This window comes from Euprymna scolopes, chromosome 2 (genome assembly GCF_053919585.1).
Source record: "Euprymna scolopes isolate OS-2025 chromosome 2, ASM5391958v1, whole genome shotgun sequence".
NCBI classification, from domain to species: domain Eukaryota; kingdom Metazoa; phylum Mollusca; class Cephalopoda; order Sepiida; family Sepiolidae; genus Euprymna; species Euprymna scolopes.
The window spans coordinates 118,867,068-119,155,425 of NC_136483.1; the positions used below are offsets into that span (position 1 = coordinate 118,867,068).

A 288,358-nucleotide genomic window follows, 5' to 3' on the forward strand; every position below is an offset into this window, starting at 1 on the left:
CAACAAATGCCTTAATGAATCTTGCTTTCCGGACTGCTGGAAAACTGCTTCTGTGGTACTAGTTTTTAAGAACTGACCCATTAAATTATCTCCCCATTAGCCTCCTCCCATTTTTCGCCAAAATATTTGAGTCCATAATTAATCAAGCTCTAGTCCATCACCTTACAGATGCTAAACTTCTGACCGACCAATAATATGGATTTAGGCAAGCACGTTCCACAGCAGATATCCTAACTGTAATCTCTGAACGTATATACCATTCACTGGACAAAGCAGGGGAGGGTAGAGCGGCAGCTCTATATATCTAAGACTTTTGACAGGGTATGGCATGAAGGTCTTTTCAGGAAAATTAGATCATATGGTATCACTGGAAGAATACTTAACATAATTAAATCCTTCTTAGATAAGAGAAAAATCCAGGTTGTCCTCGACGGTCGTACATCTAAACAATATGATATAAATGCAGGAGTGCCTCAGGAGTCTATCCTTGGACCTTTATTATTCCTAATATTCATAAATGACCTCCCTGATAAAATTGTCTGTGAGATGGGTATATATGCTGATGACACCACGCTCTATAACAGACACAACAGGAAAACAAACGAACACATATCTAAAGAAATGGCAGAAACACTAGAGAATGATCTCCAATCTGTAGTGTAATGGAGACAAAAATGGATGGTCACATTCAATGCTGCCAAGACTAAACTTGTTTCCTTCAATAATTACAAGAAACTTTCTCTACCACCAATAGCAATGGACATTATCTGAAAGTACTTCTTTTAAACTCCTCAGCCTAACGTTCACAGGAAACATGAGTTGAAACAATTACATTGAGAGCATTGCCAGGATCGCTGCAAAGAAGGTAGGCTTTCTCTACCACACTAGAAAGCTACTAACGCCCGAAAGTATCCTGTACCTCTATAAGGCCACCATTCGCCCATGTATGGAGTATTGTTATCATATTTGGGCTGGTGCATCTGCTACTAGTCTCTCACTCCTAGACAAGGTCCAAAAGAGAGTCTCCAACTTGATAGGTCCTGAGCTGTCATCTTAACTTCAGCCTTTGTCTCACCGACGAAATGTTGCATCCCTCTGCCTGCTCTACAAGTATTTTAATGGTGAATACTCTGACGAACTTGTGCTACCACAACGTAAATACCTTCGACAAACCTGACAAGCAGCTAAATCACACTCCTACACAGTAGAGATCCCTAGATCTAAGAGAGCTTTCTACTCCAGTAGTTTCTTCCCCAGAACCGCTAGACTTTGGAATTCCATTCCGGGTCTCTGCTTCCCCAACTGTACTGACATGCAGAAGTTCAAGTGTAACGTGAACCGACATCTTGCTGCCTAACTCCCTACATAGTATCCCAGTAGCATATGTCCCTGATAGTAACCCCTTACACCAAAGTGGCAATGTGGCTTGTTTGGGGTGAAAATGTAATAAAAAAAAAATATATAAAATAAAATAAACACCGTTTATTTCACATGTTTTATTTTATTTTATTTTATTTGTTGTGAAAAAGGGGATCTAATGAGACCTGAGTACTACTACACCTTCTCTCTTTGAAAAGGGGTTAGTTTATTGCCAATCACGTGAGGTACTTTTACTGAGGAATGCCGAAGTGGCTGCACATGCATCTTTAGCAGGGTCAGAGTGCTCTGTTTGCACCATGTGGATATAGCCTAGGGCCAAAGCCCCCAAATGGTTTGCTGTCAGCTCGCAGGGAGAAAAGAGGAAAAGATGCGCAAAGTCATGCCGGTGACTTATCATCACATACAAGGACGGAGTCAACAGCGGTATTATTTACTCCTGAAACTGCATCCCGAACTGGTTTGGATTTCACGCGCAGTGCCTTTTATACGATTTTGGCCGGTTCCAGTGAAGGCTGTCAGAAACAGATTCTAGAAAAGTTATTTTCTTTGAGCGTTGATTTGATAGAAAGTGGACCCCTGTCATGTGGTATAGTCTTGTGTTATGCCCGCACAAAGAGTCATTGTTTTACTTTTTACGTTGACAGAATTTGCATGGATGGATATACGGTAAATGTACACGTAACTGAAATGTTCTTTACTTTTTTTTTTTTATTTACTAGTAGTTCGGCCTGGCTTTGCTCAGGCCCTTTGTACTATTCATAACTGTATGCGCATATGTATACATATATATTAAAAAGTTTGACATATCCAGGTAACCTACATCTAAAATTTCAAGTGTGTAGACCCAAAATTGGCGGAGGAGTTTGGGAGAAAGTAGATATCTGAATACGTTTATGTAAAATTTCAAATGTTTAGACCCAAAATTGGCTGACTAATTTGTTAGAGATTGCAAAGGTCAAATCTTTTATACTTTGACTCCTTGGCAGCCAAGATTTTGGCCAAAAACCGATTAAAAAGATTGCCCTATGTCTGAATACACTTTATGTAAAATTTCAAATGTTTGGAGCAAAAATTGGCTGAGTAATTTGGTAGAGACCGCAGAGGTCAATTTTTTTTTTAACTTTGACCCAAATTTTAACCCTTTAACATTTATTGTTTTGAGCTCAAATCAAATTAAAAAGTTTGATTCATGTCCAAGTAATCTACATCTAAAATTTCAAGTGTTTAGACCCAAAATTGGCAGAAAGGTTTGGTAGTTTTGAAAGGTCAAATCATTGAACTTTGACCCCTTGACAAATCTCAATACCCCTTATGTCAAATCTCGAGTCTGTAAACTGAAAATTGACAGAGTAGTTTCATAGGGAAATGTACACACACAGACACACACAATTTCACTTTTATAGATATGTAGATTGAATGTTTTGAAAATTAACTATATGAACATTCACAAATAAAATGTAACATTCTATATTTCAAAATAATTCATTTTAATATAAATAATTTTTTTAAAGTACAAATAAAATACAATATTCAGTTTAAAATATGATGAAAAATTTGGATTGTCTCCCATTTTCCTTACTAGAACTCTTTCAAAATTGAAAATTGACAGAGTAGTTTAGTAGGGAAATGTGCACACACACACACACACACACACACACAATTTCACTTTTATAGATATATAGATTTATTTTAATGTCTGGTGTATCGCTACATACTGACTTTTACACTTTCACTTTCCGGCCCTGGTGTCACATTTTTTGCGAATGAGAGAGAAATAAATGCCGGCAAAGTGGCGGATTTTTTCCCTCGACCCCAAAGTCAAAGTCAGTCTTGAAATAACATTTTTCCTGTTAACTGCGATATGTTCCTGTACATTTTTGGGAGTCCCACCCTTTCAGCCTTTACCTTCTCTCTTTGAGAAGGAGTTAGTTTGTTGCTAATTGCCCAGGCATTTTTTTTTTTTTTTTTTTTTTTTTTGCTGGCCAGAGAACACCTTCTCATCAGTGCTAGCTCTTCACCCCCACTTTCCGATCCTTGTGACACATCTTCCCGCCGTGGGAGGGTGATAATTATAGCAAACAAGAAATCCGGGGTGCTTCCCTCTGTACCAAAGCCAACAGAGTATAAGCGCGACCGACGTAAATATAGAGTCAGGCTCTTGCACTGAAAAATGACGTCATGTCTGAAATCCTAGTAAGCAAAATCTGTTGGGACTGACTTAATAACAAATATTACAAAATTTTTACAGATTTCTAGCTACTAATAATATGATTACTGTTAATTTTTCCTTTCTATAAAAATCGATCTTCCTTGAATTTTATGAATTACTTTTTATAAATATAAGAAAAAATGCATTTTATTTTTGTTATTATTTCTCTCAATCTTAAAACACGACTTTTGTGTTAAAAGAAACCAATAAAGCATATTTACGTCTAATAAAATAAACGTTAGTTTTTTCACATAACAATACAGTTTTCATTTTAAGAACAAGCCATAATATTCGGCAAATATATAAGCATTTGTGTGCATAAATGTAATAATGTCAAAATACATACTTATAGCAAGTGAGCTACACAAACGTTTGTTTCCTTCGATGAAATGAAACACTTGCGATAAGTGTACATTATATACTACTGCAAAGTTCTAAAGTATTGACCAGTTTAAACAGTAATCTACAGACACGTGCTTCGAGGCACTAATTTTCATCAACGTAGCTTGACTATTTCTAGGATTCGAACTTCAGACCATATGTATTATAGGTCGACTGAGTTAACTGTTATGCCACAAATTCCTAGATGACTTTACATGTTATTTTTATCGCTTTTAAGCTTATGTCAATATTTTGTTAATTTTTTTAAACGATAATACGGTTAATAGAGGCTCTGTTGCCGGGCCATTCGTCCGGAGACAATTAACTTCTTGCCCCACGACAGCTCCAACCTTGGAGATTATGGAAAATATTTTTCCTTAAAAAGTCGCCCATATTTTTTTGGACGTGAACAAATAAACAAATATTATTTATTTATTATTTTACTTATAAAATAGTAATTTACGAACACGTGTTTCGAGATACTAACTCTCGTCAGCGTTAACTTGACCGAAGAACAAACTCAGAATGAAACATTAAGAATTCCTTAATCCGTGGAGTTTCAAAGAATGCATACTTTTCATCAGAGAAAAGATTTTAGCAAACTTATTGTTATAGTGAAGTTATGATTTTGCCGATACAAGCATAAATTGAGGCTGCACAATATGAAACTAATCATATATGCATAAAAGTTAGTATATAGAGTTTATGAAATGAAGAAGAGAAATGAAAAATTAGGATAATAGGATATGCAGCGATAGGTGTATAAAAATTTGAGGGGAATTTTTGGCACCCCTAACACAAAACTGCGAATAAAATATAAAAAAAACTCGTCATTTCTCTTTTAAAAGTGGGCTGTTTATTTTCTTTATGGAATGTACTTCCAAAATAAACTATTAAAGTTGTTTAAAAAAATAATAGAAATATTATTTTTTATTTTTTAAAAAACAGTGTTTACAAAGTGCCTGCGCGCGTTCATGCAGCCATGTTTTTTACATAATAATATCAATTTATTTTTACGAGTTAATTTTTTTTCAATTTTTAAACTTTAAAAACTATCAAAATTTTTCTATTGGTTAAATTTTGATGATATTTTCAGGGTCAATGTGAAATTTTATGCTCTTTCCAATAAACCGAATATAATATTTTAGACAAACGTTTTTTTTTTTTATTCACCTCTCCCCCATTTTGAAATGTCTATTAAAATTTTAATCATTGATTTACTCACCAAAGTTTTATATATCACAAATTGAAGATAAAAGATCAATAAATAATATATTGTAAATTAAAACAAAAAAAAGAACTGTTTTTTGAAAACTTACCTGTAAAGTCCAAAGTGTAAAACCTTTTTTTTTTTTTTTTGTAAACCACGTTGATTTTTTTTTTTTTTTAATTGGAAGATTATGTTCTGCTTATATTATACAGTTAGTATTGGACGCTGACGACAATTTTTTTCTATTTTGGTTCAATGTTTTCTTTTTTAGATATTAAAAAAAAACATTCACTCGATAAAGAAGAATTAAAATATATTAAATCAAAAATGTATGTATTTCTTTGAGAAAAGAAAAAAAATCCTCGACTTTCTCTTTTTTTTTTAAAGGCAAAAACTTATAAGTAAAATTTAACTAGTTTTCAACTATGGGGACACATATTTCTTCACGCACAAGGCTAGACGGCTAACGTGAACATGTGGTTTTTACTTCCTTCTGTCCATCTGTAGTTCTAAACAAGAACAAACACTACTTCCGGTATTTCGATAAGAACGTAAAAATGCTTACGTAATGCCGGCTTTTTCAAATAGTCGTTTAAAAAAATTATTTTATTTAAAAAAATAAGTGGAATTTAAAATATAAATATGGATAAATTCTTAACAATGAAGAATGAAAGTACACATTGAATAGTATTTTTTATAGGTAAGTGATTTTTTGGAATTTATATCGATTTTTTATAATCGAAATAAGTAAAATTTTGTTGATTTTCTTCAAATCTTTTTTAAAGAAAACCGATTCAAAAAAAAAACAAATATTGCATAATTTGCTATTAAACCTGTTATTTTTTTTAAATTTGGTTTTTGTTCCTTTAATTGAAAAAGAAATAGGGTTTGAATTGCATTTTTCAAGTAGTTATAAGCTTGGAAAGATAGGAGGTCAAATTATTCAATTTTTTTTTTCACTCATTTTTAATGTTGGTTTCTGACACTGCTAATGCACCGATCAGGTAGGTCCAGAAACAATGTCTAATTGAAAACCTTTAACACATTGGAGAACACTCTTTTCGAACGCTTGGAAGCTGTTTTCTTTCTTTTTTTTCTCTCTCTGTTGCAACAGCTGGATTATTCTTATTTTGAATTCTTAAACTGGCACTATGTACGTGAATATTGCGTCTCATGACCAACTTGTTTTGTTTTATTTATTTATTTATTTATTCTTTTTTTTTCTTTTTGTGTGTGTGCGTGTGTGTGTGCGTGTGTGTGTGTGTGCGTGTGCGTGTGTGTGTGTGTGTGTGTGTGTGTGTAATCAGTCTATTATGAAATTGTAAATAATTTTTTGTAAAAGCAATTCTTCTCTTTGACAGAAACATCGCTCATGGAATATGAGGACTAAAGACAAAACAAGGAAAACGAGAATCTCAATTCAGGGTACTCCTTTTCGAGAATGTGGATTTTTCCACATTAAAAACAAAGACTTTCTGTCTGACTTTGCCTTTGTGGAGTAGCAGTTAAATTGGGGCTGATTGATTAAATTTTACAATTTTATGGAAAAGTAAAAATTCTATTTGTTCATGCAGTTACGCAGCAAATCTCTGTTAATACCTTGCAATTATTTTGTTAAAGTAACAATATTTTATGATCATAACATGATGAAACATCCAACGGTAAGAATTAAAAATAGAAAAGCAAGACCTAAATTACTCAACGTTTAAGCCAAATGTTTCTCTGTAGAATAAATTACTTATTTAGCCATTAGAGTTTAGTTTCCTAGAAGTACATCCAATGAAAAAACATGTGTCTACCAAAAAGTGCTCAATGAGTAAACAGAGCAGGTATATTAAATTTATTTATACAAACATTGATGATGCGGGTGATTACAGAAACATGTATGCACATATGTAGCCATCAATGTTTGTATAAATAAATTTAATAAGAATAAATTACTTATGCAAATTCTTACTAAATTATTCCAAAATGACACAACTATGAACCATTACAAAAAGATACAAAAAAAAATTAAAAAATAGTCAATAATCAACTCATTCTACAATATAAACTGTGTAACCATGTTGACACATGAGATTCTACTTTTTTAGGCGATTATGTGTGAGCACACTAAAACGTTATTTTACAATTTAGAATGGGGGTTCAGTTGTGCATATAAATATAATGTAAACTGATCTCATTTCGGTACATTATAACTTTTTAAGCAGTTAAATAATTTTTACCACTAATTCTAAGGCCAATCAGCAAAATCATAAAATCACATACTATATTTTTCGTATTGCCACACGTACTTAGGGTTAGTAGTAAGAAAGGAGCATGGTTTTTCTGACTTTTAACAATACTATATATTAATACGATAGCATGTGTGTTATTTATTTTGTGTGTCACGATTACATCCGAGTGACTGTTAATTGTTATGGATTCCCATTTTTTATAATAAATAATTTTACCAAGAATTCTTTTAAGTTTTGTTTTGGTTTCGATTATAGCTGATGGCACTCAAATCATTTATTTTCTTATAAATAATTTTACCAAAAATTCTTCATAAGTTTTGGTTTTGGTTTAAATTATAGCTGATGGCACTTAAGTTATCTATTTTTTTTATAAATGATTTTACTAAGAATTCTTCATAAGTTTTGGTTTTGATTTTGATTATACCTGATGGAACTCCAGTGATCTATTTTATTTTTAATAATTTTATCAAGAATTCTTCATAAATTTTGGTTTCGGGTTCGATTATAGCTGAAGGAACTCAAGCTGATGCACCAAAGTCATATGGATATATTTTTTTTACTTTTGAAATCGCAACTTTATGATATATAAAAATCGATAGAACATTAACTCTTTAATACACATACGAAATCTGCAAGAATTAAAATATATTTAAGCGTACTTTACGACCTAGCTATGCTGGGCATCCCTGCTAGCTTAGATAAATACTTTTGCAGTTTTAACAAGAGTTACAATACTATCAGAGCATCTCTTTTACGCCATGAATACCAACATCAATATATTACATATGAATGAGTTCCCTGTGGAATTTCCACAGGTTTCACTAGTTGTTATTATTTGCATCTCGTTTCTGTTATTTCTTTTTTTTTTACAGCAAAGCAAATCAATTTAATAACCCACCAAAGTTTTATAATTAAAATAAAATTTAAACATTCATAGAAGGAAGGCATATAATAGTTAACGAAACCCATGTTAAAAATGGTTTTCTAAATAGTAGCATTATTATTTAGAAATTCGTAACAATGGGGGGGCGGCGTTGTTAATATTTTGTTTCTACATCGTTTTCTCATTTTACCTACCAATCGTCGACTATTTTCTACTGTTTATGAAAACTCTCAAGTTATATGTTGTAGACTAACGACGAATGATACAATTTGGCTTTGTTTAAAATCAAAATAAACCTTTTGTTTTCTTTCAATTTGCAATACATTACAAGGAAAACATTTGAGAAAAAATATACCCGGAAATTACACGGGGGTTTATGTAATAATTTGAAAATTTATTAAAAAAAACAACAAATCTCTAATTAAATATTTATAAATATTAAAAGAATTGGAATCAGAATCAGGAATCGAATCGGAATCAGAAATTTAGAACATAATCGGTAATTGAATTGGAATCGGGAAACATTTTGGAATCGTCCCATCACTAATATATATATATATATATATATATATATATATATATATATATATATATATATATATATATATATATATATATATATATATATATATATATATATACCCCAGAACCTCTGGCCTTGATGGAGAGGAGACTAAAACTTACTGATATGATTTCACATGATCTGAAATAACAGCAAGAGAGGAGACTTGATTCGAAATATTTCTTTTATGTTATATCTCCTCTCTTTTGGAAATAGGGTATGATTATGAATATCTCCAGTATAAAATAATTCTTATACACTGTGAAATTTATTTTATGTATGAAAACCAAAGAGGGGTGATATAACATATGAGAAATATTTGGAATCAAGTCTTCTCTTGCTGTTATTTCAGATCATTTGAAACTATAGCAACAAGTTTTAGTCTCTCCTCCAATCAAGGCCAGAGGTTTGGGGGAAATATCGGATATTTTCTAATGCATATGCAAAACTAGGGAAAAAATGACTATGATTGCAACATTTTATGTCTGTAAAAAAGTGCTGAAAATAGGCTCTGATTGATGGATGATCCCTTTAATGTGCCAATGTCACAAAGCCCATTACACAATTCAGGTCATTATCTTTCCAATGAGTCTTTATTTGTTAAATTCTGATCAATAATCGCTAAGATTTGGAACTTAATTGACAAAATTAATTCAAATTGTCTTTTCTTCAAAATTTCTGCCACGGTGATGCTTATTTCAACTAGATTTTTATGGCCGAATATTAGATGTGAAATCACTGCTTGGATCTAAAGTGCATAGGCATATGTGAACTCCTCTCAAAACTTTCAGTACTCTCGATTAACCATATCCACATTAACCTACTTGGATCTATCTGGTCAGCCAAGACTACTCCTACCTTTTTCTCAGATTTGCATTTTCCTCTTTTCAGTAAAAACGAACTTTTCTTTTTTCTTTTTTTTTTCAGCAAAGAACAGATATTTTAGATCAAACTGAACATTTGGAGCATATAGAGTATAAGGAGCCCAAGAGATCGGAGGCATAAAGATGACAACTTTCAATCGACACTGGTTGACCTTGTCCTTAACATACAACATCTGTAAATAAACATAAAACCTGAGTTGTTCATTTTTCACCAACAAAACTTTTTTTTTTATGTAGTGTATAAATAAGAATTTTAATTTTTAAATAATAATTTTAATTTTTAAATAATAAAATCGATGATTAATCTAGGGAACGTTTTATTTTTAGAAGATAGGAAGGGGAGGGGGATAAATATTTATTTTTTAATATGGGTTCAAAACTTGGGGAGGGAAGGCAGGATTTTCCCTACATTAAAAATTGACTTTAGAATTAAGAATTTAGGATGCTGATGTTTTCTGTCCTCAGTCACGGGAGTAGAAATCCTTCTAAACTGAGGAAAATTTTATGCATAATGAAATCACATTTTAAATACATAGTTTTATTTACAAACCCTTTGCATCCTTTTGTCAATATCTTTGCCATTATTAATAAAGAATATCTTGTTTTTATTTGCTATCAACGAATAAACCTAGAACCTCATCTTCCAATGTAGACCCCTACTACCATGGCTCCTTCTCCAACATCAGGGGTCTACGTTCCTACCTTCCAGAGGTTGAAACCCAATTACAGGAGACGAAACCGGACATATTCTTTCTAAGCGAAACTGGAATAGGGCCGACCACTTCCCTAGATTAGTTCATAATTAATGAATACTCTAACTTAAAGGCTAAATCTGACCTCCAAGATCGCCATGGACATGGAATGTGTGCCTACATTAAAGATGGCTTCCCGTGTGGCAGGGATATCTCTAGAGAAGATCCTAATTTACCCTATATATGCTTCCGGGTTGCACTTGCTTACACCACTGCATTTATATTTGCCCTCTATCGGCCCCATAACAGCGGAGTTACTATCTTTAAGAGTATATCTGAAAAAATACATACTTACGAAACTGTTTAAGCATTGCCTTAAGGAGAAGTGCTTTCCGACTCCCTTTAGTATGCCCTGTATTTAAGAATTCAGGTGATAAGTCCTCTCCCTCTCAGTACAGACCAATAAGTCTCCTGTGTGTTATGAGTAAGTTGCTGGAATCCATATTAAATAGAGAAATAGTCAACCACCTCAGCAGAAATAACCTTCTTAGTGACACGCAATATGGTTTCCGTTCTGCAACATCTACCGCAGATGTGCTAATGGTTATATCTCACAGGATTAGTGAATCTCTTGACAAAGGCTTCCTTTCTAGGGCAATTGCTCTTGACATATCAAAGGCCTTCGACAAGGTATGGCATAATCTTCACAAGATCTCCAGCTACGGTATAACTGGAAATGTTTTCTCAATCATTAAATCATTTCTCTCCGATAGGCTCATAAAAGTAGTGGTCGATGGACAAAAATCAGAGGCCTGCAGTATTAATGCTGGAGTCCCTCAAGGGTCAATCCTGGGCCCAACTCTCTTTCTGATCTACATCAATGATCTCCCTAAACACATACTTAAATCATTTGTTGACATCTATGCTGATGACACGACCATCTACGGCAACACATAAAAGGCTGTAAATGACAAAGTTCTCTCTGATTCTCTCTCCTCTGATCTTGAGCGCGTGGTTCAGTGGGGGAAGACATAGCTGGTTACCTTTAATGCATCTAAAACCAAACTCTTATCTTTACATCATCAACGCTCTGATCCCCATCTGGCATCAATTGAAATGGATGGCTCTCATCTAGGAGAAGCCCCATGTTTTGACAAGCTTCTGGGTTTGTCCTTTACTCCTGATCTGAAATGGAACACGTACATCAAGTCTGTTGCCAAGGTCGCTGGAAAGATGGTGGCATCCTTCTACCGCTCCAGAAGATATCTCACTACTGATGCAATTCTCTGTCTATATAAAAGCCAAGTACATCCAAGGATGGAATACTGCTGCCATATCTGGGTAGGAGCTGCTAAAAACAGCCTATCCTGCCTTGACAGAGTACAAAATAGACTTCGTGGCTTAGTGGGGGACGCCCCTTTCTCTTCCCTGCAACTTCTCTCCCACAGAAGAGACGCTGTGAGCCTATCCTTGTTTTATCATTATTTCCATGGCAGGTGCTCATCTGAACTCCAATCTCTGGTCCCCCCTCGCCAATCTTTCACGAAAAACACCCGTCTAGCTGAATCCACTGTCAAACATTTTCCCCACTCTTTATCTATGCCTAAATCAAAACGTAGATTCCATGAACAAAACTTCTTTCTTAGAACTGCACGCCTGTGGAACTTTGTTCCGTCTGCCTGCTTCCCACCTGACTACAACCTGGATGTCTTCAAGTCCAACATAAACAAATTCCTAATGAACCTTAAGTAAACACTTCATTAAATCTCCACATTAACGTACTGTACTTGCAATAACCCTTATCCCTGAGTGGCTTCCGGGCCTTGATAATGGTGACCACCGTGTAAGAAAGAAAGAAAAAAAAAGCTATAAGCCTAAGCAGGGGGTAATGTAGCAGTTATATAATTTACAATCTATTTTCTTTTGTGCTCACTCATGGAGCAATTTATATGTTTTTCAATAACAAATGCCTATTGCAACTTTCATCTAAACCTTTTTCCTGCACCTTATGGACAATTTGTAAGAGTCAAGTTAACAAGATTTCTTTTCTCACCTCTTACCAAGACTCGGGTGAGAGGCAAGATGATAGACTAACTCAACCTTACTTCTATATTGCATGCATTACTACATAATTTTATATTCTTGTTTTCATAATTCTTTCTGCGCCATGCTTGTGTGGTTAAAAAACTGTATTAATAATATTGATTTAAATTATAGAATTTAAATTGTAGAGAAAAAGTTTGTTCTTATAACCAAACTATTGAAACCAATTTCAGGGCTAGAAGAATGGATATCTACTCAACAATTCTTATAAAAAACTTATCAGCAGACAACTTTTTGTATTTTCAAAATGGCCAACATACTTTAATTTTTAAAGTTTCAGAACTACATTTTGTTTCTTTTTTAATTTGTTTTCGTATTGCCAGTCTCGTTTTTTGTGGGGGAGGGAGGGGGATGTTGCCAGGAAGTACTAAGGGTTAGTGTTGGGGTTAATGAAGGGCATATTATTTTCATTTTTTTTTTTTTCTTAAAGTGCTTGCATTTTTTCCTACTGAAAAAGTATGAGGGAGGGTGAGGTAACACGAGGAACAAAACATTAGAAATGTACTAGTGTTTCTAAAAAGAAAATATGTTAAATATTAAACTGATCCCTCACTCTAGGTTTAAAATATGGAGATATAGTCCAAATGGTAAAATTTGTCTCGGTTAAGTGTTGGGTATTGATTAGTAGTTGCTATATTATTTACATCACTACAAGAATTATGAGAAATAGTTGTCAGAAAACCCTACTACTACTACTACTACCACCACCACTAATTATACAGTTAGATATTTGTGTGTGTGCACGCATGTGTGTGTGTAAAAGAGAGAGAAAGAAATAGAGAGAGAGAGAGAGAGAGAGAGAGAGGGATTATAAATGAAAAGAGAAGTAAAGATTGTAAGAATGATAAACTTGACTGTTTCCAGCTTTTCATTATAAATATACGTCCTCACATGACATTTGTTGACCTATCGGTCATACTTCAGTTGGATGGACATAGCATACATATTGAATGGACGCATCTTATTCGATTTTAGATGCGCCTGATCATCTAAAGTAAGTAGATCGCTTCGTCGGTTGGTCTGTCATACTGAAGTTTGAAATAGTATTAAAACATTTTTGTCGGTCTGTCACATAACACATACATAACATGTGTAACGTTGCAAGGGCATTTTTATTGAATGTGTCAAAGTTAACTTTGAAATGGTCGTCATGTTGGGCTGTCATGCTTAAGTTGGAAACAGTATTGTTTATTGTTCTGTAACCGTTTAAGTGGAAGCACAGATTCTTGCATCTGACCCAAAATTATGCAATTGGAATGCGTTAAGTGGTGGGATAATATTACAAGGCAAAAAATTAGCGTTTTGTAGTAGTAGTAGTAGTAGTAGTAGTAGTAGTAGTAAACGCGTTTTTTTTCATAATATTATCAACCCGTTGTGCATACCCAGCATTGCCCAGAATTTCGTTCATTTCGGAGTTGTCTGGTAAAACAAAAAAAATTTTTTAAATAAAACTGACTTATTTATATAAAAAAAATAGAAATTAAGTTTTGTGACTTTAATTTCATAATTATTTTGTGAAATTGGATTTTTCCAAATTTTATGTTAGTCATGTTTATCGATTAATATGAATGTTCAATTAATGTGGCGACGAGAAACATATTCAAAGATGGCATAGCAACAAAAAAAAAGCAAGTGTAACTTCTCTTCTGATTTTCGGATTTTGTAATCATGCCCATATTCCTTCATTTTCTTTTAAAGTTGATGAGTTCTCTTTCTTCTGATGAGTTAAGGATGGAATAAATTAAAAAATTGACATAATAATTACATGAATGATTCTGTGCTACGAAACAGGTGCTGTCAAGAATTGAACATTTTAATATACTTAAAGAAATAAATAGTAAGATGTTTAACATCTTGAAATTTGGAATATAGGCTTTTATCATATATATATATATATATATATATATATATATATATATATATATATATATATATATTGATTTTTTTTTAAGCAACTCAAAAAATGCAGTTTTGCTTTTCTCTAATCAAAATACCATGTTGCTATATTTATTCTAACATAAATGCAATACAAGTCTCATGTTAAGGAGAAGAATCTGTATTTTGCTTTTATGGATCTGAAGAAAGATTTTAGCTGAGTGCTAAGAGAGATTGTCCAATGTAGTTTGCATAGACTAAAGGCAAATGAGTATTTAGTGATAGTCGTTCCAAGTCTTGTTATAATTAATTTAGCGACAGTTGGTAAGTTAAAGTAGGGATACATTAAGGTTCTCTATTGAGGTTGTTGCTTTTCATTTGTGTAAGGAGTTTTGTATGTGTTGTCCGGAACAGATGTTGTATGCTGATGATTTAGTACTTGCCTGTAAAACAATGGAAGATCTACTTGTTAAGTTAAAGACTTGGAGGAATGTTATCAAAGTAACAATCAGTAGTTGTAGTATTGGAAAGCTTACAAAAAGATGAAACCTTCTCCTGCTCAATTTATGGAAAGGAAGTTGGGTGGAATTCTATTTTTTGTGATACTTTTGAGTACACAAGAAGTGCAGTGGAATTACTGGTAGGTTGAGAGATAACTAGGTTTTGTGCAAGAAGTGCAAGACAGTGGAGATGGATGAGAACTCATATGTGGATATTTGGATGATGAGGGTATTGTTATATCGTTGTCACAAGGTATTGTTATATCGTTGTCACAAGGTATTGTATCTCAATACCTAATAATGACGGTCACAATAACAAATTTAGCGTATGGTAACAAGAAAGATAGACAAAGTATTAAGTTAAATATTTATTGAAAAGAAACGAAATCATTGAAAATGTCTCTTGTTGTTAAGAAGTTTCCAAGAAGAAGAAAATAACAAAGTCCTTGTTATTAAGGTTTGTTGTTGCTATCAGAAGGAAAGGGCGAAGATGTTCAAGTAAGCTGCTACTGCTTTTAATGGAGAGTATAGCATACGAGTCATCAAATCAACCTCCGCCACCACTGCTGGTCAGCTGAAGTGGCGAGCCCTTATATATTGCATGCACAGACGTAGTTGGAGACACGGGCATGAGGAATGAGCATTTGTTCGGGTTTAGTTTAAGGCCAAAGAGCAGTGAAGAGTTGTTCAAGAGCAAGTATAAATTCATTAAAAGTTCTGGCATGAATCAAATTTCCGTCGATATAAGATGAAATGTTATTACAATAGTTGACTGTAGCTAAGACTTCTACTATGCACCATGAAAATATTTGTTCTGTAGAGGTGAGACTACCAATTTTGTTGAATAGATGATTGATCCTCAGCATTGTATAAAGATCTAAATCGACTAAGACCATGTTAAGTGTTCTTTTGAAATTTACAATGACGCAGATGGATCCATCTTTTTTGTGCACTGCTAATACTGGGCTGTTAAAGCCTTTAGGATTGCTGCATTTTTCTATAATGCCTTCATTTGCCATGCGTGTAACCCCAGAGTCAACCTCGATTTCTAATGTTTGAGTGATCAGGTGTTGTTTCTGACTGCATGATTGTCTGCTTGTTGATATCCGAATAGGTCTGATGAATGTGCCCTTGTCGCCATTTTTGGTACCAATGATGTCAACATATTGGATGATCAAATTGGCCATGGCTTCTAATTCATCGTGGTTGGGGTGGGTTGATAGTGATAATTCTGTGTTGATTTTAAGCCAGGTTAGGTTCTCTTCTAAGGAGTGAAAGTTGGATTTTAGTCCAATCTTAACATTGGTATGAGCACCGTAATTAATGATGGTAGTGTTATGATACAGGCTGTGTGCGTAAAGGAACCTGACACCAATATGCAATCAAATTTAACTTCTGCTTTTTGGTTGTCGATCAAGTAAAACGGACTGTATTGTGGCATAGGATGTTCTGTCCAATAAGAATTGGGGTTTTCTGGGTTGTAATCAGTACATCTATGCTGCTAAAAATGGGTGATCTTTGATCACCAATCATAATATCACACATTATATTTCCTAGGGTGGTAATACTGCCGCTGATTCCGTTCACTTGTATATATCGGAGTGGATAACATATTTCCTGGCTTCATCTGGTGGATAGGAAGCTGGTATGATGCAGGTTGAGCATTCAGAATCTAACATAGCTGTGGTAGAGAAGCATACACCCTTAATATTGAAAGTGGAGTGGACAAAAGGTGAGCAATAAGTGAATCCTTGAAAGTTGAAAATGTGATGCCTGATTTTAGGTTGAGTTGAACGGGACATCACATCTCGTCCTGACTAAAGTGAAAATCCTGATTCTCTATCTTTGGAGTGTCTTCTTTCATTGTTGTGAGATGAGCTTGTGTTTGATTGTGTGGTGAGTGCCGAAATTTGCAGCTGTGTCCACAAAGCCAGGGTTTATCCCTGATGTATCTTTGAATGGTGAATGATGACAAACTTTTTGATGTTGGCGGCGATCTCACTTTGAGTGGTTATAATGTTCATCTGTTTTGGACAACGATGTCTGCTACGACGGATATGTTGATATGATGATTGTAGAGTTCTTCTCTGATTTGGCCTATGTTGTTTTTCAGAGAAAAATGCGATGTCCTGTGAAAGGGTGGCATCAGATTTTATACCACAATCCAGGTATCTTTGTGCCTTACAAGCTATGCCAATTGCAGCGGTTATCCATTGTTTCGATGAGATGAGAGATGAATGTTTGCGTTCCAAGCTTTTACCTTTTCACTCATAAGCATTGCGGCAATAATTGAAACAAATCCGTCAACTGTCAATTTGGAGTTTTTGTCCTTTTTGAGATTTGTTTTGATATGGACGCCTGCTTCTCTCAGTGTATATCAAGTCGGCCTGCGAAATCCATTAATTTTTCACTGTCTTGACATTCTAAGTCCCAGGTTTGGCTGAAATGTTGAAAGGTCGTTATCTGGCTGCCGTGTGCTGCTAGTATGTACTCTTTCAATGTGATAAATTTAGATGTATCTTGATTGAAGTCGATCATTTGTAGGAATATGCCTTGTTCAAGTAGATCCTTTGTAAACTTAACAAATTCATATTCTAGGCTTGGATAAGTAGAGATTTCTGACGCGACGTGTATTGCACATATTTTGTTCAAGACTGTGATGAACTGGTGAACGTCGTTTCCCAGATGGAAAGTAGCTTGCTACCTCATAATGTCTTGTACAGATTGTTGGCGCATTACTAAATCGTAATCGCCTGTTTTTGAGCAGTGGTGGTTGTTGACATGGAGGTTGCCTTTAGGGCAGTTATCATTGCGTCAATGTACGATTGAATTTCACAGAGTATATTTTCTGATGGTTGTGTTGATCCCGTTTTCAGGTTAAGTAATAATAATTTGTGCTCCTTAATGAGAGTGAATAGTTCAGATCAGGTTAAATCTATGTAGTCCTCAGTTATCATCTGGTTGAGTTTCTGACATTGTTGTTATATTTTGTTTCTAAACCGTCTGACTTGATCTTGCCGAATGCCTGACACCAGTTGTTATATTTGTGACTTTTGATACCAATTGTTTGTTGTAAACTTCTGACACCGGTTGTTATATTTGGTGTTATAAGGTATTGTGATACATAACAAATATCACAATGACAAAATTAGGGTATGGTAGCAAGAAAGACAAAATATTAAATTAAATATTTATTGAAGAAACGCAATGGATGAAATATCTTCTTTATCTTATAAGAAGTTTCCGAGAAGAAGAAATAGTAAAGTCCGAGTCACCAAGTCGGACACTGTCTGATTTAATCTTGTTGAATACCTGACATCAGTTGTTATGTCGTCGTCAGAAGATATTGGTAGCAAGAAAGATAGACAAAGTACTAAGTTAAATATTTATTGAAAAAAAACAAAATCGTTGAAAATGTCTCTTGTTGTTAATAAGTTTCCGAGAAGAAGAAAATAACAAAGTTCTTGTTATTAAGGTTTCTTGTTGCTAGGAAAAGGAAAGGGCGAAGATGTTCAAGTTAGCTGAGGAGAGTAAAGCATACAAGTCGCATCAACCTCTGGCACCACTGTTCATCAGCTGAAGCGGCAAGTCCTTATATATTGCATGAACAGACGTAGTTGTAGACACATAGTTCAGATGTGAAAAATAAAAAACTTTTGCTGTCAGATGTGGCGTAATCATACAGTTAGCCTTGCCGTAGAGAAATGTTCATTTGCCTGATTCCGCTTCTGTTTTATTTCTATTTAAACCTGGTGTGGCTGTGAATGAATTTAGACTAAGTTTGTCACTTGTGGCTCTTTTTATAAATATTTATCGCATATATTCGTATCCCATCTGTCAAAATCTCCTGGTCTTCTCTCTCTTAATGTAGGTATTTCCTTGGACAATGTGTTTTGCATGATAATTCTTTTCTATAATGAACTGTGTATTGTAGCGAAAGGATGGGTACAAAAAGCATAATTTCTGACAACTTAAAGCGTCATTAACAATCGATCAAATATTGTAGTTAAGCACCAGTCAGTGCCAGTTGTTTATGAATCAACACTGTCATATCAGTGGCTGCTTCTGATGTTTGGGTTTCTCTGCTCCTGCTGATGCAATCTGTGTTTTGTTTACATGTAGCTATAGATTCGATGGAGATCTTATATTTCATAATATAACAATCATCACCTCTTCTCATGTCCTGGATATCATTAAAATATAACACTATTGATGTTGTTTAGAATTTTGTTACCTTCTAAAGGGTAAACTTCATCGCTAAAAACATTTTAATCATTTTTTTTTTTTTTTAGATAAAACATTTTGGATAATTTTATTTCACTCCACACTAGAAGCCATTCTCAGCATTAAATTATTGACTCAGCCTTCTCCGATATTTCAGCTAATGAATCCTTCTTGTTTTGCAAGTATTCTCAAGTATTTAGTTTTCCTATCATCGTTTATCGTTTTATCTCTATTTGTCTGTGTAGACTGAAATAGTAATTATGTGTATTTTTCTACTTTTTGCTTATCTGTTTATCACATTTTTGTACTGGATGGAAGGGAGAAAAGAATGTAAAGCAAACTTCTAGAGCAGAAAAGATTCTTCATATTCGCCTTTTCATTCGTTTTCTAATTGGAGGACTGCTATTAACTTCACCATATTAAACGTTTTAACTCTACAGTAAAACTCCGGGGTATGGTGGTTCTAGGATACGGTTTTTTCCAGGTTATGATGTGGAATACAATGTTTTTCCGGGCCCTGGTTACGGTATTTGTCCCATCTTACAGTGTTATTTATAATGTTATTTAATTATATATTGTACTGTATTTTGTGACTAATTTTTAATATGTACAGTATAAAATTTTGCTTAGGCCCTGCCATATGGCAATTTCATCTTACGATCCCAACCCCGGAACAGATTAATGCTGTATCCTGTATTGGAAAATGTAGTCTGTGAAAGAAGTAGGACAGCAGTGTTTCAGGAAAAATGCATTGTATGAAATATTGGTAAAAAGTTTTATTTACTGTCCATGGATGTCCACCATAAACACAGATCCCACAACATTATTGTAAAAACTTTTGCTGCTTGAAGGGTTTGTTGGGAGTATGTACATCAAGGGAGTACAAGTGCAATGAGTCAATCAGAGTACATTCCATTGAAGTACTTACAAAATAGGCACAGGGTTCAACATTGAAATGATGAGACAGGGGTTAGAGCTTGGTTGATAGTGCGGGACATATTAGATTTGAGACCTTTTGGACTCTAAGAGGAAGAGACTAGTGGTGAATGCACCAGTCCAGATGTGACAGCAATACTTCATGCATGGATGAATGGTGGTTTTGTAGAGATATAGGATACTGTTAAGTGTTACCTAACCAGCCACGATGGTAAGAGATTACCCCAGAGGAGTGGTTAAGGAGAGCTGAATTAGAGCTATGGTTGAAAATTGCCCCAAAAGGGGGCCAGCGAAAGATGAATTAGAGCCTTTTTATCTTAATGGCAAGTCCCAGATAACAGCAGATAGATGCCAGCTAGAAAGAGAGATGGCGTGGTTACCAATGTGAAATACATTTTTCTTTATAATTGAAAAAAACGAAGTCGAAAATATGAAACAATATTGCTGTAAAAGTGATTATTTGGAGATCACTAAGCGATTGTTTGGGCTAAAAATTTTCCTCCAATTATCAAGGACTGAAGCCGCCGGGTGCATAAGAAAATTGTCAATGAGAACTTTTGCTCTGTAGAAAGTTACCTGATTGGGATGTATGGGGGAGGTGGCTGATTATTCAATCAGGATGGACCAAGGTGTAACAGATTGGACAATCATGAAAAACCCATTTCTGCTCCGACTCACACAACACTTTCATACATAAGGCACTACAGAGCAAGGAAAATCAAATAAAGGAGTCAGTTTAAACAGTGGCGGCTCGTGCATGGAGCCATGGGACTGCAGCACCTCCAAGTTATTTCTACACAATATTAATGATAAAATTAAAAATAATACGTTTGTTTTTTTTATTATTATTATTATTTTATTTTTTTCTATGTGTACATTATAAAATCATTAAGTTTAATGTTGGTATCTCCAAATTCATATAAAAACAAAAATAAAACTTGCTTGGAGCTGTGAAATTCACAGTTACACTTTCTTAATGAAATTCTCTTGTGCGCATGCATACTTTAGACAGCCGATGAAAGCCGCTTGAGGAACTGTTGCTTGTCGCAGCTCCGCGTTGTGAAATTCGTTGTTTGCTTAGAGTGTGCGCCTGTATAGATATGATAACATTGTTACTGAAAAAAAAAAGAAGGTTTATATACAATTTTTTTTAATTATTATTAAAATCTGCATAGAACGTGTTCTTGTACATAAAATATTGTGCTTTTTCTTTTCTTGTTTTTTTTTAAAACGCACACTTTTAGCGTTGTGATTTAATTCGGTAGCAGACGGAAGTATATAATATGCAGACACTGTTTTTTTTTTTTTTTATTAAAAGTATTCGGGGATTTAGCAGTGAAGCTAACAAACGACCAAGGGTAAAAATCAAATATACAATAAATAAATCTTACCATAAAAATAAAGTTACTTTTCCATCTACCTGCCTTTTTATTTGTTTATTTTAAGTAGTTTTAAATGTTATTTATTTTGCAACAACTAAACTTTACAAAAAAAAAACAAAAAAAAAACTGTTTACATTTTTTCCTAGAAGCAAACAAACGAAAAAACAGTTTATGTTGAAAATACATTTTAGTTAGAAATCATTTTTAACTTGTATGTTTTAGATATAAAAAAATTAGCATTTATTTGCCTCCTACGAGGACAATGTTAGAAGTTTGACACTTTGAAAAATGGATTTTTTACACAAGGTTTTTTTTTTAATTAAAATGTGTTTCTAAGTAAAAAAAAAAAAAAACAGTTTTTATAATTATGCATTTTTAAACTTTACATTGAATTTGTTAGTAGATGGGACAGATAATACGCATTAAAAAAAAAAAGAAATTAGAAATCCTTCTGGACTGAGACAATTTTAATTTTTTGTTTTCTTTGGGGAGAAAGCTACATTAAAATTCGATGTTTTATAATGCTTATATATGACATCCTATTTTCTTATAATACATCTCCACTTTATGTTGATCTTTACCGGAATGGGAAGGTCAGTAAATAGCCAAGTCTGTTTGTTCTTTTTATATAAAATGCAAGTTGTTAAAAGATTTCTAAATAAAATTTTGTATCTTTAAATACTTTTGTTTGTTTGTTCACTATATAAAAATATAAAAATTTTGATTTTGTATTTTATTTACAAATACATTTTGTTATAAATGCATTTTTAAAAATAAATTTTGTAAATAAAACTATTATTAAATAAAACGCTATTTTCAAATAGTAAACTTCTAAATTAACCTTCGTAGGGAGGGAAGTAAATTTCAAAGTTTTTCTTTTTTGTTTTTATAAAAAAATAAGTTATTTTTGAAAATGTTTCTCATTTGTTTGCAAAAAAAAAACAAAAAAAACGCAAACTTTTATTTAATCTGAAAAGTTTAAAAGGAATAAATGTATATATTATTTTTATTATTCTGTAAAGTGTACATAATTTAAAAAAATATTTTTAATAAAAAAGTTTTTGCGTATTATCCATTTCTGATTGATTATTTTTCTTTGTTATATATTTGAATATTTATTTGAATGTTTGTTTATTATTTGATTAAATATTTATTTATATATTCGAATTTCTTTTACATGATATTAAAAAAATACATAAAATTTTCGAAGCAGCACCCCCACTAATCTCAGGCACGAGCCGCCACTGAGTTTGAACTCAGGTTTTGGAGTCTGTTTGAACTGGGAGGGAGACTGTCCACCAGTCCATACCTCACCTCATTCGAGAAAGCACTCGTCCTTTGACCGATTGATAAGCAACGAATCGGTTGTTGAAAATAAGACCAAGGCCCCGTTCATCAACTATCGTAACTACCAAAAAAAGAAAGTTGGAATCAACATTTTTATTTTTTTATTTTTTAACTCTCCTGTGAAAAACTGTACATAATTATTTTTATTTTGCTCTTCTTGTGAATAATTAATTTCATACAAAAACTACAACCAGAGTCAGCGTCGATTATTATTATTATTATTATTATTACTTGCAAGTGAACTTAAGGAAAAACAATCAAGTTAAATTATCTTTTTTAGCAGAAGAAAGAAAAAAGAAAGGATCATCAACTGCTGCATCCAACGTCATATCAACCCTGTATTCATAAAAGTGACTGAGACTGGATCGCAGGACTTTGGTGGATGTTTGAGCCGAACCATCTAGGACTACATTTGTAACCGAGGGTGTGGACACTTAGGACTTCCCTTGACTTGAGTCTTTGAGTTCTGTCTGTCTCACCTGATTATATAAATGTAATTTTCTAGCAGGGAAGAGGGAGCCCACCTTCTTTGTAGCAACGTTGGCAACGTCCTCAATGCATTTGTTTCAGTTCATGTTGCCTGTGAATGTTAAGCTGAGGAGTTTCAAGGATAAGCTCTCAAATAAGGTCTTATTAGTTATGGCTATCGGTGGTTGAGAAAGCTTCTTGTAATTGTTAAAGAGAAGAATCTTAGTTTTAGTATCATTGAATGTTATACCACTATGGACTGAAGGTAGATTTCTATTTTAATTTTTTAATTCAATTGCTTATATTAAAGTTTCAAATCGAGTAACAAGGTTTTTCATTGTCCTAAAATTTCAAACCCACTCTTTAAGAGGCAAAAATGATATTTTGAATGCTGAAAACTTATAAAGAAAAAGTAATTTTGGTTTATGACATATCAGCCCTTTTCAGGTTATTTAATGTCGAATCCAGTTAATTTGAAGAAAATGTTTTTAATAGAATATATTTTTTTTTTTCAAGTCGGTTTCTATTTAACCCATAGTTGGAACCCTAACAGGTACTACCACTTCAGGTCAGAGTGGACCTGGGAGCAATGGCAATTAAAGAGTGGCCCCACACTCCCCAAAGCCCACAAGCTGGGGCCTCACCACTGGATATAGTTAAGGTCATATCCAGGACCAATGTGGCTTGGGAAGATCCTATTAAGTTTATTAGTAAGCCGAAGTTGGAAAAAGACAACTCAAAATATTAAGTTCAGTTAAAAAACAGATATTTCTTTACATGAGAATTAAAAAGGAATAAGCATGCATAGAACAAAATAACAAGAAACCATTATAAGGGAATAGGATCATACTGGTATTTTTTTTTAATTATATTTTCACCCCAAACAAGGCACATTGCCACTTTGATGTAGGGGCTACTATGAGGGGCATAAACTACAGGCTTACTATGGAGGGAGTTGGGCAGCAAGAAGTCGATTCATGTTACACTTGAACTTCTGCATGTCAGCACAGTTGGGGAAGCAGGGACCCGAAAGGGAATTCCAAAGTCTAGCAGTTCTGGGGAAGAAACTACTGGAGTAGAAGCTTCTCTTACATTTAGGGATCTCTACTGTGAAGGGGTGAGAATTAGCTGCTTGTCAGGTTTGTCGGAGGTATTTACGTCGAGGGGGTACAAGTGTCTGCAGTTTGTTGGAGCATTCACCGTTAAAGTATTGTAGAACAGAACAGGAAGAGGGATGCAATACTTCGTCGATGGGACAGAGGCTGAAGCTTAGATAACAGTTCAAGACCTATCAGGTTGGCGACTCTCTTTTGAACCTTGTCTAGGAGCGAGAGTCTAGTAGTAGATGCTCCAGCCCAAATATGACACCAATACTCCATATATGGGCGAATGGTGGTCTTATAGAGGTACAGAATACTTTCAGGCATTAGTAGCTTTCTAGCATAGTAGAGAGAACCTACTTTCTTCACTGCGGCCCTAGCAATGCACTCAATGTAATTGTTCCAACTCATGTTTCCTGTGAACGTTAGGCCGAGGAGTTTAAAAGATGTACTTTCAGATAAAGAGTCTTTGGCCATTGCTATTGGTTGTAGAGAAGGTTTCTTGTAATTATTGAAGGAAACAAGTTTAGTCTTGGCAGCATTGAACGTGACCATCCATTTTTGTCCCCATTCCATTACAGATCGGAGGTCATCCTCTAGTGTTTCTGCCATTTCTTTAGATATGTATTCATTTGTTTTCCTGTCATGTCTGTTATAGAGCGTGGTGTCATCAGCATATATTCTCACAGACAATTTTATCAGGGAGGTCATTTATGAATATTAGGTCTAAGGATAGACTCTTGAGGCACTCCCATATTTATATCATATTGTTTAGATGTACGACCGTCGAGGACAACCTGGATTTTTCTCTTATCTAAGAAGGATTTAATTATGTTAAGTATCCTTCCAGAGATACCGTATCATCTGATTTTTGAGAAGACCTTCATGCCATACCCTGTCAAAAGCCTTAGATATATCTAGAGCTACTGCTCTACCCTCCCCTGCTTTGTCCAGTGAATGGTATATATGTTCAGAGATTACAATTAGGATGTATGCTGTGGAACGGGCTTGCCTAAATCCATTTTTTTTTTTACAAGGTGGTCACCACTTATCAAGGCCCGGAAGCCACTCAGGTAAGTACAGTACGTTAGTGTGGATATTTAGAATGTCTACTTAAGGGGGGGGGGTTCATCAGGAATTTGTTTACGTTGAACTTGAAGATATCCAAGTTGTAGTCAGGAGGGAAGCAGGCAGACAGAACAGAGTTCCACAGGCGTGCTGTTCTAAGAAAGAAGCTTTGTTCATGGAATCTACATTTTGATTTAGGCATAGATAAAGAGTGGGGAAAGTTTTTGACAGTGGATTCAGCTAGACGGGTGTTTTTTCTAAAAGATTGGCGAGGGGGGACTAGAGATTGGAGTTCAGACGAGCACCTGCCATGGAAATAACGATAAAACAAAGATAGGCTCGCAACGTCTCTTCTGTGGGAGAGAGGTTGCAGGGAAGCAAAAAGGGCATCCCCCACTAAACCACAAAGTCTATTTTGTACTCTGTCAAGGCAGGATAGACTGTTTTTAGCAGCTCCTGCCTAGATATGGCAGCAGTATTCCATCCTTGGACGTATTTGGCTTTTATATAGATAGAGAATTGCATCAGTAGTGAGATATCTTCTGGAGCGGTAGAAGGATCCCCCCATCTTTCCAGCAACCTTGGCAACAGACTTGATGTACGTGTTCCATTTCAGATCAGGAGTGAAGGTCAAGCCCAGAAGCTTGTCAAAACATGGGGCTTCTCCTAGACGAAAGCCATCCATTTCAATTGATGCCAGATGGGGATCAGAGCGTTGATGATGTAAAGATAGGAGTGTTGTTTTAGATGCATTAAAGGTAACCAGCCACGTCTTCCCCCACTGAACCACTCGTTCGAGATCAGAGGAGAGAGAATCAGAGAACTTTGTCATTTACAGCCTTTGATGTGTTGCTGTAGATGGTTGTGTCATCAGCATAGATGTCAACGAATGATTTAAGTATGTGTTTAGGGAGATCATTGATGTAGATCAGGAAGAGAGTTGGGCCCAAGAAGAACCCTTGAGGGACTCCAGCATTAATACTGCAGGCCTCTGATTTTTTTCCATCAACCACTACTCTTATGAGCCTATCAGATAGAAATGATTTAATGATAGAGAGAATATTTCCAGTTATACCATAGCTGGAGATTCATATTGTTGGTCGGTCAGAAGTTTAGCATCTGTAAAGTGATGGACTAGAGCTTGGTTAATTATGGACTCAAATATTTTGGCGAAAAGTGGGAGGAGGCTAATGGGGTGATAATTTACTGAGTTAGTTCTTTCGCCAGCATTATTGAAAACTGGTACGACAGAAGCAGTTTTCCAGCAAGCAGGAAAGCAAGATTTATTAAAGCATTTGTTGTAAAGTTTGGAGAGAACTGGAGCTACTTTGGTGGAATACTTTTTTAATAGCACAGCCAAGATGAGATCAGGTCCACATGCTTTTGAAGTGTCAAGATTTTTTATGATAGCATGCACCTGAGAAAAGGTAATTTTCAGATCGTCTAGTGTGGGTCTGTCCACAAAGGAAAGTCAGAGAGAGGGTGGTTAGCAAGGTCCAGGGTGGAGTTAGAGGTCAACTGACTGGCAAGCATGTTAGCCTTCTCGGTTGCTGAGCAAACAACCTCATGATTGTTGGATAGTGGGGGAATTGTTGATTGCCCATTATTTACTACACCGTTGTAGATTTTCCAGAAGTCACGGGTTCCTAATTTTTGTGCTTTGATGTGTTTTTTGGTGGTTTCAGTAAATTCTCTCTTAACTGTCACTATTTCATTCTTCCAGTTACTTCTGGCTTCTATATACTTCTGTCTGTTTGAACTGGACTTATGTCGGTTAAATCTGTGGTACGCATGCTGCCTTTGCACAATGGCAGCTGTACAAGTAGAAGTAAACCATTTAATCTAACAACGACCAAAGTTTATCACATCCAGACAATCCCAGAGAGAAAATTAGTTGCAACTTACATTGATGTGTAGCACAAGATGTCCTCCCCACATAACACCTTCCTCTTAACTAGAGAGCGCAGTCTAGAATCAGATGACTAGGCCTTCATGCACTTTAGACTAGCCTTACAACACTTCGTTACTTATACTTTTTTTACCGTTCTCCCTCGAATCAGGACTAATCAACCATGTCTCTGGCAGTATAAATGTAGCACTCTTCCTTAGATACTAAAGCCCAGGTACATATATTTGGGGATTTAAATGTTCACCACAGTAGTTAGCTTGGGTTCTCAAGTTACACAGATGTAGCTGGTAGCAGCACACAGTTTTTCTATTTCGCATTCTCTGACAGTCACATCTCCCAGATTGTGAAGATCAGCAAGCCTCACTTCTAGACCTATTTCTTACCAAAGTACCCGAGGATTGTGTGACTAATGCCCATAGTCCATTTGGGAATGCCAATCACCTTGTGATATTAGTTGACATCATACAAAGTTCTTGGCTTCAAGCCGATGAGCCTCTGCTCAAAATAACAAGATGCCTTAAAAAGGCTGATTGAGAACACATCAGCAATGCCCCATGGACTAATATTTTTTTCTCTTTCTGCTGAACAGTGTGCCAATGAGATAACTGAATGATATAAAGCAGGCATTGAAGCATATGTTCCCATACAGAAGTATTACACCAAACTCCAACTCTCCCAAATGGTTCATATCAACTAGTGCAGCAACCATTGCACAAAGGTAGCATGCATTCCACCGATTCGTCCATAACAAGTCAAATTAGAAATAAATGTAAGAGTGAAATAGTCACAGCCAAGAGAAGGCACATCGAAATTTCCAGGAAACATATCGATTTGCAGAAAATAGAAACTTGTAATATCTGGAAAATTTATAATAGTGTGATGAATAATGAACAATCAACAATTCACTCACTGTCAAACAACCATGATGTCACTTGCACTTTGACCGATAAAGCTGGCCTGTTTTCTCAGTGGTTTGCCTCTAATTTCATCTTAGATCTTTTAAACCACTCCTTCCCAAATTTCCCTTTGCAGACAGAAACCACACTTGTAGATCTAAAAATCACTCCTCATATCCGTGATATCATAAAAACCTAGACACCTGCAAGGCGTGTGGGCCTGATCTCTTCTCTGCCATACTAATTAAGAAATGCTCCACTGAGCTAGCTACTGTCCTCTCCAAACTTTTCAAGAAATGCCTAGGTGAGTCTTGCTTCACTGATAGATGAAAAATTGCCTCCATTGTGTCAGTATTCGATATACTTAATTATTGCCATATCAGTCTCCTGCCTCTTCACTAAAATCTTTCAGTTTTTAATTAATCAAGCACTAGTTCACCATCTTGTAAATGCTAAGCTTCTTTCTGATCAACAGTATGGGTTTAGGCAAGTTTGTCGCACTGTATATATTTTAACTGTCATCTCTGAAGTATACACCATGCACTGGATAAGGCAGAGGAAGCTAGAGCTGTAGCCCTTGACATATCGAAAGCCTCCGACTGGGTCTGGCATGAAGGGCTTCTCACAAAAACTGAATCCTATGGTATTTCTGGACAAATAGTTAACGTAATCAAATCTTTCCTAAACAATAGAAAAGTTCAGGTTGTCCTTGATGTACATTTAAACAGCATATTAATGCAGGTGTACTCCAGAGATCGATCCTAGGACAGTTATTATTTCTGATATTCATAAATAACCTCCTTGATAAAATTGTGTCTTAGATGAGTATACTTACTAATAATACCACGCTCTATAATAGGCATGAGGTAAAAATGAATGTACACATATCTAAGGCATGAACTAAAAGAATTTGTGCTTTTTCAAAACATGACTACCAGTCAAATGACTGCATTTAATTCTCAAGATAACAGACAAGTGGAGAAATACAATGGTATCACCTTTTTATCAATTGAGAAAAAGTACTGAATGTAGCTCACGACCCATTGTTTTCCGCTTCCACTAATTGTATTCCCCATGAACGTTTCTTTAATTTTCAAAGGAAATCAGCTACTGGAGATTCCATAAGTATGTGGTTAACAAAAGCTAAATCTGTTCTATTAAAGTGTCATGTCATGTGGAAAGCAAATATGAGTCCCTAGTCGAGACTGTTGACATAATTGAAGTTTCATTACAACACACAAAATGGTGAATACCTATTGGTTGGGAAAAATATATCAGAACACATGGTCGCTAAAAACGTAAAAGCTAGAATATAAAACATTATTTGATTTGAGGATTAATAATTTGTATTATTGGTTCATAAGGACCTATGGCTTAAAGAATAAAATACTAGGTAAATTGAGTCTTAGTGACGCTCTTTTGGATGTTGAAGATTCAATCCTAAGAATACAATTGTAAATTATTTAAGAATTCTACTCGGATATGCCTGATGGAATGAGAGTATGTTACCCCTTTGGATTAAATAAAGGGTTCCATTCGAAATTCTATGCAGATTTCTAAGTTCGATAGAAAGATTCTCAAGTTCGATAAGATACACTTGAAGAAGGTCAGAAGCTACATAGGCGGAAATATTGTGAAAATAACACTTAAGATGAGAACAGTAGTCTGAATAATTCAAATTATTTGCTTTTATAGGACAGGAAATTGGGGGGGGGTAATTATTTTACCATTTTGTTAATCTACATTTTTCAAGTAAAATATTCTAAAATAAAGTTTTTCTTTCCTTAACAAAAAAAATGGTTCCATCCTTAACTAGCAAATTATGAACTTAAGTTGTGTACCCTTAGCATCATTTTCAACTTGTTCACAAGGATGCCGATTATTTTTCTCAATGGGTTTTCATTTCGGTGTTTCATGTATACGATGGAATTTTCTATACATGTAATGTCTTTTTATTTATTGATTTTACTAAAATGTAGTTTAAAAAATAATAATGGTTTGTAAGTAATGCCCAAACTATTTCACTATAAATAATTTGGGTTACTGAAATAGGAATCCATTTTCTTAAAGGAGGAGATAATGCTTGGGAAAATGGCCACTTAGACAGAAAAGAGCCATATACCATCCAATATTAACTTAATTGGTGTCTTTTTAAACCGATCTACAATTGAACTTTGTGAATGACATTGCAAAGGACTGCATAAAAACGTGGGAAAAATGTTGTTTGAAGAAAAATAAAAAACATGTACAGGGTGAAATGATAAAATTATCGCCCTAGAAAAGACAACATGATTCCATTTCCATTTGATGAAATCCGATTTTTTTTTTTTGTTTCAGATCATCTACTAGTTGGCCAGTTGTGTATAAATCCCAAGAACGATAGGAGCCTTCTATCATGTCTGAAAGTGACACAATGTTCAACAAGCGAGATTGGAGATGTGCCACTGTACAACTCATGCTCTCTACCGATCCAAGTTATGACAACAAGCCCATTGCTAGCAACTTAAAAATGCATCATTGGATGGCCATGAATAATAGGAACATGTCCATGGTGATGAAAACAAAGTTTTCGGCCATGGTTATGGTGTTTGGTGTGGTTTCAAGTGAGTGCCACATCATGCCACTTTGAAGTCGGCTTGAAAGTCAACACGAAAGTGTATCTGAATGTGTTGAAGAGTGTGGTGATCTCTTGGTGCAATCAGGTGGCCGCTGGCAGACCCTGAGTGTGGCAGCAGGACTCAGCACCAACTCACAAGTCCAAAGAGACCCAAGCTTGGCTTCAGAAGGAGTGCTACAACCTTGTACCCTTTTCTCACTGGCCCCCTCCTCCCCCGACCTGAACCCGCTGGACTAGCAGTGTTAGAACTCGCTATTAAAAATCCGTGATAAAAACTTGAATAATTAGATTTAATATCTTTCAAAGCTTGAAAAATGTAATTTAAACCCTATTTTTTTCAATAAAAGGAGCAAAGACCAAATTTTAAAATAATAGCAGGTTTAATAGCAAAATATACAATATTTGTTTTTTTTAAATCGGTTTTCTTTAAAAAAGATTTCAAGAAAATCAACGAATTTTAACTTACTTCGAATATAATATATATAAATTCCAAAAAAATCACTTACCTATAAAAAATACTAATCAATGGGTACTTCCATTCTTTATTATTAAGAATGTATCCATATTCATATTTTATATTCCATGTACTTTTTAAATAAAATAATTTTTTAAGCAAGGACTAAAAAATACCGCGACTTTAAATTGTCATATCAGATGGTCACAACTGGAAGAAAGGGAGACGTTTGTCTCCCTTTCTTCCAGTTGAGAACTACGATGGCCTAAAAGCGCTATAATTAATCTTCCCTTTCTATTTCTGATATGTGTTTGCTATAAACAAAAATTAGTCCATATGGACTACTTGAAAAATGATCATATTCACTCATAAGTAAGTTTACTTTTATAAACAAACACTTCGACAAATTTTCCATTTTTTTATTCTCTTAAAGAAATACATGCGTTTTTAAATATTATTATATTTAAAATATTTTATTTCTTCTTTATCGAATGATTTTTTTTTTAAATATCTAAAACAAAACAACATTGAATAAAATAGAAAAAATTATAGTAAGTGCTTAATATTTACTTGACAATATTTTAAAAATATGAGGTTGCACTTTAAAAAAAAAACATGTTTTTTTAAAAAAAAAGGTTTTAAACTTTTGACTTTACGGGTAAATTTGCACAAAACTATTCTTTTTTGTTTGTTTGTTTGTTTGTTTGTTTTAAATTAGATTATTTTATTTATTGATCTTTTATCTTCAATTTGTGATATATAAATCTGAGGTGAGGAAATTATTTTCATTTTAATAGACATTTCAAAATGGGGGGGAATTTTAAAAAACACATTTATCTAGAATATTATATTTGGTTTATTGGAAAGAGCATAACATTTCACATTAAACCTGAAAATATCTTAAGAATTGAACAAATAGAAAAATTTTGATAGATTTTTTAATTGGAAAAATTGAAAAAAATTTAACTCGTAAAATTCATTTCATTACGTAGAAAAAATGGCTGCATGAGTGCATGCATGCACTTTGTAAACACTGTTTTTAAAAAAATAAAAAATAATATTTCTATTATTTTTCAAAAAACTTTAATAGTTTATTTTGGAAGTATATTCCATAAAGAAATTAAACAAACCACTTTAAAAAGAGAAATTACGAGTTTTGTACATTTTATTTGCAGTTTTGTGTTAAGGGTGTCAAAAATTCCCCCAAAATTCTGACACACCTACCGCTAGATATTCTAGACAGGGTTTTTTTTTTTTTAATTCACTCCCCCCTATTTTAAAATGCCTATTAAAATGAAAATAATTAATTTTCTCACTTCAAATTTATACATCACAAATTGAAGATAAAAGATCAATAAATAAAATAAGCTAATTTAAAACAACAAAAAATACAGTTATTTGCAAATTTACCTGTAAAGTCCAAAGTTTAAAACCTTTTTTTTTTTAAACACGTTGATTTTTTTTTTTTAATGAAACCTTATAATCTTATATTGCACAGAAAGTTTCATTTTATTACGAAAATTATTTCTATTTCATTCAATGTTTTTTTTTAGATATTAAAAAAAATTCACTCCATAAAGTGGAAATTAAATATATTAAATCAAAAACTCATGTATTTCTTTGAGAAAAGAAAAAAAAAAAAATTCTTCGACTGGTATTTTTTTTAAAGGCAAAAACTTATAAGTAAAATGTCACTAGTTTTCAGCTATGGAGGCATAAATTTCTTCACGCGCAAGGCTAGACGACTAATGTGAAGTGTGGCTTTTACGTCCTTCTGTTCATCCGTAGTTCAAAACAAAATTAATCACCGGTTGATTTTGGCTAATCACCGACAGATGCTTACGTAATGGCGGGGTTTTCAAATACTTGTTTAAAAAAAATCTTTTATTTAAAAATACATGGAATTTAAAATATAAATATGGATAAATTCTTAACAATGAAGAATGAAACATTTTTTATTAGGTAAGTGATTTTTTGGCATTTATATATACATATATTTATCGAAGCAAGTCAAAATACGTTGATTTTCTTAAAATCTTTTTTAAAAGAAAACCGATTTAAAAAAAAAAAAAAAATATTGCATAATTTGCTATTTAAACCTGTTATTATTTTTTTAATTTAATTTGGTCTTTGCTCCTTTAATTGAAAAACAAATTAGGGTTTGAATTTCAAGTAGTTATAAGCTTCGAAAGATAGTAAGTTGAATTATTAAAGTTCTTATCACGTCATTTTTTAATGGCCTAACCTACCGCTGGGGCGCTGGGCTGGACTACTATGTTTTGACATACGTCGAGAACATAACATCACCAATATGACCTCCCACAACATCAAATCCAGCCTGATCGCCGCCATCCGCCATGTATTCGTCAAGCTCCCACCGGTAACAGTGTCAGAAATTTCGTGAAAATAGTGAATAATTCCACCCCATCTTTCCAAGCTTATAACTCCTCGAAAAATGTAATTCAAGCCCTAATTTTTTTTTTCAATTAAAGGAGCAAGGACCAAGGTTTTATTAAAAAAAAAAAAACAAAAAAAAAACAATGTGTTTTTTTTTTTAAAAAAAGGTTTTAAACTTCGGACTTTACAGGTAAATTTCTAAAAAAGCGTTTTTTTTTTTTTTGTTTTAAATTTGAATATATTATTTACTGACCTTTTCTCTTCAATTTGTGATATATAAAACTATTCAAACTAAATTAATTATTTACTTTTTAATAGACATTTCAAAATGGGTGACACTTGGGGGGGGCGTGAATTAAAAAAAAAACGTTTGTCTAAAATATTATATTCGGTTTATTGGAAAGAACATAAAATTTCACATTGACCCTGAAAATATCGTAAAAATAGAATCAATAGAAAAATTTTGATAGATTTTTAAAGTTTAAAAATTGAAAAATATTGAGTTCGGAAAATTCATTACTGTTTAAAAAAAAAAAAAAAAAAAATATTTCTATTACTTTTAAAACAACTGTAATAGTTTATTTTGGAAGTATAATCCATAAAGAAAATAAATAACCCACTTTTAACAGAGAAATTACGAGATTTTTATATTGTATTCGCAGTTTCGTGTTAGGGGTATCAAAAATTCCTACAAAAATTCTTGTGGAAAAGGCACACTCCCAGTTCTGGAGTGGACCCGTATTAACGCGGTGATTGAAGCTGAAGGCGGCTACATTGAATAGATGTCAGCTGTACTAAATAATCAAGTTACCTGAATTGAATTTTTTCAATAAAAGTTTTAAAATAAAGCTGTAGTGTTGATTTCTTCAGGACAGGACGACACTTTTATCATTCCACCCTGTATATTTGAATGAATAAAAAATAAATAAATAAAAATAACAGGGCGTGGCATTTTAAAGGTCTCACCATTGTTTGCCTTCGAACAGTTGTTTGGATTAGTATGGAGGAATGGGGACACGTTCTTATCCGTGTGACTGTGACTGAATATGCTCTGGTTTTGCCGCGTTCATTAATTCTAAAATAGCGGGTATCAGTTTCAACGATTAAACTGTTAAGGTCGTTTACTAAAGGAGCACCTCCACCTCACTTGCACTTTAGGATATACATGCGTAAGTAGTACACGTTATTTTACATCTAGTTTTACCTACCCGAATGGTCCAGCTTTTTAATTTCTTTTCTTTTTCTTTTTTTTTTTTTTTTTGTAAATGCCAATAATAAAAAAAAGAAAAATGATTTTACGGTTTGGTATTATTTATTTTATTTTTATTTTTTTCAATAAATAATCGATTAGTAGTAAATAAAATTAAATAAAAACTTATGTGTGAATCACGAAGATGCGAGAAGCACGCAAATACACGAGAAAAGTGTCACACTTTTTGTTGTTTTGCTTTAATATAGAGCGAAAAACATTCAAAAACTTAATTATTTCACTTTTTTTTAACGTAAAATACATCACAAAATAATTATACAAAACAAATCTAATTTTCTTTTTTGCGTTTATCAAGTTCCGTTTGTGTTTCGTTACAATATTGCGTCAGCTGATATTTCGGCTTGACGATGAATGCCCTGGAAAAGTCACTTCTGGGTAATGTTTACAAGTTTTGAGATATGCAAACGAACTTGGCAGCTTTTCAGAGTAACAAAATATTTTAAAACAGGGCAATCATAGTCAAGTCCAAATATCAGCTGACGTATTGTAAACAAACAGAGACGGAACTTAATGAAGGCTTTTCTTCTTTTCTTTTCTTTGTAGCCTTTTTACTTTAGGGTGATAAATTAAGATAATTTATCATAACTTATATTTTATCGCGCAACTTGTTTACAATTACACCTGCGACATTTCTATCGACATCCATCCATTGACATGGGCCAAATTCGCGAAATCTGGCATAAAAACGTCGAGTTTTTAAAATGGATGATCGATTTACTAGAACGTTGTATTGGAAACTTACCCACTACAAGTATTTAAATATTGGCTTTTTTTTTTCTTTTTCTTTTTTTTTTTTTTTAATAATCTGGGAGACAAATGTCCATTCTATAATAACCTGCTGAAAAAAAAAATGAAAATAAAATATAGAGAGGATTGCAAGATTCTTTGAGATATTATTGACTCTTCGGAGACGGCATGTTCGGGATTGGTCTTATTGTTGTCGGTTTAACTTACCAACTCGGCATTAGTTTCTTTTGTTATATTTTTTTAACGAATAAAAGCTTTAAAATACGTTAAAACACACAAAACTTATCCAGGTAGGTAGAAGAGTAACTTATCTTGCCTTTTCGGTCAAATGCACCGACTAAAGACACCTTAAAATGTTGAATGCGCGCAGCATTCAGCAACAAACATAACGACGAGTGGAAACAATACAGAATACATTGGATAATAACGGTCTTGGTATCATGGAAACTACTCGTCAACGACAATTTTAAATGCGATATTCGTTGAAAACAGACCCAAAGTAGAATTTTGTTTTGGGGGAAGGTAGGGAAATTTTACTGAGGTTCTCATCTATAGTCGTGCCATGTAATCCTTATTGAAACCAATGTAAATTTCCTGTTAACATAAAGGTTTCTATAATAATCGCATCTGAGATGGATGTATTTGCTGATGCACACTCTGTTCTCAATATGCATGCAAATAAAATGAATGCACAGGCAATGGCAGAATCCTTAGAAAATGCACTACAATCTGTAGTGGAATGACCTTCAACCTGTAGTGGAATGACCTTCAATCTGTAGTGGAATGGAGTCAAAAATGGATGGTCGCATTCCATGCTACTAAGACAAAGCTCCTTTCCTTTAGCAATTATAAGAAACCTTCCCAACCACCGATATCCATGGCCAATAGCACTCTTTCTGGGAGTCCAATGTTAAACTCTTTGGTCTAACATTTTCAGGCAACATGAATTGAAATAAATATGTAAACGGTTCTGCCAAGTCTGCTGCAAAGAAGATAGGCTCCTTCTACAGTGTTAGAAAATTTCTCGCACTTGCTTGCATCCCATATATCTATAAACCATCCATTTACATTTGACACATGTAAGTTGATGTACCAATGAACAGCCTCTTCCTCTTTGACAAGCTACAAAGCTTCAGTCTCTGTCATGGCGCCACAGTGTTCCATCCCTGTCCTTGTTTTACAAAATTAATGTCTTGCTGCCCATCTCCACACTCAGAATGCCTCCTATAAATCTGACCTCTATCACAGTTGCCCCCTTATGTTTCAGTGACAATATGTCTCGTGTGAGGTGCATAAAAAATAATAGTATTATTATTATTATTGATGATGGTGGTGGTGGTGGTCGTGATGATGATGATGATGATGAAAAATAAACAACTGTAGCGTCAGCATCAACTGACCCCCACACAGGAAATAGTCGAAGGATGAAAGAGGGTGGAAATATCTAGGAGAAATAGCACTAATCAGACCTCCACTGGATGAGTGCAAAGAGGACTGTGACCTTGCGGAGGCTTACTGCTACCCAAATTCCAGTGATGACCAATGGTCATTGCTAGCGAGAAATCAATGGCAAGCAACTGTTACTGGAAGGGGTGGGGAGTACTCGAAATCTGGGGAGACTTGTTGACAACCTGACTCCTGAGAACATCACCGATTGTTGTCAGTGAATAATCTCCGCTGACGTGTGTGAGAACTCCTAGTCAGTACAAATGATAATCGTCAAACAAATTTATTCATATATATCTATATTATATTTCTCTTTGTTTGTCTGTCTATTCCACTTTTTCTCAGAAACTACTGGGCCGATCTGGCTGAAATTTTGCATGAACCTTTGTTATGATAATGTACTGCGAACTGAGTATTATTGTATTAAAAAAACTAATACTTGGTAAGCGTAGTTTGACATAATGTGTAAGCTCTACGTATACGCAAATGTACATTTATACATTTAACAATGTTATTTTTAATGTTTTTATATGTATATGGTAATGAATAACGCTGGAAAGCTATATGTTTTGGTTTCGATTCTGATTCAAGTCATATATTTTTTTAAACTTTTAAAAGCACGGGTATTGGGTATACTATCATAATCAGTAGAGATTGGCTCTATAACAATAAATATAAATGTGCATAAATTAAAATATATTTGAGCATATTTTACATCTGAGCAAGGTAGAGCGGCGTGTGCTAATATTCTCAAAAACAAAATGTATAATGCTAGGGAATACACGTTATCGATCAGTTCGATTTTATTTTTTTCTCACAAGAAATGGAGACATGTTGTGGATGAAAATAAATGATAGGGAACAATTGTTATATTGAAAAATGAATGAATAAAAAGATTTTTTTTCTCCTGTATCGTAAAAAAAAAAGAAGCTAAATAAACAAAATTAAAGCATATCTTTAATTTTGCAGGAGTTCCTCAAGTATGAATTTTGCCCTCATGGGGAGCGGCAACGAAATATAAGACTATTATTTGTATCATTCGGTGAGCACAAACGAAAAGTGTGTTACGAAAGGAACATCTTTCTTGAAGAAATTCAACATAAATACGATGAGTTGGTCGCCTGAAAATTATTCTAATACAAAGGAATTACCATTTGACAATACCAATGGAAGGTAAGTACTATAGTTTATCACTACTGCCTTTTGGCTAGGAGGAGAGTGTAGTATCTTTTCTGAAACTATACTTCAGCTTTTCTGTTTTTGCTCAGTGAAAAAGAAATCCTTCTAGACTGAGGCAATTTTAATTTTTGTCTCATTCAAGAATGCCTCTTTTTGAGGAACTTTTTTTTCTAACATTAAAAACTGACTTTGTTTCTAACTCTACCCTCGTGGGGAGGAAAATCAATAGCAAGCAGAAGTTCTCACATGAATCATTAGAAATGATCGCACCCTGGTGCCAGTGTGACATCAAGTCTCCCCAATTTTAAATCATTGTTACAACTAATTTTGTGTTCTTGCAACAGCCGCTTACCATTAAGTTCTTGTTCACAACTATCAATGTCCTTCTCTAATATTTGAGTGGTAGTATGCCTTCTCAGGATTCCAGCATGACTGTGCCTTTCCAGTGGATAGTGCACTGTGTTCTTGCTATTTTCCATTGTCTGAGACTTTATACAACCATTTTGGTGCCATTGCATATTTTTAGGGAGGATGGTCATATAATAGAATTTTTCTTACATATCTATCCTGGCAATTTTAGTTCGCTTGATTTTAGTGTAATCTTTTTTTATATTTTTAGTTGTGTCTACACAGCATTCTGTTTCTCGTGGTTCGTTTGTATCACTGGGCTATGTGAGTTGGCTTCTGCACCCAAGGATTTTTCTCAATATTTTAGCTGTTTACATCAGTGTCACAATTTTATATGGTGTCAGCCCTCACTTTAATTCCAATCATGCCTCATCTTTTTCTTCCAGAGGTGTTGTTTTTTTTTGTTTTTTGTTTTTTTTTGTTTTTTCAGAATTGTTCTTAGTGCTTCTACAATTATTAATATTACTTCAGTTTTTATCAGCTCTGTGACGAGTTTAGTTTTTTGCTTGCTTAAATTCCAATTGTTAGGATGGCAAAATCTATTATTTTTTAATTTTTTGTTGACTATTACCATGGCCTATTTTCTTGCTTGAACGAGTTTGTCTTTTTGTAGTTCCATGTGCCAGATGATTGTATGCCTTTCAGTTTTCAATACTGGTTCAATCTGTGCAGCATGCACTAATTATTTGTATGTTTAAAATGCAGTTGTTTGTACAGTTCTCAGTGAACTTTTTTTCTCAACACAATCATATTTGTTTTCATATTCTTCCTGGTATAGTTTGCTGTATTTACACATGATGTCTTTTACTATTTCATCTCTTTGCCCATAGAGTCTACATTTACCGTTTTCCTGTCTTTTACATAACTCATTTTGATTGCACGGTTTTGTGTGGCTGTCAATAGCGATTCTGTTTCTCTGTTCAAGTGTCCTTTCTGTAATCATGCCTATGTGTTTTGTTTTTTTTTTTGTTTTTTTTTTGTCTCTTTCAGTCTGTCTCTCTAGTTTTATCTTTTCCCCCTTCTTCATTCTTCCACATCTGTTTTCCCACAAGTTGCAATATTTTTGACATAATGAGAAGGGTATAATCACCGAAAATGGAAAAAGTCTTCTGAAATCAAACATGGCATCCAATTCAAGAAGTTATGGGCCCAGTCTGTTAGTATTTTTCCAGATAAAAATAAAATTAAAAGAATCTGATGTGTAAAATTCACAGACACGTTTAATTTCAAAGATGAAAATCCATCATATGAAGAGGATGAATTAATATTTCCCCACATTCATAAAACAAGTGACGACAATGAAGTCGATGCTGATAAGGACAAGAATATTAATAATAATGACAGCGATGATGCTGATGTTAAAGGTTAAAAATTCATCAGAACATTACCAAAAAAAAAAGTACAAGATGACTCGATTTTTTGTGGTCGACAATTTGGGAGATTATTAAGCCAAAATTATAGTGCTTTTACATTCCATGGATAATACTCCAAAAAGCTTTAATGAAGCAATTAATTCAGAACATTGTCAGCAACAGAGAATGGCAACGAAAAATAATATCTATTCGGTAATAATTTCTTACAGAAAAGACTACAGTGTCAAGCGTTGAACAGTACAAGGCGAGATTTGTTGCTAAAAGTTACTCTCAGATTTACAGCATAGAATATTTTTCTATATTTTCATTGACTACAAACCTAAGCACAATCAGAATTTTATTGCAAATAGTATCGCAATATAACCTTAACATCTATCAAATGGACGTAAAAGCTGCTTATTTAAATACCCTGATAGACTTTTATTACCCTTCCAGAGGGATTCATAATGAAAAATAAAAATTGCATGTGGAAGCTTAAAAAATCACTGTACTATCTGAGACAAAGCGGCAGAATTTGGAATAAAGTATTTCATGATTATATGATTAAACAACAATTCAAATAATGCTCAGTGGACCCCTGTTTGTATACCCAAAACAAAGGCGATAAATTACTGATTTTAGTTTTATAGGTCGATAACGTTTTAATCACATCAAATTGTGACATAATTTTAACCGGTGTTAAGAACAGATTAAATAAAAAAATTCAAAATGATCACTCTTGGCCAGATATCATAGTTTCTGAGCATACTCAGGAAAAAAGAATTATTAAAATGAATAAATCCAGTAACAGTGATAAAATCCTACTAAAGTTTGGAATGAAAAAAAGCAAGAATGCAAGAAACCTTTGAAAATGATGTCAATAAAAATACAGACACAGAATCTGAAATAATTGACGATAAACTATACCGAGTGATAATAAGAAGCTTTATATACCTGATGACTGCTACGAGACCTGACATATGTTACACAGTAACAAAGCTATCATAAAAATTATCATAAAAAAAGACCGACAGTGAAGAATTTAAAAAAAACTAAACGAGTCCTTCGTTATTTAAAAGGAACTAAGGAACAGCATTTAGTATTTATAAAATAAAGTGCCTTTAAAATTAGAAGAGTTTTCAGATTCACATTAGGGAAATGATGAAGATCGAAAAAGTATAATTGGATATTGTTTTTGACTATCAAAAGATGAGCCTATTATTTCACAGAAATTTAAAAAGCAGCAGATTGTATCTCTCTACTTGTGAGGCGGAATTTATAGTGCTTTTACATTCTGCACAGGAAGTGCTATATCTAAAGACCATTCTAAAGACTGTTTTAAAACCAGAATTAACTGAAGCTCCCATAGTAATTAATTGTGATAATCAAGCCAGCATAGTCTTAGCACAGAACACAGTAATTCAACAAAGATCTAAGCATATAGATATTAAATATCACTTCATAAAAAATGAGGCAAAAAAAGGTATCCATTACTGTAAATTACATAATATTAGAGCAAAATATAGCTGATATATTTACAAAACCAGTGCAAAAATAAAATTAAAACATTTTGCCTCTAAACTTGTCGGAATTTGACTTTAAATAACTTTTCACAAGCACAGATATTAAAAAAATTAAAAAATGTAAAACTGTATCATTTTGTTTGTATTAACACTTTTAACATACTAAATATGTAACAAATGTTTAAATTTTTTCTAAAAAAACAAAATAAATAAATAAAAAATACAATAAAAATGAAAAAAATCACCTTTTCGAAAACATTTTCTTTTCCTTTCATACAAATAGTTTTTTACATGCTTATCTTTAGGTATTCATAAATTAAAATTGACTTCTTTTACTTCTATTTTTGTGCACAATATTTTTTAATTTATCGAAAATTAGACAAGTCTTTCCTATTTTCTTCTTTTGCTTTTTTTAATTTTACTTAACAAAAAATAAATACTTTTTTTAAATATACATATTACATGTATATTTGCATGTGTGTATGTTTTAGAAAAAAATTACATAATTAAAATTAAAAATAGCTTTTTTTCACATGCTCACCTTTTCAAGGTAAAAATAAAAAATAAATTTCTTTTATTTTTTTACACGCATATTTTTCTTTGACATTTGAACAAAATTAAAAAATGGCTTCTTTTTTTACATGCTCGATTTTTTTATTTTACATGTTGTAACTTGTTTATTTTGCATATATTTGAACAGAATTAAAAATGAAAACTGAACGGACCTTTTCATTATATAAAAATATGGGTTCTATTTATAGGCACTGGCGATAGAAACTGACGAATCAAATGGAGCCACATTCTGCTAACAACCAGTCAAAAATGAGAGTTGCTCTATAATTATTGAATCTTTAACATTCCATCACATATTTTTTTGTGTAAACATGAGAAATATCTTTTTCTTTTGCCTGCAAAATTATAAAGCTCAGGACCTGTACAGAACAGCTACCGATCGGAAACTCTTCTGAAATTAAACATGGCTTCCAATTCAAGACTACATTGCTTTCATCTCCATCAAACTCATTTTTCTCTCGTTTCAATCTATCAAAAATAACATAAATGTTAAGTCATTTACTTCTCCTTTATATAATACATAAGATTGGAAATGGCTGGAAAACTAACCCCTCCCCCCATTGATGAAACTTGGCCTTGTCATCTTTTAAAGAATGAATATTTTTTTTGATTTTAGATTTTATTTATCCAATGCTGATCAAGAATATACAAACTTTGCAGAGTTTGTTTTTGTAATTTTTTACTTTGAGCTGGACTTACACCCACAAGCACAAACAAGTATCTGTTATATAATAGATGAAGATTAATAATTTGTATTGTCTGGATTAATCAGACTACTGTCCTCATCTGGATGGCATTATCACACGGACCCTGTGGCACTATGGATAAAGTGTTAAGTAATGATTAGTTCTAATCGAAAGTTTTCTGAAGGCTGATGGTTCCATTTTAAATACAGACGATGCAGCGAATATAATTAAAAATCATTTAAGACGTCTACCGAGTCATGGCTAATGGAATAAGAACAAGCTACCCCCATGGATTAAATTAATTACAGATTGTTGAGTTTGACAAGACGCACCTGCCAAAATGTTATGATAATAACATTTAAGATGAGAACGGTAGTTTGAATAATCTAAATAATATGAAGTATTTAATAATAAGGAATTACTTAAACGCCATTGTGGATGATGACCTACTTTTGTCTAGCCATAAGTCGAAATTCTGGTGACCCCACCCACTTCTGTACATCTATTCATCTGAGCTTTTTTTATATTTCACTAAACACACATTTAAAGAGGGAAAGCAAACAAGATTAGCTGATGAAATATTTTCTCCAGCATAAACCTGTGCCCCTTTTATATTTGAAAAAAAAAATTTTAGGCAACGAATTAAAATGTTCACATGATAAATCCAAACCATTAAAAAAAAAAGCTTTCGGAATTGCCGTCTTGCTTTAATTATGATCATCTTCAATTATTACAAACATTAAATAATGAGTTATTTTCATTTAGACTTCATATTTTAAACTCCTCTAAAAAATAAAAAACATGGCTTACATTTTTCTTTCAATACAGAAGTTTCCTAAAATAAATATTAACCACATTTTAATGTCTTTTGAATATTTTTAATGGTCTTTAAAAGGTGCAATATGTGCATGACTCTTGTTTCTATAATAAAAATATATCAGATTTACGTTGAAATTGACCCATGAGCATTTATTTCAAATTAATTCATAGTCAATTAAGCAACAAGTTCATTGGCTTTAAGCATTGAAATTGATCCATAGTCAATTAAGCAACAAGGTCCTTGAATTTTAGCATTGAAATTGATTCGTAGTCAATTAAGCAACAAGTTCCTTTAATTTAAGTATTGAAATAGATCCATAGTTAATTAAACAAGTTCCCTGAAATTAAGCATCGAAATTGATCCAGTGTATTAAGCAACAAGTTCCTTGAATTTTAGCATTGAAAATCATTCATAGTCAATTAAGCAACAAGTTCCCTAAATTTTAGCATTGAAATTGATCCATAGTGTATTAAGCAACAAGTTCCCTTAATTTAAACATTGAAAATGATCCATATTCAATTATGCAGATGTTTGCAGAATTTAAGCATTGAAATTAATCCATAATCAATTAAGCATAAAGTTCCATGAATTTAATCATTGAAATTGATCCATAGAACATTAAGCAACATATTTTCTGAATTTTAGCATTGAAACTGATCCATAGTCAATTAAGCAACAAGTTCCCTGAATTCAAGCATTGAAATTGGTCCATAGTCAATTAAGCAATAAGTTCCCTGAATTTAAGTGTCAAAATAATTCCATAGTGTATTAAGTAACAAGTTCCTTGAATTTAAGCATTCAAATTGATCCATAGTCAATTAAGCAACAAGTTCCCTGAATTAAAGCATTTAAATTGATCCATAGTGTATTAAGCAAGAAGTTCCCTTAATTGAAGCATTGAAATTGATCCATAGTCAATTAAGCAACAAGTTACCAGAATTAAGGCATTGAGATTGATCCATAGTGTATTAAGCAACAAGTTCCCTGAATTTAAGCATTTAAATTGATCCATAGTCAATTAAGCAACACGTTCCCAAAATTAAAGCATTGAAAATGATCCATAGTCAATAAAGCAACAGGTTTCCTGAATTTAAGCATTTAAATTGATCCATAGTATATTAAGCCACAAGTTTCCAGAATTAAAGCGTTGAAATTAATCCATAGTGTATTTAGCAACAAGTTCCCTGAATTAAGGCATTGAAAATGATCCATAGTAAATTAAGTAGACAGTGTCCTGAATTTAAGCATTGAAATTAATCCATAGTCAATTAAGCAACAAGTTCACTGAATTTAAGCAAAGAAATTGATCCATAGTAAATTAAGCAACACGTTTCCTGAATTTAAGCGCTAAAATTAATCCATAAAAAATTAAGCTACAAGTTTTCTGAATTTAAGCATTGAAATTGATTCATAGTACAATTAAGCAACAAGGTCCCTGAATTTAAGCATTGAAATTAATCCATAGTCAATTAAGCAACAAGTTCCTTGAATTTAAGCATTGAAAATCATCCATAGTCAATTATGCAGCAAGTTTTCTGAATTTAAGCATTGAATTTGATCCATAGCTAATTAAGAAACAAGTTTCCTGAATTTAAACATTGAAATTGATCCATAGTTAATCAAGCAAGAAGTTCCCTGAATTTAAGCATTGAAATTAATCCATAGTCAATTAAGCAACCGGTTCCCTGAATTTTAGCATCAAAATTAATTCATAGTCAATTAAGCCACAAGTTCCCTGATTTTAAGCATTGAAATTGATCCAGTGTATTAAGCAATAAGTTCATTGATCTAAGCATTGAAAATCATCCATAGTCAATTAAGCAACAAGTTCACTGAATTTAAGCATTGAAATTTATCTATAGTGTATTAAGCAACAAGTTCCCTTAATTTAAGCATGGAAAATGATCCATAATCAATTATGCAGCAAGTTTGCTGAATTTAAACTTTGAAATTAATCCATAATCAATTAAGCAAAAAGTTCCATGAATTTAATCATTGAAATTGATCTATAGTACATTAAGCAACAAATTTCCTGAATTTTAGCATTGAAACTGATCCATAGTCAATTAAGCAAAAAGTTCCCTTAATTCAACCATTGTGTATTTAGCAACATATTTTCTGAATTTAAGCAATGATATTGATCCACAGTCAATTAAGCAACAAGTTCCCTGAATTTAAGTTTCAAAATAATTCCATAGTGTATTAAACAACAAGTTCCTTGAATTTAAGCATTTAAATTGATGCATAGTCAATTAAGCAACAAGTTCCCGGAATTAAGGCATTGAAATTGATCCATAGTAAATTAAGCAACAATTTTGCTGAATTAAAGCATTGAAATTGATCCATAGTGCGTTAAGCAACAGGTTCCTTGAATTTAAGCATTGAAATTGATCCATAGTCAATTAAGCAACAAGTTCCCTGAATTTAAGCATTGAAATTGATCCATAGTCAATGAAGCAACGAATTCCCTGAATTTAAGCATTGCAATTTATCCATAGTCAATTAAGCAACAAGTTCCCTGAATTAAGGCAGTGAAAATGATCCATAGTAAATTAAGTAGACAGTGTCCTGAATTTAAGCATTCAAATTGATCCATAGTCAATTAAGCAACAAGTTCCCTGAATTAAAGCATTTAAATTGATCCATAGTAAATTATGTGGCAAGTTTCCTGAATTTAAACATTGAAATTGATCCATAGTCAATTAAGCAACAAGGTCCCTGAATTTAAGTGTCAAAATAATTCCATAGTGTATTAAGCAACAAGTTCCTTGAATTTAAGCATTAAAAATTATCCATAGTGAATTAAGCAATAAGTTCCTTGAATTTAAGCATTGAAATTGATCCTTAGTCAATTAAGCAATAAGTTCCCTGAATTTAACATTGAAATTGATCCATAGTGTATTAAGCAACAAGTTTCACTGAATTCAATCATTGAAAATGATCCATAGTCAATTAAGCAACAAGTTCCCTGAATTCAAGCATCGAAATTGATTCATAGTCAATTAAGCAACAAGTTTCCTGAATTTAAGCATCGCAATTGATTCATAATCAATTAAGCAACAAGTTTCCTGAATTTAAGCATTGAAATTGATCGATAGTCAATTAAGCCACAAGTTCCCTGAATTTAAACATCAAAATTAATCCATAGTCATTTAAGTAACAAGTTTTTATGAATTTAAGCATTGAAATTTATCCATTGTCAATTCTCATAGACAACCTATTTACTCTCTAACTTCCGTTCAAGCTATAAGGCACTAAACTTATAGCTGAGATACAATAATGTATAGAGAAATTTTAAAACAAAATTACAGGGACAAAATTTATATCTCAAGAAACTCAAACTTTAGACATGACGGAGGTAATGTGTTTAATTCTCGTGCAACTCATGAGGTAAAAAGGTGTAATTTAATTTTTCTATATATCTGGGCTTTTCGAGAGTATAAAGAAAAGAAATAATTAGCTTATATGCTCTCAACAGATGCAATATGTGAAGAATATTGATAAAGTATTCAATATCTCATTTATTTATAATGAAATGTTATCAAATAAAATTAATCCTTAAAATAGGTAAATTGTTTGATAGAAATGAAAAGCTCATATTTGGAGGAAATTAATTCACGGTAAAAGAATAAATTTGCCTAGAATTTTAAAATATAAAATTGTCTGTTAGAAAGTGTCTCTCAAAAAACCTACAGTTTAAACTAAGCTGACTGAAGGTAAAGAAAAAGATTAAAATCTCGTAAAACACACATGCTATAAAATTAATATATGGGTTCACTAAAATACAGAAATGTTACATATATTTTTAACAAACTCAAAATATGCTAAATTTAGTCAATAAAATAATATTCTAACATAAATTAAGATAGTTAGAAAATAAACTTAATTCAAATGAAAGGCAAATTCGCAAGGAAAAAAAATTCAAACAAACAAAAGCATCTTTAGAATTTGCGTTTCAAAACCCAGGAATTCAAGATGGCGTCCTAATTGAAACAAAGAGAAGGGATGTCATTTAAAAAAGAGCGGGAAAATATGGCAGTGAAAAAATGGAATGGCAAAGTTTAGCTCACAAAAATTACATAAATAAAACGTTCAAATAAAACATACAAAATGAAAATAAAGCAACCAATAACTGGATCAAATTAAATGGGTCTTGATCAAAATATTTAATTTTTAGAAGAGGTTTAAAATAGTAACAGTAAAAAAAAAGAACTATTTCCTTAGGAGAGGGATACCAACTTTTGTGTTGACGTCACGCACACAAGTTAAGTAGTGTGAGAATTTAAAAGTTCCCACGTGGTTGGAAACACAAGGAAAGAATTCTTAAGAAAAGCTAAATGACTTATGTAATTTTTAGATACACGAGACTTACAATTATAAAGGCTAAGTGCAGATAATTTAAAAGAAAAATGTTTTATGTATTTCCTAAATACATAAGACTTTGAAAAAATAACACCAAAATGTAGGGGGATTTAATAGAAATGTCTTATGTAGCTTGTAAACACATAAGACTTGTACTGATAAAAGCAAAATGTCTGAATTGATATATAAATGTATTATGCCGTTTGTAAACACATAACGCAGGAACAATAAAAGTAAACATGGGGAAATTAATATACAAATGTATTATGCCATTTGTAAACGCATAATACAGGAACAATAAAAGTAAACATGGGTAAATTAATATATAAATGTATTATGCCATTTGTAAACGCATAATACAGGAACAATAAAAGTAAACATGGGTAAATTAATATATAAATGTATTATGCCATTTTTAAACGCATAATACAGGAACAATAAAAGTAAACATGGGTAAATTAATATATAAATGTATTATGCCGTTTGTAAACACATAATACAGGAACAATAAAAGTAAACATTGGGGAAATTAATATATAAATGTATTATGCCGTTTGTAAACACATAATACAGGAACAATAAAAGTAAACATTGGGGAAATTAATATATAAATGTATTATGCCATTTTTAAACGCATAATACAGGAACAATAAAAGTAAACATGGGTAAATTAATATACAAATGTATTATGCCATTTTTAAACGCATAATACAGGAACAATAAAAGTAAACATAGGGAAAATATATAAATGTATTATGCCATTTTTAAACGCATAATACAGGAACAATAAAAGTAAACATGGGGAAATTAATATATAAATGTATTATGCCATTTTTAAACGCATAATACAGGAACAATAAAAGTAAACATGGGTAAATTAATATATAAATGTATTCTGCCGTTTGTAAACATATAATACAGGAACAATAAAAGTAAACATGGGGAAATTAATACATAAATGTATTATGCCATTTGTAAACACATAATACTGGTCAATAAGAGCAAAATGTAGAGATTTAAAAGAAAAATGGCTTATGCTGCTTGTAAACATATAAGACATGGACAAATAAACGCAAAATGACGAATTTTGGGGTCGTCACCAAAATCCGTTTTTAGGATAACAATTGTAAAAGAAAAAAAAGAAAAAAGAAACATGTAAAGCAAATTTTACCGGAATGGGAAACTAGAGAAAGGAGCAAATGAAATACAGACCCCAAATGAGATTAAAATGATCAGAATTTATTTAAAAGAAAATAAAATGTTATGATTGCTTTTATTTTCCAAAGCTCAGGTTTTAAAAAACCTTTAAGGTAAAATGAAATAAAAAAAACAAATACAAAAAAAACAAACAATTCTTACTTGAAAGAAAGGCTGAAATGAAAAGCACATACAAAAAAATAGAAACTAGTTCGTTCAAGTCTTTAATTCAGTCTCTCAGCAAAAAGTTTTTTTTTTTCCTTTTTCAAGGAAAGAAAACATACAAGGCAGAGTTGCAAAGTTCTTTCAAATATTTTTTTTTCTTTTTCTCTCCTGCCCCCCCCCTTTTTTTCAAACAAACAAAACCTTCAAAAGGTTTTTTTTTTTTTTTAAGTTTAGCTCTCTTTCTTCGTAGCATGGAGTGTCTGAATAGAAATCCTTTTCTCTGAAAAGGATTGTCTTCCTTTTCCTTCTTTCCGGAAATAATGTTCCTTTTCTCTGAAAAGGAATGTCTGGCTATTTTTTCATCTGTTCGAAAGGGGACGAAGTAAATGAATCAATGTTACCGAGTCTCTCGTTCAACACTTTGGTAAAGAATAAATAAAATGGTGACAGTTTCTGCCTAATTTTATCTTTTCAATAAATGGTGTTTTTTAGGACACGAATTTCAACCACTCAATAAAGGCTCTCACCCTTAGTGAAGTGGCTGAGTGAATTTACGTCGGTGGTCTCCACTCGACAGAATCCTAGAAACAAGACTTGCTCTCACAAAGTCTTATCCGGAACTAATTTGAAAAAGGCACAAGAAAAAGGGAATTCTGGGCTTGTTCTCACAACATGACAAAAAAGAAGAATCCTCCATCATCATCATTTTATCATCTTATTTCCTTTCGTCACGAATCTAACAGCCTGCAATCTCAGTCTCCAAGCTTGACTCTCTTGAGGATTGATTCCATTCAAATTTGAATGTTTTGTTGATTTACATCCAAGTTTACTTGAGTTGTCTAACTTTACTCCAACTATTCACCTGAAGGTCTCTGCGTTTTGTTATCCAAGTGTTGCTCTTCTCAATCTGACCAAACTAGCATAGCCGACGGATCATCAGAAGCCCATCAAGCTTTCATATATTTAGCTCCAATAAAAGAATAAAGGCTAATATTTCAGATGTAACCTGACATTGCATATCCATCCGATCATTGCTTTGGGATTACGCTGAGGACGGGTGAGTGAAGATTCAGTAGGGGTCCAACGCATCTCCACATAGCATCGCACACCTACCATTGCTGCTACATACCCTTCCCTTGGTAGTGAGAGAGAAAGATAGTTCATGATGTCAAGACTGCAACAGTTCATGGAAAATTATTTTTTTAAATTATTTTTCTATAATCTTCTAATGTAGTGTTTAATTTATAGTAATCATATGGAGTATTGTTGTCATATTTATGCGGGTGAATCTCTGTCCTATTTGAGGGTTTTTAAAATATGTTCAGAAACTTACTAATAATCTGGTTGGCCCTACTCTTTTTTCTTCTTTGCACACTGTCTTTCACAGAAGTGATGTTGCTAGTCTCAGTTTTTTTCTATAAATATTATAATGACATGTGTTCTTTACAATTGTCTAATATATTTCCTGCTTCTTTTGTTCCAGTTCGCTGGTTTAGTGGTCTTCACCAATTCAATGTTTTGATATCTCGTTATAATAGTTTCCTATACCAGCAGTTTTTTGAAAAAAACTGCATGCTACTGGAACTCTCTTCTTGCTGACTGTTTTCCTCCTATCTATAACCTCTTTTCAAAACTAAGGCTAATAGGCATCCTTTGTCTTTCATTCTTTTTAGTTCCTTGCATAAATTACCTTGTCTGGAGCAATTTTCATTCTTAAAAAAAAAACATTTTTAAAAGTTCTTAAAAAATTTTTGGAAAACAATCTGAGATTTTAGAGATAGCTGCGGCAATGCTGTACCTCGTCCAGATTCCATATGTAACAATTGGTTTGGAATTAAGATATTCTGGTAATTGAATTATACAAGCATGGTGTTATATAAGAACAAAGAAAACTTGTTTTGACATTGTCCCTCCCTCTTCATTTCTCAAAAAGAAAAAAATAAATAAAGAGATTTAAAAAAAACTAAATCTTCATTAAAAATTAGCAATTTTATAAAAGTAGGATAAAATATGACCTATGACCATATACTGAGATTACAACTAAGGTGGTGTTCATCCTCATTTTACCAAAAGCCATTGAAAGGTAAGTACTCACTGACATATACAAATGTGATAAGCTTTCACCAACCTAAACTGTCCAGACTAACCTGAAACGTATCTTAAAGTATTAAAAATACTAAAAGTAAATAATTTTCTGCTTTTTTTTTTCATTTTGTTTCATTAAACATTCTTACATAACAAAATTAAAATTTTCACAGTCGTCTTTTCTTGGTTTCAAAGATAATGGCTTACTTGTGTAAACTTTAAACTCTTTACTACCATCGCCACCACCAAAAAAATGATACTTTATATTTGAACTTTATAATACCAAAGAAGTTTAATATTAACTTTAGGAAAATTCTAGTAAATGTTGTATTTTAAAACTCCTGTTTTAAACCTGTTGTATTTTAAAACCACCTGATTGGCTGTGGCAATTTGCATGGCTACTGATGCATTGTTTTGAATATTTTTTTTATTTTTTTTTTGTATGAGGAAAATAAAATAGATTTTAAAGTAGATAACAATTTTATTTCTGGAGTAAAAATACAATTTATGACTAACAATTAATTTTATCAAAATTGTGTTCAAAATAAATCTATTTCAAGACAATTTCCTTAAATATTTGAATAAGTTATTCAATCACAATGTATCCATGCAAACAGGATGTACGCAAACACAGAAGCAAACATTCATAAACTTATGTATACACAAGTTCAGACACATACTCTCATACAGACTAAACAAAAAAAAAAAGCAAATATACACATACTCTTTAAAATACCTACCCAATTCACACACACACACACACACACACACACACACATACACACTGTGGTACACAAACTCATACTGCGATAGCCAAAAAAAAACATGTCTGCTTAATTTTTTCTTACACAAAAAAACACGCCTGCTTAATTTTTTCTCACACATTAAACAATAAATAACTCCTTTTTCATTTGAAGAAACGTCCCTGGGCACTTTCAACTCTCATCATCCATTAACTCTTTACTGACCCTGGTGTCTAACTCTGTCCCGTGGGGAGACATTGTAAATAGGAACTATTTACTTTTGGTTGTGCAGCATGACCACAAATTCACTGATGACAACCTCATGAAGAAAGATAACAACTCCTCCCCGCCCAAAAATGGAGCCACTAGTTGATTATGGGTGGCAATGATGTCTTAGGACAAGATCCTGGTGGTCATGCGATTTGCAATATTTTACTTCAGCCCTTACTTTGACAAGGCAGGAAGTTGGAGATGCTCAATGCAATCAATGGGCTGGTCACATCAAACCCTATCATTTAAGAATTCATCCCCAACCGTATTATTCAATCTGATTGTTCTAAAAATAAAAACCTCTCACTGTGAAGTTCTCTTTTGAAAGTAATGTTTTCTGAAAGTAATATTCTCTAGAAGTAGTATTTTCTAACAGTATTATCTGTAAAATTTCCTTCTAAAAGTAATATTTTCTGGGAGTAATATTTTTTAAGAGTAATGTTTTCTACCCTCTCTCTCTTTCTAAGATTTCTTTCTAAGAGTAATATTTTCTATAAGAAATATTTTCTAATGTTTTTTTTTAAGTAATGTTTTCTATAAGTGGTATTTTCTGAGAATAATGCCCATACCCTTTCTGTAAATTTCCCTGAGAGTAATATTTTTGTATAGGTATGAGTTGTCTGTTCTTGACATGAGGCAACCAGGTATGATCTCCCCTGAATAGGAAGTACTCAGTGATGTCTATATATATGTATATGTATATTAGAGACGTGGGGACAGAGATTTGCATTTTATGTTGAGCTCAGCAACGAGCTGGAAGGATACATTTTCCCACTTTAATCTAGCATTACAGTTTTCTAAAAGTGATGTTCTCATTCTCACTCTAAAATTTCCTTCTAGGAAAAGTGTTTTCTAAGATTAATGCTTTCACTCTCACTGTACAATTTTCTTTTAAAAGTAATGTTTGTTATGTGCAATATTCTCCATCTCATGGTGAAATTTCTTTCTAGGATTGAAGTTCTCTCTTAAGAGTATTTTTTCCTGACAGTAATGTTTTCTAAGAATACAAAATAATTACTATAACTAGTGAGGGGACGATTCCAATATTTTTCCCGATTCCAATACAATTACCAATTCCGATTCTGATTCTTTATAAATCTCTAAAATTTACAATGAAGTTGTTATTTTTATCCGATTACTGTAAAAACACATGTTCAGTGTCCAGATAGTTTTCTCAAATGTAAAAATACAGTGGTGGAGGTGATCTGTAGATTTTAGTTCAACTGGTAGTTTAAAGTCAATGAATATTTATTATTTTATCATTACAACCAGCATTTTAGAATATTTTGTTTCAAACGAAATCAAAATAAAAAAAGAGATAATTGAAGGAATTGATTTGGCATCGGAAAATTTTTCCAATTCCGATACCGATTCTGATACCCCAAAAAGTTCTGTTTTTTCTGATTCTCAATTCCGATTAATCATTCCAACACTAACTATAATTATAGAATTACATTTGACAACTTTATTTATTGTTATCATTACTGATGGCATTTAAATAACACATCCGATGGTTGATACGATGCAATATAAAATGTTTGTTATTCTAACAAATTGTCAATTAACTCACTCAAGATTTATCAGCCATTAATCCATGGACATAAAAACTGGAGGTCCGCCATCTGAAATGAACATACCTTTTGTAAAATTCCAAGTATCTTGCAATTAGTTTGTAACCTCATACCCAAAAAGACATTATTTCAAAGACACTAGCCAATATTTTATGTAGTATTTTCTCATAGCAAAATATTTTCTCATTGCAAAATATTTTCTCATTGCAAGCCTGCCATCTGCTGCATGCATCTTTGCATCTCACTAAACATGCGGAAATGTGCATGTTTTACAGCATCCTTAAAATAGTATATGGTCTTTTCATCACCCGACATTTCATCACATGACTATTAATCATGGACTATTAATCACTAGACATTTAATCACATGTTTTTTATCATGTGGCCACTTAATCATATCGAGAAATTTAATCACTTGGGGATTTCCGAAAGCGTTTTTTTTCACCACATATTTGTCTATTTTTTGGAATCCTTCATAAAACTAACTATCCATTTTTGCTAACTATTGTCCTCATCTTCATAGTTGTTGCTTATACAACAATATATTTGTTTTTTGACAAATAAATACCAAAGATATTAAATTTAATTAAACAAAATTACTTTTTGTTTATTTTACAAAAGAAAAAAATTACAAGCAATAAATAAAGAATTTAATTTTTTTATATATATTTTTTTTCAATGAACTAAAAAATTCGTTTTTGTTTTTCAATGAACTAAAAACGATATATTTTGTAAATACAAACAATAAGTAATATTTCTTTTTACTTTAAAACTTTTTTACAAATAATCAAAAAACAATAAACAGAACATTTTTTAAAATAATTTCTTATTTTTAGTTATTTTATATTAACAGAATTTTAAAATAAACTTTTTTCTTTGAAACTTTATAACAGAATATTTTTTAAATAAGTTTTTTCTTTTATTTAACAGAATTTTTAAATAATTTTTTTCTTTAAAACATTTTAGCAGAACATTTTTTAAATGATTTCTTTTTTTAATTTCTTTTATTGTAACAGAATTCTTAAATAACTTTTTTTCTTTAAAACGTTTTTTTTTTTTTAATAGAACTTTTTTTAATAATTTCCTTTTTTAATTTGTTTAAAAATAATTTCTTTTTCTAAAATTATTTTTTGATGAAGTGCAGTGCAGGTGTGCTAAAATTACTATAAACATTTTGTGTGCTACTGAATATTCCCATTTTCATATTTTCGATGTTTAACAAATTCATATTGTTTATAATTACTGAAGGTTTTCCTTTAGACGTAACTCCAAAAGTAACTTTGTTTCCACTCATTTTTAAGCTGTTTACTTCTTCAGTTTAATAAATAAAAATCACGCTGCTTGTAGATACTGAATTTTAAAATGGCTTTAAACACTACCAACAACAGTCGCACTCCTTTTCAAGACAATTAGGTAAGTAATTAATGTATTTATTTGCTTCTCCACCAAAGCAAATTAGGCACAAGGCCGTTTTTAATGTGGGGTAAAAACCAGCCCTCCTAAAAGTAGGCAAAAAGAGGGCACTCTGGTTACCAAAAATAAAAATTGTCCCAGTATAGAGGGTTTCCCCTCCATTGACTGGTACAAATTATCTTAAGTGCAGCATCTGCAGAACAGATACTACACTTCGATCCCGGTCCGAGTGCTTACATGTCCGTGTGATTATTTTTTTTAATTTATTTTACTAGATAAACTTTTAAGAGATCAAGGGAGCTAACTCCCTCCCGGAGCTAACACTTGATTTCATTATGATTTGGATTTATATCTTTTTAGAATAGATGTTGTTCCCTTTATGGCTGCAATCTGTATTTCATTACAGCTTGGTCTTCCAGGGATTGTTTCTAGGTACCTCTTAAGATTCTTTTTCACTAGGCCAATTGCTCCACTCACAATATAATGTTTATATCTTTCAAAGACCATGTCATCTTTTAGTCATTCTTGAGGTCCTTGGTTATCTTTTCTCGTTCAACTCTATTAAGGCCATAGTCATTTGGGACAGTGACATTAATAATGAGAGCAGTTTTTTTCAGGCTTGTTCCATATTACAATGTCTGGCTTGATGGCCTTGTCTTTTGATTATCTGTGTGTGTGGTAGGCATGTCCAAACAAGGACGATAACTTAATTCTAATACAAAGCAGTTATAAAAGTGATCTTAAATAGAGTATGAAGGCCTGTTAATGAATTTATCAACATCATTTAAAAAGTTTATTTTATAAAGTTCTGCTCCTGTGTTGTTTAAAAATAAAATAGTTATTGAAAAAGTTTCTTTTATAATATTCTGTATTGTTTGTTAGGGTTTGTATTACTGTACACATAGATTTGAAAAAGTTATCAAAAAACAAATATATAACAAATAAATGTTATCAAAGGCAAGATAAGTTATTTTTCTACCAAAGTGGATATATTTTTCGTGTTTTTTTTTTAATGTAACATGTTTATTCAGCTCGAAAAACATACAGTCAAAAATAAAAAAATATGCAAAATAATGTTAAAAACCCAACGAATATATGTCACATATGTCACGGTAACATATATTGAGCGAGTTTTTAACACTATTTTGTCTAGTTTTTTATTTATAACTCCATTTCCCAAACTTACCGTGTCAAAGAGAGATTCGGGCGCCATTTAAAATTTTCCAATACATTGGTAAGCACTGTATGTTTTTCGAGCTGAATAAACATGCTACAATCAATAAAAACACTAAAACATATCCAGTTAGGTAGAAAAGTAACTTATCTTGCCTTTCATAGCATTTATTTGTTTTATATTTTTTTTCTGACAACTTTTTCGAATCTGTGTACAGTAGTACAAACCCGTTGTTTATAGTTCGATATTGTTTGTTAACATTAAGTAAAAAAAAAAAAAGGCAATGAAACTATTTGCAAAAGTTTGTTTTCATTTTTAAATGAAAAATAAATTAATTAAAATAGATGTTATGTTTATTGTTTATGTGTTAAAAAGTTTTTTAAAAAGTGGCTGATATTTACTTTAAGCGAACAGATAGCCTCTCCTCTAACCCTTGCATGACTGGCAGGGAGGTGGAGGCAGTTTTATCCTATAGATTTTAATCTCTCATGAAAATAACCCCAAATTCTCAAAGACCCTAAAAATTTAACTTAATAAAAACATAATCACATAAATAACATTGTTACATAAATAAATTTTATTTATTTCCTTGAGAGGTGATTAATTATCTCTGTGTCGAGTGATTAAGTGTCCACAATGGAAAAACATGATTAAATGTCTAGTAATTATATGTCCGTGATGAATAGTCAGGTGATGAAATGTCGGCACACCCCCTAAAATGCAGTTTTTATATTGTTTTAATTTTGTTTAAAATTAGATGTCAGTTTTTGCTTATGTCCCTTATTTTATTCAAGGATCAGATGAATGATAAAGAATCTGAAACCTTATCACATATGTTTAAATTTAGCACTCCTTATCAACTGCTGTATATGCAACGTTTTCCTTGCATTTATAGCACTTTATTCATGAATGCAATAAAAAATAATTTTCTCTAAGCATCTTTCATCTTTAAAGCATACAATTTGTATTATTTGGTTAATGGTGCTTGCGCAGTGTACGCACCATGCTATATTTTAGACAGGATTTTCAAGTTAAATTAAATTTTTCTAGTATTCTTTTTTTTTACATGGTAGTCACGACTTATCAAGGCCCAGAAGCCACTCGGGGATAAGGGTTATTGCGTGTACAGTAATCAATGGGTCAGCATCGTAGTAATCGTTAGTATTGAAGATTTGATGAAGTGTCTTACTTAAAGGAGCGGTTCATCAGGAATTTCTTTATGTTGGACTTGAAGACATTCAAGTTGTAGTCAGGTGGGAAACAGGCAAACGAAACAGAGTTCCACAGGCGTGCACTTCTAAGAAAGAAGCTTTGGTTATGGAATCTATGTTTTGATTTAGTCACAGATAAAGAGTGGAGAAAATTATAGACAGTGGTTTCAGCTAGACAGGTGTTTTTCATGAAATATTGGCGAGGGGGGGGCCAGAGACTGGAGCTCAGACGAGCACTTGCCCTGGAAGTAATGATAAAACAAAGACAGGCTCGCAACATCTCTTCTGTGAGAGGAGGTTGCAGGGACTAGAAAAGGGCATCCCCCACTAAGCTACGAAGTCTATTTTGTATTCTGTCAACTCAGGATATGCTGTTTTTACCAGCTCCTGCCCATATGTGACAGCAGTACTCCATCCTTGGACGTACTTGGCTTTTATATAGATAGAGAATTGCATCAGCAGTGAGATATTTTCTGGAGCGGTAGAAGGATTCTACCATTTTTTCAGCAACCTTGGCAACAGACTTGATGTACATGTTCCATTTTAGATCAGGAGTAAAGGTCAATCCCAGAAGCTTGTCAAAACATGGAGACTCCCCCAAACAAGAGCCATCCATTTCAATTGATGCCAGGTAGAGAGATCAGAGCGTTGATGATGTAAAGATAGGATTTTTCCATTAAATTGTTAGGTGAAAGGGCAGAATAGTTAAAAAGCCCCCCCCCTCTTGTTAAGAATGGCTTTCTAAATAACGTTCATCTTTCAGCACGGTGCATGCTAGTATTGGGACGATTCCTAAATTTTTCTGATTCCGATTTCAGGAAAATGTTGATTAACGATTCCGATACCAAGTACGATTCCGATTCCGATGGAATTGTTGTCTTGAAATATACCATTATATAATGGAAAGTTTTTGTATAGCGAAAAAATTTGGTACAGTAAAAAAGTGGAAATACAATTAAGAGAATTTTGAAAACGATTTGATTTTTTTTGTAAAATTTCTTTCATTGAAGATAAAAGTTAAAACATTTTAATCATGAATTAAAATGTACCATGAAATTAATAACAATCAGGAGTTATTTTATATGTTAAAAAAATATAAAGAAAAAGTATATATAATAAATATATAAAAAAACTAAAATTAACATATCATATGCGCATGTGCATGGAATATGAAAGATGAATTCTATCTTCTATAAATAGACACATGCACACACAATATCCGAACAAGGGAACTACCCTTCACACTTCCACCTAAAATATGATCACTCGTGCTGGAACACAAGCTGTCAAAAACAAGGCGATAAGTTTTAATTTTCTTAAACTCATTTTAATCCTAACAAATAGCATTAATATGCGAGGGGAGACTATTTTCAAATATCGTCCTAAATTGGAAATGGAGCAACGGACTTATATTAAGTAGATATTAATAAGTCCCTTGTATCCTTTTTTTTTTAAAATATAGAGTAGATAATGCACTGTGGATGTGTTATCAGCAGCTCCAGAAACTCTCGCTTCTCCTTATTTGTCCCTCAGTCCTCATTTCCAATTAGTGATTTTTCTGGCAAAGGGTAAAGAAAAAGCTCCTTTCCAGGTCGGCAGTACTTTTTGAAATTTTCTGCTTCTATGTCTATCCTTGTGGCCAAGGGTGCTGGAGGTAAACGTTTCATCTGGGCTGATGTTACCCACCTGATAATCAGGGACCTGAACCTTGGATTAACTACTAAGGAGGCTGTCCTATCAGTAGGTGCAAAGTACTGGGGCTGCTGTGTTGCCATTTGGTGAATGGATTCTGGACCATGCAGTAGCTTCTGATGGGGCCTCTCCATGCCATACTAGTGGGTAATTGTTACGGCTTTACCTTATCATGTGCTACAAAAAAAAAAAAAAAAAATTCTTGTCTTTTTCTCTCTGTTCTGCTCTAACCAAGTCTGTCAATCTGTTCCACAAATCCCAAAACTTCAACATGAAATATCTCCAGAAAAAAAAAAAAAACATGAATAAACCTAGAACCCCATCCTCCAATGTAGACCCCTACTACCACATCTCCTTCTCCAACATTCGGGGTCTACGTTCCAACCTTCCAGAGGTTAAAACCCAATTACAGGAGACAAAACCAGACATTTTCTTCCTAAGCGAAACTGGCATAGGGCCGACCACTTCCCTAGATGAGTTCATAATTAAAGGATACTCTAACTTAACAGCTAAATCTGACCACCAACATCGCCATGCGCATGGAATATGTGCCTACATTAAAGATAGTTTTCCATATGGTAAGGATATCTGCAAAGAAGACCCTAATTTACCTTATATGTGCTTCTGGGTTGAACTAGCTTACACCACTGCATTTATATCTGCCCTCTATCGTCCCCACAACAGTGGGATTACTATATTTAAGAGTATATCTGAGAAAATTGACCACATCCTGTCTGCTCATCCTTTAACTAACATTCACATTTGTGGTGACTTCAATGTCCACAATGTGGAATGGCTGACCCACTCAAACAAAACAGATGATGAGGGGAGGTTCTGTCATGATTTCGCCATTGCCTATGACCTCATTTAGATTGTCCACGAACCCACCCGTGTGCCCGATACTACCAGTCAGTATGCAAGCCTTCTAGACCTTTTTCTCACAACTTCCCCTGAACTATGCTCATGTTCCGTCCTATCTCCTCTGGGATCTTCCGACCACTCGGTTGTATCAGTTAAGATAAAAACGAAATGTAATAAGTTTTCAGACATACCTCTCCACCGTACTGTATATCGATACTCTATGGCTGTCTGGGATAGCTTCTGCACATTTATATCTGATCTACCTCTGCATTCCATGTTTGAAAGAATGTGTCCTCTATAGTATCAGACCTGACCGAATGGATAATTGTAGGTATAGACCGATTCATACCATCCAAAAGATTCCAACAAAAAAATAGCCAGCCAAGGTTCTCCCCAAAATGTGCTGCTGCCATCGCGCACAGAAATCACTTTTTCCATAGCTACCAACGTAATAGATGTACTGAGACTAAAGCTGCTTCCAGGACTGCCAGCAATCACTGTAAAAGAGTAATAAAAAATGCAAGAGACCTATATGCTCAGTCTGTTAAATCCAAAGTAGCTGAGCAGCGGCTTGGTTCCCACCAGTTTTGGCAAATAGCAAACAAGATCCTGAACAGAAGCGTGCATTCTATCCCAACCATCATCAATGGACCTGAGGTCATCTCGTCAGCATCAGACAAAGCCAGACTATTTGCTAAGAACAAACCCTATGTGACGAAGGTTATCAACTCCCCGTATTTTCTCCTATAACAAACAACTCACTATGCAACATACAAATATCTGTACGTGATGTCCAGTAAAGTAACTGGCCCTGATGGCATTCCAATTATAGGGTTGAAAAAGCTTCAACCAGAACTTGCCTCCATACTTATGAAGCTGTTTAAGCGTTGCATTAAGGAGAAGTGCTCCCCAACACCCTGGAAAATCTCATCAGTATGCCCTGTATTTAAGAATTCAGGTGATAAGTCATCTCCCTCTCAGTACAGACCAATAAGTCTCCTGTGTGTCATGAGTAAGTTGCTGGAATCCATATTAAATAAAGAAGTAGTCAACCACCTCAGCAGAAATAACCTTCTTAGTGACACGCAATATGGTTTCCATTCTGCTAGATCTAGAGCAGATGTTCTAATGGTTATATCTCATAGGATTAGTGAATCCCTCGAAAAAGGCTTCCTTTCTAGGGCAATTGCTCTTGACATATCAAAGGCCTTCGATAAGGTATGGCATAAAGGCCTACTTCACAAGATTTGCAGCTACAGTATAACTGGAAATGTTTTCTCAATTATTAAATCGTTTCTCTCTGATAGGCTCATAAGAGTAGTGGTTGATGGACAGAAATCAGAGGCCTGCAGTATTAATGCTGGAGTCCCTCAGGGGTCCATCCTGGGCCCAACTCTCTTCCTGATCTACATCAATGATCTCCCAAAACATATACTTAAATCATTCGTTGACATCTATGCTGATGACACAACCATCTATGACAACACATCAAAGGCTGTAAATGACAAATTTCTCTCAGATTCTCTCGCCTCTGATCTTGAGCGCGTGGTACAGTGGGGGACGAGGTGGCTGGTTACTTTTAATGCATCTAAAACCAAACTCCTATCTTTACATCATCAACGCTCTGATCTCCATCTGGCATCAATTGGAATGGATGGCTCTCGTCTTGGGGAGGCTCCATGTTTTGACAAGCTTCTGGGCTTGACCTTTATTCCTAATCTGAAATGGAACACGTACATCAAGTCTGTTGCCAAGGTCACTGGAAAAATGGTAGAATCCTTCTACCGCTCCAGAAAATATCTCACTACTGATGCAATTCTCTATCTATATAAAAGCCAAGTACGTCCAAGGATGGAGTACTGCTGCCACATATGGGCAGGCATTGCTAAAAACAGTGTATCCTGCATTGACAGAGTACAAAATAGACTTTGTGGCTTATTAGGTGATGCCTTCTTCTCTTCCCTGCAACCTCTCTCCCACAGAAGCCTGTCTTTGTTTTATCATTACTTCCAGGGCAAGTGCTCGTCTGAGCTCCAATCTCTGGCCCACCTCACCAATATTCTTGAAAAACATCTGTCTAGCTGAAATCACTGTCTATAATTTTCTCCACTCTTTATCTGTGTATAAATCAAAACGTAGATTCCATGACCAAAGCTTCTTTCTTAGAAGTGCACGCCTGTGGAACTCTGTTTCGTTTGCCTGTTTCCCACCTGACTACAACTTGAATGTCTTCAAGTTCAACATAAACAAATTCCTGATGAACCGCCCCCTTATGTAAGACACTTCATCAAATCTCCAATACTAATGATTACTACGATATTATTCCATTGATTACTGTACACGCAATAACCCTTATCCCTGAGTGGCTTCTAGGCCTTGGTAAGTGGTGACTACCATGTAAAAAAAAGTCATGGTTAATTCAACAAAAATACAATAACATCAAATTTCAAAGGGAATAACATGTTTTTTTTTTATCTTTTGATATTCATTTTTCGTTTTCTCTTCGATATCTCTTTAAAATTTAACATTTTTTTTAGTTTCAATTGTTAACTGATTTTTATTCAACTTTCTAAAATATTCTCGTATCTAAATGAAATTTAAAAACAACTAATTCTTTGATTAAATTTGTAGCCTTTTATATTTAATCATCTCAAATTATTCCTATTTATTTATTTGACTTTTAAAAAAAATATTTTTAACAATAATAATGTTATTTTTTAAATCAAAGTAAATTGATTCATTCCTATATTTATTTTTATTATATAATTATATACTTATCGTTCTTTAGTGTTATTCTTATTTAATGTCTTAATTATTTCTATATAAAAATAATAAATTTTTGGTAATTATTTATTTCTATTGTTAAATAAAAGTCATTTATTGAACTTTTGAAATCGCCTCGGCTTTAATGCTGTTTCTGAAAACCTTTTTATTTTTATTTTTTGTTAGGGGTTGGGAACCATTTACCTTTGCTCACATCACGACTGTGATACCAGGCATCGGTGAATGTCGACCAAGCCCCTACAGTCCTTTAGTTGAACGGCTCTGAGTGACTATTAGTTTGCAAAGTTAAGGTTCAAAGGATTTTTTTTTTAAGTTAAACGTCTTTCTTTTTTAATAAATTTTTCACATTTTTTTTGTTTTTGTTGCACAAAGAAGTTCCAAAAGAAATGTTTAATTGCTTCATTCGCAGAATATGTTAATGAAATGTAAATTTCTAAAAGAAAAAATTAAATTCACTTACCGTATTTATTTAACAGATAGCAAAATGATTGTTTTCTTTTGTAGTTTTCGAAAGATTTTAAGCAGAACCGTGAGTCAGCATATGCAGTTCTAACGTTTTTGTTTTTGGATACTTCAAAGAAGCTGACCGACTGTCAAAGTTTTGTGAACTGATACCACGTGATCAGTTTCACTTTAGTTTTAGAAATATTTCCTGAAACAGCCTTCATTCAGAAATAGAAAGTTAAACCTTTTATTGTTTAAATAATTTTACTTTGCTTGTTTTATTTTTTAAAATATAAAGGTTGACAAGACATTTTTCATTTACTAATGAGATTTTTCATTAAAAAAAAGCTTGCCAAAAGATAAGCGCCCTTTTTCTTTTTTTTTTTTTTTTTCTAGTCACCAGTTGGAAAAACCACTAATTTTTAACATGATTTACTTGCAATGAGAGCACTGTAAAATCTTTTTTCTCTAAGGGTTAAGTATTCATCAACTTTTTCATGGACCTGACATAGTTAGGCTGTTTTATACATAAATAAACTTCGCTCACAAATGAAAACAATGTTACCTCGCGGCCCCTAAAGTTTTGCAACAGTACAAACAGATAACTAATCATGGGCCTCGAAGTTTCGAAACAGACAGCGCCTATGTATGTGATGAAATAAGAAAACTCATTAAGATAAATAAAGATTACCTTTAAAGTAGTTAATAAAATTCTTGTATATCATATTAAATATGTTATGAAAAGTTCTATGACGTTTTTATCATAAATTTTTGACAGCATTAATCTCACTTCAAACAAAGAGTTTTAATGCTGGAGTCCCTCAGGGGTCCATACTGGGCCCAACTCTCTTCCTGATCTACATCAATGATCTCCCAAAACACATACTAAAATCTTTCGTTGACATCTATGCTGATGACACGACCATCTATGGCAACACATAAAAGGCCGTAAATGATGATGTTCTCTCTGATTCTCTCTCCTCTGATCTTGAGCGCATGGTACAGTGGGGAAAGAGGTGGCTGATTACCTTTAATGTATCTAAGACCAAGCTCCTATCCCTTTTCTCTAGCCTGCAACCTCTTTCCCACAGAAGAGACGTAGCGAGCCTGTCTTTGTTCTATCGTTATTTCCATGGAAAGTGCTCATCTGAGCTCCATTCTCTGGTCCCCCCTCACCAATCTTTTTCAAAAAACACCCGACTAGCTGAAACCACCGTCAATAATTTTCCCCACTCCTTATCTGTGCCTAAATCAAAACGTAGATTCCATGAACAAAGCTTCTTTCTTAGAACTGCATGCCTGTGGAACTCTGTTCGGCATGCCTGTTTCACTTCCGACTTCAACCTGGATGTCTTCAAGTCCAACACAAACAAATTCCTGATGAACCGCCCTCCTAAGTAATGACACCTTATCAATTCTCCAATACTATTGCTACACTATCCCATTGACTACTGTACACACAATAACCCTTATCCCCGAGTGGCCATTGGGCCTTGATAAGTGGTGAACTCCATGTAAAAAAAAAACAAAAAAAAAACAGTCCAACTTAAAAATATAAAAGAATCGTAATGAAAGAATCGTAAATCTAAGGTATTTTTTTAACAATGCGATTCTGATTCCCATTCCCCCCAAAATACACGATTCTTACAATTAACGATTTCAATTCCGATTAATCGTCCCACCACTAACGTGTACAACATTTATTTATAAGATAAAACACAAGAAAATATGTTAACTACAATTTAATGTGTTCTTTATTTTTAGTTCATATCAAAACTTTAATTAAAACTGATTAGTCAATGCATTTTTAAGATGAATTTGTGTTCGTATTTTTCTGGATAGAATTTCCTATTTCATTCCAGTCATGTAAATTATTTACAGATAAAATGTTATAATACAAGCAAAAACTTTTAAGTTTTAAATATATTTCAAAAAAATAAATTACGCCCGGTGCTAAAATATTGAATTCATCAATCGTTTTAGTTAAAAAAATAAAAAATAAAACAAAAAACTGTTGTGAAAAATGCTTCTAACTTTAAAATATTTGGAAATACTCAATGAAAAGTTTTATTTATTATTAAAAAAAAAAATGGAATGAAAAATATTCTCATATAAAAATTGTTTTGCAGTTTAAAAAAATAAATGAAATGAAATATTCGACTTCCTTCGATAGAAATAAAACAAGTTCACTCACCGTTATATTTTGTTAGATTAAAATTATCCCAATGTGCAATTATAATAACTGTAATAATAATTTAAATGGAGAATTATTTTTCCTCTTTAGGAGAATAAAAACATATAATTACAATAGCCACAAATATAAGGCAACGAAAAATATTTTTTACGGCCACGTGGTTGAACACCGGAAGCTTTAGGCATCTTCGTGCCTTTACCTACATGTTGATCTGGTAATGACGTCACGCTGTCATGTTCATTGGCCTGTTTTCTCGGTAGCCGTGCTACAGCTCACTGATGCTCCTCTCTTCCAAAAAAAAAATGTTAGTCATAAAATCAAATGATTGACAATAAAGAGTTTGAACATTGAGCAGTTATCATCAACTCTATAATAAAGACCAATGAAGACAATTAACTAAATAAATAAATATAAATCTGGCGTCACATCTGTAATTACATGGTCCCTGTTGATCAGTGTAATGCTGGTTCTGTGCAGTTCTAGGAGGTTCACCCTCCCAGGTTTTGCCTTTTCTCTTTAAGAAGGGGTTAGTTTATTGTTAATCACCTGAGACGCCCTTACCGGGGAATGCCAAGGCACTTTTTTGCAGATCAGAGTGCTCCTCCTTGGGGGTGCTGATTTCTCAATCCAACTTTCAAACTCTGGTGCCACAGTTTTTTGCATTGAGAGAGAACTAAATACACCCCCCCCCAATAGCAAGTAAAAAGTTGTTGGACGAAACCATTTCAAGTGTTTAGGGAGAGAAAGAAAGCAAATAGCAAACTCTCCTAATCATCTAAAATAAACGTGGGGAAAAAATCATTCAATCTATTTCCTTAATGAGACTTTTTAAAAAATCCCCTTTTTTCTTTCTATGACGATTGATGCGTTTGTTTGGTTCTTAAAAAAAAAAAAGAAGCAAAACTTTCCAGACTGAGACGTTTTCTTGCTTTTTTTTTATTGCGCTGATTGAGACGTTATTTTATATGAATAAGAATGCGAATGCGAGCACTAGCGAAGCATTTTTCCTCTGTCATCTTTTTACGGATGATATATATATATATATATATATATATATATATATATATATATATATATATATATATATATATATATATATATATATTATGTATGTATGTGTGCGCGCGTGAGAGAGTGAAATTGAAACATGTGGTGCTGGTGCGTGCGCAAGTACGGAAGCAGAAGAAAAAGGTTTGTTCGTCGAAAAGAAAACGAAACCAGGAAATGTAACTATTTTGTTTTCACTTTTTAACTACTTTGCTGCAGAAAGAAAAAAAAAAACAAGAACACTTTGAAGGAAACGGGAGCAAACAAACACGCCAAAAATGTCATCATTCGGGTAACTAATATAACTTTACTTTCTTTCGAGCCCCGCCTCCCTTACTAGAATATAAATTATCAGAAACGTGCGTGCGTACGGAACAAAAAGAAAAGAAAGAAAGAAAATGTTAATTTAGTCAAATAATGTCCGAGAAAAAACACTAAAAAAAAAAAAAAAAAAACACCCAGCGAACTCTTCTAGAAAAAGAAAAACGTAGAAAAATCACTATTCATAAAATGTAATAAAATTGGGCGATTAGAAAAAGTGGGGGGGAAAAAAAAACGAACCAAAATTTAGAGGGAGGGGTCATCTTGTATACTTCTGGTTTTGAAAAACAGTCTCTCATTCTTTGATTTTTTTTTTTTTTTTTTTTTTTTTTTTTTTTTTGGTATTTCTACCGTTTAGTCAAGACATTAGAAAATGAAAATATCGAAAAAAGTTTAAATTGTATTCGTTATGCGACGAAGTTCTCTGAAATAAAATTTAAAATGTTTGAATTTTAGAAATGCCAAAGGGAGATAACTCCAGTTAAAGCGCTAACACCCCTTCCCATTTTTAATACTAGCTTTTCTTCCTAAAAATCGAACATTTTGCTCGGTATCATTACAAATTGTTTTTTTGCTGTAAAAAAAATTGAAATTAAGTGAAATATTTTTTTCGGATTACTTCATTCCATAACGAATACATACAATTTAAACTTTTTTTCGATATTTTCATTTTTAATATCTTGACTAAACTGTACAAGTACTTTTTTTTAAATCATTTATCCTTAAACTTTAAATAAAGATAAAAAGTAAATTCGAATTATATTTCAAGACAAGAAATAAAATTTTAGATCGACAAAATTTTCCTAGTTATGAGCGAAAACCAATCGCAATAGGAGAGATATCCAAATGGTCTTTACGCTAGAAGTGAAACTTGAGATTTGTTAAAAAAAAAATTATTATTATTCAAGAAAAAGAAAGTAAACTACATTTTTTAATGGTACCCCCCCCCCCATGTTATGAATATATTTTATTTTATGCGATTGTACGATGAAAATACTTTGGAAAGTTAAAATAAACAGAATATTTTAGATGTTACAATAGGGGTTCCACCTTACTATATAGATTTAATGTAAAATGATGGTTCAATTCTTGATCACGACATATGATGACAGAACGAGTAAACATTTTTTATAAAATGGGAACTATAAAAAAAAAAAATCAATGCTTGTTCGTCATTTACCACTATCTCTTGTTTTTTTAGGGACCATTTTTTTTTTATGAACGAAAACATTACTGTTCTCTGATACTACACTTTACTTTTTCTGTCCTCGGTCAGTGAAGGAGAAATCCTTCATGACTGAGACAATTTTTATTTTTGTTCCCATTCACAATGCTCTTTTTGGGAGTTGGATTTCCCCATATTAAAAATCGACCTTATATTTGACTCTGCCCTCATGAGGAGGCAAGTAAATAGGAACATTAACTAGTGTCAAAACATCATGATCTGTAAGAAATTTCTTTCCCACACGCTCTATTTCCTCTCCGCAGATAGCAAATGAAATTCCACAAACAAAGCCATACCTTTAAAACTCAAAATTTATTCACAATGTATCAGAAATTAAAGTTTTTTGGTCACGGTAAGTTCTTTGCAAAAGCAGTGGCTGAATTTGCTATCCATACGCATGGAGTCTTTAGTTTGATTCCTCTCTGGGAATGTTAGTTCGAGTTTCCTTTTAGAAATGAACACGGTGTGAATGTTGGCGCCCAATATGGCATAATTTGGGACCTCGTGGTCTCTGAAAGAAATAGGAATAAATTCCTATAATCAAATATATCATGCCGAACACAGAATATTCTCATTGGTAGAATAAGTTCAGCAATTATGTTGTCTCTGTATTTAGAGAAATATCCTTCGTTCACCCACTGTATGGTGTCCAAGAACGTAAAATCCTGGCACTCTAGACAGGGCGCCACTGCTGTGAGTCTGCTGTTTCCCATGTTCATTCTCAGACTGAAAACTAATACATGAATACAAATTGGTGCCAAGACAAGACGCATTCAAATTAAACCAATGACAGACTGACTTACAAAGCATGTAGGCAGTCAAAAACAATATGGCGGTTGTACGTGGAAAATTTCTCACACACTGCCAAGGAGGAGAGGAAAAATCCTAATAATAATGATTACTTTTTTCCTAATGCAAGTTAATTAAATAGTCGGATAAACGACAAATAACAAATTAATCCAATAAACATAAGTCTTAACTTAGACAATTTTATAATTTCAATATATTTAGTTCAGTTAAATTTATTAACTTAATATTGTTATTGTTGACAATTCAAATTGAGATTCAAAATTATAACCTTAATTCAGTAAATTTTCTTAATATTACACTGCCAAGGAGGAGAGGAAAAAGTAATGGATGATCATTACTTTTTTCACAATACAAGTTAATCACAATTTTAATTCAATAAATTTTTTAATATTAATGTGTCGCATTGTCTGTTGTCAATCTTCAGTATAAACTTCAACTTTTCATGCATCCAGACATTAGCTTATTTCCACTATATGGACCGACCTGATGAGCCTCATCCTTACAATTAGAACAAAACCACTCCCCTAAGGTATCTTTATGATTAACTCCTAAGCAGCTAAAATGGTACCAGCTGTCACAGGAATCGCAGCACACCATTGGTGATGTTTCATCATTAGGAACAGAACAGGTTGGACAGAAAAAGGGACCTCCTTCTTCTATAAACTCAGTTGATGCAATATCATCATTACCCTTAATTTCCAAGGGCACAAAGGTTTTTTTAAGGAATGGACCTGTTCGCACCCATCCTTAAGAACAACCGCGGAATGAACATTATTGTCGGTTCCCATAATTAATTTGATTGTTTTATCAAGATTCCAGAATTGTCTGGTTTTGTTGGGAGTCTTAATAAGTACTATCTCTCCAACAGATAACTTGGGGGCACAATTGCTCCCGATTTTGGCATCAACTTCTCTTAATGACAAGAGATAATCATTATGCCAGATACGATTGAATTTTTCAACAAATTTATTCCTCATTTCGAGGGGATGTAATAAGGCTGTCCTATTTGGGGGGTCAGGATATAATTCAGCATCATAATTATTAATAAGCAAACGAGGTTGATATCCTGTTTGAAGAAAATGATTCGGAGTTAAAATACTAAAATAATAAAGTTGGCAGAAACAATATAAGTGAGGGGTCTGTCATTTATTGCCTTTTGCACATCAGAAAGTGCAGTCAGAAATTAAAAATAATTCAACTTTCTTCTGCACAAAGGCTTTTACGGCTTGTCTCCCCTGAGGGATCCAAACTCCAGACAGGCTTAACTTACTGAGGGTTGAATTAACCCCCATGTGGCAACAGTTCAGATGAGCTTCCTTAATCGCCAGTTTTGATAAAGAATGATATTTTCCCAACAAAAGGGGAAACTTGACCTCGAAGGGCAGAATATCAGAATTCTGTATCCTACCTCTAGTTCTAATTAACCCATGTTTATCAAGGAATAACCCTAAGGCAGTTATCCTAGGGGGAGGCACTTTGCCGGAAGGTTGTTTCAAGTAACCTAGTTCATGAGAGAGCGTCTCCATTTGCATATTAGCAAATAGCAATAATTTGGCCCTATTAAAATTGTCAGCACTACGGTGATGTAACAAATCATAAAATTTCAACACTTTTTCTAAGACGCTGATTGCCTTAGATAAGCTGGAATACCTTGTAATATCCAACGGGAAGGTATTTTCAGAAGGATGTGTCTCCTGAGAGTACAAACATGATACAATTTTTTTATTAGTTTCGTTTAGACAAAGCAAGGGTGAGATTGGCCAAACAATGCCATCTCTATTGAGCCATTCCAGGCCATACATCCAGAAATTCAATAACTGGGAAAATTTAGAAGTATTGATACTTCTAGTCAAAAGATCTGTCGCATTTTCTGACGAAGAAACATATTTTAATTTCGATAGAACGCCAAATTTAATATTAATATCTTCTGAAAATTTTTTGATCTCTGCGATCCTGTTTTCAATGAATATATTTTTCTTGGATCCTTTACCATTGAGGATCCACGAGAGGGCAACTTGGGAATCGGACATCAGGAAAAAATTATCAATATTAAGGGGCCCCAGAGCACCTAAAATTGAGGGGCTACCTTAAGAGCTAAAAACATAGCCAATAATTCTAAAGTGGGAAGTGACTTCCCCTTAATTGGGGCCACTTTAGCCTTTGCGAACAACAGAGAACATTTCACTCCCTGTTTCGCATACAGGGTGAATCCGTACGCGTTTTTCGACACATCACAGAAACAGATAAATTCGACAGACTGATTTTCTGACAATAAATGCCTGGGAAATTGAAACTTCCCCAAGGCATTTAAATCCTTGGCATGGGTTTGCCACAGCTTATTGAGTTCTTCAGGTATCCGCTCATCCCACGACAACTTGCTTTTCCAGATCAAACTGACAATGATCTTCCTCTGTATCATGACGGGAAGTAGCATAGACAAAGGGTCATACACTCCTGATATTTGCAAAAGAATTTTCCGTTTGGTATTAACCTCGGGGTCCACTAAAGTGGGAGAAAGTTTGAACGTGTCCCGAACAGGATCATATAAGTAACCCAATACCTTCTCAAAGGCTGCGAAGGGAGAAGAAATAGTTTCATCCTCCAACATTTTTTTCTTGTATCTTAGAACAGTTGGAATTGCAGGATCGTAAATCGAAGCCTGCCTCTGACAGTCTGCTACGAACATTATTATAAATAGCAAGTAGGGTTCTCCATCACAACTGGTAGTGACAAGATTATCCACATAAAAATTGTTGGAAATAGCATGCGATGCTGCCTCTCTTGCATATTTTTCGCATGGAATTTCAAAATGAAGTTCAGAAGGAAGGGGCTAGCATTGAACCCAAATAGAATTGTTTTGTACCTGTAAGTACATAATTTGTCACCTTTTTTAAGGAAAAAAACAAAATCTGTTTTTATCCTCTTCCGACTTAAGGTGAATTTGTAAAAAGGCCTTTCTTATATCACCAAGAAGGACATATTTATTTTTACTGAATCGCAGCAATAAATCCAATAAATTAGCAGATAAGTTCACGTCCATGTAGGCAGCGTCATTAATTGACATCTCCTCTCAACGTTTTAGGGAGCAGTTGAATACGAGACAAATTTTTGTCGTCACTCCAGTTCTCTCCTTAATAACGGATCTATGTGGAACCCAAATATAATCTTCATACTTCCCAGGTGGGACGAAAAAACTGCTCCACTATTCCACATTCCTCATAATCCTCAAACACTTGGAGGTACTCATTATATATTTCCTTCCTTTCTAAGGACTCTGCCACTCTGTCCATTACCTTTAAGGAAGTCACAAAGTTACTGTTTACCAGTGGGATCCTGTCATGATACCACGATAAGTCTATGTGATATTTTCCCTCCTCCCATATGATAGAATTTTTTAACTCTTCTATTTTTTTCTTGTCCACAGCCGACAACTTAGCATCTTCTTTAATACCTAATGAATCGAGACTGAGCAATGTTGAATGCCTAATGAGTCGAGACTGACCGCGGACTCGGAAAAGAAAGGCTTCAAACCATCCTCATAAGAGAGTGTTGGACTTAGCACTGTTGGATTGAGGAAGTGATTTTACTATATAATCGAAGGGAGGCGATTCTACCTCATTCAAATCTTTTTTTAAAAAATGTCAGCTCTTGCCAAATGGAATTATGAATTTTCCATGTCGCCATGCATTTCCATTAAGACACTCAACTAGCTTGAGATCATTTAACTTGCTCAGAAGGTCCAATCCAATAATCCCCATAAGTTGGGTTCCATTCAAATCCTTATATCTGGGACATAGCCGGAAACCTTCCTGAGATAAGTTATCAACAACTTTATCGAATTTTAAATTAAAATTTTGGGAGAATAAAGTTGCAAATATAAAGGGATTTTGATTCCCTAATTTGATCGAGATATATATATATATATATATATATATATATATATATATATATAGTACTCCTTCAATCTTAAGGAGTCACTCCCGATCAGTGTGTTCACCGCCGTATTAACCGTCTTGTGGTTTATGGGTTTATCAGAACACAATTTACTGAGAATTTCCTGGGTGAAAAAACGAATGTTGTGACCCAGTATCTATTAAACAGAAGAAATATACTGGTCGTCCGTGCACTTTCATAGATACTCTGATGATGGAAAAATACTATTTTGTGATTCAGAATATGTTGTTTGGCCCACAAATGATTTATTTCCTTTGGGACACATGACGGTAAAATGGGTTCTCAACCCACATATCGCACACGAGTAAGGAAAACCCTTACTACCACGACAAGATGCCTCTGCATGCTCACCCAAACACCGAATACATAAATCCAACTGTTTAACCCTTCGATACTTTGCTTCGAAGGTATGAAACTTACTACAGTTCTTGATTGAATGATCTGTAGCTTGGCACAGTTTACAAGATAAAGTGCCCCCCCCCTTCATGTGGGGAAGAAGACACCATCTTGGCTTTCATCTTGGGTGAAGAAGGCGCCATTTTTGGAGCGCAAATTTCCCACCGAACATCGAGCGGGGCAGCTAATAGGTATTCCATTATTTCAAATACATGTGACATAATATTATTTCCCCCACTTCTATTCATCAACTCTCTTCTAGTGGCATTAAGACACTTAGCAAATATGTGAGCTATCACTGCCCCTGAGGTACCACCCTCAGCAAAAAAAAAATCAGTCCTATAGGACTTGTCAAGCTCAGTCAAATTTCTCTTAACTTTTTTGAGAAATGACTTCAAATTTTAAAAATCCGTTATAACCGAAGGAGGAGGAATAATTTCCTCAAAAACCTGATTTTTAATCAAATCAGGGTTCAAATATTAACAATTTTATGGCTATATCATAATTATCTGAGATTATATCTAGAATGGAGATTATGTCAAACGCATCACCATCTAGCTTCGATTTCAACACTAATAATCTGTCAGCTTTATTTAAACTGTCAGTGCAAAATTCGAATTTGTTCAGAAATGTTCTGAACGAAAATTTATCATCTGTGGACATGCCGGAAAATTTCGGGCAATCCAATTGCATTTTGGCAGGCATAATCATCGAAGTTTCATAACTTGAATCATATTTAATTTTTCTTCTATTTCTGAAGAAAATCTCACTGAAAGTTTCTCCTCTTCTGGAGTTTTGAGTAGAATCTGGTCTATCAATTCATCTAGGTCACTTAACCATTCTCTAATTATCGCTTCTCGGGATTTGAAAAATTCTAGCAAAGGGTCATTAATTTCCAACCACTTCACCTCACTATTGATGCAAAACCTTTTAGCCTCGAGCACAGTTAATAAAATAACAGATGTAATTATCTGCAATATTAATGTGGCAAAACTGCCAATATTATTCCAAAAGGACTTATGTATAAAACGGTGGGGGGGGGGATTAAGCCCTTTCATTCCTGCTAATTTATTTATTAAAATAACAGATATAGTTATCTGCAATATTAAGATGGCGAAATCGACAATATTCCAAACGGAATTATGTAATTCCCTCCCTGCAGATAGCAAATGAAATAAACACGCTGTCGAACATGGCTGCCAGTGATTAAAAAGCCCAATTTAGGCTAAGCTCTACAAATAGTCCAGTTATATAATTATAACCAAATTCGAAATTCCCGAGCTACTAAAGATGCCTAACACTTGGGGGGGGGGGGGTAACCCTTTTCCTGTCCCTTAAGATTTTTTAATAAATTTTCAATTCACCTTCATTTGAAAAATGACAACAATGTACACATAATTAATACATTAAAACATGGCATCACAAATACAAATCAAATATTAGCAATCTCAATTTAAATCAATTAATTCAAATTAATCAATATAACACCTTCAAGGAGTTACTTTTACTATTAATATTTAAATTGCGAAAGAATCATTAATGGTTAAATACTGTGATTTTTTTTTCTTAATACGTCTACAGAATTTGAACCGAAGTTTTAAATTCGAAAAAATGCAATTATGATACGTTAGCAACCTACAACCCAATATCAAGGTCAAATTAAATTATTATCTAACTTTACTTTAAACATAAGAAAAATTCAAATTTTTTTACTTATCTATTTTTTAGAAGTGCAACATATCGCCAAACGAAACTTATTGTCTTATAGGTTTTGAGACATAAGTTACTTTAACGAAACAATTACATTTCAGATTCAACGAAACATAAAAAATATTTATCATTAATCTGTTCAAATTAAGAAAAAATAAAAATTCTGCTCGTCTTAAATCAAGAATTTACAAATATATTTATATCTTATTAGCATTTGTATTAAATAATGATTCTAGATGTTTTGCATTAAATAATGAGAATATTTTGCAAAAAATGAAAATCTTAACCTATTGTTTGCAACAAAACGAGAATAGTTTGTTTTTTGCGATAAAAATTAGAGTGTAAGAAATTTCTTTCCCACATGCCCAATTTCCTCTCCACAGATAGCAAATGAAATTCCACAAACAAAGCCATACCTTTAAAACTCAAAATTTATTCACAATGTATCAGAAATTAAAGTTTTTTGGTCACGGTAAGTCCTTTGCAAAAACAGTGGCTGAATTTGCTATCCATATGCATGAAGCCTTTTGTTTGATTCCTCTGTGGGAATGTTAGTTTGGGTTTCCTTTTAGAAGGATCCATGTTGTACATGGTGAACACGGTGTGAATGTTGGCGCCCAATACGGCATAATTTGGGACCTCGTGATCTCTGGAAGAAATAGGAATAATTTCCCATAATCAAATATATCATGCCGAACACAGTAGAATATTCTCATTGGGTAGAATAAGTTCAGCAATTATGTTGTCTCTGTATTTAGAGAAATGTCTTTCGTTCACCCACTGTATGGTGTTCAAGAACGTAAAATCCTGGCACTCTAGACAGAGCGCCACTGATGTGAGTCTGTTGTTTGCCGTGTTCATTCTCAGACTGAAAAAATAATACATGAATACAAATTGGCGCCAAGACAAGATTTGGCGCATTCAAATTAAATCAATGACAGACCGGCTTACAAAGCATGTAGGCAGCCAAAAACAATATGGCGGTTGTACATGGAAAATTTCTTACATATACCGTATAGGGAAGAGTCTATTTTCACGGACCAAGGGCGATAACTCAATTCGTATTATGATTATTTTTATTTTTTGTAAGTATGGTCTTGGTTCGTCAAAATGTTCATTTACTTATCCCAATCTCCTATATGATATGCGGTCAAGAATTGGATTATTATTTTACATTTAAGTGAACCCCCACCGTAAAGGCTAAAATATTTTGGGCAGTTGAAAGGGATTTGTCAATATTTACCAATGTCTGGTATTACAGTCATGGCGTGAGCATAGGTAAATATCTCCCAACCCTTAACAAAAAATAAATAAAATGTGTCAGAATCAGCGTAATGGTGAAATCGTACATTAACGTTCTATTATAAAGTTTTATTTAACATTGGCCTTCGGGACAAGATCAAAGTGTGGTATCTGTTCTTCAGATGCTGCACTTCAATTTCTTGTTCTCTGTTAGTGGAGGAGAAATCCTTCACGACTGAGACAATTGTTATTTTTGTTCCTTTTCTCCACGTTAAAAAACGACCCTGGTGTCTAACTCTGTCCCGTGGGGAGGCATTATAAATAGGAACAATAAAGATAAATCTTTTTTGTTTTTTCTTTTTTGTATTTTTATATGCATGTGCAGTGTCGGCATGCGAGAGAAAGTTCAGTCATTAAATGATTTACAAGATGTTCATAGTTCTGGGAAATAAGTGTTAGATTTTCAGAATCATGTATAGTCATGAGGACTTAATATTTATTTCTTACAGATAGAACTTGAGTATAAACTGTACCAAAAAAGGAAAAGAGAAAACCTTCTCCGACTGAGGCAATCATGTTTTTTTTTTTAGATAAAATATTTCTTTGTTTAACCAAACGAAATAAAATTTGTTATATTAGTTAGTTCCAGTAGTGTAGTAATTTTTCTCCATAAATGTGTCTGATGTGACAAAAGGTCATTGGGGAGGGTGAATTTAGTGAGATTTGAGTGTTAAAAACGTATTTTTGATTTTGTGTTTGTGTCATATGGCTTAGCCTGGAGCCAAAGCCCCCAAGCAGTTTACTGCCGGCCAGCAGGGAGAAAAGGAGAAAAAAGGCAAAGTGGAAGATGCACAAAGTCATGTTAGTGATTTTACGTCGACGAGACGGAGTTGGGCAGCAAGTTGCTTACTCATGATACTGTATCCTGAACTGGTTTGGATTTTGTGCAGTGTCTTTTCTATGCTTCTGGGTGGCCCTCAGCAAAGGCTGTTAGAAAAGGATTTTTAAAAAATGTTTTCTTTGAGCGTTGATTGGACAGAAAGTGGACACCCTGTCACGTGGTATTGCTTTGTTTTACGTTCGCACGAAGAGACACATTTTACTTTGTACTTGTATAGAATTTGGTTGGGTGGATACAATAAATGTACACGTAACTGAAATGTTATTTACTTAATGTATTACAAACGCGCATGTAATTGGAATGTTATTTGTTTATTTTAATGTCTCTGGTATACCAGTGTACGGTGGGTATTTTTCCGAGTATTTTTTGGATGTTGCATAAAAAATAATATTTCGTTTTTCTTTTTCCGGAAATTTAATCAAGATGTTGTTTTCATAATTAGTCAATTTATAAAGATCGCAGTCATGGATGAATGCAAGAAAAAATCTGTTAGTCATGAAAAAAAAGTTTTGTTGTTTTTGTCATATGTCATAAATGAGGAATTATTTCCATTAAAAATCCATCTAAAATTGAGAAAAGCATTTTTTACTCAGTTTTGTTATTGAAAACTGAAGAATATTATTAATTTGAAATCTTTTTGATGTCTTATGAAATATTGGAAGTAAATTACCTTCAAATTTGATTTTTATCTGTGCACAAGCAAAATTGAAGGACCAGAAAACTCATGCTTCCACCTCTGAATTTCATATAAATATTTTTACTCGGTTTTTACTTAGCTGTATGAGTGCGTCACAAACAACAGGCAAAAAACACAATACCCTTTCAAAAGGAAGTGGTAATGCCTGGTACTACACTCGGCATTCATTGAAACTACAGCTGCATACACATGACAATGATAATAAAAAAAATATTAAAATGCGAAAGTGGCTCATAAGTCTGAATATACAAATAAAAGAACACATGATGAAAAGATTTCGCAGTTCAAAACTCCAGGTATCTTCCTACAAACAAACAAAAGATAACACAAAACAACTAAGTCATAGTTTATATATACATATTTGTTAACATAAAGTGTGTGTATAAATATTTGTTAACATAAAGTATATATATAAATATTTGTTAACATAAAGTTTATGTATAAATATTTGTTAACATAAAGTTTATGTATAAATATTTGTTAACATAAAGTTTATGTATAAATATTTGTTAACATAAAGTATATATATAAATATTTGTTAACATAAAGTTTATGTATAAATATTTGTTAACATAAAGTTTATATATAAATATTTGTTAACATAAAGTTTATGTATAAATATTTGTTAACATAAAGTATATATATAAATATTTGTTAACATAAAGTTTATGTATAAATATTTGTTAACATAAAGTTTATATATAAATATTTGTTAACATAAAGTTTATGTATAAATATTTGTTAACATAAAGTATATATATAAATATTTGTTAACATAAAGTTTATGTATAAATATTTGTTAACATAAAGTATATATATAAATATTTGTTAACATAAAGTTTATGTATAAATATTTGTTAACATAAAGTTTATGTGTTAACATAAAGTTTGTATAAATATTTGTTAACATAAAGTATATATATATATTTGTTAACATAAAGTATATATATAAATATTTGTTAACATAAAGTTTATGTATAAATATTTGTTAACATAAAGTTTATGTATAAATATTTGTTAACATAAAGTATATATATAAATATTTGTTAACATAAAGTATATATATAAATATTTGTTAACATAAAGTTTATGTATAAATATTTGTTAACATAAAGTTTATGTATAAATATTTGTTAACATAAAGTATATATATAAATATTTGTTAACATAAAGTATATATATAAATATTTGTTAACATAAAGTTTATGTATAAATATTTGTTAACATAAAGTTTATATATAAATATTTGTTAACATAAAGTTTATGTATAAATATTTGTTAACATAAAGTATATATATAAATATTTGTTAACATAAAGTTTATGTATAAATATTTGTTAACATAAAGTTTATGTATAAATATTTGTTAACAAAGTTTATGTATAAATATTTGTTAACATAAAGTATATATATAAATATATGTTAACATAAAGTTTATGTATAAATATTTGTTAACATAAAGTATATATATAAATATTTGTTAACATAAAGTATATATATAAATATTTGTTAACATTGTATATAAATATTTGTTAACATAAAGTATATATATAAATATTTGTTAACATAAAGTATATATATAAATATTTGTTAAAGTATATATATATATATGTTAACATAAAGTATATATATAAATATTTGTTAACATAAAGTATATATATAAATATTTGTTAACATAAAGTATATATATAAATATTTGTTAACATTGTATATAAATATTTGTTAACATAAAGTATATATATATATATATTTGTTAACATAGAGTATATATATATATATTTGTTAACATAAAGTTTATATATAAATATTTGTTAACATAAAGTTTATATATAAATATTTGTTAACATAAAGTTTATATATAAATATTTGTTAACAAAGTTTGTGTATAAATATTTGTTAACAAAGTTTGCGTATAAATATTTGTTAACATAAAGTTTGTGTATAAATATTTGTTAACATAAAGTTTGTGTATAAATATTTGTTAACATAAAGTTTGTATATAAATATTCAACATAATATTTGTATATAAATATTTGTTAACATAAATTTTATATATTAATATTTGTTTACATAAATTTTATATATAAATACTTGTTAACATACATTATTTATATATGAATATTTAACATAAAGTTTATATATAAATATTTAACATAAAGTTTATATATAAATATTTAACATAAAGTTTATATATAGTTAACATAAAGTTTATATATAAATAGTTAACATAAAGTTTATATATAAATAGTTAACATAAAGTTTATATATAAATATTTAACATAAAGTTTATATATAAATATTTAACATAAATTTTATATATAAATATTTGTTTACATAAATTTCTTTTGATTTTTTCCCCACAACTTTCTTATTTTGTTTTTGGTGGCAGTAAAATGTTCCTAAAATGACACAAGTCATTACCAGTTGGGATTTATATATTTGACATTACTTTTCTTTGAAGCATTCTAATGACTCAAGTATTAACTGTAAGCTGATTAAGGGCTTTTTTTCCTATTTTCTCTTTTTCTTTGTCTTCATTATTTTTTTTCTTATTCATCAATGTAGCCTGATCGAATCTCAGAATAAATATATCTTTTTTTTTCTCTTATCTTATGGTTCATATGAGTGCCCATCACATTTACGTAGACTTTTGGTAAGTGATCAAATAATAGCAACAGATCACAACCACTTTAATCAGGATCATGACATATGTAGAGGGGATATATATATATATTGGAAGAAAGTAGGGTTTATAAGAAATGGCACACGTTTTTACTTTTAGGAAATCTTTCCTTTTCTTTTAAACTTGGCAGAAATAAAAATATGTGATACAATTGATGAAAAGATATAATTTATTAAATCTTAACTTGCCTAATTGAAATATGTAACAAAAAAAAATGTTGGCAATATTGGCCTTTTCCTAATGTACAAATTTTCTGCAAAATATTTGTTTTAATCTATTTTATTCTATTTATTATTATTATATAGACATATTTAAATAGTTAATGAAATAGGTAAAAAAAAAATCACTTTACATTATAAGATGCTAGGAACTTGATTTTCAGTGTTGATGTTTTAAGGTTTAGCCAGCATCAGCACGGGTCATAATTTCCACAAACTATGTAAGATATTGGAAAAGGAAAGTAAAAATAACGGCTAATAATATTGTAATGTTAAATTATGAAGTTCAAATTTAGGAAGAATGAGTAAAAACATAAATATGACCCCGCCAAGAATTAAACTCGTAGTCATGTCTAAGAGTAGTGGCAAAAACAAATTGGCCATCACATCAAGTTTAAAATTTTGAATATTGTTTTCAAATATCAACTGATCAATTTATTTGGCTGTCTGCTTTTTTCTTTTTAACAAGTGAAAAAATTAAGCCAGATTGTCCAGAATTGGTTCATGCATATTTCTCATTGTTTTTTGTCTGTTTATATCTCTTTTACTCTGTCTCTGGCTGTTTCCCTCTTCTCTGTATGTTATGCATTTTTACAAACGAAGGGAAATAAAGTGTAAACTAATTCAGAATTTTCTCCATGAAAAATTTATTTCGATAAAGTGTATACTTATACATAAAGTGTATAAGTGGTCATTAAGGAAAAATCTCAGTTTTATGAATTGCAACACAAGTGCTCACATTTGTTTTTGTTTATTTGGTTATATTTAAATGTGATGAAAATTATGTAAGGTTATTGTCTTATTTTTGTTTGAAACGAAATTAACATTAACAAAGAAATAATGGAAAGTTAATGTTAAGGAATTAATTTATATTTTTAATGGAAACATGTAAAAATAATGAAATTTCAAAACGTTTTTTTTTATTATTATGGGACTACATGGTTTAGGTGAGTACTGGAAAATGTTACCGTTTTATTCATAATTTTAGCAATTCTAAATATTATCAGAAAGAAACTGAAGCTAACTAAATTAGCGCCTTTAACTGATTGTTTATTACAATATTTAGAACATTACTATCAAGAAAAATGAATGCACTAAGGAAAATTCATTTCTTTGTTTTCATTTCTTTACAATCTAATTTCAAAGGTAAATAAGTTTGCATAAAAATTACTAAAGTATTGATCTTTATATGAAAAAGTGCAGAAGTTTTTGTATTGTGTTTAGAAGAAACTTATGAGTAAAATGTTTATCATTTAAAATTTTGCTTTCAAGTAGCAAACTTTAAGTGATAGCAAGTTGGCAAAGCCAGCTAGTGTAGATATATAAAAAAAACTTTGGAATACTTTCTGTTAATGAGGATCATTTTTAAAAAGATTAAAAATCATGTTTATTATCAATTCTTTAGTAATTTGAACAAATTTGTCAAACTTGCTACACATTATTTAGAAAAATACTTAGAAAAATGGCATGTAAAAATTCATTTAAACATAACTCATGATGAACAAATCTTGAAAGATTAGTAATTTTAAAAGCGAAGCAACTTTAAGTTTAAGTGTTTTCTTTTATGTATTTATTAAATGGAATTAGGGTATCCAATGATTATTTATTTTTAATTGTTAATTTAATTTTGTTATTTTATCAATTGTTATCCATCAGTCATTTTCAGTTCCTAACCTGTTCATTTTAGTGCATCCCCTGCTCCTTTTCTGTCCATTTTTAGACCCTTTTCTATCCTTTTCAGCAATTTTTAGAACATTAGTGTACCCCTGTTTCCAAAAATACAGCATATAACAAAGGGTGAGAGCAGTTAGTCTCATTTTCCTCTAATTTCTAAGTTCAGGTTAAAGTATAAAACTACGTACCAGAAATAGATCTTATGCAGTTTGAAGATTGTGCACTGGTGAAGCCTTTGTATGAATTGGTTAAGCTGGAATTCTGGAATATGCCTCTCCTTGAATATGTATTCTGGAATATGCCTCTCCCTTAAATATGTAGAAATTAATGGCTGACATGAAATTAGTTTCCCTGCTAACCATAAAAGAATTAATCCATTGAATTAATTACCCCAATGGGAAGATACATTTATGTCCAAGTATAAACTAGTTCTAATGTTACAACCTTTCCTTTTTTTTCCTCATTTATGCTAGCCATAAATTAAAGAGGCACATAAGATTTGAGTTGGGATCATGCCGTTATTAAATGAACACACTGGTTCCAATCAAAATACAACCAATATTCCTGGAAACGTGGAATACCACGTTTCAATGTTTGAAATAAGCCAAAAATAACTACTTCAAGATGTAGATTTCCTTTGGGTCTGCAAATAAATTATTTCTATTTAGGTATTGGCACATTTTACATGCCAAGGTTCACATAAGTCAGTCAAATGCTAAAACTTCACCAGTGAAGTGAAAGCGGTTGGACATCAGCCACTGAAAAAAAAAAAAAATCAGCTGTGTGTGTTTAATACTTTTCATTTTGTTCTTGCATCACAATCTTCTCTAGATGATAGACTACTCACTGTTTTCCGGCTTGATAGGGACTGAAAACAAGCAGTTCAATCTCTAAATAGGGCTGAATTCTTGACGATCAAAGAAAATGGCATAGTGGGGGTATATGAAGTTGCTCCAAGATCAGTTCACTTGTTGGGGTGGCTAAGAATGAAAAAGAAAAGTTGGGGTGTGGGCATCTTGGAAGTTTCCTGTTGAGGATGAAGGGAGTTGTTCACTTGGCTAGCTAAGAACCTAATCTAGGCACTTTTAGAAGTCTGGAGTCCGGCAGGATCTGGAACCCTGCATGCCATGATCAGGTGAGGAACGTGAACTCTAACTTGGCACTTCTATGTACGCACACTCGCTATTTTTATCCACCTTCTGTCACAGGCTGTGGGATGTAATCTTTTCTTATCACATCTGATCTTTACCTTCAGCTGGTGCTTAAAGGAGGAGATTGGATCCTGATCAGCAAAAGATTCAACCCGGTGCTTCTCGTGCAGTCTCGATGTCCATATCACCATTCTGGTTACAGCTACTAGTGCATATAAAATTTGCCAATACCTAAATAGAAATAATTTATTTGCAGACCTAAAGGAAATCTACATCTTGAAGTAGTTATTTTTGGTTTATTTCTGAATAATCTAAAATAGAGTACTGTTGCCTCATCTGGGCAGGAGCTGTTTGGTGCACCTTATTCAGCATTGATAGAGTTTAAAACTGGTTTGGAAACATAGTAGGTGATGCTCTTTTCTCTCCCTTGCAATTTCTTTTCCACAGAAGAGATGTTGCAAGCCTGTTTCTGCTCTATCATTATTTTCATGGCAAGTGCTCAACTGAACTCCAATCTATCCTTCCCCTTGCCAAACTTTCACAAAACAGTCGACTAGCTATAACCACTATAACTCATGTATTCCAACCAAGATATCTTTTTAAGATTCTGACCATCCCTTTAAGTGCAATTGTTTTAATCTCTCTTGCACTTAGTTCCCCGGGTGTATTTGCTAGGTAGTTTTTGAAATTCTTTTTCATGAGTTCAGTTGCTTCTATAATTACTGGAATTATAGAGATCTCCCTAAAATTCCAGTTTCTTTTTATGTCATTGGTATTTCCATTATCTTATCCCTCTAAGAGCTGAGAGCATCATTGAGGAAGACATTATTGGAGGAAACTAATTTTTACTAAAGTTGCTTCTTTCTTCTTCTTGTCCCATATCACTATGTCAGGTTTTGTCTTTGTTTTCTAGGTACATAGTTGTAGGGATTGCATTGTTATAGTGGATGGTGTTTGAAGTTTTATGTTAAAGAAATTTCAGTTTTACTATTTTTCAAACAAAACTATTTTTACCTTTTAATACTAACTCCTCCCCTCCCCCTTATCTTGCTTTTTTTTTTTTTTTTTTTGCATCAATACTGGATTGATCTGGAAAATCATCAATTTCTGACATTTTCAACTCTAAAATCTATTTGTTCATAACAGAATTGATTAAGCTGAAGAAAACTATTAGTGAGATTATGAATGTGTTATGTGCTTGATACTTTGAGTCGTTCGGTCATGTCCAGTAGGCCATCTCTTGCATCAACTCCATAATACATCTGGATATCCAAGACAATAGGGAAGCTTAGGCCAAAGACAACCTGGCATGAACGCATGAGAAGTGATATGGCTGATATCAACGTTTCGGATCAAACCACATTAACAGTAGACATGAGATATTGCCTCATGTTGCCAGTCCAGGAAACTTGCAGCATCCTAAATACGAAAACACAATAGTGACAGCGATAATAATAACAATGATTATAAGCTGGTGAAATAGATTTAACTTTTTAAAAAAATTCATCTCCTATATAATAAAATGGCTGCAGAAATTCCCCTCTGGACCAAGGTATCCTAGGTTTGCAACAATAGATGCCACATACAAATTCGATACATCTAGGCTAATAGCCGCTATCTTATGTAGCTTTCAAACACCATTTTATACACATTCAGCTATGATATTAAAATGTTACATTGAATCATATGAACAACATCAACACAATCGCAACATCTTTAGAGGAAGATGTGCCTATTTTTCTCTCTAAATATTTAGTCCTACCACTACTCCGAGTTGTCACCGTACCAAATTCTACACTTTTCACAGATTCTGTGCTTTCACTGCCCATAACTGGCTATTAAAAACATAGACCTAACATAATCTTCAGTTTTTGATTCATAAATAATAACAGCTCCCTTACCAAACTCTGTCCATTCTGATTGGCTGAGCTCTGATAATTCTTACATTCTGGAATCCCATTCTATGCTACATAAACAGTTACTAAAATTACAATATGACATCATGAAGAGACATTAATTTGCACAGCGTCAAGTTCATTTCATGCTTAAGTCATTACTGTCCTGTGTGTATGTCTTGCACTTGTACAGTCACTCATGCACACACACACACACACGCGCACACACACACACACACACACACACACACACACACACACACACACACACACACACACACACGTGTGCAAATAACGAACCATTATTCATTGCAATTTTTCCCCGTGCATTTTGAGAAAAAAAAACATAATCTCTCAGCAACGGAACAAATTCAAATACGCCCACACACTTTGCTCAAAATAACAAAAGTAAAAATAACATATTTTTGGCGGACGTAGTTAGAAGCACCATCATGTGACACAACCAGCCAATGAAAAAATTAAGAAAATCTTTTTTACAAATTTCGAAAAGTGAAGATATCAGCAGAAGCTAACGCATCTCTGGAGCCGGTCTGGATCTATAAAAAGAGCATTTTGCGCCCAAACGAGTCAGTCAACCTTTTGAGCACCATGGCGTAGACATCAACATCGACCCGTTCGTATTGGACGTTAAACATACATACGCCCAACAATTAATTCCTCCACTTGGAGATGGACTTGTTACCCTGATGGACTCTTTTTATCCTTGTATATCTCTCCGCTAAGTAAGCAAGAAAAAGAACAGTTATCTTCTTTACATAAAAACATTTAATTACCTCAGTCACCGTTCACAAAGACAACAACCCTTTCTGTTCATTTATTTATCTTTGTGTGATCACCTTATTGTTGTTGTTTAAAAAATAAATGTGGTGCATTTAAATCAGAAGGACGTGTCATTCGTTTCATTCTCATTCCTTTTTTTTATTATTTGTTTGGGACGAGGAAATTTAATCTTTGTAAATTTCTGACCCCCGCTACAAAATTGGTGACACCCGGCTGTGAGATGAACACGCATTCTCTTCTGCACACACTACACACTTCACAATTCACTGGGTGTTTGCTATAAACATTAACAAATTTCAAAATATTGTGTATCCACAAATATTAAGAACAGAACATAAACAAAAAAACATGCGTCACTAATGGTTCTTATTATAGTCCGTGCGTGCATGCATGCATGTGTGTGTGTGTTAAAAAAAACAACTTTTGTTGTTAAAACAATTGCAAAAAAAAAATAATATATATAAATATTACAGAATGCAACTTTTTTGTGAGATAAATAAATATATATATATATTCAGTAAATTTCAGTACATTTTTTTTTATTATATTTCTATTTAAACAGACTGAGCCACAACAATGCATGGCCAGGTACAGAAATATTTTTGAAGTAGAGTTGAACCATCCAAAGTTCACCATCTTATTGTTACTGTGATAATTTCATACATATTTGAAAAATGCAAATTAACACAACTAACTCATGTGAAACATTAAATGATCTTGTGACTTGGTTAATCCGAATGCTATATGTTTTAGAATAAATTCAAAAAAATTAGCCCCCTGTAAGTTAAGGATGAACAGTTTATTTTAAGGATTAGTGACACATCAGGAGAAAACATTCATAAAATAAAAAACAAAATCATACAAGAAAAAAAAAAATAGAATGCAGATATAAGCATGCAATTTCAATGTGATTCCAAAACCTGTCTATACCCATGCAATGTCATCATAAATATATGATAATTTTTAATAATGTCACTTCCATTTTTGTATTTTCAGTTACAAGAAAATGGATGAGCCCAAATTTAATTATGGTGCTATTTCTGGTATTCCCTCAGCGCCAGGTGCATATAATGCAGAACAACCTTATATGCAACCACCAATTGCTCCTATACATGGATCATACAAAGATGGGGCAGGCCCCGGTACACCACCATCTTATTCTGCAGCTGTGAATGCATCATCTAGTAAGTAATCGTAATTATTATTTTCTTTGTATCTATATTATTTAATATCTTTGTTTCGGTAGTATTACTGTCACACTATATTGCAGATGGGAGTACTTTTAGATCTGCTTGCTATTGAATTTTAAGGATTTTCTGATATATCTATCTTTATAAAATTAGGTATGACTATATGATATATATATATATATATATATATAGGATTTACTTGTAATTAACAGATCATTATGAATTCTGAAAAACATTTGTTCCACTTTGAAGTGATAATTATAAAATGAAGAAAGGAAAATCAGTTTTCAAAGGAAAATCAGAAAGAAGATCTAGAATCAAGAGAAAATGATCAGCAAAAAGACGAGCAAAAAGATTAATCTTATCCTTAGAAGATATGTTTGTTTATTTTATAGTATAGTGGCCACATCACTTGACTAATTATCACTAAACTTGGTAAAAATATAGGTCATGATCTAACGTAGAACTGATTTAATTTTGAAACATTTAGGTAAAAGATAAAAAAAAAAGTTGAAAATTACACTTTTGACAATAGCTTTGTCCAAATTGTCGTTCATGAAATCCCCAATCTTATGATTTTGACCATGAAAATATCTATCATGGTCAAAATTTAAACTTCCAATTTTTTCAAATTTGATGTATGGATTGAATGCTCTTTACCAGCAATCACTATGCAAAATTTTAGCCTAATCAGATAGTTTTTGAATTACCCAACGTTTCCATAGAATAACTTTTGAAATATGCCATAAAATATGGAGAAGTAAAGCCTATATAAGACTTCAGCTCATCCTTACATTGTCAGGTGGAAGTTTGCAGCCTCTGAATTGACTTATGTTCTTGTTGTGCATTGCAACATCATTTTAATCCAAGATGTATTTACGATTTTGCATAATTTCCAAGTTGGTTCATCACACAAATACACAATGTCAACTGTTATTTTTTTTTTAGTTTTATATTTTTTAATCTAAAAATAAGAACAGCAATAACTCTTAAATAAAACAATATGTCTTATTTACTAAACATCTTTTTTCATTTTTAATGAACTGCCATAAATGATCGTTTCATTTTAAAAAAAAAATAAAATAAATAGATAAAAAATGAAACGATCATTTATGGCAGTTCATTAAAAATGAAAAAAGACGTTTAGTAAATAAGATATATTGTTTTATTTAAGAGTTATCGCTAGTTATGTCTCTTCAACATTAATATCATCATCATCGTTATCAGCATCTTTTACAGAATTGTTTCCAGTAATTTTACAGCACATCTAACGCATTTGCACATATCTCTGCATTGCACCATGTTACGTAGACATGTACAAATGTTTGCATCTTTACATTGACTTTTTACACTTGCAACAGCATTTTATTAAATCCATTAAAATCTCTAGAACAGAGAGACAATTTATGCAGTATATTATAAAATCTTATTTGGTAAATAGTTTTTTAGTTATCCAATGTTTCCATGGCATAACTTTGGGAATACTTCATACAATATAAATAAGGAAGATTAAGATAATACTTTGATCCATTCTTACATTGTTAAGTGGAACAACTGATTTGGATTAAGCCTTTTTTTACATTTGGCAGGGCGTCTTATTAAATCCATTAAACTCTCTGGAACAGAAAGAAGATTCATTCAGTGGATTATGTAATCTCTATTTTCTACCTTCCATCCATGACATTCAGGTATATCTGGATTTATATAGAGGCTTATTTTATAAAAACCTTCCTTTCTCTGAAGCCAAATTCATTGCTGATGGCTCCAATATTCTTTTCTTTGTTTTATTTGAAGATGTAGCTGAAATGTTAGAAAAACATGATTTGATGGATCTAAGACAAACGTTGTTTTGTATAATTATATTGTTGTGGGTTGTTCAATGTTCAAAGAAACTGTTTATTATTATTGTCCTATATCAGAGTTGTTGGAATACCTGACTGTATAGTGAATGGAAGAGAATTTTCTCTGCAATCTCCAGTTCAGGTAGTACTGTTTCATCATTTAAAATCAAGTGAAAAACAATGCTCCAAATCAGTTAGAAAATGTGGTGACTAGTAAATAAAAGTATACTCCCAACCGGATGTTAACTCATTGACTACCATATACAAAATGGTTAAAAACGTCAGTGCAGAGCCAGGCTCTGCACATTCTTCTGGTCAAAAAAGAAAAATAGTTATAAAATTAATTTCTAGCTAATAAAAGGTTTTTGTATCCAAAATAATATGGACAGTTAACTCATTTTTTAGTCTACAGGTGGATAAAAAAAATGTGTATTTTTGTGAACCCAGAAGAGAAGAGAGGAAAACAAAGAAAAACATAAAACTCAGTAAAAAGAAAAATCTACTTTCGCTGTAAGAGCCGAATACACCCTCATCGAACTTACTCCCAAATACCAGAAGGAAGATATCATCTAAAAAAAAAAATAAGCACATTCATAAGCATTTCTCTTTAATTCTTTTTTTCCTTTCATTTCCTAAATGAACTATTCAATTTGAACATTCTCATTCAAAGCCAATATTTTATTATATATAAAGTTTACTTTGAACGCATTTGTCTGTTTTGCCTTTATCTACATGGAAGTTGACTGATTGCGTGTTTTGATATTGAACTAAATGGCCCATAAATGGTACCATACAAACCAATCAATTGAGCAGATCCAAACATATGGTGTACAGCAATATTAAGTGATTAATGTTTTGGCATTAATGTATGTCCATTAGGAGCTAAAGATACAATGTCTTGTAAAATAGGTAAAAGATTTATTCATTATTTTCTTCTGTACCTAACTGTTCAGATGCACCATCTATGCAAATGTAAAATACTATCTTTTTAGCCTCTTGCAAATATAATGTTTCTGCTTGTGTTGGTCATAACAAAGAAAGTATTATTTGAATTCTTCTTAATACTGTTTTCATCTTGAGTGTTTCTTGCACAGCATTTCGGTCAATATAACCTCTGACCTTCTTAAAGTGTATCTTGTTGAACTTGGGAATCTTTCTGTTATTCAGAATTTTGAACACAACCCTTTATTTAATCTACGGAGAGTAACATACTCTTGCATACTGTCTAGAAGTCTTAAGTAATTCACAATTGTATTTTTAGATCACTCGCACTGAAGATTGGACCTTCAATCTCCAGGAATGTAACTTTTTACAACTGAATTTCATCGAGTACTCAATTACATACAAATCTAGTACAAATTTTAGGCAACTTAAACCTATTTTTATTAACAAACGGAATGAAAGTGATATACATTTTCAAGCTTTACATAAATGTAACTGTGATAATAAAATAGTTTTCTGAAAAATACATATGGATTAAACATTGTTAAGTGTTAATTTCCAAAGCTTGATTATATTATTTGAAATCTTAATATATAAAATATATTTGAAAAAAAACTCTTCTGGCTGAATAAAATTATCATCAACAATATTTTACATGTGGCAGGTATTGAATGACTTTTAGAAATTTTTAAACTAATCTATCTCTAGCCATGTCTTTATTTATCCCTTTTTCTCTCATACTTCCTTATTACTTCTCATGTTTTCCCTGGTCTTCTCCTCTGAACTAACCCTGCTATCTCAACTGTTCTACATCTACTAACCCAAGAACTTTCATCCATTCTTTCAACATGGCCACACCATTGAAGTCTCTTGTTCTGCACACATCTCCCTATACTGTATACATTTAATATTCCTCTGAGTTCATATACGTTTATCATATCATTTTTCTTCATGCAATACATGTCCTCAACCTTCACGGAACAGGTTTCACTTCCATACATGATCACACCGTTTACACATGTCCGGTAGATTCTTCCCGTGATCAACAGATAATACTGCTGCTTAATAGTAGCAGAAGTTCCTAGAACTCTATCCACTCTGAACTCTTGCAATTACACTAGCACCAGCCAGCTCCTCCCAATGCTATCTGGAAGATAACAAAACTTTAGAATAACCTCAGTAGCTTTACCATCCAAATGTATTTTTTCCACATCTAAGTTTCATTTGTACTAGCTGGGTGCCCAGCATTGCCCAGGTGTTTGGAGATGTGTGTTTAGCAAAAGAAAAAAAATGTGGTAGTAGACAGGCAGGCTCAAACCCATGACGCGAAGCTGGCAAAGAAATTGAAAGCAAACCTGACATCATACCATGACACGACCGGAAGTTTGGAATGTTGAAATTAGTAAAGTTATTTCAACTGATACAATGACTTGCAAAAATGGTGACATAAAAAAAATGACCCTCCTTGTAGAAAACTGCCCAGTTGAGGGTGAAGGAATTAATGTTTTTGCCAATTTTTCGATATTTGTCGTCCAAAGGGTCGAGCTTCAAAACGATACTGATCTCATGAAAATCTGTTGCCTCTGTCCAAAGTTTTAGGCAAACATGATATGATGATTGCAACGTCTTGTCAGACGAGTGCCACTCCCTCAGACATTTAAAATCCATGAGCCCAAATGCCTGAGGGAGTATCTATACAAATATGATGTTACAGAGTCTTAGCTTTGTACGACAGCTAAGTCTCTCTCTTGGTTCAAAATGTTGAGATCCAGCAACAAGCAAGAGCAAGATAGCCAGCAACAAATTAAACTGCAGACCAGCTTAATGCGGGTAATGGTCTTCCGCTTTATGGTTTTTTAAATCAGAGATTTGCTTCTCCTAGAAAGGTTGCCTTCACCACGGCTTACGGGAGCCCTCTCCACCCCAATACACATATACACACACACAAATATACACGGTGCTAGTTGGCCGTTGACCCAGAAAAAGAGTTCATTCGCCCTTTGGAAGGTCTTGTTTTTAATCCTTCAGGGAGACTAGCCGCCCTCCTCACCAAACAAGTCTGGTGGGGGAACCAGTTTGGTCGCCGGTGACCCAACCATGAGGTAGGTAGTACTGAGTTACATGGTACCAGTAGCACATGACATGACCTGACACATTATGCAAACATACATACATACATACATACATACATACATTTTAAATAGACAGGTGTGATTTATATAATAGATTACACTATTTCTGCATAAATTGGTTATCATCTCTGAAACTGAACTTGCTCTGTCTACTTATAATTCTTGCTTTTCAACTTGTGCTCCAATGGTATCACTATGATAACAAAACCTCTGGACAACATTAATAGTGTCACCATCCAGATATACTTTCTCCACATCTGAGTTCTCATCCATCTTTATTATTTTATTACATTTCTTGTGTATAAACTGGTTATCATCTCTTAATCTACTAATAATTCCACTGCCCTTCTAATTCCACACCTAATCCTTGCAATACAACACAAAAAACATTGAGTTGCATCCGATTCCTTTTCCACAAATGAGTAGTAATGAAATGTCATCTCTTGCCATTTGGCTTGGACAAAATTAAGCAAAAGTGAATTCAATTTACATAAACCTTGACATATTTAACACATTTTAATGTTGGTGTCATGGCAATTTTACAGATCTCTAAAAGGATAAAACAAATATGTTAAGAGGAACATTATAGATCCCAGATATTGACGCTAACCCATTTTTTTTTTTTTTAATATATTTGCCTAGGTGATGAGTTTCCTTCCAGCATGTCACTTTTTCAAAGCTAGATTTTCTCTACATTAAAACTGCTTTTGTGAATAGGAACTAGCAATATAAAATGTAAATCTTTTATTTGATAATATGTAAGAGTTACTTCCCTTTGATGCATTCTAATGCTTTTACTCCCACCACCACCACCCCTACTACTACTACTATAATAATGAGGAAAAGCGATTAGTGGAAAAGGGAGATCTCCAAAGAAGCATAATAAACAAAATAAAAAATAAATTGTGTATCTTTGCTGTCTACAGTAAACATATAGAAGATTCTGTGGGAATATATAATACTAGCATGGCTACCCAGCATTGCCAGGGTCGACATGAAGTTCGGTTTGGCCACACCTGCTATACTAAGAATATTGACCATTATTATATGTCAACTCCATCGTTACCCCAACAAAAATTTCACAAATAAAAGAACGAATGAAAACATGAAAATGTAACCCCCCCCCACCTCCCCCCAAAAAAGCAGAAGTGCGTGACAAACTCTCCACCAGATATTTCGGCAGAAGGGATATGAAGAGAAGCTATTCTCTGGATATTGAGCACCTTTTATGACTATATTCCAGTTTAAGCAAATTTCTTTTATGCTCCCTCAGTCTAGAAAGATTTGTTATTACAGTTTGTTGCAACGAAAACAAACTGTAAATAATTCAGTTTCAAAAACACCAAAGTAGAATTTGTGTTGTTAACCGAAATATATGTTTTTATGCTATAAAAATGATTTTTTTGATGAGTTTTGACTTACTGTGTTATTAAAAGAAAAAAAATTAGCAGTTACGATGTCAAAAAAATGTGAAGAAAAAAACTGGCAAAAAAATGTAAATGAAAGTTTTTTTTTGTTTTTGTTTTAAATAAAAAATCATAGTTGAATTGGATTGTTTGTTTACTTGCAAAATCACGGAAATTATTTTATTTGAACTGATTCCAAAAATAATCCTTGAAAGTTTGTGCGAATTATTTTTATTTTGATTATCTGCCGAAAAAGAAAAAAACAAAAAGAAAAAAATTAGCATCCAAGGGAAATAATTCAAAACTCAAATAACTGAAATCGGTTTATAAAAAAAATCGATGTTGGTAAAAATAAATTAAATTAAATATGTTATCAATATAAATCAAATTTAAATAATAAACTTAAATAAAACACTTAAAACAATCCTCTCACTATAAACAATAACTAACACACCACTATTTAATAAATCGATTTTCCTTAATGCAAATGAGGTCATCTCTTAATCGTCTATTTTGCAAGAATAATACTATATGAATATGAATGTAATATTCAAGTAATGGACCTTTTGTATATTAATAAACAAACAGACAGGAATACGAATTTCTATACATAGATTAGAAGCTTAAGCATGATAGACCAACATATTTAGCAAAAGAAAAATGTTTTCAAATACATGCTTGACAACTCTACAACAGATAGCAAAACTATAGAGAGGTGAGGATGTATCTAAACTCATTTTTCTTTTTCTAAAAACGTGTTGTGTTTTTGCTTACATAACACTGGGTTACTATACAGAATGACAAAAAAAATCTTACCCACATAAATACATTAATAAAATTGTCAGTTCTTTCAGCAACTCAACCATATTTAGTATGATTAAACTTCAATCTATGCTTGACTTGTCTTTCAAGTTTCAGTTATGAATGTCCAACAGTCTTTGTTTTATCAAGATTCAGTGATATACTTTCGTGATTGTCTCTCATTTGGAATCTCATCATCCTGCATATTTTTATCTGTTGTGTTATCGCAAAGATAATGTCGATCCAAACAATCTTCAAACTATTCCTCAACTTAATGCAATGCCAAAGGAGTGTGTTGGAATTGTTAAAATTGTGTATGCCATATTCAAATTTGCTTTTCATTGAATGATGATAAAACAAAGAGTGTTGGACATTCACAGCTGAAATGTAGTGAACAAGTCAGACATACACTAAAGTATGCATGAAATATGGTTGGACAGCAGAAAGGATTGTGAATGTTATTAATGGATGGCATTTTACGAGGTCATATTTTACATCATTATCATGCAAACAGTGTCATACTACGAATTATATGCTTACGTGTGGTGTAAGATGACTAGAGTATAAGGAAAAGAGGAATAAAATAACAGAATTGAAATTTTAACAAAGCTTTATATAATTTTACTTTAATGTGTGGATGGACATGCAATTATATAATTTCTAGAATTTCTGAAACAGACATGTGGTGTTAAGTGAAAGCTTTTCACGGTATTTAGATAAAATTCTGGTGTGGCAATGCTTTAGTATAAGTTGACTACAACTTGGATGTCTTCAAGTCCAACGTTAACAAATTCCTAATGAACCGCCCCCTTAAGTAAACACTTCATCAAATCTCCACACTAATGTAATGTACTTGCAATAACCCTTATCCCTGAGTGGCTTCCGGGCCTTGATAAGTGGTGATCACTGTGTAAAAAAAAAAAAAAAAAAAAAAGTTAGAAAACTTTTAGTGAGTAGACTGTTTCTTTTATCTCTACGGAGAGGCTCCTTCTTAAATCATGCAAGAAATCTTCTAATTGGGTAATGAAGCCTAATATTAATAAATTCCAAGCCTGTCATATACATAGTACCTATTTACAATGCCTCCCCACAGGACATAGTTAGACACCAGGGTCGTTTTTTAACGTGGAGTAGTAGCATTAATAAAAATCCAAATGGACTTTATGAAGTACTGATCTTCAGATAGCATGTGCCAAAATTTGAACTCAATTGGAGTATTGTTTTACAAATTACAGTTATTTATATGAAACTATTATTTTATTTTATTTTTTTACAAGAGAACCACCACTAATCAAGGCCTGAAGGCCACTCGAGGATAAGGGCTAGGTTGGTAGTTTAGTAATCGTTAATGGTGTAGATTGGGTAGAATTTGAATTATTTAAGAGGAAAAAGACGGATCAACAAGAACTTGTTTACATTAGACTTGAAGGCTATCATATTGTAATCAGCTGAGAAGCAGGCCAAGGCCCAGATAGTGGGGAAATTTGTTGATAGTGGTTGTAGATAATCGAGTGTTTTTTGTAAAAGTTTGGCAAGGGAGGACCATAAATTGGAGCTAAGACAAGTACAATGTTTGTATTTGCCCAGCTGCGTATATGGCGGCCATGTTGGATTTACAAAATAGCCGCCATAGGATGTACGTTTTGTAATATCTCGGTTTCTAAAGCTGGAACACTGATTTTAACTGCTAAACCTACATTTTCAGGGCCAAGGAAACCAATGGTGGTAGTTATAAAATTTTTCCAGATGCGTATATGGCGGCCATATTGGAATTTACAAAATGGCCACTGTAAAATATACGTTTTGTAATATCTTGGCCTCTAAATAAGCTGGAACACTGATTTTAACTGCTAAACCTACATTTTTAGGGTCATAGAAGCCAATGGTGGTAGTTATAAAGCAACAACATTTTTAACATGAACTTTTAGATGCATAACTGGTTTCAAACTGATGTGGTGTTTTATTGCAATATCTTTGTAATAAAAAATATTCATCATAGGTAATGCAAAGAGTATATCAGTCACAACCTACCATGTAGACATGCTTCACTGTAACAAGCCAAAACCACAGGCTACCAAGAGGTTAGAACAGTTTGTCATCAGTCAGGGCATCTCAGGATCCTATCAGCTGACACAGCTTGGATGGGTTGTTGCATCTGCTTTATCCAGAATGAAACCTCGAGAAACCTCCAGCAAGATTCCAGGCTGGGCAGGACACAACTCACTGTTGTCTGAAAGCCTTCCCTTGACACAGGTTGGAGCCTTGCCACTACTCCCTGAGGTGGCACACGAGTGATCAACTCTGCTAACTGTGATCATACAAGCAAATCAGCTGAGGAAGTTGACAGTTGGGAAAGATCACCCCACAGTCATTACCTTTGACATGGCTCTATATGAGAAGGTAGATGCCAGACCTGACTTGAAACAATGGTTGTTCACGGACTGGGTGAACTGCATGTCATAATCGCTGTCCTCAGAGTGCTTAGTGCTTCCATGAAAAACTCAGGCATAGATGATGTCTGGGTGGAAACAGGTGTGTATGGTCCTGCCATGACAAGGCAAATCCTGAAATGCACACACTACAAGAGAGCTCTCTATGCCCATATCTACTCATACATAACACTATGAAATGGCTCTGGAAGTGTTCTTCAAGGACAACCCACAACTGAATGATGTGTGTCTGACGAAACAGAAGGAGTAGAAGCTGCCTGCTCTGAGGATAAAGACACGAAGGCTGAATCCGTGAAGCAAGCAAACAGTGTTCAAGGCCATGATGAGGTACCTAGATTGGGTGGAAGAAATTCTGTTCTTTGTAGCAGCAACTCCGAATGCTAACCTAGAACTCCATCTGCAAGCTGGAGAAGCACTGAGCAAGCTGTTCTTTGCCATGGACCACATCAAGTATAAGCGAATCTGGCCAAGATACATCGCAAATATGCATGACTTGAAGATCAATCACCCTTAGACATGGGAGGAATTATGAGTAAACAATATATCAGTCACGCAAAGTGTCATTCCCTTTGTGTTGGGGCAGACCATGCATGTGAACAAGCTGATGAAGACTAGCTCTGGCATCATAGGCATCTCCAAAAATGCCAATGCCAGACAGAGCTTTTTTTTTCTGGCCACACCAGAACTTTCATATCTGTCAAAAGAGTTCAAGAGTCAGTTTGACATGGAAGCTGACAGAATCACAGAGCATCATGAGCTTGGACTAAGTGCAGTCAAGAGGGCACATGGTACAGTCGATAAGATCAAGGAAGCCGTACTCAGCTGTACAATGTGATCACTAATGCCTACATCCCAGATGAGTATGTACCACAGATCTTGAATGCTGATGTCACAGGACAGGATTACGTGTCAGAGCGGATCAATGGAGATGTCAGCCTCTGTGAAGAAAGAACAGGATGTTCCTTTCTGGGAACAAGTAAATTACAGTGACACTCAGAGACAATACTGTGGATCTGAAGAAGACCTGTTTGCAAAGCTGATGGTACTTGCCAGGTCAAGCCGAGGCATCAATTTGAAAGAAGCCATAGGAAACCATGAATTCACTCTGACACCAAGAGCACTGTTTGCTCCTGATGGAACAATGCTGCCATGACATGACAAGTCCAAGTTAATCCATCTACTTGAGAAGCTGACAAGAGAAGACATACCCCATGAAGACCAGTCACCTCAAGCTGGAAGTTCTACCCACCAAGATGCAACGAATACAGGATTTACAGAACCCACATCTACTGATCAGCTACGTCGGAAGGTAGCACTGGTGGATGGCATGGTGCTTGTGCAGAAGCTGAGCAAGAAACCAGCGACTCTAGTGACAGTCAAGGATCTGAGTGACTGCTTCAATGACAGACTGATGCAACTAATACGAGATTATGATGAAATCATCCTCGTTTTTGACACATGCTGAGCAGATTCTCTGAAGATGCAAGCAGAGATAAACGAAAACAAGGAAAAACTTCTGTTCAGTATCAAGTCAGAGATGACACTAACATCAAACACATCCCAATGTGGAGGTTCCTCTCCCATGCCAAGACGAAGGCTGATCTGATCGACTATCTTGCTGCCCAAACTCTAGAGTACAACAGGAGATCATCCAAGCTGATCATCACATCTGGATACACTAAGAGCAACAAAGACCTGGTCTTTGAAGTAAATAACCATGAAGAAGCAGGCACGCTACTGATCCACCAGGTTGTGCTGGCTTCACAGTGAAACCCACCTGATGCACAGTTAGTATTTTTCTCCCCAGATACGGATGCTTTAGTGCCAGTCACAGCAAACTGTAACTTATTGCTGAAAAACATGTCCATTTCTATGGCCTCTGATGTTATACAAATTGAACCAATGTGGCAAGCTCTAGGTAAAGAAAGAGTTTTGTCAGCCTTCCATACATTCACTGGGGCTGACAACATAGTGAGGTTCTCCTGTATATGCAAGATAACCTGGCTGCAGACCTACCTCAAAGCAGATACAAATGTTGTCAATGCTCTGCAAATGCTTATGGATGAAGCAGAAGTGACAGAGGGAATGCTGTCAACACTGGAGTCCTTTGCATGTGCACTTACTCGCCAAAAGGGATCAACATAAAAACAATCTCTGAACTGCAATGACATCTGTTCTGCAAGCATAGGGCAGAAAGTGACAGGCTCCCTCCAACACCTAGAGCTCTAAAGCAGCATATTTTAAGAGTCCATGTCCAAGCAAGGGTATGGGCACAAGCAGCCATTGCTCTGCAGATTTCACAACTGGATCCCCTGGAAAATAGGTACTTCAAACAATTGGATGGCATCCTGAAACCAATGACCACAGAGGTCCTCCCAGTCCCTTAGGCCATCCTTGAAATGGTCACATGCAAATGTATATTTGACTGTTCTCCTGGCAGATGTTCCTGCAGGTCTAAACATGTGTCAGTGCGGCAGCCAGAGCAAAAACAATGAAGATTCCCAAGCTGTGATGTACGAAAGTGATAATGATGATGATTATGCATAGACCTTGATCAAACATCTTATGTTTAAGACGGTTGCACAAACATTAAAAGTTTACAGTTAAAAGGCATTTCAATAAAAATAACTCTGATTTAGTATCTGACTAACTGCCAGGGTTGTTAAGTTTTTTACCAATATGGTGGATTATGTGTTTCAATGCGGGGGGGGGGGGAGTTACAAAAGATGAAATGATAACTTGGACCATTGACTTCCTTGATACTGAAAATGTAGGCTTAGCAGTTAAAATCAGTGTTACAGCTTATTTAGAGGCCAAGATATTACAAAAGGTACATCTTACAGCAGCCATTTTGTAAATTCCAATATGGCTGCCATATACACATCTGGGAAAATTTTATAACTACCACCATTGGCTTCCTGGACCCTGAAAAAATGTAGGTTTAGTAGTTTAAATCAGTGTTCCAGCTTATTTAGAAGCCGAGATATAAAACATGCATCTTAGGGCGGCCATTTTGTAAATCTAATATGGCCGCCATATACGCATCTGGGCAAATGCAAACATTGATTTTCTTATTCCTGAGACAAAAACCTTTCCAAAAATATATAAGTTTGCAAATCTCCAAAAAGTTCCCACAAAAGTTAAAATTGTGCCATTAGGAACCTGACTATAAAATACCTTTCAAACACAGCATCTACTTGAGGAGTGTTATTTGGATTCTGCTTCATTGGAAACAACAGTTAAGATGTGCTGTGCTGACTTGAAAAGCAGTTATCCAAATGCAATAGTTGTTCTGGAAAACATAAAAAGTCCACAAACTCAACTTGACTATTTGTAAATTGAAGTTGCCTTGAAAATATATATTTATCATTTTGAATAACATCAATGAGAAAGCCATGTTTGCTTACAGTCAATCAAAAATAACAATACATATATGATTAAGAACGTTGATTGCAACTGCTTAAAGGCAACAAAAAATAATTTTTGTATCACAAATGATGACAATGGATGAAACATTATTAATCAACTCTGAAGTCCAATCAGCAGTTTGCTGAATCAACAGCAGCATATGTGAAAACCACCGGAAACGACAAAAATGTAACCATCAGCAGGTCATGTTTTGGATTGCATATTTTGGATGTGCAAAATATTTTGTTTAGTAATTACTTTATGTAAAGAAAAACATCAATAGCAAATGTTGTATAGTTTTATTGATGTGTTTGAAGAAATCACCAAACCAACAAATGAAAAAGAAGAAAAAGTATTCTTTAACCGTGACAATGTATTGTCAATTGCATTGATGGCAAAACACATGAATTATGTTTCAAATTACCTCCACATCTCTTCTATTTTTCAAATCTAAACCCCAGCGATTAGTAGCTGTTTGTACACGCCAGAAGAATGCTTCAGGCATAGAAATTTATTTCCAATGAAGATGTGATATTTGAAACTAAGGCATATTTTAAGTCCAAAGATGAATGTTACAAGAACAGGCTGCTGTTCTTGTAAGTGAGTAAATATGAAATAGGATAGTCAAGGATTCGAACTTGCGAAGCTAGATTTGGAATTGAGAATTCCAGTCATAAGTTAAAATAAATACAGAATGTTATTGAAAATAAGGAATGTGGAATTGCCATTGTTTAGCTCACACAAAATAGTTAGATATCTGTTTATTGAAAAAGGAATGTAATGATGAAATTTGTTTCTGTTATAAAAATTAAAATAAGGAATTTAAAAACGGACAATGGAAAATGTTATTTATAAAGTGGGTTACGAAAATTAGGTTAGAGGGTCGGCTTTGTAAGAAACATGTGAATAACAATGCATGCTTGAACACGGAGGCATGTCATGCCATGTGTTCTGAGAGGCACGTGCTGGTCATGCAGTGACGTCATGAGTTATGAATTTAGTTAGATAAGTCAGAATCAGAGTTAGAGAAGAGAGAAGAGAATCGGATCAGTCAGTGGGGAGAAGCAGAGGAGATCAGACCGATTCTCCGTTAGAGTCGAGGTATCCTCTAGGAAGCGAGAGGTTTAGAGGTAATCATATAAACAACTTTGAATCCCTGAAATACAGAATCATTTCCGACCGGTCGAAGAATAAATGATCATCATGTTTTTTTTATAACAGCCATCTTTCTGTGTTCATCATTACAACAAGAAAGGTAACATGTTTATATTATATGTACAACTGTCAAATGTAAATGTTAAACACACTCTCAGTCTATCTATCCAGATATTCAAAAAATCTCTTCTAGTTGAATTACAGGCTTGGTGCTTTTGTAGAAATCTGTACTCTCTCTGTCTCGTTATATATAAGAACTGCCTCTCTCTTTATATGTACCCTGACTCTATATTTCACCAATGTCTCCATCTCTCAACAATATGAACACTCACAATGAATATATATATGAGCATCTCACAACATGATCACACACATGAACAACACTAAGACTCTTCCTAATACGAACAGTCAACACTAAAGAATAATACATACATCATCTTAATACCACCCAGTACGTAACATAAATTGTTCTACAAAAAAGGCATCAAATTGTTAGAAAAGTGTCAGAATCCATGTATCACCCTAGAAGGAGACTGTCAGTGATTAATGTCAAATTTTGCCTAAAAGCTGTTGTTTTATTATTTAAGCCCAGGACTTATTGAATGATGTGTTAGATTATTTGGCATAAATGCATTTCATGAACTGAACATATCTTGGATTTGCCTGGAATCTGATGGAAAATGCTGGATTATGTTGAGCGTTGCTAAGCAAATATTATAAACACTATGAAACAGAAAATAGCAAAATTCATCGGATCAAATTATAATGTAAAAAAAAAAATAATAAATGAAAAAACGTAGAAATAAAAAAAAGCAACATAGTGTTTTATTTTTAATTGTTATAATTTTCTTAAGGTAATGTCTAGCAAACATGGGGGGGGGTAAGAAAACAAATTGTAAAAAGAAATTTGACAAAAAAATTTTAAGAAAAGTTTGAAAAAGCAAAAAAAAATTTACAAGTTTTAAGAATGTAAAATTTTTGTTGTTGTTTGGGATGTTTTGTACACGTTTTTTGTACAAAATAGAAATATGTATTTTTTTTTTCTAAGTTGTTTGATTCTGTTTGTTTTTTTGTTTGTTTTTTACAGACTTTTTTTCTGGAGATTGGGGTGAATAACCATTTAGTTTAGTTTTTCGTCCTTCTGTTAGGGATGAAACTTAGGAATATTTTCTGTCAACAGACGATGGTAAAGAAGGATGAGAAGAGGCAGAGGAAATGGAAGGAAACTTCTCAACCAGATAGCTTTCTGCAATGTGGTTTAATGTGGAGACAAATGGATCATTTCAGAATCATAAACTCAAAAAGGTAGCTGTCAAGAAGCTCCCAGCTGGCTCCACATTCTTTTTTGTTGCTTTGTTTGACCTCCTTCCATATCCACCTCACATGATTTGTAGTAGCCTGTCTGGATCTATGAAATGCAGGCTGTGGTTCTCCTCCCACTTTGCTGTATGCCTTCTAACAGTCTAATACAATCATAGTCCACAGCAGAATATAATTTTTTATTATAGGAAGAAGGGTTTTGGCATTGTGATTAGGTACAGTGACATTCACCGAAGACCCAAAGCAGTGTAAGGAGTCTACTGGGGTTATTTTTCTGTCGATTAAAAACAGACTCCTCTATTCTGTTGTATGTCCTGAACCTCCAATCTGACAGGGATTCCTAAGGAAATAATCCTGGCAAATGTCTCTCATAAAGTTCCTCCAATCTGCAATAATGTGTCCAGAGCCCAACCTACATTCTCTCATGTTCTTCTTCTTGGCCATATTGTGTGCCCACATGTAGTTTACCTTCATTATTTGGCCAATTTTTAGACAAGATTATTTAAAGAAAGTCCCACTTCGCAATAAGGTTCACTTTCGGCACTGTGCATTTGTGCACCCTCGAAACTGTCACTGATAGATGCTCACTTTCCAAGGATGTATTTCATGGCCACAGGTCCTGGAATGCATTTCATATGCTGTTAACTGTTTTTGTGGACAATAATCGATGACTTGTTCAGGTGTTTGTAGCAGCCTGTCAAGGATGGTTAAATTTGTTGTAGTGTGATGCTCCATGATTTACATGTAAGAACTCATTTTTTTTTTTATCAGTCTTTTCCAATATTTATTAAAAGTCATCTGGTATTTTTGTGACTTTTCATTGGGTAATCACGTTCATATTCATTGCCGTTTTCTGGTTGGTTGATTGATTTGATGCTTGCCATATTTTGCTCAGTTCCAGGCAAACCCGAACGGATGCTTAGATATATCTGTTTCACCAAATGCAGAAGTACCAATTATTTTTTTAATTGTGAATATTTTCTTTCTTTAAAATTGTAATTTATTTCTGTTTGTATTTCAATTCCACCAGGTGCACCGGTTGAAGGACAAAATATGCCCCCAGTGCCTCTACCCAGTGCTCCTCCTGGATATGAGAATATTGGCTTTACTCTTGGAGGTAAATAAAAACTTTAAAAAATTTTCTCTAGCATTTTTTTAAATTTTGGATCTTTTTCATTTTGTGCTAATGTGAACTCACTTGTACATTAAAACAACTTCTTTTTTTGTTTTGGTCATCAAATTAATGTTTCTTATTTGTATTTGTAGAATTACGTATGAATTAAATTCAAACGTAATTCTTGTAATTTAAGCAAAAACAAAAAACAATATATCGATGTCAAAAAATATTTGTTTTAAATATGAAAAGTTCAGTTTTAGTAAAAAATTTTATTATAAAATAAAGAGAAACAAGAAAATGTACAATAAGGAAATATTGGTGTCTGATTCATGCCTCCCTCCTCCTCATCTTACAATCTTTTGTGAACGTATTTCTGGATGATGATAATGAAGATATCCAAAAGCGCTCCAACATTGCAATGATTGAGGGCAAGATTAGGAAATGATTGCTCCAATAGTTTGGACATGTGCTGAGGCTAAGAATTACACTGTTGCAAAACTTGCCTTTGTACTTGAAGTCGCCAACAAATGATCGTAGAGTAGGTCAATAATGAGATGCGTGTATAGGTAAAAGAGTCATCTGCTTCTGATAACAGGAAGTATCTGTGGAGTTATCTCCCTGAGACAGGAAATAACCAACAAGTGATCTTCTCTTGATAGTATATATAGAGAAAAATTAGGGGGATCCATTAGCAACAAGCTGGAAGACACATTTTCCCACTTTACACTAGAAAACATAAAAGACTAGTGTTTTATTTTAAGAACAGTTTATTTCAGAATGATCAATGCACTTTGAATCAAAATTGGCAAATTGGAAGCAGCAGTTATTACAATGATCATTACCACTGCCATCAGACAAGAACCCACTCCAATCAAGGCAAAAAAATAATAATTAGTGACTCTTCTCCTATACAAAAGGAATAGAGTATCCATAGGTAAAACTCGTTTCTTTTTTATATATTGATGTGATTGTACTGAAAGACCAAACTTATTTCTTATCAATGTTTTTCAGACTTCCTTGCACCACCAACTCCATTCATGAGCTCTGCACCATCTGTTCCTCCAACAGAGAGACCTGAATTCTCATCGTAAGTAAATTTCCATCTTTTTTGAAAGCACACACTCGATTCAAATGATTATATTGAGTTACTATCTACTGTTCTTAAGTGTTATGTGGAGAGGAAGGCTGTGGGAAAATCTATATGTGACAACATCTCCATATCTAACTTCAGAGAAATCCCAGAAGTGATTGTCTGAGAATTTCCATGGCTCTATTCACAAAATTACCTGATTGCAACCCCATGAACTATTATGTGTAGAGAAAAGACAGTTGCAAAAGACACCAACCATACTGTCTGCAGCCCAATGATGAGCTGATTGCAAAGATCAAACTGGTGTTCAGATTTGCAGGCTGATGATAGAATAAACTTCACGGTACCAAAAACAGGGAAAAGCTGATTTCTGGCAACAATTTATCACCTTAAATTAAAAAAGGTTCCATGTGTAATTTTTGTAATTTTGAGATAGTTAACTTCAAAGTTTGGCAAGTCATAATTTTTTTATACATTAACAGAGATTTTCTTATTGTATCTTGAGTAAATCTTGAGTTAATCCAAGGATTTAACCAAAGGAAATTGATTATGAAAGAATTTAGTAAGTTAAATTTGATAAATGTTGGAACAGAGAAATAGAAGAGACATATGACATGATTGATGAAGTTGAGAGACATTTTAGAACCTTTTATAAGCAAGATGGAAGAAGACCTGTATAAGAATTATGAAGCATAAATAGGAGGTTGTTTCTATTTTTCATTCTATCCCTGGCAATAATCTATATATATAAAAGGCAAATGTGGCGCATGCATTTTTATATGTCTCGAAAAGGCTTTTTTCAGTGACGGTCCGGGGGGGGGGGGGGTTACTATCGCTTAGAAGTGTTTATATACCCCCTAGATAATAATATCTACGATTTGGGAACGCAGGTTGCATCTAGATTTATTTACAGCGACTTTTTCAAAATTATTGCTATTTTGGCTTCTCACATGTTGATTCAGCTTTTTCGTATAAAAAGCGAAACTAATTCAAAGCTAAGACATTGTTCCCGGCTCTCCGTGGCCCGGGTGACAAGATATTAAAGTATCTGTTCCAGCAGATACTGCAAGCAAAGACCATATGTGGGGGCAACCCCACATTGTCACTATTGGGCTCCCCTACTCCCTGGGAGTTGGTCCCCATTTCCCCTTCACTCCTCACATTAAAAATCGGCCTTGTGCCTAATTTGCTCGGTGGGGGAGCAAATGAATACCGACATTGTTCTCGGCAATCACGCCGGGAACATAGCAATCAGCTTTAATGCGAGGAAAATTCCTTATATCAGACGATTGCTATTAAATTTGGACAATCCCCTTTTGATGGGGAGCTGGTTTCTCCCCAACATCTTGGGGAAACAAAACCAGTCAAAGTTGAGTAAACAAACCAAAAAAAAAAAAAAAAAACTGGTCTGCAATAAAAGTTAACTCCATTACTTCTATTTGACCTCATTAATGAGGTCAAATAGAAGTAATGGAGTTAACTTTATCGCGCGCACCTGTCAATTCAAACATCTTTCTGTTACTATGTCTTAGTCGGCAAACGGTTAACATCGCACGATTTTTTTTTTTTCAAGAAATAACCACCATCATCAGCATTAAAAAAACAGTTCTTTCCAAAAAAAAAGAAATATCAAAGCAGAACCAGCATATGATAAAATACGTACACTGAATTTCTCTATTGCTAGAGGACAGAGGTTCAAATCCAGATTTAACTCCAGCACAGTTTTTAATGCTTCATATGCTCAGTTGCTAATTTTGGCTAATTAACAGTCGGAACCCCATCAGGATATCTCTGACACTTGCCACGTGCAGAAGATTTTAACACCTATGTCAAAATCCAGAGAAAGAGTTTTAGGAATGCAGGTGTACAAGAAATACAAATTAAAACAGCTGATGTCATCGTTTATAGCTTTTTGGGTATATTTTGTTGCAAGAGATTTTTCAATTGCTATCATATCAGAAATCACTTGTTTGCTTATATTATGACATATCAACCCTTTTCTTTTTCATTCAATGCCGAATCAAGTCATTTTGAAAAAAGTTTCCATACAATACTAATTTGAAGATTAAAAATAAAATTTTAGAAACGGTCCAATGCATTGATATTTAATTCTGGACAACTAATAATCACAACCTCATCAGAACATTTTGTTTTAATTCTTTGCTCTAGTGGTCCAACTTGGACGAATGAAGAAGTGAGGCAATCGTTAATTGAATATGTATCTCAGTTCTGTTGCTATGGTTCACAACCTGCCAAAAACATGAATATTGTTAAAAAATCAGGATCGAGTGCATCTCATGTGAGTAGAATATACTATATATATATATTCTTCTTTTGATATAATAATGCAATATATGAATCTCCTCTCTCTCTCAATGTATATGTATATTCTTTACTAACCTTTTTTGATGCATAAGTAACACATGCAATATATGTCTCTGCACTCTCTGTCTCTCTATCTCTATCTATCTATCTATATATATATATATATATATATATATAATATGTACTAGTATACTAATATATGAGACAAATAAAAGCAATAAATATGGCATTCGTTTTAAATATTGTTTTTTTGTTCAGCCCAGCTTTGCTCGGACCCTATGTACTGTTCATAACTTTATGTATATATATATATATATATATATATATATATATATATATATATATATTTATTACAAATTTTGACTCATGTCCAGGTAACCTACATCTTAAATTTAAAGTGTTTAGACCCAAAATTGGTGGAGGAGTTTGGTAGAGTCTGAAATAATACTTGTTTTTATTTAATCTAAATTTGAGATAACGTATTTATTTACGTATGATAGTTTTCTCTGTTATTTTTTATCTTTGTTATTATTATTTTTTTTCTATGGTTTTGTTCAATTTGCAAGAATTATCAAGCGGGATCCTTTATTTCTAGTGATTGGCATTTGCAACTAATTTTATTAAGTGTTTTGTTTGAAAGCCGCTACGAACAAGATATTTATTTACTTATTATTTATGCTTTATATCTTTTACTCTACTCCTTTTTCTTTCTTCTTGTATCATTAGATGATACAAGCTTGTGTCCCACGGTTTGTCAGTCTGTCACAATATTAAAGAAAATCGTGTTCATCGCGTAGACTAAATAAAATGTAGCAGAGGTATCAAACAAAGCAAATCGTTTATCAGATGCGTCCACGCATCTCTGTATGGGATATGTAGGCCGTGTGTACCGAGAAATTGTTTTGACAAAAGCGTACATCAATTCCAGAAACAACAAAATAATTTTCAAATGTACCAAAAGGTTATTTTATTTTTGGCAGCCAAATTTTTGCCCCAAAACTGATTATAAAGCTTGCCGCATGTCTGAATGCCCTTTATGTAAATTTTTAAATGTTTAGACCCAAATATATATAAGAGAAATAAAAAGGAACCAACCGAGTTATGTGTTCATCAATGTTTTGTCTTTATTTCATCCATTATATCGTCTTGAAATAAAAACAAAATGTTGATGAACACATAACTCGGTATATATATATATATATATATATATATATATATATAATTTTTTTTTTTTTTTTTTCATTCTATAAAAATTTGAAGCCACTGAAAAAGAAATAGGAAATGTAGTTTTTGCTTAACCTTTATTTGTGAGCTTGATGAAAGCCGCTGAAGAAGAAACACATTGGCATGCACATATACATAAAAAAATAAAAATAATTTCAAGTAGTCTCTGAAATGATCGTACACAAGATCATTGTTAACTTGAATTCTAGGAAAGCTAGCAATAAATAATGCTGTAAAACTATTTATTTCTGTACCGTTATTCATTCTATGTATGTACATATGTGTGTATGCATATATATGCATGTATGTGCATATATGTATGCATATATATCTATGTATATATGTGTTTTCGTGGTTATAGGTGGTAAGAAGCATAAAACGATGTTGCTTTTAATTTGTTGTATTTTATTTTGATATTTCAAGCTGTCCTCTGCTCTTTGTCAAAAACAAACCAAAATGAATAAAAAAAATTGAAATAAAAAACATTGAGAATATTAGAAATTTTATCTTTGGGCAGCATTCAATCTTCGTCATAATGTTCAAGATAGTTCACGTGAAATCTTCCAACTGTTTGGCAAAGAAAAATGTTGTTTATTTTTAAATTTTTAAACGCTTGTGTGTTCATCCCAATTGGCATCAACATCAAAAGCAACTGATCATATGTGTGTGTGTGTGTGTATATATATATATATATATATATATATATATATATATATATATTAATTAACACTAAGTATTTGGATGAAAGAGAATTGATGAATAGATGAGAAATTAAAAAGAAGGTATGAATGGAAAAATAAAAGTTAATAATATAATAAATAACTATATTACACATGAATGATAATAAAAAATAATAACTTAATAGTAATAATAATGATAATTAAAGGTAAAGAAATAAGAATTGATAATAATTGGACTATCTGAACTACAGTCACACTCCCAAACACTTTCACCACAATGTCCCGACAGATGTAACTCTTGGTGCTCCCCCTTTTTTCTACAAACTTGAGGATCCCCACTGAACCCAGGAACTAATATGGAGTCTCATGCAGAATTCTTATTTTATTTCAAATCTAGGTTTCACCCAAAATCCCTTGCAGACTCTCCAAGCTCGACAGAAAGACTTCTAGATCAGAGACTACATCATCCAAAACGCAAGAACTGCTTCCAAAACAAGAATATTTATTTAAATAAAACAAAATAATAATATAAGAAATATGAGAAATAATAATGATCATAGCAATAATAAATAGAGCTAATAATAATAATGAGATGTTATGTATATATTGAAATCAATATAAAAGTAGATATGTTTATGCATATACACATACATGCATGTACGTGTAGCTAATTATGTATTATTATTTAATATATATTATTGACGTTTGTGAAAATATGTGTAGATCTATGTTGTGCGTGTTAAACCAAAGAACCGATTAAACCTCTGTTTGTTGGCAGATTTTTTGTTGAGGGGAAATCAGAGTCTATGAGGAGGCATCTAATGTTGCCTAGTATATGTCCAGGTAGGTTGAAATATCCTGCTAATGGTGCGAAGGGAGTTTTTTTGTTGAATTGATGTTTTATGATTGTTGAAACAGAATTTGAATGGCGTTTTTGTTTCCCCAATTTATCCTCTGTTGTTACAAATGAAACAATAGACATGATGTTGGAACTGTCACATGTCGGATGTGACAGTTGGAGTTAGACATTAGTGTTAGGTATGTTAAACAGGGGTGTGGTGTTTATGTGTGTGTGTGCATTAACGTAATTAAGAACTGCATGTTTTTGATTTGATTTGTTTTCTATATTTGATGGTCGTCCACTTTTTCATCTTGTTTTCTGCATTCTATTCGATTTTATCCACCATTTTTTCTATAATATATACTTTTTGCAGTACATGTTGGAAACTTTTACAGAAGGTCGGCAAGTGAACTGGACCTTCAAACCATATCCAAGTGAGTTGAAAGCCTGACATTCTAATCTTTATAAAACAATGCAATATGTTTTTATGCCTGTTGTCCATAGTTTTAGTTTCATCTTTGAAAGTGCTTCTATTTTTTCAAATGCTCTTATTTTCTGAATGCACTGCGTTAAAGTAGAGTGATGTCAGATTAGTTTCAATTTAAAATGATGTTGCTATATTTCATAAGATGTATACATTTTTATAATGTAGAAGGGAAAGATTCAGCATTTTTCTTTGTCTGTGTTGAAGTACAAGACTTGTGGCTGACAGAGTTGAAGGAAAGGAGTAAGAAAGAAAGAAAGAAAGTGTAATATACATTCAAGTCACTAACCTGATGCAAAAAAAACAAAAAAAAAAACAATGTTTTACATGCTCAATCCAACAACTTGAGAAAATACAGAGGTTTCTGTTCCTTATACAACTAACAGTAAATGCAAAATTCAACCCTATCCATGAGCTAGTGTGACTTTGGCTCAAAATTATAATGAAAGAATGTAGCTTAGTTGCTTTGTTTTATAGCATCTCAATCTTTCTGGGTTATTTAATACTAAATCTAGTAATTTTAGGAAAAAAGTTGTTTTTTACTTCAAATTGTTTATATCTTTAAATATTTATTCATGTTGTTTAGTTTGTTTGTTTTGTAGAAAAAAATTGGTGTTTTTGTTTTAGACTTTGCAGAATGTGATGGAGTTTTGCAAAGAAAAAATAAAAAATTAACATCAATATTTGATGCATTTAAGTCAGGGAGCCAATATATTCGGACAGCCTGATCTGGTAGCACCAGTGAAAGAATAGAGGTAGAAAGCCAGACAATAAAAAGCAGAAAAAAAGAGAATGAGATAGTTTGGAGGAAGAGCACTTCATCGCATTATGGTAATTTTTCCAGAAGAGAAGTCAAACTAATATTTTGTTTGACTTCTTGTATGAACATCAACTTGAGAGAAAAGAAGGAAGAAAAAGCTAGGAGTGAGTGGAAGAAAATAAAAAACAAACTTAAAATGACTGTGAGAATAAATTGAAACCTTGTCAATGCCAATATAAGTCATATATACTAATAATAATATTTATTTTCTGATGAAAATATATTAATTTTAGTAAAACACATTGAATTAAGTTGAATTTTACAAAATTGTTATTTTTTTTCATTCATTTATTCTCTTAAAACATTATGTATCAAACTAAAATTGATTTCAGTTGGAACGATGATTGATGGCCCTGAGTGTGGTCCAGCTCCCGGACCATGGGATATACCAGTACAAATTACAGAATATTTCAAAGACACTACTCATAAATTGGAAATTCCTCATACGTCTTATGTCAGGGTAAGCTCTATTGTTTTTTTGTTTGTTTTTCAATTATTTTTTAACTAAACAAGATGTTCTAATACATAAACAAAAAAGAACAAAAATAACTTTCTCATAAAATATAACAGGATTTTTTATGCTTAAAAGTAATATGCCAAATATTTACACATTTTTAAGAGTGGAGGAAAAAAGGTCTATTATGACATCACAATGTATTCTGAAATCCTTTGATTTTATGAAAAAATCTTTTTGTGAAAATGTTTTTTCATACATTTCTTGTTCTAGTTTTTTCACACATTTTCGTTTTAGTCTTTTATAAACATTTTTTCTCATTATATATTTTTCTGTTGTAGTTTTTGTCATATCTTTTTATTTTTATGTCTTTTTCATACATTTCCTTTTCTGTCCTAGTCTTTTCTTCACACATATTTTTTCTGTCTTAATCTTATTTCACACATTTATTTTCTGTCCTAGTACTTTTTGTACATTTCTTTTTCTGTCCTTTTTTTACAGATTTCCTTTTTTGTTCTAGATTTTTTCAAACATTCCTTTTTCTATCTATTTTGTACATTCCTTTTTTTTTCACACATACCTTTTTTCTGTCCTAATCTTATTCATACATTTCCTTTTTTTTTCCTAGTCTTTTTTGCATTATTATCTCCTTTGATTCTTTTTTTTTAATGATTTTTTATTAACATTCATTATTTTTCCTACTTTTTCTCTATCTTATTTTATAATCTTTTTCTAAATTGCATGCTATGATTTCTATGGAAAGTTTAGTAAATATATATGAAAACATTTTTAATGTTCCCCCAAGTGTTCCAAGGGGAGACAATTGTAATGATAGAAAATACTCAAGCTTAGCATAGATTAAAAGCAATATAAAACACTGAAAAATGCATAGAAATTTATTGAATTTAGTTTTTTTCTGTTTTAAATATAAATGAGTGAGGTAAATCTGAAGTTAGCAACTCTGTGCAAAAAATAAATTGACCATGATTGAAAATACTTGCGTTTGGCAAAGTAAAAGTGATAATAACAAATTAACACTTAAAACATTTAGCACTTCTGCAGTTCTGACATAATAATTTAATAAACAAAAGATATAAAAATTTAATTTAATTTGAAAAAAAAAATAACACGGGCAATAAACTGCAGAAGTACCAAACTTTTAAAAACACAAAAAAAAAAAAAAATTATTTTTTTCACCATTTGAAAAAAACAAAAATGTATGTATATATATATATATATATATATATATATATATATATATATATATATATATATATATAAATACCCTCCTTTAAAATTTACAATTAAAAAAAGCCCTGTCCCACTTGTAAAATAGAAAAAAAAAATGAATAAATAAAACCCCCACTCCATCACACAAAAATTGGAAACACCAATTGATTACATGCCGCATTTTGTTGCTAACTGGTCAGTGCTTATTTTGCATTAGATTTGTATAGAAAAGTGATCCCCACTCTAAAATTTTAAATATATTTTTCAAATTCCTTTCTACTTCCATAGCTTATTTCCTCAAACTGCTTGTCCTTGGAATTCTCTTCTTGCTCCCCATTTCCTTGGCTGTGCCAACATGCAGAAATTGTAATGTAATGTGAAGAAACATCTTACTACCCAACTCTTCACTCAGGTCAGCATTTATAAATCTGGCTCCTACCATAGTAGCTCCTAACTCTTCAGTGTAAATATGCCTTTTTGGGGGCAAACTTAAGTAAGAATAAAAATGTAAATAAATAAAAAAAATCAACTCTATTTAACCCTTAGATGGGAACGGTGACAGCTACTGGAATTAATGTCGGCGCAATCACAACAAAGAGGTGAATCACTCCACGCTCCTTCAGGCTCTCAAATTGAGAGTTATCCCTAATGGATGCAATTTTACACTAGGTATTTTTTTTCTAGCATTAAGTAGTGGGAGGGGGGGGCGTCATATTTTGGCAATTTTTGTTCTGAACCATTGTCTTTAATAATCCACACCTATTTTTTTTTTTTTTTTTTTTTAATTCATTTTCTTTCAGCCGTGCCATACATGTGAAGCAAGAGGGCGAGTGACTTGTGATGATTGCCATGGAGCAGGCAAGGTAAACAAAAACGGATATACAGTCTTTTATCAAAATTAGTGAACACATCTGAAAATTCCATTTCCAACTTAAGCATGACTGACTCACAGACATGCCTCTTATTGAGATGTATGAACATATATTAAAAATATAAATTAAAAATGTTACTCCAAACAGAAACGTGATGACACACTGTTTGGATGACCTTCTCATAGAAATGCATCTAAAAAAGTTTTTTTATTAAGGCCTCGAGGCCACTCGAGGATAAAGGTTAATGAGATTAACAGTTGAATGATGAACAACATCATGTAATGATTGGAAATAATAGCTGCAATGGATAGAATTTGATTATTGAATAGTGTCACTCAAAAAGTATTTGTTAACATTTGAACTGAAAATATATTCTGTTGTATTATGTTTCTAATTTTTTTTTTTGATGAACATTGATAATTTGGATTATTCGAATGTTACATTGGCTGAAACATTGTGTAAAATAACACTCAGGATGAGAACAGTAGTCCACATAATCCAGACCATGTGGTAATTAACTGGGAAACAGCCATATGGTATTGTGTTACACAGATAAGAAGTTGTTGGAAAGAAACATTGTTCATGGAAGTTCTGTTTGGTTTTTAGGTAAAATGAGAAAGAAAGAAAAGGTTTCTTAATCATTATTTATGTTTAGTGATGGAAATTCCTTTCCAACAATAACAGATATTATTTTCCATATAAGTGTGATAGACCAATCGATGGGCAGCACAAATGATAGAAAAGCTTGGATTAAACTGTTATTATTCAATCTGCACGTTTAGCGATGGAAATGCCATTTCAAATATGTATCCCTTTTTCAGGCACAAATATCGTTATAAATGTATGTGTGACAAACAAACCAACTGGAAGGGGGGAGTCTAAACACTAAAGCCAAGAAGATTATTTGCTTACTGCCTGAGGTGCCCTGGCCAGGGAATGCAAGTAATTTTTGATGGGATTGAGCGTTTTTCCTTTGGAAGTGCTGACTTTACTTTTCCCAGTTTCCCACCTTGTGTCACATCTTCCTATGTGGGAAGAAAATAAATACTGCCTCTCATATACGTTGGTTCTAAAAGCCAAATGTGAATTGTGCACTGTTTCCATATTAATATATCTTCCACGACAAAACATGTGAAATTGAAATGAAAATATCACAAAACAATAGCAAATCTATGCTTCATCTGATCACATAGTTTTGTTATTATTATATATGAAAACACATATAGATACAACAATATCCCCCTCCAAAAAATAAAGTCATTCGTGAGAGGGTGGTCTTATAACAACAATACTGCAACTACTTTCCCATTGAGTGTGGTCTTATAACAACCTAACAAATACTGCACTACTTTCCCATTGAATTGAGCAGGTGTTTGAGGTTGATATATTTTTTGTTTTCTTTCAAGAAACTCCTCCTCTCACCACTGAAGGCCATAGTAGTACAAAAGTAAAAATGTATGATATTGGAAATAAAAAACGTTTGAATTTATAATTATTAAATGTTTCCTCTGCAGAATACATACTAACATGGCTGAGTGTCCTCTAAACTTTATGATATTGAGCCAACGTATTCGCTTAGTTTATGTTCGTGTCCATCCATTCATAGATGTTGTCTATCCATCGTTTCTTTTGACTGGCTTCTTTGTATTATGCCTTCAATGCATATTATTCATAGATCCACAATGGAATGCTTAAATATGGCTAAACAATCTCAAAACATTACATTTGATGACAAAGGACATTGATGGGATACCAGTGAGTTATCGCAACTCTGCAATACTATGGTGATCAGATAGTTTATGATCAGTAATAAAGTGCATAATGTGGTGTTGGAAAGTTTCTATTTACAAAAAAGGTGACACATTCAAGTCTGTATAAGATGACAGGCAGTATAAATGCATAATAGATTTTTGCTCTGATTTATATGGTCAGCATTTTGAAGTTAAGGCAGTTTTGTTTCTCGAAAAGACGATCCAACCTAAGCCGAGTCTGTGAATTACATAAGTTTGGCTATCATTAGATGAGGACAGCTTGTGCCCAAGGTAAATAAACTCTGTAACTTATTTGATTTGTTTACCATTGATGTTAAGATGAGTTTGTTGTCATGCATTTTTTTTCTTGGGTATGTTAATAGAAAGATGAACTTCTTTTGAGTACTTCACCAGATTATTCAGAAATAATTGCAAGTCAGAGCTGGAGTTATTGGTTGCAGTTATGTAAAATGTATAGCTCAGATTAGACAAAAGATGACAATTAAAAAAAACAGAATTACATTGTTGTTCTGTTTTCCAAATAACTTATGACATAATGATGCAGAATGCATTGAAAGGACTTCACCTTGTTTTATATCCTTGAAGATTTTGATTGGAAATTTTAATTGCACCAATCAAATTTGCACAGGTTATTTTTAAGAGGTGTGTATACTGTTTGTTCAGATTTGTTTCTTCAAAAGAGATGGAAGCTTGATCCTTTCAGATGCTTTAGTAAAAATCAATAAAGGCAACAAACACAGGATTATTGAATATATTATGGACTTTTCTATTATTTAATATAAGGCAATAATTTGCTCTATAGTACCTCTCCCTGGTTGGTATGCTGCCTTGTGAAGTTGATAATGATACATAAAGATCACTTTTGATATGTTTTGCCACGACTATGACAAACAATTTGTAAAAATGGCGTAAAAAATGATTATGTTCTTCTTATGCAGTACAACAATCATTTTTGAAAGTTTGCAGTACATTAATAGTTCAAAGTATCGTGTTGAACACGATATAAAAAATATATATATAAAGAATATTAAGGAGCGTTTCTCCACCAGAGTTGATGAATTCTTTTGCCCTCCTTCAAAAATAGAATGACATGCTCTATTTCTTCTTGAGGGGGGTCAGTTGAGTCAGCCATATATAGCTCTTCATAAAATTTATTTTCATACAATGCTACTTTCAAACTTTTTCATGCCCTGAAGAAAAAATTGATAAAATACCCAAATCCAAAAAATTCTAGATAAAGTACCAAAACATGATCATATTTTTATCACTGAAGACTTCAATTGTAAAATTGGAAATTTCCATGAAAACTATCCAGGTATTATTAAGAAACATAGCATTGGAAATGCAAAATTCTGCATCAGATTACCTCATTGTGTCCAATATCTTATTCCAAAAGAAGAGATTCTGAACTTGGACATTTTTTTTCCATTATGGAATCTTTTCCTGAACTTCCTTAAAACCTCAACATAATATTCCTTGTTGACTACTTGTCTAGTGTGTACCCAGTGCATGTAGATCATGCACATGCTGTCAAAAAAAGTGATCGTCATAAGTTTCTGGGTGGATTTGCTCTGTCTGGCCTTCTAGGGTCTGGGAAAGCCAGCATGCTTCCAATGGGGAGTCTGTCTCTTGGACTCTTGGTCATATCAGTAGACCCAGCTTTCATCGCAGGTCACCAGAGCATCAAGAACTACAAGATCTGAATTGATCAGCTTGACCATCTCCTTGCTGTCATGACAACATCTTTCTTTCTGATCTTTCTTTGAGCACACTTGGGGCAAACATTGCGCAAATCTTCCACATCAAAAGACTAAAAATTAGATTCATTTTATTTTACTCCACAATTCTGAAATCTGGCAGAAGGTTCTTAATAGTTGAATCAGCAAACCAGACATATTTGACCATGAACTTGTGTGGAAAAAAATGAAAGATTCTGCAAATGAAGTTTCTATAGCTAAGCCTTTATTTTCTGACTGGATATTCAAGCAACAGTAAACAAGCATTTGAGAACAAGCATAAAAAGAGAGAAAGAATGTCCAAAGAATAAAAGAGCTGAGTTGGAGAAGCTCATAAGAAGAGATAAAATATTTGAAATAAATAAAGATGCAGACTTAATCATTACACTGCCATCACACAAACAATACTAGGCTGCTTTAAAAGGACCAAAAGTAAAGCCAAGAAATATAAAGCAGAAGAATTAAGAATGTATACACCAAAGTCTTATATGACAAAAATGAGATTTTGGAATGCCTGGCGAAATTTTATAAAGAACTCAGCTGACATCCTTCAAGTTGATGAGTATGCAAAAGACTTAATACTACATATTTTTTAAGGCGATATAGAGCATGCTATTCTACTTTTGAATGATGGTAAAAGGATTTATTAAAGCTGGTGGAGAACCACTTCTAAATATTCAGGGGACAGTGACTATCCTATCCAAGTGGTTGTAGACATACATCCAGGAGAACAAACTGAGCCACATTTTGCTGAGCAGTAAATGATATTTTGCACTTGATATAAACGGACATATTTCACCTTTTTGATAATCTGATGATTTAACTGTGATTTTTCTGTGCTCTCAGCCTCACTACTATTTTTATATGCAACGATAGAGACAATATTAAGTGCACATCCTGTATTCCTTTTTTATCAAAAATGACTCATTAAATTAGATATTCATTTATCCCAGGATGCACTTTAATTTTCCGATAAAAAAATCTTATCACATCACACTGTGTTCATCTAATAAAAGTGAACATATACATGTCCGGCTTGTTTTAGTAATCAGGTATGCAAATTTGATTTTATGAGCAATTAATGGAGAGGCTTAATCTTATTAATAACTGATAATAATGAAAAAAAAAATCATGTATGCAAACTTAAATATAAGCACAGAAGGAGACGCAATACCATCTAGTACTAATAAAAAGAAATAAGAGAATTTCATTCACTTTTAATATAGAAACAAAATTTTTTTATTAAAGTAGGACGAAAGGGGAGTGAATTTTTGTTATCAATTAGTTTTGTCTGTTTTCTTATTGATAAACAGAGAAAGGGAATTTTGTCTTCTTCGTAATTTCATTTCATTGAGTTCAAGTAATACATAAGAATCACATTATAAAGCTATAACGAACAGATAAATCCTGTGAGTTGGTAATGGAAATAAGCAACTTGTGTTCAATTAATCATACGCAATGAATCGTTTACAGTGGTTATTGTTTCAACACTAACTATTCGTGTCACATACTGGAAGTGATGTCCATATTCCCATGCCACACGGCACTACACAACATTTGTTTACATCAATGTTTAATACCTTTAAAACATCAGACTTGAAGAGAAATAATTCTTACCGGTCCAAGTTACAATAATTCTTAATAAGCATTTATATCATCATGTCTGTAATTAAGTGCATCAATTATATTTCTATTAAATGCACTATTCATTGTTTTTATTTTTTTTATAATTTTTAATATCTAGGTTTATTATTATTTTTAATGTTGCTGTAGTAAAAATATTAACTAGCGGGACCTGTGGAAATTCCACAGGGGACTCATTCATATGTAATATATTGATGTTGGCAATCTGTAGATGTTCAGTGTAAATGGAGACGCTCTGATATTATTGTAGCTTTTTTGTTAAAACTGCAAAAATATTTATCTAAGTTAACATGAACGCCCAGCATAGTCTGGTCGTAAAGTATGCTTAAATATATTTTAATTCTTGCAGATTTTGTGTATACTGTTATAGAGTTAATGTTCTATCAATTTTTATATATCATAAAGTTGCGATTTCAAAAATAAAAAATATATCTATATGACTTGGGTTCATCAGCTTCAATCGAAATTGAATAAACTTATATATATATATATATATATATATATATATATATATATATATATATATATATATATATATATATATATATAAACTCTAGTTCCTTCAGCTATAATCGAAACCGAAACCAAAATTTATGAAGAATTCTTGATAAAATTATTTATAAAAAAAATAGATTACTAAGGTGCCATCAGCTAAAATCGAAACCAAGACTTATGAAGAATTCTTGATAAATTATTTTAAACAAATAGATTATTGACGTGCCATTAGCTATAATTGAAACCAAAACCAAAACTTATGAGGAATTATTGGTAAAATTATTTCTAAAAAAAAATAGATGACTTAAATGCCATCAGCTATAATCGAAACTGAAACCAAAATTATGAAGAATTCTTAGTAAAATTATTTATAAAAAAACTTAACTGACTTGAGTGCCATCAGCTATAACCAAAACCAAAACTTATGAAGAATTCTTGGTAAAATTATTTATTACAAGAAATGGAAGTACATAACAATTAAACGACCCGGATATAAGCGTGACACCGAAAATAACTCACACATATCGTATTAATACATAGATAATAATAATAATAATAATAGAACAGTGTGATGATCTATGGAGTTGAAGGCATGTGCTGCATAATATGAGACTGATAAGATGGATGTGTGAGTCTTAAAGACAGGTTTAGATCTGATAACCTCAGAAGAAGATTAAATTTGAACAGTATAGGGAGACAAATAACAAACTTGGATTTTATGATCACACAAAAAGAATACATGAGTGTTCTTGGATCAGTAGATGTAGAACAGTTAAGGTAGCAGGTCCAGTTCAAAGATGAGATGAAGTAATAAGAATGAATGTGAGAGAAATAGGGATAAATCAAGACCTGGCCAGATATATGTTTGGAAATCAATTTCTAAAAGCCATTCAATACATCCCAGCATGTAAAACATACCTTAAAACTGATGATGATGATTATTAACAACAACTATGCACGCAGAATAATATAGTGTAAATGGCCTCACTATATTAAAGAATGGTGTCTTTTAAGTCATACCATCAAGTTACATTTGTCCCCAAATAAAGGTATTCTAAACATTTAAATAATAAAAAAAGTTTTTTAGCCAAATTTTCTTTTGGTAATTCCTTACAAGAGTAAAGCTGTGGACTTGGAAAACTTTGGAGAGAATGATAAGAATTAAATAACACCAAAATGTAAAATGGACAGACAAATTGATCATTTCTTTTTTCTACAAACAGAAAAGATGCCATCATTGTCATGGCACAGGTCACAGGCGAGTCGGTGGTGATAGAAGAAGATGTGTATTTTGCCACGGATCTGGAAGGGATACGTAAGTCAACTTTTCTTAAAAATGTGCCCTTTTTTATGAATTTTGATCTTGCCCCCACTCCCACTATTTTTATGGAATCACAGGTGCACATAAAATATATGAATATATATTATGCTCTTATATATGAAATTGTCTTAATAATCAAGTACTCTTTTAGGGTTCTTGCCCACTAAGCTTATATGGTGTTACCTAAATAATGCAGATATTTAATAATAAAATATATAAAAATAAAATTTTAAAATGAAATGTTAATAAATAAAATAAATATAATCAAAGAGATTGATCACTAGCATAAATAATATAAATAAATTCATCTAAATGTTATAAAATAGTTTCGGAAATAGTTGATACATTTTCTTACATCATAGAATAAGAACAAACCACACAGGTTTTATATTCACATATCTTACTTAAAAAATGTAAAGATTATAATAGGAAATTTATTGGCACTAGTTCAAATATAAGAGGACCAGAAGTTTCCTAAACAGGAAGAGAGGAGGGGAGCATCTCAAAATGTCAACCCATGGATTTTTGAGATGCAAGAGATGATTAAATGGCAGAACATTGATTTTTCTACTGAAAAGAAATACCTGGAGGATATTTAAATGAAAATACGGAAACACATATAAAAAGGACTTTAAAAGTCACTGAGAAACAATGAAACAGTTTATAACAAAATAGCTCTATTGATGTGCAAATCAAATTAAAAATGATGACCTCACCCGGATTGTTCACGAACCCACCCATGTGCCCAATACTTCCGGTCAGTACGCTAGCCTTCTAGACCTTTTTCTCACAACTTCCCCTCTGGAATCTTCCGACCACTCAGTTGTATCAGTTAAGATAAAAACGAAATGCAATAAATCTTCAGACGTACCTCTCCACCGTACGGCACATCAATACTCTACAGCTGACTGGTATAGCTTCCATACACTTATATCCGATCTACCCCTACATTCCATGTTTAAAAAGGATGTGTTCTCCATAGTATCAGACCTGACCAAAAGGTTAATTGTTGGCATAGACCGATTCATACCATCCAAAAAATTCCAACAAAAACCTAACAGCCAGCCATGGTTCTCCCCAGAATGTGCTGCTGCCATCGCGCACAGAAATCACTTTTTTCCATAGCTACCAACATAATATATGCATTGTGACTAGAGCTGCTTTCAGGACTGCCAGCAACTACTGTAAAAGAGTAATAAAAAATGCAAGAGAGCTATATGCTCAGTCCGTTAAATCCAAAGTAGCTGAGCAGCGGCTTGGTTCCCACCAATTTTGGCAAATAGCAAACAGAATCCTGAACAGAAGCGTGCGTTTTATCCCAACCATCATCAACGGACCTGAGGTCATCTCGTCAGCATCAAACAAGGCTAAACTATTTGCCAAGAACTTTGCAGCTAATTCTACCCTACACGATGAAGGCCATCCTCCTATAACAGACAACATACAAGTATCTGTGCGTGAGGTCACTAAGCTAATCAAGAACCTTGATTCCAGTAAAGCAACTGGCCCTGACGGCATTCCAATTATAGTGTTGAAAAAGCTTCAACCAGAACTTGCTCCCATACTTACAAAACTGTTTAAGTGTTGCCTTAAAAATAAGTGCTTCCTAACACACTGGAAAACCTCATCAGTATGCCCTGTATTTAAGAATTAAGGTGATAAGTCATCCCCCTCTCAGTACAGACCAATAAGTCTCCTGTGTGTCATGAGTAAGTTGCTGGAATCCATATTAAATAGAGAAGTAGTCAACCATCTCAGCAGAAATAACCTTCTTAGTGACATGCTATATGGTTTCCATTCTGCTAGATCTACAGCAGATGTGCTAACTGTTATATCTCATAGAATTAGTGAATCTCTTGACAAAGGCTTTCTCTCCAGGGCAATTGCTCTTGACATATCAAAAGCCTTCGATAAAGGACCTACTTCACAAGATTTCCAGCTACGGTATAACTAGAAATGTTTTCTCGATCAGTAAATCATTTCTCTCTGATAGGCTCATAAGAGTAGTGGTTGATGGGCAGAAATCAGAGGCCCTCAGTATTAATACTGGAGTCCCTCAGGGGTCCATCCTGGGCCCAATTCTCTTCCTGATCTACATCAATGATCTCCCAAAACACATACTTCAATCATTCATTGACATCTATGCTGATGACACAACCATCTATGGCAACACATCAAAAGCCATAAATGACAAAGTTCTCTCTGATTCTCTCTCCTCTGATCTTGAGCACGTGGTACAGCGGGGGGAAGAGGTAGCTGGTTATTTTTATTGCATCTATTTTTTTTTTTTTTTTTTTTTTTACACAGTGGTCACCACTTATCAAGGCCCGGAAGCCACTCAGGGATAAGGGTTATTGCAAGTACATTGCGTTAGTGTGGAGATTTGATGAAGTGTTTACTTAAGGGGGCGGTTCATTAGGAATTTGTTAACGTTGGACTTGAACACATCTAAGTTGTAGTCAGGTGGGAAGCAGGCAGACGGAACAGAGTGCCACAGGCGTGCAGTTCTAAGAAAGAAGCTTTGTTCATGGAATCCACGTTTTGATTTAAGCACAGATGAAGAGTGGGGGAAATTTTTCACAATGGATTCGGCTAGACAGGTATTTTTCGTGAAAGATTGGCGAGAGGGGACCAGAGACTGGAGTTCAGACGAGCACCTGCATGGAAATAATGATAAAACAAGGATAGGCTCGCAACGTCTCTTCTGTGGGAGAGAGGTTGCAGGGTAGAGAAAAGGGCATCCCCCACCAAGCCACAAAGTCTATTTTGTACTCTGTCAAGGCAGGATAGGCTGTTTTTAGCAGCTCCTGCCCAGATATGCAGCAGTACTCCATCCTTGGACGTACTTGGCTTTTATATTGATAGAGAATTGCATCAGTAGTGAGATATCTTCTGGAGCGGTAGAAGGATCCCACCATCTTTCCAGTGACCTTGCCAACAGACTTGATGTACTTGTTCCATTTCAGATCAGGAGTGAAGGTCAAACGCAGAAGCTTGTCAAAACACGGCACCTCACCCAGACGAGAGCCATCCATCACAATTGCTGCCAGATGGGGATCAGAGCATTGATGATGTAAGGATAGGAGTTTGGTTTTAGATGCTTTAAAGGTAACCAGCCACATCTTCCTCCACTGAACCACGCGCTTGAGATCAGAGGAGAGAGAATCAGAGAGAACTTTGTCATTTACAGCCTTTGATGTGTTGTCGTAGATGGTCGTGTCATCAGCATAGATGTCAACGAATGATTTAAGTATGTGTTTAGGGAGGTCATTGATGTAGATCAGGAAGAGTTGGGCCCAGGATTGACCCCTGAGGGACTCCAGCATTAATACTGCAGGCCTCTGATTTTTGTCCATCGACCACTACTCTTATGAGCCTATTGGAGAGAAATGATTTAATGATTGAGAAAACATTTCCAGTTATACCGTAGCTGGAAATCTTGTGAAGTAGACCCTTATGCCATACCTTGTTGAAGGCTTTTGATATGTCAAGAGCAATTGCCCTAGAAAGGAAACCTTTGTCAAGAGATTCACTAATCCTGTGAGATATAACCGTCAGCACATCTGCGGTAGATCTTGCAGAGCGGAAACCATATTGTGTGTCACTAAGAAGGTTGTTTCTGCTGAGGTGGTTTACTATTTCTCTATTTAATATGGATTCCAGCAACTTACTCATGACACACAGGAGACTTATTGGTCTGTACTGAGAGGGAGATGACTTATCACCTGAATTCTTAAATACAGGGCAAACTGATGAGGTCTTCCAGGGAGTCGAAAAGCACTTCTCCTTAAGGCAGCGCTTAAACAGTTTCAGAAGTATGGGAGCAAGTTCTGGTTGAAGCTTTTTTAACATTATAATTGGGATGCCGTCAGGGCCAGTTACTTTACTGGAATCAAGGGTCTTGATTAGCTTGGCGACATCATGCACAGATATTTGTATGTTACCTAGCGTGTTCTGTGTTATAGGAGGAAATATGGGGAGTTGATGGCGTTCGTTGCATAGGCCCTGAACTATGTTCAGTTTCCATTCTGTCTCCTCTTGGATCTTCTGACCACTCAGTTGTATCAGTTAAGATAAAAATGAAATGTAATAAGTCCTCAGATGTACCTCTCCATCGTACAGTATATCGATACTCTATGACTGACTGGGATAGTTTCCGTACATTTATATCGGATCTTCCTCTGCGTTCCATGTTTAAAAAGGATGTGTCGTCTATAGTATCAGACCTGACAGAATGGTTAATTGTAGGTATAGACAATTTCATACCCTCGAAAAAGTTCCATCAAAAACCTAACAGCCAGCCATGGTTTTCTCCAGAATGTGCTGCTGCTATTGCGCACAGAAATCACTTTTTCCACTGCTTCCAACGTAATAGATGTATGGAAACTATAGCCGCTTTCAGGACTGCCAGTAACCATTGTAAGAAAGTAATAAAGAACGCAAGAGAGTTGTATGCTCAGTCCGTCAAGTCCAAAGTAGCTGAGCAGCGGCTTGGTTCCCACCAGTTTTGGCAAATTGCAAACAGAATCCTGAACAGAAGCGTGTGCTCTATCCCAACTATCATCAATGGACCTGAGTTAATCTCGTCAGCATCAGACAAAGCCAAACTCTTTGCCAAGAACTTTGAAGCCAATTCTACCCTTTGTGACCAAGGCCGCCAACCCCCAATATTTCCTCCTGTATCAGAAAACACACTATGTGATATACAAATATCTGTACGTGATGTTGCCAAGCTAATCAAAAACTTTGATTCCAGTAAAGCAACCGGCCATGACGGTATTCCAATTATAGTACTCAAAAAACTTCAACTAGAACTAAACGTTGTCTTAAGGCATCAATTAAAATGGATGGCTCTCGACTAGGGGAAGCTCCATGCTTTGATAAGCTTCTGGGCTTGACCTTTACTTCTGACCTGAAATGGAACACGTACATCAAGTCTATTGCCAAGGTCGCTGGAAAAATGTAGCATCCTTCTACCGCTCCAGAAGATATCTCACTGCTGATGCAATTCTCTACTTACATAAAAGCTAAGTACGTCCAAGGATGGAGTACTGTTGCCACATCTGGGCAAGAGCTGCTAAAATACTCTATCCTGCCTTGACAGAGTACAAAATAGGCTTAGGGGTGGGATGCCCTTTTCTTTTCCCTACAACCTCTCTCCCACAGGAGAGACGTTGCGAGCCTGTCTTCGTTTTATCGTTACTTCCATGGTAGGTGCTCGTCTGAGCTCCAATCCCTGGTCCCCCCCCTCGCTGATCTTTCATGAAAAACATCCGTCTAGCTGAATCCATTGTGAAAAATTTCCCCCACTCTTTATCTGTGTCGAAACCAAAATGTACATTCCATGAACGAAGCTTCTTTCTTAGAAGTGCACGCCTGTGGAACTCTGTTCCATCTGCTTGTTTCCCACCTGACTACAACTTGGATGTCTTCAAGTCCAACATAAACAAATTCCTGATGAACCGCCCCTTAAGTAGACACTTTATCAGATCTCAACATTATGTACTGTACACGAAATAACCCTTATCCCCAAGTGGCTTGTGGGCCTTGATAAGTGGTAACCACCTTGTAAAAAAAAAAATTTATCCACTTTCACAAAAGCTTTTATATTATTTTGTTAAATAGTAGGTATGTACATCGTAAAGTTTTTCTGTATTTTTGTTTTGAAAATAGGCTTAATTTTAAATAAGCACCATATTTTCTAATATCAAAATATGTTACACAACTCTTAATTCAAAGCAGAAATTGGATCTGGTATCCAGGATGTTGACATTTTGTTTTGAATGAGGTGATGTCTGATCAACACTGCTGGGGAACCATGATAAAATTATTTTGATTCTAAATCTCTGAAACAGTTCTCATGGCAAACAACTGGTGATCCTTACAAGAGCATTAGTATTATAATACTGGTTGGATCAAAATTCTGTGTGAAGACCAGCGTACGTTTCTGGGAGCAAACTATGACACTAGCAAAAAATTGACTGAGTTACTAAGTAAAGAGATTTTTAAAAAAAAAGGCTTGAAACAAAAGATATTTTTAAATAACATCTTGTTGAATAGTTTTAAGGTTTCAAGACATTATATGTGTGTATACTTATAGATACACATGTGTATGGATGTAAACATTTTTACTCAAATTCTTTTATTTCTATTTTGCAGGTGTCGCACATGCTATGGCGATGGCTTTTTGACATGTCCATCTTGTAACAGACATTGTAACATCAGATTTTACCTAGAATTAACAATCCAATGGTAAGGATATCAATTTTTTGAACACGCAAGTACATGCTCACATGCACCCTAATCTGAAGAATTCGATGATGTATAACAATAATTCCTCAAACAGAACAGTTTTGCATCACTTCTATGTCCTCTTACGAAAATTAAAATCAAAATATAATGATACTAAACCTTATCTCTAGAAACCTTATTCTAATGTTCATAAAACTCTATTATATAATTTTAATTCTAAAAAAATTCTCAAATTTAAGGCTTTAGCTCAAGAGGTCTTAAGAGAAAATTAAAATTCAGGGAATTTTAATTTATTGATTAGGGATTTAATTCAATGCAAAACTTGATATATTTGAATTTTCAAATTACAAATTGTTCCCATATTATTTCCTCTAAAACCCCTATAAAAATACTTAAAAAAAAAAAAAATGAAATTGATGCTTGCTGCAAAATCAGTTGTTATCAGACTGCTGTTCTGTTCAGTTTTAGGTTGTTTATCCTCCCAAGCTTTACTTTCTCTCTAAGAAGAGGTTAGTTTGTTGCTAATCATATATACATATACACAGGCGGCAAAAAGAAAGTCTGCGCTTGTAATTTTTTCAAAAACTGCAAATTTAAGCTAAATTTAATGTAACTATTTATACAAACTATACCTCATTTGATTGGCTTTTTATTCTTCTATAATTTTATCTGTTCATATTTGATTTTTAATTGAAATATTCTAGTGTTCACGTCAATTTAAAAAAATAATTTCAAATTGAGAAGGCAAACAGAAAGTCTGCACAATGGAAAATTGTTATTTAAATGTAACTTTAGGACATTAATACAACACAAATACAACAGGAACACAATGAACAAGTAATGAATTTAGTAGCATAGTCTTCTGCAATTTGACAGCCTGCAATCTTTTGGGAATTCCTTGAATTAGACTGCAGCAATACTCCAGGGAAAGGGCATCCCACTTTTCCTTAATTTTTGTCCAAAGTTCTCCCAAATTTGAAATTTTATCATTGCGTAGTTGTTGCTTGATGTAATGCCATACATTTTCGATAGAATTGAGGTCTGGAGATTGTGCAGGCCAATTCAAACAGAACATCATGCTCTTCCAGGAACCTCTTGACATTGCCAGCTGTGTGAATGCGAGCATTATCCTGCATGAAGATGGGATTATCATTCAAATTCCGACCAAAGTAAAGTAGAAAATGCTCAGTCAACATATTAATGTACTTGGTCGAATTAATTTGACCTTGCAAGTGAACAATAGGCCCTGGACCATTGGTACTAATAATACCCCACACCAAAACTGAACCACCACCACCTTGCAGCATTGAAACTAAGCGCCTAGGATTAAATTCTCATCTTTCTTCTGACGGACATACTGCCTACCATCACTGTCTAACCTATTGAACTTGCTTTCGTCGCTAAAAAGCACTTTTGACCAATATGAAGAGTCATGATCTTCATTGCATCTGACAAAGTCCAGATGGCACTTTCTGTTCTTTACAGAAATCATTGGTTGCGTCTTGCAACATATCCTCGCAAATTAAATTCCTTTAATCTGTTCTTAACAGTAGAAAGAAAGCACTTTTTAACAAGATTGCACTGTTGTTGGATTTGGGAAGCCATTGCAAATCTGTTTCTCAGGCTGTGGATCTTGATAGCATTGACTTCCCTGTTAGAAGTAAGTCTAGTACGACCAGATTTAGGGGCACCACGAACACTGCTTTTTGGTGCTTTTGCACAGTCTTTGGTACCGTTTTCTCATCAATTTCAATCTGCGGCCGATTTTTCGATTGGATAAACCAGAAAAGTGGAGATTAATGAGCTCCTGACAATCACTAAGAGAAAGTTGTGCCATATGGACAAAATGTTATGTTGTATAACCTGGAACAACAACAATTACGATTAGAGATGCTTTGTTGCCTGTTCATGGATATTTTAAACTGATTTAGGGGCGATAATTTAAGCTGGTTTTAAGTGAATTTGTTGCTATGGACTTTCTGTTTGCCTCCTCAATTTGAAGTTATTTTTTTAATATAGAATATTTCAATTAAAAGTCAAATATGAACAGGTAAAATTATAGAAGAATAAAAGGCCAATTAAATGAGGTATAGTTTGTTACATTTACAGTTACATTAAATTTAGCTTAAATTTGCAGTTTTTGAAAAAAAATTACAAGTGCAGACTTTCTTCTTGCCAGCACTCTATATATATATATATAGAGAGAGAGAGAGAGAGAGAGAGGGAGAGAGAGAAAGAAAGAAGAATACAAATTTAAGACTGTAAAAATATATTTTACATGGATTTATTGTGCGATAGGATATTCAAATAAGATATATTGAATTTTCCTTAATGAAATGAATATATATATATATATATATATATATACTAGCAGAAGTACCCATCGTTGACTGGGTTCAAAAAGCGCCTTCAAAAAATGGTCTTTGATGTATGATAGTTTGAAAGGTTATGAAAAAGGGTGTGCATTTAAAGAAATAACTTCAAATTTTGGGGTATCGATTTATCGTGGAAAAAATTTTTTAAATTTTATTGTCGAATGAATAATTAAAACTTTTAACCATTTTCAAGGAATTATATCTTAATTTATATTTGATATTTTTAGCTGGGCTCAGTTTCCAGTGTTTCTGCAAAACCAAATGTATCGATGAAAGATTAAACCAATGTAGAGTGTCAGTTGAAATTTCTAAAATATACATGCTTTTGCATAAATAATTGTGCATTGGTTATTTCTTCTATTATTATATACATATGCCATTCCCAAGCAGTTGTTTCATTGTTTCATAACTCTTCAGTGTGGCTAGACATAGCAGCATATCAATCTATATCTTCTATATTCCTATTTATAAATTTGGGCAGTTCATCACTTTCATAATGACATTGAAATCCTGATTTTATGCACAAAATAAAATAAATGTAGCTTACATGGACATGTCTCATTAATTCACTATTATACTTTTATAAATGAATGGCCCTTTTCATGTTATTACAGTTTTCAAATTGTGGATAGAAAATTAGCATTTCGAATGAAAATTTTCTGAATTTTGGATGATTTGTGATTCTGTTCAGTATTGTAAATTATTAACAAAGTCTCCCCTTCCCTTTACAGAAAAGCAATATCTTCCTCCCAATAAATTTTGACAAATATTTTTATATTGTGGATAGATGATTTGCATTTTTGAGTACAAAGAGTTTTTTTCAGTCTTTTACGACCATTTTGCTTCTGAGGTTTGCAATTTTTGGTTTCCTCAGTTTTCTCAGACAATGCTGAGAAACGGATCACACTAGTAAAGTATATTTAGATAGCAAACTTTCTGTTAGATATATTTTGTTGCATAAGATTGACAAATAATTCTTCATTTCTTTTTTTCAATACTGTTTCTTTCTTACTTTTGTGAAATTGATGCTTCCATATTTTTATTTCCATTTGTGCAAGCATCAACAATTCTATTAACCATTTTCAAGGAATTATATCTAAATGGCATCTTGATACTAATATTAATATCAACAATAATATCAATCATATCATTATAATATAAAATTTTAAAGTTATATTTTTAGAAATATATGCTCCTATCCTATAAGATTGGGTTAGTGTTCAGCAGAGATGGGAAGCAATTATAGATCTTTTTGGCTATCTGTAGCATTTCATAAATATATACTTGTTGGAGTCAAGTACGTTTAATGTTTATGCCGTCAAGAAGTATTAAAAGCAAAGTGGTTTCCTCTGACTGTTTATAATTGCTATTTGTGTTAACTTTTATGTGGAAAAGCTGACTTGTGATTTCTCAGGATAAGCTTGAGTTGACATTTTATAAAGCAAATTAGGGACAATAGATGACCTGCAATTAAGAACAAATATTTCCAACTATCTGGTTTCTTTGTTCATTTTATGCACGTTAGGCAGGACGGAGGCGGGGGTGAAGGATTTTTATTGAGAAGCCTCTGACTATGGCTAATGACTGAATTTATTCTTTATCTGGACGACACATTTTAGGTACATTTTCATTTTTCTGACTCTTCATATAATAACTCAACTTCCTCTAAAATAAGTTATCAAAGTCTGATAAGAATTTTGAGAAAAAAGACCAAATTATTAAAATACAGGGTGAACCTCTCTCTCTCTTATACACACACACACACACACACACACTCCATAGAACTAGTACTGAGATTTAGTTTTTTTTGTGCAAGTAGATTACTTGTCTGCCAGATTTCAATCATAACTCTCTAACGTTCTTTGTTTTATCTCATCAGTCGGTGTGAAACACTCACCAACTCATAAGCAAAAATAATGTCCATCAAAACAATTCCCAAGGTTTTCACAACCAAAATCAGGGCAGTGCCAAAAGAGGAGTGGGTGTCAGAGGTATTGCCAATTTTCCATGTCATATCAAGTTGTGTTTATCATTGAATGTCAATGAGACAGGGACTGTTAAACATTCATGATTGAAATATGGTGGATAGATCAGAGATAGACTGAAATTTTTTCGAACCAAGTGTGGAAAGTATTTTATTGGTGATTCCATGGATGTTTTTTTTTTTACAGAGATCATCCTGTATTTATATTTTGTTTTTTATTTAAATCGAATAGTGTTAATTTGTCATGTCTACATGAAAAAAAAATATGTGCACTTAGCATGAAATATTTAGCATTATACAAGGATTTATTTATGAAAAGAAAGTTCAACTTTCCAAGATGTCATTAGCATCGCTCTTGTAAGTATTTATATAAACATGAAAATCAAGCTAAGTTTATGTCTGAACAAAATCCATCCATGCATTTTTCTTTTGTATAAAAATCAGACTTTTATCATTTTTCTCCATCTTTCCTGAACACCATCCCAGTTTAAACCAACAACAACAATATTAGTAATTTTAGTAGCTTATGTAAAATAGATTTAAATAAGATTAGGTGTGAAGAAAGCATCAAGCAGAAGGTATGAAAAGAAAAACACTGCAAAAAAATGGGTGAGTAAAAAAACTAGGATTGGATATTCAGAGTATACATAAATACTGTTATGTCTGCTAATTTATTATTAGCAAACAGGCTTAGCATTCCTAAAAACTGGATAAATTTACATTATAAGTTATTGAAGCATTAATATTTTAAAAGTCTGACTTTCATAAATAAATGCCAGTAGAGTAAATAGTAGTATTAGTAGTTGTAGTAGTGGTTCATATTGAAGAGAGTGGAAGGACGAGATTTGATGGTCATTTGTTGCTGTTGAAGACCCTATTATTTACCAGGAATCATACAATATTTATTTTCATCACAAGAATAAAACAAATATTTTGGATCATGTTATTTTAGTGATATCATTGGTGTTAGTGTGATTGCAAGAGTTTTTTTTATGTACTATTAGTTTAAAAAAGTTAGTTTTTTTTATGTACTATTAGTTTAAAGAAGTTAGTTTTTTGTCTACATACTATTCATTGTTTGAATATTATCAAGAGTAGTTTTTTAACAGAAAATGTATTTTCCTTCCTTGTTTCAGTTTGAGAAATTAACTTTTTGCCTACATACATGTTTTGTTTATCCTCCACTATGAATGACTTAAATGTTGCACCCAATAAGATCACAAGTAAGTTGAACAAGTTATGGAACCAGTAGTTTAACTTAAGGAAATGGCAAAAACTTTCCTCACTTTTCATTTGCAGGAAAAATCATGTTGAAGATTTTGTTTTTAATGAATCTACTCTGCCCTCAAATCTTGTTAAGGACGTTCCAGGAACAACCACATTTGAAGAAACCAACTTACGGGTAAGTAGAATTGTTTTTTGTAATTCCATAATTTCCGTGATGTAATTTTTATTTTCACACTTTTTACAATTGCAACATTTTTGTCTTGTTTTAAGTGTTTCAGCATTTGATGCCTTGCACTTATTAAAAGTTTCAAGCGAATCTATTTTAACTTGTAAAGATATGCACATTTGTTTATTATAAGAAATAATGTCTAAGAATAAACAGTGATTCATTGAAAAAATGTATTTGCTTACTTCTTTTTTTATTATTATTAACTTACTAGCAAAGATAGCAAGCATTGCCTGGGAGTAAGAATAATAGAAAAGGAAAAGTTTAAAAAGAAATGTAAAATTTTTGCTTTTAAAACTTTTCTCTCCCACTCTACCTTTCCCGCAGTCACATTATTTCTACTTCCCCTGACCTTTTCTTTCTCTCTCTAATTAGCTTAATATAATAGAAAGAAAAAGAAACTAACTTATTGACCTAGTTTCAGTGTTGATTTTTAAACAACTATTAGTAAGAATGAAAAAAAGCTTTGTTTTTTTTTTTTAATATCTTAAAATTCATATTTATTCTAGCTTTCAACCTGTGTGGCAAACATTTTGGAGGAAAAAAAAATATAATGTTTTACATGCTTAGTCAGTCGTTTGAAATTTGGGAAAAGTATAATTGTTTATAACTTACATAATTAGCTGGAAGTTCATGACTGAAGACTGCAGCCACTGTAAAGGCATGCTTCAAGAGGAGTAAAGAGAAGAGACCAACAATGGAGAAGGAATAGAGAGCACAAATGGCAGAAGACTACAACAAAGCTCTCACAATCAGACACCACCTACATATGTGGTAACTGCAACAGAGTTTGCCAATCCAGATCTATAAAAAAGACACTACAGTTTGACAAAGACTAATCTGAGGTGCAGAACTCCATTATCTCCCGATACAGACAGATACCAACAATATAACTAGCAAACTAAAAATCTGTTGGTGGTGAGAGAAATATAGATTGACATTGAAGCAACTGTGAAAAAATGATTAGAGAGAGCAAGAGGGAAAATTTGGAGGAAGTGAAGCTCTTTTGAGCATCTTTCCCAAGAAGAGGCACCATGTTTGATGGTGAAAGAGACTATGATGTTAAAAGTTACCATATTTCACCTATTTTGATTGCTAGTATTTGCTTTCTTTCATTTTCTCCTTGCACAATTATTATGCATTTTTTTTACTCTGTGTAGATGATTACTTTAGCTAGTATCTGTATAAAGATTAAAAGAAATTAGAAAATAATGAGATTGTCAGTTCTTACCAAAAAAGAAGAAAAAAAAAAACAATTCCTTTGAGGAACTCACTTCTCATGTTAACAGTAACAATATTTTGTCTGCTGATTTTTTTTTTTTTCATTTCTACTCTTCTTGTCCTCATGTTAATCAGTTCTACAAAATAAAGAAATCAAACATCAATTATTTTCAGCATTTGATGCCTTGCACTTGCATCAAAAACAGGATTTTTAATAAACAATTATACAACAATTTGTAGATTTGACAGAGACAAAAACGAAAACAGTCAACTTTATTTTTATTGAAATCACTTTAGACAATGCATGAAGCCACTTGATGTAAGGAACTAAAAACAAAAAAAGTTCATGGTCAAGAACTAATCAACAATAAGTGTTATCTGGATAATTTCCAACACAGAAAACAGCACTTTTTCTCCTTTGTCAGAAACCTTGCTCATGAAATATAAGAACTAAAGGACAAAAATAAAGAAAGTGAAAATTATGAAACTGCAAAAAGCCAAACTCAACTTTCTACTCACTTATTGGTGAGGACTGAGTAAAATATGCTCTAATAGGTATTTTTGAAAAGGTATGACTCTCCCACATTTCATTCCAAGTAATTATATAATTCAAATGGATTCATATGTCTATGATAGACATTCAACTCACTAATCAAAAGAACAAAAAGGTCAGAGGTACTGCATTCAAGTCCAATGACGTCAACAAATGTCTAATAATGCACATGCACAAACAAAACATGTATGCAACAATTAGTCAATCTGCGTTTTATTCAATCTTTGTTTTAAAACTTTTCTAGAATGTTTGGTGCAATCATCTATACAAGCTGAGACAGTCAAACAAGTAGGGTAGCTATTTACAATGTCCCTCCACAGGACAGAGTTAGACACTAGGATCATTTTTTAACGTGGAGAAAAAGAAACACAAATTTTAAATTGTCTCAGTCGTGAAGAACTTCTCCTTCACCAACAGAACAAGAAATTGAAGTGCAGCATCTGAAGAACAGATACTACACTTTAATCTTGGCCTAAAGGTCAAACAACTAGAGTAGATTGCAATGATCCATCAAGACTCCATGTCCAAACAATCTATGCATCAACAGATTTGAGCAACTTTGATCCCAATGAGAATCTCATTGTTGAAGAAATACTACCTGATATATTCAACACATGTGTAAAACTCTCAAGTAGACATCAAGCATCAGCATCGCACACATAAAGCAACCATATAGAAAGAAACAACAAAAATCAACTTGATTAAAAACCTGTTGACATGTTACACACATAAACCAGTGAACAATCCAACAGCACAACGAAGTTGCTATCTCGGATTAACTCGCACATAATTTCGTTATGTTTAGCATGTTTAGTCCACCAGTAAGCATGAGTTATTTATTTGTGAACTGTTATCTTCATCTTCATAGTTGTTGTTGTTTCACCACATTCTGGCCGGCTCATCCTCTAACGTTCTTCAGATGGTTAACCGCAACAGGATAGAAATGCTGAGTCTCTTAACTGTATCCTCAGTTATTATCGCCTTCCATGGTCGTTATTGTCTCACCATGTTTTGGCCAACTAATCCTCTGGCTTGCTTTGGGTAGGGTTAAAACCGCTATCTTCAGACAATGCTCGCCTGGAACTGTTCTCAATGCCTTTATCTACTGTGCTACGGGCCCCTAACAACAACTATAAAGATGAGGATAACAGTTCACAAATAAATAAATACACAAATTACTCATCTCGAAGGATTCCAATAAAAAAAATAATATATGGTCAAAAAAATTCTGGTCTGCTGTAAGTGTATTTTTAAGAATCTATAACAAGCAGCAAGGCTTAATGTTGCTCAAGATTGAATGAGAAACATTAACCCATGTAAAGTTTTTCACTTTGCTTATATCATCTTATTGTTTTGTTTTTTTACTGCCCCCCTCCTCTTCTTTCACATTCTAACATTGTCAGAAGATGAAATTTGGCAAAACTCTAAAATAATGCCTTATGGTTTCAATTTCAGTAAAATCAGATATATGTATCTGAAGTTTTAAAGGTTTATTATTTTTAACATACTTTTTAATAAAAAATATCACACTTTTACACTATCAGAACAAAATTTTGTAGCCAATAAATGGAATTTTCAGATAAAAAAAAACAATGGTTTTTTACTGATTTTTTTTGTCAATTTTAATAAATTACAATTATTAGCTTCCAAATTATGCGATCAAAATTACTTGAATATTACCGAATTATTAAAAAAACCTTTAATCGTGTTAGCAGGTGAAAAATTGTGACCATCTTGTTTTAGTAAAATAAATCGAAATGGAAAATTACCTCCCTTTTGAACTCTCCTGTGTCTTAATAAGCAAATACGATCGTTTTCTTCAAATTCTGTTTTCTATTTTCTTTAATAAATAATTTTCTAACTTATTGATTTTTGTAATTTTTGGATATAATCATCTTAAAAATACGAGGAATACATTGTTTTCATGTGAAATTTAGTATTATGATTTCCGAAATTTTGTTCTGATAGTATAGAAGCACCAGGTTCTGACCTCGTAGTTCACTTGGTGAAAGATTTGAAACCACTTCCATTGTTTCCCTCAGAGAATTCTATACATATGATTTAAATCTCATAAAAATAGGATATAATTGATGATTTAAGTGTGATTCTGCTTCATTGCACCTTTAAGAGAACGGAGATTCAGGAACCATTTCCATTGTCTTCCACAAAATATTTTACATAAGAATACACTTTTAGTTTTTATAAAGATTCTTTAACTTCTCTTTCTATAGGAACACACATATAGAAACTTACATTTATATACATAGACATTTGATTTAAAAAAACTAAACAAAGTATGGAATATGAACCCCAACCGACTTCAGTGCAAAAAAAAAAAAAAAGAAATGGACGCATATTGGTCAACACTGGTCTTCATACATCACCTCTAAACAAAAAGAGTATGTTTTTATATATTTACACAACTTTAATTAAAGTTTGGATTGATATTTTTATTAAAAATAGTAATAAAAATGAGTCATATTATTTATATATTGACATTTTCATTTTATTCTATTTTATTTTATTCATTATATTTTACATTTTCAAGTGGATTTTCGCAAATTGATATTTTTATTAAAAATAATAAAAATGAGTTACACTATTTATTCGGGACCAAGATTGATATATATTTACAAAACTTTAATAAACTGTTGTGGAAAGATTGTATCACACAATTTGAAAAAGGTCAAAATAATAATAATTAAAAAAAAAAAAAAAAAGTTACATTATTTACAAAACATATTTATACAACTTCATTAAATTTTGGATTGATATTTTTATTAAAATAATATTAAAACAAGTCATTATTTATTCGCGACCAAGATTGATTTTTATGTACAGTGTGTTTATATAGATACAAAACTTGGAAATTTTTGAGCGGATTTTTGCGACACAGAGTGTTTATATATTTACAAAACGTTTTAATTTTCTTTGAAAAAGGTAAAAACAATAATAAAAATAATAAGTTATAAGCTCCCTAAAATGAGGCGTTTCTAAAACATTTTATGAGGAATAGGATTTTGTTTACATTAAAATATAAATCCAAACTTTAAATTTGTGTAAATATATAAAAAAATTCACTCTTGCTGTTTACAGAGGTGATGTGTGTGCAAAGGTGAAGCAAACCCATGTTGACTGATATGTATCCATTTTTTTTTTCGTATTGAAGTCAGATGCGGTCCATATTCCATACTTTGTCCAAAAAATTGTACATGCATGTATGGGGTCCAGAGATAAAATAACTCTCGGGGAGTCCTCAAGCAAAATAAGGTTTAAAGAATGTTCATTCATTTCATATGAATCCGATAATTCTATTGTTGGCATTGGTTTCCTCAATATCTTTGTAGATAGAATTCTTTCTAGAAAGACATTAGGTACTTTCAGGACGGACTATGTAAAGGTTGCCAATAGTGAGAACATTTCTCCGCAACGAACTAGATTTCAACTTGTTACACCCAGGTTCTGAGTCTGCATCCTTAACCACTTAGCTACTGTCACCTCCTAGTAGAATAATAGATCAGTAGACTGGCATTAAAGTAACTATAAAAGAAAACAAACGAGGGAATTTTTGGAGGATGAAGAACAACAAAGTTTTATTGTGAAACGAACTACCGGTATTGTTATTGTATTTTTTATGTTTTGATTGTTGCTTTATTTCCTTCTTGCTTGGACATCAATCATGCCTACATTGATAACGCTTTTTTTTTTTTTTTTTTTTAATGAATAAATGAAGACTTCTTATTTTTTTAAAAAAAAGCTGTCTTGTATTTGTTTTTCTATTGTAAACAACCTGTGTGTTTAAAATAATAATTTACCATCCTCTTCTTTTAGGTATGGCCTATAAACCATTTTTTCATCCCCGAAATCAACCAGGCTTCTGAAAATTTGATCAATCGACATACATCGGCTTTTCCATCTGAAAGAATTTTACAGCAGGTATAGGTTTTTAATATTTCCTTCTTTTTTTTATTTGCTTAAGAATTAGAGCAACCCTAAGCCTGTGAAATGTTTTGTAATGCTTTTTCGTGTATGTCCATGCATCTTTATTAAAAGTGTTGTCTGTTGGCCAGTCTGTTATGTTATGAAATAGGTTTTTCATTGCTAAACATGCAACACAAAAACACATCTTTTAATGCATTCACATGGTCATCAACCTACCAAGCTTAAATTTGAAACAACATTTTTTGGTCTGTCAAGAGCACTTTAAGAATCACCCTGGCCGTATTAAACCATTGTTGACCTAGGCAGCAGCTACTGCTTAATAAGGTCCTGAACAATAATAATAATAATAATAATAATAAGGGTCTCTGCAAATAATGAGGTTCATTGTCAACGCAGCATTATCAAAGGATGATTAAATCAAGAAGGCAACCTGTGCATGTATCAGCAATCTGTATTCGATGAAAGCATTGCATCTGCAACAAGTATTGCTGAACACTTCTCGTATATTGGATTATCAAAGAAACCAAAGAATGAAACTTGGCTATTGGACTTGACTGTCTTGGGAATAGATAGTTTCCTACTTTGGAAAAATGGGAACAAGCTCTTGGGTATCCTGAACACTATTACCAGGAGAAAGGTGTTCGCTCTTTGTGGAAATCTCATTGGACATCTCCAACAAGTGATGAGCAAAGTGATAGACAAGTATACAAAAATTAATCTACTATCCTCGAGATGTATATAAACAATCATGAACTGCATCAATCAAGCAAAGGAGAATAGTATGTCAATAGCATATAGATCAGATTTTATGCTTGCGATAGTAATAAAAATGTTCTGCTGAGCTGACCCCTGTTCTCTCCAAACTTTATAACAAATTTCTTGCCAAATGTTCTTCACCTGATAGCTGTAAAATCACTTTTGTGATATCAGTATTCAGAGATTCTGGTGAAATCGCTGACCTGCCAAAATAATCGCCCCAATCAGTCTCCTGCCACTCTTCACTAAAATATTTGAATCACTAATCAATTTGGTGATAGTCCATCACCTTAATCCCCTAATACAGTTTTGTCTGAGGTGTATTTGCTGATGATAGCAAGTTCTGTTTCTGAAATGTGAGCAAAATAAACACACACATATTCAAAACAATGGTTGAATCATTAGAAAATTACATCCAGTTTGTACTAAAATGCAATAAAAAAATAAATGGTCATAGTTAATGTTATTAAGACAATGGTCCTTTCTTTTAACAATTGTAAAAAAAACCTTTCCAACCACCAATTGCCATGGCTAATAGCATCATACCATATGAGTACAACATTCAGACTCCTCAACCTAACATTCGCAAATAACATGAATTTGAAAAAATACATAGAAGATACAGCCAAGTCTTCCAGTATCTCTACAAAGCCACTATTTGTTCATGGAGTATTGTTGCAACATTTGGATTGATGTACTAATCACTAAGTTTCTCCTTCTTAGACAGAATTCAGAAAAGCATCCCTAATCTAATAGGTCCCACACTGTCTACCAAGCTCCATCCTCTTTCCCATCACTATAGTGTTGTATTGTGTGTTTGTTTCAATGGAATGTGCTCTGCCAAACTTGCTGCATTGATGTCTCCTAAACATAAATATCCTCAACATAAATATCCTCAACCAACCTGAAGATCAAAAAAAAAATCCAATTCTTTCACTGTAGAGGTTCATAAATGCCGAAAGATTTCTACTCTAATAGCTTCTTTCCAAAAACTGGTTGTCTTTGAAAGTCCCTTCCTGCTCCCTGTATATCTGACTGTACCAACATGCAGAAATTTAAATGTAATGTGAACAAACATTTCGCTGTACAATCTCTCAATTAGGATACCTTATCAATATGGCTCCTAATTCACAGTAGTCTTTTATGTCTTAGAGGCAATTTCTGTCTTGTTTAGGATAAATATCAGTATAACTAAAACAATAGGTTCTAAGTAAGGATCTGTGTGGCGTCACCTCTTAGTTGTTCTTATTTTCAACTCTATTTTGACCCAAACTAGTGAAAGTACTTGTCAGTGTCACATCTATAAGGTAAATAGAATTTATTGTTTACAGACAATTTATGTACAAAATATATGCCTATAAAAATATATGCCTAAAACTAATTAGTCTTCTTTTCTTTTTTCTTTTTTTTACATGGAGGTCACCACTTATCAAGGCCCGGAAGCCACTCGGAGATAAAGGTTATTGCGTGTACAGTAATCAATAGGATAGTATCGCAGTAATCATTAGTAATGGAGATTTGATAAAGTGTCTTACTTAAGGGGGCAGTTCATCAGGAATTTGTTTATGTTGGACTTGAAGACATCCAGGTGGGAAACAAGCAAACAGAAGAAAGTCCCACAGGCATGCACTTCTAAGAAAGAAGCTTTGTTCATGGAATCTACGTTTTGATTTAGGAATAGATAAAGAGTGGGGAAAATTATTGACAGTTGTTTCAGCTAGACGGGTGTTTATTGTGAAAGATTGGCGAGGGGGGGGGACCAGAGATTGGAACTCAGACGAGCACTTGCCATGGAAATAACGATAAAACAAAGACAGGCTCGCAACATCTCTTCTGTAGGAGAGAGGTTGCAGGGTAGAGAAAAGGGCATCCCCAAAGCCACAAAATCTATTTTGTACTCTGTCAAGGCAGGATAGGCTGTTTTTAGCAGCTCCTGTCCAGATGTTGCAGCAATACTCCATCCTTGGACGTACTTGGCTTTTATATAGATAGAATTGAATCAGCAGTGAGATATGTTCTGGAGCGGTAGAAGGATCCTACCATTTTTCCAGCAACCTTGGCAACAGACTTGATGTACGTGTTCTATTTTAGGTCAGGAGTAAAGGTCAATTCCAGAAGCTTATCAAAACATGGAGCCATCCCTAGACGAGAGCCATCCATTTCAATTGATGCCAGATGGAGATCAGAGCGTTGATGATGTAAAGATAGGAGCTTGGTTTTAGATGCATTTAAAGTAACCAGCCACCTCTTCCCCCACTGTACCACATGCTCAAGATCAAAGGAGAAAGAATCAGAGAGAACTTTGTCATTTACGGTCTTTGATGTGTTACCATAGATGGTCATGTCATCAGTATAGATATCAACGAATGATTTAAGTATGTGTTTTGGGAGATCATTGATATAGATCAGGAAGAGAGTTGGGCCCAGGATGGACCCATGAGAAACTCCAGCATTAATACTGTGGGCCTCTGATTTCTGCCCATCAACCACTACTCTTATGAGCCTATCAGAGAGAAATGATTTAATAATTGAGAAAACATTTCCAGTTATACCGTAGCTGGAAATCTTGTGCCCTAGAAAGGAAGCAAAAATTTCCATCATCATCAGATATTAAGAATTTGAAGCATAAAAACTGTTGCCAAAATGGATTTTTTTTCACTAATGAGTCGCTGCTTATCAAAACTAAAAATCACTCGAGGATAAGGGTCAATAGGATGGATAAATTGATATCTAAATGATAAATACTATAAGAGGAATGAAAATCTCCACTCAAAATAGCAGCCAACTTAGAAAACAACAATTCTTTCCCCTATATCAGAAACATCAATTGTGGAATGTAAGAACAAAAGGATAAAAAATAAGAAGGGAAGCGAGAGTAATGAGGTTGCCAAAATTAAACTGAAATTCTACTTCCTATTTTCTGTAAAATGGCAACTGTCTTTTATTGTTTTCAATGTGTGATAGTTTGATAAGAATAAATCACAAATAACATTGAAAAAAAAACATAAAAGTACAAAAAATGGTTGATATGCTATGAAAGCAACAAATTAAAATTCTTTTAAAATCAAATCTAAAAATAGATTTGTATTTAACATATATAATATTCCAACAATGCTAGGTAAATCCAATTAGAAACCGTCGTAATATACCAATGAAGACAAGAATTAATTTTATTTTACTGAATAATCTTATACTTTTAAAATCAATCCTCTTTTAAGTGTTGTTGGCTGGAATGCAGCACAAGAAAGTTGGAATTTGTAGGAAATTTACGAATGGTCAGACAAAGTTGCGCTTAGGCAGTGAGGTGCAAGAACGATGGAGGAAGAATGCATGGGTGCATCCAATCATATTCAAACAACTTCCCTTTCTCATTATATTTCTCAGTACTAGTAATATTTGAATAAAATCAAGGAGTTGACCCTAGGACATCACAAGACTGCTGCATGTTACTGCACCCAGATGTCCTGTCGCTTAATAAGACTGATGTCTTAGTAACTACATTTTTATATCACTCGTGGTAAATATGTGAATATTGATTCTTCTTTTTCTCTTCACAGAGGCAGACCATTCGAATGATACCAATTTTGGAAGTGAAATATACCTGGAAGAACGTTGTATCTGATTTCTTTATATATGGTCTTGACAAAAAGGTCTATGCACCAAAATATCCATCAACCTGTTGTTGTGGTTGTACAATTCTGTAGACATATTTTGTTTCTATAAAATTTGTCAAATATTTTTGTCTACACGAAATTTTGACAAATATTTTTTCCAGATAAATTTTGTCAAATATTTTTTCCAGATAAATTTTGTCAAATATTTTTTCCAGATAAATTTTGTCATATTTTTTCCAGATAAATTTTGTCAAATATTTTTTCTAGATAAATTTTGTCAAATATTTTTTCTAGATAAATTTTGTCAAATATTTTTTCTAGATAAATTTTGTCAAATATTTTTTCTAGATAAATTTTGTCAAATATTTTTTCTAGATAAATTTTGTCAAATATTTTTTCTAGATAAATTTTGTCAAATATTTTTTCTACATAAATTTTGTCAAATATTTTTTCTACATAAATTTTGTCAAATATTTTTTGCTTCCATAAATTTTATGAAATATGTTTTTATATAAATTTTGTTAACTATTTTTTCCCATAAATTTTATCAAATATTTTTTTCCAACAAATTGTATCAAACATATTTTTTTTACAAATTTTGTGAAATACAGTATTGTTTCAGTCATAAAATTGTGAGGGTATTTTTAAGGTTGCAAGCAATTATTTTGTGTAGACTGGTTGATAAGTCAGCTTATATTTTTGCATGTGAGTTATTCAAGAACTCGGAAATTCAACACATTATCTTTATTCTGCTAAATGAGGCTCAACTAATATGTATAAAATAAATTCATGTATGTCAACCTGTTATCTTCCTTTATTAAAAAGTGTCAGCAAAATTCATGTTCATTATATAATGAATGTGGAAGGAAGTGAAGGTGTTGAAAGAAGTGTTGTTGGCATTTTTGATGATTTTCATAGATTTATCAGTTCAAACAGAATAAGAGTTTGAATAAAACAAATAGAACCATTTAGTGTTTTTAACTTAATTATTTTTTAGAAAATAATTGATAATTAAACATTCTAATTCTATTTTTGTTTTACTTAATTTTTGTAATTCTGTATTGAAATTAAAACAACAAAAACTCTTCAACACCACAACAAACATCAACAAATCTCAACTCAAATCTCAGCTCTCCAAAATTCAACTACCATTTTCCATTTTAGTCCTTCCATTTAGTTCAGCTGATCCTCATATATGCTAATTAGTTGCAATTACAAAAGTCTATATTTGCGAAGAGAACCCCCTGTCACTCAATCGGTTAAACAGTCACAAACATGCAAAGCATCACATTATTTTCTTAGGTGGTAAGTGTTCCTTTTATTGTTACATTAACCCTAAACTTGTAATTCCTATCTCTTTGTTCATTCATAAACTTCTAGGATTTGGAAGATAGACTCAAAAGCATTCTTAAACTACATTATACAAAGTACTTGGATGAGTATATTTTATTTTGATTGAAAGGGATACACCATTTTATTTTGATTGAAAGGGATACACCATTTTATTTTGATTGAAAGGGATACACCATTTTATTTTGGTTGAAAGGTATACACCATTTTATTTTGATTGAAAGGGATACACCATTTTATTTTGATTGAAAGGGATACACCATTTTATTTTGATTGAAAGGGATACACCATTTTATTTTGATTGAAAGGGATACACCATTTTATTTTGATTGAAAGGGATACACCATTTTATTTTGATTGAAAGGGATACACCATTTTATTTTGATTGAAAGGGATACACCATTTTATTTTGATTGAAAGGGATACACCATTTTATTTTGATTGAAAGGGATACACCATTTTATTTTGATTGAAAGGGGTACACCATTTTATTTTGATTGAAAGGGATACACCATTTTATTTTGATTGAAAGGGATACACCATTTTATTTTGATTGAAAGGGATACACCATTTTATTTTGATTGAAAGGGATACACCATTTTATTTTGATTGAAAGGGATACACCATTTTATTTTGATTGAAAGGGATACACCATTTTATTTTGATTGAAAGGGGTACACCATTTTATTTTGATTGAAAGGGGTACACCATTTTATTTTGATTGAAAGGGGTACACCATTTTATTTTGATTGAAAGGGATACACCATTTTATTTTGATTGAAAGGGATACACCATTTTATTTTGATTGAAAGGGATACACCATTTTATTTTGATTGAAAGGGATACACCATTTTATTTTGATTGAAAGGGATACACCATTTTATTTTGATTGAAAGGGATACACCATTTTATTTTGATTGAAAGGGATACACCATTTTATTTTGATTGAAAGGGATACACCATTTTATTTTGATTGAAAGGGATACACCATTTTATTTTGATTGAAAGGGATACACCATTTTATTTTGATTGAAAGGGATACACCATTTTATTTTGATTGAAAGGGATACACCATTTTATTTTGATTGAAAGGGATACACCATTTTATTTTGATTGAAAGGGATACACCATTTTATTTTGATTCAAAGGGATACACCATTTTATTTTGATTCAAAGGGATACACCATTTTATTTTGATTGAAAGGGATACACCATTTATCAGAGGATCTACTTTTGCACTTAACATTCATAAAAAGATATTACAACATTTTGCTTTTTTATTATACTTATAACTTGAAAATTATGGAAATAAAAACATAAGAATAAAAATGTTGATAAATAATTATTAATTTAATTGCAGTCATTGTTAACTTAATGATAGTAATAAATTGATTTCATCAATCCAAAATGATGGTTGATTTAACTGTTTTTAGATAAACTCTTTCAGTCAATCAAATTTCTAAGGCTGTCTTATGTCTTATCTTATAACTGAAACAATACAATATTTTCTTTTTTTTCACAAAGTTTATCAAATATCTTGTCAAATACTTTTTAGTCAGCCTTTGCAATTTATGAAAAGAATGACACCAACATCACATTATGTTACTTATTTAAAATCAAATAAGACTTTTTTTTTCAGTTGTAAAGAAATATCTGACTCTTAATCTGAAAATTTTGCAGAACACAGTATCTTCTAAAATGTAAACGAAAATATTATTTGATATTGAATTGGTCAGAATGAGATTAAATCAATTTCAAAATGTGTTTTTGATTGTGCCTAGGTGATATCAGACTAAACCCATTTCTTTAAACTGCTAGCATAATAGAAGTGCTAAATGTATATTTGGTTCCAACTAGGGATGCTACAATTCCAGTATTTTTTCTGATCCTAATACAATTACTGATTTTGATTCAATTAATACAATTACTGATTTTGATTCAATTGATACAATTACTGATTTTGATTCAATTAATACAATTACTGATTCTAAATTTCTCAATTCTGATACAATTACTGATTTTGATTCTTTTCAAATATCTAACTATTTAGTTGTAGAGTTTATTTTTTGTTTTTTTTAATTTTCAGATTACTGTAAAGACCAATTAATATGTGCATATATTTTCATAAACATAAAAAGTGCACTTATTGGATCGGGCGGTGATCTATAGATATTTTACTGGTAGTTTAAAACCAATAAATATTTAAGAAGGATCCAACTATGGAAAAATAAGTTTTAAACAATAACAACAAACGAATACCTTTTGGAGTCGTAAATTAGACTCAATCTTTTGTAATTCCGATACCATAAAGAGTTACCAAGATTTTTCTCATTCTCAATTCCAATTAATCATGCTAACATTAGTTCCAACCTTCTTCTATATAACATTGCTTATTTGCAATCCCCATCCTAAAGTGAACATTAATTTGTTGTATATTATCATGCTTTATTTTAAATAAATTGTTATTTCATTATAAATTCTTGACTGACTTTTTAATTAATTTATTTTTACGCAAATTCTCGCGTCTCTTTGATAGACTTTGCTGTTGGTTGGTTTGTCACATTTTGTTTTAAAATGACATTTTCATTGCTAAGCATGCAGATTGAATGAACATAACTTATTTTAGATGAAGCCAACTTTCTCTCCTAACTTCATGAATACATTAGATGGCAATGTCATGCAGCATAACTTTTCTGTCTTTCTTTCTTCTTAACGATTAAACTGACAAAAATTCAAAAATTGTTGAAACCTCTTCCTTTTCTTTTTGGTCTGTCTTGCTCCCCCCACACACACACACACGTGCACACACCTTTTCTATTTCCTATACCTTTCTCATGTGTATGCTTTTAAATTGTAGACTTATTTCTGATTAATTAAGTATTATATCTCATTAAATATGAAATATTAAATCTTACAATATTGTAAACATGCACGGCATATGTTTATTGCACAGACCGTGATTGTCAGCTCATTGTGCTGATCCAAGTTTGATTTCTACACCAGTCAGTGTCAATTGTGTCATCTCAGTCAACAGAAAAATTCTCATTCCAAATAAAATTACAAAAATCCAATTTTAAAAAAAATTTCATTTTTTGGAAAGTTACAATCGTACTCATTTTCTTCGAATGAACGACTTGCAATCAAGACAATCCAAATGTTTTCTTCGCCTCGTAAACATGCAACCATGCATGTTAACATTGTTATTTGTGTTGTGTTTGTATATCCATGTTTTTGTTTTTCATTTTGTAGAAAATGACCCACTTCTGCAGAGAATGACTTGCTTCTTCATGGATGTTGTGTCAGCATATTCTGGTAGCTAACATAAACCGTTGGGTTATAGTGAAAAGCTCAGCCAATGAAATTCGTTTCACCAAACAGCAAAGCAAATGTGTTCATTTTAGTAAAGGCATCACAACAAATTTAACAGGTTTACAGATTTCACCAGAAAAAGTTCTTTCATTTTGCCAAAAATGGAAATTAATCGGAAGCAGCATGAAATGACGCACATGTGCAAGAAAATGCATTAAAAAAATTCATCCTGAGTGGCAGATTCACTTGAAAGTGCACAAATGGCCAATGTAGGCAATGAACCTCCTTGTGTCATGGAACTTCATTTTTCTAAGTCGCATCTTGAAATTGTAAAAATAATAAAGATTATATATGTGTGGTTCAACAACATTGCAACTGTTTGAAATTTACAGTGACAGTGTGTCATTATGTTGGAACACACTGTGACCGATTGGAAAATTTTCTTACAAGACATTTGCCAAGAGTACTACCTTAAGAATCCCTAGTGGATCACATTGTGGAGACAGATAATTGATTTTTCTAAAACAACTTTTATTTTCATTTTCTTCATTGAAGTTACTATACGCTAAATATTTTCTATCATGATGTTTTCTTTTTTTTTTCTAACGTTTTAAAATTGGATCAGCACTTAGCATATTCCGGTGGTTTTCATAAACGGCCAGAATATGCCAGCACAATATCCATGAAGAAGCAGGTCATTCTCTGCATAAGTACCATATGAAGGTAGAATATCTTAATATGAAGATGCACACACATTTTAATAGTCTGCACATGTGACGTCACATGATTGTGTCTTTCACGTTCACTTCAGTCGCTCAAGATTATCCTTTAATGAACATTTATTAGTGTTTAATCACATTCTTTCACAGAACAACTAAATTGCGTTACAGTGATTAGACTCTTCTTGTTTGTCACTTTCATATACAAAGAATCTTCTCTTGCAGCATTTCCTAATTCCTTATACTTCTTTTCTGCATCATTTTTTGCACATATTTTACATAAAATCGTACATTTTCACGGTCTATGGATAAATTCTTTGCATTAACCAGAAAAAAAAAATAATAGACAAATATTAATAAAACTGTTATAATATACAACAAAGACTAAAGATAGAAATTGAAATTATCTTTGCAAATCAAATGCATACTTTGATGTAAACCTTCTAGAATCATGAAAGCAAAAAATAAATTATATAAAAAAAAAAAACGTTATTGCAAATGTTGGTTGTAATTACTGAAAAATCAAATCGATTATAAAATGGCCAAAAATATTGGTAAGAAGAGTTGTTAGTTATGCATCATTTGTCAGACATGCTAAGGGGCAGAAAATTTGAATCATTAAAATAACCATATACATCAGAAAAGCAGTAGTTAAGAAAAAAGTATATGTGAAAGGGTTATATATCTATGTATAGAGAGAAAAAAGTTTCTGGTTGAGAGAGGAGAATCAAGGCAAAAAAGAGTCTAATCTAATAAGTCCTGCACTATCAGCCAAACTCCAACCTCTGTCCCATCACCACAATGTTGCATTCCTATGCCTGTTTTACAAGTACCGTATATACTTGTGTATAAGTCGAATTTCTGGTAGACGATTTTAAGGTTATTTGGGGGGAGGTCGACTTATACATAAGTAATGTTTTTAGAAATTTTGTTAAAGAGCAACTCGGCGCTCGATCATAACATAGAAACTGCCATTTTGTTTGTGCACTCGGTAATTCTAGTAATTAATTGCACTCCTTCTGATCCCCACTGCAGTGTGTTTGCCAACATATAAGCACGTGCGTGGTTTTTCAGTGGGAGGCTTAATAATAATTGGAATAGCTCTCGCAATGTTCACTCTCTAGACATGGCTATAGGCTTAAGTTTGATATGATGTATTTGGTGATATGATGATTTTTTTAGTAGGTTAGGAAATGTAGTGTTTATGATATGTTGTTCTCCCCTAAGTTCAACAAGTTTTAACAATTTAATGGCAACTATTTAACGAAACCATTTAATGGCATTTAACGCATACGTTACAGCTTGTGCAATGTATGCGTTTATGTTATTATGGTACATAACATAAATCAAGTCTAAAAACAGTAATTGTGCCTGGAATCTACAGCTTGTCTGATTTGTGTTTGTTGCATGTAAGTGTGCAGCGGGTTGGTTCTATATATGAAAATCAAATAGACCACACTTGTGTAAATGCACATATTATCGCTTGCAGATGCTAAGAAACAATCTATGTCTTTAAAAAAACACCAAAAAGAAAATTATTTGTTCAAGAAAAATTCATAAGATGGACCATTTAACTTGTCTATAATTTACAATCGACTTATACACAGGTAAGACCTAAAATGACAATTTTTGGTCTTAAAATGCACATCGACTTATACACAAGCCCGACATATACACATCGATATATACAGTACTTTAATGGAATATAGCACTTGTGTCTCGTAAATTTACTCCCAACTAACCCACCTCTTCATTGTTAAGATACCAGAAAGCTTTCTTCTTTAATAGATTCTTCTCTTTAGAATTCTCTCCGTTTCTTGCTTTCCTGACTGTACTGACATGCAGACATTTAAATGAACAGTCATCTCATGGCTCAACTTCTCGCATAGTCTCTTGTAGATATGATTCCAATTTGTAATCTCTCATGCCCAAGTGATAATACTACTTGTTTAAGGTGAAAAAGTTTTTTAAAAATAGAAATTAATTGTTTAAATTCCAAAAATTAAAAATTGTTTAATTCAAAGTAAAAAAAACAAACAATTTATTATTTTGTAAAAAAAAAAAAAAAAAAAAAAAAAAAAGGATATTTAACTGACAAAGACTTGATAGTAGAAAAGAAAGGAAACAACACAAGAAAAAAAAAGGTGACAACAAATCTGACATGAGAACAGTAGCTGAAGGAGCTGGTAACTAGTAGAAATTAGATGAGGAGAGATGAGATGCTATCCTGAAACGAGAGATGAAAGCAAAAACCATATCTGCCAATCACACATACACTTAAACTGTTCGTTTTTTTTTTTTTTTGGGGGGGGGGGGGCTTATGGATTGTATTTCTTGAAAACGGTGTCCATGTCATTTTATCTCTCTCAAATATTATTCCTAGATCTTCCAGAAACATTAATTCAGTTGTACATATTACATTTCTGTTTGGTTTTTCTGTCTTCTTAAAATAAATCTTAAAATAGCTTATTCTATGCCTGACCACTGTTATTTACATTGCTTTTGTTTGCCTTTCTGAATTTCCAACTGGTTTGAAAAATAGATCTGATTATTTTATTTATTTACTTTTTATTTATTTATTGTTTATTTATTTGTTTTTTATTTATTTGTTTTTTTTTATTTGTTTTTTATTTATTTGTTTTTTATCTATTTGTGGACTGTTATCCTCATCTTCATAGTTGTTGTTTCACCACGTTTCGGCCAACTAATCTTCTGACCTTTTTCCAGATGGATAATCGTGACAGGATAGGAATGCTGAATATCCACAGTAATTACTGCCTTTCATAGTTGTTGTTGTTTCACCATGCTTCGGCCAACTAATCCTCTAACCTGCTTTGGGCAAGATTGAACTTGCTATCTTCAGACAAAGCTCACCTAGAACCATACAGATTTAATGCCTCTATCCATGCAAAAAGAAAAAAAAAAAATAATAATAATTTTTTATTTGTATTAAGAAAGAAATCAAATCCTAGGTAGACTAAATGACTAACACCCATCAGGTTATGCCATCATCCGGGTATTATTTTGTGACAATATATATATATATATATATATATATATATATATATATATATATATATATACTAGTTGTCTCATGTGGCATTGTCCAGGCATATTTATACTTGAATTTTTGTTTCATATTGTCCATGGAAATTGAGTAGCAATTTAAAATTTTTTCAGACATCTTGCAAAAAATCACATAATCACATAATTATCTTCGCATTTAGTTTTGATAACAATTAACTTCTTAATTAACTAACAGGACCCTTGCCCATGGCATTGGTTATGGAAAATTGAGGAACTCAAGAAAATTCTGCTTCCACCCTTGAATCCCATATTACATTTTTGTTTATGATCACGTAGACGTCAGTATTAAAATGATACTTGAGAAGCACTTGTTAACATAACGTCAGTCACAGTTTGAAAATAATATGAAAAAAGAAATTAAAAGTTAACTTAATAATGCCCCCCCCAAAAAAAAAATATTCCTAAAACGAAGCTGGAAGTAAAAGAAAAAGGGCAAAATAAAGTTTTTCTGGAAACGTTTAATTACATAAAATGTTTAGCACGTATATGTATTTCATGTGCAAATTTGACGCCTTATGCAAGCCTTTAGATATGTTAAAAGATTATTAGTATTATTATTACTACCATCTTATAAGGGAAACAACTCCCTTGTGTAAATGTTGCACATTTAGATATGTAGGTTGTCTCCCTTTTTCATTTAGGATTCAAAACCAGGATTGTGGAGTTGTCTAAGGTTTTGGGAAGAGTCGAAATTAGACTCATTATTATGAGAATGTTAGATGACCTTGTCTACCCTGCTTGACCAACAAAAATCTGAAATACAAATTTCTTGGATGATATTGACACGGTAGCTCTGCAAATAGCTAGAATTTCTGGTTTCTGAGTTGAAGTCTATCCATATAACACTTATCGTGGGCTAGTTTTTAATTTGAACTAGTATGTTTTTCATTTTAGTACCTTACCTCAAGTAGCGTCATGCCTTGTCCGGAGCGATTTCCATAAAATGCATACCAAATACTAATATTTTAATATCTTAACAACTGCTGAGAAATGAATATCTGGTGAAAAGATGTATTTATTTCCCCCAAACAAAAACATTTTTTTATTTTTACGCATGATTTTGTCTCCTTTTGTTGTTGTCACATGTCATTCACATCTTTTCATTTTTGTTTATTTGCTAGCACAGGATTATGATACACCAGACAAACTGGGCCTCGTCTATCCTCACTCATGCCATAGTTTCCACTACACTTTTAAAATTAAGAAATGACAATGAACACAAAAGTTTAGAGACTCTTACAAAGTTTCAAGTGAAGGAAATTGTCTGTAAGAACAATTTGAGTAGACATGTTTATTTCGGCTGATGCCGTGTAAGTTTGTATGCTACAATGTGTGTAAAGGAGATAGACATTGTAGATGTGCATGCCTTGCTTTGTTAGTCAGAGAGTGCATGCATGCATATATGAGTTTGATTAACAGTGTGTATATGCTGTCGCTATGTTTAGTAGTTCATGTGGTATTCTTATTGTGTCTGCCTTTGACCTTCATAAAGTTTAAGCAAGATGCATCATGCATGTGTGCTGTCGCTGAAAAAAAGCAAGAAAAAAAAGAAGGAAAACTGTATTTTGAATTTTATAGTACATGCAAATTTTCTGAAGTGGATATTTCTTGCTCTGTAATTGGTTAAAAGAAACTCCTGATTTGAGCTTTTATCCAATCAATAGTCATTATGTAATAACATTTACTGATGCTGCTGCTTTCAACAATTTTTCTGTTGTATATTTCAAAATAACAAAAACTTAAAAAAAAAAAAAAAAGCAGAAAGGTCACAAGAATTGGTAAGATTTGAAATGGCTACAGAAGCAAATAGCTTCATAAGAGATACTCATTTCAACCATCCCTTTTTGAATGGTATTCAATAAACGTGCATAAGTGTGGGTGATATATTTTTTTTTTTTTTTGCGGGGTTGGGGGAAGGGGATGTTTGTTGTTCATGATATCAGTTCATACCTGTGTTAAGGTTAAACATCCTTCTCCGTCCAATTCCCTGATAAGACGTTCGCCTCATTTGCGTTTTATTTCTTCTCATATTACTTTCTTTTTTTTCCCCTTTTTTTTTCTTTTTCCTGGTCGTCTGCCTCTTTCAATATTTTCTTTTACTCTAACTTCGAAGATGAAGAAGGAATATATTTTCCAATTCTAATCGAGATTTTTTCCCCTATATTCAAGCGAGATTTTTTTTTTCCTATATTCAATATTTTTTTTTCCTATATTTTTTTTTTTTCCTATTATTCAGGAATATTTATTCCATTTTTGCACAAAAACAAGAAAGAATCACCAAATTATCTATTCTATAAATGTCATCAGCAGCTCAGAAACCAACATCATCGTCATCATCCTTGTCGTCATCATCATCAATTGTGACTGCTAAAAAACGGTGTTCACTTAAGCTACCCTGCTTGACCAACAACAATCTGACATCTTTGGATAATATTGACACGGTAGCTCTGCGAATGGACAGTGTTATTCTGGAGATTTTCTTCTCCTAAACTAGTTACTCTATCCAGGTTTAACCTGATATTTCACCTAGGAGAGATGGATTTATACCATTTGCACCAATGTTAATGAAACTGGTGCAGCAACAAACCTTCCAATATTTCAATGGATGAAATTAAAAAAAAAAATTTTACAAAAAGAAAACAGAAGAAAAATTAAAAATCTGGAATTTTCCTTTTAAAATGCTACAAAGAATTAAAATACAACAGCGATTACAGAATCAACTAAACAAAAAATATTTATTTCAGCAAATAACGTAATATCTCACCCCTCACACTCACACATGCCTACATAATTGTTATATAACAATATAGGAGAACAATTTAATAGAAGTTAAAAAATTATTCATGAAAAGACTGAAGTAGTAGTAGTAGCAGCATTAATAGATTTTTTTTTATTTATGAAAACAAGAAATAGATGAGAACTGATTTTTTAAGATTAATTTAATTATAAAAGTTTTAACTAAAAATGTTATTGATCAAATTTTGTATAAAAATTTTCAAAAAATGAAACTAAAATAAATAAGTTGTGCTGATTTCTTGCACTAACAATAAAGTCACCCCCTCCCCCATTTCAAGTCATTCTGCTTAATGATGCACCGACTTTTTTTTACTATATTTCTTATGTATATGCGATTTCAATCACAATGCCAACTAATTTGCATATCAGCTTTTAAAAAAACATTTTATTAATTAACTATTATTTATCATTATATTTTAGGGGTGGGTGGGATTTTTTGTGTTTATAACAAATCATTTTGACACAATCTTGTTTTATTTTCGGGACGAATATTTAACATCTGTGTTAAAATGTTCCCTTTTTTTTTTTTTTTTTTTTTTTTTTTTTAGAGTGACTGGCTTTATTTTCAACAAATTTTATCTATTTCTAAATTACAAGTAAAAAAGCAAAATTATCTTTTCTTTGCTTTTTGGAGTTGTTTTACTGTCACATTTAAAAGATGGTTAAATTTGCTTTTAAATGACCAAAGTTTAATGTTTATATGAGTAAATGAGGAAGATTTTGTTTCGTTTTTATAACAACGTTATGAATGAAATGTTTATTATTTTACATTTTAAAGAGAGTATTTCAAGTAGCAGTCTTTGTATAAATAAATAAAAACAAAAAACGAGACATAAATAATAAATATAGAGAGGATCATTCACTTTTCTTGTTAATTCTTAGAGGACCACTAACAAGAATATTTGAAATTGTCTAATCAAATTTGAAAGAACACCAAAGATCTATTTTTGTTTGCAGTTGCATATCTACATGAAAAATCGTCAGAGTAACTTCTGCAACTGACGCACTGAATCTACCAAATCAGGCTGTGTGAAGATACTGGCTTCCTGATCTAAAATGCACCAAACATTGATGTTATTGTTTTTTGTTTTTTTTTTAGTTTCCCTTTACAAAATTCAATCATAGTCTACAAATTTAAAAACAAAAACAACAATTCTCCTCTACAAAACAACCAAACTAAACATCATAAATAAATATTTAATGTATAAAGAAGTTGATGCATAAAGTCTTTTTTCCAAAATTCAAAATTCATCATCAAATAAGCCAAAAAGGGTTGATATGCCGTATAACAATCAAACAATCATTTGCAACTGACAAACTTTGTTTATTCTAAATGTTTACCATTTATTCTAAATGTTTAACTATAAAATTGGGATTAAAAAAAAAAACATAAGATCTAATATTATTAAATGTATATGTTTTGTACATAAAGTAAAATCTATCTCTCCCCTCCCTCCAACTTGTTTCTTTTATATTACGTTATTTGTTGAAATAAAAATCAGCAGCTTTTTTTATTACAAGTTACATAAAAAGTAACATGTTTTTTTAGTAAGCAAACATTGGTCTGTGTTGTTAAGTAATCAAAATTATATTTTCCAATCAATTTTAATATTTCCAGTTGCAATATTACTATAAATAAGCGCAATAACGTTTGCAAATGATGCTATTGTTTATATCTACAAACTTCCTTTCGTTTATTTTTAATGTTTACCATGCAAAAATCGTCCTTAACCATAAGATAAAATGAAAACCGTGAAACTCCCAACAAAGCCGCGAGACCTAAGAGATGTGTAAGGTGTCATATGATCACATGTTTTTAGCAATAATATTGAACTCAATCACTGTTTGATAATTAAAAATGGCCGACAAGTTAAAGAGACGAAGGAGTTCCCATGTACAAGTCCAAATTACCAAAATCCAGGTCTTCTGGAAGCGATTTGTACGAAGTTTCAAAATGTCTATTCGGTTTATCTTCTCACACATCGGACTGACCGGAAGTGTAGTTGCCTACAGCATCCTGGGTGGATGGATCTTTATGGAACTTGAAGCTCCCCATGAACAAGAACTGAGGAATCAGATTGCCACCATCAGAGATCATTATGTAAAGCTAATACTGAATGCCTCTGAGACGTCTTCGAGTGACGATGATGACCGATACCTTGTTAATGTTACCTACCAATATATTGTCGAATTTGAGGAAAAAATTGTACAGTTTATTGACGACACCGGTTGGAACGGCTTTGGCGAAGAAAAAGAACTTCAGTGGTCGTACGCAGGAGCTCTTCTTTATTCAGTAACGGTCATCACAACGATTGGTAAGAATTTTATTTATTAGTTGCTCTTCATTAGTATCGTTAATCTGATATCCCAGCAATTTCAAGGCCAACTTTGCTTCAATTCTAGCCAATAGTTTTGAAACTTATGTGTTTATTATTAGTAGTATTAGCGTTAATAGTAGTAATAGTAGTTTGATTTTAATATCTCTCTTTTGTTTATGCCACAACAGCATCCCAAATGCTATCCATGCCAATTTTGGTGCAATTCTACTCTACAACAATTATTATTATTATTATTATTATTTTACTCACTAAGTTGTTAACACAAATCATCAGTGATTGATCACTAACAATAACAAGTGGTGTTCACTGGAATCTGAATAACGACAAGTATCCTCAGATTCTCACCTCTTTTCATAAGTCTTTTTTTTTCCAGATTTCTTAAGATTGTTCCTAGTGCTCCTACAATTATTGGTATTATAGCGACTTTCTTCATGTTCTCTAGCAAGTTCCATGTATTCACTTTGTTTTTCTGCTTCCTTGATCTTCATGCTACAATTTGGAAGATTTCCTTCGTGTTGAGTATTATGACATCTGGTCTCCATGCTTGGATGAGTGTCTGTTTGTACTTCCATGTTCGAAGGGAATTTGTGTTTTCATTTTCCAGTACTGTCTTTTGGTTTGTACCGTTTGTCTGTTCGTTAAAATTCAGTCATTGGCACAATATTCAATAAACTTTCCCATACAGGCGTGTCTGTTTTTATATTCTTTGATTGTTTGTTTTTATATTCTTTGAGTGTTGTTTGATGCATTCATATTATGCCATTTACCGTTTTGTCTCCTTGTCCCCAGAGTCTACATTGGCTATGTCTTGGCTTATTTCTTAGCTTTGATATGGTGCATTCTTTGTTGTTGTCAGTAGCAATTCGGTCTCTCTGCTCAAGTGACTTTTCATAGCCATGTCCATGTGTTTTTATGCGTCTCTTTTCTTGCCAATTTGATGAATTGTCCATGTAACTTCTTTATTTCTCATTCATTATTTTCTTGTCTTTTTGTTTTCAATTCCTCTGTATTTTTTTTTATGTTTTGTCCTTTCTTGCTGCAATGATTAATCTGTCTGTCTTCTGAGCTATATATTTTTCCAGTTCTTTTTTATCATCTACACAGTCTATTAAATTTTTATTACTGAGTTAGCATTTACCTCCCCTCCCTCCACCCAACCAACTGTGGGGGAACATGTGACACACGATTGGAAGAGGTGATTGAAAAGCTAAGCCCAGAAGCAGAGCATTTTGATCTACAAAGTTTTTAAAATTCCTTGGTGGGGTGCGTCAGTCGATTAGCAATAAACTAATCCCTTATCAAGTAGGCATCATCACTATTCTTATCAGGCTGTTCCATAAAGCAGAAACGCGGATATAGAATGGTACCTTTCTTCTGTTGAGACGAAAGCAATAAATGTATATTATTTTCAGGGTCCAGGAACGATCGCGGGTTGGGCACTAAAGTTGATCACTTCAAAAGGTGGATTTAAATTCTTGTTGATAATGGTGTACCTGTTTTATTTTTTAAAAATAATTTTTGTATTAATTTATAAAGTATCAGGGTTTTTGTTTTCATAATTTTAGTATTAATTTATAAAGTACCTGTTTTTTTTAAAATAATTTTTGTATTGATTTATAAAATACCTGTTTTATAAAAAAAATATGGTTGTGTAAGCTTTTGCATGAATTAATCATACAGTCAGAACACAATGATAAAAAAGACAAAAAGAGAGTATTTCTCCAATTATGCGAACATCCAGACATCCATATGCCATGTGACCAAATATCTTGTTGCCCAATTCCCCACTTAGGTGATCCTCTTTTATAAATATGGTCCTTATCACAGTAAGCCCATAAGCTTCAGTCACAATATGCCTTGCTTGATGTAAATAAAAGTTATAAAACAAGTTATAAAAAATCCTCTAATTTTTGTTTTGTTTTGGCTTTTTTATTAACAAGTAAATCTCCACGATCAGTGCTCGGAAAAATCAAGCCACCGGAAGTGGATATGGTTGGTTATAGAATGGAACGGGGTCAAGACACGAAAAACGAAACCATATATTTATTTTTAAAAATTACTTTAGTTTTAATATTTCTTGTATTATCAAATAATAAAACATATATTTTATTGTACTTAATAAAAGTCCAACAGACGTGTTTAAGGGAAAGTATGGTGATAGATTCCCCTCACACGAACTAAAAATGAGTATAATTCGTAATTTTTGCTATCAACTCAGTAGAGAAATAAACATATGTACGAGGAAAAAAAAAAAAAAAAAAAAAAAAAAAAAAGCTAGCATTTAATAAAACAGAAATACACAAATTAAATACTGAAATAAAATGGAGTTGTTAATATTTTAAATCTAAAATAAAAAGCATGATTGAAATCACTTATCTCAACAAAAACAATTCCGTCTCCAAATTGCAAACTGTATTGAAAGAAATTCAGTTAGTAGCGTTCAAAACATTTTTTTTTGAAATTAGCCGTTAAAAGAAAATCGTGATTTTATTCTGAACTTAAGCTAGTAACGTTTTAAGAAGCTTACGATATAAAAGAAAAGGATGATGGGGGGGGGGGGTTCTTCCGAAAGTAAGTTGGTGCCGTTATAAGTAATTTCGAGATAAGATGGAAGCCGGTATTGGACTAGAAAAAAGAATCCTGAACAGAAGCGTGTGCTCCATCCCAACTATTATCAATGGACCTGAGGTAATCTCGTCAGCATCAGACAAAGCCAAACTCTTTGTCAAGAACTTTGCAGCTAATTCTACCCTTTGCGACCAAGACCGCCAACCCCCAATATTTCCTCCTGTATCAGAAAACACGCTATGTGATATACGTATATCTGTATGTGATGTTGCGAAGCTAATCAAAAACCTTGATTCGAGTAAAGCAACTGGCCCTGATGGTATTCCAATTATAGTACTCAAAAAACTTCAACCTGAATTAGCGCCCATACTTACAAAACTGTTTAAACGTTGTCTTAAGGAGAATAGTTTCCCATCTCCCTGGAAAATCTCATCAGTATGCCCTGTATTTAAGAATTCAGGTGATCGCTCATCCCCCTCTCAGTACAGGCCAATAAGTCTCCTGTGCGTCATGAGTAAGTTGCTAGAATCTGTGTTAAATACAGAAGTAATCAAACATCTCAACAAAAATAACCTTCTTAGTGACACTCAATATGGTTTCCGTTCTGCTAGATCTACAGCAGATGTCCTTACAGTTATATCGCATAGGATTAGCAAATCTCTCGACGGTGGCAATCTTTCTAGGGCAATTGCTCTTGACATATCTAAAGCCTTTGATAGGGTATGGCATAAAGGTTTACTTCATAAGATCGCTAGCTATGGTATAGCTGGAAAAGTCTTCTCAATTATTAAATCATTTCTTTCTGATAGGTTCATAAGAGTAGTAGTTGAGGGGCAAAAATCAGAAGCTCACAGTATTAATGCCGGTGTCCCTCAGGGATCCATCCTGGGCCCAACTCTTTTCCTGATCTACATTAATGATCTTCCAAATCATATCCTTACATCATTTGTAGACATTTATGCTGACGACACTACCATTTATGGTAGCACATCTAAGACAGTAAACGACCAAGTTCTCTCCAATTCTCTCTCCTCTGATCTTGAGCACGTAGTACAATGGGGAAAGGAGTGGCTGGTTACTTTTAATGCATCTAAAACCAAGCTTCTCTCTTTACATCATCAACATTCTAATTCACATTTGTCTTCAATTGAAATGAATGGCTCTCGTCTTCAGGAGGCCTCAAGTTTTGACAAGCTTCTGGGCTTGACCATTACTCCTGATCTTAAATGGAACACGTATATCAAATCTGTTGCCAAGGCTGCTGGAAAAATGGTGGGATCTTTCTATCGATCCAGTAGATATCTCACTGCTGATGCTATTCTCTACCTATATAAGAGCCAGGTACGTCCAAGGATGGAATACTGTTGCCACATCTGGGCAGGAGCTGCTAGAAAGGACTTGTCCTGCCTTGATAGAGTTCAAAATAGACTTCGTAGCCTCGTAGGAGATGTCCTTTTCTCCTCCTTGCAACCTCTATCTCACAGAAGAGATGTTGCGAGTTTGTCTCTGATGTATCGTTATTTTCATGGAAAGTGTTCAACTGAGCTTCAATCTATGGTCCCCCCTCGCCAAACTTTCACAAGAAATACTCGTCTAGCTGTAAACACTATCAATAATTTCCCCCACTCTTTATCTGTGCCTAAACCTAAACGTAGATTCCATGAACAAAGCTTCTTTCTTAGAACTGCACGCCTGTGGAATTGTCTTCCGTTTTCCTGCTTTCCGGCTGACTACAATATGGTTGTGTTCAAGTCTAAAGTAAATAAGTTCTTGATGAGCCGTTCCATATAAGTTATTAAATTTACCAAATTTTCATTACTAATGATTACTATATTGACCAATTTCTACTGTACACTCTTTAACCCTTATCCTTGAGTGGCCTCTGGGCCTTGATAATGTGGTGATGCCTTTGTAAAAAAAAAAAAAAAAATATATATATATATTTTATTTAAAAAATAATTTTAACATTTGTTTTATGACGAAACGCACACAAAAAAAACAAACAATTATTTAATTATAAATTATATATTTTACAGTTTTATATATTATCAAGTTTGGAGATAACCGTTTTATGATACATTATTTATGAAAGCATTAGTTGATAAAACTTGTGAAAGGCATTCTAGCTATGAATAAAAATATATTAAAGATACTTTATAATATATATATAATTTATATAATTGAATAAAACTTTATAATATATAATTTATATAATTAAATGACACTTCTGCATGACTGCCGACGATCGGAGCACATTTCAAGTTACACCGGTGATTCGACCTTGACATTATTATTCTAAGTTTTATAAAAAGTTCTGTAAATGTATTAAAAACGCACTCAGAAAGACACCCATTTATTCAAATATCATTTATTTAAATACGTTCGTTTTGTTACTTAAAAAAATGTTTTGTAAATATATATATATTTTTCCTTTTAAATCTTCCAAAGTTTTGTAAATATATATTTAAAAAATCTTGCTCCGGTCGTCGGCAGTCGTCGTCTTCTGCTACAGGGTATCTATTCTTTACTGGGTCCAATACAATCTTACTATAAAAAAAAATCAAAACAAAAAAAAAACAATCTTTCTGTAAAAATTATTCTTGAACCTCTATAAAAATTTCATGTTTTTAAAATTCTATTTTGCTACATTGACAAACTAAAATTATATTTTGATACATTAAATCTCTCATTGAAAAGAAATTATATTAATACATATTATATTTTGATACATTTTTTTATTCAATAAATCTTTCAATTTTTAAATAGTTTTGTGTTACTTATTTCATTATATATTTTTGCATGTTGGTAAATGTGTAGTTTAGCGGCGTAAATTATTTGACAAACAAAAATTTATAAAAACTATTTATTTTTATATAAAACATTATTAGACCCAAAGGCTGAAATTAACCAGAAAAAAAATTCATTTTTATATTTTCATCATTTTTTATTAGACTAAACGTACGACACTCTGTTGTGTAGTTGGGGTCTTTAAAGAGATAGGATGGGGACATTCATATTTACTAGAGACGGAGGACATGTATATTGATGAGGGGGAGAAGAGAGGAGAGTGACAGCGACATTTATACATTTTACAGTCTGTGGACTTATTACATATATTGTAGAGAGGAGAGAGGTGGTGATCAGTTCTTTAACACAGAGAAGACGGGACAGTCATTACTTATGATAGAGAGGGGGACACATTACTTAGATGAGTTATGTACAAAGTTCATTATAACGATGAGTGGACACAATGTTCATATAAAGGATGTTTCACATTACCTTTAATTGTTGAAGAATAACACAACACAAAGACGCAGTTACGAAATATGATGTGTTCTTTTATTACATTCGGCCGATTGCAATTATGATGACATCCAGAAATTCAAAAGTCGGCTACATGATTAAAACTTTCTAACCCTTCGCTTCCAAAGGGGGATCCTCTTCTGACCAATGTCAGCTCTGTCTCCCGTCTGTCCAACTCTGTCTAATCTCCTAAAACTAGCAAACTATATTGAGAATTCATTTTCTGCTATGACATCATGTATGGCTTCAAACACATGCCACACACACGTCGGAAACTCACGTGGCTTAAACATACATTTCCAAAACACTTCTGCCAATAAAGAATTCTCCTAACCTATTTTTCGACCTAACTCATTTTTCAATATGTTTTTAATTTTCTATTGTTCGTACTTCTAACTGACCTTATTTTAATTCAGTTTTCATAAAAAGAATTGAACAATCAACATTCTTTTTACTCAAACATATCTACTATTTTATATTAAATTGAACAATGCGAATTCTACATTCCATTTCTGAACCTATTTCTGAAATTTGCTTACAAGGTTCGAATCTCGGTCTATCTAATCTCATTTTTACTTATCTAATGTTTTTCTTACTTACAAGAAAAGGAGACCTTTTCTTGTAACAATTCGAGGCCGCTTTATTGCTTTTAAAATTTGGCCTTTCTAAGGTTTGACAGATTGGCTAAATTTGGCTTTTTTTATGCTCTTCATTACAAAATACTATGGCGGCCAAAAACATGGTTTCATGCAATAGAGTAAAAAAGGCCAAATTTGACCTTTAAAAGGCCAATCTGTCAGACCTTAGAAAGGTCAAATTTATAAAACAATATGGCGGCCTCGATTGTCGTACATTTAGTCTAATAAAAAATGCTGAAAAAATAATAAAAATGAAATTTTTTCTGATTTTATTTCAGCCTTAGGGTCTAATAATGCGTTTTATATAAAAATAGTTTTTTTTAAATTTTTGTCTGTCAAATAATTTGCGCTGCTAAACTACACATTTGCCCATTTGTTTATATTTGAGGTTCACATAATGGCCGCTAAATGTCATTTCTCTTTCGAATAACAGGAGTCAATAATTCGTTTCTGCTGCTAATATGTCACTGACATGCAGAAGTGCCAATTAAATAATTGTGCTTTTGTTGTTGCTTCGTCGTAAAACAAGTGTTAAAACTAAATTATATTTTTAATAAAATATTTGTTTTATTATTTGATATTACAAGAGGTGTTTTTTTTTTTCGTAATAACACAAGAAGTGTCAAAACTAAAGTAATTTTTAAATAAATATATGGTTTCGTTTTCGTCTGGACTCCATAACTCTATTCCGTTCCATAATCAACCGTATCTACTTCCGATAGCTTAATTTTCCAAGCACTGATCTTGGACATTATCCTAGTAGATATTAGTTATATTTTGTATTGTTGTTGTTGTTGTTGTTTTGAAATAATTGTGTATTAGTTTTGTCTCATGTTGCTGTTGTTGTTGTTGCGGTGGTGGTGGTGGTGGTGTACAACAAACAAAAACAAAGAATGAGTAAACAACAGGATGCTGTAGATAAGGAAGGAAACTGGCCCCGAAAAGGATATAAGGTTGACATCATTCTGATTTGCTGATACAACGCAATTTAATATTGTTTTGCTTCTTACAGAAACTCCTTGCTTTCCGCTCGTCTGAATTATTAAATTTTGTTATCGTTGCTTTCCGGCCATTTTCGTAAATCGTTTACAGAAACAGTCGAACCACTATGTGCCTTAAATTAAACTAGCAGGGAAACTCGATATTGCCTGGGATCTTAATTTCCATAAATTATAGAGAAAATAAAAGTAAAACAGTACATGTTTCAGAATTTTGGAGATAAAACATCAATAATTTGTATAATTTGGATTATTCAGACTACTCTTCTCATATTGAATGCTATTCGCACAATGTTTTGGCAAGAACCTGTGACGTAATGGATATAAATTCCTTCTAAGGTTGAAGGTTCAATCCTCGGTGTGGGCGACACTGAAAATACAATTACGAATTACTTAAGACTTCTACTGGACTATGGCTGATGGAACGAGAACATCTTCTGTGGATTAACTAAAAAGTTCCATTCAAAATTCCGTAGAGATTCCCAAGTTCTACAGAAAGATTCCTGAGTTTGACAAGATGCACCTGAAGAATGCCGAAGTATTGTAATTCCAGATGAAAACAATAAAAAATTCAACTGAAATAAACGTTAAAATGTGGTTCATTTGGTAACAAAAGCTAAAAAATGTATACCCGTATAAGGTTCGAACTTCCCGCCTCTCTAAGTACAGTGACCTAACCATTTGATCGATCGAAGCAATTATAATTGCAGAAAATTCACAAGCAATATAAAAATCAAATTCTTCAAATTCTTCTTCCTGTTTTTTGTTTTTCTTCCAGATCAAACACGCGTGACACAACGAAAACTACTAAACACGGCGTTCGTATATAGACACAGCTTATTGAACACATGTACAAACAAGTCCATACATACACACTCTCACACTAAAAAAATAGAGACAAGTTAATATGCACGCACGTCTACAATATCAATCCAATATATATACACAGTCAAACGACTCGAGAAATGGAGACATTTCTTAATTGGTAAAAAACAGACCAAAAATCTGTCTGATTCATGTTTGATACACAGAATCATAGCAAAATAAAAAATGAATAGATACTGTGCTGGAGAATCAATCTTGCATCTTTTAGTTTTGACATCCAGTACCGAGAAGGAAAAAAGAATGTGGCAGCAGACACTCTAACGCGAACAAGTTGTGCTACACTTACGGACAGCAAACTGTTAGCATTACACAAATCCCTATGTCACCCAGGTGTAACGAGAACGATATATTTTATTTGAAGTAGGAACTTGCCATACTCAGTTGAAGAAATCTGCGCAGTGACAGCTAATTGCCAAACATGCAATATTATCAAACCAAATTGTCACAAACCACCTAACTTACATCTAGTCAAAACAACTCAGCCATTTGATCGTCTAAGCATTGACTTTAAGGGGCCACTACTTTCTTCATCTTGGAACAGATATTTATTAACTATTGTAGATGAATTTTCCAGATTTATCTTTGCTTATCCCTGCCCAAACATGGAAGCCAAAACTGTCAACAGCTGCCTATCCAATCTATTCTCTATCTTTGGCATGCCGGCGTACATACATAGCGACAGAGGATCTTCATTGCTTTCTCAAGAAACATGAACTTTCCTACACAATCATGGAGTTGTCACAAGTAGAACAACTCCATATAATCCGGAAGGCAATGGCCAAGTGGAAAGGTCCATTGGCATTATCTGGCAGTCAATCCTTCTAACTTTAAAAACTAAAGGTCTTCTAGAGTCACGCTGGGAAGAAGTCGTGGCTGAAGCTTTGCATGCTAGTCATTCATTGCTGTATACATCAAACAACGCTACACCACATGAATGACTATTCAAATTTAACAGACGCTCAACCACTGGGTTCACCTTACCTGCTCGGCTAAGTCACCTTGGGAAAGTACTGATGAAACGGTATCACAGGAACAACAAACACGAACCACTGGTCGATGAGGTTTAACTGATAGAAGCAAATCCACAATATGGCCACATTAGAAAATCAGATGGTAGTGAGGCAATTGTCTCACTTAAGCATCTAGCCCCCAAGCAGAAAACACTATCAACAATTTCCCCCACTCTTTATCTGTGCTTAAACCTAAATGTAGATTCCATGAACAAGGCTTATTTCTTAGAACTGCACGCCTATGGAATTGTCTTCCGTTTTCCTGCTTTCCAGCTGACTACAATATGGTTGTCTTCAAGTCTAATGTATTTTGATGAGCCGTTCCATATAAGTTAACAAATTTAACGAATTTCCATTACTTTATTGTCCAATTGTCTAACACTCTTCAACCCTTATCCTCGAGTGGCCTCTTAGCCTTGATAAGTGGTGATGACTTCGTAAAAAAAAAAACAAAAAAAACAAAACATGACCACTCAATTTCTACTTACAACTCCTTTTTTATTCATTTAGAACATTCTTGGACTCTCTAAACTGTTATTTACTACAGAGTCTGTACTTTTTATTGTCTTAACAAATTCTCAATAAAAATTTATTCTTTTTGCAATTGATAATGTCTTACCTTCAACAAATGTGTGTAATGTCTAAATCACAAGCAAAAATATGCAATTAAGGAAGAATAACTACAGCAGTGTAAGTATAGTTTTTCGCTTTTGTATATATTATCATTTTTTTTTTTTTTTTTTGTAGGGAGTAGGGGCATTGTAAAAAATTATGGTAAATGTTACTTTTAACCGTAACCCAACGCCGATCATTCTAGTTTGTGTTTTTAGGGGGTTTCGAGATCGCTGAAAACGAATCTGGCATTTAAACCAGTCGCAAATTTACCGTTCTGTTGTTTTAAAAACAACAGAACGGTAAATTTGCGACGGGTTTAAACCTGTTTCTAGGGAATATTTTTTTTTACAGATAACTCATTTTGTAGCTGTTGCACATACGCCCTCTCTCCACTGAAAAACGGAGATGGAAAACTGCCATGTTGTCAATATTTCCCCCACCACCAACGCGAAAGAAAATATTCCCTAGAAACAGGTCGTAAGAGCAACAGAATGGTAAATTTTCAACGGCTTCGAAACCCCTTTAAAACACAAACTAGAACGGTCGGCGTTGTGTTACGGTTAAAAATAACATTTACCATAATTTTTAAACTAAACTTTGAATCGGTATCTCATCTGAGCATAGCATCTGTATAAGTTGTTTAAAACAACAACGGCTAGGGGCGGGTGAGGGGGGTAACCAAACAAATAAACGAAGCCACTTTCACGTACGACGTAAGTATTCGTGAATTAGAAAGAAACATAGAAAGATGGATAAAAGAGATCACATCAAAGTGTTCATCTTTTTGAGATGCGTTCCACATGTTACACGTCTTATCTATCGAGATAAGAAGACAAACGGTAGATTCAACCAAACGTACAGTCTTACACCAGAGATTATTTCTGTGCGCGTATCAAATACCACCACAGAACCAGATCTGGAAGTCGATCCCTCCCACACACACACATACACACATACCCATATACACGCCGTCTTGTACAATTGGAAAGGAATTTTCGGTTCTAACTTTAAATTTTGTACTATACTTTTAGACAGTGGCGAGGTTTGCTGATGTCCTTGTGGTGTCTGAAGCCAACTGCTTGATTGAATTTCCCAAAAACTCAAGTATAAATCCTAGTACTAAAAAAATATTAAGAGGAAGATAATTGGAATATAATTGGATGTCCTCCTCCACACACAATTTGAATCCTCGGAGCTATTGTCCTATTGTCCCCTCCACCCCCCCCATCTCTCTCTCTCTCTCTCTCTCTCTCTCTCTCTCTCTCTCTCTCTCTCTCTCTCTCTCTCCCTCCACGTCACCGCTTGTACAGAAATAGCCCACCAACAAAAATAATGAGCAGAAAAATAACTCGAACACTTAGTAAATGTAAAAGTGCTCATTTTATTCAATCCATAGAAAATGAAACACAACGCGTATAGTTTATTAGAAAATCACATTTAGATTGATTGCAAATAATTTCAAATTCAGGACAGTTAAGTAGCTCTTGAGAAAAACTTCATATTTAGTAGTTTGTTGTAGCATGTTTGTTTGTTAATATCTTCCGCTGATGACACTCGGTTGAGGATTACTATTGGAAGAAATAAAATTCAGATGTCGTGCTAAAAGTGCACTGCTCCTACTAACATCAACAATAGAATAAAATCTTATGTCTACACACACATCTAATATATATAAATTTCGGTTTGAGATATTCAAAAGTAGGGACTAATGAATACAACAAGGCGTCGAATGGTTCAGAGTCGCCTGACGAAGTCTCATTGACTGAAACAGATGGTTGTTTGTAGCGATCAAATGTAACTGTTTAACTGTCGTTTGGGCGATCGCGTTTCAATTTAAGCTTGAGGTAGTGGCTTGTCTAGCCACACTGATGAGCTGTGAAACAGCGAAACTGTACTGTATGTGGATGACTATATATATATATATATATATATATATATATATATATATATATATATATATATATATATATATTGCCTGGTCGTAAAATATGCTAAAATCTGATATTCTGATTAATGCAGATTTCGTATTTATTATATTGGACCCAATATATAGTAATAATTTAAAAAGTATAAAAAAAAAAAAAATGACTTATGCGCCACCACCAAGAATCAAAATCAAAACGTTTAGTTTGCAATTTACTTTTTCCTTTGACGTTAATGCCTGAGCTATAAAGACATAGGCTAAAAATTAAAACATGAACCAATACCTATTACGTTATGCATGCATATTCGTAATGCTGTTGTTAAATCTTCACCTGGCAAATTCCATTTCTTTAATTTTCACACTTTTGTACCGATTTTCCCCAACTAAAACCCAAATATAAAGTTTCACATATATATTAAGTTTCATGTCTGTAGACCAAAAACTGACAGAGGCAAAATTTTTTAAACAAATACATACACGAATATATGAATATATATAGAAAGAGGTTTGTGTTTACTATAACTTTTTATGCAAATATTACGCAAGTATAAATCGTGTAGAATATCTGCATGAATATATTTACACGTAAGTTAATTAAAGATGATCATCCCATACGAAAACCGAAAAAAACTAATAAGGAATTAATTAAAATGAATGTTTAAAAGAATATGCAAATTAACATATTTTGCAGATGAATACAATTTCACGACCCATATATAACAAAGTTGTATTTTCTTTTGAAATAAATAGAAAAAAGAGTTTTTAATATATATAGTAATCCACAGAGACTGTCATACTGTATCACAGCACTGCGTTACGGCTAGGCAAGCAGATGCCTCAATCCAAGACCAATACCTGACCATCGAGCTGATAGTCGGGCTTCTAACCTCTATGCTATCTGCTAAATGTAAAAGAAATTTCTAGGTAAACTCAAAGTAAACATTGTCAATTGCCGAAGAGTCCAAATTGCTTTTTACTCAATGAACAAATAAGCAATAACTTTAGGTAGTTCAATTGCCAGAGAGCTCGAACTGTTTCTAGAAACTACACACACACACATATATATATATATATATATATATAATTTTCAGAGATGATATTGAACACATACGAACGCAGGTGTCTCTTGTATGTGAAACAAGTACTCTACCATTTGAGCAACCGCGCCACACATAAGAAAGTCTATTAACCACGGAGAAATCCAACTATGGAATGTATCTACTTGATCTTGAATTAACTTGGGTTTCACAATGGTTGGATGGTCACATCCCTTGTTCGAAACTGGCCAAATTCAAAATAATACCTATAATAGTAGGAGCACTAGGAAAAATCCCGAAAAACTTTGAAAAAAGAATGGAAGAGAGATGACTGCAAAGATACAATGGATAACAATCATGGAAATGGCTGAAATATTACAGCAACCTTCTTGAATTCAGAAACTAATACATATGAGCTATATGCTAATCGGACATAAAAATCTATGACAGAAGTAAAACGGTAAAACAAAAACATAAAGAAATACCATATGGAATGGAGAAAACTAAACAAGTGTATAATTACAAATTATCCCCCAACCCATAAAAAAGTGTTGGCATCAACTGGTACCACACCAAATAGTCATGAGAGGTGAAGGGGGATGGAAACATTGAGGAGAGAAAGCACTAACCAAACCGCCAATGGATGAGTGCAAAGAGGGTTGGAACCAGTGAAGGTCAATCGTCATTGCCAGAGAAATTAATCATAAATGGCTGTTGTGATAATGCAAATTAATTTGCAAAAGTTATTGAAAGAGGTGGAGAGTACTGGAAATCTGGAGAGATTTGTTCTAATACAAACTCCAGGGAACACCACAGGTTGTTCTTTGAGGAGAAATCTTTGATGATGGCCTGTGTGAAAATTCCTAGTGAGCAAAAAATCATAAAAACGATTATTTTGAATACAATGGAGAGAAATTGTCAATGACGACATTCCTTTGCGTTACTTTCAATGGACAAAATAAATACGATTCATCAAATGTTTAAAATTGAAATCTGATTAAGAATTCTGACTAAAAGCAGGTAAAAATGTCTAGTATTTACGAAATGCCAAATTAAACAATGGGACAATTAGATAAGGCAAAAAGTAGGCAATTATGACGGATACCATTTTGGAAATTGGACATAAAAGATCTAGCATAATATGATATAAATAAACATTAAAATATGTGTATGGCTTTGGAGAGAAACAGATTTGAACTTTGGTAAGTGAGGAACACAAGTAAGTGAAAAAATTTTGCACATCAAACCTGGAACCATTTAATGAATATGAGCTATTCTTACCTAACAAACACTTACGATGCATTCAAGTCTCGAAAAACCGTTAGCAAAAAAGTTTGTATCAAAAATAAAACAAAAGAAAATATTGTTGTACCATTTATCATATCTTTTTTATTTTTTTACACAGGCATCACCACATTATCAAGGCCAAGAGGCCACTCGAGAATAAGGGTTAAAGAGTGTACAGTAGAAATTGGACAATATAGTAACCAATTCGGTAAATTTATTAACTTATATGGAACGGCTCATCAAGAACTTGTTTACGTTAGACTTGAAGACAACCATATTGTAGTCAGCCGGAAAGCAGGAAAACATAAGACAATTCCACAGGCGTGCAGTTCTAAGAAAGAAGCCTTGTTCATGGAATCTACGTTTAGGTTTAGGCACAGATAAAGAGTTGGTGGAATTATTGATAGTGTTTTCAGCTAGATGAGTGTTTCTTGTGAAAGTTTGGCGAGGGAGGAACCATAGACTGAAGCTCAATCTAACACTTTCTATGAAAATAACGATACATCAAAGACAAACTCACAACATCTCTTCTGTGAGATAGAGGTTGCAGGGAAGAGAAAATGACATCTCCTACGAGGCTACGAAGTCTATTTTGAACTCTATCAAGGCAGGACAAGTCCTTTCTAGCAGCTCCTGCCCAGATGTGGCAACAGTATTCCATCCTTGGACGTACCTGGCTCTTATATAGATAGAGAATTGCATCAGCAGTGAAATATCTTCTGGATCGATAGAAAGATCCCACCATTTTTCCAGCGGCCTTGGCAACAGATTTGATGTACATGTTCCATTTAAGATCAGGAGTAACGGTCAAGCCCAGAAGCTTGTCAAAACTTGAAGCCTCCTGAAGACGAGAGCCATTCATTTCAATTGATGCCAGATGTGGATTAGAGTGTTGATGATGTAAAGAGAGAAGCTTGATTTTAGATGCATTAAAAGTAACCAACCACTCCTTTCCCCATTGTACCACGTGCTAAAGATCAGAGGAGAGAGAATCGGAGAGAACTTGGTCGTTTACTGTCTTAGATGTGCTACCATAAATGGTAGTGTCATCAGCATAAATGTCTACAAATGATGTAAGGATGTGATTTGGAAGATCATTAATGTAGATCAGGAAAAGAGTTGGGCCCAGGATGGACCACTGAGGGACTCCAGCATTAATACTGTGAGCTTCTGATTTTTGCCCCTCAACTACTACTCTTATGAACATATCAGAAAGAAATGATTTAATAATTGAGAAGTCATTTCCAGCTACACCATAGCTAGAGATCTTGTGAAGTAAACCTTTAGGCCATATGCTATCAAAGGCCTTAGATATGTCAAGAGCAATTGCCCTAGAAAGGTTACCTCCGTTAAGAGATTTTCTAATCCTATAAGATATAACTGTAAGCACATCTGCTGTAGATCTATCAGAACGGAAACCATATTGAGTGTCACTAAGAAGGTTATTTTTGTTTAGATGGTTGATTACTTCTGTATTTAACACAGATTCCAGTAACTTACTCATGACGCACAGGAGACTTACTGGTCTGTATTGAGAGGGGGATGAGCGATCACCTGAATTCTTAAATACAGGGCATACTGATGAGATTTTCCAGGGTGATGGGAAGCTAATCTCCTTAAGACAACGTTTAAATAGTTTTGTAAGTATGGGCGCTAGTTCTGGTTGAAGTTTTTTGAGTACTATAATTGGAATGTTGCTTTACTGGAATCAAGGTTTTTGATTAGCTTGGCAACATCACGTACAGATATATGTATATCACATAGCGTGTTTTCTGATACATTATTGGGGGTTGGCGGCCTTGGTCGCAAAGGGTAGAATTAGCTGCAAAGTTCTTGACAAAGAGTTTGGCTTTGTCTGATGCTGACGAGATTATCTCAGGTCCATTGATGATAGTTGGGATAGAGCACACACTTCTGTTCAGGATTTTGTTTGCTATTTGCCAAAACTGGTGGGAACCAAGCCGTTGCTCAGCTACTTTGGACTTTACAGGCTGAGCATACAACTCTCTTGTGTTCTTTATTACTTTCTTATAATGGTAGCTGGCAGTCCTAAAAGCGGCTTTAGTTTCCATACATCTATTACGTTGGAAGCAGTGGAAAAAGTGATTTCTGTGTGCAATGGCAGCAGCGCATTCTGGAGAGAACCATGGCTGGCTGTTAGGTTTTTGCTGGAACTTTTTCGAGGGTATGAAACAGAGGTAGATCCCATATAAATGTACGGAAGCTATCCCAGTCAGCCTTAGTGTATTGATATACTGTACGATGGAGAGGTTTTTATCTTAATTGATATAACAGAGTGGTCGGAATATCCAAGAGGAGACAGAACAGAAACTGAACATAGTTCAGGGCAAGTTGTGAGAAAAAGGTCTAGTAGACTCACATACTGGCCATCATTGTCGAGCACACAGGTGGATTCGTGAACAATCTGAGTGAGGTCATAAGCAATGGAGAAATCATGACAGAACCTCCCCTCATCATCTGTCTTGTTTGAGTGGATCAACCATTCGACGTTGTGAACATTGAAGTCTCCACATACGTGAATGTTAGCTGAAGGATAAGTAGAAAGGACTTGGTCAATTTTCTCAGATATGCTTTGAAAGATAGTAACTCCGCTGTTGTGGGGGCGATAGAGAGTAAATATAAATGCAGTAGTGTGAGCTAAAGCAACCCGGAAGCACATATAGGGTAAGTTAGGATCTTCCCTGGAGATGTCCCTCCCACATGGAAAGCTATCTTTAATATAGGCACATATTCCATGCCCATGGCGATCTTGGGTGTCAGATTTAGAAGTTAAGTTAGAGTATCCTTTAATTGTGAACTCTTCTAGGGAAATGGCTTGTCCAATGTCAGTTTCACTTAAAAATAAAAGGTCTGGTTTAGTCTCCTGTAATTGGGTTTCAACCTCGTAGACCCCTGATGTTGGAGAAGGAGACATGGTAGTGGGGGTCTTCATTGGAAGTTGGAGAACCGAGTTTAATCGTGTATTTTTTCTTGAAACTTGTCATGATGAAATTTTGGAATTTGTGGACTAGGTCGTAAGATTTGCTTAGAGCAGGACAGAGAGGGGAAACTAAGAGGGAAAAAGAAACAAAAAGTTGTTTTTTTTTGTAGAACAGGATAAGGTAAAGCCGTAACAATTACCCACTAATATGGCATCCAGAAGCTACTGCATGGTCCAGAAACCATTCACCAAATGGCAATACAGCAGCCCCAGTACTTTGCACCTGCTGATAGGACAGCCTCCTTAGTGGTCAATCCAAGGTTCGGGTCCCTGACTATCAGGCGGATAACATCAGCCCAGATAAAACGTTTACCACCAGCACCCTTACTAGTGACATGGCTACAAGGATAGACATAGAAACAGAAAATTTCCACCAACTCTGCCAACTGTTTGCGCAAAATACTGCCAACCATTAACCATTCCGTCAGGTCTGATACTATAGAGGACACAGCTTTTACTTCTCTCTTTGTCAGAAAAATCACTCATTTAAAAATTAGGACTGAGAGACAAATAAGGAGAAGCGAGAGTAACGGGAGCTGCCGATAACGCACAATGCGTTTTCTACTCTCCATTAAAAAAAAAAAAAAAAATTATTAAGTATTATACTTAATAAAAGTCCAACGGACGTGTTTAAGGGAAAGTATGGTGATAGATTCCCCTCTCATGAACTAAAAGTGAATACAATTACCTAATCTATTTTTGCAATCAACTTTGTAGATAAATAAACATTTATGGACGAGAAAAACGCTAGCATTTAATAAAACAGAAATACATAAATTAAATACTGAAATAAAATGTAGTTATTAATATTTGAATCTAAAGATAAAAAGTATGATTAATATAGAAGTCACTTATCTCGAAAAAAACACTTCCGTCTCCAAAATGCAAACTGTAGAAAAGAATTTTAGTTTTAATAACATCAGCGTTCAAAAGACTTTTTTTTTTTTTTTAAATTAACCATTAAAAGAAATGCGTGATCTTATTCTGGACTTTAGCTAGTCACGTTTTAAGAAACTTGCGATATAAAAGAAAAGCGGAGGGGGGGGGGTCCGAAAATCAGCTGGTGACGTTATAAGTAATTGCGAGATAAAATGGAAGCAGGATTGAAGGGTGGGAAACATTTATGGACGAGAAAAACGCTAGTTTTTAATAAAACAGAAATACATAAATTAAATACTGAAATAAAATGTAGTTATTGATATTTGAATCTAAAGATAAAAATCTTGTGGTTAAGAATAGGAAAGTACAAATTAGATCATCTCATGTTAACCTGCTTATGTTGCAATAGCCTACAAAAATGACCAAGCAACCCCAGCCGCTGACATAGCTAATACCAAGAAAGCCGCTGATAGTGTTATATCTTATATTTGCATTTTTCAGTTGTTAGATTTTTATGTTTTTGCATGACATTATAACATTTATTTTATTTAAAAAAAAATATATCATGTTATGCTGCAAAGTTTTCCCATGTTGTGGCTGAGATGAATACATTTGGCGAAAACATGTTTTATTGTGTGTCTAGCAGACATTGCATGTTGTGTGTTCTTCTTTAAGAATTCAAAAATTTTTCAAATCATTTTTAAAAAGTTGATTTTCATTGCATATTTTATTGCTACACAATGTTACATGCTTAATGATTGATACATACTCTTTTCCCAGAAGACAATAATAATGAAAACTAAGAAATACACATACTTTTCTTGCATGAGTGCAAATGCTTTCCAAGCAACAGTCAATGTTAATTAATAGAGCATGTGGAAAAGAGTCCACAAATTATCAAACAATTTGAAAGGTGGTTTCAGAAAAGAAGAGTGTGGTCATTCACTCTTGATAATAAGCATTTATAAAATAAAATTTTTAACAAAACCCACGTGAAAATTACAAAGAAAACACAAACCTCCACAATTTCTTTTTCAATGGCTTTCTTAAAATATACATAACAAAACGTCTCCTATATTTCTTTGAAATTCAAAGTTTAAAACATATGTCTTTAATAACAGAGATGAAAAAATGTGTGTATTTTCTTGCAGAAGTTCAAAATCTGTTATAATGCTATATATATATATATATATATATATATATATATATATATATATATATACGACCACTAATACAAAGACAGTTTGGGGAGAAGAAGCTAAAAGTAACCAGATAAATGATAAATACGACCATGCATTCTTGCCAATAAATATTTGAAAGCATTTCTTGAACAAAACTAACATCACAATGTCAAAGAAATGTCTAAGTCACTTAATGTCAGCATTTCAATGATAGACGATAGAAAATTGGTAAGATGAGAAGCTCAGTGAATGAATCCTGCATAAACTCAATATTTAAAGGTTTGTATCTGAAATCGGTGATTAATTTCAGAACAACTTAATATAGAAGTATAATTCTTGTGTAACTTATACCATTCCTGGATAGTATCACTTTAAAAGTTGGAGACGTACAGACAATCTTCATCTTCCACATATATTTATTTATATAATATAATATTTGAAAATAAACACACACACACACACACACACACACACACACACACACACACACACACACACACACACAGATTCGCTTTTATTTAATGGATTTATTTTTGTTTTACAGGATATGGTCACATTGCACCCAAAACAACCTGGGGTCGTATTGTGACCATCATCTATGCTGTCTTCGGTATCCCACTGACTTTACTTTGCCTGCGCACAATAGGATCCCTCATGGCAGGAACATTCAAATTCATCTACTGTCATATTTGTTATCGACTGTATTTACGATGGCAACAGTTTCGGCGTTACATTGCAATCCAACGGCATGAACATGGGTTACGACTTCGGCAGGCCAGACATGCTCTCGAGGAGCTGATTGAGAAAGGGAATGAAATGTGGAGGTCAACCGAAATGCTGCTTACGAATGGAAACAAACAGGAAGCCGCAGACGAAGAGGATTTTTCATCCACATCCAAGGCAAGCAAAGCATTGCAGATAAGAGAAATCGCCCGTGATCGCAGCCATGCACGTCGCTTAAGGACACAGCGAACTAAACGCAACAGCAAACGACTAGAAATGTCTCATAGTGAAATACTGACTTCTAGTAATGGCAAAATAACCACGGCCGCTGATGATGTCGATATTGAGAAAGCCCCAGACACAGAAGAAGAACAATCAAGGGGACATAAATCAAATACTCAAGCTGAAAACGAGATAAAGCGAGAAAAAGTGAAATCATATCAAAAAGATCTAAATAACGAAATATCGAGCCGGGTACCTGAAGTGCGGGTACCTGTGTCCATCTCTCTGTTGATCATTGCTGCTTATGTGTTTCTAGGGGCCGTGCTTTTTTCATTGTGGGAGAAAAATTGGGACTATCTGATTAGTTCTTACTTCTGCTTTGTGACGCTAAGTACGATTGGGTTCGGTGATTTTGTTCCAGGATCAGATGTCGAGTCATGGGCCAGTGCTGAAAAGCAGGCCATTTGTACATTATATCTCCTTTTTGGGATGGCTATGATCGCAATGTGTTTTAATCTCATGCAACAGGAAGTCATTCTTAAATTCACTGATCTTGGTCGTAGAATGGGACTAATTGAAGATAAACAGATCTCCATATTAGAAGAAGAAGAAGAAAAAGAAGAAGAAGAAGCCAGTATTGCTTAAACAATTAAGGAATTAACCATTCATATAAATCTAAACATTATTGTAATAATATATAGATGACTTTACTGATGGGGAATTTTCAGAGTACACACTCAACTGAATAGTTACTTTTAATCCACTAACAGGTTATCGCTTATCAAGGCCTAAAAGCCACTCAAAGATAAAGTTTAATGAAGTTTTCAGGAGGACAATGATTGATAATGATGGTTAAGACTGTACAGAATTGGATTATATAGCGGACAGCTGAAGACCAATTATTTTTCCAGCAACTTTGGCAACAGATTTGATGTTAGTTTTCCATTTCAGATCTGAAGTAAAAGTCAGTCCTTGTCAAAGCAGTGGGGATTTCTCAAGAAGAAAGCCCTTCATCTCAATTAGGGCAAAGTTAGAATCCGAGTATTAGTGATAAAAGGGTGGAAGATTGGTTTTAGATGTATTAAAAGTAACCAGATATCTTTTTCCTCATTGCACAATGTGCTCAGATTAGAAGGTCTTGATCATCAATGTTCTTCAAAGTGTTGCCATAGATGGTTATTTCATCTGCATATTTTTTTTTATTATTCCATTTTAACCCTGAACAAGGCACAGTACCACTTTGATGTAGAGGGCTACTATCAGAGCCATAAGTTTCATGGAGTTGAGCAGCAAGATGTCTGTTCACATTACACTTGAACTTTTGCATGTCAGTACAGTTGGGAAAGCAGGAACCCGGAAGGGAGTTCCAAAGTCTAGCAGTTGTGGAGAAGAAACTCTTACATCTAGGGATCTCTACTGTGTGGGGGTTGGATTTTGTTGCTTGTCGGGTTTGTTGAGAGTATTTACATCGAAGGGTTACAAGGGCTTGTAGTTCGTCAGAGCATCCACCATTAAAATACTTGTAGAACAGGCAGAGGGATGCAAAATTTTGTCGGTGTCTGAAGCTTAGATGACAGTTCAGGACTTATCAGGTTGGCAACTCTTTTTTGAATACTGTCCAGGAGTAAGAGACTAGTAACAAATCCACCAGCCCGAATGTGACAACAATACTCCATACATGGGAGAATGGTGGCTTTGTAGAGGTACAGGATACTATCAGGCGTAAGTAACTTTCTAGCATGGTAGAGAGAGCCCACCTTCCTTGCAGCAACTATGGAAATACTCTCAATGTATCTGTTCCAATTTATGTTCCCTGTGAACGTTAAGCCAAGGAGTTTGAAAGAAGTACTTTCAGATAATGTTTCTTTAGCCATAGCTATTGGTGGTTGAGAAGGTTTCTTGTAATTATTGAAGGAAATAAGCTTAGTCTTGGAAGCATTGAATGCCACCATCCATTTTTGTCCTCATTCCACAACAGACTGGAGGTCTTCCTCTAGTGTTTCAAGAAATGATCTCAGAATGTGATTTGGGAGATCATTGATAAATATTAAAAAGAGGGGCAGGCCAGAATGGATTCTTGATAATCATTAAATCCTAAATAATAGTAGTAGTAGTAGTAGTAGTAGTAGTAGTAGTAAGAAGAAGAAGTTACTCAATCTATGTATTAAGCAATAAAATGATATATCAAGCTTATACATGACGAACTAATGATGGACTGAGCCGAGAGATGACCGGATGATATTATATGTTCATGCTATCAAAAACTATAATCTAAAAATTTTAATTTCAATATATCATCTTCTGGATTAGTTGAGGCGATTCATTGTCCAGAATGAGGTTTTTGTTTCTCTATGAGAAGACGATACTACTTTAGTTGTCTAACAGAAAACACCAAATTTGAATCATTTTACAAGGCAGTTGGTCTGAATGTGCACTATAAACAAGTTGGACAATAACATGTCAGGAGTATCAACTCGATGCGGCCCTGGATATGACCTTAAACTATATCCAGTGGTGAGGCGCCAGCTTGCAGCTTTGGGGAGTGTGGAGCCACCTTTTAATTACCATTGCTCCCAGGTCCACTCTGACCCGGAGTGGTAGTACCTGTTAGGGTCCCAACTATGGGTTAAATAGAAACCGACTTGAAAACAACAAATATATTCTATTAAAAAATTTTTCTTCAATTCGGCATTAAATAATCCGAAAAGGGTTGATATGCCGTAAAACAAAAACAACTCGATGCAGAGTTTATGTTCTGTTGTTTATGTTGAATTCTGTTCACATTATGCAAATAAAGTTGTATGATTCATTGTATTGGATTATGGGACCTTTTCATTCTTTTTTTTTTTTGCTCATCTTGTTTTTTCCTATAGGACTAACTCCAGCAAATCAAAGCAGTGAAATCTCGCTCGCTTGTAAAACCATACGAAATGCCATGTAAAATAGTTGACGTTGTATTCATATAACAATCTCAATGCTGCGTTTGTGGTCCCCAGCTTTTGAGATCATTTGGAAAATGTAACTTGAAATGGGAGACAAGATTTTTCTAGAAAAAATAACAATTGGTTCAGATAGTCATGCATCACCAATAAGATATATTCTTATGTTCAGAATACAGTCCACTTCCTTCTTTCCTTTTATGTGTTAACTGGAAATTCATAAAGTCTTAAGAGATTTGGAGATGTGATAATCTATATATATAAAAGCGAAAATGTGTGTATGTATGTTTGTATGTATGTATGTGTATTTGTGTGTCCGCTAAAAACTTTCGACAAACAACAAAAATTGACAAACTTGGTATCGTATTAAAGCTCCATCCTTCGCCTGAGAAATATCGAAAAATTGGCCAATAATGTTAATTTTTTCACCCCGAAATCGACAATTTTCTACAGGGGGGAGGTCAACAAAAACTGTCCTCTCATAACGACGACCGGGTCTACGCATGCATCAGATGACGTCATGACCTGATTTAGTTTAAATAGTTGAAGAACTGACTAAATTTCATGTACATCAGGTTAGCTCAGTTGGTTAGCGCAGTGGTTCATTATCTAAATGTTTTGGGTTCGAATCGTGGTGTGAGATGTCTTCTTTTTTTTTTTTGATTTTTTAAATTTAAATATTGAACCAGTGTTATTTGAGCCATTTTTCACATAACGTTCGTTTTTCTGTTTTTTTTTTTTACTTCGCTTATTCTTAGGTTTTCATTAACACCCCCAACCGACCACACACACCAAAAAACACCCGGGTACCCACCGAGGCTTATTTAAGCCATTTTTCACATTTTTTTTTGGGGGGGGGGTAGTTTTAACGTTCGTTTTTCTGTTTTCTTTTTTCTTTTTTCGATTTTTACATTTAACATCGTTCGTTTGCCTTACGTTAGTTTTTTTTGTGTTTTTTTTTCGATGTATTGATACCCCCCCCCCGGGTACCCACCCCCACCCCCCACCCCACCCCGCTTCGTTCTTATGTTTTCTTTTTTTACTTCGCTTATTCTTAGGTTTTCATTAACACCCCCACCCCCTCCAAACACTCAGGCAACGCTGGGTACCCCACCCCCCACCCCCGCTAAGCAGGGTTTTTTAACGTTTGTTTTTCTGTTTTTTTTTACTTTGCTTATTCTTAGGTTTTCATTAACACCCCCCCCCCGCCCGACCACACACACCGAAAAACACCCGGGCAACACTGGATACCCCTCGCTAGTCTATAATATAAATCTCACCTATCTGTTAGTGTGTGTGTGTGTGTGTGTGTGTGTGTGTGTGTGTGTGTGTGTGTGTGTGTGTGTGTGTGTGTGTGTGTGTCTGCTAAAAACTTTTGACAGTCGCATCTGACTGGGTCAAAACTGTTACCATCTGAAAGAGCAATCCCTCAGATGCATAATTTGTGAAAATTAGAAAAAAAGATTAATTCTGTAGTGGTTAGCTGGAACATTTTTTGGAGAAGCGTTCACTTTTCATGTTGCGTTTTTCGCAAGTGACGCACACGTATCAGACTGAAACTATGTTTAAAAACATTATTTTGAAGCGTTGTAAGTAGTTATGGCTGTAACAGCAAGCGCGTTTGACAGTAACTTTTTTTTCTTTTTTCTCTTTCATGTTTCATGCCCAGCTGCCAGTGCTAATTTTTTTTTTTTTTCGGTTGCATGGCTGCTGTTTTGATTGAGGAAGGGATTGTTTTGAGTCATTCATGTTTTTTTTTAGAGGTGGTGGGGGGGGGGGCGCAGCGCACGGACAACGTGGGGTGCTCAGTGTCCAGAGAATAGCTACTTCTCTTCTAGGGGGGATGTTATTTGGTGGGGGAGATTACATTCTTTTGTTTTTGAGGTTGTAGAGGTATCGATGGGAGTGTTCAATATACTTAGTATAGCAGCTGTGTCCAAATCGAACTTCATATCCACCCTGGCAACGCCATCCATGCTAGTCTAACATAGATGATAAGATCTATAGCTTCCACACTGTTAGCCAAGCTCTAATTCTGTCCCATCGCCACAGAATTGCATCCCTGTGCCTGTTTTACAAGTCTTTTAATAGCATGTGTTCTGATGAACTCATAGCACTTTGATGTATATACTCGAGACTAACCTGAAAAGCAGCAAAATCCCACCTCTTTACTGTTGAGGCCTTCTACTCTAATAATTTATCCCCATGAACTGCTAGACTTTGGAATTTCATCCCTGTTTCCTGCTTCACTGACTGTACTAACATGTGCTGAAATTTAAATGTAATGTTAACAGATATCTTACTGCTCAACTCCCAATAGTCCCCTGTTAGACACAATCCCAAATAGTAGACCTTTACATTCAAGTGGGAATATGCCTTGTTTGAAATGAAAAAGAGTAAGGAAAAGATCTATATAAATCTATAAAAATATCTATATAAATCTATAAAAAGATCTATATAAATCTATAAAAATATCTATATAAATCTATAAAAAGATCTATATAAATCTATAAAAAGATCTATATAAATCTATAAAAAGATCTATATAAATCTATAAAAAGATCTATATAAATCTATAAAAAGATCTATATAAATCTATAAAAAGATCTATATAAATCTATAAAAAGATCTATATAAATCTATAAAAAGATCTATATAAATCTATAAAAAGATCTATATAAATCTATATAAATTGCTAAAGTTTGGAGGAAATTCTGGTTGACTAGTCAGGTTGTGGCTTTTATGCTGGACAAATGAATAGAACTCTGTGTATGACTGTAGCTGGTCACTATTAGAAAAAAATCCACGTGTTTTGTACTACTAACCAAATGAATAATTTTTCACTAGTATGTATAAAATTATAAAATATGAACTTTCTGTCAAGAAATGTAAAGTTATAAATAATAAACGTTGTTAATTGTCAATAACACAGCGTTGTCTCTTTGTTTGGCTGAGCCCTTTCATTCCAGTTAGTTGGATGCAAACCAGATACTACTGATTTCCTAACAGGAATGCATACACAACGATTATGGACCATCGCCTGATCATACAATCACCCTACTCCATATGAAAGGAACAAAAAAAAAGAGTATTGCAAAAAACTTTATTTTTCAAAAATATGAATAGTTTTAATGATATTACTTTTCTTTTTTTTTTTTTTTTTTTCTTTTTTTGCAGCATCTGTGCCCCAGCGTTGCTGGAGAAAATTGAGAAAAGGCAGAAATTATAGTAGATTTATCTACGTTTATTCCATTTATTTTAATTTATAAAAATAAAGTTTTGTTTTAATTGAAAATATTTTGTTTAATGTCAAAATCCATTTTAACCAAAAAATAACAGCAGAGTTGTTTGTTAATGATATAAAAGCTCTCTCTTGTTGCAAGCAGTACTGCATAAGAGAAAGAACGTCAGTGAAATTGTTTTCTCTCTCCACTTCTATCTCTAACACAGAAAGAGAGAGAAGCGGAAAGAAATTGTGTCTTGCTTGACACAAGTCTTAGGTCTAATGAGCTATATGAAAGACTTTTTCAATCTTTGCTCCTCCATTAAAGGCTTTCGTTTGGTGATTATAATTTACTAGTCATATTTACTATTCTCTGAATCTTAACTGCTAAGAAATGTTTTTAAATTTAAATTCTTATTTTTTCAACAGCTTCATATTCACATTAACTCTTATTACTTAGTAGTGAGAAGAATTAGAGAGTGAGTAAAATTTCTTTATTTTTGACAGGGACAGACAGACAGAAACTTGTTTGATTAAACAGTTTTGTAAATTTGACAACCTGTGTAAAGCTAGAAAATCATTGTTATAAAAAATAGTGCATAACATGAAGAGGACTTCAAACAATTTCCTCTTATATATATCGATAAAAGTGAACGTGTCTGTGTGTCTGTCTGTGTGTCTGTGTACATTTTCCTTCGACATAACTCTGTTAATTTTCAGTCTACAGACTCGAAATTTGATATACAGGGTACTGAGATTTGGGAAAATCTGTGTGATCGGTTTTCGGCCGGAAATTTGGCTGTCAAGGGTCAAAGTTCAACAATTTGACTTTTGAGAATTCTATCAAACTCCTCCAACAATTTGGGGTCTAAATACTTTAAATTTTAGATATAGGTTTCTTGGACATGGATCGAACTTTTTAATTTGATTTGAACCCCAAAACAATAAATGTTAAGGGGGTCATAATAGGGGTCAAAGTTAAAAAAAAAAAAATTGACCTCTGCAGTCTCTACCAAATTACTCAGACAATTTCTGGTTTAAACATTTGAAATTTGACATAAAGGATATTCAGAGATAGGGCAAGCTTTTTAATTGGTTTGGGTCGAAAATTTGAGCTACCAATATATAAATGTATGCATGTATGTTTGCATGTCTGTCTAAAACTTTCGACAGATGCGACAGATTTTGACGAGATCAGTATTGTATTAAAGCTCGACCCTTCAGATGACAAGTACCGAAAAATTGGCTAAAAATATTAATTTCTTCACCCTCAACTAGGCACTTTTCTACAGGGAAGGGTCACTTTTTTCACCGATATTTTCGAAAGTCATCCCCTCTTTTCGATTGTCTAGCCTTAATTTAAACCAACGTTACTTCCGGTTTGGCAGTGGTCGTAACAGCAAAGGCGTCACGTTTTTTTTTCTGTTCTTTTCCTCCTTCGTGGTACGGTTCGAGCCTGCCTCCCTACTACCACTCTTTTTTTTTTTGCTCAACACACACCTCCAAACACCCGAGCAACGCCGGGCACCCATGCTAGTGTATATATATATATATTAATGATGGGACGATTCCAATATTTTTTCTGATTCTGATACAATTACCGATTCTGTTCTGAATTCCTGATTCTGATATAATTACCAAGTCTTTTTACTTCCAAATATTTCTAATTCTAAGTTTTGTTTTTAATTTCTAAATATAAAGTTGTTTTTTGGGGGAGACTTACTGCAAAAAAAAACATGAAATATGTACATATAATTTCCTAAACAGAAAAGTACACTCATGGAGATTGTCTATTGATTATAATTTTACTGGCAGTTTCAAATCAATAAAGATTTATCATTTCATCATTATTATGAGCCATGAAAAATTAAGTTTTAACCAAAAACAAACAAATGAAAACTATAAAAAGCATTGTTTTTGATATCGGTAAATAGGCACAAATTTTTCTGATTACTATACTACTTCCGGTACCCTCAAAACTCCTGATTTTTTCGATTCCCGATTCCAATAAATCGTTCCAACACTAATATATATATATATATATATATATATATATATATATATATATATATATATATAATATAAAGCTGAATGTGTGTGTGTGTGTGTGTGTGTGTGTGTGTCTGGTCATGAATAGGCTCCTATATGGTTGACTATTTTAAAAAACTGATTACATATAATGATAGAAGATGTATCGAGACACAGGAAATGGGTATGTTTGATCTAGCAGAACGGTGGTTCATTAAAATTGTGGGGTCTGCGTTCGCGCCTGGCCCACAAAGCATGGAAATAAAAAATTTTCAAATTAAAAAAAAACGTTTACAAGTGTTTTTGATATAAATGTACATAAGAATACTTTGATAAGTATGTTTTAACTTAAATAGGGATGGTATAATAAAATTATGGGGTCTGCGTTCGCGCCTGCCATCCATAGAATGGAAATAGGCACAAACTTTAATAAAGACTTTTCATATCTATCTGCGTAAGTATACTTTGATAATTATGTTTCAGTTTGAAAAAATATGGTATAATAAAAGTATGGAGGGTTCGTTCGAACCTGACCTCCATTGAATGGAAATATGTCACAAAGTTTATAGATCCACAGAATATTGTGATAAGTGGTTCAGTATGAACAGGTATGGTATAATAAATTATGGGGTTTATCTATTTTATTTTTACTTTCATCATATTTTGCTTTGGTTTTGATACCCCCAAATTCAACCCAAATTTACAACCCTTCCTTTTCATAACCTATCATACTTTCATAAATCAGAGTCCATTTTCTGTAGGTTATTTTTGAACCCAGTCAACGACGGGTACTTTTGCTAGTGTATATATATATATATATATATATATATATATATATATATATATATATATATATATATATACACTTAAATTATATAGATAAGGGGGACTCTAGTCAGTGGTATTAAATTAACTCCTATTTATATAGATTTGTTTTTGAGCTGAAGGTTAATGACATTTTCAATTGAATTATTTTTTATTGATCATATTTGCCATTTCATGTATGCAAACAATATAAAAGTATTTTGAATTTTTTAAGAAAGAAATAACAAAACATTTTTTTACTCTGAATAATATATAAAACCTCATCTCAGAACGTTAAACAATAATTACATATATTAAACTAGCAGGGTTACTCGACATTGCTAGGGGAAATAGTGTAATATAACTTTTATCCCTCTTTCTTTCCTTCTCTCCACTCTCTCTCATTCATCAAGCCCATTCCTGTCTTTCGATACACACATTACTCAAGTCTGTGTAAGGAAAATAACTGTAAAAAAAAAAAAAAATTAGTTACTTTCCTTTTCACAAGTTTAAAAATCATGTTTACTTGTTGGTAACATTAAATTACCATTTGACCCCCCCCCCCCCAAAAAAAAAGAATGAATCCTTTTTTCTAAATTTTGAATATCATTTTTCTAAGGTTATGTCAATTTAAATACAAAATACCAACTTTATAGGGTTTTGTTAAGTATTCTTAAAGTTTTAGTGAGGCATGCCTCACTAATGTATACAGGTATTTGTCCTTTATATTACAGACAATATCAGTTAAGGCTGACCAGGGACCCTTACAAAAAAGAAACAAAACAATTACTTTTTAACAATACAGATTCACATCAATATTACATGCAACATTAAAAAAAAATCACCAAACAAAAGTTTTATGAGTAAAACATCTATTTATGTTTTTTTTGTTTTATTCTATTAATTTATACAAATAAGCAGATCAGGAAATAAAAAAAAAAATGATAGACAAAATAAAAATATAATAAAACAAAAAAAAATGATATTCCTGAGAATTGTTTAAACAAAAATGATTTTTCTTTGTCTCACCACCACCACAATGACAATGATGACAAGATGTAACACAGGGTTATTTTTTTTACATGGAACCAAGTATCTCGAGAAGAGGTGGGGTACTATTGAACTTTCTTAACTGAAGCAATTTCGTTTTGTGTATTCTCCATTTTGTATTGTTATCTCTTAAGTCAGTTTTGTACCTGATATTAATTATCTCTTTCTGTGACAATAAATTGAAAGTTTTCTCATCTTTAGATGAGAAAACTTTAAATCAAACTTGCATTTCGCCCATTAATTTATTTTTCAAAACATTCTTTCTCCTCAATAATAATTGATGACCATACATCAAACAACACCACATTAATGCAAGTGTACCCAGGAGTTGATACTCGGATTTATATTATTTATAATATTCATAAACGACCTCCCAGATGCAATTGCATCTGAGATGGGTGACAACACTACACTTTATTCCTGGTATGAGTTCAAATCGAATGCCCACACAAGCAAAACAATGGCTGAATTATTAGAAAATGGCATCTATTAGTTCAGATGGTCAGAATTTATGCTTATAAGACAAAGCTTCTTTCCTTAACAATTATAAGAAATTGCCATGACTGTTAGCACCTTTTTCATGTCCAATGTTTAAACTCCTTAATAAGTACTTAGAAGATGCTGTCAAGTTTGCTGCAAAAAAGTTAGGCTTCTTCTATCAGGCTAGAAAACTTCTCATACTTACCAAGTCTTAGGTCTAATGAGCTATATGAAAGACTTTTTCAATCTTTGCTCCTCCATTGTGATTATAATTTACTAGTCATATTTACTATTCTCTGAATCTTAACTGCTAAGAAATGTTTTTAAATTTAAATTCTTATTTTTTTAAAATAATGTCAAGATTACTGAGTGAGCATTTTATTAGAATTTTAAAATTATTTCTTGTCACAAAAGCATAACCATAAAATTATATAATGGAATATGATAAAATGAAATAATATATATGCATAAAATGTGGCTGGGGGAATGAGTTAGGATGACTTGAAATATGTTAAAAAAAAAAAACACAGCGGCAAAACAATAAAGAAAGGAAAGAAACAATCTAATCCTTGTGTTGATATATTTAGTTGTGATTATCTGAATTCAGTTTATATCATATTTATCAATTATAATCTCTAGTTATGCAATAAATTTGCATAAATGTTCTATTAAATCTGCTTGAGAACTTTCTATGTCCGCTTTTTTAAACAGCTTCTTAAAAGCACTTGCATCCTGTGGATGCATTCCTTAAACATTTCTCCTCTCTTATTGAGATCGCTGATAGCTTGAAGACACACAGAAAGTAAAGTTTGAGATTAGGGAATATGCTGGCCCTCTCTCAACTAGTTTCCATTTGATAGTGAAGGATATCCATTTATATTTCAATTGCCATACTTAGGTCGCTAGTGTTGTATTTGCTTTATCCTTATAACTGAAGGTTTACTTATGTGCATGTAGTCTTTGTTTAAAGATACCCTGCATCATACTTATGCATGATTCCGTTTTTTTAGTTGATTTATAATAGTTGCCTCATATATTAGGTGTTCCATATTGCAATTTCATATATTAGGTGTTCCATATTGCAATTTCCACTTAGGAGACAGTTTACTTTGATCCAGCACTTTCATTTTGGTTAAGCAGAGATGATGTTCTCCACAGATGGGTACTGGAGTAGCTAATCTTGACTGTATTCCTACTGAATAGTTAGTGTAGTTTATGTTGTGCAGGAAAGTTTTTATCCAACAAATGTGGCCTATGCATGTTTTGGTATTAAGAGAAAAGAAAAGGAGGTGGAAACCAAATAATCCTCCTCTTTCTAATGCGGTTGTTAGGTGTGTGACCAAGTATGAGAGTTTATCTTTGAATCTGCTATCGCAAAGTACTTTATGGTAGTATGGTACTACTTGCTAAAAAAATTTCAAGACTTGATGAAAGATCCAAGATTCTCTTGCTAACATTGGTGACTATGTTTGATCTGTGTTATCTCCAATTTTCTAAACAAGATCCCAAACAATAGCTAACGATAACAAATGAAACTCAAACATTTTTTGATTTGAAACCGTTAGTACCATATTGTTCTGACATTCTGCAATATATATATATATATATATACATACATACAAAACACACATAGCTCAGAAAAATCATGTTTGGATTTGTCTATTTCACAATATCTATATATATATATATATATATATATATATATATATAGGGAAATGCTATTCAATTTCAACTTGCGATATTTTTTGCCTTTTAAAAATAGGTTATTTTGCTAAAATTTTGATGTGAAAAAATTTTAACCTTTTCTCTTTATAAGTATAATTTCTTTCTCTTATGTAACTAATAGTTTATTTTATTTTTAATTTCAGATGACTTCAGGTTAGGCTACTATTCTTGGTGAGAAGTAATTTACATATTTATAATTAATTTACTATTGAAAAAAAAAAATGGAGCTTGATCTTTAATGGGCTATGAATTATTTTAAGATTCAATATGATGAAATGAATCATATATCGGTAAAGTTGTTTAAACATGCACTAGGTTGCATGTTTTTGGTGCATGCGAATAACCAATTTGATACTGCTGAGGAACGTTCAGCCCAAAGGGACTGGGAGAATAGAAGAAACTTACAACACCTGAGTTAGGCCACACAGAAATTGTTTAATGACTTAAAATAGAATATATTTGCATCATTAAACTGAGAATCATGTTGAAACCAACCTGAGAAAAGTAACGTTCCTAGATGTTCCCCAGATAAACCTTTTTGAGTGGACATTGTCTAGCTGTTATTTTCAGGGGATATCTCAAGTAATCAACTTCTGGGTGGTCGAATGGGGACAACAGAGAAAGACCAGAGTCTAAAATTTCCAGTCAAAAGTACATATCTACTCCAACCTACAGGTAGAGGAGGGTACTAACGCTGGACATCTTAGATTAAGTTGGATTTGTGTCTCTCAGAGAAAAGTGGACTCTTAGGCTTTCAACTAAGGGACTTGTGTTTTGCTTTGATCAGACAAAAATCTAATCTTGTAAGTCTGCTATTAAACCTAAGAAAGGTACTGTCATTATCACCCCCTTTAAAAAAAAAAAAAAAATTGTTTTTAATTTTGAATCATGTTTTTATTCGGAGGGAGAATTTCTTTTGTTGCAGCAATGACTGAATCAAACAACTTTAAACTGATGCAACGAGCGAGGACAATGATAGTTTCTGTATTGAATGCAAAAAGGTTCATCTGTTTCCAGTAACCAGGAGTGACCTTAAAAAAATGCAACAGATGCTAGAGGCACATGTAGAGGCTTACATCTGATGGCCAGAGGACTAGAATCAGCTCTGGAAATCACAATAACAAGATAAACAGTTGCAGAATTAACCAAGGAAGATGACAACTTGAAACAACTCAAACAAAAACAAAACAGAAGAACTGCTGATATGTTATCGAAAAGAATGACAGAATGGTAAATCTAAACCAATTTTTCTTCTGGCCATTTTTCTTTCATTTTGGGGTTGAGTTTATTGAAAGACCTTTTCCTTTATCCTATTATAGAAGAGTCATGAATGGAAATCCAAACACCAAATAAAATTGTTAGAACTAATCAGGATGGTGAGAAATTTGACTAGGGATGGATTGAATTGGTTTGAGTTGGTGTATCATATAAGAGAGTGTGTACTCCGGTATGTGCATAGAACCTGGACTGAAATAGTCCTTGTCACCCATACATAATACCTAGGTTGAGAGTGAACAAGTTGTTAATTGCTCATTTAGTGTAATAATTGTCACAGATTATGTATGGGTCAGATAGAAAAATTCATAAAGAAAAGTGTTATTTTATTTGAGCGATGGCATGTTTTATGGGAAATATTAGTTGTGATGGACACTCAGTTTCCTTACACACATGCTCAGTTGTGGAGAATTATGAAAGCTTTTCAAGAGCTCCTGCGTGTTTATAGGAGATATTTGTATAGTTAAGAAATTTTAAAATAATATAAATAAGGAAAAGATATTTGGATTGAGTTCTCATGAAGCATGCTATGGATGTATAGTACATTCACATCAGAAGTGTTAAAAAAATTTTTTTAAATCTCATCTTTTGTTATGCAAAAGCATCTCTTAAAAGATTTTTCAGTTTATGAATGAAATCTAAATAGAATAAATAGTGGTTGTGATTTGAGTCAACAGATCACAGGTATGACTGGAATACATGTTTAATTTGGGTGTTAGACCATAAAGCTCATTAATATTGTTATAAATCTTCACCTGAAAAAATATCTAATCATTTGTATGTGCAAGATCTGCTGTGTTTTTGTTTTGATTTTCAGGCTATTTATACACACAAAAAGTCAGATTTTTTTTATTTAATAGATAATCATGGTTGTCCATGGAACAAGGTAGGGCATGATTGGGAATACTCCTCAAATTAGTGATATCCCATTTTCAGATTATGTGCTGTTCCACTAATACCCAAACTGCTACTGTTAACTTCAAATCCCTACTACTTGCCACATGACTAAATTGAACCAATTAGAGACATTCATCACCTTCATACATGAGGGCAGATGAAGCTATGCCAGCAATACCAAACTAACCTTAAGCATTTCTATATTTAACCCTAAAACATTGCCCCAAATGATGTGTAACACGAATAAAGTGAAATAAATTAACACAAAATTCTTAAAAACAAATTAAAAAAGTTTAATTGATTGAAATTGAAAATGAAAAACAAAATCGTTTTTGAAATAAAAAAGGAAAAGAAAAACAAGAACAAAAGAAAATTTCATTTAAGTTCATATATAAAAGTATAAAACAGACAAAAAATGGGGGCAAATTACAACATTTATAAGACATCACAGAAATGGTACTGGTTTGTCTCTTTGTATCTTGATTGGCAGTGTTGAACATTATAATAGGTTTAAAATGCCCGTATTTCATAAGGAAAAATGGAAATGCAGTAAGCACCTTGTAGCATCCTGGGAATTGTTTTTGTCGTTTTAGAAAAATATCTAGAAACCAACTTTAGCTCTCAAACAAATAAACCAATAAAAATGCTTTTAAAAAGAAAATATAATTTGGAAATATGTTATATTAGTGCTTCGAGATGAAGATTTGATCCATCAGCATAAAAATGAAAGACACATGTAAACTAGATCTCTCGTTTCAAATTGACCTCACATCTTCTGAAAATGGATTCAACATTGTAGCTATTACTGCTGATATAATTTTTTTGCTAAGAGAACTGACTCTTTTTTAGGTCTTCATTCTTTCTTTACTCGTCTCCTTAATGGTTGAATATGTCACAAGATTGAGCTCAAAGTTGAGTACATCCATTACTGAAGGCCAGATAGATGTTCATGACCATGCGACTTTCAGTAATAGTTATTAAGAGATTTGAGAAAGGGGTTTTTCACTGCTTACAAATCAATTTCATTGTTTCAACATTAATTTTGTTAGTCTCTCTCATTATTCTAACTTTTAGTTCCTCTTTGTAAGACATTCATTATAAGAACTTGCCTAACAGAATGAAAAAGATTTCTCCTTCCATATGCTGAGTGTCAGGCGGAACTTCCATGGACAAAACTTCTTTGCAAGGCTTTCCTGCTTGTGGATCACATTACAGCATGATTGATTCCCTTCTGATTACAACTGGTCTATCTTCAAATCCAATGTCAACAAATTATCATAAACCACCCCATAAATAATCAAGCAGTTCATATCATCAATGTTAGTACTCTGTTAACGTTCCTCATCTTTTGATGGACAATCATTTCATTATCCTTCATAAATGGAAATCTACTTTAGAAAAACATTTTTGTCATTTTTCTATTTATCAATCTGATGGATCTCTCTTTGAAATCTAATGGAGCTGAGAAAGATATCAGCTGTAGTAGCTAGTGTGAAACATAACAAAAGACACTGATTAGCTTGAAATGACAGTAGTAGTATATTCACATGTGCCAACCTGAGAGATAAACTTGATTAAAACCACATTTCTAAATGAATATAAATCGATTTTTTATCCGATTAAAGAATGAAGACATTTAAAAGTCATACACAAGTTACAAAAGCAATGTTTTTATCTTTATTTTTAATACATCCTTTCTGTGTGAATTGATTTCATTGCAATATTTAACAAAATGGAAGAAAAGAAAAGTGTAAATATTTTATTTCATGGAGAATGAACAAAGTTTGCCTTTTTCGGAATGGTTAGAATCAAAAAAGCAAAATATCAACAAGAAAAAAAAAATTTCTTTTTTTTTTTAATCCATATTTCTTAGATTCTGAAGAATTAATGAGGAGGCAAAAGGAGTATTTCCAGACACTGGAATTTTGCCATATTCTAAGTATGATTATAATTCCAGTATATGTCAGAATAATGCAGACACAATTTTCCTACATATCATTTCTCATCTTCCTTGCATTATAAAACGTGTTTTAAACAATATTATTTTAAATATCATGTTAGTTTGTAAAATAAAATTTAAAAAAAAACGATTTATTAAAAAATCCATTGCTCCATAATGTCGACCATGCCCGCATACAGAGAAAGAAATATACAAATCTACTCAGATATACATTTCTCACATCATCAAAGATTTTTCCTAGCACCTGTTATTTTGCTGACAGCACAATATACAGACAATGAATATGAAGGATATGGGGTGTTCATTATTTTTCAAACAGAAGCAAATGAGATAAATTCCATACCACAGATACTTGCTATGTTAATGTAAAACCATTTTTTTTTTTTTTGTTTAATGCTTTATCATACTTTTAAAATATTTAGATATAATCAAATATTCAAAGATGAATTAATCCCACTAAGAATTTATCCGGGGATATTATTTTAAGAGAAAAAAATTTTTTTTTTCGTAAATTGACAAAAGAAATAAAGAATTGTAACTAAAAATATAACTTTTTTTCAATTGAAAATATAAGAGTACCATTTTTTTTCAACTGATAATTTGAGTGCACAATTTGTTTTGATTGATTAATCAAAAAAAAAATAAATAAATAAAAATGTATATATGTATATATATATAACTCTTTCTATTTGAAATATATACATGTAAACAAATATTTATTTAAAAATGTCAAGTGTTTATGTATTTTTTTTTCAATTGATAATTTATATATAATTGATCAAATAGTTTTTAGTATACAAAATCCTTTTTTTTTACAATTTTTAGCAACTAATAATAATTTATAGGCATTACAAAGCTGATTTTGATGCCTATTTCTGTTTCAGTAGTTTGAATTGTCTCCCTTTATTAAATATGGAGGACCAAGACACACCATCCTCACAAAATTTGATTTTGTCAATAAAAAAAAACAAAAAAACTATTTCATCAATTTACATAATTTTTGGTGTATGACATTTACGTTTCATGACGTGTACGTACATCATAAAGAGTTTTTTGTTTAAATATCAAATAGTTTTCTTTTTTTTTGTTTTTTTTTAAATTACGTTGAATTCTGGACCAGAATGATATTTTCAATTAAGAAATTTAGATATATAAGATAGACGGTAAAAAGACAATTTTTGTAAGATCCTTATGCATGTTTTATGTAACATATATATATATATATATATATATATATATATATGAAGAGATTCATTATGTTTACAAAAACAAAAGTTTATATACATACTACTTATCTGAGTACTTCATTAGTTTCATTGTTTATTCATTGCTCGAAAGTGTATATATGATCATTATACATTTAAATCTGTATTACAAGAATGTATTTTCAAATACATGTTAGAATAAAAATAAAATTATTATTATTATAAAGTCCTATCTGAAAAGATAATGAGCACTTTATATGGTCAAATTTGACTCCGTTTCAGAATCATTACATATGAATATGAATTGTTCTAAAATTCTGCACTAAGTATATATTTTGTTGTTATGACTCAATATACGTTTTCATATTTATATTTTTGAGACCAGCTAATCCAAATAAATGATTAAAAGATTTGGATATTGTAAAAAAAGACCTCTTTTTACACTTAGTTTGAACTAGCCTACAGTGTGAAGAAAAAAGCAAAAAGATGAAAAATGGAGTGAACTTTGTGCACAGTCACGTCGGTAAAGAATGCGATCTACTCACAAAGGCCACAACAATTAGCTTAAATGCATCACTTCAATACTGAAAATAACTTTCATATATTTAAAAGTATTCAAAATTATTAATTCTAATTGATTTTTCGTTTTGTAAATGAAATTGAAAAATTGATATGAGATCATTTCCTCCAAATGAAAAAATATATTTAAAAAGATGTTTTATATGTCAGCATTAATACAGAAGTTTATAAAGATTTGAATAACATCTGATAAAATGTAGACATGAATAGGTGGAAAAAATAAGCAGATAATCCAAACAATACAGTCAAATAAACTCTTACTATGAAATTTTTAATATTTTGTTTTTATCATCAAAATATTTCATAAGAAATGAATGTCATTAAAAAAAAAAAAAAAAAAAAAAAAAAAAGTATAGTATCTATTCTGATACAACATTTTTCCTGTTCTTAATTAGTGAAGAAAGCCTTCTAGATAGAGAAAATTTTATTTTTGTCCTAATCTGGAATGTCCTTTTAAGTGGAGCTGCATTTCCTCATATCAAAAGCTTGCATTATGTCTACCTCTGTTGCCAAATCAAGTAAATAGGGACAGATAAAGAGGGGAATATTGGCAGATAAAGGAGAAAGATGGACTGAAAATTAAAATATGATGGGGGGGGGGGAGGCTAATTTTCTTTTAAAAAATGTGATATGATTAAGAAGACAAAAGTAATTTTTTGCATTTTAACATACACACTTGGCAACAGGGTAGGAGAAAAGAGATTTCTGAGAAAAACTTGATAAAAACAAAATATTTGAAACATTTTTTGTATTTTTAGAGTTATCTTAATTTTGCCTTCTTTATCTCATATACTGCACATATATTTGATTACATGTGCATTGTATCTATGCATATACATGTGTGTGTGTGCATTGAACGCGATTTTGCTATATTTTTTTTAATGTAGATTGTTTGATGATTGTTAAAATTCTAACCTTCAACATCAAAATAACACATTAAAATAATTGCACAAGATGATTAAAAATTATTCAAGCAAACTACATTAAAAAACAAAAACAAAAAACAATCTAGCATTTAAAATTTAAAATTAATCATTTTCAACAATTAATATATAACACGGATTTTTGGTAAACACATCATTTATTACATTACAAATTCCCTGTATCATTACTGCTAAGAGTAATTAATATGGAATTAATAGGGAGATATGGTTTAATAATTTGAACATTAAAATATTCTCCACAAAGCAAATGATTGGAGTTATTTGTATAAATTTAACTTTTCAGTTGTGAAGCTAGTGCATCTTTGGAAATGTTCCCAGCCCGGTAGATAAACAAGTCATTTCATTTCATAATAGTACTGTCTATGCAGTAATCGGTGTCTTCCAAAAAGTAGCATTATTGTTTATTTAAATGTATATAATAAATAATAAATTCGAAAGTATTTTCTTAAAACATAACTTGAGGATATTTCCGACTATTTTAAGTGTTCAATAATAATAAAGATGTTGAGTAGCTACAAAAACGAAATTATGGAGTTAGAGTTAAGATCAAAATAAAGTTACATTTGTATAACTCAACATATTTTCTTATTGTTAATGTATACAAGTATTTATGTGCAATTTCATGTGTATGCATTCGGCATGTGCATATATATATATATATATAATCTGATAAAATATTGAGAAATTGGTGGGAAAAGTGATTCACCTCAATAATACAATCAAATTCACTAATATTTCATCTTTATTTATCAAAAAATGTTATTAGAATTAATTTGAAGTTTAATTACAAATTATAAAAACTACAAGCAATAGATGTGAGGAGATGAAAAGAAACTAAACAAATGACAATTTCAATCTGATGAAATCTTTCCATAAATAAAGACAAAATATAAGCTAAGCACATAAGTTTGTTTTTATTTGTGCACTTGTTCCACCTATTTCTCAGCATTTTGTTTATATATATGTGTGTGGTGTGTATGTGTGTGTGTTAATAATGGCATACATATAAATTAAATCATAAAATAAAAGAACAGAAAAATTGTCTGTGTACATAATTAAAATCTTGGAAAAATAATCCATCTACTTGATGGATAAACACATGATATTGGGTAAAAAATAACACCGAAGACTATCATATATATATATATATATATATATATATATATATATTCAAAGTGTTTTGTTATTTTACAAAATTTGCTCGATATTTAAGAAAATTTAAATTTCTAAACAGCAAAATGATAATTACACCAAATATTGTCAAAGATATAAACATGTGTCATGCTGTATGAAATCTGACAATAAACAAAAAAATATTTGACCAAATACTACAAAAAATAAAAATAAAACAAAAAATAATTTCCATCCGAACATTGTATGAGGCATGAAACGTACATAAAAAAAAAAAATGGCATCTATGATGCGATTTATTTGTTGTAATTTGTCATCATTTTACCATTGAAACCAGTGTACACATGTTGCCAAATTGGAATGAAAGGAAATTGAGGTAATATTGGCGGAAACGTCAAGTTTTTTTTTTTTTGGCAACCAGGAAGGGAGGAGGAGGTTTGGATGTATGGACAAGTTTCCGCACACTAGTAGAATTTTCCAACGTCAAAATCGCGAACTGAATGGTACGTCGTGATCACAGTGCGGTTGTACAAAACTTTACCATTGACTTTTTCAAATGATGATATTGCTTCCATTGCCTTTTCAAATTTTACAAAAATCTGGAAATAGAAATATATTTAGATACAAACCACATAACGATTATATTAAACGAAAATAGAAATATGAAAGGGTATAATAAAAAAAGAATAAAGATGAAAAAAAAAAAAGAATAAGGTGAAAAAAAAAAAGAATAAGGTGAAAAAAAAAAAAGATAGTAAGCAAAGTAGTGGTTGATTAACAATTCAGAATTCAGTTTTTAAGCTGTTGATGCCGGCTGCTATAGCTTCACTAGTTGAAAAATTTTTTTTTTTACTCTTTTTCACTCCAAACAAAGCAGATTGTCACTTGGAACATAAGGGGTTAATATTTGGAATCATGTCTAAGAGGGGAATGTGGAAAGCTAAGTAAGGAGACGTTTGTAAGGAATTCCAAAGTCTAGCCGTTCAAGGGAAGAAACTATTAGAGTAGAAAGCTTTCCACACCTAGGGACCTCAACGATGAAGGAGTGAGATTTTGATGGTTGTTGGGTTGGTCAGGAGTACATATGTCAAGGAGGCACAAGTGCTATGAGTTTATCAGAGCACATTCCATTAAAGTACTTGTAAAACAAACCCAGCAATGCAACATTGTGGCGATGGGACAGAGGTCAGAATTTGGCTGATGGTGTGAGGTTTATTAGATTTGAGATTCTTGAAATCAAATTTGAAATAGAAATAGTATTTTTTAAATAAATTAATATTGTATTTACTTTTTAAAGTTACATCAAGATTTTATTTAATACTTAGAATAATTTTTTTTCAATGCTCGAAGTATCTAACATTTTTTTTAGTAGTGTGAAGTTATTTATTTCCCTTCCAAGGCAAGAAGATGAGACAAGATCAGAGAGTAGAATTGAGACTAGCATCCTAAAGACAGCACTCTGACAGAACAAAAATTACCTGGGTAGCCTTGTCAGCATTACCCAGTAAAACCGCCTCAGGTGATTAGCAATAAACTAACCTCTTCTCAAAGGGCAAAAGGTAAAGCCTGGGAAAATGGACTAATTTTTATTTAGTAGTGTGTATTTGCATGTATTTGCAAGAGTCAGTAATAGAAGCCTTTCATTAAAGAAATCCAGGCCGTTCTGGCCTTTGATTCAGAAAGCCAGTTATTGTAGTACCATTAAAGGTTTGACTTAGTTCTCCAAAAAGAATGGTGATTGGATAGAGATGGTGAACCTTATTGTATACTCAGAATTCCATGGTCTATAATGATACCAATGACACTAATAATTGATACCAATGACACTAATAATTGATACCAATGACACTAATAATGATACCAATGACACTAATAATGATACCAATGACACTAATAATGATACCAATGACACTAATAATGATACCAATGACACTAATAATTGATACCAATGACACTAATAATTGATACCAATGACACTAATAATTGATACCAATGACACTAATAATTGATACTAATGACACTAATAATTGAGAAAGTTGTTAACTTACAATTCCTTTTCCTGGCCCTTGCTTTGGTAGAACACTTTGAACAATGTTGCCAAATTTGGAACATCGAGAAACCAATTCATCTTTCACAACTATAAAAATAAAAACAATGAAACAAACAATATTAAGAGAAAACATCAGAATCATTATTTAAGCAATTGTGATCACCGTTTCCATATTTAATACAACCATATGAAATGTCTGTTAAGTCAAAACTATATATATATATATATATATATATATATATATATATATATATATATATATATATACACATACATAAATGGAAAAACCAAAAATTGTTTATTCAACATTTTGTTTTTATTTCAAAATATTAAGAGGACTGATTTGAAAAAAAAATATCATAGAATGTTTTGGAGTTTGTTTTTTTTTTTTTTTAATTTTTTTAAGGTAAGAATTGACGATTTAGATTTTTTTTGTATTATTCTGGCTACTGTTCTCATCTCGAGTATTATTGTTATGGTTTAACCGATGTAACCTCTGACCTTCTTCGGATGTATGTTGTCAAACTTGAGGATCTTTCTGTCAATGTACGAAATTTCAAACAGTATCCTTCATTTAATTCACAGGGGGGTAACATGTTCTCTTTCCATTAACCATGACCAAATGGAAGTTTTAATTCACAATTGCATAGTATCACCCCATACTGAAGACTGGACCTTCAACTTCCAAAAGAGCATCACTCAGAACTGAATTTTACTTAGTACTTAATCTATTATACCACAGACACTGAAGAAGCTCAAAGTTACATTGTCTGTAACATTGTGAGAATAATGTTCCAGATGAGAAAAGTAGTTTGAATAATCCAAAAGCATGGAAGTCAATATTTGAAAATATGTGGTGCGTTTATGATGTGAAAAGATTTTTTTTTTTCTAAACAAATTCTAATGCCTGTGTATCATGTATCATGCGGAAAAAAAAAATTTTACATCATAGATATACCACATATTTTCAAATATTAGCTTCATCGAGAAATTTTAAAATAAAGATGAAACATTTTTGGAAATATAAACAATTTTCAGTTTTTCCTTTTTTTTAATTATATTGGATTATCTATATATCTAGAAAAGTGAGAATGTGCGTGTGTGAGGACAACTCTCAGTCTATATACTCAAATTTTTGTTCTACAGACTTCTTGGAATTTGGTATAAAGGGTAGTTAGACATGTGAAAACTTTTTAATCGGTTTTCATCCAGAAAAAAGGGTTGCTAACAGGTCAAAATTGGTACTTGGGATCATCAAACTTTTATCTGTTTGTCAATTGTTTCACAACTGCACATGCACAAAATGTTCACGACAGCTTCCTTATGTTAAGAATAAGTAGGTCTGAAAATACTTTTTAAAGATCATGGCAAGTTGGCCTAATGGTTATCATACTTGACTCACTGTCTTTAGCTTTTGATTTTGATCACAGCTCGAATATTTTTTTTTTTTTTTTTTTACTTACAAAAAGTGAACAGTTTAGAAAAAAAACAATACTCGCATGCACATGTCTCAGTTTCTTTCCGTTTTATTTTTACTTCATATTTTTTAAAAAGGAAAATAACATTACATTTGATACTGGGCAAGCCAGATACATCTGCTAGTTATTTCGATTATTATATTTAAGTAAACAGCTAACATGTCACATTTTTTTTTCCTCCTTTGCAGTATGAGTTCGAGCCTGCCTGCCTACTCCCCCTTTTTATTTTGCGCTCAATTTTCCTTTTTTTTTGCTTAACCAACATCCTTACACACACTTCCACTTTCTTTTCTGCCTTCGTGTCCTGAGTTCGAGCCTGCCTACTACAACTTTTTTTTTTTTTGCTCAAGACACACCAACAAACACCTGAGCAAAGCCGACCACCCAGACTAGTCAAATAGTAAAAGCAAAAGTCGTAACAGTTGGCTGACACATCAATCATATACAATACATAGCCGAATTAAAAATGATGACGAATTAGCGATCAAGAATTCATTCTTTTTGTTCTAATAAAATGTTTAACAATCAGTAATTATTACCATCATAAATGGAGGTTACGTATTCAATCAAATTTATTTGTAAATAGTCTAGCATCCACATCCTATCTTCATAAACATTTCTCACCTATTCGTTTATTGTGGAATCTGATTTGGGACAATTAAATCAGAAAAAGTCATAACTTTCTGGGATATCAGAAATATTTATACCTATTTTCCCATGCAAAAACGTTTCTTTTGGGTGTATTTTTTTGTTTTGTTTAAAACTTAATTTTCCAATGATAAACATTTTTGGATTTTAAATTATCAGCAAAGTTGCCAGTCGGTTTGCCTCAAACTCTACTCTGGGTCCAGAAAACCACTCCTTCCCTGATTTTCTTTTGCAGACAGAAACCACACTAAATGATCTGAAAATCAGTGCATGATATCATAAAAAACCTAGACACCTCAAAAGCATGTGGAGCTGATATCAACCCGACTATACTATTAAAAAAATGCTCCGGTGAGGTTGCTCTAGTTCTCTCCAAACTCTTCAACAAATGCCTTAACAAATCTTGCTTTCCTGACTGCTGGAAAACTGCTTCTGTGGTACCAGTTTACAAGAATTCTAGCGAGAGAACTGACCCATTAAATTACTGCCCCATTAGCCTCCTTTCTTTTGCCAAAATATTTAGGTCCATAATTAACCAAGCTTTAGTCTATCACTTTTTTTTTTTTTTTTTTTTTTTTTTTTACACAGTGATCACCACTTATCAAGGCCCGGAAGCCACTCAAGGATAAGGGTTATTGCAAGTACATTACGTTAGTGTGGAGATTTGATGAAGTGTTTACTTAAGGGGGCGGTTCATTAGGAATTTGTTAACATTGGACTTGAAGACATCCAAGTTGTAGTCCGGTGGGAAGCAGGCAGACGGAACATAGTTCCACAGGCGTGCAGTTCTAAGAAAGAAGCTTTGTTCATGGAATCCGTGTTTTGATTTAGGCACAGATATAGAGTGGGAGAAATTTTTCACAGTGGATTCAGCTAGACGGGTGTTTTTCGTGAAAGATTGGCGAGGGGGGAACAGAGATTGGAGTTCAGACGAGCACCTGCCATGGAAATAACGATAAAACAAGGATAGGCTCGCAACGTCTCTTCTGTGGGAGAGAGGTTGCAGGGTAGAGAAAAGGGCATCCCCCACTAAGCCACAAAGTCTATTTTGTACTCTGTCAAGGCAGGATAGGCTGTTTTTAGCAGCTCCTGCCCAGATATGGCAACAGTATTCCATCCTTGGACGTTCTTGGCTTTTATATAGATAGAGAATTGCATCAGTAGTGAGATATCTTCTGGAGCGGTAGAAGGATCCCACCATCTTTCCAGCGACCTTGGCAACAGACTTGATGTACGTGTTCCATTTCAGATCAGGAGTAAAGGTCAAACCCAGAAGCTTGTCAAAACACGGCACCTCACCCAGACGAGAGCCATCCATCACAATTGATGCCAGATGGGGATCAGAGCGTTGATGATGTAAGGATAGGAGTTTGGTTTTGGATGCATTAAAGGTAACCAGCCACATCTTCCCCCACTGTACCACGCGCTCGAGATCAGAGGAGAGAGAATCAGAGAGAACTTTGTCATTTACAGCCTTTGATGTGTTGCTGTAGATGGTCGTGTCATCAGCATAGATGTTAACGAATGATTTAAGTATGTGTTTAGGGAGGTCATTGATGTAGATCAGGAAGAGAGTTGGGCCTAGGATTGACCCCTGAGGTACTCCAGCATTTATATTGCAGGCCTCCGATTTTTGTCCATCTACCACTACTCTTATGAGCCTATCGGAGAGAAATGATTTAATGATTGAAAACATTTCCAGTTATACCGTAGCTGGAAATCTTGTGAAGTAGACCTTTATGCCATACCTTGTTGAAGGCCTTTGATATGTCAAGAGCAATTGCCCTAGAAAGGAAGCCTTTGTCAAGAGATTCACTAATCCTGTGGGATATAACCGTCAGCATCTCTGCAGTAGATCTTGCAGAGCGGAAACCATATTGTGTGTCACTAAGAAGGTTATTCCTGCTGAGGTGGTTGACTATTTCTCTATTTAATATGGATTCCAGCAACTTACTCATAACACACAGGAGACTTATTGGTCTGTACTGAGAGGGAGATGACTTATCACCTGAATTCTTAAATACAGGACAAACTGATGAGGTCTTCCAGGGAGTCGGAAAGCACTTCTCCTTAAGGCAGCGCTTAAACAGTTTCGTAAGTATGGGAGCAAGTTCTGGTTGAAGCTTTTTTAACACTATAATTGGGATGCCATCAGGGCCAGTTGCTTTACTGGAATCTAGGTTCTTGATTAGCTTGGCGACCTCATGCAAGGATATTTGTATGTTACCTAGTTTGTTCTGTGTTATAGGAGGAAATATGGGGAGTTGATGGCCTTCGTCCCATAGGGTAGAATTAGCTGCAAAGTTCTTTGCAAATAGTTTGGCCTTGTCTGACGCTGACGAGATGACCTCTGGTCCATTGATAATGGTTGGGATAGAACACACACTTCTGTTCAGGATCCTATTTGTTATTTGCCAAAACTGGTGGGAACCAAGCCGCTGATCAGCTACCTTGGATTTAACAGACTGGGCATATAACTCTCTTGCATTTTTTATTACTCTTTTACAGTGGTTGCTGGCAGTCCTGAAAGCAGCTTTAGTCTCAGTGCATCTATTACGTTGGTAGCTATGGAAAAAGTGATTTCTGTGCGCGATAGCAGCAGCACATTCTGGGGGAAACCATGGCTGGCTGTTAGGTTTTTGTTGGAATTTTTTAGATGGTATGAATTGGTCTATGCCTACAATTAACCATTCGGTCAGATCTGATACTATAGAGGACACTTCCTTTTTAAACATGGAGTGCAGAGGTAAATCACCTTACACTTCTGTCAGACCAACAATATGGATTTAAGCAAGCCCGTTTTACTGCAGATATTCTAACTGTAATCTCTGAATGTATATACCATACACTAGACAAAGCCGGGGAGGGTAGAGCAGTAGCCCTGGATATATCTAAGACTTTAGACATGGTATGGCAGGATGATCTTCTCTGGAAAATCAGATCATACAGTATCACTGGACGAATACTTAACATAATTAAATCCTTCTTAAATAAAAGAATCCAGGTTATCCTCGATGGTTGTACATCTAAACAATATGATATAACTGCAAGTGTACCTCAGGGATTAATCCTTGGCCCTTTATTACATAAATGACCTCTCTGATAAAATTGTCTCTGAGATGGGTATATCTGCTGATGACACCACACTCTATAACAGGCACGAGAGGAAAACAAATGAACACATATTTAAGGCAATGACAAACACTAGAAGAATACCTCCAATCTGTAGTGGAATGGGGACAAAAACGGATGGTTACATTCAATGCTTCCAAGACTAAGCTTGTTTCCCTTAATAATTACAAGAAACCTTCTCAACCACCAATAGCTATGGCTAGTAATACATTACCTGAAAGTACTTCATTCAAACTCCTTGGAACACGAGTTGGAACAGATATATCAAGGGCATTGCCAGGGCTGCTGCGAAGAAGGTGGGCTCTCTCTACTGTGCCAAAAAGTCACTTACGTCTACAAGGCCACTATTCGACCATGTATGGGATGTTGTTGTCACATGTAGGCTGGTGCATCTGCAACTAGTCTCTCACTCCTGGACAGGGTTCAAAAGAGAGTTGCTAACTTAATTGGTCCTGAACTGTCAGCTGGGCTTCAGCCTCTGTCCCATCAACAAAATGCTGCATCCTTCTGCCTGTTTTACAGGCATTTTAATGGTAGATGCTCCGACGAACTACAAGCCCTTGTACCTCCTCAACGTAAATACCCCCGACAAACCCAACAAGCAAAATCCCACTCTACACAGTAGAGATCCCCAGATGCCAGAAAGCCTTCTACTCTAATAGTTACGTCCTCAGAACTGCTAGACTTTGGAATTCACTTCAGAGTTCCTGTTTCCCCAGACTGTAGTTTAAAAAAATGCTGAAATTCAAATGTAATGTGAATAGACATCTTGCTTCCAAACTCCCTAAATAACGCCCCTGCAATTACAATCCAGACAGTAGCCCCCTACATCAAAGTAGCACTATGCCTTGTTTGGGGTAAAAATGCAATAAAATTTTATTTTTTTTTTTAAATCACCTCCTTCACACACACATATTTTTTACATTTTGGAAAATATATGCACATATTAAATGGGTTTTTACAGTAATCCGAAAGTAAAAAATAACTCTATAAGTAAACATTTAGAGGTTTTAAAAGAATTGGAATCAGAAATTGTACCGGAATCAGTAATTTTGAATAGAATCAACAATTGTATTGGAATCCAGAAAATATTGAAATCATCCCATCACTAGTATATATATATTTATATTAGGCAAAATATTGACACATACATGCCTGTGTGTTGATTTCATTGTGTCAACATTTGGATTGCTTTCTTTATTTCATTTATACATTCTGTCAGATTTTCATTCAGTAAATATATCTCACATACGACAATTGAAATGATAATATTCTTTCAATGATATTAGTTTCTAACTGAACACAATAGGACAGTAAGGATTTGAACTCAGTAGAACCGATTCCATAGTCACGAATCACACATCCTCTTTATTATTGACATATTTCTTCTGGTTATTTACCCTGTTACCAGAGTGAAGTGTGAATTAAAAAATATAAGAATGAAAATGAATGTTACCTTGATGAAGTTCTGGTCGCTCTTCGTCAATTGCATTGAGAATTCTAATAACACATGTAGGAATCAGCAGTAAGTCATAGAAAGATGGTTCTGACAAAAGAAAAGAGCAGAAAGAAACAACACCATTAACACTAGTATAGACATATTCAGTTGCCAGGTGCTTGAGAAGTTTTCTTTTATATGATCTTGCATTTAAGAATTCAGGTGATAAGTCATCTCCCCCTCAGTACAGACCAATAAGTCTCCTGCGTGTCATGAGTAAATTGCTGGAATCCATATTAAATAGAGAAGTAGTCAACCACCTCAGCAGAAATAACCTTCTAAGTGACATGCAATATGGTTTCCGTTCTGCCAGATCTACAGCAGATGTGCTAACTGTTATATCCTATAGGATTTGTGAATCTCTTAACAAAGGCTTCCTCTCTAGGGCAATTGCTCTTGACATATCAAAGGCCTTCGATAAGGTATGGCATAAGGGCCTACTTCACAAGATTTCCAGCTACAGTATAACTGGAAATGTTTTCTTGATCATTAAATCATTTCTCTCCGAGAGACTCATAAGAGTATTGGTTGATGGGCAGAAATCAGAGGCCATCAAAATTAATACTGGAGTCCCTCAGGGGTCCATCCTGGGCCAAACTCTCTTCCTGATATACATCAATGATCTCCAAAACACATACTTAAATCATTCGTTGACATCTATGCTGATGACACGACCATCTATGGCAACACATCAAAGGCCGTAAATAACAAAGTTCTCTCAGATTCTCTCTCCTCTGATCTTGAGCGCATGGTACAGTGGGGGAGGAGGTGGCTGGTTACTTTTAATGCATTTAAAACCAAGCTCTTATCTTTACATCATCAACACTGATCCCCATCTGGCATCAATTGAAATTGGTGGCTCTCATCTAGGGGAAGCTCCATGTTTTGATAAGCTTCTGGGCTTGACCTTTACTTCTGACCTGAAATGGAATATGTACATCAAGTCAGTTGCCAAGGTCGCTGGAAAAATGGTAGCATCCTTCTACCGCTCCAGAAGATATCTGACCCCTGAAGCAATTCTCTATCTGTATAAAAGCCAAGTACATCCAAGTATGGAGTACTGCTGGCACAACTGGGCAGGAGCTGCTAAAAACAGCCTATCCTGCCTTGACAGAGTACAAAATAGGCTTTGTGGCCTAGTGGGTGATGCCCTTTCCTTTTCCCTGCAACCTCTCTCCCACAGGAGAGACGTTACAAGCCTGTCTTTGTTTTATCGTTACTACCATGGCAGGTGCTCGTCTGAACTCCAATCTCTGGTCCCCCCCTCGCCAATCTTTCACGATAAACACCCGCCTAGCTGAAACCACTGTCAAAAATTTTCCCCACTCCTTATCTGTGCCAAAATCAAAACGTAGATTCCATGAACAAAGCTTCTTTCTTAGAAGTGCATGCCTCGGAGTTGTAATGCTTTATTACATTTGGTTTTGATGTGATTGATGTGTGGAATGAAATTTTGTTTTTTGTCAAAAATGATTCCTAGGTGCTTGTGTTCATTTACGAATGGAATTTTTTCGCCTTCAATCTATAAGGTTGGGTCAGGGTGAAGTTTGCGTTGGTTACAGAAATGGATGCATTTTGTTTTAGCTTTGGAGAATTTGAAATCATTTTTAGTTGCCCATTTATTAATTTTATTTATGTTATGTTGTAGTTTTCTTTAAATAGTGTGAGTGTATTTAGATCTGTAGCTGATTGAGCAGTCATCTACATATAAGGAGCTATGTATATCAGGAGAGAGTTCTTTTATAATGTTATTGATTTTTATGTTAAAGATAGTTGTTGATAATATGCTGCCTTGGGGCACTCCTTGATTTTGTGGGTCTGATAAAGTTGAGTCTATGCGAACTTGGAAAGATCTGTCTGTTAGAAAGTTTTTTATGAATTCAGGTAATCTGCCTCTTAGTCCGATGTTGTGGAGATCTTTTATGATACCATGTTTCCAGGTAGTTTCATATGCTTTCTCAAGATAAAAAAAAAACTGATGTTACGTGTTCCTTATTGATAAAAGCTTCTCTGATATAATTTTCGAGGTTAGTGATGTGGTCTATACATCCTTGATTTTTTTGGTATCCACACTGGATTTTAGAAATTATTTTGTTGTCATCTAGATACCATATAAGACGGTAGTTAATCATTCTTTCGAACGTTTTGCATAGGCAGCTTGTGAGAGCTATTGGTCTGTAGTTTTCTGGGTTTGATGTATCTTTTCTCAGTTTGGGTATTGGTATTATTGTCGCATTTTTCCATGAAGTTGGGAAATCTCTTGTTTCCCATATTTTATTATAAATTTTGAGAAGAAGTTTTAATGATTTGGGCAGAATTTCTTTGAGGAAGCTGTAGTGCACTTCATCTGGTTCTGCAGCTGAGTTATGGGATTTTTCTATGGCAGTTTCTAGTTCATTGAGTGAGAAGATTTCATTGTAAGGCTCTTGGTTTTTGGAGTTAAAGTTTATTTTGTACTTTTCTTCATGTTTCTTAAGTATTTGGAATTGTCTATTGTAGTGTTTTGATGATGAGTTTTCAGCTAGTGTATTAACAATATCTTTTTTATCAGTTATTTTCTGTTTATTTGTGAGAAGGTGTTTGATTGGATTCGGATTATATTTTCCAGTTATTTTCCTAATCATTTCCCAGACGGTTTTGAGTTTAGTGGTGATATTGATTTGGATTCTTTAATTGTTTTTCGAGTTTTAGCTCTTTGGCATTTGTATTCTATTAAGTTGTTGGTTGTGGGTTGTTTTTTAAATTTTCTTAAGGTTTTATATTCTGGATTGAACCATGGTTTGTTTGTTTTTCCAGCCGGAGAATTTTTGGGTATGCATTTTTTGGCTATTGTTATGAGTACTTCCGTGAATTCTTCTATTGTTTGGATTTGATGTTCTGTTAGTTTTAGTGAACAAAGTTCTTTAAATTCGGCCCAGTTGGCTTTGTTTGTGTTCCACCTGGGTATGTGGTTTTGGATGGAGTTACTGCAATTGATTATAATAGAGAAGTGATCACTTCCACAGGGTTCTTCGTAAGTGCTCCATGTATAATCCAAGAAACTTGATGGATCACATATGGTAAGATCAATGGCACTAGTTGATCCGTTTGTTGGATTTAAGTATGTGGGATTTTTTTGATTGAGAAGGCACAAGTTATTTTTGTTAATTGTTCAATTTTGTTTCCTTTTGAGTTTGTGACTTCACATCCCTATAACGTACTGTGGCAGTTAAAGTCTCCTAGAAGAATGAACGGTTTTATTAAATTTTCTAGTTCATTTTCATTTATTGGTTCATGAGGAGGGAGGTATATTGGCCAGATTGTGATTGTTTTGTGTAATGTGACTTGAGTTGTAATTGCTTGGAGATTTATTTTGACAGAGAAATTGCTTTGAGGTATGTTATTCCTTACAAGAATTGAGGTGCCTCCATTAGCACGAAGGCCTGTGTTATGGAAATAGTTGTATTGTTCATAGTTTGGTGTTTTGAAATGGTTGTTTTGTAGGAAGGTTTCTTGTAAGCAGACAATGGCTGGGTTGAAGAGTGAGATAAGTATAAGAAGTTCATTACAGTTAGATCTTATTCCACGACAATTCCATTGGCTAATTTGTTGTGTTTTATTTCTATCCATGAGGCTGTTTAGTTTTCCTCTATTTCCATCTCTTTAGAAGTAGAGGGCTTATCTTTTGTTGGAGTTTGTGTCTTTGGTGAAGTGCTTTGCTGGGTTTTCTCTTTTTTTTTTGTTTGGATCTGGACGTTGATCTGGATCTTGCTTGAGATGTTGCTGTTTTGGTTTCTTGTTCATTTTTTCCCCTCTTGATTACTTGTGTTTGGTTTCTTTTTTTTATCTAGGGTGTTTTCGGTTTCCATTTTTTCGAGAATTTGGAATCTATTTTGAGTGTCTATTGTTTGTTTTTCTTCTTTTCTGGAACGTTCTTTATTTGCCGTTTTATCATTGCTTATGTTTTTATTAATTTTTGGTGGTTGTTTTGTTGGTTTCTGTGATAATTTTTTTAATGGTTCTGTTGTGGATGGAATATTATTTTCTTTGTTTGGATTTGTTATTTCTATTTTGTTTCCTAGATTTGAGTATTTTTCTTTTAGGCTATTTTGAAATTCTGGCCATTCTTTAATATTTAATGTAATCAGTTCCCTATATTGATCATGTATTTCATTATGTTGGCATGGTTTAGTTGTCTTTTTTGTTGTCTCAGCATATGTGTTGTCTTTCATGTACGTCTCAACTATTTTTCTGGCTTCTGGAAAGGTTGTGTTTTTTTGTACTTTACTTCTATAATTTCTCTTTTTTTATATGTTTTGCATATTTTAGAGAAGACCAGGTGATCTTTGCAGTTAGCGCATTTCACCTCATTTATGCATTTTTCTTCAGTGTGGTCAGGCTCTTTGTTGCCGCATTTTCCACATATTTTTATTCCTTTACAGGCTTCTTTATGATGTCTATATTTTTGGCAATGGAGACATCTTAATGGAGCTGGGATATATTGGTCTACTTTTACATTTAAGTAGCCAATTTTTATTTCTTTAGGTATTGTTGGTTTGTTAAACAATATATATGTGGTGGTTATTATTTTATTGTTTCTTTTTATGTTTATGCGGATGTGGTTGATTACTCCTTGTTTTTCTAATTCGGTTTTTATTTCTTCTTCAGTTGCTAGTGATAGTTCATAATTTTGAATTACTCCTTTCGAAGTGTTTAGTGTTTTATAGGGAAAGACTTTGCACATGGAAGTTCTTCATTTTGAGTAGAGATTGAGCATCTCTAAGATTGGTTATCTCAACTATTTCCATCTTTTGTTTTTTTTTTTTATCATTTTTGGTTTACTTTTTGTGGATAATGTTTTTTCTATTAGAAAAGGTGATAAATTTCCAAGTTTTTTTATTTTTGATTAATTCAATAACGAAGAATCATGGGAAGTTTCCTTCGTCTATAGTTGGAACGGTTTTTCTAGTTTTGAATTTTTGTTCTTCATCTGAGCTTGAGAGGTCAGAGTCAGAGGAATGGTTTCTTTTAAGGGTTTTGAGGGGGATGCATTTCTTTTTATCAGCCATGGATTTTGGGATTTATTTTTCATCAACCACGCTCCCTACTCACCTCAGAGTCCAAAATTGGGGCATAGTAAGGGGGAAACCCATTCGCCTTGACCATGTCGGGGCTACGTGGAAGATATACTCTTTTGGTAAGGAATTCTCAAGCACTATATTTTCTGTTCAATATGTCCTCAAAAAGACATTTGTTCAAATGGAGTGTTGAGTTCTGGTCTTTCCAATTGATTGACCCTTGCCACCACCTTCTAGCACTTACTTGTTTGCCTATTTTTTGTAGTGGGAGAAGAAAATTAAAAAAAAAAGATGGGAGTACCTTTAAGTTTCATTCTTTGTTGTGGTAGTTGATACTTTGGGTGTAAGTGCTAGAGCTTGGCGTGACTGGCCGATTGGTCGGATCGGGCCTCTCCGACCACTCATCTAGCTGAAGTAAGGGTTGAAGTAATGTGTTGCAGTGCCTAAACTTATGCACTCAGGTCTAGGTTAGCTCAATCACCAGGATCATGTCCTAAGGCATTACGGGTAGCAACCCACAGCTAACTGGTGCCCCATTGAGGGATTTTTACCCGGGGCAGGGGGCAGTCGGCTTATTCTAGTGCCCTACCAACAGGGCAAAAAAAAAAAAAAGGGAGGGGGAAGAGGGGGGACGATGGGGTTGGGAAGTAGGGAAGGAAATGGAAAGGAGAGGGAAGGGGGTTTGTTTTTGTAGAACATAATTAAGTTTTATAAAAGAGAATAGAAAACAAAAACAGAGAATCGATGTAGGTGTATTTCATCTCACGAAGCCAATAGACGGCCTGATTTGGTGTTTGTTCTGTTGTTAAACAGACATAGTTGGTTTTTATCTAGAAAATTTTCAATAATTTTACCTCTTCTGCTTGTTTGTTTGTTTGTTTCCCCAAAGTTCATTGTGGCTATTAAAGTCACCCAAGAGGATAAAAGGTTTAGGGAGTTGTTGGATCAATAAGTTCAAGTCTGTTTTATTTAATTTTTTGTTAGGTGGCAGATATAGGGTGCAGATTGTTAGTGGTTTTCTTAGACTGATGGTTACTGCAACGGCTTGTAGTGTTGCATTCAGTTTGGTTTCGCTTTGAATAATATTATTGTTAATTAGAATGGATACTCCTTCGGAAGCTGTTTCCTTGTTTGTGTATATAGTCATAGTTTTTTTTTTTTTTAGGTCTTCAAGTTGATTATGGGTTTTAGTATTGGTGTTGATATAAGGTATGGATTAAGTGTAAGTTGTTGAGGGTTTTCAATTAGCTTTGTTTTTTTTATTCTGTTTTTGGCTTGTCTTCTGTTTGGTCTTTTGTTTTGTTTTTTTTTTGTTTGGGGATCTGGAACTGAAATTAGTATGGGACCTTATGTCCATTTTGTTTTGGTTTTTCTTTTGTTTTGACAGTGATTGATGGGGGACTTCTTGATTTAATGTTTCTGTTTGTTGGTTTGGGTATTTATTCGGTTTCCATTTCATCTTCAGTTTGATTTTTAGGGATTAGGGTTCTAGATCTAGAGTTTGAACGGAACCTTATAATTGTTTTGTTTTGGTTTTTCTTTTATTTTGATGATGTTTGATAGGAAGATTCTTGTTTTCGGGTTTTTGTTTGTTGACTTGGATATTCAGTCTCCATTTCATCAGGTTCTGTTAAATTTTTTGTTTTGAGAGTATTTCTATTTTTTGTTTTGCTGGTTTATTTGGTTTTAAGAAAATTTGTTCTTGGGAATATTGGCCTTTAAGTGGGGAGGTTTGGGTTTGGGAGGAGACAAATACTTTATTGGGTTCTTTTCTAGTTTCTGAAAGTGTTGTATTTTTAGTTTTTTTTTTTTTTAAGTTAAGCAATTCGTTTGGTTCTAGATGTACCAGTTTTTAATAAGTTTGTTGCTGGTTGGTGGGATTTGTTTTTTTTTGCGCGTTTTATTTCTTATGACTCCTTCCACTATTCTCTTCGCTTCTAAGTAAGATATTTTTCGTTTATGCTTTGTGGCTAAGATTTCTTTTTCAGTTTTCCATTGTTCAGTTTTTTGAATAAGCAGGGTTTATACATTTGGACTCGCAACATTCTTGTTCATTGTGACTTATTTCTTTAGAGCCACATTTAGCACACGTGGGATGACCTCTGCAGGCAATTAGATGGTGACCAAATTTTTGACAGTTGAAACATCTCAGAGGATTTGGGATGTATATTTCAACTGGTTCTATGGTGTAACCAATTTTAATTTTAGGTGGAATTTTTGGAGTGTTAAATGTAATAATATAAGTATGGGTTGATATTTTTTCTGAATTTTTCTTTATATAGATTCTTGTTTGCTCAGTTCGTTCTGGATTTCTTCTGGTGAAGCAAGTGATAGTTCCCGGCTTCGGATAACTCCTTTGGATTGATTTAGTCTATTGTGTGGAGTGACTTTAATGTTAATATTATGGAAAGTCTTCATGTTTTCTAAGTTTAGGCTTTGGCTTATTGTCTCAATCTCGATTAATAGGTTACCGTCTTTTGTTTTTTTAACCATTTTTGGGTTTATTTTCCTGGTTAGCACTTTTTTGATGAGAAAAGGGGACAATTTTGACATCAGAGTTTCATCCAGTGATTCTAATATATAGTACTTGGGGAAATCTGAATTTTCCTCACTTTCCGAGTCCGATAAGAAGCGTTTGGGCTTTTTTTGTGTTTTTTTTTACATAAATATGGATAAGAGTTTCGTTGCCTATGTTCCCCACCTACCTCGGAGCCTGATATTGGGACTTGTCAAGAGGGAAACCCATTCACCTTGACAGAGTTAGGGATACACAGGCAGTATACTCAGTCAAGTAAGAAATACCGAGCATCTGTCCTTACTCAAATTTCACTATCAAATCTAGAGTGTTTGCAGCCATGTCGGAATTGACCCTTGGCCAGCATTTTCAAACGGGTGAAGTTTTGTTAGTTTCTATGGTTTTGTTTGAGAGGATTTCTTTTACTAATCTTAAAATTCTCAGTTTAGTCCAAACCATTGATAGTAGACGTAGGGCTTCACCTGACCAGCCGATTGATTGGATCGGGCCCTCCGACCGACCATCCGTCCGTCTAACAGAGGTAAGGGCCAAAGTGATGTGTTGAGAAGAGGAGGTTCATGAACTCGTCCTCCAAGACCTTCAATCACCAGGATTCTGTTCCAAAGTGTCATGGGTTGCCAACCACGGCCAACAGGTGGCCCTATTGATGGACTTTTACCCTCTGCAAGGGGGGGGGGGGCAGTTGATGTATTCTAATACCCCACCGACAGGACCCCAAATACTAGGATAATACTAATTTCAATCAAAATGGGAACAATAATATTGTGTGATCAGCATTCATGCAGGTCACCCATGAAAGGTTAACATGTTTTATTTTATTTAAGACTTGTAAAATATAAAAATTAAAAAATAGAAATAGTAATATGGGATTCTATAAGGATACACTTTGATACATTCTTGGAAAATACTAAATGTGCTTAGAGAATTATTTCAGTGTTACTCCTTCCCACCAAATCGATGCCTAGAATATCTTTGGAAGCCTAACCACAAAATCGATATAATAAAAGGTAAATAATAAAAATAACTAATATGGGGTTTGGGAGAAAAACAGCATTACTTATTTGTCATCTGGAAAGGAGCAATATATCCAAAGATTATGAAGTTTGAGTAGGGCACTTACTATTAGTTTAAAAAATAAAAATGCATATATATTATAAAAATTAACATCAGGCGAACTTTGAAAAATAAGGGAGATATTTCAATTTCTCCTGTTTTCAGCCATATTCTGACTATCAGTATGAAGAAAGTAGCGAAATATACAATTTTCTGTAAAAATTACTTTTACATATAAAAATAATTATCTATTTGATCAAGTTTCGAAATTTTGGAATATATTCCTATTTTCAAGATAACAATTATGTAAGTAATATTATTTTTGCTTAAAAAAACATATTTAACTATACATCGTAAAGAAGCACCTCTTTTTTATTTTGGATGGTTTGGTTCTTAAATGTATTAGCTTTTTTTTTTAAAGCCAAATTTCTGATTTTTTTCTATAGATACTTTTCATTTAATACATGAAGAATGTGTGAAAATGTAAAAGGTTATCATATCTGTTCAGTCTCAAAAGACAATGGATACCCCCTGTAGGGGTAGCTGTGCATAAAATTGTGAGGCAAGGGTTGCACAATATCCAACCACACCTCTCCTGAATCGGCACCACTTGAGTCTAGTGGAAAAGAGAAATCCAGGATGAGTTAAGCACATACAGCACCTGGAATTCCCAAATGGGCACCCCATTTCAGTATTGAACAGGCCCAACATTGTTTAACTTTGGTGATTTAACAGGAACCGGTGTGTCAATGTGATTATGCCATATGTGTATAAGCTATAGATTTCCAAATTCTATTCAAATTTCGAAGGGTAATGAAGTAAATTATTATTTTATCCAACTTTTTTTAAACAAATGATTGAGATCACTAACTTGAAAAAATGTGTCATTTCAATTTTCATAAGTTTGGTTTATAAAAAGAGGAAACTTAAATAATTTATACACAAGTAACCTTCCTTCATTCTTGGTGTCCTCTCTTTTGAATGATTTTGTTCAGTATAATTAGTCAAAAAGTGATATATTATTAATTACCCAAAGTTTAAAATGCTTACCACCTTGACATGTGCTATATTCAGGATGTGGTTGCAAATTACACAGCTTTTGCTTTGCTATAAACAAGCAGACAATCCTTCAGACCAGTGGTGAGGAACAGTCAAAATGTTCATGAAAGTCTCATAAAAAATTAAGTTGCTGAGAGATTTTTGACTAAAATCAAAATGTCACATCAATCCTAATATTTCACTTCATCTATTCTCGGTCATCTAAACTGAGGCAAGGTTTATTTTTTGTCCCAATTTTTTGGAGGAGCTGGATTTTCTTCATGTTAAAAACAAACCTTGTGTTTAACTACCCTCGTAGGGAGGTAAGTAAATAGGGACAGGCAAACAAATACCGTGGCGAAGATAAAAAATGTAATACTTACCTAAAGGATAAGAGAAAAATGGATGATGTTGTGCTGCCTGACTTGTAGGTCGGTCACAGCCTTTGCATTGAATCACACTAAAGTAGAAAAAAAAAAAAACGGATAAAAAGGTGAAGTTTTCAGTTTGATACCTAGTCACTGCATTTTATTTTTTTGCCTCCATAAGATTAGTGTATATCTTATTTTTGGAACTCAAAGAAAGTAGGCATTATTAAAATAAATCACTGCAATATTCTTTCATAACATTTCATTTACAATAATTATAAATAAAAAAATATGCCAATTATTTTGCTGTATTTGCATTACGATACCATTTTAATTTCAATCTAGCAATTTAGTTATTTTTTATCAATTATTTTGCCCTTTCTTTTAAAAATAAATTTACTTTTAATTTTTCAACAATTTTTTTTTTTCATAATTCAAAAGATTAGTGCATGTTTTACCAAAAAAAATCAAATAATTAGACTAATGGAAAATAGTTGTAGATATCTCAGGAGTAAACACTAAATGTGCTGTTGAAAAAGAAAATGATTTTTTTTGTTGTAGGGTGGGGAGAGATATTCCTGTTTAGTTTTCATACATGTGTTTTAAAGAATTCAAAATATATAAATAGAAAAAAAAACAAAAAAAAACTGGCAAGGCAATGCAAACCTTGACAAGAAAGATTGGCATCGAAGTGGTGAGTATGAAAGAAGTACTCAACAAGAATCTTTGCTACTCCTCGTATAAAGATTGAAAAGGGTTAATTACTCACCATTAAAACCAAAGAGAACAGTCTTAAAAAAGTCAAAAAGACAAGAACTTCAACTAGGACTAATTACATAACATGCAGAATGGATGGCTAATCTACAGTCTACAGAAAATCCTATGTATAATGAAGACCAAGTTCCCTCTAACCGTGATGGTCTTTGAGCATGTTTTCAGTGAAGATCACATAATACTACCTCATATCAGAGAAAATGGAAATTGAGTTGCTGTCCATTATTAAGTGCTGAATGAAGAGGTTGGCTGCAGGAAGAAAGCCATACTTGTAGCAACAGGGTTCAGCTCTGTGTCACATCTCTGGGGAAACCCAGAAGTGGTTCTCTGAATGCTTCCAGGATTTCACCAAACCCAACACCTGCTCTGTCCCATACTCATCTGAGTGCAACCCCATGGACTATTACGTTGTGTAGGGTGCAATTAAGAAAGGCACCAATCATACCATCTGTGATATTAATTATCACGGTGTTCAAGCATCTCTTGAAGGTAGTGTGTGCTCCCAGTTATTTCTTTCCAAAAAGTTTTAAATTTGTCTCAAACACCATATATATATATATATATATATATATATATATATATATATATATACATACTCTAGCCCGGTGTTTGGAGGTGTGTATGTAGGAAGGGGGGGGCCTGTTTTAATATTATAAAAAAAAAAACACGATGTTATAAAAATTTGGAAAAACCAAAACAAAGCAAACCCGCGAACAAATGTAAAATGTAAAAGAGGAAAAAAGTTTAGGTAGGAAGACAGGCTCGAACCCGAAGCATTGAGGCTAAGGCGAAAAAAAAATGCCTGACACGTTACCTCTATGCCAAAGAGACAATTGAGAACAGATAAAATTAACCCTTTAAAAACATGCAGGTGGTTGAAACTAACGTCAACGTTTTCTAGGTCAAATATGACGTCATTGTCGTAGTAGCAGGAGGAGGCCGGCTTTAGGGTGAAGGAACACCCACACACACACCCACCCACCCATTTATTTTAGCTTTTATATTTAAAAAAAGAAAAAAAATATAAAGTGAGGAAAAAAGGGGAAAAAAAAAATAAATTTATAAAATGCCACAAGTAACCCACAGAATAACTGGAATGTAAAGTCGTATTTCACCCGATGGAAAAATGCCAATCCATATTTTTTAAGCAACTAAGAACTCAAATCGGTGTTCCTCGTATATTCCCCTGTGGACGTATCCACAGCAGTGTTAAGTGGTCACGGGCGAAGTATGAATCGAATAGAGAGAAAAGATTTTACAACTTCCATTGATTCTAACCGATTGTGGCAGTGATCTCTCACTGGAAATGTATAGAAATGTACGAATATCAAGGAACTGTAAGGGTAGTTGGCCTATAGCACACCTCAGATCCTGTGCTGAAGTGTGGGGACATTACATTTGAATGTAATGTTGTGATTTTTAATCCTATTAAGGTCAAACCCACACAGGGAAAAAATGAGTTAATTTTATATATATATATATATATATATATATATATACACACATTTTATTAAATATGTCTATTTTATAATAATCATTTGTTTTTTTTATATATTCTCACTTTTAATTATTTACCTCATTCATCTCATTTGTCTTTTATGATGTCATCAGTGTGCATCATTAAGCAAACAGATTTCAGAGATTTAGTACTATACTAGACCTCCAGGAGTCTATATGGTTCATCTAATAGATGATTAGTTCTTTCACCTTTACTGACTTTTCGGTTGGATGATGTCATCATTTTGTGATGCCATCTACTGTGCACGTTTATCACACATTTGTTTTAATGGATGATGTCATCTAGTGTACACAACAACAAACAAAGTTTTCATAATATATGTATGGATAAATATAGATCATCAGCAACAATGAATGACACAAAATGAAAAGTTGCCAACAGTTTTTTATTTTTATTATTTTTTCCATTCATCCTTTATGACATCATCCATTTTTAATTAAATTCACAAACTTTTTTTTTTGATAATCATTTTTATCCACTCTAGCTTCGTCTTCTCTTTTTTCACTTTTAATCATTTATTGGATTTACTTCCTATTGCTATTTTTTTTTTCATTTGCCCTTTGTTTACATTATACAGTGTGCATGGTAACTACAAGCAAGCAAAGTCCACAGTTTTAGTAGTAGTAGCTGTTATATAGCTTTGTATAGGATTGACTCCAAAACTAATTAACAGATCATTATGAATTTTTAAACCCAGCTATTATACAGGATACAAATGTAGGCTATGATTAGTTTTAATTTTATGCAAAGGAGGTAAAAGAGGCAGAAGTCCATCATGAAAATTCAGACACTTCTGATTATTTGGAAGTTTTAACAATAAGTATTAAACATCAATATTCCCCAAAATTTAAATTTATTGAAAGTATTTTTAAGGGTTTTTAGAATACATACTATGTGCACAGCCTTCCAATTTAAAATATTTAAGATTTGCATTGAATTGATCTAAAGAGATCAATTAAGAGTCTGTAGATTTCAATTTCATCAGAGGATCCCTTCAATTTAAGACGAAATGCTGTAATGAATTTGGATCAAAATTAAAATAAAAATTTTAGACATAAGATTTAGTATCATATGATTTTAATCTTTGTAAAGGAATATAAAAGTGGCACAAAACTGTTGTTTGAAGAATTAATTTTATTAATGCTGGGACAGGTATTTTTGTAGTGTTTATATATATATACTGTGATGTAAAATCATAGCAGGGTCATAATGTAAAAAGGGCTAAACGACCCCCCACCCCACCTCTAAAGAGTTAAGTCAGCTGATACCCACTCCTACATCCACCCATGAACACATAGCAGAAACAGTTCAGTCAGAAATCCTCACCCATCTCTCTCATGTTCTCGAAGGAAAAGATTATAACATAAGTGGGCAATTCAAGAGAGTGAAATATAACAGTATCAACACAAAAAATGAAAGCTACGCACAACAAAAAAGATTTTCAGAGAATTAGTCTGTGCATTAGCCAGTGCTTACAACGGACACTCAAAAAGCATGGTGTCTTGTTAACCGAGCTATAATATGAACCTGCAGCATATCAACCTACATGCTGTGTGCCCAACTTATGTGAAGATGATAGAAAAGGAGCAACAATTCAAGTTTACAGTTAGGAACCATAATGGCATTGCGAATACTGTGTTGAATATGACAAAGGGTTACAGAATTGTCTAAATACAAGTTGAGGTGTTTGTTCAATGTGAAGGTCCCTAGACTGAAATAATGCTTATTATTTTTTGTTCTTTGTGTTTACCCCTTCTCTTGGTCTATTGAGTGTTGTATATAAATTTGGAGAGATTGAACTCTCTACTGTAATAAAAATATTCTCATGTATAAATCTGTGATTATTCATGTGTTTGGTCATTTTTGCTATTTGTGTGCCTCACTTGGATATATTTTGAGGAGAACTGATCTTGAATCAGCGTGTCACGAAGGCTGTAAATCTCACAGCTAACATATCCTTTCATATTTTTTTTATTCATGAGTCATGAGTTACATGCAACATAGGGAGGAACTACCAAGCACTACTCATAGATTTTGCACAAGGGACCATGTCTGATCACTGGTTTGTAAGAATATGCATATACATATATAAGAATAAAGAGAAAAGTCCATACCCTGAGACTAGTTTTTTAAAGGAAAGACAAACTGGCATCATTTCTTCAGTTGCCAATGTCATTGGCTCCTTGGAGATCTTGTCATCTATCATCTGGAGGGCCAATACACCATATTCACAACTTTCTACACCTCCAAGCTGAAAATAAGAATACAATCAATCAAAAGAATAATTCATTTTTCAGTTACTATATTTTTTCATCCAGAAATTAAATAACTATTTTTAGCATTAGAAGGATTTAATGAAAGTGCATCTATAAGTTGACATATATATTCTCAGTATGAAGTTAGCTTTGACTAAATCAAGAAAAAATTCCTACAGAAATTTTACACTAGTATCTATTCAGTGGAAATTGAAGAGCTTTTACTTTTTCTCAGAAACTGCTAAGCTGACCTTGCTGAAATCTTTATGATAAAATGCAGTGAACTAAGTATTATGGAATTCATTTGATTCACAGTTAGAGATAAATAGAGATTAGCATTTTATGCAAAATGAGAAGAATCAATTAGATATTGATATTCGACCACCAATTAGATATAAAGCACTCTTTATAAGTCAATGAGCTATTTGGCAGTTTTTATCAGACTAGGAAATCTAGTTAAAGAGATTTTTTCTGACAAAATACACTGTCTATATACAATGCATGTTGACATTTATAAAATAAATTTCTATTTCTTCATTTTGTCGACATGATTCAAGTTCATTATATAAATGAATATGTAGGAGAAGAGTTACTAGCACTTTTAATGTCATTCATTATTATCAGACTGAAAAAAAGAAAAAGGAAAAACGTTTACCAATTTAAAAAAATGAAAGTTTGAGTAAAATGAACAATCTACTGGGATTGATGATTATTAATCTAATAGTTATGTCATATTGTGTATGCCATAATTGTTTAGACTTCATAATAGTAAATCAAATGCACCAATCCAAAATGGTAATTAATTTAAAACAAATTTTCCCTAAATGTATCCTTAAGTTGAGACAGGTTTGTAAGTAGCTTTTTAAAATTTGATTCATGGTTGAAAAAATACAATATATTTTTTAGTTCCATCTAAATAATGGACAAATTTTTATATAAACGAGAACAGATATTCTTAAAATGGGTTAGTTTAATCAATCTATATGTTCAGCAACAAAAATTTCAAACTTAAGCATGTAAGATGAAATGGTTATTACAAATTTAAGCATGACAAATCTTTTTTCTAAATTCAATTAAGAGATTCAAAGACATTTAAAAAATTTGCTTTTATGCTTTGGGACTAACAACTTTTGGTAGAGTGTTAATCTTTTGGGTTTTTCTTTTGTATAATTTTGATTATGTGCCTAGAGATATAGAGATACTGAATTTAACTGTCGTTTCAACGCAATCTCTTGCCTCATTTAGTCAACTTGTTCTACACACAGAAGCCAAACTTTCCTGATCAAACAAGATCTGTACTCCTCAACTTGGCCCTGTGCAACTTATTTCTTCAGGGAAGCAATTGTAGTCAGAAGAAGTTACAAGAAAGCAATGACAAAGCTGCATTGTATTCCAGATGTATTACCAGCAGTAGTGGAATTGTTGAGAGAAGTACATGAATTCCAAAGTATTTTGAAACCATTTATGAAATGTACAAAATTGATTTTTATGCCCAGAGTTCAGATATTTTTTCATACATTTTGTACACATAAATGTATGCAAACTTTAAAATAACACTTTCTGAATAAAATTCTTAAAACTGTATGAATATATATATCCAAAAAAACTACAATCTAAAATATATTTTGAAATAAAATTATTGTGGAAAACTAGGTTGAAGGGCACATTATATAGTTTTGGATCATTAGCATACCGTGCAGCTTTTGCAAGGGCCTGATGGTTCCTTCTGAAATATTTTCCTTCCAGTAAACATCCAAATGAGTAGGCAGCCGAGACTCCAAAGGTCAACTGCTGGGGTCAGTTTCACTTTATTGCGTCCTTGATTATACCACACTGCTTCGGGTGCTCGATAACTCGGAGTTTGAATCTGCCCAACATCCTAGGATAGAAAAGCAGAAAAAATGTTTTGTTTAAAATCACTGAAGCCGGTTTATTTTTATAACAAAAAAAACAAGCAAACACGATTGTGACAATATTAACAAAACTTCTATAAAGCAAAAAAAAAGTCATAACTGGTTTTCAAATGCAAATGTAATCATCATGTATTGATAATTGACCTCTTTCTTAACAGCAAGTAAAAGATTCGAGGGAAAACAAATGTCAACATTGGTTACTTAATGCAGCAAAATTTGTTTTTCAGGAAAGAAACACACTGATTGTTCATCACACAAAATGAAACCATAAAAAGTCAATAGTTTTTTACTGTTGTAATAAACAAGATTGAATATCTATAATTAAATATTTTTTAGTTCTGGGACTGAGTTAAAAAATCCATTTCAATTTTTCTAATTCTCCATAACTTGTAATTAAAGAAGTCACCCATCTGTCACTTAGCTTTATTTTTATATATAAATTGCTCTCACCCTTTCTCACAATGTTGATTCAAAATCAGAGGCCCACAGTATTAATGCTGGAGTCCCTCAGGGGTCCATACTGGGCCAAACTCTCTTCCTGATCTACATCAATGATCTCCCAAAACACATACTAAAATCTTTCGTTGACATCTATGCTGATGACACGACTATCTATAGCAACACATCAAAGGCTGTAAATGACAAAGTTCTCTCTAATTCTCTCTCCTCTGATCTTGAGCGTGTGGTACAATGGGGGAAGAGGTGGCTGGTTACTTTTAATGCATCTAAGACCAAGCTCCTATCATCATAAACGCTCTAATCCCCATCTGGCATCAATTGAAATGGATGGCTCTCGTCTAGGAGAGGCTCCATGTTTTGATAAGCTTCTGGGCTTAACCTTTACTCCTGATCTTAAATGGAACACATACATCAAGTCTGTGGCCAAGGTCGCTGGGAAAATGGTGGGATCCTTCTACCGCTCCAGCAGATATCTCACTACTGATGCAATTCTCTATCTATATAAAAGCCAAGTACGTCCAAGTACTGCTGCCACATCTGGGCAGGAGCTGCTAAAAACAGCCTATCCTGCCTTGACAGAGTACAAAATAGACGTCATGGCTAAGTGGGGGATGTCCTTTTCTCTTCCCTGCAACCTCTTTCCCACAGAAGAGACGTTGCGAGCCTATCTTTGTTATATCGTTATTTCCATGGGAAGTGCTCGTCTGAGCTCCATTCTCTGGTCCCCCCTCGCCAATCTTTTTCAAAAAACCCCCAACTAGCTGAAACCACCGTCAATAATTTTCCCCACTCCTTATCTGTGCCTAAATCAAAACGTAGATTCCATGAACAAAGCTTCTTTTTTAGAACTGCACGCTTGTGGAACTCTGTTTCGCTTGCCTGTTTCCCTCCCGACTTCAACCTGGATGTCTTCAAGTCCAACACAAACAAATTCCTGATGAACCGCCCCCTTAAGTAATGACACTTTCTCAATTCTCCAATACTATTACTACACTATCCCATTTATTACTGTACACACAATAACCCTTATCCCTGAGTGGCCTTTGGGCCTTGATAAGTGGTGAACTCCATTAAAAAAAAAAAAAAAAAAACACAAATATCATCAGCATGTCGATGAGGATTTAGAAAATAAGTAACTTTTCTTTTAAGTTTACTTCTTTATTGCTTTATTTTGTCATTTAATTTACCCCATTTTACCATGGATTCATGGAAGTTGCTTCTAATTATTCTAGACATTTCATCAAGTTATTTAAAAACCATGCAGATTTATAGTTAGAAAAAAACAAATGTAGCAAGCACATATTTTTGGTGAAAAAACAAAAACCTGTTCGGATATATTAACATTGATACAAAAGAAAAAATTCTCTTAAAGATTATTCACATTTAAATAGTTAATAGTTTTTTGTGTAAGTTTAAACAAAACAAATCCATGTGTAACCTTTAAATAATAAACATAGTTAATACCCGAAAAAAATGACAGCTGTTTCATACATTCACAATCAACAGATTGCTTAATCATCTAAATGCACGAAACAACTATAACGATATTTAGTTCAAATATTTCTTTGGTCTCTGTTTTTATCGCATCTTAATACTATTATTATAATTATAGAGTTTTATTATAATTTCTATTATCATTTTTAATATTATTAATTTTTTTGCCTTATTCCCGCTAATATCATTAGCATGATCTTCTATATAACAAAATGACTGCAGAAATTCCCCTTGCGACCAAAGTATTGTAGGTTTGCAACAACAGATGCCACATACAACTTCAATACGTCTAAGCCATTAGCCACCATCTTACATAAATTTCAAACACCATTTTAGACACATTAAGTCATTATAATAAAATGCTATATTGCATCTTAGGAGCAACACCATCATAATCGCAACATCATTAGAAGAAGGAGTTCCAATTTTTCCCTCTAAACACTAAGTCCTCCCACCATCACCAGTCGACACTGTACAGAAGTTTACACTGTCCATTTATTCTAGGCTTACATCGCCATTAATTCACTCACACAAACACAGATATAGAATTAACTTTCCCATATTAAAATAAAAAAATAATAAAGTCTCTCTGGAGAAAATCCACTTCCTATGATTGATTGATCGCTAATTCTATTATTCCGGAATTACCTCATTATAAACGAACACTTCAAAACAATACATTATGGCGTTGATTAAATTCATAACCTTTACTGGTTCTATTTCTTTCTTTATATTGCTAACTTTTCTTTTCCTATTTATTTCTGTTTTAGCATTGATTAAATTCATAACCTTTACTGGTTTTACTTCTTCCTTTCTTATTGGCAATTGTTTTTTTCTTTTCTGTTTGAAGTCAATCAAATTCATAAACTTTAATGGTTTTATTTCTTTCTTTTTATTGGCAAATGTTTTCTTTTGTTTTTTTTTTTTTTAATTGCTTTAGCGAAGACATATATTTCAGTCTTTGTATAAAACATTAGTTTTCTGTTTATTTACTCCATACCACTGTCGTTTCACCAATACCACCAAATGCTACTATGCTTTTTTTCCATAAACTTTGCTGCAGTTTGCTGTATAATGTTCACTTACTTTTTTTCTCCTATATATTCATACTTTTCATCTTTACACATTCATTGTATTCTTTTTCGACTTATGCATTTACGTAAGTGAAATGACTTAATCATGTGATTATTTAGAGACCCATTACAATCGTGATAAGGGGTTATTGTTTTGCAACTATTGCATACTTTCATCTAACAAATTAACAAGAAATGCTGTAAAAAAAAACAAACAAACAAACAAAAAAACTTCTCTACATGATGCAATAGTGACCCCCCCTCCCCTCCCCCAAAAAAAGAAAAAACAAATTCACGCATAAATTGCTTAGAAAACAGATATTTGACACCTGGTAACCTGAAAATTATCCTAAAGTTTAATAAATACCGGCAACTTAGTTTGAACAATTCAGCATGTTAGCATACATGCATAAGTAAAAACACATACATAGCGTCTTGAAAGTCTTGATCATCACTTTAAATTAAAACATTAAATACTGGAAGCCTAACAATTTTGCTACAATGAGCTCTAGCAAAAGGTTTAGGAATCATTAGCATTTTAACATGCATTGCTAACTCTTTACTTGTGCACAGGAAACTAACATACAATGTAATCAAACACATGGAACACTCAAAATGTAAACAGCATTGGTTTGAGAATGTAAATATGCATAAAATACTGACATGCTACTACCCCCCACCCCTCCCGTAACTTATCATGTCAACACTTTTTTTTAGAACTGAATAAATACTTGCAAATAAGTCAGAACACAAAAATATTATGCAAGTAGGTTGCAACGTACATTTTATTGGTTATAGAAACATTTATTATATATTTGTTTTCTTACCACTATTACATTTTGTGGAGTTATTAGAGCTACTGTTATAAAAAATTGCTTGTAGTATACAGAGAAGAAAAACACTGGCAGACTTGAAAGATTCTGTCAGCAGTAGACTTTCTTTATAATCAGCCAGTATGTGCAGATTACCGCTCCAAACAAACACTAATTGCCAGTAACCAACATTACTGACAATCACAGACAGTGGTTTCTACTAGCTGCCACTGGAAAAAATACCTGACAATAGAAGCCAGATTATTTAGGCCACGGCTGCCAATGTCCACTAAATTCCAGTTACGGCAGTGACCACTTACAACAACCGTAGTACCATTTGTTTTCAAGGGGAGGCCCTTTAACAATTCTGTTCTGGATCTATCATGCTTCCACCAGGCAATGCCGGTTAATGGATCTAGCTAGTATTCAATAAGTGTTGGGATGTGAACTGAACCATTTGCTTGCTATTGATCCCCACATAAAAAAACTTTTAACAAAAAAATTTTTTTTTTTTTACATTTTAAATATTTGATTTACATTTCTTTCTGCAAACCACTCTTTTCATCCAGCACTTGACAACGGTGGAGAGCAACTCGATATAGCCTTCTGAATTGAGTCCCTTTTTAAAGATGTAGGGCAGAATGTGGGACTTTGTGCAGGCTAGCTATCCGTTTGGTACACCATGCAACAGGTCCTGGCAGTAGTACTTATACTAAAGTATATTTGGTACTTGCGCAGAATTTGAACCAGACATAACTATCTGTCCCCTCGGCTTTGCTTGGAACATGACGTCATATGCTCAAGTTTGTAATTTGACATAAGATGCCAATCAATGCGTGGCAAAAGAGCAGACAATCTTTGAGGAAAATATTGGAAAAAGAAAAAAACAAAATAATAAGACCAGCTGAGAGCTTCTTGACAATTATCTTTTTGAGTTTATGTGGAGACAGAAATTTGGTAATGATTCTTTTGTCTCTATATTAAACAATATATCAGAAAGCTAGTTATGTCTGGTTCAAATATATTTTAACATGTATTTTGCGTCATTAGTGTATAGAAAAAGGACCAAGTGAAATAAACATTAAATCACATTTAGTATAACAAGGATGATACTTATGACTGCTATTATTCCTTCAAGATGACTCTTAAATAATTTTTGAAAAAAATGTAATTGCAATGAAAAAAGGTCTCTTTTTTTCTACATTGTAAACTTGTGAAAAACTGTTTTGGACATGACTTATAAAAATTCTGCAGTAATGAACATCAAACATAGCATTTTACCCTTTTGCTGCAATCTAAATTCATCTTTTGCTTTTCAATGTTAAACACCAAATTAAACTGATAAATGTTGGTTGAAAGAGGACCTTAAAAGAGGCTAAAAAAATTGTAATAGTAAAAATTGAGATACCAACCTGATCACTGACATGAAAACTAAGTCCAAAATCAATGAGTTTCATGCAACTCTTTTGTGCACTCCACATTAAATTGCAAGGTTTCAGGTCACCATGAACAAAGCCACTCTTGTGAATGGCGCTAAGGGCACTGAAGGTTTGAAAAAGAAAAATACTCAGTTGAATAATCAATAACAAATGTTTTTATAAACTATTCACATGTATGCCACATCTACATGACTTGCACATTTATTTAATATCAATTGTTGAAATAATAAAATGCAATAGCATAAAATAAAACCAATCTTATTTTTAATTCAATTTAAAAACGGATTATAAGAATGAAATCCAGTTTCCTTGTAAATAAGTCAGCCATATTCATTTTTTGTTAATAGTTGAAAATGAGAATGAATTACTTTGTGACCATTTGGAAGGAATTTCAAAGCATTTAAACTATTGAATAGAAAGTAATTTCTGACTTTAAAATTCTTAGCAAATCCTCATGTATTAAAAAGCTGAAATTTCCAAAAACTATTTACATTAAATCATTTTATAAACGTTAAAAAATTACCTTAAAATTAGTAATAGCTTTATAACAAATAAAAATTATACAATTAATAATTTAATCATAAATGATACTGCAATAATTACATTTAACTTTTAAAATCTTATTTTAAAAAATAATAATTTGGTATAAAAAAAACAAAACAAAAAAAAGACAGTTGGGAAATGCTGGGTAAATACAGCTAGTTTCTAATTTCAAACTAATCACAAACTATGAACCTTTTCTAAGCACTCACATCTATATATATATATATATATATATATATAAACTACATTGAAAATTTTTAGCAGATGTTTAACCAAAGCAATCCTATTCACAAACATCTTTTTGGAATTTCTAGTTAATGCATTTTATGTTAAACTTGCATAGCAAACTGAATCACACCCACACCAAAAAAAATTTTTTTTTTAAATAATCCAAAAGTTTTCATTATTATATTCGGTTTAATGTCTATTTTACATGTTAGTATATGTTGGATGGTTCTTTGAAACAGATTTCCAAACTCTCTGGCTACGTCTTTATTTATACCTTTTTCTCTCAAATCTATCCATATCACTTCATTCCATGTTTTTCTTGGCCTTCCTTTGCTACCAAACACTCTCAACCATCCATTTTTTCAATGTGACCATACCATCAAAATCTTCTGTTCCGTGCACAGCTCTCTATATCATCCAGATTTAATCTTTCCTTGAAGTAATCAGGTACAAGTCCGTCCTTAAGACTCACATTAACCCCCTATCGTATTATTATATTTCTCTTTGCATGTCTTCAATGGTCAGGTTTCACTTGCATATATCATTAAACTGTATACACATGCCAAATAGACTTTTCCTTTGGTCAACAGTAGTAACAATCTGCTGGTTAGTAACAGCAAAAAGTGTTATACAGTTGATTATATTTGGAACCAGAAAATAGCATTTGAAAACGGAACAGATTTGGATTGAAAGTTTCAATAATGATTTATAGTTTTATAAGGTTTATTTCTTTATTGTTTGACTATTAAAAAGGTTTGTCCTGAAATCTTTAACCTGCGAGTTTGAGATGTGCATTCTTCAATCACTGTGAATGGCGATTCTTTCATTATCTCTTTAAGTGAAATAGATTAAGTTTTTATTTCACAGCATCCCCTTGCTCTGTTTAAAATCGATTTGATTTTAAAATTAAATAACAAATCAAATAATGTGTAAAATTAAATTCTCACGCTTCCAAACCCAAAATGGCTTGATATATTGTGATCCCTCAGCCACCATTTACAGGTGCTAGCAATAACACATTATTAAATTCACATTATTTAACACAAGTGGATAACAATATAAATCAGATCAACACACCAGTTCTGTCAAATCACAAAAGTTAAGCTATGTTATGTAAATGGGAATACAAGGTTATTTCCTTAATTGAACCAAGTTTTTTTATAGGCTGGATGTCCTTCTTAATGTCAACCCAGTGATCTGATGGGGATAAGCATTTTTATTGAGATATTATCTCTAGGCGATTGCTCACTTCTTTTGGGGTTTCTTTAAAAATTGTTTTTCCAGAATTATTTTTTAAAGTTGGAATTAGAACCTCGTTCTGTACTTTGTCACTTACAGCAGGGTTCAGCTTTTGTTGAAAATATATGAAGGAGGAATTATGAACTTGTTTGAGACAGGGATTCACAATAAGTATACTCATACCAAGTACAGTTTTGAGCCATTACTAGTTTCAATATATGTGATCAAGCAAACACTTCACCCAGGTATATAAAATGCATATCAGTTTTGCATGGAGATATCACATCCTGTCACAGAGAGAGGGGTGTTAAAATCGTTCATTCCACTTAACACTATAAAATGGAGGTTAAGCAACAATAGTATTAGCCTCATTTTAAAGAAAAATAAATTTTTAAAAAATATACTTACACGAGGACATCTTTTGTAAACATTTGGATCATGCAAAGTGAGAAGCCATGACCTTCTGTCATTAATGCTATTTGGTAAAGGTTAAATTCAAGTAGTTCTTCAATTAGAATACTATGGCTTCCAACTTGAAAACTATCTGTCACTTGAACTATAAGCAGAAAAAAGATTTTTCAAATTAACATTTCTAAAAACTCACAAAATCGATATGATGAATAGATATGAAAGTGAAAGGATCTATACAAATGAGGAACACGAATGGATATTAAGATGTGTAGATCTGTTTATCAATTTAAATATTTTCAACTTATAACCGACAGACTAAGGGAAAAAGCCCTTTTTGGGAATTCAAGCAGACATCTTTAAACAATTACCTTTCTAAGAGGATTGGTCTACTTTTTATTTTCATGATCTTACATATGCATACCACAGCTTACATTATACATCACAATATAAGATATATTCAAAGAAACTCAAGGAATATATATTTCTAAAATTTAAGTGTTTTTTCTTCAAAATTTATTAAAATAAGTGTGTTACAATTTTTATTGGAGAGTTTGTGATATTTATTTATATCAAAATATTAATTATGATTTCAGAGCAGTCTTTGTATTCTTGTGATAGTGAACAAACAAGGATATCCATCAGGAGGTCATGGTTCAATTCTTAGTAGAGTCATATTAATGATTCAAAAAGGTAACACTTGATGCTTCCTTGCTAAACACTCAACAATATAAAAGGGTAAGTGGAGCAATTCAGGGGGAAAAAAAATGGCACCTTCCTCTCTGTAATAGCTAATAAAAAGAGTCTTCGGGTCACCTTCAACTATGGTCGATGAGGTATTTTTATAATGTAGGTGATAATTCAAATAATCTTGAGGTGTCCAAGTATCTCTAGAAGAGATTTTGTCTATCAATCAAGCTTCATCACCATATTCGGTGAGAGGTGGGAGTGGTCTAGTGGTTAATAACATGGACTGACAACCTGGTTGTCCCAAGTTCAAATCCAGTTCGTTCCACACAAAAAACAAAAGAAATAACCTTTCACATAGGATGTTGGCAACCATCATGTGGTCCCTCCCGTAATCCCCAATGTCTTTCTAGAATTCTGACTAGAAAAATATCGGAGAAACCAATGCTAACAGAATCTTTGGATTCATACAACATGATGATCATCATATTCAAGTTAACGTCTGTTTTACATGCTGATATGTGTTGGACAACTTTAAGAAATTGACTTCCAAACTAGCCTATTTCTGGCTAATTATTTTTTTATCCCTCTTTCTCTCAAGTTCATATTTTTCCAGTATGAACTGGACTTGCTACCTAACTGTTCTACATCTACTGACCAAAGAACTTTCATCCATTCTTTCAATGTGGTTATAACTATCAAAATCTCCTGTTTATTGCAAATCTCTCTATACTGTTGAGATTTAATCTTTTTGAGGTCATACGGTCTAAGCCAATCTTTAAGGCTTACATTATGCATTCATCATATCTTATATCAGGCTTAAGTTTAAAATAGCATTTTCATAGTTAAATTGCAAATTGAATGAATGTATTTTATTTTAGAAGTCTATACATCTCTATAAAAGCTTCTGTTGGTGCATTAGTCATGCTTTAGTTTGAAATCGCATTTTCATTGCTAAATGTATAGAAAGAACACATCTTAATATCTATAGCTGGTTTATTATTATTTCTCTAAAAAGACTAAAAACTCAGGAAATAAATCAGAACTTAAAATTTTTAAGCTTAAATGGTTTTTTTTTTTTCTGATTTGTCATAGGAATTTGCAGTGAGATGGAGAATAATAAAAGACTAGAAAGAATACCTTTGGTTTACAAAAAAAAAAAGAAGAAGCGATAACAACAAACTGTGAGAAGGCACTTAAATAGTTTTGAGCTTAATGAAAGAAAGTCTGATAGACCAGTTCATCCAGTGAGAGAAGCAATTTTACAGCAGAGTTTTTAAAAAATGATGGTTAACAACTCTGAAGAAACCTCACCAAGTTGAAGGCAGTGAACTTGTTCTTTAAACACAATTTGCAGAATAAGGCGTTCCCTTCGTTGTGCCCCTTCATATTGCAAACCTTTCTTGTAGACCTTCACAGCTACCTGCAGATATACAAGATTCAGTTAATATTAGGTGACAAACAGGAAAATGGCTTAAACAAAGAAATTTAAATAACACAAGACTCATTGGGCCAACATTTGTACAGTGTATATTAAGTAAATGAAATGACAAATAAAAGTAAATACGTTCAACAGTGGCAATGTTTTAAACCATAACAGAATCAATTCCATTCCTCTCACTCACCACCTACCTATCATTTACTTTTCCTCTTAACATCTAAAATTTTCACATACAAATAAGCATTTGTGGTTTTAGTATCATATAGATAATAGAAATGTATGTAACATTATATATATTAATATATATATATATATAATGTTACTTCCGGAACAAATAGTTCACAATATTGAACTTCATTCATCATCATTAAATGGAAATATAGGGGTTCCCTACGCTGCAAATTTTCACTTGTTTTTTTCCTTTTATGCTGTCGTCAAAAGATACTTTTTCTTGTTTACATTGACACACTTTCTATTCAGTTTAATAGCCACTCTCTGCTTCAAGTGAAATAATGATACAAACTTAGTATTAGGAGCTGATATATTTTCCATTATGATTATAATCTCGTGTTTGTTGGTGTGATTCAAACTATAATGAAACTAGTTTTTTTTTTTCATTGTTTGATCATCAAAGAAAGCACTTCAATTTTTGCTCTCATGCCCATGTGTCATCCATTGATAAATAAATTCTCCTTGTTTCTTACTCTGCATACTTGTATCATATTTCAAAGTTCAATCTCATACTGTTTGTTATACACTTATATCAGTCTGGTATAAGACCGGCCACAAACTTTGAGTACTCATAAGTTTCATCACAATTCCTGACCAAGAAAGGGAAGTGATGGTGGTGATTAAAGTCCCAAAAACGTATGCCTCAGACATTAGGATTGCACAAAATAATGAGGAATTATGGCAAGATTTGAAGGTATGACATGAAACAAGAATTTAAGAGATGATCAAGTAATTGGATAGAAGGGAGGAAAGTTCAGTGTTATTATTGGGTAGATTTACTGAAAATGGCATTGCAAAAAGTGAACTTGTGTGCCACATTCAAGATTTATCGAGACTATTGCATTACTCCCATCAGCTATTGATTAAATATTAAGGTAGAGGAGACCAACATTTTGGTAGGCAATTAGTCTAGAAGGAAGCTCCAACCTAATGTTAGAAAACGAATGGGCTATAATACCTACAATAATGGTACTGGTTAACTTTGTTGAAGTATCCCACCTCTCGAATCTAAAGTAGAGGTGGTCTGAATACAAAATAGGCAGTTCTTTCATTTGAGACCAGACACATTCACCATTAATTGCTAGTGTAATGCATTTATGTTATTATCCTTGATGCCATATTGCTTTTTGGTCTTTTCACTAGTAGAGTCCAGTTGAAGCTATTTGTACAGTTATCTAAGTATTTGTACAGTTATCTAAGTATTTGTACAGTTATCTAAGTAGCTTTTTGTTACCAGTACACCATTTTACTTGTACAATTTGCATCATTGCTACCAGAACCTTTGAAACTACTTCTAAGTAATTTGGTGTTTCATGTTGTAATTGGCACACTCATTGCTATATTTAACTCAAGTGACTAGTTGAGTCACAATATTGTCATGACTCCATCAAATCTCTAGTGTTACTAGATCTGGGATGGCACTATTTTTCAAGTCATTAACTCATGTGAACTAATTGCTGCTTATAAATGGAGAGCTATATTTTTGATAACAACATCTATGACCAGGTATGTCTATCAATGTGAGACATACTATGCTCCAAAGTAGTCATTATTTACTTAGTGGAAAGAGTGGATCAAGTTTTCTATAATGCACAATCAATTTGAAACATCTTCCTATGTGGAAGGTCATTTGACAATTTGAAACTCATCATAAACAATCACATTTTCTTACTGCCCACTTCAAGGATTGAACCTACAATAAAAATAGAAACCAAAGTTTTATTGCTGTTAGGGTTGCCATCTGGTTAGAAATGTAGTAGATCACAAACTTCATTTCAACAAAAGAAACATTCAGCTAACCATGTCATATCATATTCCCATCACTTTTCATTCCGTTCTGATCATAGCCACATAGCCATTACTGAAGGCTCATATGTATGTAATAATGGCTTCACTCAACATTAAACTTGACATTGCATCACATCCAGCACTCCTGATTGAATGGCGGGATAGAGGCAGGTAAATAAGAGTTTTCTAATAAATATCATTGGCAGTCTAATTCATCACTCAGAGTTCTGTCAGATGGAGAGTTATTGTTGATAGTATTGCCTTCTCTGGAAACAAGTTTTTATATTGATAACATCCTACTTAGTGTCAGTTCAGATAGTGCAGAGCATAGAAATACAATTATATAATTGTAAACTAAGTTGGCAAAGTTATATTTCCACTCTAAAGTGACACACAAGAACGACATTTACAAACATACAATCCTACTACTCTGTCAGCAAATATAATGCATATATTAAAGAAAAGTTAAAAGCAAAAAACAAGAATTATATAATTTTTTTTTTTTAATTATAAATATTTACAGTTTGGTTTCTGTCTATGGCCATCTTCAGATAGTTCCTGAAAAGGCCAGAGTGTATAGAGAAATGATGTGAATTGACAACCAAAATAATTAGCATGTAATGTATGTATGAGCGTTTCCTTATGTCAGATTGGGATTGGTGCAACAACTTTAAAAACACAATACGATCATAGACGTCACAAAAGTAGATTTTTAAAAAAATCAGGTGATCATATACTGGTGTAAAAAAAAAAAAAAAAAAAAAGAAAGAAAGAAAAAAAAAGAAATAAAAAAATTAGAATCTGCTTCTTTTCTCAAACTCCAAACAGAACGGACATCAAAATTTGTACTTTCTAGATTTCACCTTGCTTTGGGCACACATCAACAAAAACACTTGAAGAAAATAAAAGGACATAGGTTTATTGTTGTAATTAAATCCAGAGAGCTTATAGTTAAAATGAGGACAATACTTCAAAAGAAATAAGCAAGAAGAAATGAGCAATTTAATTCAACTGATTTGCACATTTCTGCTTGTAAATAATGTAATAAATTCTTACCTCATAGTCTTCGTCAAGAAGAACAGCTTTGAAGACGTCGCAGCATTTGCCACGCCCGAGCAACTGTTTCAGTTTCCATCTTTGTCCTTGTGAGCCACTGATAATGGCACCCGTATCTATCGAAGACATTGGATGTTGCAGCCGTGTTGGAAGAACCGCCGTCCACCAAACTGAAAAGAACAAATAAATTTCATCTTTTTCAAAGAAATCAGTTCTCTTCTTTGTTAACTATTTTTACAATTTTTTCTAATTTTAAAGAATATTAAAATTACTTGAGATAATATATTTCTAGAGTTTTTAAAGAATATTAAAATTACTTGAGATAATATATTTCTAGAGTTAAAAGCAGATTGAGTTCATAGATAGGATTGATAATTTTTGTTGCTGGATACAACAGTTAAAAGTGGATTTATTGAGTGGATGAATGGAGTTGGCCGATGAAAACAAACAGCATACAAAAGTGGATCAAGTTTTCTATAATGCACAATCAATTTGAAACATCTTCCTATGTGGAAGATCATTTGACAATTTGAAATTCATCATAAACAACCACATTTTCTTACTGCCCAGTTAAAGGATTGAACCTACAATAAAAATAGAAATCAAAGTTTTATTGCTGTTAGGGTTGCCATCTGGTTAGAAATGTAGCAGATCACAAACTCAATGTAAGTTTATTGTATTTCAACAAAAGAAGAAACATTTAGCTACCCATGTCATATCTTAAAACTGTTCAATAACTACTGTTTATGTTGCATCCTTTGCTGACAATGGTTCATCTCAAATGCTGTTTGTTCTCGCTGTAACATATCCTCTTTGCAGCAAACGCTTCTCTTGAGGCATCTTCGCTCGTTCGAACACACTCTTCGTTGTCACACAGATGATTTCATCCACAAAACCATGTAAAAGTACAGGATGGATGTATAGTTAAATAAGTTTTCATATTTAAATTGCTGTTGTTTTTTTTTTAATATGTGAATAGATTTCAATTATTTGTATATGAGAGAAGCATAAGATCACATTGTCTATTGCCAGAGTTTGAGAGCCAAACAATATTGATAGGCACCATTAAAGTAATATATAATATTACAACAGCTAAGAGGAGATGAATGATTGGCCTAATAGATAAAAATTTTCTATGATCAGTCTAATACAGACGAAGAGAACAGAAGAAGAAACTTAAAAAGCTTTTCAAAACCAACTTGAAAAAATGCAACATTAACACATAAGACACCAGGCTTGAGAAAGCATCATGGATGCAGGACGTATCAACTTTTAAAGCCGACTGCTGTGTGGTCTTCAAGGAGGAAAGCAAAAGGGAGGAAAAAGAACAACAATGCTCTTGAGCCAATCTTCCCACTGTAATAACCGGTTCTTATTGCAAAAGTATATGTCAGGCTAGAATCAAGCCTTGCATCCACCAAGGCATATCACTAGAATCAGATTAATATGACCAATGAGGGAGCAGTCATGATGATAATATCTGATCTTATGTGTTCATTTGCAAACTAATATAGCAACTTGTGTTCAACTAACTGTATACAATGAATTATGAACAACAAATGTGTTTCAGCATTAAATAACCAAAAAGGTGTTGATTTGCCATAAAAACAAAACCAAAACCTCTCAAATTCTCTGTCCACCAATATTTGTGCAAGGAAGCTACAAAATATTGTGTAAATTTTTTAATTAATTATTTAGCATAATATCTACAGATTTTTATAAACTTCAACTTTGAAAAATATTTTTAACTAAAAATCAGACAAAAAGAACACCTTGCCCAGGGGTGTTTGAGGCAGTTTAATGTTGTGCCAAGCATAAGTTGCATTAAGTTATAGATGAAATCCTCACTTTGAATCAGAATGGAACTGAGAGTAATGGCAACTAAGTTTTCACACTTCCAAAAGTTTCCAAATAAGAGCCCGACTACTGGATGCAGTTTTGTATGATATTCAAATCCCTTTAATATAGAATGTGTACAACAAATTTAATTAAAGTACATTGAAGAAAGATTGTCAGTTTCTCTTTATAATAGGAATAGGACATACACTCACTATTTCAACTTAAATGCCTATTTAAAGTACATGTCCTGTCACCATAAGACATACAAAATATTTTGCAGGACTGTGGCATCTCTCTGCTTCCTCCTACTTGCTTTTAGTATATAGAAACAGTTTATCTTTTTATTAATTATATAAACACCTGCTTCACTTGTGTTTCATTATTTTTAATCATTTTACAAGTCTTTATAACAATTTGAATATAAAGATTGTTTAAATTGTCAAATCGTACGCATGCTATACAAAGATAATGACGCTAACAATTTCAAATTTTTTTCCCTTTTTTAACATTTATCATTTGTGTTTATTAAATGGATTAAATTTAAGTTGCTATTACAACACCAAACTGTGAAACATACAACCTATTACCATAAAAATGTTATAGATTAATCGCTTCATAGATAAATAGTTTAGTTTTAGTTTAGAGGCACAAAAGAAAAAAAAACATAATATTCAACTTTAGCACATAAATTTTAATCCTAGCCAGAAATTTTTATATCTGCCAATTTATAAATGTCAAAATCATTTTCCAATGCTGAAGTCACATATGTCTTGTTGAATTTTTTTTTTTTTTTTTTTGCTGTTAATGTTTTTCTTTTTGTTACAGTTGAAGATTTGGAAGTGATTTCAAAATACTTAAATTGATAGATAGAAGCTAATTTTTAGGTAGAACAAAAGATTATCAATCAAGGTCATTTATGTTCCTAGAACAAAGAATTTCTCAGTTCTAGAAGAGTGGCCAAAATGTGGCCTCAAATCCTGCAGATAACAGACTTCTTTTAACAGTAATACATAGTAAATAATCAGTATTTTTTCTTAGTTTTATTTTAAATTCATAAAAAATTTTTCTTTAAAATTTGGGGTGTCCCCAAGATGTTGGTGACCAAAGCAAATGCAGGGGTTATGTTGAAAAGTCATGTTACGAAAACGGCTCAAACACACGGCTATTGTGAACAACGCCAATGATTTTTTAATTTGTAGTTTAAGACAGCAGAATCAAATTAACACTAATGAATACTACTGAATTGCAAAAATATTCCAATGAACATTTCACAGCATTTTTCCACAGTTTGAGTCCAATTACTGGAATAGCAAACTCCCACTATATTCAACTTATTGACACCAAATATATCACCAAAAAATATTCTTCTCAGGTTGAACAAAATGATCATGATGAAAATGAAGCAGAAGAAAAAAATAACAATGGAGACAATACCTATAGAACATTGATATCAGGGCTCTACAGACAAACTTATCTTTAGTTGACCTTTGACAACTAAATATTTTCGTTTACTATCCAAACTCACATGATTTTTAGAATATGGCATGTTCATTCTGTGACGAGTATGTACATCATAAAAATTTTTCTGCATTTTTTTTTGATAAGTGTAATTCTAAATATACAACAAATTTTATGTTGATACTTGAAGGTATAAACATTCTAATTTCTTCAGATTTTTTTTAAACAGCCTTCATTAAAAAAAAATAAAAAAAGTATATTGTTCTATTAAACATTTATTGTTTAAATAATTTAACTGTTCGTTTATAAAAAAAAAAAAAAGTTGAAAAGATTTTTCACTCAGTCGTGAGCTTTGGAAGCTTGTCAGTGTCGCCAAAAGATAAACGTTTCATTATTTCTAGTCGCCACTTTGAAAAATCACTCACAAATGCGACTGTTTTACTCGCAATGTAGAGCCCTGGATAAGGATTTTTCTGGAAAAATACCAATATTGGTTTATTGAAATTGTGCTAAGAAGCATGTGAAAGTGGATTTTTTTTCAGCAGTTAACTTAATCCAAAAATTGATAGCAAAGATGAGTTATGTTATAACCTTTTTCCAATCTCACCCAGCACTGTTTGAAATTGGATAACACAGAATTCAACATAATTATGAACCAAAACTTGACTATTCAAAGACTGATATCCTAAATTTGTTATATTTCACTTAATTTTTTGATTCATCAAGAAGTTCTATTGTAAGTTTTAGAAAAAAACATAGCACAGTTAATTGAAACTACTTAAATTCAAATACTTTCAATGAATTATCTACCCTGTCACACAAGTCACAAAAATATGTTAGACTTATTTAATAGCATAAACAAAAAATAAGAATATCTGTTTTAATCATTTTGTATTTCTAACTCCCAGAGTAAGTTTCAACTTTTTTAAAATCACTAACTTACTAGGAAATGAACTTGTTTATACTAGGGTTGAAATATCCTTATTTCTAATTACACAAGTCACAAGTAAAAATAATCTCTTATATAAAGAGGCTACAATTTAATCTGCATCTTTGTTACAATTTTTCATCTTTGTTACAATTTCTTGAAAGCTTTAAAACTACAACCCATTTTTTCTATATCAGTAATTAGGAATTTTTTTAAATGGAAAATTTCTTCAAATCTCATGTAACACTGGAGCTGCTCAACATGTTCTGAAAATATATTTAAAGCAGAGACGAAACAAACCAGATCACTAAGGATCTTGAAGAATATGTAGAACTTCTTGCTAAATGCTATGCAGGCATTTTAACCATTGAAAACAAAAACATAGCATTTCCATCATTTCTAACATCAAATTCAATAACAATTATGGAATTTACACCAGCAATGCTGCGACTTCACATTAAAAATACTGTCTTCTTTGGTCTTACATACCTACTTCTCAAACATGGTACTTTTTCACTAACTTCCTGTTTTCTTTCAGTGGAAACTGCTAGTGTCATTTCCTTGTTCAAGAAAAACGTATACCAAGAAAGAAGTATACCACCACTTGTTCAAAAATCAATCCTACTAGCTGTATCATCAAACTGATGGAATTAGTTATCTGAGAAACATTCTGGAACTCCTGGAGCTCTCGTAGTCTTTTATGGTCTTCACAATTTGGACTTATCCCTAGGTCCATTTGCTGTGATCAGCTTATCAGGTTTCTTGAGGTGAACCACTAACTCATGGTTGGATGTCATTTACCTGTTTCAAATCCTTCATTCTCAGTCAAAAAATAGTAGTCAATATACAAGTGTCTTATGAATTTCAATATTAACTTACTATAAATTGCCAATTTTAATAGATTTTTTTTTTATTACTACTAAACAACAAGAATTTTTAATATAAGCTGTTCAAAGCAAATTGTGAAACCACTTGATGCAAGTAGCTAAGAAGAATGAAAGATGATTATTACAAAAACAAAGAGATGCTGATTGGCTTTAAATCTTGAAAAGACCAAAGCTATAAATAGGATAGAAAACAGTCAATAGGAACATAGTTCCACAAGCCTGCAGTTCTTGGAAAGAAGCTGCTGGAATAGGAAGCTGTATCACTATGTTTGAGTTATTTTATTTCGTCATCTTCCACTTCCTCCCCCTCTCCTTCTGAAATGAATGACAGTCGAATCACACATGTGCAGTACCATTTTTGCATCGGCCGCCATGACGTTCGTCTTTGTCACAATGTCTACAATTCCAATGAGGTATCAAAACAAATGAATTAATGAAACCACTAGACCAAATCAAATGAGTCACAATAAAGGAAGCAAGTAATCGAGCAGACAATTCTGAAGAACACATGCCATAATAGTATGTATAAAAAAGACAGACTAGCAACATCACATCTGTGAGAGGGAAGTTGCAGAAAAGAAAGGTTGGGAGTCAATCAAATTACGTTTCTGGTAGATTTGTACAGATAGAGAATAGCCTCAAATGTGAGAAAGTGTTTAGAGCGCTAGAGAGAACCAACTTTACAAACAGAAAGAGCAACGGATCGGATATATGAACTCCAAGAAAGATTTGGAAGTTTCAAGGCTCTCAGGAGGAAAAGGGACACACCTACAATTGAAAGCAGAGTCTTAAAAGAATTAACCAAAACAAGTTATTTTGTACCCCAATTTCAGCAAGTTACCAGGTTGAACAGACCTAAGGTAAATACCCACTTAATTTTATTTATCTTAATCTCTACTTGAAATAAAATGTCTGGCCCCTTATTACTTTACTCACAACCAACAATTACGGTAACTTAATATTTATATATCTTTTATTAAATATTATTGCAAATGTCATAACTGAGTAGGTAAAACAAAATATTTTTTAAACTAATTTCCCGATTGTTTTTTCTGTAAAAACAATGTCATCACTCCTTACAAGACACATGATTTAAAGTGGAGAAAGTTCATCTGGCACAAAAAGGCACTAGATTAAGAATAAAAATTAAAATTGCCCCACTCATGACCATGGAGGAAACACAACAGACATTACACTTTGATGATAGTGTGTAGTTTTTAGTTACGTTGTAGAAACATGCAAAATGAATGGCTGTTCCCCAAAATTCAGGAAATCAACACCAATTTTAATGTATTATTTTGTGTAAACAAAAACACTGTTACTAAAGTTATATCTCAAAGGACTAACATATGTGTTCATATGCAAGTTATCTACTTAGGTAGTAATGACATATAAATAATATAAAGTTCTCTTTTAGATAGCTCAATAGTGCGATATTAGAGTTATATTTTCTTAAAGATACCAGATTAGAAGGAACTCAAGTATTCATTTATTTTCAAAATGTTGCTCTTTTATTGGTAGCACCTTGTGTACAATTGCTTCAGCTCCTGTATTGGCATAATGGCATATAACTATATAATAGTTCATGAATTGTAATTTTGCACAACTGGGCTTCATCAGCGCATAGAAAAACAAATTTGTCAAGAGTTTCATAACTCACGAATCAGGACCTTTCTTACTAACACAGCAGGTATTTATTTTCTTTTTTTTTTATCTACAATATTTATATAATGCGTCAGACTTCATGCGCATTTTAAATTAAAACACACTTGCCTTACAATATTCCCTCGACCTCTATACTAGTAGGTAGTCAGCATTAATTTTCTTGCTTTTACACATGCTCCATTTTTTTCCCCCCAAACTTAGATATAAGAGTTGAATAATTGTAAGAAAATCTTTTTCAACTACTTTAGTAAAATAGTTACCTCCTTTAAAACTGAATTGCCTGTTCGTTTACTAACAAATCTAAGTTTGCTTCTTTTTTTAATTAAATTCTTACTTCAGTATCTTAAGACTATCTTTGAAATAGTTCCAGAAAACTAATGTTTCAAGGGATTTTTACATTCAAATTCAATTTTTAGCTGCTGTGATAATTTTTTTTCATATATAAAAATACATTTCTTTTCATTTAGAGATTAACTAGCTTTTTCAAACGCAATAAAAAATTAAACGGAAACTGATAAAAAAAAATATAAGCTCCTTTTCATAACCATGGTCTGTATAAACTACAAACATTTTTGCACGTACCTATGTTTTACAAAACCTACTTTTCCACACAAAATTAAGACCAAAAAGAGGAAATTCCAAATACTCGAGTAATAATTACTTTTGTCCCCAAGAGCATAGTGATCCCCCTCTATCTTAACTGGATTGATATTTATTTGCTGCCCACCACAACAAGATGTGTTCAAGCCAGTTCCCCTAAAGGAGGGGCAATCTGGCCTAACAAAAATTTCCTAAGCACTCCCAACATTCCCCAGTAGGAACGCCTCAGGCAACAAGCAATAAACTTGCCCACCCGAAAGCCGGATGGTATACCTCAGTCTGACAGGTAGTGAGCCAGTTCCTGGCTCTTCACCTGTAGGGCTAATTGTCAAGAATTTCTACCCAGGTCTCCATGCAACCTAAGCAGCAAGAAGACAAATAGTTGCTCCCTCCCATCAAAAACTGACCACGTGTTTAACTTTGGCCTCATCATGTAAATAAAGGCTGGTCAATAATAATAATTGTGTTTTAGGGGTGAAAAACACACCTTTTGGCTAATTTTTATTTTTCTCCTAAAATTCAAGGCATCAGTCGGGGGACCATATAAGTTTTTGGCTCGTTTTCCTATATATTTCTGCTAATGAGTATTAATAAGCCCGATTAAAGCTTTTTTTTTTTTCAAATAAAAAAGAATAGTGCATTATGCACCATTGCTTATACAGTCACTACTGTATATGCACATACGATTTTTTTCTTTCCAAAATTCTATAAAAGTTGTATTCAATAATAACCATAAACAAACACTATATTTGTACCTGTGTATTTTTATTATAACAAAAAGTGTGTGAAAAAAAATTCCATAAATAAATCATACCAAAGGCAAGATAGGTTTTAGGTTTTAACATATTTTCATTAAAGCGTTTTCTTTCTTTTTTTTATGGCTGACCAATGACCATAAGCCCCGCCAAGGACTCTTGATAATCACAAAAAATCGAAAATTAGAAATACTGGTAGAAACATCCGATAAATATCACGAATCATGCGAAAATGTAATGTTCTACCATTTAATGTTCGATTTTTGAGCGATTATCAAGAGTCTTTGCGCAACCATTTTTTTTTTTTTGACAGTATAGACATTAGGTTTGTTTTGAACAAAAACAAAAAAATAAACGTTTCAAAATAAGTTCAAACATAAATAAACTTATCCCTTAAGCATGTTGTTTGTTGCTATTTTTTCACCCCCTCTTTTTTATTCTGTCAGTTATAATCTATATATCTATAAAAGTGAACTTGTCTGTGTGTCTGTGTATATTTCCCTACGCAATAACTGTTAATTTTAAGTCTACAGACTCGAAATTTGATATACAGGGTACTGAGATTTGGGAAAACATTTGTAATCCGTTTTCGGACAGAAATTTGGCTGTTAAGGGGTCAAAGTTCAACGATTTGACCTTTGAGAACTCTACCAAACTCCTCCGCTAATTTTGGGTCTAAACAGTAAACACTTGAAATATTAGATATAGGTTCCTTGGACATGGATCTAACTTAATAACTTGATTTGAGCTCCAAACAATAAATGTTAAGGGGTCATAATAGGGGTCAAAATTTAAAAAAAAATTAACCGCTTTTCTTTTTCTTTTCTTTTTTTTTTGCTCAACATACACCTCCAAACACCCGGGCAACGTCGAGCTGAAATGCTAATATTAAAAAAACACAAAAAAAAAAAAAAAAAAAACTTATTAACAAACAAATGTTGAGTTATCTTCTCTTGACTCATCAAAATTGTGTCTTTTACCATTTAAAAATTTAAAAATACAAAATACTTATTTTTAAAGTTGGAATAATCATTCTTTATAACTATTTGAGTTTGTACACCATAAAATTACATTGTTTGATTATGACTGGAAATAATAACTACTGTAGATGCAACGTTATCCGTACGCATCCAGTAAGCAGAAGCACGGACTTAAACGATTCTTGACATAAAAATGACATTTCAAAACTATCTCATAAGAACTGAGAGATTCGCTTCTTTTTTGTTTTTAACTCATTTTCTACTGCGTCTAAAATAGTGTTATTTTTATATATACGTTTTTAAAAAAATCGAGAGTAAATTTGATATTCGATGAGAATCGTCACTGTTTTACGATTAGGTCATCAACTGTATTGTTGTTGTCATCGTCTATGATGCCAGAAAAAATAAAAATAAATTAAATTAAATAAAGTTTCATTTCTACTTTATCCTTTTATACTTGTGTAGTTTACGGATCGTGCTATATTTTAAATAAAATTTTGTAAGTTAAATTCAATTTTTACGGTATCTTTCGTTTATTAAATTGCGAGGTGAAGGTACAGAATAGTTAACACAGCCCTCCCTCTCCCCATACTAAGAATGACTTTCTAAATAACATTTCAGCAAGGTTTGTAAACTGTAAAAGTACTTGCCTTTTATAGTTAAGAATGTTTATGTATTTTAATACAGAAAATAACGTTTTTATAGTGATATTATTTGTGCGTGCGTGTGTGTGCGTGCGCGCGCGCGCAATGGAAAGGATAAGATTAAATAGGGGGTGGTTCCATGCAATAAAAAAAATAAAAATGTAAAAAAAAGTATCTAGGGTGGGGGTAATAACTGGCCTGGACACCAGGAGTAGATGAAGATGACAAAGAAGATTAGTCATTTACTCTCATTTAAAAAAAATTATAATTTATATTATTCAATAAACTTGAAACATTGTTATTAACACATTTTATCAAGAAAAAACATTTAATTAACCTTCTACAGAAAGATTAACTAAAAACAGCTAAAAAGTTTTTTAAAAATAAAGTGCTAACTTTTTTTGATCTAGTAATTTTTTTTCTTTTTTACACTCGCATTCGTTGAGTTTTTATTTTCCAGGTTATTTTATTTTTACGTTGTCATGAGAAATAATGGAAAAGGATAAACGAGTAGTAATTATTCTAAGATGTTCTAAATATAAATAAAATGATTGCATGACACAAGAGAAATAAAATGATGACATTGCACAAGATAAACAGTGACTAACGTACATTTATCGCCATAGAATTACATGTGTGTTTGAATGGATTGTGGTTAAACAAAATATAGAAACATTGACAGAAAGAAATTAATAATCGATATTTTTTTAATCGACTATCTTTACTACTTTTTCTGGGGGGGGTTAAGGGACAACAAAAATGTTTCTTTTACGGTAATAAAAGAGGCTTTGGAAAACAAGAAATTATTTTTAAATATTTTTTTAAAATTAGTGCTTCTACAGAATTTGAACGTAACCAAACTGATTTTTGCAGTACTAAATTTAAAACTTGGGGTTAAGATTAAAAAACAACGTAAAATAAAAAGGTTCAGTTCAAATTCCGTAGAAATTTTTCAAAATATTTTATTCTTTTTAAATTAATAATCTATTTTTATTTTTACTTTTTATCAGTTTTTATCAAGATTTAATATTTTAATTTTATCAAAATAGAGTGATCTGTTTGCTTTTTTAAATAGTTTTGTATAGATTAGTTTTTAATTCGAATAAATAACGTCTCTATATAAAAACATTATGGTACTAGTGCAGTAGTGCACTCAGTGCACTTATTGATCTGTGCTGAAATAATAACGTTATTATTTAAAAAGCCGTTCTTAAAATGGGGCGGGGAGGGTATTTTGTAACTATTCTATACTTTAACATTACAATTGAATAATAAAAAAAACATCATAAAACTTTAATTAAACTTGGAAATACGATTTAAAAAATAGCGCGGATCAGTAAGTGCACTAGCACCAACATTATTAAAAGAAATGCAATTAAAAATCTATTTAATGTCAGCAGAGAATTTATTTTAGGTCATTTATTTTTCGCTGAAATATTTTTTTATTGAAGAAAAAAAAACGAAGAAAGAATAATGAATATAAGAAAAGATTAAGAATTTGAAAAAGAGATATATTTTTTTAATTTTATATTAAACAAATTCGTAGATTCTTAATAAAAAAATATACCTAATGATAATATATGGAAAAATAATGGATTAAAAAAAAATAAACATTAAAATTACCAGCAAAAATTGGGGATTTTTTTTTTTTTTCAAATAAGAAATACATGATTTAAAATCAGTTAAATTTGAACATATCAACTTAAAGGTGCTAAAATTATTTTATAAACATAAACATCATTTCTTAGATTTTTTATGACGCAAGAACGAATAATATTTATTTAAAAATAATTTTAGCACTTTTTTTTGTACTCATGCAGAGTAATCCGTGCTGAAATAATAATGTTATTTAAAAAGCCATTCTTAACATGGGGAGGGGAGGGTGTTTTGTGCCTATTTAATACCAAATTCAATAACCTTACAATTGAATAAAAAAAAAGCACATCATAAAACTTTAATTAAACGTGGAAATACGATTTAAAAAATAGCGCGGATCACTCTCTGCATTAGCACCTTTTTTTTTTTTTAATGTTAAAATTTAATTTTAAAAATCTAAATAAATAATTCTAATTTTTACTAACAATAAAAAAATTTTTAAATTGATCTTTTTCTTTGAAACGAACAAAAATCCGAATTATTGCAACACAAATGTGATGTGTTTTTTATTTTCACAAGATTTAAAAAAGAAAAAAGAAGATCCTTAAAAGCAGGTACGAATGTACTTAAGAATAAACGTTACAAAAGTTTGTTTTTTACAAGTTACTATACCTTAAATGATTGGTAAACTAAACCTGCTGGAAGGTAGATATATGCTCCAGTTTTCTTTTGGTTTTGTAGCAATTATAATAAATATCTACACGTGCCAGAGGGGACGGCGGTTACTAGCTAAAAAAAGAAATTAAATTCGTGACTAACTGTCGGCCATAAGTGTCGTCTGCGATGCTTTGAAAACACCAAAAAAAAAGCGACGCTTAACGGATGTTCAATGAAACCATGACAAGAGTTATCGTTCTTACATGAATTTTATTATCTCAATCTTCCATACATTTTAACATCCATTTTTATCCGACCTACTAGCTACATTTAAAGTGTATTATTTCTTCCTACTCATGAAACTATAATCCCAGGCATTACTTCCATTTTTTGCATTTGACGATATGGTTAAATTTATAGTATTCGCCCTTACTTATCAACAAGGCAATACTTGCCACATAGGACACAAGAATCGGAAAGAGGAATTGAAAAGTCAGCGCCTTAGAGGTAAAAAAATGCCTGAGTAGCTTCGTCGACAGTCCGAGGTAGGAATGCCACAGGCGATTAGCAATACGCAACCCCTTCTTAAAGAAAGAAGGCAAAGCCTGAGAGGGTGGACCTTTTAGAACTGCACAGGACCAACAAACTGCAGTCAACAGAGGAAAAGCTATTTCAGAAATGTTGACTTTGGTGCCAAGGTAAAAAAATCTCTGGCCTAGCTTGTTGCTAAGGGCGAATGCTACTAATTCGTTGGGCTAAGATGAAAGTGTAGTATCTATTCTGTTCCCAGAAGTTTATCCTCTTAAGCACTACCTCCTTCGAAAAAGGGGAAATAGGTTTATTCTTATTGCCTGAAGCACTCGCATTTGTGAGGATATGCAGATGGTGTATCAGACATAAAAATTGACATTTGTTTCTTCTTGTGGAAAGCAGCCCTAGTGAGATGGCTTGCCTACGCAATGATCAATCAGACTCCTGGACGTAGTGATTTTGACCACAACTACTTTAGGGGTTTCACTCAGACATCCTTTGGGAATTACAGAGCAAGCAGACAACTTCCAGACACCTATGTAGAAAGACATTGACACTCTCCCCTGCCTCTGCCATCGATTCAATGAGCAAGGCTATCTTAACTGTCCCAAGAAAATACCTTCTTTTTTTTTTTTTTTTTTTGCTGTTTTAACAACTGGTTTGGTTGGTTGCTTTGTTTTACAGCATATCAACCCTTTTTGAGTTATTTAATGTCGAATCCAATAATTTTGGAAAAAGTTTTAATGCTTCCAATTTTTTATATTTCCAAATATTTATTCATTGAGTTTGTTTCGTTTTAGAGCATATCAACCCCTTTAGAGTTATTTAATACTAAATTCAATAATTTTAGAAAAATATGTTTATGCTTCAAGTTCTTTATATCTTCAAATATTTATTCATGGTGTTTGGTTTGGTTTGGTTTGGTTGCTTTGTAGAGATAAATTTTTTTTTTTTTTTTGACTTTGCAGAATATAATTGAGTTTCGCAAAGAGAAAGGAAACAATAATAATATCAATGTTTGGTGCATTTTAGGTCAGGAAGCCAATCATTTCAGAAAGTCTGATGTGCTACCACCAGGTTTAATTACCGGCAACCTACAGTTAATGATGTAGGTGATTTAAATAACTATATATAATTCATTATTTATAGAATGGTATTGTTTTCCTTTCTTTAGCAATCCTTTTTTAGGGGTTAACATTAGCTTGATTATAAGGACAAACTTTTCTTCTACATTTCAAATCAGGTTTATTTATGCATCATTTCACCAACAGTAAGAGACCAGTTGAGTTAACAAGGAATCCCAAAGTGTTCAGAGTCTGATGAGCATGCATACATTTGCCTTGATTAGGTCTTAAACTCATTGTCCAATGCATATCACATGTGTGCTAGGCTTGACATCTTCAGTCCAACTGCTGAAAACTGATAAAAAGATGTATAAACAGTTCAGCTGAAATGCATTCTATACAAAGTGTTCCGATTGAACAATGTATCAATCACTCTGCATAGAAGTATAAACTTACACAAAAGAAAATAGTTCACCAATGTATAACTGCTATAAGGTAAACAAATTTGGCTTTGTGCAAGGATCAAAGTGTAGTATTTTTTTAGTCTCAGACGGTCATCCTCTCATTCATGAGAGAGTGCTGACGAGACTATACATGTTATTTTTTGTGGTGCAAGTCTATAAATGGGCCACAAGTAATATTTGTTACCATAAGAATCTGAAAAAAAATCTTTATAATGTACGTACTTGTCACTGCATGAAAATGTCATCTCCAAAAATTACGTAAATCGATCAAGTAGTTTTTTTTTTTATTTAAGAAAATCAAATATTATCGGACGTATTATCGAAGTTTCGCCATTCCACCATCTTGTTTGAAAGATAACGCCACCTACGACACCTAGTGGATATATAGGTCAACAAGGGCAGAACAGGCAGACCATCGAATATTTTATCAATCAAAAAGGGTTTTCGACATTTACGAAAAAAAAAAAAACTAAAAATAGTCGATGGTCTGCCCTCCACGTTCTCTTTATTAAAAGACACATTCTCTTTATTAAAAGAAGTCAATTTATTTATTTATCATCCCTAAAAATCGTAAAATTTGTTTTCCCTTAAAAAAAAAAATTTGATTTTCTTCAAAAAAAACAAAACAAAAAAACAAACTACTTGATTGATAAAATATTCGATGGTCTGCATGTTCTGCCCTTGTTGACCTATATATCCGCTAGGTGTCGTTAGTGGCGTTATCTCTCAAACAAGATGTCGGAATGGCGAAACTTTGATAATACGTCTGATAATATTTGATTTTCTTAAATAAAAAAAAACTACTTGATCGATTTACATAATTTTTGGAATATGACATTTTCATGCAGTGACAAGTACGTACATTATAAAGATTTTTTTCAGATTCTTATAGTAACAAATATTACTTGTGGCCCATTTATAGACTTGCACCTTTTTTGTTCCTAATTTCAGATTGCCAGACTTGGGATTTTCTTCACATTAAAAAATAAGCACATATCTAGTTTTACCCTCGTAGGGAGGAGGAAGTAAACAGAGGTACTCTTTTTAGTGTCATGATACTCCTATTCACTATATATTTACTAATGAGTCACCACTTATCAAGGCCAAAACCCACTTAAAGATACCCTCCTTCTTCATATTCCTAATGCCAGGCGCAATTTCCACAAACAGAGCTTTTTCACAAAGGCTTCATATTTGTGAAATACATTAGCATGGAATGATTTCTCTACATGGTCATCTTCAAACCCAATGTCAACAGATCTCTGTCATGAACCATAATCACAAGCTTTCACGATTGGCCAATTTATCAATCATTCTCAATTCTCTCATAAGGTTCTTCATCTTTCAACTGACAATCATTCCATCTCATTTAACTCAAGTAACTTTTAGCCTTGATAGTGGTGATACACTAGTCAAGAAAGAAAAAATTGATAAACATTTCAGTTGCTGTTGTAAAGACTGAAAGAAGTTTCATAAAACTATTTGTTGCATAGAAAAACTTCAAAATCAATTTTGGAATCTAGTGAGGATGATCTCTTTCTGTTCTTACGGCTCCATTCTCACAGAAGATACATTACTAGCCTCTCCATACTTTATTGTTATTTTTATAGAAGGATTTTGATTGAAATCCAAAAGCTTGGAGTATTTGGTAAAATTCAGTTGTAAGTTACACTCTTCTTGAAGGTGAAGATTCAGTGTGAACAACACTCAAAATACAATTGTGAATTACTTAGGACTTTTATCCAATTATGACTGATGGAATGAAATTATGCTACCCTTGTGGATTTAATGCAGTGGATTTTGAGAATCTGAAGAATTATTGCATAACAAAAATGAATGATTTTAAACTTTGAGGAATTATCCGTTAAACGAATGAGATGTGTTTCAATTCTTAAACGAGATTTGGGCAAAAATAATCAATAATGAAATATAAAAGTTATGTTCTTAATTTTGCACAAAGTTTACATTTTTTAAAAATCATTTTGTTAACATTTCGGATGTTTTCAGTCATTGTAGTAAAGTTGCATCAAAGTGGGCATTACATAGACACACTTCAAATCGATTTTGGAATCTAATGAGGATGATCTCTTTCTCTTCTTACAATTCTTTGCTTACAGAAGACACATTACTAGTCTCTCTCCATACTTTATTGTTATTTTTCTGGAAAGATTTCGACTGATCTTCAATCTCTGGTTCCTCCTTATAAGACATTTACAGCAGAATTCATTTTTACTACAACAAAAAAAATTTCTTTCCTTCTTCCACGTGTCTAACACCAGGTGCAGTTTCCATAAACAGAATTTCTTTGAAAGGAGCTTCTTGTTTGTGGAACACATTACCATGAGACTGATTCTCCACGGATTGTTTGTTGTATGACATTTACTCTAGCCAGGTTGAACCAGCTTGCTCTGAAGGTGGAAGTATCAATAGGATATTAAATTCACAGGCAGTCCCCAGTCGCTTATATAATTACAGATTATAACATGATTACCTTCGAATCAAATGTGAACAGATTCCTGTTATGAACTGTACTTACAATAATTGGTCTGTTCCATCAATCATTCTGAATTTTTTCATAAAGTTATTTATCTCTTAACTGACAATTCATTTCATCCCGTTAACTCTTATGCTATCCTCGAGAGGTTACCCATAAGTGGTATCCCAAGTGGACTATCTCATATAAAAAAGAAAGTGTTGGTAATCTTATCACCAGTCAATTGCTTTTCATGAATCCATTAATCTACACAGAAAACGTTCACCATGATCCCTGAAGGAGAAGAAAGATGGATGGATTGTCAATTGAATGATGAAGGGGGAACTAGAGATTGAAGCTCAATCAAAATCCTTCCATAAAAACAATGGTAAAATATGAAGAGAAGCTGATAACGTATCTTATGTAAGAAGGGCTTGTAAGGATCAGAAAGAGATCATTCCCCATCATAAGAGAATCGGATGAATGAAATGAACAAAATTTTATTTCTTGTGAGAACAGTTTATAATAAGTATTTGTTGACGTTGAATTTGAAAACGACCCTGCTGTAGTCTGGAGGGAAGCAGTCCCATAGTAATGCATTGCAGATAAGTTCTTGGAAAGAAACTTTGTTTATGGAAATTCTACCTGCCACAAGGCTCACAGAAAGTGAAAAAAAATTTCTTTTCAGTTGTGGTAAAAAGATGAGTTCTTGCTATGAATGTCTTACAAGGAAGAACTAGAGATTGGAGTTTAGTAAAGAAAGACGGGGTAAAGAAATGGGGCCACAGAGAACAAAAAATATCATCTAGATTGCAAAGTCAATTTTGTATTTCCACAAAGTAAAAAAGTGCTTGGAGGAGTGGTGCTGCCCCAGATGTTGCAGCAATACTCCATAAAAAAGGCATTACTTCTATTAAAGGAAAGGAAGATCAGTTTGTTACTGGAGATGCTTTCATTTGTGATGATAAAGATACTCCGTTTTTTGAGGGCTAGATTCTCCACATTAAACTAGCTCCATGTCCAACTTGGCGCTGGGATGAAAAATTCCTTAATATATTTTAATTCCTCTTGATGAGGTTTTACACCAGAATCATGTCCCCTGGCATCCTTTGGTAGCAGAATGGAATAATTATCTAAATATTAACTGCATCCATCATTGACTTCAACTGTTTGGCAATCTGCAGGCTTACCACAGCCTCTGGCAGCCTATTCCACAGTGTAGTAACCCAGAGCAAAAAAAAAGATGCTTTCCAACAATTAGATCAAAATTGTCTCAGGTATAGCTTCTCTGAGTTTCCCTGACGCTTTCTTTGCAGAGCTGGTGTAAAGAAGAGGCCATGTTGTGGCTGATGCACATAATAAATTTGTTGAGTAAATATACTTCAATAAAAGTATTTGACTAACTCTTATTCACTATATTTGAACATATTTCTTAATTTGTTTGATATGTGAAATTAGTCACCATTAACTTGACATAAAACCTTGCTACTTTAACTTTTCTACGTCTACTAATTCAAGAACTCTTATCCATTCTTTCAATGTAATCATACAATCAAAGTTTCCTGTTCTGCACACATCTTATACTGTCCAGATTTAATCTTCCTCTGAGGTCATCAGATCTAAGTCTTCTTTTAAGCCTCATAGTACATATCCACAGTATTATTCTTAGAATTTCTTTTCATGCAACAAATATCCTCAACCCTCACTGGCCAAGTTTCACTTTCATACATCATTATACTGTGTACATACATTGAATAATGGGTCGCCCGGGTAGTGATGAGTTGTTAGTCGTGGTGCTATTATTGTGTTCAATTGTTGTCAGAATGAAGCATTTCAATGGGTAGATTTTTAAAGGTGCAATAGATTATTACTGGATCAAATGTTAAAGCAAGATAAATAACTTAGCCACACAAAACCATATTTACAGTTAGAATTTTATAAGACTTTGGAATTTTAGTTTTTATAAACGATAATAATTTGCATAAACAAAGGGTGACCTGGTTGGTGACGAAGAAAATCAAACAAAGAAAGTGTTTGATTTATACATGTAGTCAGTCAGAGGAAGAAGTGAGTTAAATAGCTAAGAGTTAGAGAGCAGACGAAAATTGGATGAGATTTTGATCTCTTGAAGTCCACAAAAGCACTAGTGGTGGCCATTATAGAAAATATAGAAATAAAAAGAAAATGCGTCAACTATGAGATGAGGAATATTATGAAATAAAGTTTATATGCAAGAGTATGACTTGTCGGCTGGTTTTCCTTTGGAGGAAGAATTTGATTTGCAAGGTGGCAACAATAGAAGAACCATGAAAAAGAAGAAACGAAACAAGGTATGCCTTCTTTTGATCTGATGTTCCTCCACAGAAGATGTTATTCGTCCTTGTAAATGAATGTTTTCTGTTAACCGTAATTTGAATGCCTAAAACATTGATGTATCCACACAATTACAAACGAGCATTAGATAGACTTCATGCATGCAGCAGCTCTGCTGTTTTTGTTGTTGTTTTTTTTTGTTGTTGTTTTTTTTTGTTGTTGTTTTTTTTTGCTGTTTTTTTGTTGTTTTTTTTTGTTTTTTTTTTTTTGTTAATAGCATTGGTGACCATGGTTCTCCAAATTGTACAGCCATATATATATATATATATATATATATATATATATATATATATATATATATATATATATATATATATATATACATCACAGCTACATGAGATACACATATATACACACAATATCCACACAAGACAAGACACCAGAGACGATATGGTCAGTATAATTATGCACATTTATACAAACATACATGAGCACATAAATATATATTAAATATGTATATGCACGCTAACAGATTTTTTCACTATATACACCACATATGCTTGATAAACTCTTCTGTTGGTCGACCATGGTAATGCTGTGTTAGTTAATAATAGCATAAGTTCCATTCACTTATTCCATCCGTTATTGCAATTACACTAGCACCAGTTCCTTTCTGTACTCCAATAGTACCACCAAGCTAACAAAACTTCTGGACAACCTAAGTAGCCTCATCATCTAAATCCACTTTCTGTAAAGAACTCAGATATCTTACACTTCTTGCACATAAACTGGTTAATATGTCTCCACCTACCTATTACTTGATTGCACTTCTTCTTGTGCACCCAATGCTTACAAATATCACAAAACACTTTGTTACATAAGAGGTCAAAGCTTCTAAGCATTAAGTTATTGAAGTGGTTGACACTTTTAAGGTATTTTAAGGCTTAGATTGGGAATTATTCGATCCTAACAGATTTCTGCAATGGCAGCTCATCATATAAACAGCTGAAGTCGTTGTGATATGTCTTGCTTTCTTTCGCTTCTTTTTGTTGTTGTTAACAACTGCCGGCATAGTCATAGTAGAGTTAAGCTGTTTCTCTCACTGTAATAACAAAAGTAACATTATGTTGTTGTTGTTGTTGTTGTTGTTGTTCATAATTTAACTTGTAAATAACAAAAATTCGGTTTCGCTTTTCAAGTTCTCCTTTGCTTTATTTTATTTTATTTATTTTTTTTTTTTTTTTTTGCAGAAGAAGTTCCCTGTCCTACATTTGGGGGGGGGGGAGGAACTACTGCAAAAACATATCTGTTCGTTTCCTCAGACCGCCAGCTAAAACGAATGATTTTAATATTGTATTTGTTACGTGTCACTCCAGACTTCCTGCACATGATATCATTTCCTGATACATTAGCTTAAATTGCTAACTTTTAATTCTAGTGAAAAATTCTGTTTTACTTAATATAGTTATAAAATAGAAATTTCTATTCTTATATTATTCCAACACACTAACTTTCAAATATTGTTACAACATGTAATATTGTTGAAATGGCTTCATAATAATAACCAGGACATAATTGCCCTGTAAGCAACAACCACCTGATGAAGGCCAGAGGAATAGTTGTCCGAAACGTCATTAAAAAACAACTACAAAGATGAGGATAACAGTCTGCAACTAAACAAACCTCAAAGAGTTCTAGACCTCAGAATGTTTTGGTTGCAGGAATAAATGCTTTCAACGCACCCAGGGCGATTATTAAAAAGGGCACACAACAACATGCAATACTAAACACCTTCCAGCAATCTCCTTATCGTGCTGCATGTCTATATATCCTACTTAAAGCACATGTAACTTTTGGCACATCTGGGTACCTGAACCCAACCATGTGTTCTACATAACACTTAAATATAGTTTCCTACATTTTGAAGGACACCAGCTGGATCCTGACAGGCATCACACAACTGTGTTCATTTACACCATTCTACTAATATTTTATTATTACCGCTACAGTTGTTGAAATAGTGTTTTAAAAATTATTTTTTCACGGTGATTTTTTAATTGTAACTTTTCTAAAGACGCAAAATAGTGTGTAGATAAGATGAAACAAGAACGCTAACTCTTTAGGATTATCCATTCAATTTCTAAAAGATGTCAGCAGCTCAGATGACATCTCTCTCTCTCTCTCTCTCTCTCTCTCTCTCTCTCTCTCTCTCTTTCGCGTGCGCGCACAAGTTTTTTTCACCTGCTTTCTCTTTTGACAATTCACATTCCTTGCTTCCAATTTTATGCTAAAAACTGGCGTTCTTTCCACTTCTCTTTCTACCTTTTTTTCTCTTTTTTCTCTTTTTATCCTCCTCCTTCTTCTCCCGTTTCTTTTTCATACGAAAGCAAAAGTGTAACAAAGAAGCTATACTAACATTAATTTATAGATTTAGTCATATAATTACTCTCTCTCTCTCTCTCTCTCTCTCTCTCTCTCTCTCTCTCTCTCTCCTCTGACAATTCATGGTCCCTGAGGCATGTCAAGCTGAGAGATAAAACAAGAAAAATATCTAATTTCTGGCAAGGTTTGCTTTACCATTCCTCGACACACATTCCTTCTGTTTATTCTGATATTTTTAGACAGTCGTTTTAAAGAAATAATGTCGGAATAAAATAACAATGGTCTCGCCTCTAAACTTTTTATTAGTCAACATTTTGACAACAAAAATGCTTGATTATTATTCTGCTCAATTCAGATTATCGCATAGCGATCTACTACATAATAGAATTTTCTTTTTCTAATAGACTAATATATTTGAAAAACATTATTGCCAAATCTGATTTGTAGTTTAGAATATTTTAGAATGAAACTAGCTGACCGCCCAGCGTTGCCCGGTCGTACAACACGCTTAAACATGATATTTCAATTTATGCATATTGCGTATGTATTATTATAGAATCAGTCCTCTATTGATTATTATATATTACACAGAATAATTTGCCTGGTGGACTAATTCGCAAAAAAAAAAAATAAATAAATAAATAATAATAATAATGAAAATTTCGTTCATCAAATTCCGTCTGTGTTTGTTTACAATATCACGTCAGCTGATATTTGGGCTTGATGATGAATGCCCTGGAAAAGTCACTTCTGCTTAGTTTTAAAATATGCAAATGAAAAAAATGATTTGCAGCTTTTTTAAATGGTATCTCTTCTTTTATTGTAAATTAATTCATTAATAATAAAAAATTAAAATAAAATGGTGAGTTACACCCGGGCTTGAACAGGGGATCATTTGATCTGTAGTCGAATGCTCTACCATTGAACTATATCTCCAGATGACAATAAATCTGGTTTTATTTTTAAGAAGAAATGATTTGTTGAGATTTTATTATTTCCCTTGGCCGGTGTAATGTAAAATATTCCTCTGTAAAACTTCTTTTTAACTATAAGAGAAAAAGACTATTTTTAAGATCGGATTTTTTCGATTTTTGAAAATGATTTGTTGTGACTTTATTATTTCCTTTGGCCGCTGTAAAGTATAATATTCCCTCGTAAAAATTATTCGTGTTTTATCTATAAGAGAGAAAAACTATTTTTAAGATCGGATTTTTTCAATTTTCAATACTTATCAGATGAATTTTTGTATAAAACATATCTAAGAACACTGCCAGATATATGAATTACCTTTGTGTGAAATTTGCAAAAGATAGGTTCAGCCGTTTCAGAATCTATGAGGAATGAACTCACACACAAACACAAAGTGACTTTTATATAATTGTAGAAATTTAATGAGTTGGATGAATTCAGAAAATAAAAGGTGGTAATTTATAATTACTTATTTACAATGAAATAGGTTTCGACATTACTCTCAAAATAACTTATTTTTACTTACAATCATGTTTGATGTTTCAGAATTTTTTAGATAATGATTGATAATTTACATTATTTGGATTATATGGACTACTGTTTTCATCTTAGATATTCTTAAAAATTTTTATTTGATGTGATCTCCGCAGGGACCCATGATGCAACGGATATAAATGCTAAGTTATAGTCTTCTGAAGGTTGAAGTAGTACGGGCGATACTAAGAATACAATTATGAATTACTTAAGATGTCTACTCGGTTATGGCTGTAAATTTAATAAAAAGCTCTATTTATAACTATGTACAGATTCTAGAGTTTGACATAAAGAACCCTGAGTTTGATTAAATGAACCTAAAGAAAGTCTGAGGTTATATCATCTAAAACATTATAAGAATAACATTGAAGATAAGAACAATAGTCTGAATCATCTAAATAATACAAATCATGTTTTAGTTAACTAAAAAATAACATTGTATATGTTAGTTATAGAAAGTTACTGGTACATGCAAAATGGTGATTAAAAACTGATCATATTCGAAAATCCAATATGGAGTCTTCAAATTTTGGAGAAGTTGCAAAGAAGATTATGAAATCATAATATGGTACAAAAGGATAATAACCAACTTTATTTAAAAAGAAAATTTTTCTGTCAAGGCTTGAATTGAAAAGATAGTTAAAAAATAGTAATGGGACAATTCCAATATTTTTCCCGATTCTGATACAATTATCGATTCTGTACTAAATTCCTAATTCTGATACAATTACCAATTCCGATTCTAATTCTTCATAAATTTTATATATTTAACTATACAGTTGTTATTTTTTCCCAATTACCATAAAACCTCATATTAAATATGCATATATTTTCTTAAATGTAAAAATACACTTGTGGGAGATGATCTATCAATTTCAGTTTTACTGGTAGTTTAAAATCAGTAGATATTTATTATTTTATCATTACTAATAGCAGTGGAAGATCTTGTTTTAAACAAAATCAAATAAAAAGGCAATCGTTTTTGGCACTGGTAAATAGACATCAATTTTTCTGATTTTTATACCGATTCCAATATCACTAAAAGTTCTGATTTTTCTGATTTCCAATTCCAATTAACCGTCCCAACACTAGTTAAAATGATGTCTAACGAGATATAACAAATAAATGTCATAAAAAATATGGAAAATATCGTTAAATGTGTCATCATGTTGATCTCTCTCTCTCTCTCTCTCTCTCTCTCTCTCTCTCTCTCTCTCTCTCCTATCTATCTATCTATCTATCTTTCTCCCAATTGTCATTTTTCTTAATTTGCCAAAAAATAAAATAAAAATCTTTCCTCAAGTTTTATACTCATCCTCTCTTTACAATAATTTGTCACTTCCTGACCTCATTTTCAACTATTTTAATAGACTTTTAATAAATAAGTATATTTTTACTATCACAGTTTTTGCAAGGCAATGTAAATTAGAGTCCACATAATATTTTGATCCTAAATATTGGTCACATGATCTCCTGATCCTGAAAATTTTTCACATAATCTCCTGATCCTAAATATTTTTTCACATAATCTCTTGATCCGAAATGTTTTTTCACATAATCTCTTGATCCTAAATATTTTTTTACATAATCTCTTGATCCTAAATATTTTTTCACATAATCTCCTGATCCTAAATATTTTTTCACATAATCTCCTGATCCTAAATATTTTTTCACATAATCTCCTGATCCTAAATATTTTTTCACATAATCTCTTGATCCTATATATTTTTTCACATCTCTTGTCCCTAAATATTTTTTTCGCATTATCTCCTGATTCTAAATATTTTTTCACATAATCTCTTGATTCTAAATATTTTTTCACATAATCTCTTGATCCTAAGTACTTTTTCACATAATCTCCTAATACTAAATATTTTTTCACATAATCTCTTGATCCTAAATATTTTTTCACATAATCTCCTGATCCTAAATATTTTTTCACATAATCTCTTGATCCTACATATTTTTTCACATAATCTGCTGATCCTAAATATTTTTTCTCATAATCTCCTGATCCTAAATATTTTTTTCACATAATCTCTTGATCCTAAATATTTTTTCACATAATCTCTTGATCCTAAATCTTTTTTCACATAATCTCTTGATTCTAAATATTTTTTCACGTAATCTTTTGATCCTAAATATTTTTTCCACATAATCTCTTGATTCTAAATATTTTTTCACATAATCTCCTGATCCTAAATATTTTTTCACATAATCTCTTGATCCTAAATATTTTTTCACATAATCTCTTGATTCCAAATATTTTTTCACATAATCTCCTAGCCTAAATATTTTTTTCACATGACATAGTCTTGCATCCAGAATGGTCCATGGTGTTTTCTATGCCGATGTAGATAAAATAATAAATATCTACTGATTTTAAATTACCAGTAAAACTGAAATCGATAGATCATCTCCCACAAGTGTATTTTTACATTTTTACATTTAAGAAAATACATGCATATTTAATATGAGATTTTATGGTAATTGGGAAAAAATAATAACTGTAATATCAAAAGATCTATGAAGAGTCGGAATTGGTAATTGTATCAGAATCGGGAATTTGATCTATTTGATGTAGTCTCATTTTCGATTATCATTATAATAATAGATTATCATTATTGTAATGCTGTGAGAAAAAACTCCTAATAAGCTCGACGTACATTGGTTCTTCGCCAAAGAAAGAAGCCAGTAAAACTTTATGTAAAAAGGGAACATTCGAAAGAAATAGGTAAAAAAAAGAACATTGGCTGCTAAAAGGTGCTGAACTAAAGGAGTAAATTAAAGATTGTCTCTTATAATATAAGTTTATTATTTGTATTGAACTATGTAGCACAATATTCCTTTCTGAGTATTTATTAGTACATATTAATTTATCTCATTTGGGTTAGTCCTATATTTAAAATACAATGGGCACTATTTTCATAAAATTCACTCATATTTGCTGCATGTTATTGGTGGCTTTTCTGTCCAAACAATAAATTTTCTTCTGCCATTCAGAAAAATATCAGCTGTATTAAAACAATTGTTTATCTATATATATAAAAGCGAAAATGTATGTATGTATGTATGTATGTATGTATGTATGTTTGTGTGTCTGCTAAAAACTTTCGACAGACACAACAAAAATTCACAAACTCGGTATCATATTGAAGCTCCATCCTTTGCTCGAAAAATATCGAAAAATTGGCCAAAAATTTTTTCACCCCGAAATCGACACTTTTCGACGGGGGGAGGGGGGGGGGGTCAACAAAAACAGTCCTCTCGTGACGACGACCGGTTCTACGCATGCGTCAGATGACGTTATGACCTGATTTACTTTAAATAGTTGAAAAACTGATTAAATGTTATGTACGTCACATTAGGTCAGTTGATTAGCACGTTGGTTCATTATCTAAATGTTTTGGGTTCGAATCGTGGTGTGTGATGTCTTTTTTTTTCGATTTTTTAAATTTAAATATTAAACCAGTGTTATTTAAGCCATTTTTCATGTAACGTTCGTTTTTCTGTTTTTTTTTTTTACTTCGCTTATCCACCCCTGACCACACACCCAAAAACACCCGGGTACCCACCGATTTTTTAAATTTTAATATCGAAACAGGCTTATTTAAGCCATTTTTCACGGGTTCGTATTTCTGTTTTCATCGTTCGTTTGTCTTACGTTAGTTTTTTTTGTGTTTTTTTTATGTTTTGATTACCCCCCCTCCGCTTAAGTGTTAACGTTGTTTTCTTTTTTTACTTCGCTTATAACAAACAAACCTGGTCATTGACCTCATCATCGTAATGCTCGTGCGCGTGCACCTGTCAATTTGGTTCTTACTTAAATAAATTCAAACATCTTTCAGTAACTCATTCTGGCTGGCCGATTTTATTTTTAAACTTCGCCTCAGGGCTTCGGGTTCGATCCTAAGTTTCCCCCCCCCCCGGTTTCTTTTTTATTTAACACCACACACACCTCCAAACACCCAGGCAACGCCGGGTACACCCGCTAATTAAATATATTTCTTACTCCATGGAATTTTCACAGGTCCTCCTAGTTATTATTATTATTATTATTATTATTATTATTATTTTACATTTTGTACATATTGTACATTTTTCCTGGCCATCAGCAACATCAGCGGTGGAGTTTAAAAAATGGCAGATGAAAAAAGTAAGTGTTTCTAACTGAAATTATAATTTAAACCTTAAATTCACGGTTAAACAAGGAATTGTCTTGCACATGTTCAGATGTTTCATGTTTCTGTTTTTGTGTACATTTTCCCGACCATTAGCAGACGAAAAAAGTAGTCATTTCTAACTGAGATTATTATTATTATTGTTGTTATTGTTGTTTATTTTATTTACTCATAAATATGTTTAAATGTGTGCGTTTTCACCGTCGTCACCGCTTTGAAAAAAAAAAAAAAAAAAAAAGACATAGCGTTTGTAACAGCCTCAATATATGAGAAGACAGGAAGGGCGACTCTCTGGACAATTTTTTTTTATGTGAAGGATTTTTTTTTTTAATTTTCTCATAAATATGTTTTAATGTGTGCGTTGTTACCGTCATCATCGTCGGGGAAAATACCTAATGTTTGGAACAATTTCAATGTTTGAATTAATACGAAAAGACAGGAAAAGCGACTCTCCAGACAAGCTTTTCTTATGGGATGGATCTGTTTATTTACTCATAAATATGTTAACTATAAACTACACACAAAAAAATAAAATTAATTAATAAGTTATAACAAAAAAAAATGGGGGGGGGGAAAGGGGGAGAGAGAGGAGGGAAAAAATCATTCCCAATCATTTAATATTATTTGTTATTACTATTATTGTTATTATTATTATTGTTATTATTGTTTTTATTATTAGTAGTAGTAGTATTAATAGTAGTAGTGGTAGTATGTTCTTCTTATTATTGTATCTGTTATTGTTATTGGTGTTGTTTTTGCTGTTATTGCTATTGTTGTTGCTACTACTATTATTATTACTACCGATGTTAGAGTTACTATTATCATTGTAAATTTTATTTCTGTTGTTGTTGTTGTTGTTGGTGGTGGTGGTGGTATGTGTAATAGTTGTGGTGGTGGAGGAGAAAGATCAAGAGGGGTCTTTAACCTTTGTGGGGAACCCTCCTAAAGATGATGTCTCAATAAATCTATCGGTGGTGGTGTAACCTAAAATTCACTAACCCCATTCATGGGAGAATGTCAAATCAAAATATTGAAAATAATGACGTGAATGAGGCTGGAACATCTTGCGATGGTTTCACGTCCGGCAGGTGTCCCACTGGTTAGCAGGGTGGGTCCTGTTGTCAGCATACAACGGTTCGAAATTCTGAGGATGTGGGTGGATGTAGGGGCAGTGAGAATTGCAGAGAGGGTTCCAAGACACGAAGGGAGTTGGAACAGGAAATGTCAAAAAACCATCGACGGATGGGGAAAGAAGAGTACTGTGGGAATGCTTTGTAAGAGGTGGAAGTATCAAATCTGATGGATATATCCGAAAAGTGAAGGAAGAGTGGGAATCGAGAGGAGGAGGAGGAGGAGGAGCTAGGAGTGTCGCGAGTTTGGTATCCCAGTTAAAACAAATTAAAACTAACAACCTGCTTTCTGTGATTGTAAGGGAAGAGATTGAATGGATGGTCAGGAATGAAATGAATAACGAAAATAAAATTGATGAAACTAGCTCTGATGAAAGCACTGAGAGAGTGGAAGTGCAGAAGAGAAATGTTAGCGACGATGGGAGGCAGGCAACTGAGGAGGAATGGAATCCTATTGTTAGGAGAAATGATGAGAAGGAATTTGAAGGATCTAAGGCAGATGAGATCAATGACTCTGAGACAATGGAACCAGTGGAAGGAGCAAATGTATAGAGAAGTGGTGATGAAGTTCGAGCTTTTCTGTAGAAAAAGAAGTATTTCAGAAGTTAAGAGAGGTTCTTCTTGGAGACAAGATCATAGATATTCCAAACATGAAGAGTAGTGATAGGCAGAAGGTGAAAAGCGAGGTAAAAATAGTTCAAGGAGTAATTCACAACATCATAAGAAAGAACATATCGATTACAGAACTTAACAGGCTTCTGTATGCAGTGTCATATGTTGTGAATCGTCTTGGCTTAATACAGAAGAAAAAGAAAGAAATGAAGGATAGAAGGCCATACTGGCAGAGGCGGCTGGAAGAAAGTATTAAATGGTGACAGAAAGACATTGGTAGAATTGAAGAAATAAGAAAAGGAGTCAAACTAGGACAGAGCCAAGGATGAGCTTAAAAGAAGGTATAGATTGCTGGAAAAAGGAACGATGACCGTTCTAACAATGTTGTAAGAGAAGATCCATGCTGATGGTATGAAAATTAAGAACTTTGTTGGAAAAAATGTTGCGTTTCGGCAAAACAATCTTTCCCAGAACAATCAGTCTCAGCTGTATAAAGAATTAAATAGTAGTAAACAGGCAGGAAATAACAACACTCCAAATGCAAAAGATGCTAGGAAGTTCTGGAGTGGGATTTGGTCTGTCAAAGGGCAATATAATAAGAAGGCTAGCTGGTTGGGAGAGGTCAGAGAAAGGCTATCAGGAATGCAGCAGATGAAGAACGTTGAGATAACTATTAATGACGTGAAGGTTGGCATACAAAGGATGACAAACTGGAAGGCACCTGGTCCAGATGGAGTGATGGGCTTCTGGTTCAAACAGTTCCAATGCCTTTATTCACCTATAGCTGCTGCCCTACAAAGGGCCATAATCGGGAGATGTCCCTGATTGGCTTGTTAAGAGAAGGATGACACTAATTTGGAAAGATTCTGCTAAGATTTTTTTGAAAGATGTCAGCAATTATAAACCAATTACATGTCTACCACTAATGTGGAAACTGTTAACTGGAATCTTTGCAGAAAAAATTTATGGACATCTTGTGAGTAATGGTGTTTTCCCTGATGAACAGAAAGGGGGTCGGAAAGGCTCGAGGGGTACCAAGGAGCAATTACTGATTACAGTAATGCAGGATCCAAAGAAGAAGAGGAATCTGAGTGTAGCATGGATCGATTACAGAAAGGCTTACGACATGGTTCCTCATTCATGGATCTGTGAAACACTATTGATGATGAAGGTTGCTTGGAATGTGGTGATGAAGGTTGCTAGGAATGTGGTAGGGCTTTTGGAGACAAGTATGGCTCAATGGAAAACGGTGCTAACAGCAAACAAAGAGGAGGTGGGGGCAGGTTGGCATTAAACATGGAATATTCCAAGGAGATTCGTTATCTCCACTTCTTTTTGTAATGATAATGATGCCACGGAGCATCCTCTTGAAGAGAGAGAAACTGGGGCATAACTTTGGATCTGGTGGAAAACGCCTCAACCATCTACTGTTTATGGATGATTTGAAGATATTCGGTAGAAATAAAAAGTAAATGGAGAGACTGGTAGAGCTCATCGGGACATACTCGGAAGACATCGGGATGGAGTTTGGGATTAGTAAATGTACGGTGCTGGTGATGAAAAGGGAAGTAAAGGTTCAGTCAAATGGAATAGTGCTGCCAAATGAAGAAATTATGAAAGAAATAGAAGATACACGGTATAAGTATTTGGTAGTGTTGGAGAGTGTTAGCATCATGAACAGAGAAATGAAGGAGGAAGTCAGGAAGGAGTATCTTAGAAGAGTGAAACTAATTGCAAAGTCGAAATTGTATGGAGGAAACCTAATGAAAGCAGTGAATGCATGGGCAGTCAATGTTTTGAGAAACAGTGTGGGAATTTTAGAATGGCCTGACAAGGAGTAGAATGCCATGGATATCAAAACAAGAAAAGTTTTAGCAATGTTTAGTATATTCCACATTCGAAGTAGCGTAGCGAGACTGTATCAAAAGAGGAAAGACAGTAGGAGAGGATTGAAAAGTGTAAAAGATTGTGTTAGAACTGAGGAGATGTCGTCGAAGGAGCATGTGGTTAGAAGTGAGGAGTGGATGCTTAAGGTTGTGGCCAATTAAATAGAGGTATGTGAGATCAAGGCTGATTATGTGAAACATATGGATAGAGAAAGGGCAGAGGTACTGGCTAGGAAGAAAATACACGGAAGGTTCTTCCAGAATATAGCAGAAGTGGCTGATGAAAGATCACGGCAATGGCTTAGAGCTGGGTATCTGGCTAACAGTACTGAAGCTTTTGTTTGTGCAGCACAAGAGCAGGCATTAGGAACACGATTGTTCAAAAAAGTGGTTCTAGGAGAGGAAGTTGCTGCAGAATGCTGGATTTGTGGTAAGACCTCAGAGTCAATTGCACACCTTGCAGCAGGGTGTAGTGGATTATCCCAACGAGAGCACCGCAAAAGACACAATCGTATGGGACTCCGAATATATTGGGAGGTCTATAAAAAGGTTGGGGTGAAGTGTACTAGAAAACGGTTTGAGGAGGTGCCTGATGAAGTGAGAACAAGTGAGGATGGAAATGTAGAGATATGGTGGAACAAAAGTGTCATAACGACCAAGCAATTGGAACATAATCGTCCTGATTTGGTCATCATTGACAAGGTCTTAAAAAACTGGCAGATTGTAGACTTTTCAGTACCCTGGGACAGGAATGTGAGAGAGAAGGCAAATGAGAAGTGGAGCAATTATGCTCTATTGGTCTTGGTGATAAGGCATATACATGGGGTTAAAACACAAATAATTCCGGTTGTAGTTGGTACACTAGGAGTAGTATCAAGTCATCTGGAAGGACAATTGAAAAAAACTACGAATCCCTGATGTTTTAGGCGGCCTTCAGACTTCTGCTATTGTAAGTACCACCAACATCCTTAGGAAAATCCTTGATCTTTGAAGCTCCTGGTTTGGAGCCGGTATTGAGGGAAATCCTCTGAAAATGAATTCCATCCCTTTCCAGGGAGACGTTGATAAACGAAATCAGAATTATTATTATTCCATAGTAGTCTCAACCTTTGGATGTTTTTAGTTGGATTTTTTTTCTTGAACATCAGGTCAATTCCTTTGACTTTAGACATTTACGCTGTATTAACACTATCACCGTTCTTAATAGGCAAGCCTTTTGCAAAATTTTAAAAGAAATTGTCTTGTCAATCTGATTAATCAATCTATGGTGGCTTTTTTGTTATGTTCCCAAGCTTTCCAATTACAATGGGAATCACTTAACTTTCTGATGTTGTTTTATTATTTTTTATTATTATTATTATTATTATTATTATTATTATTATTATTATTATTATTATTATTATTATTATTTATATAATTATAATTATTATTATTATTATTTTACATCTTTAAAAATTAAAAAAAGAAGAAAAAATTGTAAAAAATCGACAAAAATGGCTTATAAATGACTGATACTTCAAAATTTAAGAGTAAAGTTTTAAATTACTAAATAGAAATTAAATTCTGTCTTAATTTAAATTAAAGTCAAGTATTATAGTTTCATTGTGCTTCTAAATATAAGAAAAATATCCATTTTCTTATGTACCATTATTGTATTGTTTAATTTCTTTTTTTAGACCCTCACATGTAATCCATGCAGCCATCTTGAAATTCATTTGATGTTCTTGAAGAAGGATGACAATTTCAAATTACAACAAATTTTATTTATCCTTTCGGTAATTTTCCCAGTTGGATTAATGTCATAGAATTGGCACCTAGAAATTTTCCTTTAATAATTCTCTACTAGATTCATCATGATGGCAGAAACACAGATAGTTTCTATATAATACCGTTGCCTGACACCAACTGTTACTTGTCTTATTATTTCAAACAAGCTCCTCTTTCCTAACATGTGACCTACCTCAACCAATCAGAGGCTCTAGTATCTTGAAACACTCTTCTTTGAATAAAAGTACCAAAGAGCCACAAAATCGAAATAAAATATTTATTCATATGAAGGATTATTTATGAATCCCATCTTGACTCACAGAATGGCTGTATGAAGTTGTTTCAAGCAGGCCATGCTGATAAGAGCCATATCACCAAAATTTCTGATTTCCATTTATATCAGTTGTTGCTAAGATTGGATAGTCTACTGTTATTTTTCTCTAAAAGAATCTCTTCTAATTTCACCAAAATCGAATCATATGTTTTTTTCTGAATATCTGGCACCATTAGGCTGATTTCCCCAGGACGCAGGCGTCTTTGAAACAACTGTATCTGAAAATGCAAGAATAAAACATAACAATTAAGTATGAAACTAATTCAATTCAAGAAGTAAGGTGATGAAAGGGTGTTGTAGTTTGCTTGAAACATTGTTTGTATATATATATATATATATATATATATATATATATATATATATATATACATATATATATATATATATATATATGTATATATACATACACGAGGGGCGTGCAATAAGTAATGCCCCTGACCAACTTCCAGTTGTCTGATCTAGCTGAAATTTTGCATGTGCAATAATTTATATCTCTACAGGTTATGTGGCAAATTACAGCTTTGAACTAATTGTGGTTTCTGTTTTACAGGTGTTTGAACTGAGTCAGGTGTGAAATGGAGCCTATTGAATGTCGAGCAGTGATCCGGTTTTTGTATTTGAAAGGACGCACACCACAGGAGACTTTTGATGAAATGAAAGAAACATGGTGATAATGCCCCATCATATGACCTTGTAAAACGCTGGCATCATGAATTCAAACATGGCCGGAAGTCTGTGGAAACAGCTCCCAGACCTGGTCGCCCCTCCCTTCTGCCATTGATGAGGCATCTCTTCGTCAAGTTGAGGCTGCCATTTTGGAAGATCGGCACATTATTATTCGCCAAATAGCCCAAGATGTCAAGATTAGTACAGGGTCTGTGGAAACTATCATTCATGACCATTCGCATATGCATAAGATGTCTGCCAGATGGATTCCTAGGTTGCTCACACCATTCCAGAAGCGAGAACACATTGAGTGCTCGAGGATGAATTTGGAGATGTGCCAAGAAGATGAGTCAAACTTTTTCAAAAGACTGATTACACAGGATGAAACCTGGGTCCATCACTATGATCCAGAGACCAAAGCCCAGTCAATGCAGTGGAAGCACTTGGACTCACCACCTCCAAAGAAGGCAAGGGAGCAGCCCTCCGCTGGCAAGGTCATGCTCACAGTCTTCTGGGATCAGGATGGAGTAGTGATGACAGATTTCCTGGCAAAGGGTACCACAATTAGTTGCGGAGCCGGATGGTAAAAGTCCGACTCCGACTCCGACTCCAACTCCTAGAATTACTAGGATGCTGACTCCGACTCCAACTCCTTTAATATCTTAAACTCCGACTCCCGACTCCGGCTCCCGACTCCAACTCCTGACTCCCGACCTCTTGACCCTATGTGAAAATCTATTTTGCAGATCCATATACCAGCCTCCCACATCTATTCAGCGTGCATTTTATAATTACTTTTCGACGTTTAACATTCACTTGTATGATAAATATACTCACATATAAACTCAACCAACTTTATAGAATAAATTTACATAACAAACGGATAAAAAGTTTACAATTAAATTTTATTATGCTATCAGTTCAAAATAGAATACAATATTTAGGGATAAGGAAACCTCTTTAGCCAAATGCTTCTCATCAGAAGAGGGGGATAAAGATATTATACAGAGAATAATATTTTGAAAGATAATATTGCCTTTATGGAATGAGGATCAAAGGTAAAACAGGAAAAAGCCATAAAGGGTTATAGTAGCATAGATTGCTTATTATTGAAATATCATTTCCATATATATATATACATATATATACATACATACATACATATATATACATACATATATATATATACATACATATATATACACATATACATATATATACATATATATACACATACATATATATACACATACATATATATACATATACATATATATATACACATACACATACATATATATATATATATACATACACATATACATATATATATACAAGTAAAATTATGAATGTTGGCTTTGGGTGGGGGGCAAGTAAGTAAGAACAACAGTCATTTGTTAAATTATTCTAATTAACAGTCGAAAAATTGTAAACAATAACAAAAATCAACAAATACCTGATACCAAATGCAGTAAAATTCAAATATCTTTTATACGTGCTGAAACTGTTTAATTTTTTTATTTCATTTATTTTAGTTGTCTTTACAATAATTATCTGATTGCTTGTCGTTAAACCATTGGGGACTTCATTCTTGAAAAATTGTATTAAAAAATCTATGATTATCACTAACTTTACATTTGGGAACTTAGTGTTAGTGGTAGAATTAATCATTTGTTTACAACCTTTGAGAAATTAAGCCCATTAAGCGATTGTTTTAGCATGTTAAAAGTATACAGGTTGGTACGAGTTTTTTTGTTGTTGTTTTTTGCTGTTATTTTTGCTTTTTACAATTTTCAACTGTTAACTTCTTTACACTTTAACCAAGTGAATAAATGCTTCTAAATTAAAGGGGATGCTTGGATCGTATTTTAAACTACAGAGGCTGAACGCCCCCCCCCCCAATGTACTTGGAAAAAGTGATTTTATAGCGAGTTTTAAGAATGGTTAGGCGAAAAAAAATGGTGAAAAATAAAACAAATAGTCAATAAATTATTGTTACCAAAGGCAATAAATGCTACTTTTCTACCTACATGAATTAGTTTATGTTTTAAAGTGTTTTCAAGCGCTTTTCTTTATTTTGTCATTTAAAATTGTGGGTGTGTGGATGCCAAATATCTCCAGATTTTCTAGAAAAAACCCGCTAGCCACTAGATCAAAATTTTCCTTGCTAGATTGCAAACGAAATTTCCAGATCTAGCAGAAAACCGCTAAATTGGCATCTGTTTCATAATATCCCTTTCGCCTAGGTCCGAATCACTACTTGAGTGCATGGCTATCTACCTTACTTTAATTTGCAAGTTATATAGAGCATAAAACAAGTACTAATTATCTTATATATGTTTATTGCCATCATTACGCTATTACTCTAGCTAGACTAGTATTTTTCCTAACCTTTTTACCTTATCTTTGGGACCTATTTTATGGAGACAGATTTTAGCTAGGATCTATTTGGCATTGTGAGATGCAAAGGGCCAAAATACCAAAGTCCGTCTATTCTATGAAAAGATGTATCTGCTGGCAGTCATACCTTGTCTAATTTTACAGGCTGACATTGTTCGATAATACCATTATCTTAGCAGTATCATAAATTATTTCACAATTTAAAGTCATTTCCTCAAACATTGACAATATTAAAGGGAAAAATATATTATGTGGTCACTTTTTTCTGGTAATTTGCAACTCTCCACCCTAGCTCTGTTACTATTCCAACATTGACCTACCCTAACCAGTATATCACTATTTGTCTTTACCAAAGTCACATTACACAATGTACAAGATTTGGCCAAGATATTTTTTTTTTTTACTATTATGGTTTTGGGTTAATGCATAAATATCTGATACACTTAGGTCTAATTTGCAATTGCCTTTATAACATAATGAGTTTTTAATTAGATTAAAATGCTTCGTAAATTTCTTTACTCTGATTCCTATTTTTCATTGGTTCACTTGTAGGTTTATTATATTCATTAGTAACCCTTGTTTTCAATTTCGTTATTTCAAACCACTAAATTTGATAAATGTATGATTTTCATATTCTGAAGTAGCTTTATCATAATCTAGCATATTTTTATTAACGAAAAATGTGATAAACTACTGAAAATGAAGGAAAAGAAAAATCACTGGGATACACTGTTTCAGCCATAATCAGCTATTTTTGTTTAGATTAGTTAGTCATATACAATGTTGTCACATGGTGGCAGCACAAATTGATTTATGCCCATTTTTTTGGATAAGATTGTAATTTCGGATCGATCCTGGACTAATCAAATTGCCAAATTCCATTCAGGAACTGGATAACTTTCGGATTACAATCTGATTGTTATCCACATCACTCAAAGACAGAATTTTCATTGATCATGTGTGACGTCACAACCAAAGCGAAAAAATCTGTCCAGACAAGATTTGCAGTGATCCGATAAACCGAAATATCTTGATGAAGTAGAAGCATTGCAGGACAGTACAAAATATGATATATCTCAAAAAATAAGAACAAGACATTGCAAAAACTGCTAAATTGTGCAACTGGTAAAACCAAACAGGAAAACCATTTAAAAATAAATTTTTTTTTTTGACTTAAGGAGTCAGAGTTGGATAAAAAAAATTCCGACTCCAACTTCGACTCCGACTCCTAGTACTTTTAGAAATCCGACTCCGACTCCAACTAAAACCTCCGACTTCCTCCAACACCGACTCCGACTCTGCAACCCTGTTTCTATTCCCACAAGATTGACTGAGTTTTTAACCATTTTTCATGGTCTTCATCACTTCATCATCACTTGTTCCATGTTCAAAGTTTGTTCCACACAAAAATGCTTTGAGAGGAATAAACAGGTGGAAATCAGAGAGAGAACCAGATCTGAACTTTAAGGAGAAGGTGGCAGCTCTTTCTAATGTGATGATTTCCACTCGTCGTCATGAGAGCATGATAGCAACACAAAGATTTAAGAAAAAAGAATGTTTTTATTTGGGTGAAATAAACATGTCTCTTTACTCGTGTTTCATAACTCAGTAAATTGTTAGAAGAAAGGCGGCCACCGTGTGTGGTGGTGGTGGTGGTGGTGGTGGTGGTGTTGCTGCTGCTGCTGCTGATGATGATGATGATGATGATGATGATGATGATGATGATGGTGGTGGTGGTGGTGGTGGTGGTGGTGGTGGTGGTGGTGGTGGTGGTGGTGATGCAGTATGGAACACTGCTTGCAGTCTTGTCGCAGTGTATGATGATAATGATTTTTCCGAGCATTAATGTGATGTCACAAAGGTTTTTAATTTTGCTATGGCTGTTGCTATTTAGATAATCGCTGCTGCTAGTGTTGGTCCTGATGTTTGAACTGTTGTTGCTGTTAGTAGAGATGCTGCTGTTGTTAATCGTTATGAATAAGTGCTAATGCTCGTCATCAGATAGGTGTCAGTGCTGAGGTTGTTTGTCATTGTGAGTTGAAACGTTGCCTGATAGAGATGGTGTGAGGCCAAGCCTAAAGGTGAGCGAGTGTAAAAGTTTGTGTAACAGTTAATGGCTACACGTTGTTGCTGGTAATGTCTTGATGTAATCTGATTGGTTGATGGAAGAGAGAGGCGTGAAGAAAGACAAAATTATATCTATATCTCTCACATGTACCAAAGCTTTTAAAAAAATTAACTTTCGATTTTGTTACTAAGCAGTGCCGAGTGTTAACCACGCTACAAAATTATAAACCAATTTAAAACAATTCAATTTAGATTTATGAAATAGAAAAATCCCTTATTTATTGATTGACCCGTGGATATAAATATTAGGGGTGCAACGAGACATTTTTCACAATAAAATAACTACATATAAAATAAAATGAAGCTAGCAAAGAATATATCTTTAACAAAGCAAACGTATTAAGATAGATAAAGCTCAACACTGTTAAGAGGAGCAATTTAATATATTAAATAAAAAATGAGGAATAAAAGTTACACATAACCTTATTATATCATAAGATCAATAAAGAAAGAATAAAAGAAAAAAACTCTTTAGGCCATGGCATTTCGAAGCTAAATGATTCTAATCGGAAGAGGAGAAGGGCCAATATTATAAAAATATCCAATATAAATAAAAGCTGGCTTAAGAACATTTAGATTGAAAATGAAGAAAATATATATTAAGATATACTAACGATAAGAATAACAAACATTGATATAGCTAGAAAGATGGAATTAAGCAAAGTTTAGACATTTTCCAGAATCAAAATCATGTAATAGATTTTGATCAAACTTGAAATAAGGTTCACTAGCATTATATCTTGATTTCAATCTATACAAAACGACATAAAAATAATGCAATACTGTTTTGTTAGTCGTCCCAGGATGAGTATTCTCCCAGTTATATATAAGAATACTCACCTCAGATTTCTTGACATCCTCAACGTAGATTTGTATCTGAGAGTTTACCTTTTCAAGTTCATCTCCCAAAATCATAGCCTCTGAAAGAAATCAAAATATTATTGAATGTTCAAACTGTCACAGCTGTAATTTATCTCCATAAATAAAATGCAACATCTGCCAATGTAACTTTACACATCATGCTTCTCACAAACCATGAAATTTTATCTGCATTGTGTAACGCATTTGGGAACAGATGTATACATACACAAACATGACTCTTAAAAACAGATAATAATGCCTTTTTACTTTTTCGAAGATAAAAATAAACGCAGTGTCTCCTTCAGCTTTTGTAACAGCTTTTATGTGAAGTATGAATCATCTACATGCTACGATCAGGTGGTCTTTGTAAGTTTCATAAGGTTGCTCAATAACTTTTTTGAACTATGCTGTAAAAAAAATCCAAAAAAAATTGAGATCTCGGGAGCTAGGCGAGCAAATGTTCAGGGCCATGAAAATTTTCTGATATCCATTTTTTGCCTATTAACTCTTAGCAAATTCTCCTTTACCTTTTTGATGTATCATAACTTTGATTTAATTTTATCTCTTGAGATTTAATTCATATTACTTCAATTGATTTCACAAAAGTCTCAATACTGTGACGATAATGAATAAGTTTGTTATTTTTATTCAACAGTAGTCTAGAGTTACCAGGGTTGTTGATTATTCAGTGGAATTCCATATGGAAGGTGTCTTGTGTTGAATCCATTAACTGGATTTGTCGCATGTTTGATCTCTTTGGCTCATCTGTGTTTATCTCATACAGTTAGAAATCTGTTTATGTTTCGTTTCTTCTTGCATTTTTGGTTTTGATATCTTGTCTATGTTTTTTTGTTTTTTGTTTTTTTTACATAGGCATCACCACATTATCAAGGCCAAGAGGCCACTCAAGGATAAGGGTTAAAGAGTGTACAGTAGAAATTGGACAATATAGTAATCATTAGTAATGAAAATTTGGTAAATTTGATAACTTATATGGAACGGCTCATCAAGAACTTATTTACGTTAGACTTGAAGACAACCATATTGTAGTCAGCCGGAAAGCAGGAAAACGGAAGACAATTCCACAGGTGTGCAGTTCTAAGAAAGAAGCTTTGTTCATGGAATCTACGTTTAGGTTTAGGCACAGATAAAGAGTGGGGGAATTATTGATAGTGTTTACAGCTAGACGAGTGTCTTGTCTATGTTTATCAAATACAGTTAGAAGTCTGTGTTTGGTTGCCTATTTGTAATGTGTTGTCGCTGTCTCATACAATATGAAAAAGAATGCAGATACTCTGTAGGACATTAATGATAGAAAATGAAATCTCAGATTGAAATCTCAAACTGCAAATAATAAAATACAACAATAATTCTTAATCTTTTTCAACATGCTCTTTTCCCATCAGATGTGACATGCATATTGGTCATGGTAGATTTAAATGACTTTTTTCATTAAATATTATCATTTGCATTGGTTTTGAATCACCATTGCTCCAGGTTATCTTTGACTCGGTCATTCCAAATCCTCTTCAGTTTGTCTTTGTGTCAAGTACCTTCTATTAAGATGTGTGTAACATATTTATGCAACCAAAGCTTCATTCCACATAGATGGTTGCAATGCAGACCTAAATCAGTTTGTACACCTTCAACCCACTGAGAAAAATAAACCTTTGAGAATACGGTTTAATATCTTAAAAAAAGCAAGTTTCAGTTACGGATCAACAATAAATATCTGTAAAATGTTATAATTGTATACATGACTGCAAACTTGGTCGGATGTTTATAGACTTACTCAAATGTGACAAATTGTGGGATTTATGTCTATCTATATAAAGTTAGGTATGCATATGTGTTCATATATTTGCATGTACAGGATTCACTCATAAACTAATTTATTTTGAAACACAGCTACTAAGCGTAAAGAGTTCGAATGTGGCCTGCATTTAGTTTAATTTAGTTTATACAAAAGATATCTCCTATTTTTGTGAAATTTTAACAGTAGGTATTAGGCATCAATTAATAAATATTCCTTTAAAATTCAGTTTCTTTGGAATATAAAGGGTTTTAAGAAACAATATAGATAACATCTTGCATTTGAAAATTCAAATATTTCAGATTTGCATTAAATTTGATCTATAGTCATTATACTTCAATTAATTTCAATTTCTTCTTAATAATCTTTACGGTTAAGATTGAAACTTTAGATATTTTCCAGATTCAAAACCATGTGATGTATTTTAATCAAAATTAGAATAAGGATTCTAGATATAAGGTTTAGTAACATCATATCTTGATTTTAATCACTATAAGGGGACATAAAAATGATACAAGAATGTTCTAGGAATTAACTTATTCTTCTAGTTCTGTATAAAAAGAGAATTGTATAAATAACTAAAATTACTTTTTACTTATTAACTATTGAGCTAAGACTAAACACCAAGACTACTTGGATTTATTACCATTTATTCTCTTTACATCATCAAGATTCTGATCCACATCTGGAATCAATGAAATGAATGGCTCTCGTCTTCAGGAGGCCTCAAGTTTTGACAAGCTTCTGGGCTTGACCGTTACTCCTGATCTTAAATGGAACATGTACATCAAATCTGTTGCCAAGGCTGCTGGAAAAATGGTGGGATCTTTCTATCGATCCAGTAGATATCTCACTGCTGATGCAATTCTCTATCTATATAAGAGCCAGGTACGTCCAAGGATGGAATACTGTTGCCACATCTGGGCAGGAGCTGCTAGAAAGGACTTGTCCTGCCTTGATAGAGTTCAAAATAGACTTTGTAGCCTCGTAAGAGATGTCCTTTTCTCTTCCCTGCAACCTCTATCTCACAGAAGTGATGTTGCTAGTTTGTCTCTGATTTATCATTATTTTCATGGAAAGTGTGTGACTGAGCTTCAGTCTATGGTCCCCCCTCGCCAAACTTTCACAAGAAACACTCGTCTAGCTGAAAACACTATCAATAATTCCACCAACTCTTTATCTGTGCCTAAACCTAAACGTAGATTCCATGAGCAAAGCTTCTTTCTTAGAACTGCACGCCTGTGAAATTGTCTTCCGTTTTCCTGCTTTCCGGCTGACTACAATAAAACCTAAACGTAGATTCCATGAGCAAAGCTTCTTTCTTAGAACTGCACGCCTGTGAAATTGTTTTCCGTTTTCCTGCTTTCCGGCTGACTACAATATGGTTGTCTTGTATTTTTTCTTGGCCTTCGGGACAAGATCAAAGTGTAGTATCTGTTCTTCAGATGCTGCACTTCTATTTCTTGTTCTCTTTCGGTGGAGGAGAAATCCTTCACGACTGAGACAATTTTTATTTTTGTACCTTTTCTCTACGTTAAAAAACGACTCTGGTGTCTAACTCTATCCCATGGGGAGGCATAGTAAATAGGTACAATATGGTTGTCTTCAAGTCTAATGTAAATAAGTTCTTGATGAGCTGTTCCATATAAGTTAACAAATTTACCGAATTTTCATTACTAATGATTACTATATTGTCCAATTTCTGCTGTACACTCTTTAACCCTTATCCTCGAGTGGCCTCTTGGCCTTGATAATGTGGTGATGCCTGTGTAAAAAAAAAAAATTGTATTGGTTTATTTTTGTTTGAATTCAGAAAGGGACTATTTTTTTGCTATAACGTAATTGTTGCGAATACTTTGTTTTCTGTACATTCATTATTGTCTATGCTTTGTCTTTTGTATAATTGAAATCACATATGCTATTATTTATTAGAACCAAATTTTCTCTGTCAATTTTAACAGATTATGGGCCCAGAATGCCTTTGCTGAAACACTAGTTGTTTTTTTTTAATTTAATTTTTCTCTCCTACAAATTAAAAAAAACAAACTATCCATTATAATAAAATACTTACTTGGAATCATGCTTGATTTTATCTTCTTTTGATAATCCGTGAAGAATTGTTTCACAACAGATCTTTTGTTTTCCGAATAAGTTGATTTTGATTTGGAAACTTGTCTTTTCACATCTTCATTTTTATAGCTTAAAAACGAAAGAAATTTCTCTGCTTTAATATTTTGAATAAAAGTTACTTGCCAGAACATTTTTGAGGTCTATCCGATTATATGTAGCAGCAAGTCCTGGGAACATATACTATCCACTATGATTATGCGATTCCTACAGTTACGTACCAAGAAAACGGAGCTATTAAACCTGAGATAGTGGTATGGGGCAAGAGGGATTAAGTAGCAACCTTAATAGAAGTTAGTGTCCCAATGATGCTGGGTTAAACAAAGTTAAGATGGAGAAGATAACAAAATACCAAATTAATTTATGTCCAACATGAAACGAAATGGAAATCTTAAGAAGATAATCATGATTCCAATAATTATAATAGCCATCGGAGTCATAAAAAAGAATTTCATAAACTACTTGGCGAATATACCCAGTAAACCAAGTGCAAGAAAGATACAAACAATTGCACTTAAAAGGAACCGTCAGAATCGTAAAAGTTGTAGTTTGAATGTCTGAGATATCGAATGAATCCTCAACAAACACAAAATAAGAAAAGCATTTCATGTTCATATGTACATTATCACCTTTCACACACCTAAGAAAAATAAGATCGTCCAATTACCAAAGGTAATGATTATCACTAAGGTAAAACACATTTTAAAATGAATTATTCCAAAATCACATTCTGTCATGCCAACGACTAAAGCAGTACAATTTTAAATAAACACATTTCAAAAGTGACATTCATTTTTATTGATTTGAATTTTATTTGATTTTAATGCACTCTTAAGATGTGTTCATACAATCTTTGAATTGAACACTGAAAATACTATTTTTATATTACATTTTAAATGGATATGTATGCAGAACAGGAGACTTAAAAGGGCAGACTAAGGGAAATGTAGGGAAAGAGAGATCGATAATGGTCTAGGCAGAAATAGATTAGTTTGGAAGTCAGTTTCTAAAAGGTGTCCAATATATGATAGTATGTAAAACGATGATGATGATGATGATGAGGAGGAGGAGGAGATAGACTGAGTGAACACAATAGATTTGAGCTAGGTTTTTCATAGTCATGTTGGTAGCCACTTCTATCCACATCAGAGTTTTAGAAATATTCTCAGACCAAGCTTCCAGAACTCTTAATTTTAGCTTTTAAAACAAGAGAAAGACAAATTAATTCAATTTATTTCATATGAATTGCATGCACTATAACAAATCCATAGCCTTAAGCCCCTGGAGGGGCATAAGCCATCTACAACTTTGTAGATGTTTTTGTAGTGAGGAATTCTTTTTTGCGGGGTGAGGGTGCTGGCCCCATGCCCAATATAAACTGGATAAACCTATAATATTTTTTTTATTGCTGAGTCACAAGCCACTTCAGATTAATGTAACAGAAAGAGTGTTAGTCAAAAGATGAGGAACAATCAAAAGTTGGAATTAAAATTTAATTGTTGTAATCTGCAGAGAAGCAGTCTCATGGTTATGTGTTCTGCAAGGGAAAAGCCCTTTTAAAGAAGCTCATGAAAATTCATCTTGATACTTAAAGGAAGAAAAGAAAGTCATATTTCATAGTAGTACAAAAATAAGTTTTCAGTGTGAAAGCCTTAGAAGGAAGAACCAAAGATTAGAGCACAGTCGATCAGCTTTCATGGAAATAACGATAGAGTAGAGAGAACCTAGTAAAAAACTCATTTGTGAAAAAGGCTAAGTAAATGTTTACATTGAGTAACAGATATGTATTCAGAAATATATGTTTTGATACTTATATCAAAAAAGGAAAAGAGTATTTGTAAATTGCATTACTTACAGCAATGGGTTCTTTATTATCGGGGTTGACATTTCGAGAGTTGACCGCTAAATGATATGAAATTTAAAAAAAATATATCCAATGTTAATGAAAAATACCCATAAAATACATAATTTAAAAGATTTTTAAAAGCACAGGGGAAGTTTATTTGGTAAATGTAAAAGTAAGCTTCAGTCCAATGAACATATTAATGCTTCTATTATCCCAACCAAGTAAGTTACACAAACACTATATGCAAACATTATTTTACAAGCATAATTATATATTTTATGACCAACATCATAAAATGTAGTGTCAGAAAGTGCTGAAACCAGCAGATTCTAGCTCTGCGCTATATATAATCTGCTAGACAATTTCTATCCTCTGACAAGAAGAACATTACATTCTTTGAAACTCCGCAGAATAAGGATATTTCTCCGTCCCTTTTTTATTGGAGGCATTCTGTCGAAAAATAAATTTGTGCATGCAAATTTATGATTTACAGTTTTATTTATAGTTATGCTATATATATATATATATATATATATATATATATATATATATATATATATACTCCTATAAATTCGTTTTTCTTTTGTGTGCATTGATATTCATATTAAAAACCCTATTTTCTATTATTTATTTGCTTTCCAACCAAAGCAAAATGTGACACGAGGTCGTTTTTAATGTGGGGTTAAATGAGCTCCCCGAAAAAAAGGGAAAAGGGGCACTCTATTGGGATCAAAAATAATACCCTATTTTCTATTTATTTAAAAAGAAAATACAATTTTCTTATATATGGGTTGTGGAATTGCATTCACTAGCAAAAGATCTAGCTAATTTGCATATTCTTTTAAAGATTCATTTTAATTAATTCCCTATTAGTTTTTTCGGTTTTCTTATGGGATGATCATCTAGAGTTAACTATTATGTGTAATTATATTCATGCAGATATTCTGCATGATTTATACTTGTATAATATTTGTGTAAAATCTTTAGAGTAAACAAAAAATTGTTTCCATATATATTTATGTATACGTATATATTTTTGTTTAATCTATTAGTCTATCTATCTATATATCAATAAAAGTGAAAGTGTCTGTGTGTCTGTCTGTATGTGTACATTTCCCTATGGAATAACTCTGTCAATTTTTAGTCTACAGACTCGAAATTTGATATACAGGGTACTGAGATTTGGAAAAATCTTTGCAATCCATTTTTGGCCTGAAATTTGGCTGTTAAGGGGTCAAAGTTCAACGATTTGACCTTTGAGAACTCTACCAAACTCCTCCGACAATTTTCGGTCTAAACACTTGAACTTTTAGATATAGGTTCCTTGGGCATGGATCTAACTTAATAACTTGATTTGAGCCCAAAACAATAAATGTTAAGCGGTCATAATAGGGGTCAAAGTTAAAAAAATTCACCGCTTTTTTTTTTTTTGCTCAACATACACATCCAAACACGCGGGCAACGCCGGGCTGAAATACTAGTCTATCTATATATCTATGTGTGAAGTGTCTATGTGTCTATCTGTGTGTGTGTGTCTGTCTGTCTGTCTGTCTGTGTACATTTCCCTACGCAATAACTCTGTCAATTTTTAGTCTACAGACTCGAAATTTGATATACAGGGTATTGAGATCTAGCAAAATCAGCGTAATCTGTTTTCGGCCAGAAATTTGGCTGTTAAGGAGTCAAAGTTCAACGATTTGACCTTTGAGAACTCTACCAAACTCCTCCGACAATTTTGGGTATAAACAATTGAAATTTTAGATATAGGTTCTTTGGACATGGATCTAACTTAATAACTTGATTTGAGCCCAAAACAATAAATGATAATAGGGGTCAAATTTAAAAAAATATTGACTTCTGCGGTCTCTACCAAATTAATCAGACAATTTCTGATCTAAACATTTGAAATTTGACATAAAGGGTATTCAAAGATAGGGCAAGCTTTTTAATCGGTTTGGGTCGAAAATTTGAGCTACTAATATATAAATGTATGTATGTCTGTTTGCATGTCTGCCTAAAACTTTTGACAGAGGCGAAGGATTTTCACAAGATCAGTATTGTTTGAAAGCTCAACTCTTCAGACGACAAATACCAAAAAATTGGCTAAAAACATAAATTTCTTCAGCCTCAACTGGGCACTTTTCTACAGGGAGAGGTCGCTTTTTTCGCCGATATTTTCGAAAGCCATTCCCTCTTTTCGATTGCCTAGCCTTAATTTAAACCTAAGTCACTTCCGATTTGGCGGTGGTCGTAACAGCAAAGACATCAGGTTTTTTCCCAGTTCTTTTCCTCCTTCATAGTACGGGTTCGAGCCTACCTTCCTACTACCACCTCCAAACACCCGGGCAACGCCGGGCTGAAATGCTAGTATATATATATATATATATAATTTTTTTAGTCATTGAAATAATTTTTTGAAATAGTCTTAACGTATTTCAGATGTACTCTTCAGAACGTTTGTAAAATATTCAGAATGTAAAATATTTAAAATGTTTAAAATGTAGAATAGCGTTTTTGCTGACCATTTTGGTGATAGGAGATGCTTCCAAGAGGTGGAAAGATTTGTAAATGTTTCTAAATATTATCATGAGAATATTTCTCCTCTTCCCTTGTTTCTTGGTGGTCAATACATGGTCACTAAATCTTGTTGTTTTTTTCTTTTTATTTTTTTTACTTTTCTTTATTTATTTTACTTCTTACTTGCATTGGTGCTTGGTCATATAAGTGTGCCTGTGTGCGTGTGTTCGTGTGTGAGGAGGGTGTGTGAATGTCTGTATTGGTTTGTAGAATATGTGTTCTGCCTTATAGCTTGAGTAAGCTTTGTCTAGAATTCGTTTTTTAATAGTTGGGTTGTCATTCAATTTTGATTTTTAGATTTTAATTCCTTTCTATTGTAATTCTCGTTTTAGTCTTAGTCTGTTGAGATATTCATAATATTTATAATTTGATAATTATGTTTGTCGATATAAAGAAGTGAAATTTGTGAATAAACATAGGGTATTTCTTAGTGTTCCTATTTATTTATCTCTCCATGTGGGCAGGGTAAGACATAGGATTGGTTTTAGAAGGGGGCACTCTGAATAGGTACAAGAATAAGAATAAGAATTGTCTCAGTCATGGAGGATTTCTCCTCTACTGATCAAGTGTGTTTTGCATTTCATTTGTTTGTGTGTCGATATTAAGCTTTGTTCAATTCAGGAGTGAATCTTATGAAATTTTTTTTCCTGTGTAAGTAAGTAAAAGTAATTGTCTGTTTGGAAAATTGACATTATTTTGAAGTTATTTCTGCTACATGTATGTACGTGTTTGAAACATAGAGATGTCTGTTTTCTGCAATTTTAATGCTGCTCTATTTAAGGCCACTCTATTGCTGAGGTTTTTGGTGGCGCCTATGTAAGATTTGTTGCATGCTGTGCATCTTAGTGGCCAAGGTCGCTGGGAAAATGGTGGGATCCTTCAACCGCCCCAGAAGATATCTCACTAATGATGCAATTCTCTATCTATATAAAAGCCAAGTACGTCCAAGGATGGAGTACTGCTGCCACATCTGGGCAGGAGCTGCTAAAAACAGCCTATCCTGCCTTGACAGAGTACAAAGTAAACTTTGTGGCTTGGTGGGGGATGTCCTTTTCTCTTCCCTGCAACCTCTCTCCCACAGAAGAGACGTTGCGAGCCTGTCTCTGTTTTATCATTATTTCCATGGCAAGTGCTCGTCTGAGCTCCATTCTCTGGTCCCCCCCTGTCAATCTTTCATGAAAAACACCCGACTAGTTGAAACCACTGTCAATAATTTTCCCCACTCTTTATCCGTGCCCAAATCAAAACGTAGATTCCATGAACAAAGCTTCTTTCTTAGAACCGCCTGTGGAACTCTCTGCTGCTTGCCTGTTTCTCTCCCGACTTCAACTTGGATGTCTTCAAGTCCAACACAAACAAATTCCTGATGAACCGCCCCCTTAAGTAATGACACTTCATCAAATCTCCAATACTAACTATTACTACAATATTATCCCATTGATTACTGTACACACAATAACACTTATCCCCGAGTGGCTTCTGGGCCTTGATAAGTGGTGACCTCCATGTAAAAAAAAAAAAATACACTACATTTCTGGAGGCGTAGTTTAAGTCTTTTTTATTCTGAATGTTTGTGTTGGGTTTTTGAATGTGTATGTGTTTCCTTCTATTATTACGTCACAAACTCCACATTGTTGTTTATTGCATTTTGTAACCCCTTTTGTAGTGTGTTGATTGAGTTTGGAGGAAGTTAGAATATGCTTTAAGTTTTTGGGTTGGCGTTTGTTTTTATTATGTTTGTTGTTTTAAATATGTTGTTTAGTTTATCATTCTGACTGAAGAGGATAAGGGTTTTTGTTATCTCTGTAAATAGTTCTGGGTTGTTTGTATTGTGTGTAGAGACATATGCTATAATTTGTTCTTTGTTGTGCTTTTTGAGATTTCTTAGTTGGTCTACTGGAATTTTTTCTACTAGTTTAATACCTTTACTAGTAGTGGTGGGTATTCTCTTTTGTGCAGGGTTATTTGCAGTTCTTTTAGTTCGGTCGAATGGAGGTGTTTGTCTGTGACTATAGTGCAGTCTCTGCATACCAGAGAGTAGGATATGGATTTTTGGACAGTTTTGAGGGAGGTGGCTTTTGAAGTGGCGGTATTGTTGGGTGTCTGTTGGTTTCTGCTAAATAGTGTTGTTTTTACTGTTTATTAGAATGTCTATAAAAGGTAGTTATCTGGGGCTTTGTGCTAGAGTGAAGTTGATTTTGGGGTGTAGATTTTGGAGTACAGTGTGGAGCTCTTTGATGCCCCCCCCCATGTAATTTTCCAGAAAGCAATTGTCCAGATATCTCTTCCAAGATTTAAAGCAATTGTCCAGGTATCTTTTCCAAGATTTTATAGAGAGTATCTTAGTATTGTGTCCATATTTCTGCTTTATCCTTTCATAAAGAGTCTCTGTGTTCTAAATAAATAAATTGACAGCACTACTTTTCACTGTAATTCGCACCACATCACTGTTCTCTCAGCTTCAAATAATATGTCACGCTTCAACATAGTACATGTGCTCACCTAGCCTTTTTAAAAAAAAAATAACACAAAAAACGAACTCTTCCATTCTTAAAACAGTTTGCTTATATGCAACCCAAGATCGTCTAATATGTATGTTGACATTTTGATTTTGTTCTCTTATTCAACAACTGAACTCTACAAAATTCGCAAACATATTGGGTTTTTAGGCAAGTCATTTTTGCACTCATTACAATTTTCTCTACAGTTATCTTATAGAAATGCACAGTTGCATTTTCAAATGCCATTTCAAATTTAAGCATAGAAAACTGATCACAAATAAGCTTTTCATTCAAACAGTACATTTAGCGATGAAAACAGCATTTCAAATTTAAACGTGACACACAAATGAATCAATCAATGGGCACACAAACCCTTTGTAAAGATTTGTAAATGTATCTAAAAACACTATTTTAAACTTAATCATGACAGACCAATGTAAATGCTATTTCAAACTAAAGTATGCAGCCTTCTTTCGGATATATTTGAGTCATGTGACCATGTTCGAAGCTCAATGTTCTTCTACAGTCAGAGATCATTTAAGAGATGCTTTCTGAATTTTGCGAATATGCCAATTATTGGTCAAGATATGACATTTTTTCTTTTCTTTTCTAAAAAGTCTAAGTTCTTTTCTTGAACAGTATATAGATAGATATAATTGTTTTTCTGATTAATTTGATGTAAAATTAGATAATTCCTGACGAGGTTCACTGAAATAAAAATCTATTTTAATACTAATATTGATTGAGTGTGAATTTTATCTATATTTTTTATTCTCAGCAAAAAATAAAACTTACAGGAACTTGTGACTTCAACCATGATATTTCCACTTGAAGTGCAAAGATATCTTCTTCTGCTTTTATTTTCATGCAATCTTGAATTTTTTGGCTCTGAGGAAAAAATAACCTGGAATTTTAGGAACACTGCAAAACCATGCAATTTAAGAGCCATTTTTTAATTTCAATATATTTAGGTGAGTAAGGGAAAATGTCTCCACTCTTACAGTATTCTTAGCCAGAATAATTATTTCCATAAAGAAAATAAAATGAAATAAATAATATAAAAACATGGCGCAAGGATAAAAAGGAAAAAATCGTTAGGCAGAATATTGCTATTTAGGTTTAACTTCGAAAATCCAACCAACTCAATTTCATACATTAAAATGTTATCATTTGCTACAACTTGTTTGTCTCTATTTACGATTTCTATAAAATATTACTGAAAGCAATAATTTTTGCATATGCACACAAATTTGCTGTGGTCACATGAAAATATAGATTCAATTTTTGTTATTACTTTTGCTACTGTTATTGTTGTTGAGCATCACTCATCCATTTCGAATGAATCAAATGATTATTGTTGGCATTCGTTTCTCCGATATCTTTCAAGTTAAAATTCTTATGGAAGGAACACATGAATATTGTCAATGTCCCTAAATGAACTGGATTTAAACTTAGCACACGCATGTTGTCAGTCCATGTCATTAAGCATTTAGCCATCGTCATCTCTCTGCTTTTACTGCTGCGAAATGGATAACTTATTTTTTACAGCAAATATTTTTCCTCAAACTCTTACTCTTACTATATCTCTAAATTAAAAAGTATATAAAAGAATGGAAAGGGAGATAAACTAAGACGCACCAAAGTACAAAAATAGAAATGAAAATGAAATTACCTCATTTAGCTGTTTAAGAAGATCCAAGTTTTCTTTTTTTGTGGATTCCATCTTGTTTTTGATGTGATTATATTTTTCCTCAAAATGTTCTCTGAATTTTGCAATAAAAAAATGTGTATTGATTAGTGTTATTACTGGTGTACACCTTCCATCAAAAGTGACACAAAAATAATAATGTTTCACTAGTATTTGCATTATTAAACGAATTATAACTGTTAAAAGTAACTATCAAATAATCAGATGACCTGTCTAAATTAAAGGTGTATACTGGAACTATTAATCAACCAATATATATATATTGTGGTTTGAGTGAAGGTTCCTCTTATGGTCTTGGTTGACAAATTATAAAATAGAAAAATATAAAATGATCTGTGATTAGTGGACCAATCAGAAGTGGTTGCCACAAGTGAAATTCTCTCTATGTATAAATGTCAATGTGTATGTGTGTGTGTGAAAAGAAAGGTTCGAAAATCTGTATAAAATCTAAAAGTTTATTCATGTTAAATTGTCTGGAGAAGACAAAGGAAGTAGTCTCAAATTTTTTATGTGCACATATTTTTGTGAACAAAACCCTCTTAAAACTTCAAATATATTTCTAGAAAATTTTTTTTGATTACCATACTGTAATTTGTTTGGTAAAATAAGTAAATATATAAACATAGCAAATAAACATTTATAGCACGAACTCACTTATTTTTTAATTTAACTTTTAAAGAAATAATTAAAAAAAAAGTATTAAAATCATAAGAAACTTACCTGAGACTTTTGATTTGCTTTTCTTTCTTTTCTTCATTCTTCTCTAACTGTTCTTGTACATATCTAAAGATAAAACGACATTAGCAAAATTAATTCTTTCATTTCTTCTACTACTACTCGTTTCCGTGAATAATATCTTTAACTATATATATATATATATATATATATATATATATATATATATATATATATATATATATATCATCAATAATGAGAGTTCAATAGAAACGTTGTTTTAATTTGAATAAAACAAAATACGCATCAAGTGCGCTTGAAAGACAAATCACAACATAATATAAGGAAAATAAACAAATATTTATCACAAATATATTTCAGAAATAGATTCCATCTTCAGTGTGTTATTTTGTTTCTTTTTTTCCTCTTTTTCTTCTTTCTTACCATACTTCTTTCTCGAAATTTACAACATGACAAGGAAGAAGAAAAAGAAAAAAAACAAACAAAAAAAAACACACTGAAGATGGAGTCTACCTCCGAAATATATTTGTGATAAATTTCAAACAAGTAAA

General features: G+C 32.9%; 4 protein-coding genes across 10 annotated transcripts in view; 2 read left to right on the plus strand and 2 right to left on the minus strand.

Annotated features, from left to right (window-relative positions):
• The first annotated feature begins 13,426 nt into the window (after positions 1 to 13,426).
• On the plus strand, positions 13,427 to 144,077 carry LOC145295067 (protein SSUH2 homolog). Of its 3 annotated transcripts, none has more exons than XM_080141435.1 (14): positions 13,427 to 13,535; positions 38,147 to 38,350; positions 87,605 to 87,792; positions 104,284 to 104,370; positions 105,382 to 105,457; positions 107,630 to 107,759; positions 110,904 to 110,964; positions 112,167 to 112,294; positions 114,319 to 114,381; positions 121,261 to 121,352; positions 127,518 to 127,610; positions 133,269 to 133,371; positions 139,028 to 139,132; positions 143,452 to 144,077. In XM_080141435.1, exons 2-14 carry the CDS (start codon positions 38,286 to 38,288, stop codon positions 143,596 to 143,598), a joined length of 1,338 nt encoding a protein of 445 aa, XP_079997561.1. In that variant the 5' UTR covers positions 13,427 to 13,535; positions 38,147 to 38,285; the 3' UTR covers positions 143,599 to 144,077. The 3 variants fall into 3 exon arrangements, with proteins under 3 accessions (XP_079997561.1, XP_079997560.1, XP_079997562.1); XM_080141434.1 differs by lacking the exon at positions 13,427 to 13,535 and adding an exon at positions 34,725 to 34,883; XM_080141436.1 differs by lacking the exons at positions 13,427 to 13,535; positions 38,147 to 38,350 and adding an exon at positions 67,013 to 67,223.
• Positions 144,078 to 155,305: 11,228 nt separating this feature from the next.
• Positions 155,306 to 179,668, plus strand: LOC145294930 (potassium channel subfamily K member 18-like). The gene is made up of 2 exons (XM_080141423.1): positions 155,306 to 157,084; positions 176,979 to 179,668. The coding sequence occupies exons 1-2, from the start codon at positions 156,628 to 156,630 to the stop codon at positions 178,022 to 178,024; spliced, it is 1,503 nt and encodes a 500-aa protein (XP_079997549.1). The 5' UTR covers positions 155,306 to 156,627; the 3' UTR covers positions 178,025 to 179,668.
• Positions 179,669 to 197,844: 18,176 nt separating this feature from the next.
• LOC145294946 (serine/threonine-protein kinase Kist-like) lies at positions 197,845 to 248,090 on the minus strand. The gene is made up of 11 exons (XM_080141424.1): positions 247,861 to 248,090; positions 235,837 to 236,006; positions 232,635 to 232,743; positions 230,634 to 230,781; positions 228,189 to 228,318; positions 222,719 to 222,904; positions 220,885 to 221,021; positions 216,493 to 216,569; positions 206,384 to 206,473; positions 199,668 to 199,756; positions 197,845 to 198,218 (listed from the first exon to the last, which is right to left on the minus strand). Exons 2-11 carry the CDS (start codon positions 235,963 to 235,965, stop codon positions 198,084 to 198,086), a joined length of 1,230 nt encoding a protein of 409 aa, XP_079997550.1. The 5' UTR covers positions 235,966 to 236,006; positions 247,861 to 248,090; the 3' UTR covers positions 197,845 to 198,083.
• A 20,324-nt stretch (positions 248,091 to 268,414) lies between these two features.
• The window catches only part of LOC145294962 (uncharacterized), a 95,052-nt gene continuing 75,108 nt past the window's right edge, over positions 268,415 to 288,358 (minus strand). For 3 of the 5 annotated variants that reach the window (XM_080141426.1, XM_080141428.1, XM_080141425.1), the window contains 7 exons: positions 287,832 to 287,894; positions 287,076 to 287,166; positions 286,199 to 286,291; positions 280,335 to 280,381; positions 278,424 to 278,551; positions 274,519 to 274,598; positions 268,415 to 268,703 (listed from right to left, as the gene is read on the minus strand). In XM_080141426.1, coding sequence (XP_079997552.1) covers positions 268,551 to 268,703; positions 274,519 to 274,598; positions 278,424 to 278,551; positions 280,335 to 280,381; positions 286,199 to 286,291; positions 287,076 to 287,166; positions 287,832 to 287,894 — 655 coding nt within the window. In that variant the 3' untranslated portion in view covers positions 268,415 to 268,550. Of the gene's footprint in view, positions 268,704 to 274,518; positions 274,599 to 278,423; positions 278,552 to 280,334; positions 280,382 to 286,198; positions 286,292 to 287,075; positions 287,167 to 287,831; positions 287,895 to 288,358 lie in introns of those variants that run through there. The other 2 variants (XM_080141427.1, XM_080141429.1) reach the window with 2 other exon arrangements.

What these genes read in the sequence shown, in the direction of transcription:
- LOC145295067 (XM_080141435.1), top strand. Translation starts at nt 38,286, where the DNA reads ATGAGTTGGTCGCCTGAAAATTATTCTAATACAAAGGAATTACCATTT. An exon ending in GAGAGACCTGAATTCTCATC is followed by an intron (nt 105,458 to 107,629) that starts GTAAGTAAATTT and finishes TCTTTGCTCTAG; the next exon opens with TGGTCCAACTTGGACGAATG. An exon ending in TTGAAGAAACCAACTTACGG is followed by an intron (nt 133,372 to 139,027) that starts GTAAGTAGAATT and finishes CTCTTCTTTTAG; the next exon opens with GTATGGCCTATAAACCATTT.
- LOC145294946 (XM_080141424.1), bottom strand. Translation starts at nt 235,965, where the DNA reads ATGTCTTCGATAGATACGGGTGCCATTATCAGTGGCTCACAAGGACAA. An exon ending in GCGACCAGAACTTCATCAAG is followed by an intron (nt 199,757 to 206,383) that starts GTAACATTCATT and finishes TTATTTTTATAG; the next exon opens with TTGTGAAAGATGAATTGGTT. An exon ending in AAGGGCCAGGAAAAGGAATT is followed by an intron (nt 198,219 to 199,667) that starts GTAAGTTAACAA and finishes TTCTATTTCCAG; the next exon opens with ATTTTTGTAAAATTTGAAAA.
- LOC145294930 (XM_080141423.1), top strand. Translation starts at nt 156,628, where the DNA reads ATGGCCGACAAGTTAAAGAGACGAAGGAGTTCCCATGTACAAGTCCAA. An exon ending in AACGGTCATCACAACGATTG is followed by an intron (nt 157,085 to 176,978) that starts GTAAGAATTTTA and finishes TTTGTTTTACAG; the next exon opens with GATATGGTCACATTGCACCC.